Consider the following 288,358-nt stretch of genomic DNA (forward strand, 5'->3'; position numbering starts at 1 on the left):
ATCTCTAAAATGGGACAGTGCATTCTGTGTTATAAATACTCTGACAGCTTTTGTTATGTGTCCACAGGAATCTGTAGCTTGGAGTTTGTGGTGGGTTGGGTGGATGCAAATAATGAGTTGTCTTGCAATGTTTAATACTTGTCTCAATCAAATTTCTGTATCGCTTTTGCTGTGACTAAACTTCACTGGGTTAAGATGGGTGAGAGGGGTAGTAGTCATCGCTACTCCATTTATACAGGGAGTAGCTGAGCAAGAGGTTTAGTGCTCATCACTGTCTGTCTTGTCATTTTGAAATGGAAGTGACACTTCTGAACGGTGCCTGTAGCTGTGTATGTGGCCAAACTTCTCCATGCCTCAGCCAGTGACCATCCATGTTTTTTGCTGCATTGATGTGTTTGTGTCTGGTTCAAATTTTGATTAACCTCGTCTTTCTCTTGTTGGATTGATTGCTTTTGATGTTCTCTCTTGTATCCCTGATCTGTTAGCTGAGTCATCAGACAAAATGGCTAATGACCAAGGTAACTGCAGCCAGCCTTGTTCATTCTGGTTCATCCCTGTGCTTGTTGGTAGTTTATCACTTGCTCATCATTTGCTGTTTCCTGCCATTTAACCCTTTGATCTCTTATGGCCTTCAGTTTTACAAGTGATGTTAGCAGTTCCAAGTTTAATTCCCCACAGCATCACATGTCTCTCTCTCTGCAGCTACCTACGAGGTCCTGAGTACAGTTGGGCCAACGCAGCGTGCTGGTCAAAGTCAAACCACTTTCCCAGAGGGGAGAGGAGAAAACTTAGGGGATGAATAATTCAACACATTCCTAAAAAAGACAAGATGAAAAGAGGATCAGATTCATTTTTTTATATATAGGGGAAAATAGCATTTAATTTTTCACTTTGCATGTCTTCATCCTCAATTAAGCTATATCAGCAGCTCACAGTTTAGTAAGAGCTGTATATACATATATATATTTGGATTGAATAAATGCATATCTAGTTTAGTCAAAATATGTTGTTTATGTTTTTTGAAGGCATATTCTTTGCAAATTCCTTCCCTTCTCTCCTCTAAGTATGGATTTCTGGCTGGGATAAAAGTCCATGGACATCAGATCCCTTCCAGTACTTCACCCAATTGGCAAGCTTTGGATCTAGCCAGTGGGGGTCAATCAAAGTGAACAAATGCAATCCTGTGGAAGGGTTCCCTCTCCACACAAATGGCCCTACCAGCTCTTCATTCTCAAATTGCCGAAGGCGTCTCCATGTTGAGGAGCCCTCATGGCTGTCCTTCTACTTCAGCATGTTCCCTTGTCCTTCAAGGTGCCACGGTCGTGGGTTTAGAAGGTGCTGTCAAAGGAACCTTGCTACAGTGCATCTTGTAGATATATACCATTGCTGCTGCTGTGTGTTGGTGGCGGATGGGTGTTGATCGAGCAGGCTGCTTTGTCCTAGTTGGTATTGAGCTTTTTGAGTCTTGGAGCTGCACTCATCCAGGCAAGTGGAGAGTATTCCATCACACTCCTGACTTGTGTCTTGTAGGTTGAGGGGAGGCTTCTGAAATCCGGAGGTGAGTTATTCGCCACAGAGTTCCCAACTTCTGACCTTGTACAGTATTTGTATTTGCTCCAGTTAAGCTTTTGGTCAATGGTGACTCAGTATGTTGAAAGTGGGGGATTCAGCGATGGTAATGGCACTGAAAGTCAAAGCAAGGTAGTTAGATTCTCTCTGGTTGGAGATAATCATTTACCTGGCACTATGGCATGAATGTTACTTATCACTTATCAGCCCAAGCCTGAATGTTGTGGGTGTGGACATTTCCTTTATCTGAGGAATTGCAAATAGAAGGCCTGACCTTATTTTGGAGGGAGCATTATTGATGAAGCAGCTGAAGATGTTGGGCCTCAGATACAATCTAGAGGAACTCCAACAGCGATGATTAACTTCAAACCAACACAATCATCTTCCAGCTCTGAAGAAGAGTCATACGGACTCGAAATGTTAACTCCGCCTTTCTCTCCACAGATGCTGTTAGACCTGCTGAGTTTTTCCAGCATTTTCTGTTTTTGTTTCAGATTTCCAGTATCCACAGTATTTTGCTTTCATCTTCCTTTGTGTTAGATATGATTCCAGGTACTGTAAGGTTTCAGCCTTGATGGCCACTGACTTCAATTTTGCTTAGCTCCTTCCTGCTGCACTCAAATGCTTCCTCTCAGTCACCCTCGCCTCACATTGGCAGTTCAGCTCTTGTGTACATTTTTGGATCAAAGTTGTAATGATGTCTGGAATCAAGTGGTCCTGGTGGATCCCAACCTGAATGTCAGTGAGCAGATTATTGATGTGTATGTGCCACCTGGTATTCTGTAGATGGCTCTTTGCAGCACTTTGACCTGCTTTGAGACCAATATTGGGGTGAAGGCACAAAGACACCAGATGTTACTGTACTGACTGCTGCCATCCCAGGGCAATGCATGTAGATTTCACATCAGTTTGTGGTAGATTGTGATCACCTTGAACCATGGCTTAGACTGCAACTTTACACATTAGATGGTTAGTTGCAGTTTGTAGCCAGCAACATCTCAGCTAGACTCAGGGTGGACTCCACTGACTGGGTCTTGGAGATCGATGGCATTTGCTGGAGGTTCTTATAATCAGTTAATGTGTGACCTAAGGTGCTGCTGACCTGAGGTTCACGTTGGTTTAAGGCAGCATTAATCCAAGTGAAAGAGAAGAAAACGCAAGAGACAAATTTTGTCCTGATTTCACTCTCTCATTTTGCCTTTTCTTAACATCTATTTTTGCGGATGTGTGACATGGTTCTACGGTTCCATCCTGTGTCCTGCATTTCAGGGAAATGTTTTTAATCTTTGCAAAGACCAAAACTGCACAAAAAAATAAACAGTCCAAACACAGATTTACAAGGTGAGAAAAACAAACTTGCACATTGCTCCCTCAAGCTCCTATCCTCCCCTGAAGTTGCAGCCTCTTGCCGGGCCTCAATTTCCTAAACACCAACTGCCCTGAATGTGAGCTGGGGGCAGTGAGCAATGGAAGGTTATTTGACCCTGGAAGCCGTCACAAGGAAATCCTTCAATCTCCACGGGCAAATTCTGCAATCTCAAGGGTAAAGAACATAAAAAATAGGAACAAGAGTAGACCATTTGGTCCCTCAAGCCGTTCAATAAGATAATGGCAGATCTTCTTGTGTTTCACTTTCCACATTCCCATCTAACCCCGATAACCTTTGATTCCCTTGCCTAACAAGAATCAATCTACCCTGCCTTAAAAATATTCAATGACCTCGCCTCCACCGCCTTCTGAGGCAGAGAGTTCCAAAGTCACACAACCCTCTGAGAGAAAAAATTTCTCCTCATCTCGGTCCTAAAAGGGCGATCCCTAATTCTAAAACAGTGACTCATTCACAAGAGGAAACATTCTTTCCATGTCCACTTTGTCAAGGCCATTCAGGATCTTGTATACTTCAATCAAATCACCCCTCACTCTTCTAAACACCAGTGGAAACAAGTCCAGTCTGTCCAACCTTTCCTCATAAGACAACCCACTCATTCCAGGTATCAATCTAGGAAACCTCCTTTGAACCGCCTCCAATGCATTAACATCCTTTCTAAAATAAGGAGACCAAAACTGTACACAGTATTCGAGGTGCAGTCTCACCAATACCCTGTATAACTGAAGCATAATATCCTTACTTTTATGTTCAACCCCTCTTGTAATAAAGGATAGCATTCATTAGCCTTCTTAATCATTTGCTGTACCTGCATACTAACTTTTTGTGACTCATGTACTAGAACATCCAGATACCTTACCTCTGCACCTCAGAATTATGCAGCCATTCTCCATTTAAGTAATACTCTGTTTTTTTGTTCTTCCTGCCAAAGTGAACAATTTCATATTTTCCCACATTAAACTCCATTTGCCAGATCTTTGCCCACTCACTCAACCTATCTATATCCATCTGAAACCTCCTCATGTCCTCTTCACAACATACTTTCCTACCTATCTTTGTTTCATCTGCAAATTTAGCTACCATGTCTTCAATCCCCTTATCTAAGGCATTGATGTAAATTGTAAAAAGTTGAGGCCCCAGTACAGACCCCTGTGGAACTCCACTAGTCACATCCTGCCAATCAGAAAAAGATCCGTTTACGCATACTCTCTGCTTTCTGCCAGCCAACCAATCTTCTATCCATGCTAATATATTATACCACATGCGCTTTTACTTTCCGTAATCTTTGATGTGGCACCTTATCAAATGCCTTCTGGAAATCCAAGTACACTACGTCTACAGGCTCCCCTTTATCCACCGTGCATGTTACTCCTTCAAAAAACTCCAATAAATTGGTTAAACATGATTTTCCTTTCACAAAACCATGCTGACTCTTCCCTATTGCCTTGATCTCTTCTAAGTGCCCAGCTATAACCTCCTTAATGATCGATTCTAATAACTTTCCCACAACAGATGTCAAGCTAACTGGCTTATAGTTTCCTGTTTTCTGCCTCCACCCCTTCTTGAATGAAGGGGTTATATTTGCTACTTTCCAATCTAATGGAACCTTTCCAGGATTTAGCAAATTTTGGAAAATTTACACCAGCTCATCAACTACCTCATTAGCCATCTCTTTTAAGGTCCTAGGATGTAGCTCATTGGGACCCAGAGATTTGCCAGTCCGCAGCTCCATCAGTTTGCTCAGTACTGCTTCCCTGGTGATTTCAATTTCACCAAGTTCCATTCTCCTGTTCACCTCCTGATTTGCAGCTATTACTGGAATGTTTTTTGTATTCTCTATAGTGAACACAGAAGCAAAACATTTCTTCATTTCTTCTGCCATTTCCTTACTATCTACTATTAACTCCCCACTGTCACTCTCTAGAGAACCAGCACTCACTTTACTTGCTCTTTTCCTTTTTAGGTGCCTGTAGAAACTCTTTCTATCCGTTTTTACATTTCTAGCTAGCTTCCTCTCATACTGTAATTTCTTTCTCCTGATTAATCTTTTAGTCATTCTCTGCAGTTCTTTATATCCTGTCCAATCATCTGTCCAGCCACTCATCTTTACGGAGTTGTATGCTTTTTTCCTTAAATTTGGTGCTTTCCCTAACATCTTTAGTTAACCACGGATGGTAGGTCCTCCCTTTAGAATTTTTCTTTATAGTAGGAATGTACTTATTCTGAATACTCTGAAATATCCCCTTAAACGTCTGCCACTGCTTCTCTATTAATCCATCCACCAGCCTAGTTTCCTAGTTCACTTCAGCTAGCTCAGTTTTCATCCCCACATAGTTGCCCTTATTTAAGTTTAAGATAGTAGTCTTAGACCCACCCTTCTCCCTTTCAAACTGGATGTAAAATTCAATCATATTGTGCTCACTGCTACCTTGGGGTGTCTTTACTCTGAGGTCATTAATTAATCCTGTCACATTACATAGTACCAAGTCTAATATAACCTGCTCTCTAGATGGTTCCAGAACATGCTACTCTAGAAACTATCTTGAAAACATTATAAAAACTCCTCATCCAGGCTACTACTGCCAATCTGACTTTTCCAGTTTGTGTAGATTAAAATCACCCATGATTATTGTCGTCCCTTTATCACAAGCACACGATATTTTCTCTTGAATACTTTGTCCTACATTGTGGTTACTGTTAGGGGCCTGTAGACCACTCCCACTGATGACTTATTTCCCCTGTTATTCCTTATCTCCACCCAAACCGATTCTACATCCTGATCCCCTGAACCAAGGTCATCTCTAACTATTGCACCAATGCCCTCTTTGATTAACAGTGCTACCCCTCCACCTTTACCTGGCTTCCTATTCTTCTTGTATATCATGTACCCTTCAATGTTAAGGACCCAGTCTTTGTTGTCCTGCAGCCACGTCTCCGTAATTGCTTTTCAGATCATGTTTATTTCCTTCAATGTGGGCCATCAGTTCATTTACTTTGCTATGAATGCCGTGTGCATTCAGATAGAGAGCCTTCAGTTTTGTCTTTTTGTTACTTTTGTAACATCTAGTCTTGACTGTTGATGGATCCTTAGGATTTTTTCTCTCTGTTCCTTCCTGCCATTCTCTGACCCTCATTTCTCATATTGCTATTTTCCTCTCCTATCTTGACGCTACAGTTCGAATTGCTACCTCTACCCAAGCTTGATCCCTCACCCCTCTTGTTCAGTTTAAAGTCCTCTGTACATCCCTAGTTATGCGATTTGTGAGGACAGTCGTCCCAGCACAGTTCAGATGTAAACCATCCCAACGGTACAGCCCCCATTTTCCCCACTTCTCCCACACCATGCGTTCGTCTCTCTAATCTTATTTGCCCTATGCCAATTTTCACGTAGCTCAGGTAATAATCTAGAATTTATTACCTTTGGGTTCTGCTTAATTTGGTACCTAACTCCTCATACTGTCTTTGCAGAACCTCTTTCCTAGTTCTGCCTATGTCATTGGTACCTACATGGACCACGGCATCTGGATCCTCCCCCTCCCACTGCAAGTTCCTCTCCAGCCCTGAGCAGATGTCCCGAACCCTGGCACCAGGCAGGCAACACAGCCATCTGGACCATCGCTCCTTGCTGCAGAGAACAGTGTCAATCCCCCTCACTATACTATCTCCTACTGCTACTACATTCCTTTTTGCTCCCCCTGCTTGAATGGCTTCCTGTACCACAGTGCCAAGGCCGGCCAGCTCATCCAGGTTGCAGACTCACTTTCATCCACACAGGTTGTGAGCACCTCAAAACCTGTTTGACAATTGCAAAGCCTGAGGCTCCTCCCCTACTGTCTGCTCAGTCCCATTACCTGCCTCACTGACAGTCACATCCTCCTGTCCCTCACTGCTAACCAAAACAGATGTCCCTCTTCGAAGAGGTTTGGCTGTCTTCTGGAACAAAGTATCCAGATATTTCTCCCCCTCCCTTATGTTGCACAGTGTCTGCATTTCGGCTTCCAGATCAATAATCCTGATCCGGAGTTCCTCAAGCTGCTTACACTTCCTGCAGACATGTTTGTCATCGATCATCATGGTGTCCAAAAGCTGCCACATCTCACAGCTGCGACATTACACCTGCCCTGCCATTCTAATTTATGTTATTTAGTTAATTTACTTTAATTACTTTCTTCCTACATATGCTACAATTTACTGTGTTTATTGAATGCTAGTACCACTGACATCTAAAGAGTCCAGTCTGTGTTCCTTCACACCCCAGCCTCACCCAACACCTCTGACTGGCTTAACAGAACAGAGGCCTATTATAAACCTCTCTGCACCCCCTAACCCGCCCTCCCCGGCCCACATCACAGCTGAAATTAGCTAATGTAGTACTGACCAGGCACAACTGGGATCTAGTGTACTGTGTGATTCAGCATCATGTGCAACAGGGCATTTTCTCACCAAGATACTGGTGTTTGATTAGCTGGAACTAAGCCATAACCAGTATACTGTGCCAATATATAAACAAAATTAAAACAACAGATAAAGAGACGTGATGAATCAAGCAGTTTAAGTGTTTGTGCTGTTATATCGCACAGTGTTATTTCAAGGGTTGTTCCTTTAACACATGGAAGAGTCTTTGCTGATGTTCTTTGGCATTGTCCCATCAGTAATAACAGATATTATAATGTCTTCTCTGTCTGGGAGAGGGGACAGCACCTTTCTCGGGCTCTAACCAACATGGAGAAGAGATTCTGCCTTTTTATTCCTGCTGCTCTGTTTTGGTATTCTGCTTGCTTTTAATTCTTTAATTATTCTTAATAAAAGCTATTATTAAAATCCCAAACAAACGTCCTCCAAAGGGTTCACTTTGATCGTGCAGTTGTTCCCACTGTACCATCCCTTTCTATTGTTCTATTGAGCCTGTCTGTAAGCATGGTGATTGCTCATCCTGTTACCCTGCTATTTGGCAATATAATATGGTGCTGACTGCACTGCAAAACCAACACATTGATTGAGGTACGCTTTGAAGGAGGGAATAAGGTGATTCACAAACATCTCTCTCCAGTCCATGGGAAGAATACCAGAACTTAGTGAGCAGCTGACAGCTGTTGTTCAGTGGGTAACTTTCTCGCCTTTAGGGGTTTAACAAAATCAGTGGGTAACATTGTTGCCAATTAGGGGTACAAAATCTGCATTGACACTCGTAGTGCAGTACTGAGAGAGTGCTGCAGTGTCAGAGGTGCTGTGTACTGTGTTGACACTTGCAGTGCAGTACTGAGGGAGTGTTGGAGATGCTGTATTGACACTCGCAGTGAAGTACTGAGGGAGTGCTGCAGTGCCAGAGGTGCTGTGTTGACATTCACAGTGCAGTACTGAGGGACTGCTGCAGTGTTGGAAATGCTGTGTTGACACTCGCAGTGCAGTACTGAGGGAGTGCTGTAGTGTTGGAGATGCTGTATTGACACTCGCAGTGCAGTACTGAGGGAGTGCTGCAGTGCCAGGTGCTTGTGTTGACACTTGCAGTGCAGTACTGAGGAAGGGATGCAGTGTCAGACGTGCTTGTGTTTTACATGAGACATTAAACCAATGCCCAGCTTGCCCTCTCAAGTGGATGTAAAGAAGCCATGACACTGTTCGAAGACGAGCAGACGAGTTATGGCCGTGTCCTGAACTATATTTATTGATCAACCAAGATCAGTAAAAGAGGTTACCTGGTCGTTACCTGATTGTTGTTTGATATTTTCTACATTGCAACAATGACGGGGATTCAAAATCCTTTATTGATCTAAAACACCTTGAGGCATTCAGACCTTGTGCAAGGTGCTATTTCAGTATAAGTGTTTCTTTTTAGTTAACAATATAAACAAGGGACTCCTGAACATAGGCCCAGTTTCATTGGGTATGCCCCAGGTGATTGCTATCAGGGCCACAGCCTGCTTTATTTGAAATCCCTTATTCTAGTGCTAAATGCACATCCTTTTGACATTTGCAATTGTAACATTAACCCTATCCATGTATAACTGGTAACTCAGTATTGTCTGAAATAGTGAAAACTGACCAAAGTATCCTCTGAGGTATACCCTAACTGTTCAATCAACCTTGCTCAAACCGTTTGTCATCTGTGTAAATCACCCCCTCTTAAAATCTGAATGAGCATTCAATTTTCAGTAGCTTTGATTTGGCAACTCATGTTGGATTTAATAATATTAGCTTGGTGTTCAAATGGTTTTGGCTGCCGTTGTACATGAATTATAAACAGTTAGCATGCAGGTACAGCAAGCAATTAGGAAAGCAAATGTATGTTGGCCTTTATTATGAGGTGGGTGTAAGAAAGTCTTGTTACAATTGTACAGGGCTTTGATGAAACCACACTTGGAGTACAGTCCACAGTTTGGTCTTCATATCTAAGGAATGCCATAGAGAGGGTGCAACAAAGGTTCACTAGATTGATCCAGGGATGACAGGCTTGTCCTATCAGGACAGATTGAGGAGAATGGGCCTATATACTCTGGAATTTAGAAGAATGGGAAGTGATTTCATTGAAGTGGATAGAATTGTTAGAGGGCTTGAACAGGGCATGTTTACCCACCCCCAACTCCAATGGAGCGTTTAGAACTAGGGGTCATAGTCTCAGGATAAGGGGTCAAGCATTTTGGACTGAGCTGAGGAGAAATTTCTGCACTCAAGAACTGTGAATCTTTGGAATTCTCTACCCGAGAGGGTCAAGGATGCTCAGTTGTTGAGTATATTTAGAACTGAAATTGATAGCATATTGGACACGAAGGGAAATAAGAAATAAGAGCTTTAGAAATAGGAACAGGAGTAGACCATTCGGCCTCTTGAGCCTGCTCTGTCATTCGGTACGATCATAGCTGATCCTCTACCTCAACTCTCCTTCCCTGCCCATTCCACAGCTAGCATGCTGGTGGTGGAGTCTGGGATATTGGCTGGTATCATCTGCTTGTATGAGTAAGACTGTGCTAAGTGTGTTGTGTGTCTGTGGGACACATCTTCCAATTTGAGCACCAACCCTCCAGTGAAAATGAGAACTTTGTATAGTTGACAAAGATGAGATTTCCTTAGTCTATGCCTGACATGATACCATTGCTAAAAGGTTGTTCGCTTGTTTTTGTGCTTCTTATTGAACTTTATTGTGGTTGTTTACTGTTGACTTGGCTACTTCAGCTGAGATTGAGAGTCAAGCACATGATGTGGAGTCACTTGCAAGCCAGACCAGCTATGGGTGGCAGATTTCCATCTGAGGATATTAATGAACCAACAACCTGTAAACTGTAACAGTTATTTTCTCAGTGCTCACCCACAGATTCCCAGATTTATTGAATTCAACCTGTTGGATGTTAATTGATGACCCGTGTCTTACTAACTCAGTAACATAATTACTCAGCTCTTCTAACTGGATGAAGTGCCCAGATTGGAAATCTGAGTCAGCTCTTTACAAAGTTCAAATCTAAAGCATTAACTGACAGCAGGCAGGGGGTGGGATCTCTCCTGAATTTGTAGCCAATTCTGTATCAGTCATTATGGTAACGAGAAAAGATTTGATTATTTCTGGTAGACATGGGCACCTAATTCCTCCATTGTCTGGAGTCTCAAGTCATCACTGTAAACACAGGTGCTGCAAGAAGCTCGCGGGACATGACAAACTCAACAGCAGAGCTACTCGCATCCACTTGGCTACACTGATACAAATCTAGGCTTTGGGCCCAGAAAAGTATTCAGTGGCTCATTATTTCACAGATCACTAACCAGGTTAATGTGCAGTAGTCATCGTTGACCAACATGCATGCTGCAATGGTGATGCTATTTCAGCTACATACACTGATTCTAGGAGCCAACATCTTCCAATCCAGTCTCTGTACTTCCTGTATATCTGTCAGAAAAATCAAAACTCTGCCACCGTTCAGCACGAACCTTTTCAATCTCCCCCTTTCACCAAAGGTTCTGAGATAAAATGAACAGATGTGGTGCACTTTGAGGTTTTAGTCCAAAGTTGCGAGCAGTACTTTAATCAGAGCGACTGCTGAGAATATTGACCCTTACAACCAGATGCATCACTGTCTACCCAGACACCCTCCCCACCCACCCACCCCTCATCCAGTCAACCTCCCCCGTCCACTCACGCTCCTCCCTCTGCTGTGTCCTTGCCATGCCCATCCACCCCCCCACCACATCCACCCCCCCTTTGCTGTGCCCACCCCCACTCCCCTTGCCCACCCCCACTCCCCTTGCCCACCCCACTCCCCTTGCCCACTCCCCTTGCCCACTCCCCTTGCCCACTCCACTCCCCATGCCCACCCCCCCACCACATCCACCCTCCCACCCACCCCCCTACCCCCACGTACACACCCTCCCACATGAACGTTCTCCGCCCCCGCGTGCAGACTCTTCCCCCTCCACCCGCACTCTTCCCACCCACGTGCACTCTTGCCCCCCCACGTGCACTCTTCCCCCCCCACACGCGCACTCTCCCCCCCCAACACCCACTCCCTCCCCCCGCGCGCACACTGCTTTTCATCTTAACAGCTTACCATCAAAAATGGTCCAATTAAATCGTGACCAAAGGCAGAGTCTATTACCCATATTTATTTACTAATCACCCCTACAATTAGCCACATCTGGATTCTCAATTGACCGCACTCATACTGGACTTGTTACCCACTGCGTTACCCACCAACAATTAACAAAAATGCCTTGGTTAGTAAACAGGGTTAATGCTGGACAGCAGCCAGTGGTATGAAGTCTCCTCATCAAAGGGTTAAGGTGCACTTTCCATTCCAGCATCTTCACTGTGTCCTTCTTCCTGAAAGTGTTCCCATTGTTCATCACACTCTGTCCTCACTGTGTGTTGTAGGGATTGAGTAGATGGTAGTCAGTGTGCAGTGTAGATGTTTGGGTTTCTGGATGTGCTAATCTTAACCAGGTGGATTAATACCAATCTGTATCTCTGCAGCACCTGGATCATCTGGGAAACTCGGGAAAAACCCTTCAGTAATGGACTCAGGTTCGGACACCAGACACTCGATCAGTGGTAATTACTTTCGGTATTATTATGCAAATATCAAATGTATTTCCGCTCTCTCCCCCCAGCACTGCCACCCTCGCCTAACCCAGTGTCCCTCCTCTCACACACAGCAAGTGGCCCACACGTACAATCGTCTTCTCTCCAAATCCCCAGCAACACTTTCTACAGAGAACAAAATTCCTGCGCCCTTATTGACAGGGTGTCAATGATTTAAATGATTGATAGTAAGATCCCTGACCCTTGGCCATGTCTGTCTGTGGGTTCGATCATCTAAATGTATCGTCAAACCTGGCTGGAACTGACAGCCTCGAGTACTGGGGCCCTGGGGCTGGGAGTGACCCTACTCCCATTGACTCATGTCTTATTATTATTTGTTCTTTGGTGAGTTCTCATTGGTAATTTGTATTTTTCACAGGTCACAACAGCCCCCATGGAAGCCCTACCTCGAGCCTGGATAGTAACACCATGCTCATTATCATCATCTCTGCAGGAGTCTTCACAATAATCATTGTGGTCATCATTGCTTTAATCTGCACTCGAAGGACCAACTACCAGCAGAAAAAGTGAGGAGAGAACGGCTTCTAAACACTGCACGCTCCATTCTACACACTGGATTCAAATCTAATCCAAACTGAGCTTTTCCTGTTTGTCCTCAATAATGTTCCAATATGAAATGAAATTGAGAAGTCTCAATCAGGGCATTTGACAGGGTCACAGCACAAAACTGCCCCTAATTTGGCACTAATTGCCAGCTCACCAAACCAGGAGAGTAGCTGGTGTGGCAAACATAAGGATATCCCACTGGTACAGTAAGTGCTTTCTTTTTTGAGTTTGAAGCACTTTCTCTGGACAGCGTAGAGGGAGCTTTGGTCTGTATCTAATTTGTGCTATACCCAAGGACGTAAGAAACAGGAGCAGGAGTAGGCCATTCGGCAGCTCGAGCCTGCTCTGCCATTCAGTAAGATCAAGGTTGATCTGACTGTGGCCTTAACTGCACTTTCCAGCTTGGCCCCCATTACCCTTGACTCCCTTGTCGATCAAAAATCTGCCTGACTCACCCTTGAATGTATTGAATGACCCAGCCTCCACTGCTCGCTGGGAAAGAGATTCCAAAGACTAACGACCCTCTGAGAGAAGAAATTCCTCCTCATCTCTGTCTTAAATGGGAGACCCCTTACTCTGAAACTGTGCCCCCTAGTTCTAGGTTCTTCCATGAGGGGAAACATCCTCTCGGCATCTACCCTGTCAAACCCTCTCAGGATCTTATATGTCTCAATAAGATACCTCTCATTCTTCTAAACTCCAATGCGTATAGGCTCTACCTGTTCAACATTTCCTTACAAGACAACCCCTCCATCCCAGGAGTTAGCCCAGTGAACTTTCTCTGAACTCCTTCTAATGCAATTATATCCCTCCTGAAGTAAGATGACCAAAACTGTACATAGTACTCTAGATGCAGTCTCACCAATGCCAGTTGTGGCAAGACGTTCCTACTTTTATACTCTATCCCAGCTTGCAATACAGGCTAACATTCCAATTGCCATCCTAATTACTTGTAACTGCACACTAACATTCTGTGATTCATGTACAAGGACAGCCAGATCCCTCTGTACATCAGAGTTCTGTAGTCTCTCTCCATTTAAATAATATTCTGTTTTTCTATTCTTCCTGCCAAAGTGGGCAGCCTCACATTTTCCCACATTGTACTCCATCTGCCAAATTTTTGCCCTCTCACTGAACCTATTTCTATCCTTTTGCAGACTCCTCACTAGTTTTCCTACCTAATTTTGTATTGTCAGAAAATTTGCTACAGTACAGTCGGTCCCTTCATCCAAATCATTATAGATCGTAAATAGTTGATCCCCAGAACAGATCCCTGCAGCATTCCACTAGTTACTGTGTGACATCCTGAAAATAACCCATTTATCCCAACTCTCTGTTTCCTGTTAGTTAGCCAGTCCTTTGTCCATGCTAATATATCACCTCAACATCCTAACCTCTTATCCTGTGTGATAAGCTTTATGTGACGCCTTATCAAATTCCTTTTGGAAAAACAAATGCACATCTACTGGTTTCTCTTTATCCACCCTGCTTGTTACATCCTCAAAGAACTCCAGTGACCTGCCATGTGAGTTTAAGGTGGGACAGTGTAGAAGGAGCTGTACTCTGTATCTAACCCTGTGCTGTTTGATCGGGACGGTGTAGAGGGAGCTTTACTCTGTATCTAACCCCGTGCTGTACCTGTCCTGGGAGTGTTTGATGGAGACAGTGTAGAGGAAGCTTTACTCTCTATCTAACCCCGTGCTGTACCTGTCCTGGGAGTGTTTGATGGGGTCAGTGTAGAGGGAGCTTTACTCTGTATCTAACCCTGTGCTGTACCTGTCCTGGGAGTGTTTGATGGGGACAGTGTAGAGGGAGCTTTACTCTGTATCTAACCCCGTGCTGTACCTGTCCTGGGAGTGTTTGATGGGGACAGTGTAGAGGGAGCTTTACTCTGTATCTAACCCCGTGCTGTACCTGTCCTGGGAGTGTTTGATGGGGAGAGTGTAGAGGGAGCTTTACTCTGTATCTAACCCCGTGCTGTACCTGTCCTGGGAGTGTTTGATGGGGACAGTGTAGAGGGAGCTTTACTCTGTATCTAACCCCGTGCTGTACCTGTCCTGGGAGAGTTTGATCGGGACGGTGTAGAGGGAGCTTTACTCTGTATCTAACCCCGTGCTGTACCTGTCCTGGGAGTGTTTGATGGGGACAGTGTAGAGGGGACTTTACTCTGTATCTAACCCCGTGCTGTACCTGTCCTGGGAGTGTTTGATGGGGACAGTGTAGAGGGAGCTTTACTCTGTATCTAACCCCGTGCTGTACCTGTCCTGGGAGTGTTTGATGTTGACTCTCGGTGCCTCTCCAGTGCCAATATCCCTTCACCTTGATGAGCATAAAATTTATTTTAAAAAGTTAAATGTATAAAATCTTCAACTGTGCTCCCTCCCCCTCAAAGCTGCTCCTGTTTGGCCTTTCTCCCTCTAGGAAACGTGCAGCCTGTAAATCCGCCAACGGATCTCACAAATACAAAGGGAATTCGAAGGATGTCAAGCCCCCTGATCTCTGGATTCACCACGAACGCCTAGAACTGAAACCGATTGACAAGTCACCAGATCCAAACCCAGTCATGACTGACACCCCCATTCCTCGTAATTCCCAGGACATTACTCCAGTAGAGAATTCCCTAGATAAAGACCACCAACGGAGGAATTCCTATCTGGGTGAGTTCAAAGCTCCAGCTGATGTGAATAGGAGCAGTCGACTTTAGCACCTGTCTCTTGGGGGAATTCAGGTGACGGTATCTATATTCCTGTTAGACAGTTGGGAACAAGCTCAATAATTCAAACCTTGTAACATTATCCAGAATCAACGAGGTTTTGTACAAATAAACAAAAAGAAACGGTGAATAAAGATCACACACATCCTATCCGAAACCCAAGTTTTCCTCCTGCTCACTCCCCCAGCTGCCAGTGGTGCTAATTATTGGAGAATGAAGCAGGAAATACCGGGACGTGGCTCCCCAATCCCTAATGCAGTTAAACTCCATGAGAAATAAAACCCAAAAATGTTGGAAACACTCAGCATTTATGGCGGCATCTGTGAAGATAGAAACAGTTAATGTTTCAGGTCTTTCATCAGAACGGTTCTGATGTTCTCTCTGTTTTTAATTCCCACAGCAACTTCTCACTTCCTGCTCACCGGTGTGCAATTGCATGGAAATGTCCTGGCAAGCATGTATAAGGGGAGCTCTCCAAATGTCTGCAGACAGCAATGAGTGAACTTTAAAAGATTGGAAATATATAAATTAAGGAAGGGAGTGAATTTAGCAGATGCTGATTTGCTGAATTCCTGCAGGCGATAGTTGGACCAGTTTCTGACTGGGTTAAGGTCACGTCGTGCAGAGGGTAGATGCTGCATGGGAGTTGTCAGAGCCAGGTGGAGATAACCTGAACTCGCTTTGAATGCCTGAGAAGGTCAGAGAGGAATTTCTCAGGTTGATATTTCCCACACTGATTTGGGCTTTTATCTGTTTTCTCGCTCTCAGGAGATGACATGGTTTTAGATGTAAGGGGTGAGTGAGGTACTCGTGTAAGACCAAAACAGTCTTTTCCTGTCTATCATTGTTCATATGGTTTAAGTACTTTCCACTGATGTATGTGGTTGTGCAGTAAAGTTCTGGCAGCCAGCGACAATTCAGGGATGTTTGTGTTTGCAGGCCGTGAACTAGAAGATGGCATGTCCACCCTGAGCGGGCGGAGAGGATTGCGGCCAAAGATGATGATGCCCTTTGACGCGCAGCCTCCTCAGCGTATGTGTGATAACATTTCTCACGTGGCCTTTAGATGGTTGTGTTAATATTTTATGACCATGAGCGGATAATAAAAGATGCAAAAATGTCTGAGCCAGGTGACATTGTGTGAATTGTCTCCTCTGAAGGCCCCATGGGTAAAAGCAGTGTTTCACTGATCCACACAGACCATGTCCCCTCTCCCGAGTCCAGTTACAATTCGCACTTCTGAATATGGAGAATCCAAGGTCGGAAGATCGTTGTCCAGGAATTCCTGCTGGAAAGTGGATTTCAGTTGAAAACAGAATAGGACCCAGAGGCATTGCTGTTTGAAACTGAATGTTAACTGATGCTCTCAGCTGCACTTCTTGATCTGGATTTGTACCAGATAAGAGAGAAAAAGGAGACAAATTAAAGAAAGAACAGATCAATGGCACCGCAGTGTAATTCAGTGTCCAATCACATCACTCTATCGGTGAAAGTTCGGTAGAAACCCTTCATGAATTTACAGCTCATTTTGCCAGGGACTTCTTAACTTAAAATCCTAAATTGATACTCAGCCACAGTTTTCTGTAACACTGGGCAGATGTAAATGAGCAATTAATAACCTCATCAAAGTATCTACAATGTGACTGGAGCATAGATCACTGAATTTCTTTTAGTTAAATGTTGGCTGAAAGTGCAATAAAGGATGGAGCCATCTGTATTAAACATGGTGCAAATTTATTCACTAGCTGTTGGCAACTGACTGATTGCAACCTTCATCTCAGCCATGTGTGTGTCTGGACTTCAAAAAGAGCAGAAAATAAATGATCAAAGAACAAAAAGGGCACCATTAGTTTTAGAGTGGGACTGTGTGTGATCCAACATTATACCAATAGTCAGAACTTCAATCAGTTATTTCCTTGTTCACCAGTGGGATTTTCAGTCAACCTGTAGGGTCTTGGATTCTTTAAGACTTTTCAGGGGCACATGTATTCTCCCTCTTCCATACATTCTCCCCCTCTGTGCCTTGATCTTCAGGTTCTGCAAGCCAGCCTTCTCTTGCCTCTATGACAGAAGGTGGTGAGTTCAAGCCCCACTCCAGATATTTCAATACCTACTGGTGACCCTTTAGTGCAGTGCTTATAGGGAAGGAAAGACTTGTGTTTATATAGCACCTTTCTGAAGACATTAGGTTGCCCCAAAGTACTTTTGAAGTGTAGTCACTGATATAAGAAATGCACAATTTGAACACAGCAAGATCCCGCAAAAAGCAATGTGGTAATGACTAGCTAATCTCTTTTAGGTGTTTGATAAGGAACAAATATTGGCCCTGCTCTTCTTCAAAGTAGCACCATCCAATGTTCCCTTAAAAGAAATTAGCTGTTGTGCATGGCCAGTTATTTCAGTATGCAGTTCCTTTAATTTTTTTTTGTAAGGAACATGCCTAATCATAGAATGAGGTCTGCATGTACCTGCAAACTGCTGCGTGCAGCCACGCACCTGCACAGCTTAGCAAGCGCGCTGATGTCATGGGATCTCTAATGTCCATCTGAGGGCAGACGCAGCCTCAGTTTAACATCTCATCTGAAAGGTGAGGGGCATGAAGCAGGGTATCTAGGAGGTCTGTTAGTGTAGGTTTCTGAATAGAGATGTGGGGATGTGTAGTTGGGAGGACTCAGAAATGCCATGTTGTGCCAAGGCGTTCTGAATGTGATGACATGTTTGGGGGAGAGAGTCCTGAATGTGATTCATATGTCTGGGTACAGAGGGTAGGATTTCTCTGGATCACTGTAGTTGGTTCTGTGTGTGAAGTGCTCTCTGTGTTATATTCATTCACAGCTGTGATTAGTGCCCATCCCATCCATTCACTCGACAACCCTCATCATCATCACCTCTGTGACGGGCCTTCATCCCCAACCCGCAGCTATCTTCGGCATCAGATCAGCAGCCGACCGCTTGGCTCCTCAGTAGACAGGGCCAATTCTACAGGTGAGATCTTAGCCCAGCCACCTCGGAATTTATCCGAGATTTATCCACTGCCATTTATTCCTAGTTTAGTCCTTCCTCTTTGAGGGGCAGCAATATTATCGTTAACCAGCATCCTGTCCACTACACATTGGATTTGTTCTCAGCTTTTTCAGGGAAGGGAATCCCTGATCAATATTTCAATTCTCAATTCCTGACAATACTGTGTTGGTTTTGAACTTCTCAATCTCTGCCCCCTTGGGGCTGTGTTTCCTACAGATTTGGCAGTTATATTTGGATGAACGTTAAAGGTGAGGTTGGAAATAACACAAGGTATTTATCTTGGACTGTGAGATTGGGGCTAGAGAGGACAAAAACATCATTTACAGACCGTGAATGAGATGACACAGGTTGGGAAACAGGAGAATGAATGTAAAACAGCATCCTGGGGAAAGGAATTGATGCAGGGTCTGATGGAACCTTTAGGGTGATTCACTTGTTTGTAGGAGCTGAACTATATTCAAAGAATGAGGAAGATTAAGAGATAATCTAACAATTGGCTGAAAAGTTGGGTATTTTCTGTTAGTACAGCACAAATTAGCTGGCAATATATTAGTTTTTCAAATTATGAAAGCATGGGACAGGGTAGATAGATGCAGATTGTTTCACGAAGTTGAGGGATCAAGGTCAATAAGCTGTAAATACAAGATTAAATGTCCGAGATTTAGAACAAGAGGGCAAGAGAAACTTCTTTACACAGAGAATTAGGCGGCTTTGGAATTCATTCACAGGTTTAGTGGGAATGCAGAAACAACTTCAGCATGAAAGATAGGTTGGAGAGATGAATGAAAGAAATGGTATTGAAATGACATGGGAACAGGATAGGTTAATGTGATTAGACTATTTGATGGTGTGAAGAGTAACATGAACTGGTGGGGCCATTTTGAGTTGTAACTTCTACATATTTCATCAAGCTGATGGTTCTAACTTATGTTTATTGGATTAAACATTGCTTTTGTTTGCCTTTGCTTACTGTAACGTCATCTAGAGATACTCAAACTAAATTTGGGACACTTCCTCAAATAGCTTTCTTAGTGCTACAGATAAGGGACATGGTTATCAGCAGTTCTTCTATAAATCGCAGTTAGGCAGAGAAAACATATGTTGACATGTTTAGAATGAGGAGAATGACCTCTTTACACAGCAATGCTGAGTCAATTTACACATTTTTTTGATCTACAAATATTAAGCATATCAATCTGAGACTGTGTGGATTGTTAAAATAGTTCAGGCTACAAGTTTTGGAGATACTTTGGAGATTTGACTGATTCTTTATGATTCCTGTTCCAGAATCTGTACGAAATACACCAAATAGTGACATGTCACCAGCACCCAGTTCCCAGGCTCACCCCGTGGAGAATGTAGAGGCTGATGTACCTGCAGTTTCATATTTGCCTGGGTCTCAGGAAGAGGAATCCAATCGCAGTGTTCCGACCGCCCACGTGCGCCCATCCCACCCACTGAAAAGTTTTGCTGTGATTGCCATCGCTTCTGCCAGCACCAACTATGAAACAGCATCATCCAGTACACCATTACTGTCTCAGACAGGTGAGTGAGCTGCTACTGACTTACCAGCTGAGCAAGGAGGAGGGAGGTTCACCTTGGGAGGGATAGAACTTTCAGTAGAAACTCTTGCACCTCTCTTGTACAGTATGTCAATGTGAACATTAACATGTTGAAAGGTAGATATGATAGTTCTGGAAACCTGACCGATCTTATTTCAATTACAGGAACAAACCCTCAGGTACACTCAGTGAAGACGGCATCAATAGGAACCTTGGGTAGGAGCAGATCCCCTATGGCAGTTACTGTACCCAGTGCACCAGATGTTGCAGAATCCACGAAAATGTTGGAAGACTCTGATAGTGTAGGTTTGAACTGATTTTACCCGAGTGTTGGGTTGTCTATGTGACCCCTGCAGTGATCTTCCCAGGCATGGCTCTTCTCTCTCCTGTCCTTAGCCACTTACCATTTGGATTCCTCAACTTTAGTGTCGGGTAAACATTCCAATACTCATCACCCCTCTGGCCCCACCTCTGCCATTTACATAGCTAATGGGAGGTATGATATTAGCCAATAACCATATGTTTCTAAATTTTGATGAAGGCTTTGAAGTTACCTGATTTCTCTCATCCCACCCCATTCACCACACCTCACTTTAAATCTTTCTTGTTTCTTGCTTTTTTTCTCTCTTACTATTGGATTTGTTTCCACAGAGTAATCTCATTTTCTTGATCCCTGACCTTGTGTGGTCAGTATCTCTGTCACCAAGTCTGGGGTAGTGGTAATGTCACTGGACTGGTAATCCAGAGGCCTAAGTGAATGATCTGAGGATGCAGGCTCAAGTCCCACCATGGTAACTGATGGAGTTTAAAAGCAGTTAATAAAATCTGGAATTGACAACTAGTCTTAGTATTGGTGCCCATGAAACTATCATTAATTGTTGTAAAAATGCACCTGGTTCACTAATGCCCTTTAGGGAAGGAAATCTGCCATTCTTACCCGGTCTGGCCTACATGTGACTCCAGACCCACAGCAATGTGGTCGACTCTTAACTGCTCTCTGAAATGACCTAACGAGCTGCTCAGTTCAAGGAAATTTGGGATGGGCAACAAATGCTGGCCTTGTCAGCAACGCTCACAAAGGAAATAAAAAGTCCTTTTAGAGCTATGGTTACTTACAATCTGTCTCCTCTTCACCTATGTTCGTCACCTGTAACTGGGTCTCTGCATCCTGGCTGGTGACTAATCTAGGATTCAGTCAAATTTCCTCTGGTTTTATTGATCTCCAAAAAAATGCAGCAGGGGTTTAGGGCTGAGACAGGGATAGCTCACCTCCCGCCCATACGATCAGTGAAAGAACTCCCAATTAAAATAGAACCACTGAGAGAAAACCTCTAAGATTATTTTTCTTTGTTGGGGAAAGTGTAGATCGTCAGCCATGGTCCAGTTGAATGATGTTGCAGACTCCTATTTCCTATGTTCCTCCTGACATCAGTGGCTCACCATGAGGAACTGCAGGCTTAGACCCTTGTCCCATCACTCAGTATGTTAGAGACTTGTCGAGAGTGATTCTTAAGCAAGACCTATGCTCCTTGAGAAATAATGTCTTGTTCTGAGCAAATACCTTATAAGCCTGTGAACCTTCCACCTCTCTTTGCAGAATTATGGCCCAGACGAGCTGACGGAAGAGATGACGCACCTCACAGGGTTAATGAAGGATCTGAATGTTATCACTACAGCATAGATGCAGTCAGAATACCATCAGTTTCACAAACTGAAACAGAGCAGGTCTGCAAGGAGTATGTACAAAAGACACCCAGAGGGTCGGATACAACATAATGTGATGTGTTAAGTCTCGTGGAAACTGCCTTTGTCACGATTTCAGTCCAGTGGATCCAGACTTGTGGATATCATATAATCCAGTCAATGCCATGGAATCTGACGACTCTCAGCTCTGACGGACCTCTGCTGGTTTGGAAATGTACTGGAGGCACCGGTATAGTGTTCGACATTCGATATCGTCTATTTACTGCGTGTTTACGTTTTCTGGTGTTATGAAAAGAATGTTGAATTGTTACTTTGGTATCCAGATGTGACATTTGACTGCCTCACCATAAGCTGATGCAAGATGCATCAATTAATAATGTGGCCATTTCTTGCTTCCTCTGCATCACACAGTGCTGTGGCAAACAGACTCTACTCTGCATCCTTCTGATCAAACTGCCAAGTTATCTGCGTTCATCACTGTGATCTTTTAGCAAACTTCAGAATATTCCTGCTAGACTTGGCAAGTTAGCTGATTAAAGCACAATTAGGAAGAAGGAACTGGCAAGCCCAATCCACAAATAACTCAAGAGGCTTAGCATGACTCAGAAAGCACATTGATTTAAACAAAACATGTGCAGCAATTGACGTTTTATATGAAGAATATCTTTACATGTTCTATTGGAAAATCATTTAGCCATAAGAGAAAAGCTAAGTAAACCCTCCCAAATGGGTTTTGATTACAGGTTCTTTATTAAACCCTATCAAAGGGGTTCCAATTACATAGCCAGCATTAAACCCTATTGGATGGGTTCCAATCATAGGATCTTCGATGATCGGGTTTGATTTCCCAGCCCTCATTGAATCTTGTTGAGTGAGTATATTCCGGTTACTGGATCCGTATCGAACCCAGAAAATGGGTATGAGTTTACTGTACATTCAATGGACCCGGTTGAATGGGTGCCAACTACACAACTCTTGGATAAACCCTGTAAATTGGGTTCAGATTAGATTACCTTGTTAATTAATGTAGTGAGTTCCAATTACAGGAAACTCTTCCTTCTCTTTTTTTCACCCTCCCCATAACATCATTGTAATTGCTTCTACAAGTCTAGGTTTTACTTTGTTTGTGAATATTGCTTCCCTATGTACATCACCATGAATGTTAATATAACTGTTTAAGGAAATTTATTGTAATGAATATAACTGAACAAAGCTATTGTGAAGATTTAGAAATCTCTCCCAGTCGTAGGCAGTAAGATCTGTTTTGCACTTTTTTCATCCTTTTACAAAGAACCATTTTCTTATGGCCTGTGTTTAAACTTAGGAAAACCTCTGGTGTATCTGTAGTGTCCTCATTAGCAAAAGCAGCTTTTTGTTTTCCAAGGATGCTGTAGGTGCAAATTGTTTATTAATCATGATGTAGAAACGATGCAAACTACTGTAGTTTATGTACAAAGAACTTTGCTAGTAGCATACTCTGTGGCTTTTTTTAAATTTCATGTTCTAATGTAATATTGGAATTCCAATACATTTTGTATTCAACCAGTAGGAGTGTGAATGTAGACTTTATTCATGGCCTGTGTAATGGAAAATCAAACTCCAAAAGCAACTTAACAGCAACTAGTTCCTTTGATGGATTAATATATAATTGCAACATATTGTTTGATCCAAAGGTCATCGGATTTGATCCCTTTCTGCTGAGTTAGCCTATCTCAGTTGGAGCATTCAAACTGGTCCCTGGATAAGGATATAGGGAAAAATCAGCCTGGGTTCCTGCTCATTAAATCATGTTTGCTGAAAAGTGCATGGGGAATATCCTGCCAGTATCTGTGCAGATACCTTTGGAAAAGTACCCCAATAAGGGAAACAACTGCGGGGAGATGAGAAATCAAACTGAATGTAAATTTTGTGCTTTAGGCCTACACCCAAAAGAAACTGGGTTGAGTCTTCCTCATTCAATTCCTCTTGGACACAAAGGCAGCAAAAAGAGGAATTGCTCATCAACACTGGATTTCAGCCCAGGTCTTGTAGGTGAATACCAATGTTGTAATTTACATGCCACTGTCTCCCACAACCATCTTGGAGGCTTCCAAGGTCAGTGGAAAAAAAACACAAAACAGACGAGCTTTGTAAACCTCATATCCTAGAGTTTCTCGAGATTAATAAGAATGAATAATAGATGATTTCCCCTGAATTAACCATTTCTGTAAGGGCAATAACTCACACTGCATTAGTGCTGACTGAAGGCTCACATATCCTCAGGAAACTCTTTCAACATTTCTGACTATAATAGAGGCTAGGGCAATGCAACAAAGGACAGTGGCTCACCTGTGCGCACTTGGTTTTCACACTAGACAAGAATAGTACGTTCAAATTGAACAAGTCTCAGACTAACAGAATTGAGATTTATTCAGCCCTATGTCTCCAACTCCCTTTTCTGCTGTAGTGAAAGTTGGACACATTTATAAAATTGACAAGATCACAGGGGACTAATAGAGAAAAACAACATCAAAGAGCCAACATTTTTAATTTTAGGAAAGCTTTTGGGGGGAATGAGAGGTTTTAATTGAGGAGACGAGAAGCTGGTGCTTGTTCTCTATAAAATATAGGTTTAGAGCAAATCTGATAGAGGTGTTAAAATTTTTGAAGAGGGGGATGAATTTCATAAGTACATTGAGAAAAGCTATTTCCATTGATTTAACAAGAGGCCAAAAACAAATCAAAAGAATGAAGGAGATGTAACGAGTTTTTTTTTTTAAGGACATGAGATTCATAATAGTTTTGAAAAGGGAAATGGATAAAATGGTGAAAGTACAAAGAAGGGGTAGTGAGATGAGGCTAAGTTCACCTCTTTCCCAACCTTGGCCAAACACCTGCCTTGTGCTGTGATATTGTATAATTCTACTCTCAGAAATATGTCACCATTGCAGAACTGCCAAGAGATAATGACAACTTCCTCCACAATAGCCCCTTCAATCCTGACAAATAAAGCTCTACAAATACAACTGATCCGAAGATGTAAAGGCAATTACGTTACACATTGTGCCACAACTGACCCTTTAGCCACAATTCCTATAGTAGCAATCTCTCTGTGCAGGCAATGGAAACTCATATTTGAGAGTGGGTGGATAATACAGCCTTTGTACAAATGTACTTCAGTTTATTGAGATGTTTTATGGGTTGATAAACAACAGTACTTCCTACGTCTACAATATTAAATGCAATTGTGTAAGAAATATATCAAAATGCTACCAACAGTACAGTTAGCAAATATTTGAAGCAGAAAAGGTACAGTGCCCTCATGACCATATTCTTTCCTCGCTTCTTCCACCCCACCCCCGACCCAGGTTGTAGTTCTGACTCCTCCCTGGGGCTCAGTTGCAGGGTGACAGTGCTGATACTTGCCCTAGTAGCCATCCATCTTGTGAGAGCCCTCACAGCAAAGGCTGTTCAGTCATCACTGTTAAGCCCAATCCTCTGCTCACCACAATTTCCTCTCAAATGTTGCTCATTTCTAATGACTAATAAACCCAACCTCCCTAGCACAGGGACAAAATGCAGAATCCTCAACCAATCCTGGCTGAGACCAGCTAACTCAGCACCAAGAATCTGAACTCTCCTACCACTCACACTGAGGCACAAGGGGGTCAGTCATTGTCCCAGAAACTCCAGTGTTCCACTGCTCACCTGCCATAACTACAATGGGGAAACCCAGCAATCGGCAGAAGATAGCTTGTGTCAATATCCTGGGGTCAGCAGGCTCCCTGTACCTCCATAAATCCAGGCAAATGGCCTGAGTATTCCAAATACTGTTTATCCTTGTTAAAACCGTAAGGGGTACATCAAAGGTTAGGTTTGGGAGTTGGGTGGGATGAAGGGAAACAATGGCCTGGGTAACCCCTCCCCTGTCAGACAAAGCCAAAGTTTCTGTGACCCTGGGGCAGACGGATTGTTGAGATGCCTCATCTAGGCTCCTCTGGAATTGACTGCCATATTGGAACCAATCTTTCTCTTTCAAATCCTGCATGACATGTATCTTTTTTCAGATTTCCAGCATCTGTGTTTTTTTTGGACTCAGCCCTGCTGATGGTCTGAATGTTGGAGATGCTACAACAGCCTTCATTCCAATGGCCTTGTACACACAGCACACAGTCTCAAAGACTCATCCCTGAGACAGGTGAGTTTGGAGTGTGCTAGGTTTGTGACTGAATTTAATTACCTATTCTAGGGATCTGGCTCGTGTTATCTGAAACCCGGTCCTATCTATCTCAGCTCTCGCTTTCTGCTCAGGTCCTCGCTGCTGAATCTGTACTTGACTCTGGTTCCAAGGGTAACGATGGAGGTTTCTGCACTCGAGTCGGGTATCCACCTGCAGTGAAAACAATTTGCAGTTAGTTCACTGTCAGGGAGCCAGTGCTTACAGAATACAAACCATGTTAGTTATACAGCCTAACAGGGTGCCACAGGTAAATCAAACACAGGTTTGCATGCTCATGAAAAAAGCCATATTTGAAGTACCATGAAAAAGCATAAACTGATCCATAAAACAGCAGCGGATTGGTCAGAACTGACAGAATTGGTCAGACACATGATTTTTCACTATTTGAAGCGCTGAGACTGCTGTTGAATTATACATATCTTGTAGGTTTGATTCAAGGTATCGACAAGGAAGGGGATCTATGGGAGCATAGAAAATAGGAGCAGTAGAGGCTATTCAGCCCCTCAAGCCTGCTCTGCCATTCAACTAGATCATAGCTGATCTAACTCAACGCCATTTTCCCCATACTATCCCCATATCCCTGAATATCGATCTCTGTCGTGACATTCTCAACAACTGAGCTTTCACAGCCCTCTGGGGTACAGAATTCCAAAGATTAACCACACTCTTGAGTGAAGAAATTCCTCCTAATCCCAGTCCTAAATGGTTCACCTCTTATTCTGAGACATGGTCCCCTGGTTCTAGACACCCCCGACAAGGGAAACATTCTTCCTGCATCTACTTTGTTGAGCTCTGTACGAGTTCTGTATGCTTCAATGAGATTACCTCTCAAATCTTCTAAACTCTGGAGAATACAGTCTCACCATGGCTCTAAATAATTGCAGTGACACTTCTTTACTCCTCTACTCAAATCCTCCTGCAATAAAGGCCAAAATACCACATGCCTTCCTAATTGCTTGCTGTACCTGCATATTAGTTTTCAGTGACTTATGAATAAGGATACCCAGGTCCCTTCCCAATCTCTCACCATTTAAGAAATAGTCTGCCTTTCTGTTTTCCCTACCAAAGTGGATAATTTCACATTTTTCAACCTTATTTTCCATCTGCCATGTCCTTGCCCACTCGCTAAGCCTGTCTAAATTCCTTTGAAGCCTCTTTGCACCCTCCTCACAACTTTTATTTCCATCTAGTGTCAGCAGAAAATCTGGAAATATTACAGTTGGTCCCCACGTCCAAATCATTCGTATAGATTGTGAACAGCAGTGGCTCCTGCACTGATCCTTGGCGAATCCACTAGTCACAGCCTGCCAACGTAAGAATGATCCATTTATTCCTACTCTCTGTTTTCTGTCTGTGAACTAATTCTCAATCCATGTCAGTATATTACCCCCAATCCCATGTGCTCCAATTTTGCTTACTACCCTCCTTTACAGAGGATTGAGATTGCGAGTCTTCAGTGGTCACATATCTAAACAGGAATCATCACACTAATATTTATATTTAACTGCATAAAATTACACTCAGGAAACCCTTCATTATTTTCCTGGATTATCAGGACTAAAAGCTATAAATATCTAAGATGTCTGTATTTAAAAAAAAACAACTAACAACTTATTATTATGGATCAATGACTATTTTCCCCAAATGCAGCGAACTTTGCTGTATTTAAACAGTAACTGTTCCTTTGGAATTCAGGGTTCAATGAGCTGCTTCTTACCTGTAGGAAGTTGCATGGTCTTGCTGTATCCTGCAGCTGATGACATAGCTTGGCCCAGAGCCTTGTTAGAGCCCAGGGGTTGCTGGTTTGTGGTGGATTTACTGGATGGTGCTGGGCGCTCTCTCAATTTGGAGTCCTTTGCTGGTTTTGTCCAGACCAGATTCTCCCCGACCTGAAGAGCAGCTCCAATTTTCTGAGCCATATCTACCAGCTGGAAGCAGCAGGGAGAAGGTATTAATTACTCACTAAAGTCAATAAATAGTCTCATCTTTCAATATCTACCCTAGAACATTCAGCACTGGATCAGGGGGATCATTCAATAAAATTGAAGGAAAATCAAAGAGTGGTACTCAAGTTCCTGATACGTGCACCTGGGAGAGTTGAAGATTCTAAATGGGAGCACAAGTTCATTAAATTACTTTGAAAAGTAACACAAAATGAAAGCCTGCCTGTTAGTTTTAGTTATAGAGCAATACAGTAAAGTCAATAGAACAAGAACCTTTTGACTAACAATAGTGGATCTCCTGTGGCAGTGGCTTGGGGATGTTGGGTCCACCAGTGGTCAGGACTCCGAGTGTAACGTAATACATGTCCTTTGAAGGAAGGAACTTGCAGTGAAATTAGTGTTCTAATATCAAGCAGCACTTACTTAACAATAATCTGCTCACTGATACCCAGTTTGGGCTCCTCCAGGGCCACTCAGCTCCTGACCTCATTACAGCCTTGGTTCAAACATGGATAAAAGAGCTGAACTCCCAAAGTGACGTCAGAGTGACTGCCCTTAACATCAAGGCAGCATTTGACCGAGTGTGGCATCAAGGAGCCCAAGCAAAACTGGAGTCAATGGGAATCAGGGGGGAAACTCTCCAATGGTTGGAGTCAAAGCACCAAGAAAGATAGTTGTGGTTGTTGGAGGTCAGTCATTTCAGTTCCAGGATATCACTGCAGGAGTTCCTCAGGGTAGTGTCCTCGGCCCAACCATCTTCAGCAGCTTCATCAATGACCTTCCTTCCATCATAAGATCAGAAGTGGGGAAGTTCATTGATGAATGCACAATGTTCAGCACCATTCGCAACTCCTCAGATACTCAAGCAGTCCATGTCCAAATGCAGCAAGACCTGGACAATATCCAGGCTTGGGCTGACAAGTGACAAGTAACATTCACACTACACATATGCAAGGCAATGACCACTTCCAACAAGAGAGAACCTAACCATTGCCCCTTGACGTTCAATGGCATTACATTCACTGAATCCCCCACTATCAACATCCTGGGGGTTACCATTGAGCAGAAACTGAACTGGACTAGCCATATAAATACTGTGGCTCCAAGGGCAGGTTAGAGGCTAGGAATCCTGTGACGAGTAACTCACCTCCTGACTCCCCAAAGCTTGTCCATAAGGCACAAGCAGGAGTGTGATGGCATACTCCCCATTTGCCTGGGTGAGTGCAGCTCCCACAACACTCAAGAAGCTTGACACCATCCAGGCCAAAGCAGCCCAGTTGATTGGAACCATATCCACAAACATTCACTCCCTCCACCACCAACGCACAGTAGCAGCAGTGTGTACCATCTACAAGAGGCATTGCAGGAACTCACCAAGGCTCCTTCAAAAACACCTTCCAAACCCACAACCACAACCATCTAGAAGGACAAGGGCAGCAGATAGATGGGAACACCACCACCTGGAAGTTCCCCTCAAAGCTACTCACCATCCTGACTTGGGAATATATCGCTGGGTCAAAATCCTGGAACTCCCTCCCTAACAGCACTGTGGGTGTACCTATAGCACACGGACTGCAGCGGTTCAAGAAGGCAGCTCACCACCACCTTCTTAAGGGCAACCAGGGATGGGCAATAAATGTGGCCCCAGCCAGCAAAGCCCACATCCAGGGAATAAATAAAAAATCTAGTTTAATGGTGTTGTTTGAGGGTAAACCACTACCCAGGACATCTGGAGAACACACAGGCCTTTTTCAAGTAGTACCACAGGATTTTTTTAATGTCCACCTGAATAGTTAAACAGAGCCTCAGTTTAACATCTTACCCAAAACACAGCAGCTCCAATAAGAACAGAGACAGTGAGAGCTATTCAACCCTGAGAGCTTGCAACTGGCTTATCTTTACCTCACCTCAATTTAACCACCTCTACTTCATATCCCTTGATAACCTTACCAAAATAATCATTATGTAGGATAATTTTTCAGATACAAATTAAACAGGAACACCCACAATATGAAGCTTTTAAGTTGTATTAAGCCCAGTTGAAGGGTCAGAGCCCAGAGGGCTGAACAGCAGGTTAGGTTAGAAAGAGCAGAACAGACATTAAGGCAAATTAAGAAACAGTGTTAGAAATACCATGCGTGTAATTTAAAATCCTTCAGTTGGTGTCAGAAATTAAACATTTTGTGATCTGAGAGCTGATGGAGTCTTGAATTCAAGACTACTTGACTTGTAATAAGCTGATAATAGTTAGGTCATTGAGAGAATGAGATATTGTTGAAGTACCTCTGGATCGAACTCCAGCACGTTACTGCTGGCCTTCAGTTTATTGACCTTCTTCTCCATCTCCTGATATTGATGAAGAGCTCCCTTTTTGTCACCTTGGTTGTACAGTAAAATGGAATAGTTCAAGTTCACCAGTGGGTTTAACCTGCAGAGGACAGAGAAGTTGATATTTTCAGCAAAAGATGACCCTGCTCCTCATCACAATTTTTTCAATGGCACAGCCTCCATTACTCTCTGGGGAAGAGAATTCCAAAGATTAACAACCAACTGAGAGAAAAAATTTCTCCTCATCTCAATCTTAAATGGGAGACCCCTAATTTTTAAACTGTCTCCCTGAGTTCTAGACTCTTGCAAAAGGGGAAACATGCTCTCGGCATCCACCTTGTCAAGTCCCCTCAGAATCTTATCTGTTTCGCTAACATCACCTCTCATTCTTCTAATTTCTAATGGATACAGGCCCAACCTGCTCAACCTTTCCTCTTAAGACAACCCCTTCATCTCAGGAATCATTCGAGTGAACATTCTCTGAACAGCTTCAAATGCAATTATATCCTTTCTTAAGTAAAGAGACTAAAACTGTACACAGTACTCCAGATGCAATCTGTACAGCTGTAGCAACACTTGCCTACTTTTATACTCAATTGCCCTCATAATAAATGCCAACATTCCATTTGCCTTCAATCTGGCAGCTCCAATGACATGAATGGGAGAAACTATGTGTAAGTGAGCTATACACTCCAGCGGGTGTCAGTTTTGATACACGCTCTACTGAGTTAGCTGGTGTCAGCCACAGCTGCAGGGCTCTCCTGTTCCATCCCAATGGGTTTGAGGCAGGGATTCACTCTCTGTAAACCCCAGCTGTAAAGCACATGCGGAGTGAGAACACTGTCAGGCTCAGCTGAGATGCCCTGTATGGTTCAGTAGTCCTATCAATACTTATAGGTGGAAAAGCCACTTGGGGCGCGATCCTGGAGGGCAGTTGATACCTTTGGAATCTAGTCCCTCGTATGAGTGCCCTCAGGGGACAAGGGAGGGAGATTGGTGGAGAAAAAGCTCCATGTCACTGAGAAAAAAGCAGAGCATCAGCCTCAGGTTCTTGTGTGTCAGCAACAGGATATGTGAGAAAGTAGCTAAAACAACGTTCATCTCAATCTGTGAATAACAAAGCACATGATCAGAACACAGGCCCCAATGGTCATGTGTTGGTCAGAGGAAGGTGCCCTGGCCTCAGACTGGAACAGCATAATGCAAAATGATCTGCACTGGTGCTTTGGAACAGAAGAGAGAGAATAGAGGCAATACTGCATCCAATGAAAAGAAAGTATCAGAAAGGACACAACTGCTGCAATAATCATGGAACAAAATGGAAGCTTTGTCTTCAGCAATTTGGTAAAGGATTTCACAAGGGATCTACCAATTCTCATTGAATTTTTAACATTCCTTTAGGGAAGGAAATCTGCCGTCCTTACCTGGTCTGGCCTACATGTGACTCCAGACCCACAGCAATGTGGTTGACTCTTAACTGCCCTCTGAAATGGCCTAGCAAGCCGCTGAGTTCAAGGGCAATTAGGGATGGGCAACAAATGCCGGCCTTGCCAGTGACACCCACATCCCATGAAAGAATGAAGGAAAAAAAAGGTTGATCAGCACTTGCCCCAATAATACTCACTGCTCCAAACTGACTGCTTGTTCGTAGGCTCTCTTTGCATTGTCAGGATCTGCCAGGTTAGTCAATGTCACTGCAACAGCAAGAAGCAAATTTTACACACTCACAACACACATTGGGAGGTCCCATTTCATCAACAACTCTCTCCATGGGCTCATTTCACACGAGTTCGGACCTCTTCCACCCTCTGTCCTGTCCCAAGCCTTTGATTCTTCTAACTAAGGCCTTTCATAAATCACTCCACCATCAGGGGGCAGAGGTCACAGTTACCCTGGCTTGACTAAACGCCTCTCTCAGTCTTCACATGCCTTCTCACATACTACCAGTTTGTCTGTGCATTTGAAGGTTTTCTCTCAATTCCTCCTCACATTTGATGTCCATTTTAATTCCTCCATGAAATGCCTTTGAACATTTTTCTTTGTTAATGGGGTCTATTTAACTGTAGGGTGGTAGTTACTGTAAGCACATCACATTTTCCATTGAGATATACTAACACGCCTCAACCCAGGAATGTCACACTGGGACTGTCACAGCTCACTCCGCCTCAGTGTTTATCAATTCTCACACATACAGAAAACAAAGTTTTTTGCTAATTAATGATTAAAATCAATATAACATTCTCTGAGCATTCAATGACTTTCTCCTGAGACTGCAGTTTGAGTACCAACTGGTATTATTACCATCACCGTTAAACTACTCTTGGAAAAATTAAATCAGGACTATCACAGTGACACAACGTCCTGCTGCACTACCGGGAGACCTTTCTGTTTATTCGTTGGGTTCTACCTTTTTTTTTCTTGTTGTAACTCTTTCGAGTACAAACCCATTTCCATCTGTTTCAGATGAAGTTACATTGTTTCACAGTTTGCCAGTGTGAGATTTGAACTCTTGATCTTAGGGTTACAAACCCAGTACCATAACCACTTGGCTATTTAGGCCAAGTTTTAAAGGGAAATGCACTTTCCAAACCACTGAAGTTACTTATCTGGGGCACTGTGTAACTCTTTTGAGTACAAGCCCGTTTCCATCTGTTTCATAGTTTGCCATTGGGATTTGAACTCTTGATCTTGGGGTTAACAAACCCAGTACCATAACCACTTGGCTATTTAGGCCAAGCTTTCGTTGGGTTCTAGAAGCTGTGGGACACTTGGAAATTAATGAGCCGACAATTAAAGATCGTCAGGCAGTGAGTGATCAGATCACAGAGCTGCCCAATCCATTCTCCAAACTGTTCCTCTTTCTCAGATACCCCCTGACACAGTTTATCTTCAGCACTTTCTGTCACATACTAACCCAATCCAGTCTGAGTCAGGACTCGGTACTAATGCATTCGCTAAGAACTGATCTACTCCATTCACATTGAATTCAGCAGCAAGGTTGCCAAATGGAACTCTGCCTGAGTACTTCAACTCAGCAATTGGATGTGCAAAGCTAGTGAACTAATGTGATGCTACCCATCCAGACATTCAGTTAGAATTGAAAATCACACTTTAAGGTGTGAGGATTTAGCTCTTCTCCAGGGTATAACTGATTATTGCTGCAGTGCAGCTCAGTGATGGGGAGGGGGGCCGTGGTTTAATGAGTTCACCTGGTGCTGCTCCCCTGATGGGGAAGCCTGAGGGGCAAAGGTTCAATCAGCAGTCTAAGCCAGCTTGGCTGATTCTGACTGCTGCAGAAGGCCAAGTGACCCTGAGATTAAGAGAAAAAATAAATCAGGCATGGGTTCTGCTCTGAACTGTTGCCCAGCAACTCATGAAGGGAGTGTAATGCGAAGACAGGATTGAACCTGTGCGTGATGTGAAAGCTCATCAGTGTTCACTGCCTGGGCTCTTACTGACACAGGGGATGGGGACTGGGAAGGGCGCTGGTGGTTCTTCGGGTGTTCCACCAAAGAATCAGTACTGCCAGGAGAGGAGGTGAGGGATGTCTGTGCTGAGAGAGGCATTAGCATTGGTGTACTCCTTCACTGGGTGAAGGTTTGAATGTTGGGAAGGATCAATGGTTGTGATGATTAAATGCTGTCAGTTCACTGAAGCAGGCTCCGCACTCACCAGCCAACAGCATGTACAACTCGCCCATCCTCGGCTGTATGTTGATGGCAGCACTCAGGAAGTGGAATGCTGACGCATATTGCTGCATTGTCAGGTGCACCAAGCCCAGGTTATAGAGAATCTTCCAATCAAAGGGAGCCAGGTAGTTGGCTCGCTTCAAACAACTGATCGCCTGGAGCAACGTAAACAGCACAACAGCCATTCACTTAATGAGGAGAAGCTTTATCATTTCCAAGTTGCTTTAATGCTTAAATCATCAATTATGATCAAAAGGGTTTCTGAAGGTACATAAATGAATTTGTAAAATGATGGTGGATGAAAAGAGGACAGTGCTGGAGTGTATCCTGACAATGACTAACATTCCAATGATGGGATCAGGGTCTTCTCTGCTAGCTTTCCCTCAACGTCTGATATGAGGTGCGTTTTGAACAGTGTCAGCTCACTTCCTCTTGGATGTGAGCCTCTAGTAATGTCACAAAAAATTGACAATCTCAGAAACTACAGCACAGTTTGTGTGGGAAGTGCAAAAATGTCACACTGCAGAATAAGGTGCACTACTGAGAGTGGCATAAATGGTCTCTTACTAACACAGTGCAGGGAGAGCTTTACACTGTATCTAACCCCGTGCTGTACCTGTCCTGGGAGTGTTTGATGGGGACAGTGTAGAAGGAGCTTTACACTGTATCTAACCCCGTGCTGTACCTGTCCTGGGAGTGTTTGATGGGGACTGTGTAGAGTGAGCTTTACGCTGTATCTAACCCCATGCTGTACCTGTCCTGGGAGTGTTTGATGGGGACTGTGTAGAGTGAGCTTTACGCTGTATCTAACCCCGTGCTGTACCTGTCTTGGGAGTGTTTGATGGGGACAGTGCAGAGAGAGCTTTACTCTGTATCTAACCCTGTGCTGTACCTGTCCTGGGAGTGTTTGATGGGGACAGTGTAGAGTGAGCTTTACTCTGTATCTAACCCTGTGCTGTACCTGTCTTGGGAGAGTTTGATGGGGACAATGTAGAGGGAGCTTTACACTGTACCTAACCCTGTGCTGTACCTGTCCTGGGAGTGTTTGATGGGGACAGTGTAGAGTGAGCTTTACTCTGTATCTAACCCTGTGCTGTACCTGTCTTGGGAGAGTTTGATGGGGACAATGTAGAGGGAGCTTTACACTGTATCTAACCCTGTGCTGTACCTGTCCTGGGAGTGTTTGATGGGGACAGTGTAGAGGGAGCTTTACTCTATCTAACCCGTGCTGTACCTGTCCTGGGAGTGTTTGATGGGGACAGTGTAGAGGGAGCTTTACTCTGTATCTAACCCCGTGCTGTACCTGTCCTGGGAGTGTTTGATGGGGACAGTGTAGAGAGAGCTTTACTCTGTATCTAACCCCGTGCTGTACCTGTCCTGGGAGTGTTTGATGGGGACAATGTAGAGGGAGCTTTACTCTGTATCTAACCCCGTGCTGTACCTGTCCTGGGAGTGTTTGATGGGGACAGTGTAGAGGGAGCTTTACTCTGTATCTAACCCCGTGCTGTACCTGTCCTGGGAGTGTTTGATGGGAACAGTGTAGAGGGAGCTTTACTCTGTATCTAACCCCGTGCTGTACCTGTCCTGGAACTGTTTGATGGGGACAGTGTAGAGAGAGATTTATTCTATATCTAACCCTGTGCTGTACCTGTCCTGGGAGAGTTTGACGGGGACAGTGTAGAGGGAAATTTACTCCATATCTAACCCCATGCTGTACCTTTTCTGGGAGCGTTTGATGGTGACAGTGTATCTTTACAATGCAGAAAGGGGCCATTTGGCCCATCAAGTCCACACTTGCTCTCTGAAAGAGCATTCCAACTAGTCCCACTCCCTTACCTTATCTCTGTAACCTTGCACATTCGCACTTTTCAGATAGCAATCCAATCCCTTTTGTATATCATGATCAAATCTGCCTCCACCACCTTTCAGGAAATTTGTTCCAGTCTCCAGCCACCCTCTCGGTGAGAAAATGTTTCCTCACATCACATTTACTCATTTTGCCAATTATTTTGAACCTGTGCCCTTTAGTTGTTGATGTTCTCTTCAGTGGGGACAGTTTCTCACTATTTACCCTGTCCATACCCCTTAGGATCTTGAATATCTTCATCAAGTCTCCTCTCAGCCTTCTTTTCTCCAAGAAAAACAGTCCCAACCTCTCCAATCTATCCTGGAATCATTCTTGTGAATCTCCTTTGTACTCTCTCCAACGCTTCACATCCTTCTTCAACTATGGCGCCCAGAACTGGACGCAGTACTCCAGATGAGGCCTAACTAGTGTCTTATACAAGTTCAACATGACCTCCTTGTCCTATTAATAAAGCCTAAGATACCATATGCATTATTAACTGCTCTCTCAACATGTCCTGCCATCTTCAATGACCTATGTATATATACACACTGAGGACCTTCTATTCCTGCACCTCCTTTAAAGGCTCTCCCTTTATCTTATACTGACTCTCCATATTTTTCCTGCCAAAACAAATCATTTCAATTCTAAGAAAATTGTAAAATTGAAATTAATATTCAGCATATACAAAGTCATGTAAATACAACAAACTTACATGTCTCAAGTGTATAGAACTCTAGTGTCAATGATTATTTTTGTTTTAATTTAATGTCAAATATATTGCAACTGTGAGAGGTACTTGAAGCACGTGTTTCAATACAAAGTCAGCATTACATGAAGAGTGTGTTCAATATTCAAAGCACATTTATATAATTTTGAACATGTGGATATTAGGCAACGCTTGGCTGGCACATGCCAAGGCAACCTGATAAACCTTTTTCAATTGATAGTAATACTTTCTAATAATCTTTCTAATCTTCTGCACAATGTGATGCTTTAGCAATATGTGACGCAGCTCTGAAATCTGAAAATTGCAGAAAGCTATGTAAATACACAAAGTGAATTAAACTTCTCCCTGGAACAATCCAGCATCTGTTGCCTAGCGACGTGAGATGGTAATCGTGAGTTGCCTTCTTGACAACTGTGCTTGCGAGGCCATTTCAGAGGGAAGTTAAATGTCAACTATGTAGCTGTGAATCTGGAGTTACAGATAGGTCAGACCAGGGAAGAACAGCAGATTTCCTTCCCCGAATGACACTATTGAACCTAGTGGGTCTTTATGGCAATGTAACAGCTACATGTAGAGGGAGCTTGACACTGTACCTAACCTGCTGTACCTGTTCTGGGAATGTTTGATGGGTGCAGTGTAGAGAAAGCTTTATTCTGTATCTAACCCTGTGCTGTACCTGTCCTGGGAGTGTTTGATGGGGACAGTGTAGAGGGAGCTTTACTCTGTATCTAACCCCGTGCTGTACCTGTCCTGGGAGTGTTTGATGGGGACAGTGTAGAGAGAGCTTTATTCTGTATCTAACCCTGTGCTGTACCTGTCCTGGGAGTGTTTTATGGGGACGGTGTAGAGGGAGCTTCACTCTGTATCTAACCCTCGTTGTACCTGCCCTGGGAGTGTTTGATGGGGATAGTGTAGAGGGAGCTTTACTCTGTATCTAACCCTGTGCTGTACCTGTCCTGGGAGTGTTTGATGGGGATAGTGTAGAAGGAGCTTTACTCTGTACCTGACCCTGTGCTGTACCTGCTCTGGGAATGTTTGACGGGCGCAGTGTAGAGAGAGCTTTACTCTGCACCTAAGCCTATGCTGTAGCTGCCCTGGGAGTGTTTGTTGAGACAGTGCAGAGGGAGCTTTACTCTGTATCTAACCCTGTGCTGTACCTGTCCTACGATTGTTTAATAGGGACAGTGTAGAGGGAGCTTCACTCTGTATCTAACCCCAAGCTGTACATGCCCTGGGAATGTTTGATGGGGACAGTGTAGAGGGAGCTTTACTCTGTATCTAACCCCGTGCTGTCCCTGTCCTGGGAGTGTTTGATGGGGACAGTGCAGAGGGAGCTTTACTCTGTATCAAACCTCTGCTGTGCCTGCCACCTAAGAGCTTAACACTGGTGTTTAAGTTCAGTAACTATGTTGAGCTCTTCTGCAGGCTGGTGATCAGGACATCCTGCTCCCTCCACTCTTTTTTTCCCCCAGTACGAACGTTAATTGAAAGGGTACATACTAAAACAGTCACTGTATTTTCACTGTGGATCCATTAGTGATCTTCCTTCAAGCACAGGGGTTGTTACTGTTTAAATTCAGTTATATTCTATTCCTGTGCCAAACACAAGACATTTTCCAGACTGACTGTGAACGTCCGGTGTTTCAGGAAGGATAAGACAGACTGCACTCGGTCACTGCTGAGGGCACGTGTACAGTTCAGTCACCCAGGTATTAAGAAACATAGTGGTCCCTTTGCTATGTGGAACCTGCCAATATAGAGAGGCAGATGGCAGTACACTGAGTGTCAGGAACTCTGTCTTGAGTTCCCACTCTGCTGACCTTGAGGCGCTCTCTGTAGGTTTAACAGATTTCAATAGGGAAAGCACAGTTCCTGCTGACTGGCAATGGATAGTGAGGACCACTGCAGCCCGTGGTGCAGCGACCAGTGTGTAGTGGCACTGTCAGCAGCTAGTTACATGTTGTGGATCTAAGTGAGAAGACAGGCAGATCTGACCCAATCAAGAGACAGAAAGAGCAGATTATGGCCTATCCACATGACCACCCTCGTCAGGAGGTTTAGATAACAGGATCAGGGCTCCCAGTTATACACAGGAGCAAACAATTTACCATCACAAAAACCAAACCTTATCGATTGAGACCTGCAAAGTAACAGTTTGGGCACCTCTCGTTGTACTCACCGCTACATATTTCTTCTTGCCAAAGAAGCACATCCCGATATTGTTCCATAGAGGTGGGCTTTCAGGTACAGCATGTGCTGCTATCCTGTACTTGCTCAGAGCAACATCAAAGTCACTGTGAGTCTGCATCATACTGCCTGCAGCCAGGATGGCCTGACAAAACAAGTGGAAAATTGGAGAACAAGAAGAATCCATTTACCTCATTTAAACAATACAACAGATAGGGAATCTAATACCACAAGCTTACTGTACATTAGAGCCATAAACATCCTGAGCAAACAGGAAATTATAACCTTTAGCAGCTCTGCACAGCTAGACAAGGAAAAACCATTATACTGAATAAATGACAACTCCACACAGGTACGCAATGATCACAACTCCATATAAGAACATAACAAACAGGACCAGGAATAGGCCCATATATCCCTTCAGCCTGCTCCATCATTTAACAAGGTCATGGCTGATCTTTTAATTCAACTCCACTTTCCCACCAGATCCCTACATCCGTCATAATTCTATTAGTCTCAGCTTTGAATATACTCAATGGCTGAATATCCAGGGAGAGAATTCCAAAGATTGAAAATCATCTGAAATTTCTCCCCATCTCAGTCCTAAATGGCCATTGCTTTACCCTAATACTGTGACCCCAGTGTTCCAGAGTCTCTAGCCAGGGAAACAGTCTCTGAGTATCAACCCTGTTACCATAGTTACAGTAATCCTTAACCTGCTGAATTAACAGAAATCCTGTAGTAAAACAGTCAGCAACTTTTACTTTGAGTAAATGCTAGTGAACAATCGTTATCCTGCTGAATAAGCAGGAATTCTGAATAGATTCGCAGCAAGAAATCTCATTTGCAGATTTCTCTTTTAGGATGAGGATATTTGAACACTAACCAAATGCTTCAACCTTATGAAGTTTCACAACATGTTCTGCCCAAACAGGTTAGAGTCAGTACCTTGTAATTGTTGGGGTTGTAGGTAAGAGCGTTTCCCAGATGTTCAAAGGCTTTCTGATACATTCCGAGCTGAAAGCCAGAAACACATGGTATTGTTGGTTGCCATTTTTTTTTTTACAGAAAGCGTTAATCCTTTTATATATAAACAGACAATGTGATGATGTCAATCACAGGACCCAGCTGGCATTGAGCCTTGGCACAAACAGCAGAGAGATGACGGAAATCATCAGAAATAAGCATGCTTCATTTCAGGTCAGAGATTTATCAGAGCAGCAAAATCATCTTTCACAAACGGAATGAGAAGAGGAGGCAGTTCTGTATAAACACACTGGGACAGGGCACACACAGTGAGCTCCGTGTAAACACACTGGGACAGGGCACACACAGTGAGCTCCGTGTAAACACACTGGGACAGGGCACACGCAGTGAGCTCCGTGTAAACACACTGGGAGTGGGCACACGCAGTGAGCTCCGTGTAAACACACTGGGACAGGGCACACGCAGTGAGCTCCGTGTAAGCACACTAGGAGAGGGCACACACAGTGAGCTCCGTGTAAACATACTGGGAGAGGGCACACACAGTGAGCTCCGTGTAAACACACTGGGACAGGGCACACACAGTGAGCTCTGTGTAAACACACTGGGACAGGGCACACACAGTGAGCTCTGTGTAAACACACTGGGACAGGGCACACACACTGAGCTCTGTGTAAACATACTGGGACAGGGCACACACACTGAGCTCTGTGTAAACACACTGGGACAGGGCACACACAGTGAGCTCCGTGTAAACACACTAGGAGAGGGCACACACAGTGAGCTCCGTGTAAATACACTGGGACAGGGCACACACAGTGAGCTCCGTGTAAACACACTGGGACAGGGCACACACAGTGAGCTCCGTGTAAACACACTGGGACAGGGCACACACAGTGAGCTCCGTGTAAACACACGGACAGGGCACACACAGTGAGCTCTGTGTAAACACACTGGGACAGGGCACACACACTGAGCTCTGTGTAAACACACTGGGACAGGGCACACACAGTGAGCTCCGTGTAAACACACTAGGAGAGGGCACACACAGTGAGCTCCGTGTAAATACACTGGGACAGGGCACACACAGTGAGCTCCGTGTAAACACTGGGACAGGGCACACACAGTGAGCTCCGTGTAAACACACTGGGACAGGGCACACACAGTGAGCTCCGTGTAAACACACTGGGACAGGGCACACACAGTGAGCTCCGTGTAAACACACTGGGACAGGGCACACGCAGTGAGCTCCGTGTAAACACACTGGGAGTGGGCACACGCAGTGAGCTCCGTGTAAACACACTGGGACAGGGCACACGCAGTGAGCTCCGTGTAAGCACACTAGGAGAGGGCACACACAGTGAACTCTGTGTAAACACACTGGGACAGGGCACACACAGTGAGCTCCGTGTAAACACACTGGGACAGGGCACACACAGTGAGCTCCGTGTAAACACACTGGGACAGGGCACACACAGTGAGCTCTGTGTAAACATACTGGGAGAGGGCACACACAGTGAGCTCCGTGTAAACACATTGGGACAGGGCACACACAGTGAGCTCCGTGTAAACACACTGGGACAGGGCACACACAGTGAGCTCTGTGTAAACACACTGGGACAGGGCACACACAGTGAGCTCTGTGTAAACACACTGGGACAGGGCACACACACTGAGCTCTGTGTAAACACACTGGGACAGGGCACACACAGTGAGCTCCGTGTAAACACACTAGGAGAGGGCACACACAGTGAGCTCCGTGTAAATACACTGGGACAGGGCACACACAGTGAGCTCCGTGTAAACACACTGGGACAGGGCACACACAGTGAGCTCCGTGTAAACACACTGGGACAGGGCACACGCAGTGAGCTCCATGTAAACACACTGGGAGTGGATACACACAGTGAGCTCTGTTTAAATGCAGGTGTGATATTATAATGGTAATGTCACTGGACTAGTAGTCCAGAAACTCAGGTTAAGGCTTTGAGGACATGGGTTGAAATCCCATCACGGTACCTGGTGAAATTTAAATTCAATTAATATAATGTAGAATTTTAAAAAGCTAGTGCTAATACTGAATGCTGAAACTACTGTCCATTGTTCATTGTCAATTGTCATAAAGACCCATCCAGTTCACTAATACCCTTTAGGGAAGGAAATCTCCCATCCTTTCCTGGTCTCCAGAGCCACAGCAACCTGGTTGATTCTTAAGTGCCCTCTGAAATGGCCTAGGAAGCCACTCAGCTGTATCAAGTCGCTACATGAATGAAACCAGATGGACTGCCCGGCATTGACTTAGACATCGGAAACGAAAATGGCAAACACAGCCCTGTCAACCCTGCAAAGTCTAACAGTTACTAACGTTTTGGGGGCTAGTGCCAAAAGTGGGAGAGCTATCTCACAGACTAGTCAAGCAACAGCCTGACATAGTCATCCTCATGGAATCATACCTTACTGGCAATGTCCCAGGAACCATCATCAATGTCCCTGGGTGTGTTCTGTTCCACTGGCACCAGAGGTGGAGGTATACAGTCAGGAGAGAATTGCCTGGGAGTCCTCAACATCGACTCTGGACCCCATGAAGTCTCGTGGCAGCATGTCAAATATGGGCAAGGAAACCTCCTATTGGTTACCATCCCTCAGCCGATGAATCAGTACTCCTTCATGTGGAACACCATTTGGAGGAAGCACTGAGGGTGGTGAGGGCACAGAATGGGTGGGGGACTTCAATGTCCATCACCAAGGTTGGCTCAGTAGCACCACTACTGACTGAGCTGGCTGAGTCCTAAAGGACGTGGCTTTTAGACTGATCTGCAGCGGGTGGTAAGGGAACCAACAAGAGGGAAAAACCTACTCGACCTTGTCATCACCAATCTACCTGTTGCAGAGGCATCTGTCCATGACGGTATTGGTAGGAGTGACCACTACACACTCCTTGTGGAGACAAAGTCTCTCTTCACACTGAGGACACCTTCCATCATGTTGTGTAGCACTACCACCGTGCTAAATTAGATAAATTTCAAACAGATCTAGCAACTCAAAACTGGGCACCCATGAGGTGCTGTGGCCATTGTCAGCAGCAGAATTATATACAACCACAATCTGTAACCTCATGGCCTGGCATATCACCCACTCTACTATTACCATCAAGCCAGAGGATCGATCAATGAAGAGTGCAGGAGGGCACACCAGGAGCAGCACCAGGCATACCTAAATATGAGATGGCAACCTGGTGAAGCTACAACACAGGACTACTTGCATGCCAAACATCAGAAGCAGCATGTGATAGATCACGTCTAAGCCCTGCAGTTCTGCCACATCCAATCATGAATGGTGGTGCACAATCAAACAACTCATTGGAGAAGGCAAATCCACAAATATCCCCATCCTCATTGATGGGGGAGCCCAGCAAATCAGTGCAAAAGACAAGGCTGAAGCATTTGCAACAATCTTCATCCAGAAGTGCAGAGCAGATGGTTCATCTTGACCTCCTCCTGAGGTGCCCAGCATCACAGATGCCAGTCTTCAGCCAATTCAATTCACTCTACGTGGTATCAAGAAACAGCTGAAGGTACTGGATACCGCAAAGGCTATGGGCCATGACAACATTCCGGTAATAGTTCTGAAGACCTGTGATCCAGAACTAGCTATACCCCTAGCAATGCTGTTCCAGAACAGCTATAACATGGCATTTACCTGTCAATATAGAAAATTGCCCTGTTATGTCCCATCCACAAAAAGCAGGACAAATCCAATTCGGCCAATAAATCAGTCAACTCTCGATCATCAGTAAAAAGTGATGGAAGGTGTCGTCAACGGTGTTATCAAGCAGCAATTACTCAGCAATAACCTGCTCATTGATACTTAGTTTGGGTTCTGCCAGGCCCACAGAACTCCAGGCCTCATCACAGCCCTGGTTCAAACATGGACAAAAGAGCCGAAGGTGAGGTGTGAGTGCCTGCCCTTGACATCATGGCAGTGTTTGATCAAGTGTGGCATCAAGGAGCCCTAGCAAAACTGAAATCAATGGGAATCAAGGGGAAAACCTTCCAATGGTTGGAGTCATACCTAGCACAAAGGAAGATGGTTGTGGTTGTTGGAGGTCAGTCATCTCAGCTCCAGGATATCACTGCAGGAGTTCCTTAGAGTAGTGTCCTCGGCCCAACCACCTTCAGCTGCTTCAGCAATGACCTTCCTTCCGTCATAAGGTCAGAAGTGGAGATGTTCACTGATGATTGCACAATGTTCAGCACCATTCGTGACTCCTCAGATACTGAATCAATCCATTCCCATATGCAGCAAGAACTGGACAATATCCAAGCTTGGGCTGACAAGTGGCAAGTAACATTCGTGCCACACAGGTGTCAGGCAGTGATCATCTCCAACAAGAGAGAATCCAACCATCTCCCCATGACATTCAATGGCATTACCATTGCTGAATCCCCACTATCAACATCCTGGGGGTTACCATTGACCAGAAGCTGAACTGGACTGACCATATAAATATTGTGGCTACAAGAGCAGGTCAGAGGCTGGAAATTCTGCAGTGAGTAACTCATTTCCTAACTCACCAAAACCTATTTACCAAATAGAAGGCACAAGTCAGGATTATGATGGAATACTCTCCACTTGCCTGGATGAGTGCAGTTCCAACAACACTTAAGATGCTTGACATCATCCAGGACAAAATAGCCTGCTTGATAGGAACCCCATCCAGCAACCACCTTAAACATTCACTCCCTCCACCACCAACGCACAGTAGCAGCAGTGTGTACCATCCACAAGATGCACTGCAGAAGTTCACCAAGGATCCTTCAACAGCACCTTCCAAACCTGCGATCTCTACCACCTAGAAGGACAAGGGCAGCAGATACATGGGAACACCACCTCTGCAAGTTCCCATCTAAGCCACACACCATCCTGACTTGGAACTATATCGCTGTTCCTTCACTTTTGCTGGGTCAAAACTGTAGAACTCCATGGTGTAGGTACAGCTACAGTTGCACTGTGGGTGTACCTACACCACATAGACTGCAGCGGTTCAAGAAGGTGGCTTACTACCATCTTCTCGAGGGAAATTAGGTAACAGCAATAAATGCTGGCCTAGCCAAGGATGGCCACATACTATGAAAGAATGAAGAAAAAGTGGAAGGGGTCACACACTCATTGTGAGCTCCGGTATAATCATACAGAGTCCTGAAAGCAAGGACCATGTGCAGTGATGAGCAAGTCAAATTCCATTTTTATTGATTCTGGGATTTTCCCAGTAACCTTGCTGATAATGTATTGCTTTAGAATGGCTGTTTACAGGAAAAAGAGTTCAAACCATCTTCCCATTTTGTTACATGCCAGTCCTGTTATAAGGCCTAGTTCGTGACACACACAGGTTGTAACATTACCTGCAGGTACAGTAACCCCAGAGTAGTCAGAAGCTCAGCATTTTCAGGAGAAAACCTACAAGAAACAAACAGATGCAGAAGTTAAAGATGCTCTTTCAATAATTTGGTTATTTTAGACTTTCCCCAAAGAGGGATGCGCTGAGATAAATAATTTCTTGCTGTGGTTTGGAGGTTTCAGTAAAATATAAATGACTGACTTTTCTGATTTCCTCTCAATGTGCTGCACCCCCTTAAGCATTAAGCACCCTTTGGGCACCATTGTCTGCACCAATCTCTGCCTTGCTGCTCAGCTCCAAACCCTCAGAACCTCCTCAGAACTCATTCCATTACTGCACCTTGTGTCACTTTCCCAGTTTCTATAGTGTCCATTGTTCCCATTCACTTTGTTTTAAGGCCGCTTCCTTAAAACACGCTAAATAAATCTAAGTCATTGTGTAGCTCATGGTCTTTATTCTAAACAGTCATCACTCCCTGCACTCTTATTTGACTGTGAAAATGTATAGAGTACAATACTCACTCCACTGCCTTCTTATAAGTTTCAATAGCGTTTTGGGTAGTTCCCTCCAATAGGTGCAGTTTCCCGAGCACCATGAAAGTCAGGTCATGTCGGCTGGTTTGTAAAGCGTAGTTCAGATGTTCCTTAGCCTGGGAAGTAAACACAACTTATCACAGTCACTCTGATGTAATCTGGGTTCAATTATTGGGTTAAGAGATAGAATCTACAGCACAGAAATAGTCCATTTGCCAATGGCATGGTCTATGCCGGTGTTTATGCTCCACACAAACCTCCTCCTATCCCTCTTCATCTCACCCCATCAGCATGTCTTTCTAATCCTTTCTCCCTCATATTTATCTTGCTTTCCCTTAATTTTATCCATGCTACTCACTTCAACTACTCCATATGGTAACAAGATGGGGAGATGGTGGGAACAAGACTGGACCAGTAATCCAGAGGCCCGGGCTAATGCTCTGGAGACACGGGCTCATATCCCACCTTGGCAGCTGGTGGGATTTAAATCCAATTAATAAATCTGGAATTGAAAACTAGTCTTAGTAATGGTGGCCATGAAACTTTCATCAATTGTCATAAAAACCCATCTGGTTCACTAATGTCCTTTAGGGAAGGAAATCTGCCATCCTTACCTGGTTTGGCCTACATGTGACTCCAGACCCACAGCAATGGGTCTTAACTGACTCTTAACTGCCCTCTGAAATGGCCTAGCAAACCACCTAGTTCAGGGGCAGTTAAGGATGAGCAACAAATGCCAGCCTTGCCAGTAATGCCCACATCCCATCAAAGAATAAAGAAAAAAAAGAGTTCCACAGTCTCATCACTCTCTGGGTCAAGCAGTTTTCCCTGAATTCCTTATTGGATTTATTAGTAACCATCTTATATTAATAGCCCCTAGTTTCAGACTCATTGCAAACGGAAACATCTTCTCTATATCTGGTCTATCAAATTTTCTAATAATCTTAAAGGCCTCTATCAGATTATCCCTCATCTCTTTTCTAGAGAATTGAGCCCCAGCCTTTTCAACATTTAAAAAAAATACTTCTTGGTCCTGGTATCATCTTTATGATTTTTTTTTGCACCTTCCCCACAGCCTTTATATCCTTTTTGTAATATGGAGACCAGAATTGTATACAGTACTCCAAGTCTGATCTAACTATGGTTCAATTGAAGTTTAACATAACTTCTACACTTTTTGATCCAACACTCTAGAAATGAACCCCATCTCTTTATTGCTTTTCTCATCGCCTTATTAAACTATGTCACCACTTCTACTTCAGTTTTGAAACCATACACTGGGATACTAGCATTTGAACTCAAACCACATTCAAAAGCACAGAGGTATAGTTTCTCCAGGCTTGCCCATGACTCATGCCGTTCCAGGATCAGCCATGTGACTCTTCCCTGCACTACATCCATAGCTTAAATCTTCCTCATGTGCACTGAAAATAGTACTTTGAGTTGTGACTGAGTAGAAACCATAGCTTTAGGATGACACCCCTAATGTATCCACTACTAATGTGCATTATAATTAGATCCCCAATAACCAAACTGTGAGCATCTTAGCTTGCTATTTCATTAGTACATTGGCCCAAAGGAACAAATTTAATGTTTGCTAATCATTTTCCCATCTAGTACTGAACATGGATTCTGTGGGGACCCTCCATCTGTGACAGACCAGCTGCTTATGCTATACATAGTACTGGCTTGGCTTTTGTCCAATACCTAAGGTATTAACAATGTAAAAGCAGCAGCTTTTCTAACTCAGCATCTCACCCAAGTCAAGATCAGATCACTCATTTCCTTCCAATCCTGCTCGAAAACCTGTTCATTTCTATTCCATCTTCATGACAGAAGCTGCTTAGTTTCTTCTTCTTGCTGTAGGTGGCAGTGTAGTCCATAAATTAACTCAATCTTCACTAGATTTGATTCTCCTTCAATAAGCTGTCTGATTTCAAAGATACCATATTGACAACACCAACAACTTGTATTTATATTTTTCGCAACAGAATATCCCACCGAAACATCAGAAAACAAAATTTGACACAAGAGACAATACTTGGATAGAAAGCTCGGTCAAAGAGGTAAGTTTTAAGGAGCATCTCAAAAGGAGGGCACAGAGGTCTAGGGAGGAAATTCCAGTGTTTAGGGCGTCGGCAGGAAGCATGGTCATCATTTAAAATCAGGCATGCACAAGAAGCCAGAATTGAAGGAGCAAAGATATCTCAGGCGGATATTTTCATGTAATTACCTCAGGAAAAATATTAAACTAGGATTCAATGGGCTGAATGGCCTACTTCCGCTCCTATGTCTTATGATCTTATTAAACAGACAAACTTCAACAGTTCAACCCCCATTCTGAGGATCTAGTTTAATTCACACAACCACTTGATCAGTTCCCTAAATCAATGGGAAGCACTGTCAGTCCGAGTCAAATACCAATGGCTGTACAAGGGTAAACAGGGAAGCACACGCTGCACAGGAACTTACCATCACACACTGTCTGGCTTTCTAGCTGTGCGGCTGTTATTAGCTTGAGATGTGGCTGGGGCCAGGAGTGGGTGGGAAGAAGAGAGAGAAAAAGAAACATCTTCTAGGAACATAGGAGCGCAAGGGCCATTCAGTCCCTGAAGCCTGTTCCACCACATAATTGTATCACCACTGATTTGTACCTCAACTCTATTTATCCTTCTTTTCTCCCAATCCTTCAAAATACCTTTCCCCAACAAAAATCTATTGATTATGGTTTTGAAAGTGTCAATTGATCTTGAGCATTCACAGCCTTTTGGGACATATTTCCAATACTGTTTGAATGAAAAAGTCTTCACTGATTTAATTTCTGAATGGACTAGCTTTAATGTTAAGATTATGTCCCTGTATTCTGGATTTCCCTACCAGAACAAATAGTTTCCCTGTATCTACCATATCAAATCCCTTGAATAGGTTATCCCTCAACTATCTTAACCTAAGGGAATACAAACCAAGTTAATGGAATGGGAACTTCACTCTATACCTAACCGGTACACACAGCTTTATTCTGTATCTAACCCCGTGCTGTATGTGCCCTGGGAGTATTTGATGGGGACAGTGTAGAGGGAGCTTTACTCTGTATCTAACCCCATGCTGTACCTGTCCTGGCAGTGTCTGATGGGGACAGTGTAGCGAGAGCTTTACTCTGTATCTAACCCCATCCTGTACCTGTCCTGGGAGTGTTTGATGGGGACAGTGCAGAGGGAGCTTTACTCTATATCTAAACCAAAGCTGTACCTGTCCTGGGAGAGTTTGATGGGGACTGTGTAGAGGGAACCTTATTCTGTATCTAACCCCATGCTGTACCTGTCCTGGGAGCATATGATAACACTAGAGATACTGTTGATCAACTTTACTTGAAAACCATAATTTCAACTCCCCCTCACCAAGTGTTTGGTATTACAGAGGAAATTTTTATTCAAATAGTCATTTGGTAGTACAGAACTTGAGTATTGCTGAAAAAAGACATTCTGTCGAATCTTTCCATCTTGCACAATTTCCATCAGGACAATTACAAGAATAACAATGTCAAGGGAAGCAACAACTTTACACTGTATGAGAAGAGAATGCTGATTCGTTGGTAGTGGACTCTGATTGGTAGAGACCTTGCCATAGAGAATGCACCAGTTATGGTGACTGACAGTTTACTGCCAAGCATTGTTTAAAATTTCAAACAATGTTCGGCAGTTAACTGTCAGTCACATTAACTGGTGCATTCTCCATGGCAATACCTCTACCAATCAGAGTCCACTTGCCAACTAATCAGCACTTTCATACAGTATAATGCTGTTGCTTCCCCTGACAATGGTATTCTTGCGATTGTCTTGATGAGTGCAAGACGAAAAGTTTTAACAAATGTTTCTTTTTCAGCAATACTCAAATTTTTAACTCTTTGCTCTCATCTTGATGAGCACAAAATGATTCACAATAAAAAACAATATTTGGCAAAAAGCTTTTGAGAGACGTATGAATCATCACCAGTTACCTTCTCAAAATTCTTCAAATGCATGAAGCAGACACCCAGATTGTGGCTGATCTCCTAAATGGACGCAATTAAAACAAAGGTCAAACTATATGGAAAAGAGTGGAGGCAAAAAAGCTTCCTCTTACTGCCTCATAACTTGGAACATATCAATCACAAAAATTATTTCCATGCAAACCAGCTCCTGGTTTGAACCAATACTGCAATGCATCATTAAGGATTGATCACTCATCATGAAGAGATCACATTTTTTCCACAAGTTGATCCATTTTGTTGATGTAACCTACCCAATCCTTTTCATTTAATTTTGCAGCTTCACTGTAAACTTCAATTGCTGCCTTGTGCTTCCCAAGCAAAAACCTAACAAAAGAACAGAATATTCAGAAGTTAATTTCACACAGAATGCACAAGACACATTCCACCGCCAACAGGATTTGTACAGCCACAAACCCAAATTTCTATGGCAGCTTTTGAATATTAAGATATCCAAATGCTTGCCACAGAGAGAAAAATTGATACCAGGCAGTGACAGGAAGAAGTTAGGAGATTGACACCATGGTCAAATGTTAGAGAGGACTGAGATAGCAAGATGAGAGTGTGGAGTCTGAGTGCTAAAGGCTTTGCCACTGAAAGTGGAGAGGGGTTGAATGAGAAGGGTAGTTCCACCTAGTAGGGTGGAATGTGGTGAGCCAGCAACTAAAATTTCTAAGTTAAACCATAGTTAGCACAATTATTATTTCCTGCCTATTTGTTATGTACAGATCCTTCATTCAGCGGTTTCCCCACATAGACCCTTGAACACTTACAGTGATCGAGCCACCTGTTTCAGGTTGTCCACATTCTGAGGGTTTAGGATTGCGCAGCTCTGAAAGAGCTCAAGGGACTCTTGAATTTTTCCTTCCAAACGGAATATCAAAGCTGAAACAGAATCAAAACATCACTATGCAAATCCACTGCACGATTTCTAACATACGAGCAGCTAGCAGCAATCACTAGGTTGTTTATAAACACAGGAATGAATACAATACTTTATGCAAGACTTTAAATGATTAAGTGGCTATAGTTTACCTTGATTTTATTAATGGGCAAAGAATCAGGTTGACCTTTGAGTTGAATCAAGAATAATCACTTGAGAACATTTTCTTGAGCAGTGGATGGTGTAGTGGCTCCATCCAATATTGCACTGACAACTCACAGCAAATTAGGAAATTCAATAAATCTGGTCAAAACCTGCTTCGCTATCATAAAGTTCCAACTGATTAATGATCTTCAGAGAAAATAAGTTGCCATCCCGTATAGTCTGACCTACAGCAAATTCCACTCGACACCATGGAGGACATGCTTAACGTCCTGTGCCGTGGTCAAGCAAGTTGCTTGTACAGGTTGTTGGTCACCCCCATAGCTGAGAATGAAATTGTTCTTGAATATTTCTACTGCAGTAATAAACCAAAAATTATATGCTGAGAGAATAACCTATCATCAGATTCTAACTACAATGCACAGCACTCAAATGTTCTATCCTTCCCAACCCCCTCCACCCAACCCCTACCAATTCTCCCGCAACCTCAGAATACGAATAGTCTCATACAGCATAAAAATATTCTGCATGGTCCGCAGCATCGCTTTGAAAACCGTTTGCCACCTCACCTTGTACATACACAGCATATTCACACATCCCCTGGGTCTCCTGCAGCTGTTCTTTGATTATTGCCTGGAAAACAATCCACAGCAATTATTGATGCTTTCTTAGCAGCAAATCCCATGGTGCATGGGGGTTCATTACTACAGGAACAAGACAAAATCATCGCACTGGTAGTGTGAACTCAATAGTGGAAACGCTTTCCTCATGTAGGATAGCATAGTGACAGTGAGAAAGAACATCATGACAGCAAAAGTATTCTTAAAAAACAAGAACAGCTCATTAAGCCTAATAGGTTCCTGCCTCCTCTGTGAATCACATCACCTTCTCATCATATCCCCCCAACCCCACCCTTCCAGGTCCCCCACCCCCACCCATCTGGGTCAACCCAGCTTCATCACTCCATGACCCCTAGACCCAATTCCCAAGGTACCCACACCCGCCTCCCCAGTTCCACCACCTCCATTTCCCTGGGTACCCACCCCCCACCACCTCCCCGGGTCCCTTACCCCCACCTTCTCATCTCTCAGCCTCACCACCCTGTGACACCCACCCTACCACCCCAGGCCCATCACTATCTCAAGTCTCCCACCCCTCACCTCCCGTGTCCCATACCTCTGCTACCCCAGGTCTCCTAACCCCTTGGCCCAGGACCCCATTCCCACTTCTTTGGGTCCCCATACCACCTCCCAGGGTCCCTACCTCACTAAATCTGGCACCCATTGCAGTACGTGGGGCTGAGACCCTGTCACAGTTTTTTAAGTGCTTTAAGTATTTGGTTTTGCCCATGCAATATTTTCCTCAGGTTGAGAGATTTGAACATTTGAACAAGCAAGCGCCTGTGTCTACGGCAGCTAAGTTCCTCTAGTTAAGTAAATGCAGGCTCACCTTGCAGGTCTCATAGTCTTTTCTGATATAATGCAAATGTATCAGCCAGTTCCGTCTTTCCAGGATGGGAAGCTCTGGTACTGCACAGAGCAAAACAGCACAATAATCAGTGATCAGTAAGAAAGCATCTTTACCCACATATCATCTGCTTCATGGAATTACTGCTACAGCCACTGCCTCTCTTCCTTCTTGAGTAACAATTCCTTCAGAAAATAGAAGTCTAAGAAGAATTCGGAAAATCAATTCAATTGTGAATGTACAGAACAGTCTGAAGATGCCTTACCAATACAGCTGTAAAATGACCCAGCTGGTATAGTATATTAATGGTATAGTATATTAGCTGTAAAATGACCCAGCTGGTATAGTATATTAATACAGTGGCAGCAAAAAAAGCTGCTCCCACAGATATACAGCGTGATGCAGCAGCTCATTTTGGTACAAATTATAGTCTTTACTAAATCATGAAATTCAAAACTAGGGGACAGACTATTACTCAGAAACCCTACAGGTGAACAGTAAAGCTCATATCCCTCACACCACATCAATCCCATGTTACCAAAATTGTTTATTGCACTGATGCATGGGGTGTGTCGGCTTTATCTACTGGTTCCAAGGGTCCCCTGCAAACTGTGATTAAGCTGACTGGACAGAAGGAAAATTAATTGCTCCGACTACTTGCAGCTGCTGCAAGAATAGTTGTCACATTGCTGAAATGGAGTGCAGTATTGTCGATCATTGGGCAAAGAAATTCAACATAGAAACATCTAACAAACTTGCACTGGCATGAAACTTATACGTCTTCAGGATATCCCAAAGCACTTCCTGGCTAAAAAGACTATAACATAGGCAAAATGGCAGAAATATGTATAGAGTAATGAGAGAGAATTGAGTTAATGACCAGATGGAGTTGCTGAGGAACGAAATGTTGGCGAGCACTCTCCTGTTCTTTTTCAAACTGTACCATGGCATCTTTAACATTCACTCAAGAAGATAGGTCACAGTTTAACATTTCACCCAAAAGACAGAGCCTCTGAGAGTGGAGCAGTTACTGAGTCTGAATTATGTGCTTAATTTTTAGATTTAAAATGTACTTATCATGAAGTTACAGTTAAGTCATCTAGTCCCACTTTCCTGGCTTATTGCGAAGTAATAATATGGCCCACTCTAAGCTATTTAATTAATAATCTGGCCCTCTCTAAACCATTTAATTGGGAAATTGTGATGAAACTGAGTTTCAATTTTGTTCTGAAAAGGCCATTACTCACATCAGGGCACGTAAGAAATATCTGCTCTTTATACTTGTTTAAGGAGCACATAGAATATACCTAGTGGTCAAACAGTTTCCTTTGGGCATTAAGGCCAGAAATATCCTAGGTTAAATTCGACAACATTGCTGAGTTAGCTTATCGCTGCCCGGGCAATATTTAGAATCAATGAATGTCTCCTGAACTTTTTCTTCACTCTTTTAGTGATGAGCTTAAATTAAACCCACGAGCTATCAACATAAAAGCAAAATGGATTCTGGAAATCTGATTAAAAATGCAGCAGGTCTGGCAGCAACTGTGGAGAGAGAAACAGAGTTAACGTTTTGAGTCCGTTTGACTCTTCTTCAGAGCTATCAGCTCTGACTTGTAGAAAATTTTCCCTGTTCATCTTACAATTATTAACAAATGTCCTCACAATTAAGGATAGGGAACTTGGCTCAAGATTCCCGCTCCTGATCACAATCTAATGATCCTGACTGACGAGCACCCATATGTTGGCCGCTGGTGAAGAATGGATTGGCTATGACATCCCCACATGATGAATAAGTCTGGAAACACTTAATCTCTAAACATAGTTGAAGAACAATTACTTGGCTAAGGTGGCAGAGGGCTTGCACACATGTGCAGAGCTATACGCCAACATAAACTAGTGCTTTTAAGGCAGAAAGGGAAGAAAATCAAGGGACATAGATCTCAAAGATGGTCTCTCTCACAAGCACCCATAGCTCCAGAACTCATCTGGATGAGATTAAGAAAGAATGAGACACACTCGAACATGTACAAATACCTACATAAAAGGAAACACTCCAAATTCCTCACCTTTCCTCAATTGTGATTTTCGAACATCAGAACGTTGTATGATCTGAAGAAAATAAAATCAGACATGCAGTAATCAAACTGCAAAATTCCTCTTCCATATCATGTAACAGTCAAACATTTAGCCAAGTGAGGCAAGAGAATTTCACCAGTATCCTTCAACCCCAATTCTTCTCAAATTTATTTGTGCTCATAAAGGTGAGAGATAGCAGAAGAATATTTTCCAATTGAAGCAACCGGTGTTCCAGGACAGGTACAGCATGGAGTTAGATACAGAGTAAAGCTCCCTCTACACTGTCCCCATCAAACACTCCCAGGACAGGTACAGCATGGGGTTAGATACAGAGTAAAGCTCCCTCTACACTGTCCCCATCAAACACTCCCAGGACAGGTACAGCATGGGGTTAGATACAGAGTAAAGCTCTCTCTACACTGTCCCCATCAAACACTCCCAAGTCAGGTACAGCACGGGGTTAGATACAGAGTAAAGCTCCCTCTACACTGTCCCCAGTTACACTCCCAGGACAGGTACAGCACGGGCTTAGATACAGAGTAAAGCTCCCTCTACACTGTCCACATCAAACATTCCCAGGACAGGTACAGCACGGGGTTAGATACAGAGTAAAGCTCCCTCTACGCTGTCCACATCAAACACTCCCAGGACAGGTACAGCATGGGGTTAGATAGAGTAAAGCTATGTTCCCATCAAACACTCCCAGGACAGGTACAGCACGGGATTAGATAAAGAGTAAAGCTCCATCTACAATGTCCCCAGTTACACTCCCAGGACAGGTGCAGCACAGGGTTAGATACAGAGTAAAGCTTCCTCTACACTGTCCCCATCAAACACTCCCAGGGCAGGTACAGCACGGGGTTAGATACAGGGTAAAGCTGCCACTACACTGTCCCCATCAAACACTCCCAGGGCAGGTACAGCACGGGGTTAGATACAGGGTAAAGCTTCCTCTGCACTGCCCAAACATTACCGCACCAATGATTTTTTGTTTCTGTTACTGACACAGAGCATTGTGAGATCTAACTGACACAATCTGTTAGTGTCGATTTAGGAACAGTTTTCTGCAGTTGCTCCATTTCCAAATTGGTACTGATTAACAAACAGATGGTGGAAGTTTTCATCACCTAAATCAGGAACTGGATTTGAACTGAGGTCCCAACATCCGTATTCCCTTTCTTTTAAAAACACACTTTATTGCTACATCAGCTACACCCTGAGCGGCACTATGCGGAGAAACAGATACACCCTAAGTGGCACTATACAGAGAAACAGCTACACCCTGAGCAGCACTATACAGACAAACAGCTACACCCTGAGCAGCACTATATAAAGAAACAGCAACACCCTGAGCGGCACCATATAGAGAAACAGCTACACCCTGAGCGGCACGATATAGAGAAACAGCGACACCCTGAGCGGCACTATATAGAGAAACAGCTACGCTCCGAGTGGCACAATATAGAGAAACAGCTACACGCTGAGCGGCACTATATAAAGAAACAGCTACACCCTGAGCGGCACTATATAGAGAAACAGCTACACCCTGAGTGGCACTGTGCAGAGAAACAGCTACACCCTGAGCAGCACTATACAGAGAAACAGCTACACCCTGAGCAGCACTGTGCAGAGAAACAGCTACACCCTGAGCAGCACTGTGCAGTGAAACAGCTACACCCTGAGCGGCACTATATAGAGAAACAGCTACAGCCTGAGCGGCACTATATAGAGAAACAGCGACACCCTCAGCAGCACTATACAGAGAAACAGCTACACCCTGAGCGGCACTATATAGAGAAACAGCTACACCCTGAGCAGCACTATAAAGAGAAACAGCTACACCCTGAGCAGCACTATAAAGAGAAACAGCTACACCCTGAGCGGCACTGGGTGGAGAAACAGCTACACCCTGAGCGGCACTGTGCAGAGAAACAGCTACACCCTGAGCAGCTCTGTACAGAGAAACAGCTGCACCCTGAGCAGCACTATATAGAGAAACAGCTGCACCCTGAGCAGCACTATATAGAGAAACAGCTACACCCTGAGCGGCACTGTGCAGAGAAACAGCTACACCCTGAGCGGCACTGTGCAGAGAAACAGCTACACCCTGAGCGGCACTATATACAGAAACAGCTACACCCTGAGCGGCATTATATAGAGAAACAGCTACACCCTGAGCGGCACTATATAGGGAAATAGCTACACCCTGAGCGGAAGTATATAGAGAAACAGCTATACCCTGAGCGGCACTATACAGAGAAACAGCTACACACTGAGCAGCACTATACAGAGAAATAGCTACACCCTGAGCGGCAAAGGGAGGAGAAACAGCTACACCCTGAGCAGCACTATATAGAGAAACAGCTACACCCTGAGCGGCACTGTGCGGAGAAACAGCTACACCCTGAGCAGCACTATACAGAGAAACAGCGACACCCTGAGCAGCACTATATAGAGAAACAGCTACACACTGAGCAGCACTATATAGAGAAATAGCTACACCCTGAGCGGCAATGTATAGAGAAACAGCTACACCCTGGGTGGCACTATGTAGAGAAACAGCTACACACTGAGCAGCAGTATATAGAGAAACAGCTACACACTGAGCAGCACTATACAGAGAAACAGCTACACCCTGAGCGGCACTGTGCGGAGAAACAGCTACACCCTCAGCGGCACTATATTGAGAAACAGCTACACCCTGAGCGGCACTGTGCAGAGAAACAGCTACAGCCTGAGCAGCACTATACAGAGAAACAGCTACACCCTGAGCGGTACTATATAGAGAAACAGCTACACCCTGAGCGGCAATGTGCGAAAAAACAGCTACACCCTGAGCGGCACTATATAGAGAAACAGCTACACCCTGAGCAGCACTAGAGACAGAAACAGCTACAGCCTGAGCAGCACTATACAGAGAAACAGCTACACCCTGAGCGGCACTATATACAGAAACAGCTACACCCTGAGCGGCACTATACAGAGAAACAGCTACACCCTGAGCGGCACTATACAGAGAAACAGCTACACCCTGAGCGGCAATATATAGAGACACAGCTACACCTTGAGCAGCACTATACAGAGAAATAGCTACACCCTGAGCGGCACTACATAGAGAAACAGCTACACCCTGAACGACACTATATAGAGAAACAGCTACACCCTGAGCAGCACTATATAGAGAAACAGCTACACCTTGAGCAGCACTATACAGAGAAACAGCTACACCGTGAGCGGCACTATATAGAGAAACAGCAACACCCTGAGCGGCACTGGGTGGACAAACAGCTACACCCTGAGCGGCACTCTACAGAGAAACAGCTACACACTGAGCGGCACAATACAGAGAAACAGCTACACCCTGAGTGGCATTCTACAGAGAAACAGCTACACCCTGAGCAGCACTATACAGAGAAACAGCTACACCCAGAGCGGCACTCTACAGAGAAACAGCTACACCCTGAGCGGCACTCTACAGAGAAACAGCTACACCCTGAGCGGCACAATACAGAGAAACAGCTACACCCTGAGTGGCATTCTACAGAGAAACAGCTACACCCTGAGCGGCACTATACAGAGAAACAGCTACACCCAGAGCGGCACTCTACAGAGAAACAGCTACACCCTGAGCGGCACTATACAGAGAAACAGCTACACCCTGAGCGGCACGATACAGAGAAACAGCTACACGCTGAGCAGCACTGTGCAGAGAAACAGCTACACCCTGAGCAGCACTATATAGAGAAACAGCTACACCCTGAGCGGCACTATACAGAGAAACAGCTACACCCTGAGCGGCACTGTGCAGAGAAAAAGCTACACCCTCAGCAGCACTATATAGAGAAACAGCTACACCCTGAGTGCCACTATACAGAGAAACAGCTATACCCTGAGCGGCACTATATAGAGAAACAGCTACACCCTGAGCGGCACTATATAGAGAAACAGCTACACCCTGAGCGGCACTGGATGGAGAAACATCTACACACTGAGCCGCACTGTGCAAAGAAACAGCTACACCCTGAGTGGTACTATATAGAGAAACAGCTACACACTGAGAAGCACTATATAGAGAAATAGCTACACCCTGAGCGGCAATGCATAGAGAAACAGCTACACCCTGAGTGGCACTATATAGAGAAACAGCTACACACTGAGCAGCATTATATAGAGAAATAGGTACACCCTGAGCGGCAATGTATAGAGAAACAGCTACACCCACAGTGGCACTATATAGAGAAACAGCTACACCCTGAGCAGCACTATACAGAGAAACAGCAACACCCTGAGCGGCACTGTGCAGAGAAACGGCTACACCCTGAGCGGCACTATATAGAGAAACAGCTACAGCCTGAGCAGCACTATACAGAGAAACAGCTACACCCTGAGCAGCACTGTGCAGAGAAACAGCTACACCCTGAGCGGCACTATATAGAGAAACAGCTACACCCTGAGCGGCACTATATAGAGAAACAGCTACACCCTAAGCGGCACTATACAGAGAAACAGCTACACCCTGAGCGGCACTCTACAGAGAAACAGCAACACCCTGAGCAGCACTGTGCAGAGAAACAGCTACACCCTGAGCGGCAGTGTGCAGAGAAACAGCTACACCCTGAGCGGCACTGTGCAGAGAAACAGCTACGCCCTGAGCGGCACTGTGCAGAGAAACAGCTACACCCTGAGCGGAATTATATGGAGAAACAGCTACACACGGAGCAGAACTATATGGAGAAACAGCTACACACTGAGCGGAACTGTATGGAGAAACAGCTACACCCTGAGCGGAACTATATGGAGAAACAGCTACACCCTGAGCAGCACTATACAGAGAAACAGCTACACCCTGAACAGCACTGTGCGGAGAAACAGCTACACCCTGAGCAGCACTATATAGAGAAACAGCAACACCCTGAGCAGCACTACATAGAGAAGCAGCTACACCCTGAGCGGCACTATATAGAGAAACAGCTACACCCTGAGCGGCACTATATAGAGAAACAGCTACACCCTGAGCGGCACTATATAGAGAAACAGCTACACACTGAGCACCACTATATAGAGAAACAGCTACACCCTGAGCAGCACTATATAGAGAAACAGCTACACCCTGAGCAGCTCTGTGCAGAGAAACAGCTACACCCTGAGCAGCACTGTGCAGAGAAACAGCTACACCCTGAGCGGCACTATATAAAGAAATAGCTACACCCTGAGCGGCGCTATGAAGAGAAACAGCTGCACCCTGAGCAGCACTATAGAAAGAAATAGCTACACACTGAACGGCACTATATAGAGAAATAGCTACACCCTGAGCGGCACTGTATAGAGAAACAGCTTCACCCTGAGCGGAACTATGCGGTGAAACAGCTACACCCTGAGCGGCACTGTGTGGAGAAACAGCTACACCTTGCGCAGAGAAACAGCTACATCCTGAGTGGCATTAAATAGAGAAACAGCTACACCCTGAGTGGCACTGTGCAGAGAAACAGCTACACCCTGAGAGGCACTATATAGAGAAACAGCTACACCCTGAGCGGCACTATATAGAGAAACAGCTACACCCTGAGCGGCACTATATAGAGAAACAGCTACACCCTGAGCGGCACTATATAGAGAAACAGCTACACCCTGAGCAGCACTGGGTGGAGAAACAGCTACAGCCTGACCGGCACTGGGTGGCGAAACAGCTACACCCTGAGCGGCACCGGGTGGCGAAACAGCTACACCCAGAGCGGCACTGTGCTGAGAAATAGCTACACCCTGAGCGGCACTATATAGAGAAACAACTACACCCTGAGCAGCACTGTGCAGAGAAACAGCTACAGCCTGAGCGGAACTATATAGAGAAACAGCTACACCCTGAGCGGCACTATTTCGAGAGACAGATACACCTTGACCGGCACTGGGTGGAGAAACAGCGACACCCTGAGCAGCACTGTGCGGAGAAATAGCTACACACTGAGCGGCACTATATAGAGAAACAGCTACACACTGAGCAGCACTGTGCAGTGAAACAGCTACACCCTGAGCAGCACTATATAGAGAAACGGCTACACCCTGAGCGGCACTATATAGAGAAACAGCTACACCCTGACCCGCACTGGGTGGAGAAACAGCTACACCCTGACCCGCACTGGGTGGAGAAACAGCTACACCCTGACCCGCACTGGGTGGAGAAACAGCTACACCCTGAGCGGCATTATACAGAAAAACAGCTACACCATGACCAGCACTGTGCAGAGAAACAGCTACACCCTGAGCAGCACTATATAGAGAAACAGCAACACCCAGAGCGGCACTATATAGAGAAACAGCGACACCCTGAGCGGCACTATACAGAGAAACAGCTACACCCTGAGCGGCACTATATAGGGAAACAGCTACACCCTGAGAGGCACCACAAAGAGAAACAGCTACACCCTGAGCGGCACTGGGTGGAGAAACAGCAACACCCTGAGCGGCACTATATACAGAAACAGCTACACCCTGAGCAGCACTGTGCAGAGAAACAGCTACACCCTGAGCAGCACTATAAAGAGAAACAGCAACACCCTGAGCGGCACTGGGTGGAGAAACAGCTACACCCTGAGTGGCACTGGGTGGAGGAACAGCTACACCCTGAGCAGCACTGTGAAGAGAAACAGCTACACCCTGAGCGGCACTGTGCGGAGAAACAGCTACACCCTGAGCAGCACTATACAGAGAAACAGCTACACCCTGAGCGGCACTGTGCGGAGAAACAGCTACACCCTGAGCGGCACTATACAGAGAAACAGCTACACCCTGAGCGGCACTATATATAGAAACAGCTACACCATAAGCAGCACTGTGCGGAGAAATAGCTACACCCTGAGCGGCACTATATAGAGAAACAGCTACACTCTGAGCACCACTATATAGAGAAACAGCTACACCCTGAGCAGCACTGTGCAGAGAAATAGCTACACCCTGCGCAGAGAAACAGCTACACCCTGAGCGGCACTCTTTTGAGAAACAGCTACACCCTGAGCGGCACTGTGCGGAGAAACAGCTACACCATGAGCGGCACTGTGCAGAGAAACAGCTGCACCCTGAGCAGCACTATCTAGAGAAACAGCTACACACTAAGCGGCACTATATAGAGAAACAGCTACACCCTGAGCACCACTATATAGAGAAACAGCTACACCCTGAGTGGTACTATATAGAGAAACAGCTACACCCTGAGCAGCACTATATCGAGAAACAGCTACACCCTGAGCAGCATTGTGCAGAGAAACAGCTACACCCTGAGAGGCACTATATAGAGCAACAGCTACACCCTGAGCAGCACTGTGCAGAGAAACAGCTACACACTGCGCAGAGAAACAGCTACACCCTGAGCGGCACTATATAGAGAAACAGCTACACCCTGAGCGGCACTGTGCGGAGAAACAGCTACACCCTGAGCAGCACTATACAGAGAAACAGCTACACCCTGAGCGGCACTGTGCGGAGAAACAGCTACACCCTGAGCGGCACTATACAGAGAAACAGCTACACCCTGAGCGGCACTATATATAGAAACAGCTACACCATAAGCAGCACTGTGCGGAGAAATAGCTACACCCTGAGCGGCACTATATAGAGAAACAGCTACACTCTGAGCACCACTATATAGAGAAACAGCTACACCCTGAGCAGCACTGTGCAGAGAAATAGCTACACCCTGCGCAGAGAAACAGCTACACCCTGAGCGGCACTATATAGAGAAACAGCTACACCCTGAGCGGCACTGTGCGGAGAAACAGCTACACCATGAGCGGCACTGTGCAGAGAAACAGCTGCACCCTGAGCAGCACTATCTAGAGAAACAGCTACACACTAAGCGGCACTATATAGAGAAACAGCTACACCCTGAGCACCACTATATAGAGAAACAGCTACACCCTGAGTGGTACTATATAGAGAAACAGCTACACCCTGAGCAGCACTATATCGAGAAACAGCTACACCCTGAGCAGCATTGTGCAGAGAAACAGCTACACCCTGAGAGGCACTATATAGAGCAACAGCTACATCCTGAGCAGCACTGTGCAGAGAAACAGCTACACACTGCGCAGAGAAACAGCTACACCCTGAGCGGCACTATATAGAGAAACAGCTACACCATGAGCGGCACTATACAGAGAAACAGCTACACCCTGAGCAGCACTGTGCGGAGGAATAGCTACACCCTGAGCAGCACTATACAGAGAAACATCTACACCCTGAGCGGCACTCGGTGGAGAAACAGCTACACCCTGAGCGGCAATGGATGGAGAAACAGCTACACCCTGAGCGGCACTGGATGGAGAGACAGCTACACCCTGAGCGGCACTGGATGGAGAGACAGCTACACCCTGAGCGGCACTGGGTGGAGAAACATCTACACCTGAGCGGCACTCTATAGAGAAACAGCTACACGCTGAGCGGCACGATACAGAGAAACAGCTACACGCTGAGCGGCACTATACATAGAAACAGCTACACCTTCTGCAGCACTATACAGAGAAACAGCTACACCCTGAGCGGCACTATATAGAGAAACAGCTACACCCTGAGCGGCACTCAACAGAGAAACAGCTACACCCTGAGCGGCACGCTACAGAGAAACAGCTACACCCTGAGCGGCACTATACAGAAAACAGCTACACGCTGAGCGGCACTCTACAGAGAAACAGCTACACATGAGCGGCACTATACAGAGAAGCAGCTACACCCTGAGCGGCACTCTGCAGAGAAACAGCTACACCCTGAGCGGCAATCTACAGAGAAACAGCTACACCCTGAGCGGCACTATATAGAGAAACAGCTACACACTGAGCGGCACTGGGTGGAGAAACAGCTACACCCTGAGCGGCACTGGGTGGAGAAACATCTACACCCTGAGCGGCACTGTGCAGAGAAACAGCTACGCCGTCAGTAGCACGAGATAGAGAAACAGCTACACCCTGAGCGGCACTATATAGAGAAACAGCTACACCATGAGTGGCACTGTGCAGAGAAACAGCTACACCCTGAGTGGAACTATATAGAGAAACAGCTACACCCTGAACGGAACTATATAGAGAAACAGCTACACCCTGAGCGGAACTATATAGAGAAACAGCTACACCCTGAGCGGCACTATTTCGAGAGACAGATACACCTTGACCGGCACTGGGTGGAGAAACAGCGACACCCTGAGCAGCACTGTGCGGAGAAATAGCTACACACTGAGCGGCACTATATAGAGAAACAGCTACACACTGAGCAGCACTGTGCAGTGAAACAGCTACACCCTGAGCAGCACTATATAGAGAAACGGCTACACCCTGAGCGGCACTATATAGAGAAACAGCTACACCCTGACCCGCACTGGGTGGAGAAACAGCTACACCCTGACCCGCACTGGGTGGAGAAACAGCTACACCCTGACCCGCACTGGGTGGAGAAACAGCTACACCCTGAGCGGCATTATACAGAAAAACAGCTACACCATGACCAGCACTGTGCAGAGAAACAGCTACACCCTGAGCAGCACTATGTAGAGAAACAGCAACACCCAGAGCGGCACTATATAGAGAAACAGCGACACCCTGAGCGGCACTATACAGAGAAACAGCTACACCCTGAGCGGCACTATATAGGGAAACAGCTACACCCTGAGAGGCACCACAAAGAGAAACAGCTACACCCTGAGCGGCACTGGGTGGAGAAACAGCAACACCCTGAGCGGCACTATATACAGAAACAGCTACACCCTGAGCAGCACTGTGCAGAGAAACAGCTACACCCTGAGCAGCACTATAAAGAGAAACAGCAACACCCTGAGCGGCACTGGGTGGAGAAACAGCTACACCCTGAGTGGCACTGGGTGGAGGAACAGCTACACCCTGAGCGGCACTGTGCGGAGAAATAGCTACACCCTAAGCAGCACTATATAGAGAAACAGCTACACCCTGAGCAGCACTGTGAAGAGAAACAGCTACACCCTGAGCGGCACTGTGCGGAAAAACAGCTACACCCTGAGCAGCACTATACAGAGAAACAGCTACACCCTGAGCGGCACTGTGCGGAGAAACAGCTACACCCTGAGCGGCACTATACAGAGAAACAGCTACACCCTGAGCGGCACTATATATAGAAACAGCTACACCATAAGCAGCACTGTGCGGAGAAATAGCTACACCCTGAGCGGCACTATATAGAGAAACAGCTACACTCTGAGCACCACTATATAGAGAAACAGCTACACCCTGAGCAGCACTGTGCAGAGAAATAGCTACACCCTGCGCAGAGAAACAGCTACACCCTGAGCGGCACTATATAGAGAAACAGCTACACCCTGAGCGGCACTGTGCGGAGAAACAGCTACACCATGAGCGGCACTGTGCAGAGAAACAGCTACACCCTGAGCACCACTATATAGAGAAACAGCTACACACTAAGCGGCACTATATAGAGAAACAGCTACACCCTGAGCAGCACTATATCGAGAAACAGCTACACCCTGAGCAGCATTGTGCAGAGAAACAGCTACACCCTGAGAGGCACTATATAGAGCAACAGCTACACCCTGAGCAGCACTGTGCAGAGAAACAGCTACACACTGCGCAGAGAAACAGCTACACCCTGAGCGGCACTATATAGAGAAACAGCTACACCATGAGCGGCACTATACAGAGAAACAGCTACACCCTGAGCAGCACTGTGCGGAGGAATAGCTACACCCTGAGCAGCACTATACAGAGAAACATCTACACCCTGAGCGGCACTCGGTGGAGAAACAGCTACACCCTGAGCGGCAATGGATGGAGAAACAGCTACACCCTGAGTGGCACTGGATGGAGAAACAGCTACACCCTGAGCGGCACTGGATGGAGAGACAGCTACACCCTGAGCGGCACTGGGTGGAGAAACATCTACACCTGAGCGGCACTCTACAGAGAAACAGCTACACGCTGAGCGGCACGATACAGAGAAACAGCTACACGCTGAGCGGCACTATACATAGAAACAGCTACACCTTCTGCAGCACTATACAGAGAAACAGCTACACCCTGAGCGGCACTATATAGAGAAACAGCTACACCCTGAGCGGCACTCAACAGAGAAACAGCTACACCCTGAGCGGCACGCTACAGAGAAACAGCTACACCCTGAGCGGCACTATACAGAAAACAGCTACACGCTGAGCGGCACTCTACAGAGAAACAGCTACACATGAGCGGCACTATACAGAGAAGCAGCTACACCCTGAGCGGCACTCTGCAGAGAAACAGCTACACCCTGAGCGGCAATCTACAGAGAAACAGCTACACCCTGAGCGGCACTATATAGAGAAACAGCTACACACTGAGCGGCACTGGGTGGAGAAACAGCTACACCCTGAGCGGCACTGGGTGGAGAAACATCTACACCCTGAGCGGCACTGTGCAGAGAAACAGCTACGCCGTCAGTAGCACGAGATAGAGAAACAGCTACACCCTGAGCGGCACTATATAGAGAAACAGCTACACCATGAGTGGCACTGTGCAGAGAAACAGCTACACCCTGAGTGGAACTATATAGAGAAACAGCTACACCCTGAACGGAACTATATAGAGAAACAGCTACACCCTGAGCGGAACTATATAGAGAAACAGCTACACCCTGAGCGGCACTATTTCGAGAGACAGATACACCTTGACCGGCACTGGGTGGAGAAACAGCGACACCCTGAGCAGCACTGTGCGGAGAAATAGCTACACACTGAGCGGCACTATATAGAGAAACAGCTACACACTGAGCAGCACTGTGCAGTGAAACAGCTACACCCTGAGCAGCACTATATAGAGAAACGGCTACACCCTGAGCGGCACTATATAGAGAAACAGCTACACCCTGACCCGCACTGGGTGGAGAAACAGCTACACCCTGACCCGCACTGGGTGGAGAAACAGCTACACCCTGACCCGCACTGGGTGGAGAAACAGCTACACCCTGAGCGGCATTATACAGAAAAACAGCTACACCATGACCAGCACTGTGCAGAGAAACAGCTACACCCTGAGCAGCACTATATAGAGAAACAGCAACACCCAGAGCGGCACTATATAGAGAAACAGCGACACCCTGAGCGGCACTATACAGAGAAACAGCTACACCCTGAGCGGCACTATATAGGGAAACAGCTACACCCTGAGAGGCACCACAAAGAGAAACAGCTACACCCTGAGCGGCACTGGGTGGAGAAACAGCAACACCCTGAGCGGCACTATAAACAGAAACAGCTACACCCTGAGCAGCACTGTGCAGAGAAACAGCTACACCCTGAGCAGCACTATAAAGAGAAACAGCAACACCCTGAGCGGCACTGGGTGGAGAAACAGCTACACCCTGAGTGGCACTGGGTGGAGGAACAGCTACACCCTGAGCGGCACTGTGCGGAGAAATAGCTACACCCTAAGCAGCACTATATAGAGAAACAGCTACACCCTGAGCAGCACTGTGAAGAGAAACAGCTACACCCTGAGCGGCACTGTGCGGAGAAACAGCTACACCCTGAGCAGCACTATACAGAGAAACAGCTACACCCTGAGCGGCACTGTGCGGAGAAACAGCTACACCCTGAGCGGCACTATACAGAGAAACAGCTACACCCTGAGCGGCACTATATATAGAAACAGCTACACCATAAGCAGCACTGTGCGGAGAAATAGCTACACCCTGAGCGGCACTATATAGAGAAACAGCTACACTCTGAGCACCACTATATAGAGAAACAGCTACACCCTGAGCAGCACTGTGCAGAGAAATAGCTACACCCTGCGCAGAGAAACAGCTACACCCTGAGCGGCACTATATAGAGAAACAGCTACACCCTGAGCGGCACTGTGCGGAGAAACAGCTACACCATGAGCGGCACTGTGCAGAGAAACAGCTGCACCCTGAGCAGCACTATCTAGAGAAACAGCTACACACTAAGCGGCACTATATAGAGAAACAGCTACACCCTGAGCACCACTATATAGAGAAACAGCTACACCCTGAGTGGTACTATATAGAGAAACAGCTACACCCTGAGCAGCACTATATCGAGAAACAGCTACACCCTGAGCAGCATTGTGCAGAGAAACAGCTACACCCTGAGAGGCACTATATAGAGCAACAGCTACACCCTGAGCAGCACTGTGCAGAGAAACAGCTACACACTGCGCAGAGAAACAGCTACACCCTGAGCGGCACTATATAGAGAAACAGCTACACCATGAGCGGCACTATACAGAGAAACAGCTACACCCTGAGCAGCACTGTGCGGAGGAATAGCTACACCCTGAGCAGCACTATACAGAGAAACATCTACACCCTGAGCGGCACTCGGTGGAGAAACAGCTACACCCTGAGCGGCAATGGATGGAGAAACAGCTACACCCTGAGTGGCACTGGATGGAGAAACAGCTACACCCTGAGCGGCACTGGATGGAGAGACAGCTACACCCTGAGCGGCACTGGGTGGAGAAACATCTACACCTGAGCGGCACTCTATAGAGAAACAGCTACACGCTGAGCGGCACGATACAGAGAAACAGCTACACGCTGAGCGGCACTATACATAGAAACAGCTACACCTTCTGCAGCACTATACAGAGAAACAGCTACACCCTGAGCGGCACTATATAGAGAAACAGCTACACCCTGAGCGGCACTCAACAGAGAAACAGCTACACCCTGAGCGGCACGCTACAGAGAAACAGCTACACCCTGAGCGGCACTATACAGAAAACAGCTACACGCTGAGCGGCACTCTACAGAGAAACAGCTACACATGAGCGGCACTATACAGAGAAGCAGCTACACCCTGAGCGGCACTCTGCAGAGAAACAGCTACACCCTGAGCGGCAATCTACAGAGAAACAGCTACACCCTGAGCGGCACTATATAGAGAAACAGCTACACACTGAGCGGCACTGGGTGGAGAAACAGCTACACCCTGAGCGGCACTGGGTGGAGAAACATCTACACCCTGAGCGGCACTGTGCAGAGAAACAGCTACGCCGTCAGTAGCACGAGATAGAGAAACAGCTACACCCTGAGCGGCACTATATAGAGAAACAGCTACACCATGAGTGGCACTGTGCAGAGAAACAGCTACACCCTGAGTGGAACTATATAGAGAAACAGCTACACCCTGAACGGAACTATATAGAGAAACAGCTACACCCTGAGCGGAACTATATAGAGAAACAGCTACACCCTGAGCAGCACTATATAGAGAAACAGCTACACACTGAGCGGCACTGTGCAGAGAAACAGCTACACCCTGAGCGGCATTATATAGAGAAACAGCTACACCCTGAGCGGCATTATATAGAGAAACAGCTACACACTGAGCAGCACTATATAGAGAAACAGCTACACCCTGAGCGGCACTGTGCAGAGAAACAGCTACACCCTGAGCGGCACTGTGCAGAGAAACAGCTACACCCTGAGCGGCACTGTGCAGAGAAACAGCTACACCCTGAGCGGCACTGGGCAGAGAAACAGCTACACCCTGAGCGGCACTCTACAGAGAAACAGCTACACCCTGAGCGGAACTATATGGAGAAACAGCTACACCATGAGCGGAACTATATGGAGAAACAGCTAAACCCTGAGCGGAACTATATGGAGAAACAGCTACACCCTGAGTGGAACTATATGGTGAAACAGCTACACCCTGAGCGGAACTATATGGAGAAACAGCTACACCCTGAGCAGCACTATACAGAGAAACAGCTACACCCTGAGCAGCACTGTGCGGAGAAACAGCTACACACTGAGCAGCACTATATAGAGAAACAGCTACACCCTGAGCGGCACTATATAGAGAAACAGCTACACCCTGAGCGGCACTATATAGAGAAACAGCTACACACTGAGCACCACTATATAGAGAAACAGCTACACACTGAGCACCACCATATAGAGAAACAGCTACACCCTGAGCGGGACTATATAGAGAAACAGCTACACCCTGAGCGGCACTGGGTGGAGAAACAGCTACACCCTGAGCGGCACTGGGTGGAGAAACAGCTACACCCTGAGCGGCACTGTGCAGAGAAACAGCTACACCCTGAGCGGCACTGTGCAGAGAAACAGCTACACCCTGAGCGGCACTGTGCAGAGAAACATCTACACCCTGAGCGGCACTATATAGAGAAACAGCTACACCCTGAGCAGCTCTGTGCAGAGAAACAGCTACATCCTGAGCAGCACTGTGCAGAGAAACACCTACACCCTGAGCGGCACTATATAAAGAAATAGCTACACCCTGAGCGGCGCTATAAAGAGAAACAGCTGCACCCTGAGCAGCACTATAGAAAGAAATAGCTACACACTGAACGGGACTATATAGAGAAATAGCTACAGCCAGAGCGGCACTGTATAGAGAAACAGCTACACCCTGAGCGGAACTATGCGGTGAAACAGCTAAACCCTGAGCAGCACTATATAGAGAAACAGCTACACCCAGAGCAGCACTATATAGAGAAATAGCTACACCCTGAGCAGCAGTTTACAGAGAAACAGCTACACCCTGAGCAGCAGTATACAGAGAAACAGCTACACCCTGAGCGGCAATTGGTGGAGAAACAGCTACACCCAGAGCAGCGCTGTGCGGAGAAACAGCTACACACTGAGCAGCACTATATAGAGAAACAGCTACACCCTGAGCGGCACTATATAGATAAACAGCTACACCCTGAGCGGCACTAAACAGAGAAAGAGCTACACACTGAGCAGCACTGTGCAGAGAAACAGCTACACCCTGAGCAGCACTGTGCAGAGAAACAGCTACACCCTGAGCGGCACTATATAGAGAAACAGCTACAGCCTGAGCAGCACTGGGTGGAGAAACAGCAACACCCTGAGCGGCACTATATACAGAAACAGCTACACCCTGAGCAGCACTGTGCAAAGAAACAGCTACACCCTGAGCAGCACTATAAAGAGAAACAGCTACACCCTGAGCAGCAGTATAAAGAGAAACAGCTGCACCCTGAGCGGCACTATATAGAGAAACAGCTACACCATGAGCGGCAGCAATATAGAGAAAGAGGTACACCCTGAGCGGCACTATATAGAGAAACAGCTACACCCTGAGCAACACTATACAGAGAAACAGCTACACCCTGAGCGGCACTATAAAGAGAAACAGCCACATCCTGAGTGGCACTATATAGAGAAACAGCTACACCCTGAGCGGCACTATATAGAGAAACAGCTACACCATGAGCGGCACTGTGCAGAGAAATAGCTACACCCTGAGCAGCACTATATAGAGAAACAGCTACACCCTAAGCGGCACTATAAAGAGAAACAGCTACACCTTGAGTCGCACTATATAGAGAAACAGCTACACCCTGAGCGGCACTATACAGAGAAACAGCTACACCATGAGCGGCACTGTGCCGAGAAACAGCTACACCCTGAGTGGCACTATATAGAGAAACAGCTACACCCTGAGCGGCAGTATATAGAGAAACAGCTACACCCTGAGCGGCACTATATAGAGATACAGCTACACCCTGAGCGGCACTATATAGAGAAACAGCTACACCCTGAGCGGCACTACATAGAGAAACAGCTACAGCCTGAGCGGCACTGTGCAGAGAAACAGCTCACCCTGAGCGGCACTATATAGAGAAACAGCTACAGCCTGAGCAGCACTATATAGAGAAACAGGTACACCCTGAGCGGCACTATATAGAGAAACAGCTACACTCTGAGCGGCACTATATAGAAAAACAGCTACACACTGAGCGGCACTATATAGAGAAACAGCTACACCCTGAGCGGCACTATATAGAGAAACAGCTACACACTGTGCGGCACTATATAGAGAAACAGGTACACCCTGAGCGGCACTATATAGAGAAACAGCTACACCCTGATCGGCACTATATAGAGAAACAGCTACACCCTGAGCGCCACTATATAGAGAAACAGCTACACCCTGAGCGCCACTATACAGAGAAACAGCTACACCCTGAGCGGCACTATACAGAGAAACAGCTACACCCTGAGCGGCACTGGGTGGAGAAACAGGTACACCCTGAGCGGCACTATATAGAGAAACAGCTACACCCTGAGCAGCACTATATAGAGAAACAGCTACACCCTGAGCAGCACTATATAGAGAAACAGCTACACCCTGAGCGGCACTGGGTGGAGAAACATCTACACCCTGAGCTGCACTGTGCAGAGAAACAGCTACACCGTGAGCAGCACTATATAAAGAAACAGCTGCACCCTGAGCGGCACTATAAAGAGAAACAGCTACACCCTGAGTGGCACTATATAGAGAAACAGCTACACCCTGAGCGGCACTATATAGAGAAACAGCTATACCATGAGCGGCACTATATAGAGAAACAGCTACACCATGAGAGGCACTGTGCAGAGAAACAGCTACACCCTGAGCAGCACTATATAGAGAAACAGCTACACCCTGAGCGGCACTATAAAGAGAAACAGCTACACCTTGAGCGGCACTATATAGAGAAACAGCTACACCCTGAGCGGCACTATACAGAGAAACAGCTACACCATGAGCGGCACTGTGCAGAGAAACAGCTACACCCTGAGTGGCACTATATAGAGAAACAGCTACACCCTGTGCGGCACTATATAGAGAAACAGCTACACCCTGAGCGGCACTATATAGAGAAACAGCTACACCCTGAGCGGCACTATATAAATAAATAGCTACAGCCTGAGCGGCACTATAGAGAGAAAGAGCTACAGCCTGCGCAGAGAAACAGCTACACCCTGAGCGGCACTATACAGAGAAACAGCTACACCATGAGCGGCACTGTGCAGAGAAACAGCTACACCCTGAGCACCGCTATATAGAGAAACAGCTACACCCTGAGCAGCACTATATAGAGAAACAGCTACACCCTGAGCACCACTATATAGAGAAACAGCTACACCCTGAGCAGCACTATATAGAGAAACAGCTACACCCTGAGCACCACTATATAGAGAAACAGCTACACCCTGAGCACCACTATATATAGAAACAGCTACACCCTGAGCACCACTATATAGAGAAACAGCTACACTCTGAGCACCACTATATAGAGAAACAGCTACACCCTGAGCACCACTATATAGAGAAACAGCTACACCCTGCGCAGAGAAACAGCTACACCCTGAGCGGCACTATACAGAGAAACAGCTCACCCTGAGCAGCACTATATAGAGAAACAGCTACTCCCTGAGCGGCACTATATAGAGAAACAGCTACACCCTGAGCGGCACTGTGCGGAGAAATAGCTACACCCTGATCAGCACTGTGCATAAAAACAGCTACACCCTGAGCGGCATTATATAGAGAAACAGCTACACCCTGAGCGGCACTGTGCGGAGAAACAGCTACACCCTGAGAGGAACTCTACAGAGAAAGAGCTACACCCTGAGCGGCACTGGGTGGAGAAACAGCTACACCCTGCGCAGAGAAACAGCTACACCCTGAGCGGCACTGTGCGGAGAAACAGCTACACCCTGAGAGGAACTCTACAGAGAAAGAGCTACACCCTGAGCAGCACTGTGCAGAGAAACAGCTACACCCTGCGCAGAGAAACAGCTACACCCTGAGCGGCACTGGGTGGAGAAACAGCTACACCCTGAGCAGCACTATACAGAGAAACAGCTACACCCTGAGCAGCAGTATGAAGAGAAACAGCTGCACCCTGAGCGGCACTATATAGAGAAACAGCTACACCATGAGCAGCAGCAATATAGAGAAAGAGGTACACCCTGAGCGGCACTATATAGAGAAACAGCTACACCCTGAGCGGCACTGTGCGGAGAAACAGCTACAGCCTGAGCAGCAGTATAAAGAGATACAGCTACACCCTGAGCAACACTATACAGAGAAACAGCTCCACCCTGAGCGGCACTATTAGGAGAAACAGCTACATCCTGAGTGGCACTAGATAGAGAAACAGCTACACCCTGAGCGGCACTATATAGAGAAACAGCTACACCATGAGCGGCACTGTGCAGAGAAACAGCTACACCCTGCGCAGAGAAACAGCTACACCCTGAGCGGCACTGGGTGGAGAAACAGCTACACCCTGAGCAGCACTATACAGAGAAACAGCTACACCCTGAGCAGCAGTATAAAGAGAAACAGCTGCACCCTGAGCGGCACTATATAGAGAAACAGCTACACCATGAGCAGCAGCAATATAGAGAAAGAGGTACACCCTGAGCGGCACTATATAGAGAAACAGCTACACCCTGAGCGGCACTGTGCGGAGAAACAGCTACAGCCTGAGCAGCAGTATAAAGAGATACAGCTACACCCTGAGCAACACTATACAGAGAAACAGCTCCACCCTGAGCGGCACTATAAAGAGAAACAGCTACATCCTGAGTGGCACTAGATAGAGAAACAGCTACACCCTGAGCGGCACTATATAGAGAAACAGCTACACCATGAGCGGCACTGTGCAGAGAAACAGCTACACCCTGAGCAGCACTAAATAGAGAAACAGCTACACCCTGAGCGGCACTATAAAGAGAAACAGCTACACCTTGAGTCGCACTATATAGAGAAACAGCTACACCCTGAGCGGCACTATACAGAGAAACAGCTACACCATGAGCGGCACTGTGCCGAGAAACAGCTACACCCTGAGTGGCACTATATAGAGAAACAGCTACACCCTGAGCGGCACTATATAGAGAAACAGCTACACCCTGAGCGGCACTACATAGAGAAACAGCTACAGCCTGAGCGGTACTGTGCAGAGAAACAGCTCACCCTGAGCGGCACTATATAGAGAAACAGCTACAGACTGAGCAGCACTATATAGAGAAACAGGTACAACCTGAGCGGCACTATATAGAGAAACAGCTACACTCTGAGCGGCACTATATAGAAAAACAGCTATACACTGAGCGGCACTATATAGAGAAACAGCTACACCCTGAGCGGCACTATATAGAGAAACAGCTACACACTGTGCGGCACTATATAGAGAAACAGGTACACCCTGAGCGGCACTATATAGAGAAACAGCTACACCCTGATCGGCACTATATAGAGAAACAGCTACACCCTGAGCGGCACTGTGCAGAGAAACAGCTACACCCTGAGCGCCACTATACAGAGAAACAGCTACACCCTGAGCGGCACTATACAGAGAAACAGCTACACCCTGAGCGGCACTGGGTCGAGAAACAGGTACACCCTGAGCGGCACTGGGTGGAGAAACAGGTACACCCTGAGCGGCACTGGGTGGAGAAACAGCTACACCGTGAGCAGCACTATATAGAGAAACAGCTACACCCTGAGCCGCACTGTGCAGAGAAACAGCTACACCCTGAGCAGCACTATATAGAGAAACAGCTACACCCTGAGCGGCACTGTGCAGAGAAACAGCTACACCCTGAGCGGCACTATATAGAGAAACAGCTACACCCTGAGCAGCACTATATAGAGAAACAGCTACACCCTGAGCAGCACTAAATAGAGAAACAGCTACACCCTGAGCGGCACTGGGTGGAGAAACATCTACACCCTGAGCCGCACTGTGCAGAGAAACAGCTACACCATGAGCAGCACTATATAAAGAAACAGCTGCACCCTGAGCGGCACTATAAAGAGAAACAGCTACACCCTGAGTGGCACTATATAGAGAAACAGCTACACCCTGAGCGGCACTATATAGAGAAACAGCTACACCCTGAGCGGTACTATATAGAGAAACAGCTACACCCTGAGCGGCACTATACAGATAAACAGCTACACCCTGAGCAGCACTATATAGAGAAACAGCTACACCCCGAGCGGCACTATATAGAGAAACATGTACACCCTGAGCAGCACTATATAGAGAAACAGCTACACATTTAGCGGCACTATATAGAGAAACAGCTACACCCTGAGCGACACTATATAGAGAAACAGCTACACCCTGAGCGGCACTATATAGAGAAACAGCTACACCCTGAGCGGCACTATATAGAGAAACAGCTACACCCTGAGCGGCACTATATAGAGAAACAGCTACACCCTGAGCGGCACTATATAAATAAACAGCTACAGCCTGAGCGGCACTATAGAGAGAAACAGCTACAGCCTGAGCGGCATTGTGCAGAGAAACAGCTCACCCTGAGCGGCACTATATAGAGAAATAGCTACACCCTAAGCAGCACTATATAGAGAAACAGCTACACCCTGAGCAGCACTATACAGAGAAACAGCTACACCCTGAGCAGCACTATACAGAGAAACAGCTACACGCTGAGCAGCACTAAACAGAGAAACAGCTACACCCTGAGCGGCACTCGGTGGAGAAACAGCTACACCCTGAGCAGCACTGGATGGAGAAACAGCTCCACCCTGAGCGGCACTGGATGGAGAAACAGCTACACCCTGAGCGGCACTGGATGGAGAAACAGCTACACCCTGAGCGGCAATACATAGAGAAACAGCTACACCCTGAGCGGTACTATATAGAGAAACAGCTTCAGCCTGAGCAACACTATATAGAGAAACAGCTACACCCTGAGTGGCACTATATAGAGAAACAGCTACACCTTGAGTCGCACTATACAGAGAAACAGCTACACCCTGAGCAGCACTATACAGAGAAACAGCTACACCCTGAGCAGCACTGTGCGGAGAAACAGCTACACCCTGAGCGGTACTATATAGAGAAACAGCTACACCCTGAGCGGCACTATACAGATAAACAGCTACACCCTGAGCAGCACTATATAGAGAAACAGCTACACCCCGAGCGGCACTATATAGAGAAACATGTACACCCTGAGCAGCACTATATAGAGAAACAGCTACACATTTAGCGGCACTATATAGAGAAACAGCTAACACCCTGAGCGACACTATATAGAGAAACAGCTACACCCTGAGCGGCACTATATAGAGAAACAGCTACACCCTGAGCGGCACTATATAGAGAAACAGCTACACCCCGAGCGGCACTGTGCGGAGAAACAGCTACACCCTGAGCGGCACTATATAAAGAAACAGCTACACGCTGAGCATGCTTTTAGGTGTTTCTTTGTTACTTACCAATTCTTTCCCTGAGTCCGCCATCTCTCACAAACAAATTTGGCAGCAGCCAATGATCACAGGTATACTCAATGCGCTGGCTTCCTGTCATCAGAAATGGCCTGTTTATACAAAAATCAATTGACACTGCAACTGCTCAGTTTTCTATCTCAATACCCCAGGCTGTACTTTGGGGAAAACCAGTGTGCTTCAACCAACTGCACTTCCCTGCTCACCACAAGGGCAAGATTTTCTACTTAGTGACAAATAATATAAAATCAAAGTATTCTGGATTGTTCTGCAGAGAGCTGGCATGGTCTCAGTAGGCTGAATGGCCTCCTTCTGTGCTATAGTAACTCCAATCACATATAATACAGAATGTATAACTTTGAAATGGATGCTGAATTACATCTGCACATTCTGCTCAAATTATACTTACCCTCTAACCCCAGTTCACCTGAACACAATACTTTATGTGGAACACCATGAAAAATCATCTTAGGGTGGACGCTTCCTGCCAGAAATCTTACTTCCTGATGTCACAATATTTGGTGATGCTTTTGTCAATTTTTTCTGATGTGAAATTACCATGGTAGCATTTCGTATTTGATTTTGCTAAACATTCACAATGCAGTGCAGACTCTGTTCACTATGTCACTCTGTGGAGAAGTTTCCCAACTGAGGTGTGAATCTCTACCCACCAACCCACATTTTCATTCAATTATTTACTTGGCAGATCCAGAGTTAAAATGGCATTCTTAAAAAGCTAACTGTAAATCAAAATTAGCCTACAATTTTAATTATTGTTTAACTGAATTATAAAGTTACCCCTGACATTCAGTCCAGTCAAAGATTTCCTCCCCCAATGGCCTAGCTGATAATGAGATTACTCAGGGTGGAGCTGAGCTAGACTGACCAGTAAAGTACTAGGTTCTAGTGCTGCTCTGTGCTGAGCTAGCTAGCTAGTTGCTGACCCATAGTAGGGATGTTTTGCTAGGCATCAGGTCTCCCAGACTAAGGAGAGAAAAAGTCACCATTCCTATGCCTGAGTGCTCTCCAGGAGTCCCAGCTGGGAAGACTGGATGTTGGGTGAGGACAGCACCAGCGCTCAGCTAGGAAGATCCTCATGAATCAACAGTTTATCCACATTCACTGAATCATCAAACATTAAGAGTGCACCCAACCCTTCTCCCCCAAAACACCTCAAACCAGCCAACTTTTCGGAAAAGAAACAGAATGGAAATGACGGTGCATGGCAAGTTGAGCGCTGTCCTAAAGACCCTTTTCACCTGTCAATCAGTGTGCAGAGTCATCCTTGATAGCGCAATCAACTCCCAAGTCAAAAAGGTAATGGGTTCAAGCCCTCCTGCAGGGACTTCATTACATAATCCAAGCTGCACTGTCGGAGGGTCAGGAATGAAATGGTGCTGCACTGTCAGAGGGTCAATAATGAGAGAGTGCTGCACAGTTGAAGGGTCAGGACTGAGGGAGTCCTGCACTGTCAGAGGATCAATATTGAGGGAGTGTCGCATTACCAAAGTGCCTCACTATGAGGGTCAGTACTGAGGGAGTGCCATACTGTCAGACGGTCAGTACTGAGAGAGCGCTGCAGTGTCAGTTGGTGAGTATTGAGGGAGTACTACACTGTTGGACTGTCAGTACTGACGGAGTGCTGCACTGTCGCAGGGTCAGTACTGAAGGAGTGCTGCACTGTCGCAGGGTCAGTACTGAGGGAGTGCTGCACTGTCGCAGGGTCAGTACTGAGGGAGTGCTGCACTGTCGGAGGGCCAGTACTGAGGGAGTGCTGCACTGTCGGAGGGCCAGTACTGAGGGAGTGCTGCACTGAGGGCCAGTACTGAGGGAGTGCTGCACTGTCGGAGGGTCAGTACTGAGGGAGTGCTGCACTGTTGGAGGGCCAGTACTGAGGCCGTGCTGCAATGTCGCAGGGTCAGTACTGAGGGCGTGCTGCACTGTCGGAGGGCCAGTACTGAGGGAGTGCTGCACTGTCGCAGGGTCAGTACTGAGGGAGTGCTGCACTGAGGGCCAGTACTGAGGGAGTGCTGCACTGTCGGAGGGCCAGTACTGAGGGAGTGCTGCACTGAGGGCCAGTACTGAGGGAGTGCTGCACTGTCGGAGGGTCAGTATTGAGGGAGTGCTGCACTGTCGGAGGGCCAGTACTGAGGGAGTGCTGCACTCTCGCAGGGTCAGTACTGAGGGAGTGCTGCACTGTCGGAGGGCCAGTACTGAGGGAGTGCCGCACTGTCGGAGTGCCGCACTGTCGGAGTGTCAGTGCTGAGGGAGTGCCGCACTGTCGGAGTGTCAGTGCTGAGGGAGTGCCGCACTGTCGGAGTGTCAGTGCTGAGGGAGTGCCGCACTGTCGGAGAGCCAGTACTGAGGGAATGCCGCACTGTCGGAGAGCCAGTACTGAGGGAGTGCCGCACTGTCAGTGGTGTTGTCAGGTGAGATATTAAACTGAGGTCAGTCTGCCCTCTCGGGCGGGTGTAAAAGATCTCACTTTTTGAAGAACAAGAGATACAACCGACCAAACAGATAATCTGGTCACTGTCAGGCACATCACTGTTTGTGGGATCTTGCTGTGCCTCGCTCCTGCATTCCAGCAGTGACCGCTCTCGCCACTCGCTGCCGTTGCTCCGGGCAACCTGCCGGCTCCTGGCAACCGCGTCACCCGGCACTAGCCGGGCCCCGACAACAGACTCTACATTACGCAATAAAAGCCACTAACCGCTGTCTGAGCAGCTGATAGCGGTCCCGCCCCGTCCCACCCCAGCTACCCCCGCCCTCAATCTGTCTCCCTGCCACCCCCCCCTCCCCCCCTCCCTCCCCTCCATCCCTCCCCTCCATGTCCCTCTCTTCCCCTCACCCGCTCCGCCGCCATTAACTCTCCGTGCTCAACATCCGGGACCTACCCGCCGCGCTGGCGCGTGTGACGTAAGCACGCTGTGCGTTTCGCCGCCGCGGGACTGAGGTTTCAGCTGATTTGAGTGATCGCTGCAGACCACCGGCGGCAGACTGACCATTGACTGACCACTGCAGACCACCGGCGGCAGACTGACCATTGACAGACCACCTGCGGCTGACTGACCATTGCCTGACCACTGCAGACCACCGGCGGCAGACTGACCATTGACAGACCACCTGCGGCTGACTGACCATTGCCTGACCACTGCAGACCACCGGCGGCAGACTGACCATTGACAGACCACCTGCGGCTGACTGACCATTGCCTGACCACTGCAGACCACCGGCGGCAGACTGACCATTGACAGACCACCTGCGGCTGACTGACCATTGCCTGACCACTGCAGACCACCGGCGGCAGACTGACCATTGACTGACCACTGCAGACCACCGGCGGCAGACTGACCATTGACAGACCACCTGCGGCTGACTGACCATTGCCTGACCACTGCAGACCACCGGCGGCAGACTGACCATTGACAGACCACCTGCGGCTGACTGACCATTGCCTGACCACTGCAGACCACCGGCGGCAGACTGACCATTGACTGACCACTGCAGACCACCGACGGCAGACTGACCATTGACTGACCACTGCAGACCACCGGCGGCAGACTGACCATTGGCAGACCACCAGCGGCAGACTGACCATTGCCTGACCACTGACTGCAGACTGACCATTGACTGACTCTGCAGACCCCCAACGGCAGACTCCTAGTATTATGACTGGGTTCCTTTGTCCTCAGTTTCCACCACCCACTAGACCTGCGTATTCAGTGGATCATCCTCCCCCATTTCCACCACCCTCAACCCAAGTCAGCATTCCAAAGGGACCATTCCCTCCATGACACCCTGGTCCCCTCTCAGTCATTCCAATACCCCTTTGTCTTCAAACCGCATTTATCTTAGTGCAGGATGTACAACAGCTGCCCTTTTTCTGCTCCCTTCTCACCATCCAAGACCCCAAAAACTCCTTCCCGGTGAAACAATGATTTACTTATACTTTTAATTTATTACATTGTATTTACTGCTCAAGGTGCAGTCTCCTCCACAAAAGACCAAATGCACTTTGGGTGATTGGGTGTGTTCCACAAGGCATTCAGTCCACAAGCATGATCCTGAGCTTCTGGTTGTGTCTTTAACGTTCTGCTTAATCCCTCTTCAACCTTGGCTTCCTGAAGCATTCCAAAAATGCTCAATGTATGCTTGAGGAAAAGCATGGCATCGTGTGATTGGGAACTTTACAGACTTTTGGGCTCAACAAGATAATCATTACCACTATTCACATTTTATAGGGATGGCAGTTGTTGGTAAGGAACCTTATCACATTTACACCTCCGCAAGATGCATTTTTTTGGTTTTTTTTATTTGTCCCATTACCGTCTCCTTTTGCCTTGCATGATCATCCTTTTTGCTATTCAATTACTTCTATCACGCACCCTACCACAGACCTTCTCTTTTGTCCTTCCGCATTCATTCCTCATGATTGCTTAAAACCTACACCTCTAATCTTTTCCAATTCTAATGAATGTCATCCTGAAACATTGACTTTTTTCCCCACAGATACTATCTGACCTGCTGAATGTGTGCAGCATTTTCTATCTTTATGACAGGTTTCCAGCTTTGCTTTATTGTTTCTGAGATAGCAAAGTGGCCCTCACCAATAAGGTCTTTCTTTTTCGCTACAGTATTAAGAAAATAGGCGGCCATTTGGCTCCGTGAATCTGTTCCGCCTGTCAATAAGATCATGGCTGATCTGATGTGGCCTTAACTTACTTTTCCTGCCTGAACTCCTTCCCACCCCATTTTGGCTCCCTTGTCAATCAACCCGAGGAGGATTCAGTCTCCAAAACTACTCAATAACAGGATGCAGTGAGTACACTTTTCTATACCTATTACTCTGACCCCATGCACTCCCCAGCCCTTCCTTCATCCCATCACCAGTGACTAGGCCCCATGCTCATTCCTTTCCAAAACTCTACATTTTAAAGAGCCTCCCTTAAAACACATCCTAATCAGGTTTGTTCTCAAAAGCACACATCAGAAAATGGTTTGATGCCTACATGAAAGGCACGATATAAATCGAGCTATTAAAATTCAACTAGAACTAACCCTAACATGAAATACTTGTGCTTAGCACTGTAAGCAGTGCATAAAGATTCAAGTTTAGGGACGAGCAGGACTTTAGCCCTTTCCTGAACCTCAAGCTTTTTTGTTCTATTCTTCATCAGGCCAATGATATCACTAACCCCTCAAAGCATATTTGCATTCTTTAAATTTGTGTTTATTAAGAAATTGAAATTCAGTAAAATTAGAAAGCATTTGTTCCTCATGTCAAAAGTGCATTTATTGGGTTTAAAATGTCACTGTGTTGGTGCTAAGTAGGCATGTAATCAGAACAGCATTTTAGGCCAGAACACAGTGTGATGCATTAGCCCTATATATGATAATCGTTCAGTAACTGTTCTGACCTGGATGAAAGGAGGATACATTAAAAGGTGGAACCCAACTGGATTTACAATGTGGTTCCAGCCCCCACCAAACTAAATCAAGAATTTCTTCCAGAGTATTTGGCAGAAAAGGCTTAAGGATAAGGCCCTATTAAAAATGGAATTAACCCACAGAAATAAACAATCCTTCTACAACTTAAGTACTTTAAACTGCTGTACCATCAGTAGAGTGCCTGCTCTTCCTAGAAGACCAAGACAGATTAACCTACCTGTTGCAGCTAAAAGTCTGTGAAGCAATGAGGCAAAAATCAACACATTTCCTAATTTATATTAATGTATGCTGTATGGGTTGTCACTAACAAGGTCTGAGTAATACTCAAGTAACTCATCCACTGCTTAGATCTATGATAGCAAATATTATACATCATATGCCTGAATAGAAACATTCTTTACTCCTACTTACAAATTAGTAAGCAGAGTTCAAAGTTCCAAAGGTGACTAAGGGTCACTCTACAATGCGTAAATACGGTAGGGCTAGTTTGCAGAGCCTTTGGTTTGTAAACAGCCTGGAGTTTTAAAGAAACCAAAAACTGGAGCCAGTGGCTTCAGCTAGCTATGCAATTCAGCTTCCTGCCTGGAATAGTTCAACTTGTGTATCTCCACTTGCCATCTGGTCACCGGAAAATGCATTTATCAATACTTTGACAGTTCCTTTCTTCCCTCCTGCAAGGATGTACAGAACCAATTCTACCAAGATTGATGCAGTTTCCACTGTAAATGCACAGAACTCTGACTCCCAGACAAATGTTTGAATCAGTTTTCGAAACTGCCTCATTTGAGAGAGGCAAGTGATTTTACTAACCATGATGCCAGCCGGGCAGAGATTCAAACAATACCACCTTGGGGTTGAGGAAAGGGGGAAAAAAAATCACCACTGACCAGCTTCAACCTGAAGATAGCCATACCGCTAGTAGCTGCTGAGCAGTCCATGGCATAAGCTCTTCCAATCCTCTGTTTAGACCAAAACCCTTCTTCCTATTTGTAGAAGAAGGTGCAGAGGGAACAATTAAAAAAAACTTCAATCATTTTACTACTTTGCAATTGAAACTGCTGGCATGCCACATTAGTTGTGTTGGAGCGCTGCAATTCACAGGGTGTCTGAGAAATTACATACATGCTTGATGGTAGCATTTTTGCACTACTCAGTGCTGACCCTCACCTCAAATGCACTGGAAGACACGCAGGGATACCCAAATTAAACCTTTATCGTCAGTAAATGCTTTGCAGTATTCAAGCTTTACAATTGTGTAAGTTTGTCATGGATTCATCCATTACAGCTACAAATCTTTCAACGTTTGAGAATTTGACAATACATTGTCCCAGTGCAACAAAAAGAAAAAAAACACAAAAATTCCACAGCAATGAGTGTGGGGCTAAGGAACCCAGTGCTAGGTTTAAACCTCAGACAACCTTCTTTTTGATATATACAACCAATTTAATGGTGAAGTGGAACAAAACTATTACTTGCAGCTTGGGTTGGTTGCCAGTTTAGAACATAGCAGTCCATCTTTCACTTAGCCCCACCAAGCAATGATCCTTCAACCCTAACCTCTAAACGCTGGGATAGCAACACACAGGCAGAGCACAGCAAGGACAGCAGCCATTAACACCCAGGACAGTGGAGGTATAGGGGGAGGGGGGAGAGAGAGACACACACACAAGCCGAATGCTGTTCTCTTCCAAATGTTGGCTACCTGTACCGCTCCTATTGTCTGACGAGATCTGTACAATTTTACGGGTATTTTTTAAAAATTTTTTATACAGTAAAGAAAAGGAAAGTACTGAGGGCTTCTGCTGAAGCTGGAGGTGACGGTCATTAGCTAGAAGATGCAGCGGGGTAGAAAAGCAGCAATGACAAATGACAGGGGTGGGGAAGGGGCAGGGGGAGGAGGTCAATATCGGGGAAACTCGACACCACCAGATCTCAGCTCGAGTCTACAACTAGTACTATGGAAAATTACAAGGTAAAAACTTGTTTTTTTTAAAAAAAGCAGAAAAAGCAGAAAATTAAATTCACATTCCACTAACAGCGTTGAGGTCAAAGGTTAGCAAACCTAAAGAAACTGCACAGCAAATATACATATTCTTGAAGGTTTTTAAAGAATAAATATTTTTTGTAATTAAACATTATGCAAACACGTGCCACGCTTGCTCTCGCTCAACCATGCATATGCGCTATATACAATTTGAAAAATACTGTGTCCTCCTTTTAAAAGTCATATACAAAGATATCCCCCAGAGCGCTGCCTTACAGTTAGCCAATCAACATTCACAAACAGGGAACCTACATACAATTAATGTCTGGCTGGAAAAGAGGAGCCAGGTCAAAACAGTTTCAGTTCAATTACTACACACAGAGAAAATGAATAAATGAAAGGAAACAGAAAATGGTTCAGCTCTCAGAATGTAGCTACATTACAGATTAAAGTTGGAGGGTTTTTAGTGTGTCATACCCTTCATCCACTTACAATACTGTTGTACATTTTGTGGTTTTATCTACTTTTTTATTACAATATAATTTACTTAAACTTTCCATTAACAAAAAGTAGGGTAGAACTCCAGCAGTATCTGCAAGGGCCAGTGCCGCCCACTTTATTTGCATCAGCACTCTGTTGCTAATGGGTTGACAGTTCATTGCAAGCTGAGCCTCAGTCCTCGATATACTCCCAAAGGTCTTTCTCGTAGCCTTCGTGCACATGTTGTAGCAACACCTTCCTCCGGCTCTCACAGTATCTGATGAAGAGAACAGAACAGCAAGTCTAAATAAAACCGAACAGATTAGCCAGCCATCTAAGACAAACGGTTAACATTTCAGGTGGAGGCCTCCATCAGCACTTCAATGCTAGGGGGAGAAACCCTATGTATCAGACTTCAAAAACATGCCCAAGAAAGCAGGGAGAGGTAAATGGATTGATCAAAAAAGCCTAAATCTATAAACAAAAACAGAATTACCTGGAAAAACCTAGCAGGTCTGGCAGCATCGGCGGAGAAGAAAAGAGTTGACGTTTCGAGTCCTCATGACCCTTCGACAGAACAGGGTCATGAGGACTCGAAACGTCAACTCTTTTCTTCTCCGCCGATGCTGCCAGACCTGCTGAGTTTTTCCAGGTAATTCTGTTTTTGTTTTGGATTTCCAGCATCCGCAGTTTTTTTGTTTTTATCCCTAAATCTATAAGTTACTTTGAGAAGGAAGTACTAATGGGTTTGAACAGCCCATTTAGAGATCTTAGAACACTGGAAAGAAATGCAGAGTACTGTAGATTACTCCAGATACAAAGATCAACAGAGGTTAAATATGCTGATTTTTGAAAGTTAAAATGGTCAGCAAGTATAAACTCATGCAACACAGGTCAAAAATGTGAATGTTTAGGCAACTAGCAGTAGTTATTCTTCTTCAAGACTTTACATTAAATAGGCCCAGTCAACCCAAGTGCAGGAAATCCCAGCATAAGATAACAAACAAGACTATGGGAAAGGTGTTAGCATAATTTGACAAACGATGCATATAGGAGCTTTAAGTCTATAGCAACCAGACACCAAAGGAAACATCAAACAGTTTAATGAATTAGGATTAACCCATGCTGAGATCTAAACTTTAACAGGCCCATTTCATAAATTGAAAGATCAAGGGTCATAAACTTAACCAACTTTTGCCCAGCAGTGCCACCTCGGCCATGTAGATAGCACACTTGGCAGACTCAGAAAGTTGTAGATTTCAGCCCCATTCCAGGACTTTTTGTGCATAATCTAGGTCAATACTCTAACATTGAGGGAGCCTTGTACTGTCAGAAACACCGTCTGCCTGATCAGCTAATACTAAGGATTCCATTGCCCGAGACTCTGAGTGTCCTGACAACATTCTTCCTCAACCACCACCACCAAAATCAGATTAACTGGTCAATCACTCACTGCTGTTTCTAGGATTATGTTGAGCATAAAATGGACACTATACTTGCTTTTGTAACAGTGGTTAAATCTCAGAGTATTTTGCTGTATCTGAAGCATTTTGAGATGTTTGAAAGGGTGCTATGAAAATGCAAGTCTTTCTTTTCACATGTGTGGGGCAAGTAACTATCTTAGTTACATATACTTTAACAGACCCACTCTCATTGTCTGACAGGTGCTATGGCTATCTAAAGAGGCAAATCCTTTCACATAAAATTATTGATGGCTTTGACTCTAGCGCCAAATGGCAAACTATTTTCGCTTATAAAATCACCAAATGTCAAGCTTACAACAGGCTGCTACAAACAACCCGAACAATGGAATAATCAAAAGGCAGTGCTTTAATCATCAGTCAACGATGGGATAGGTGGGCCTAGTAGTAGGACTGTATTGCTTCTGGCTAAAAGTAGCACACTTTGCAAGAAGTAGTGACCCCACGAAGGATAAGGGGGTCAGAAAAAGTTAGATTGCTCACATTTGATATGGTCTTTCAGGCACTTTCGCCTTATATTGACCAATCCAAATCATTGGAAAAAAACAATCATAAGGACAAGGTTTCTATTACAATGTTTGTAGTTGTGTGCTGGCACATTCATTTGAAAAGGCTGCATTAACAGCCTGTGTAGATTTCACCAGGACAGTTTAAAAAAAAAATCTGCTTCTCCCTCAAACAGAGATTGTGTTTCTGTGGAAGGGAGAAAGAGAAAGACGTCTGTCAGCATTAATTACTAAATTCATCTCATCCCACCTGTACTTGTCTTGTACTTTCTGTTTGATGTCCTGCAGAGAGTCCTGGGATATGTCCCTCTCCAGATAGCCAGACAGCACTTCTGTTGCATTCTCCAGATCTGCCTGATTGTTCTGGGAAGAGAAACACACTGCTTAGAACAGATTTGGATTTCGACACAAACATTATTACAGCAGGAAGCTACTCTGACTCAGCCGAGTGTTTGTGCTACCAGATTCCATGTTAATCTCCAGACCACTCTACAAATCAGCAAATGGGATATAAAATCTAACGCAGCACCTGAAACTCAGCCTCACTTAGAAGGATGACAGGCTAAATTTGGGTAGGACTATACAAGTGCAGTTGAAGTGGTAGAGAATCAAGAGTGAAGCAACGCCAGGCTGCTTTGCACTGCAGAGTTCAGTGGAATCTGTAAACACATAGCTCACCACAGGGCAGTGTTCTGGAATTACCATCACTAGAAAGGAAGGTGAAGTTGAGGGATTGTTATATTTCAGAGTAGAGATATCGTTCAATGATTGCACAGAAGATGGTTGCAGCCTATGGTCAGCATAGATAGGAGTGGAGCATCATACAGATTCTACTTACCTAAATGTTTCTGTTTATTTTCACGAGCAACACATGTTTGAATTTAACTAATAAGAAAAATTCTCCAATCAAAATCCTCAAGTAGCAGCAGTCACTGTTAAACGGAATTAATCCAGCAGGTCATACTCAGAGAATGGTCTGTCCTACACTGAGAAGACCAATTATAGGCTGGGTGATAAAACACTAAGGATGCTGGAAATCTGAAACAAAAACAGAAAATGCTGTCTAGCAGCATCTGTGGAGAGAGAAACAGAGTTAACATTTCAAGTCAGTATGACTCTTCTTCAGAAGACAATGTTAATTCTGTTTCTCTTTCCACAGATGCCGCTAGGCCTGCTGAGTTTTCCCAGCATTTTCTGTTTTTGTTGTCATAAATCAGGTGACCGCTTTGTGGAACACCTCCCTTCAGTCCACAAGCATGACCCCAAGTTTCCAGTCATTTTAATTTGCCACTTTGATTCTCACTTTGACCTCTCCATCTGCAGCTTCCTTCAATGTTCCAATGAAACTCAACACAAACTAGAGGAACAGCACCTCATCTTTTTATTAGGTACTTCACAGCGTTCAACAATTTCACTTGGTAACCCTCCACCTCCATTTTGTTTCCTTTATCTTTTGAGTTGCCGCTTTTTCTATGATTTTTCTCTTCTTTCTCCCTTTTTTAACTTTTAGGGCAGCAGTAGTTCATGATTCCGCCATTCACACCTCCTTGAGATATTTTTTTGTTAGTTTGTACCTTATCATCCCCTTCTCCCTTTTTTGTCAGTTAATCTCTCCTGCCTTCCACCTTATCATTGATCTTTTTTGTTCTTTTTTCCAACCTCCCCCCTATCGCTGTCTCTACTTGCTTAAAACTTATAATACATCTCTAACTTTTCCTAGCTCTGGTGAAACATCATCGACCTGAAAAGTTAACTGTTTTTCTCTCTCTACGAATGCTGTCTGAATGGCTGAGTGCTTCCAGCATTTTGTTTTAGTTTTGCATTTACCTGTGTTTGCCATGGTCCAGTGGGCAGCACACTCATCCCCGAATCAAAGGTTATGGGTTCAAGTCCATTCCAGTGACTTCTGCACAAAGCTCACACTTCAGAGCAGTAATGAATAATTGGACAAGATGTCAAACTGAAGCCCCGACTGTCCTCTCAAGTGGATATAAAAGATCCCAGGGCATCTTTTCAAAGAAGAGCAAGGGAATTTCCTTGATGTTCTGGCCAACACTTTCCACTCAATCAGCATTACTAAAAATCTAGTCATTAAAAGGCTATGCCTTTTTATTGACTATTTCTGATCTCGAAAAAACGACAGCAGTCTCCTCCTTAAATCACTATAACACAGTGCTTGCTCAATGGGAATTACAGGATTTTGATTTCATCACGATAAACTGATGGGAACACATCAGTCAGATTTGTAAGTAACTTGGAAAGGGAACTTTAATGTGCTGCTGCTCCGGTTCTTCTTGATGGCAGAGTTTGTGGGACTGCAACATAATGTTGGAAGTAACCTTGAAGCTGTAAGGCATGCTAGAGGTGATATATAAAGTACTGTGCTGCAGTGGTAGTGCTGAAAGGATTCGATACTGCCTATCTAATGTTTTCACCATAACATTAACGCTTGTTAAAATTAGACCCAACCATCCCCATGATGGAGACTCAATGCATTATAAGGTCACCTAGAATGCTGTTTATTATGTGAAGTTCCCACAGGCTCATTTACAGGCAAGAAGCAATACTTAGCAAATGGCAAAAACAATGGCCATTACCATGTAATGCCGCTCAACAGTGGTCCTATTTCCCCACCAGTATTCCTGTAAACTAGATGTTCTTGTCATAATTCTGGGACAAATTCGAGTGTGAAGATCAGAATCCAGTATAACCACCGGACAATTTTAACAGTTCCACCACAGACGACCATGCCTTCAGCTGTCAAGGCTCTGAGCTCTGGAGTTTCCTCCCTAAACCCCTCTAACACTCTTTCCTCCTTTAAGACATTTCTTAAAACCTACCTCCTTGAGCAAGATTTTGGTCATCTGTCTTATCACTTCCTTAGGTGGTTCAGCATTGTTTGATAATATTTCTGTGAAGCACCTTGGAATGCTAGATAAATGCAAGCTGCTATTGTTCAATGCAAAAATTCCAGGTTCATGGTCATGAAGTTCACTCAAAGACATTAGGATTAGGTGACCCTGATACATATCAATGCAACTGATAATTCTGTAAAAAATAAGCAAGCTGTCCCAGAGGACGAAGAACAGCTTACTTCTGCACCAACAAATCTGGTGCATGGGAAGCAGGGGCACATTTGGCCTCGTCTTTAGATTTACCGTCTGTAGGGATGCTGCTTAGCTTGGGACAGCAGATCCATCATCCACCCCTATCATTTTAAGAGGAATGTCTGAAGTAGTTGCAACATTCTCAGGTGACAGAACAGACATGGCAAGGAGGCAATCATGATAATCATTAATGGAAAAGGTTCACTCAACGTATTGAGGTTGAGGCATGGCAGAGGTATAATTTTTCAGTAAGAGGCTGCAGGAAATGCAAAACCTCAAGTGCCTGAAACTAAACTTGTGACCACAAATGGAAAGCCATTTTCCTGTCACATGGGAGCAGCATAAAAATCTGACTGGAGTCAATGATGGCAAAGATAAAAGAACAGTAGAGTGTTTGTGCACAAACTGTGTGTAAAGTGATGGTCGAGTAGTTGTGTAATAGGGTAATGCAATGTGCCTGGAGATGGCTAGGCATCCATCAGTTTCTTTGTTTCAATGGATGTGGAAACAAATGTGAATGAATGGAGTACTGAGCTCTAAGCAAAGGATCTGTTCGGCCATATTTTAGCTGTTACACACCTTGAATTTTAAAACGGCCAAGTTGACACTGAAAATCTTTTGGTGCCTTGAAACTACTATTTTTTTTCCAGAGGAACAATTAGTCAGTACTCCATTTGCATAAACAAACAATCTCACAGCTTCAAAGACAACAAATTGTATCCTTCAGCGGAAGGAGAGCCTACCTCAAAGATAATGGACTGGTTGTTCTTTCTGAGGTAGAAAGCAAAGACGTAAGTGTACATTAACGTGGCGCGGCACTGGCAGAGCACATCCACAGCTTTCTTCAGGAACTGCACCTCAATCCAAGACATATTGTGTTGCTGCATTTCCTCCATCTTCTGCTTGACCTGAGCATAGAGCTTGTGCTCAAACCTCAGGCTCTGCATGTGGTTCATGTAACGGTTGCAGTAAAATAGGTACCGCTGGAGTGCCGCTCGAGAACGCTGTCAAAGAAATACAAAAGGAAGAAACTGAAAATGGTGTCAGAAGATTACAAAACAGCAGCGATTTCACCATTTCAAATAGGCTAAAGATGCTCAAATGAGCCTGTACAGTTAGTGCAAATGTCTCCAGTTTAACAGAAGAGGTGAAGCTTCATCGACAGCATGGTTTGGATAAGAATGGTTGAGAGTGATACATTATGACGCAGTTATTTAGTTAGATTTCAATTTTTGCCTATTATTTCAACTGTGCAGCAAGATCAGTCTTTCAAGCAAACTGGTTTGTAATTTTGTGCTGCCCATAAATTTCTATTTATCACAGTTAGGCTTTCAACAGTAAAAATTTTTATTGTTGCAGCAACAATTAAAGGCAAAGCAATCAGTAAACTTGTGATCCCATCAGGTACCATCCAAAACTGTGACAACCGTTTTACTCTCATTCATACCCCAAATTAGAAATGTGAAGAGTAGTCATTCTTACTTCTGCTGAGGAGTCATTGATTTGGAATTGTTGAGGGTGTTTCTTTCAAAACTCAATGCATTCTGTTTGTAAGAGTGGGCTAGGTGCTGCAGCAAAGCATTTGGCCACCTTCATTAGAACATCAGGAATTTTAGTTAATAGTCACAAGGAAATTGGAAAAGCTCAAATGGCCAATCTGAAAATTAACCTAGTGCCTGATGGCAGGAGTTCAGTTAAAAATATTTAACTTGTCACAAGTTCATGTTTATGACGTGCACATGAACAAACACAGACCTTAGCTTTCTTAGCATTAAAATGAATGAGTCTGAAGCAAGATCTCTTGGAGAATTAAATGCTTTATTCATTTGTATTAAATAAAACTGCAGTTTGGTTCAGTTTCTAATACTGTCGTCCAAGTCAGAAAGCCGTGTTCAAATCTAAAACATACTTAAGTGGTAGGTTTAAAAGGATCCACTACAACTGCTTTGATGGCAAGAACGGGCAATAAATGCCTCAATGGCAAGGAGAGGCAATAAATGCTGAACTTTCCAGTGACACCCATATCCCTAGGATTAATTTTTAAAAAATTTAAACTGAATGGTAAATAGCCAGAGGTGCCAGTGGATGAAATGCTTGCCCGACAAAAAAAAAAATGCTATGGCACTTTTTGTAGAGTTGACAGCCCTCAGGTGTCCTTGCCAGCATTTCTCCCACAACTTACGCAATCCAAAACAGAGCAAGTGGTAATCTGCTATCTGTGGCATAAAGTTACGCACATATTGGCTGCTTTGTTTGCCTACACAACACTAACTGAACTTCCAAAAGTAATCATTGGACAGTTTGCACATTCTGAAGCAAGTGCAACACTCAAATGACAATGGGAAATCCTTGATGGGCAACACAACATGTAGTTTACAAGGTCCGCTGATCTGCTCACAGCCCCCTCAGCTGCTTCATGCTGACCTCAGCAAACCTCAGAATTGCTATGAGCACTCAAGTATACATCAAAATGTATCTTGGGCATAGTCTTCAACATAACTTTTCAGAAACCAAAGAAATACCAGCACAAGTGTATCCAGACCATTATGACCATGCTGGCCCCTCCATTGGAAGCATCTAATATTATTCAGAAGGATCTAGAAGACAGTCTTAAACACAGCTCAAAGCTAGAAGGATTAAGATTCAACAAGAAACACCCACAACTACACAGCCTATGGTTCTGTAAGCTTGTCCACACCCCCAATGCTCCTTTTACCTCCTGAGCATCCCTTGCAGCCTTTGCGTCATCTTCATTGTAACGATTGCAGTTATACCTAAAAACAGAGAGGGGCAAACTTAGTTTAATTTCAGCTTTAATGCCAGAGAAAAAAAATAACAGAACATGCATAAAATATTATCTTCAAATGTTGTCCTTTGCTTTCTATGCCAGTTCAGAACTTTCTCTGACGAAGCTGCACAAACAGGTTGAAATGTTACTAAACCGACCTGCTGACTACTTGAACTCGTTGATTCATTTCTTCCCCATATCTATTGTGCAGACTAAGAGGTTCATTCTCCTACTGCATATTCCCTAATTAGTCAAGAACTCCTTACAATAACTTTCAGCCTATCCCTCTTCCAATGATTTGGAGTAGGAATGTCAACTCAGGGAATGACAGTTTTGACCTGAAATTGTGTTCATGTACTAAAACCAGGACACAACACCCCTTCTACAGCAGAGACCTTCAGTCAAGTATCTTGCCTGGATTCAAACTCAGGTCACTAAAGTACAATATTCCAAATCATGTAACCTAGTCCTGAAGATAATTCAAACATTGGGTAATGCTAAACCTCTCCCTTGCACAAGAATGGAGTGACCGAAAGACTAACCAGGCAGATCCATGTGGCTCCCACGGACCAAGGCAGACCCAACAGAATTCTGCTTTACAATTCTGATTGCGACAAACCATGTGATTGCATCCACCATCCTTCTCAATGGTAACATGGCATTTCGGGCATTCCTGTTGAAACAGTAAAGGCATTGTTAATGAAGAGTAAAGATCCAACTACATATAAGTAACAGATACCCACACTTAAGTTCTAATATGGTATTGCTCAATGCTAATCAACTACCTACCAAGCCCAATGAATTAGCAAGCCATATCGGGAAATCAATCCTAGGGTTAAGGATAGTGAACAGAGATTAGATGCACTCAAGTAATGTTCCAGGTAATATTTTACTTTAAGAACCCTTTGGACCTTATGGTTCATTAGCAAACTTAACTTGCTGGGGCAGATATGGCATGTCTTTTCTAGAATACTACTGTCAGTGTACTCAATCTGGTTTGGGATGGATTGCAACTGACTGGTGTCCCTCAAATCTCCCAAAGTGATGAAATGAGTATTTTAATGACACGTTAATAAAGACATGTGAGTCTTAGCCAACAGCATGTGTAAAGGACACCGTCTGCACCAATAGCCACAGTAATGACATAAAGCCAGAAAAAAAACAAGGAACAGTAGCTCAGTTTAATTCTTTTTGGAAACTGCAACAGATGTGGTAGCACAAGGACTTTGAGAAAGTTGTTAACAAGATGTCATGCAAGAGGTTAATTGAGAAGATTAAAGGGCATGGAACAGGAGGAAAAGTAGCAGACTGGATTAAGTCATTGTCAAGAGGAAGCAGACTGAGTTAAGGTGTTGCTCAGAGTGGTTGCCAGTGGGTGTCCTGCAGGAGCTTGCCATGGGATTCTGTCTAATCACTATGTATATCAATGATTTGAATGTGGGGCTAGAATTTGCAGACAATAATGAAAACAGGAGTCAAAAGTAATTCTGAAGACCAAAAGGAGCTGCAAGGGGGATATGATAACATGGTGGAATGGAAAAAAAAATGTGGTTTATTAGATCCATTGTCAGTAAATATGAGGTGATACATTTTGATTAGAAAGTTTTAAGTAGCAAATGGTGAGACACTAGAAAATGTGGAAGTGGAGGGATCTGGAAGTTCAGGTCTATACATGGCATTAAAAGCAGCACCTCAAGTGGATAGGTCATTAAAAAAAGTGATGGAGTAATGTTTGTTTTAAGCAAGAGGAGCAGGATCGAAAATATACTAACCTACATAAAAATTCAAAAAGGCTACAATTGGAATGTTAATTATGTTAAGATACACTGGTGAACGGCATTGTTTAATTAAGTATTTGGAGCACATATAAACAGGGGATGGCTTGGCCTAAATAGCCAAGTGGTTATGGTACTGGGTTTGTAACCCCAAGATCAAGGGTTCAAATCTCACAATGGCAAACTATAAAACAATTTTTGGCTTGGCCTAAATAGCCAAGTGGTTATGGTACTGGGTTTGTAACCCCCAGATCAAGAGTTCAAATCTCACAATGGCAAACTATGAAACAATGTAACTTCATCTGAAACAGATGGAAACAGGTTTACTCAAAAGAGTATCAAGAGTTCAAATCCCAATGGCAAACTATGAAACAGATGGAAACGGGTTTGTACTCAAAAGAGTTACACAGTGCCCCAGATAAGTAACTTCAGTGGTTTGGAAAGTGCATTTCCCTTTAAAACTTGGCCTAAATAGCCAAGTGGTTATGGTACTGGGTTTGTAACCCTAAGATCAAGAGTTCAAATCTCACAATGGCAAACTATGAAACAATGTAACTTCATCTGAAACAGATGGAAATGGGTTTGTACTCAAGAGAGTTATAAACAGGGGATAGTTGAGACACTGGGTGCGAGGGAATGAAGCTATTAGACTGAACAAAGTCAATAGACTATATCAAGAAAGAAAGGCCCTGCTTCACCAACCAGCTTGGTTCCTGTTAACATGGAACACTGCTTTAGAATGCAGACTATAGGGAGGATATTGAAGTAACAGCAAGCAGAAGGCACAGATTCACAAATGTATTTCCTCATGAGGCAGCATAAGATTCAAAAAACTGGAGCTGTTTTCATTAGAAGAAAGGAAATAAAGGAGTAATTTGATAAGTGTTTAACAATATGATGCAATGGTGATAGAACAGAAGTAGAAACAGAGAGTCTCCAGTGACTGAGTGTTCCAGGAAAAGGGACACACATACAAGATTAAATGCAAGAGATTATGGCAAGAGAAGCAACTCTTTCAAGAAGTTGAGAGACTGGAATGCAATAAGAAGCATTAGAGACTGAAGCAGAGACCTTGCCAACATTTATGAATATGTTAGATTGATGGTTAAAGTAAAAGTGGAATGAAGGATATGAGAACAAAGTCGGCATGGTGGTTAATATTACTGTTGATGTGAAAAACACAGACTGGTTGGACAGAATCATCTGTTCCCATATTGTAAGTTCTAATTAATTAGAAACTAAGTGATTATTGACTTCCCACAGCAACAATGGTGCTCGTTGAGTGCTGCTCATGTCCAACTACAGCAAAATAAAATGCATCAAGCTACTGCTGTGTAATGCTATCCCTTACTGTGGAAATGAAAACTTGTCTTAATAGTAAATGGTTTATGTTGGTGCTTTACTCTTAAGTTACACCACTTAAGTAGGGAGTCTTGGAAAACAGTTTTAAATAGAGCACCCATAACCTCAGTACATCCCTCTCCCATATTCTGTTAACCTTTGCTCCTGCCATTTTTAAAAGCTCTCTCATTTGCAGGCACGTGGAAACCCAACAGCAAATTATTGGGCCCATGGAAACAGGTGTTTCTATTGCTGTTTAATCTACGGCGGTTTCTGGCCTTTACCCTATGCAATGCTGCCCCTCCCATCAGAAGTTACAGGAACGTGGGTGCTGGATGTGGAGCGTTTGGGACACTCTCAACTGCCTCCTCCCAACCACATATGCAAAAAATAGCCCACCAATCTCACACATAAATAATGGTCTTTGGATCGGATGGAAGAAAATTGTACAGAAAGAACACAGGAAGCGCAGAGATGGAGACAGTGTGCCTTTCGTCCTTAGCTGTACACACAAGGCTACTTTTATTGTTCACTATTTTGTAATATTTTGTCTAGTTAACTTCATCCTAAAGACAGATGCGAACATCGTTCAAAAGCAGCGAGAGATCACACGAGAAATTTCTATGGAAGGGATACAAAATAATTGCAAAGCCAGAAGCCCGAAAACAAAAATTGATGGAAGTACTTCCAAAATGCAGTTTGTGACAATGACAATCTCTTAGGGATGAACACAGTAGCAAGTAATAAGAGAAAGCTTCTCTGTAATTCTTCACAAATGTTCTGGTGCATCAGTCATCCAACCGTACAAGGTGCTGCTTAAAGTCCCTGGAGGTCGCTGGTCTACCTTAGTGTTTGCTGCAATCCAATTGGAGGTTTCACTGTCATCATCGCACTTTTTAATCCACTTCTTCAACCACTACAAGAAGAAGAAGCCATTACTGGCAATTTCTGCAATTATTGGCTACAGCTGAGGCAGCTCATCTACATACACAACAAATGCAATAATTTTGGAAATGTTTGGGCTAATATGGAGATCAGTACATCACAAAACATTGGCATTCGGTACACACTTTGTCTGAGGCATTTATTACACTTCCATAGACCAGTCTTTGCTCTCCCTGCGTCATCCTGCCCATGAAAGTGACTTGATCCCTAGACTCTGCCAGTGTTATGAAATCTTTAGTTACTGTAGCATCCCAGGGTGATTTTCCATCCATAAAGGAATCTCTGGGCTCTATGTGACACTTGTTGAACTCAGCCCACGGGAACTCAAGACTTCAGCTGCGCCACCTGTAACTTAATGTGGCTTATCCTGCTCGCTCTATTATCATGGCAATTTCCTACTTCTACTGAGAAACAAGATGTCTCATAGATTGTCCAGTCAATTTTTAGTGGATATTAGCTCGTCTATTCTCCCTTTGCTGCCTACACAGGTACATCCAATTATTTTCGTAAATAAAAACAGAAAATATTGGAAATAGTCAACAGATCTGGCAGAACAGTTATTGATAATTATCTCGCCATGGATGCTGCCAGGTTATTTCTGCTCCATCATTTTCTCTTTTATTTCAGATTTCCAGTAACTGCAGTATTTTGATTTTGTACTTTGAATTTATTGATGGGAGTACATCTTGACCTTCATTGCAAGGGGATTTGAGTACAGGAGTAAAGAGGTCTTGCTGCAATTGTATAGAGCCTTGGTAAGACTGCACCTGGAGTGTTGTGTACAGTTTTGGTCTCCCTATCTAAGAAAGGATATACTTGCCATGGAGGTTCACCAGACTAATCCCTGGGTTGGCAGGTTTGTCCTATGAGGAGAAATTTAGGAAACTGGGCCTGTATTCTCCAGAGTTTCGAAGAACGAGAGATGATCTCATTGAAACTTAAAAATTCTTAGAGGGCATGACAGAGTAGATGAGATTGGATGTTTGCCCTAGCTGGTGAGAATAGAACAAGAGGACACTGTCTCAGAATAAGGGGCAGGCCATTTAGGACTGAAATGAGACGGAATTTCTTTACTCAAGGGTGGTGAATCTTTGGAATTCTCTACCCCAGAGGGCTGTGGAAGCTCAATCATTGAGCGTGTTCAAGACAGAAATCATTAGATTTCTGGATATTAATGGCATCAAGGGATATGGGGATAGCATGGAAAAATGGCACTGAGGTAGATGATCAGCCATGATCTAATTGAGTGGTGGAGCAGGTTCAAGGGCTGAATGATCTACTCCTGCTGCTATGTTCCTATATGTAGGAGTCTCTCACCTTGCATTTAACAGGATCATGCCAATTCTCAGCACAGTTGAAGCTGTAAATTAAACAAAAGACTCTCTTAATATTTGTGAGACTCAGACTTCAATTCAGATACTTAAAGGCGCCCAATAACAAAGAGTGGCACTTAGGTAGAAATCTGTTGTACACTTACCAGAACTGCCGCCCACATTTACAGCGAACTGGTTTTGCATCAGGGTACTGGACTTTAATAACATGGTGACAGTCAGGGGCAGGGCACCATTTTAACAGTCGATTGCACTGTGATGGAAAAGCACAACTGTTGGTGTCTCACTCAGTCAAACAAAAAATAGATATGGTGATGAGAGGGTGGCACAAAAGGGACAGATGCCAGTCAGATTGTCATTATCAATTACCCAGTTGCCCGAATTCTGATGCACACCTAACAACCAACCCCACTCAGTACTGGCAAGCTCCAGTTACCGTCATTTTGCAAAGCAATTTAAAAACCAAATTAAATATATTTACAATTAAATATTAAATTTAATTAAATTCAAATAAAATTTTTGGAATTACTATGACACCAGTTCAGCAGCCAATGTACTCTTGCAAAATTTTACAAAACAGTTTCAGCTTAATTCTATCTATTGTGCACTTCCACACACAGTATTTGATCTTAAAGCCTTACCTCTACAAAACTGTTTGTTATTAAATGCTGGTACTTCAACTTGACTTTGGAATCTGTGATCAAACGCCTGGAAAAAATAAACATTTCTTAGAAGATATTTCATTCAACTAGAAAAGAGGAAAGCAACCATTTCACAAGGAGGAAGCAACTCAATGCAACTACAATCTGTAATGGTATTGACATCCTAGCTCAGTGATAACGATGGGGCTGGGAGGTGGTGTTCTTATATCTTCTGAATGCACAAAATTCTTTGCAGTGTGGTTACTGATAAACATACAACTGAACTGCTTTCCTTAGTATGATGCATGCTATGCAGTCAGATGTTGTGAAGAGTATTTGTAGGTTTTTTTTTCCTGGATGTGCCTTAAGATGGGCCAAATACATTCCTCACTTGTATCATAACTTATGTTGGTATCCAACAATACACTGATGAATAGGGAAGGTGGGGTACAGTGGTAATGTTTACTGGACTAGTAATCCAGAGGCCCAGGCTAATGTTCGAGGGACATGCATTCAAATCCCACCACAGCAGCTGGTCAAATCTAAGTTCAATTAAATAATAAATTAAATTAATTAAAATTTTAAAAATCTGGAACTGAAAGCTATTCTCAGTGATGGTGACCATAAAACCATCTATTGTTGTAAAACTCATCTGGTTCACTAATGTCCTTTAGGAAAGGAAACCTGCCATCCTTACCTGGTCTGGCCTACATGTGAATCCAGACGCACAGCAATGTGGCTGACTCTTAATAGCTCTCTAGGGCAATTGAGGATCGGCAACAAATGCTGGCCTTGCCAGCGATGTCCACATCCCATGAACAAATAAAAAAATAGCAACTGCCCCATGTATTTTTGTGTTATATAATGAGGTCTCATATGTTCTGTTACATGCCAGTCTGGTATAAGGTAAGATCAATAGCAAAGTAGGAATCAAGTAAAGCCTCCAGCTAGATGTAATTTGTGTTACTATGTTTGTCATTAGTGAAATGGGTGCAGTACAAATGTAGTCCCACATTCAGCCTAAAAATAATATACAAATCAAGGGGGGTCTGGGTTCACCATCTTTAAAACATGGGTAATTAGCGATGGGCAATAAATGCTGGCCTAGGTAGCAATGCCCACACCCCATGAAAGAATAAATTAAAAAAACAAAGACCCCTGTTCTCCAAAAACAAACCCATCCTGTAGGTTTATCACCAGAACCAAGACACAACAACATACATTAGGACAAATACATGGTTGTCATCAACATGAATCTTGTGTAAATCGAACACACTAAAATGAAATGGCTGTCACCTTGTTCACAAATCAAGTACACTCAACTCTCAGGTCAATCATAACTAAGCTGCCCAACTTTGTTTTGTAAAACAAATAGAACAACAGGAATTATGTCTATTTAAATCAATGAATAGGTTATGCTGACAGTGTGGGAGGAGACTGCTGTGCAGCATAAACACTGGCATGGACCAGTTGGGTTGAAAGGCCTATTTCTGTATTTATAGACTCTGTGATTATGTGCTAAGAATTCAAAAATGGCAAAAGGTCATTCACCTCTTTGAAGCTCATCATCCTGTCATTGCTGCAGGTCAGAGTTTGCAGTGACCTGTTCACTCATAAATACTGTCACAGCACCATAAAGCTCTGCTTCGAGTATAAAGAATGGTTGGTAGGTGGATAGCATTCCACCCCAAGATTGTGACTGACATAGGAGGGGTTCAGGAAGCACAAAGAGACAAGCCATCAAACGCATCCATTACCACAGCAAAACAACCCTGCAGCACTAGACAGGGAGAAAAGCTTCAAAGAGATGGATGCACTTCAGTTATTATTGACTTTTCTTTTGTTTTTACACAGAATCACAGACTTCAACAGTGCCTTCCAAACCCATGACCTCTAATGCCTAGGACTGGGCAACAGGTGCAAGGGAACAGCACCACTGTCTGCAAGTTCTTCTCCAAGCCACAGACCATCCTGACTTGGAACTATATTGCCGTTCCTTCAATGTCGCTGGATGAAAAACCTGGGACTCCCTCGCTAATAGTACTGTAGATACATCTACACCAGATGGATTGCAGAGCTTACAACCACCTTCTCAAGGGCAAAAAAGGACGGGTAACAGATGCTGGCCTTGCCAGTGATGCTTACATCCGAGATACAAATATAAAAAACAGAATTACATAAAAGAGTTCCAGCATTGAAACAGGCCATTTGATCCAACTGGTCCATGCCACTGTTTAGGTTCCACATAAGCTTCCTCATATCAGCATAACCTTCCATTTCTTTCTTCATGTTTATCTTGCATATGTGTATATACTGTTTTTCTTCCTTATCATAACCACTGTATAACTAATTCCTGCTGTTCCTATTCCTTTTACAAAGTGAGGTTAGGCAGCTTAGTTCTAAAATGATCTTTGATTTCAGTGTTGATTCTGTAATGAGTAATCTCATATTTGGTGATTCCAAGAAAAACAACTCTTGCTATTACTCTCCAACCTCACCTGGGTTATCACGTCCATTTTGCATTAACACCATCTGCCCTGTTATTCAAGATTTTTTAAGTGAACTAAACATTTTCCTCTTCCACAAGTTCAAATGTAATACTTGGGGTTAGTATTTTTGATTTCTGCAGCCTCTATGATCCCTGGATTGTTAGTGCATTGAAATTAGTACCACTACTGTAAGCAGCTGCTCTACAGCAAGCTCACTTCTGCAAATGTCAATTCCTTTTGATATGAGTAAACTAGTTTCAGGAACTACACAAATTATTAAAGAAACAGGAGACAGGCTTGCAAAGTCAATCTAAGATGGTGTGGAAAGTGATAGACATGAATGGGGAACAAAGCAAGCAGTATAGTTTGTTAAACACACAGCAAAATTGTTTGGCTCAAAGCTGCTATTGAATAACAAATAAAAGTGTCTTCACATAACTCTACAATGTCAGCAAATTTTACTCCTTGTAACATTGACAGTAATTGTACAAAAATGGCATGGAGTTCATCCTAAACCTTACATTTCCACCAACAGTCCCCACACAAATATAAATCAACAGATTCATAGTTACATTTGTGAAAGACAATTTCTGGCAGTCAACAAGACACAGTCTGCTTGTTTGTGTGTGACACTCCTTAATTGTGGTCATTAAGATCTGTATCCCGGATTGACTTGGTGCTATGACCCAGATGATATTGTATGGAAATCATTTTCCATTATACAGCCCAATAACTATTTATACTGTGCACAACACAGAAACTGCTTAAAATAAATAACCAATACAGTATTTGGATAAATGATGCAGAAGCCCAAAAACCTCAAATAACAATGGGTACAACTTAGTTAATGAGCAACTCAGAAAGAAAGGTTGCTATGGAATAAAGCCATTTGACAAGTTACAAGAGTCAAGCTGATTGTCTGCCACTCGAGGACTGTACAAATGTCTGTGCTGTACTTACAAAGACTAAAACATTTATATAGCATCTTACTGTGGCTCTGAAACACCTCAAAATACATGAATTGCTTTTATTATGTAGCTAGTAAAAGTAGCTAGTTTTTGGGCACAGCAAGCTCTCAAACATTGATGACCTCCTAACCTGTTTCTTTTGGTGGTAAGAAACTGTCATGAGGAGAACACCCTTCTATTCTCCAAAGAGGGAATTTTAATGCCCACATCAACAGACAGGCTCAATTTCCCATCTCATCAGAAGGGACAGCACCACTGACAACTCGAGGTTCTCTCACAGCTATCCTGAAGTGTCAGCTTAAATTGTGTTCAAGTCTGGAGTGGAGCCAAATCCAAAACTGTCACACTGATATGGAAGTGGGAGATGATCATATGGATAGTGGCAAATATGAAAGAACGAAGTTAACATTTATAATTGTGTAAGTGCAAAAACAGTCAAACCAAACCAAGTATGAAAGGATTGGCTTGACAACTACAATACCTTCATCCCATGTTGACACTGAAGCACAGCTGGAGCAGGCTGTCAAAAATCACACTATTTAAAAGAGCAGGGGAGTTTCCCGCAGTGTCATGGCCATTATTTACCCCTCAAACAACATCACAGAAAATCCAGCCATTATCATGTCTCTGCTTTTCTGAGTTTGCTGAGTGCAAATTGGTTGCCATGTTTCCTACGTTACAACATTGACTACAATTCATTGGCTTTAAACCGCTTTGGGGTGTCCAGAGGTCACGAAAGGCACCAGATAATTGCAAGCTCTTTGTTTATTAACATAAAAGTTCATATATTATTTTAAGATTACTAATGAAGTTAATTAATATTTAGGTGAGGGGTGTTTAAGACAGCATGCATTCATTGTGGTAAAGGAATGTTAAAAACAAATTATGGGGGCACTGAGAGAAATTGAAGTCATCAATCTCTACATTTTATCAAGAATGACTGCCCTTGGCTCTTCCCCGCCCACCCTCACAGAAAGCAGTCTCCTTACTGTGACCTCTAATTACAAGAACCTGTAGCTGTATTCCCACTGGTTTATGACCATGGCAACTGCGTTTATTGTTATTCCTCGGTTTAATGTGTTGGCACTAACATGTTATGAAAAAAATCATACTTAAGCTATTACTGCTTAATATTCTCTTTATTTATCACCTGAAATTGCTCCCATCACTAGATGCTCCAGTAACAGGACTGCAACCACCATTTCACACTAGCAGACAAAATACCCTTGCCAGTTACAACCTAGATTTAAATGGACAGTACCTGAAACTACACGGTTCAGTGCCTTTCACAGTTCAAGTGGACGTAGTACAAAAATTTCACACTGTTACACTTCACAGGAATCCTAGTCATCCACCCCAGGACTAGAATCTTTACAGTGTCTCTACTTTATCCATAACTGCTTGTGTAATGGAAACAATTATCAGCTGTTAAAACAATACTTACATAACTGTGTTGTCATCAACTAGGATATCACAGCCATGAGCTGGGCAGGATATAGTCTGCAAAAGGTGCAAAACAAATGAGGTTACCAATGCAGTCAGACTCAAAAATTTCAGTTCCAAGCAGAGAAAAGGAAATAAATATGACAACGGACACATACCTGCCCCATACCTTCCTCAATGATTTTTGTAGTTAAGTATTCATTCCAGCACTGCATACAGAATTTGTGACCACACTCCAAACCTGTGAAGTACTGCAAAAAGCAGGAAATTAGTGTCATCAACCAGCGTCATCAGCAATCAGCACCTGAGAACATTTTAACATTAAATCACATGCAGCCACTTTACAGAAACACAGCAAAACTCTTAACATAGGGGTCTAACACATAGTCCATGTGATGTCCAGCCCTGAAGCACAGGCAGCTAAGTCCTATTTGCAGTTATGGTTTATTTTCTGCTTTGCCCTAGTGATATTAAGGTCTGATCTGTCAGGATCTGGAAATAGTCGCAAATAAGTGACAATGGATACTTATATATACAGGTGACCCCACAGGGTATTACAGTGCAGCCCCCACCCCCTGAAGGGCACAGCAGCACAGCCCACCATGCGACTCTGTGGGGTACAGTGGAGCAGCACCTCCAACTCACCACGCGACGGCACAGGATGCAGCTACCTGAAGGCAAAGCTTGGACCTCACTACTGCAATAAGACACTTGAAAGAATGAAAGGGTTTCTAAAAGACAAAGTTAAATCCTTTTATGGAATAGTTTGGTGCAAATCATGATTCGCCTCCAACAGCACCCCCCCACCCAAACTATTCTGGGAAAGGTTTGATATTACAATGCCTTCACTGTCAACACTCTTAGGGTTGCATCACTCTAGACTCAGCCTACCACCTCAAGTATAGTGGAATCATCTGACTTATCCTTTCCCTTCACACAGTTCACTTGCATCTTCTCTACCCAATCTTGAACCTGCCGAACTAGTTCCTTTAAGCATTCTACCTATTGACTTGCTAAAATTTAGCTAAATCATAAATAGTTTAGTGCTAGACTTCTAACTAGCCAAGGGCTGGGTGCAGCTGTCTACAGTAAAGCTTTTGGATTTTGCTTCAATCTTCAGCCAAAGGGCATCTTAATTATTTTAAAAGTATTTTTTGTTCAGATCCAACTGACCCATAAACAGGGAGCAAGCAGAAAGAATTATAGCTGGGCTTTGTCAGTGCCTTTGGAAATGCAGAGAGTTACAGAACTTGCCTGCGGGTAAGAAATTAATTCCTGAATTAAGCGAATACAATAGTAACTTTATAATTAGATGTTTTCCAGGCCAATGTTCTCTGAACTTTTACAGGGCTGGCTCATTACCTACAAGCACTTTAAAAGCAAAGACAATGCTGAAAGACAGCACCATCTATTAAAAGAACAGCACTGGAAACAATAAAAGCTTTACATTGTCACTCATTGACAACAGGAAAGAAAGCAAGTCTCTGAGACTGATGACTCCTGTGAAGGACACATCACCTCAATGATGTAGGTAGAATAATCACAAATGACAAACTGAAAGGAGGCCATTCAACCCACAAACTGTTTGTTCTTCAACTGACAATCTACTCTAACCCTAGTCCCTTCCCTATTATCCTTTAGAAATAGTAGTCTCTGACTCAATATTCATTTATGGCGAAGTAGTCCATGATCTTCTAAGCCTTTGAAAATATTTCTTCTAGCTGCTCTTTGTCATTGTTGTAATAATCCTCAACCGATGACGCCTTGTCATGATTTGTTAACCAGTAGAAATTCTCTCTCATTACTGTCTCAAAACTTATCAATCTTGAAAACCTATATTGGGTTACCCTTAACCTCAATAACTTCACATTATAACTATAATCTGTCAACTCTTGCATCACTCTAATGAACCTTTGTCATCATCTTACCATGGAATGTGTCCAAAACTACAAACAGTACTCTCAACAGGTAAACTTCCTCATCACACTATTAGGTTGTTGTCAGATAATTTAACTTAATTACCCACTTTTGTCATATTACATTTTACAATTGTACCTATCAGGGGGATGTAAAAAATACGTTTGATTCAAGTCTGAAACTTAATGATTTGCTCAAATTTAACATTGTTTGTTTAAATATTGAATGTTCAAATATCAAGATCCCATTTGTCTTTTAATGGTTGTTTACCATCTTCAAACAACAACATATCCTCATACCTGGAGCTCTGTTCTTGCACTCTGTCAAAAGCCCTACTGTACAGCGTATGCTTCTCTTTCACTGTTTTTATGCTGTGAACTGCATCTAGCACTGACCCACCCAATCCACTAACCTGTTTATGGCTCTTGAAATCACTTGCATGCGTCTTCAGTTTACCAAGCCCTTAATCTGCAACATCAAACTTGGACACAATAGCTATATCCAAATCATTTATATGAACGGAAAAATAAAGCGGTCCCAAAAATAGTACCTGGGCACCTCTGCCAATTGAGATCATCCATTCACTCTACTTTTGCCTCCTGTCCCCAGTCAAACCTAGCCATGTGATTACATCTCACTTACATCCTGGAACTCCCTCCCCAACCACAAACCTATGCCACATGCAATGCAACAGTTCAAGGAGGCAACTTGCCACCACTTGGTCAGGGGAAATTAGGGATGGGCAATAAATGCTGGCCTAGCCAGCATCACTCACATCCCAATATATTAAAAAATCACATGCCTTCATTTTAATAGCAGGGCTCCTTTCAAACACCTTCTGAATATCAATATATACAACATCCATTATAACTTTACATCTTCACATTGAGGTTTCATTTAATTGTAATAAATTAGTCTAGTAGTACCTGCACCACCACCCCACCCCCAACCCAAACACAGTCCTTTGGAACAATTCCCCTTTGCAACAGTACAGATAGCACTATCTCCATTAGTATTCCAGGACCAATACCAGCCAGGTTTGAAGACTCTTCTACTTCCATTTCGAATGTTTGTTTCAGATTCCAGAGGATGGGGATGGACTCCAAGACCATTCTCCCAAGAATCCAAGACCATTCTCCCAAGATGCAGCAGAAACATACACAGCTCCCCTGACCTTAAAGTATCATTTCCAGCATTTAATGCACACATCATCCACATGTAATACATAACTATCATTAAAAATTGTGAAAACTTGGGCTCTTCAATAGTTGGATGTGGAGAAACTATTTCCATTTGTGGGGTAGTGCAGAACAAGGAGGCACAAATACAAGATTGTCCCTCAAATATCAAATAAATAATTTAGAGGAATTTTTATTTTACAGAAAATGGAGAGAATGTTTAAACTCAGTTCCATATGGTGTGGTTAATATTTGGTAAAGTTCATCCTTCTGTGCTTTATCAATGACATCTTTGAGGGAATTTTGGACAACTGACAGTACTGGTTTTCAACTGATTTTGGCATCAGCAGATCTGGGAAATAGTGACTCGGTGAATGCAAGACATTGTATGTTGACATCTCACTCTGTGGACTCCACAAATATCATAAGGTCAGTGCCACACATATCAAAATTAAGTATCATTGATTGTTAGAAAAGCAGTGCTTTTTGGGGGAGAAGGTTAAGAAGCAGTTCGTGGTTATCCTGAATACCAAGCTAATATAGTGACTATCTATCTGTATTAAATTCAGCCAATTCTGTTCCACCTGACTTATATGCTTTATAGACTCCACTTAGCTGAATACTTATACCCTGGGTAACAGGTTTAAGATTGACTAAAACTATTTTGTCTTGGATTCTTAAATACTTAGTCAATCCTAAATCAGTTACACAACATACATACAATAAATACAACGCCCAGTAGCAAATAAAGGGTTAACCGGGTTAATACAGTGAACAGGTGATGTTACACTTACTGAATGAATTACACATGACAGTCAAGTTGATTATTGAGCTTGAAGCACAGTGACCAGATTACTGGTGAGAAACAATCCTAATCCATTTATCATAATTCCAAATTGATGCCACTCAGACTACTTTAGTAACTCAAACCTGCAGTCACTTTGCAAGGCTCCACAAGATAATTAATCATTGTCTGCAACTCTCTTCTGCTTATCAAGAAAATAAAAGCTACAATAGCAAAATCAAGACTAAAGATCTGAGTAAGCCACTGCGGACCCACTTGACAAGAATACACATTTTAATAAATTAATTGGGAAACTTGTGTAGTGGAAATAGATATTGGATATAGCTTGAAACGTCAGTCAGCTTTGCCTCCGTAAGTAACAAACACGGACACTTTTAGTCAAAAGATTCTTGAATCATTTGAACAGGGTGTACATGTTCTTAATTAAACATCTTCTAACAGTGGATAAACATCATGTAAGAAAGCCCTTGTTGAAAAGACAAAGTAAATAAGGGAGGAAAATGCCCCCTGACTCTCAATAAAGTCATATTACTCACCTCTCCAGGTTAATTAATTCATTTTTATACAAGATAAACTTCATACATACAGGCCCATTATAGATAAAACTACCTAGTGAGGTCACAGGGATGCCTGCCACTGTAAGAAAATGGATTAGCCTCAATCACGCAAGTTTCCTTTTCTGCAGCCATTACAGAGTGATCACAAAGCCACAAGCTTTTTCTGGTCAAAGCCACAAGCTGAAACAAAGATACCCAAAATATCCCGAGAAGGCTGTTTAAAAGGAAATAAAAATAACAGTAATCTTTTGGAAATTGCTGGGTGGCAAACAGCAAAGTTTGAATAATGTTTTGCATTTGCCCATTGAGGGTTGTATCGAGTCCTCCTTACTAACATCTGGGGGCTTGTACCAATATTGGGAGAGCTGTCCCACTGACTAGTCAAGCAACAGCCTGACAGTCATACTCATGGATTCATACTTTACGATGTCCCAGACACCACCAGCACCATTCCTGGGTATGTCCAACCGACAGGACAGACTCAGCAGAGGTGACTGCACAGTGGTATACAGTCAGGAGGGAGTTGCCCCAGGAGTTCTCAACATCGGCTCTGGACCCCATGATGTCACATGGCATCAGGTCAAACATGGACATGGAAACCTCCTGATTAGCTGAGGGGGTTGCAGTAGGTGGTAATGAATCAGTACTCCTCCACATTGAGGGCACAGGATATACTCTGGCTGGGGGACTTCAATGTCCATCATCAAGAGTGGCTCAGTAGCACCACTACTGACCGAGCGGTAAATGACATAGCTGCTAGGCTGTGTCTGCAGCAGGTGGTGACGGAACCAAAAAGAGGGTAAAACCTATTTGACTTCGTCCTCACCAATCTACCTGTTGCAGATGCATCTGTCCATGACAGCATTGGTAGGAGTGACCAATGCACAGTCTTCGTAGGAGTGACCAATGCACAGTCTTCATGGAGACGGAGTCCTGCCTTCATATTGAGGATATACTCCATTGTGCTGTGTAGCACTACCACCAAGCTAAATTTTGAACAGATCTAGCAACTCAAAACTGGGCATCCATGAGGTGCTGTGGGCCATCAGCAACAGCAGAAATGTATTCAACCACAATCTGTAACCTCACGGCCTGGCATATCCCCCACTCTACCATTACCATCAAGCCGGAGACTCAACCCTGGTTCAATGAAGAGTGCAGAAGGGCATGTCAGCAGCAGCATCAGGCATACCTAAAAATGAGGCGTGAAGCTACAACACAAGACTACTTGTGTGCCAAACAGCGGAAGCAGCATGCGATAGACAGAGCTAAGCGATCCCACAACCAATGTTACTTCATGCAAACGATTTGAAAGTAGTGAAATGGCTACTGACAGTGTGATGGCTATCACTGTGATGGTCTCACCAGGTACAAACTGCAGAAACTATTACCTAAGCTCCCTTTTGCTCTCGTTACATAATTGGAAAGGTAAGTTGTTCACATCCATTCTGTTCAGTTTCAGAAGGGAAGAACTGTGACTTTCTTTTGGGTACAAGTTTTGTATATCAATCAGAAAGTCCACGCAGTCACAAGAGGCAGTCAGGAGAGCCGGGAAGCTCTGATCTGTTCCAACTTAGCCAGCTTTGAGAAGGAACAAAATACGGAAGACATCCCTTTCTTTCTGCTACTTTAGACCTTCTGACTAGTTGGAAATCACAGACGATCTTTCACCATTAGCTAAAGAGATAGTCCTTTCAGCCCTTTAAGATTATGGCCAGAACAGCACAAGCTGCCGGTTGTAGTCAGGCCTTCATATATATTCCAGAGTGTAAGAATAGTTCACAGTTCCTCAGTATTTTGAATTACTCCATAAACACTGCAGAGAATGCATCAGCAATGTTTTATAAACAGCTTCTGTTGTCTGCACTATTCAGGTGGAATTATCAGAGATTCTATTCCCTCGTATACAGAATTTCAAACACAGTCAGTTAGACAGAGTGGATAATGAAAGCTGCCAGTGTGCATTTGGTTGTTGGAAGGCCTAGCTGCTTGCCCTTTAGTGTCATAAGGCAAATTCTCCAAGCCTCTTGTGTTGACAATAATCACCACAGGTGTCAGCTCCTGTTCATTTACATATACATTATGCCACCTCTAAAAAGTTACTTCAGCAACTGAACGTCCTTCCAAAATCATTCGCAAAATTTAGCTGGCTGAACAGACAACTTCATTGTTTGGATAAAGTTCGTTCATTACCATCAACTACAAGAGATAGATTCAAATGTACTTTGCCTCTGAAGAATTGAGTAAAAGAATTATTAATCTTCTGAACTTTAAGGAGCTACAATTAAGAATACTATTTTCACAAAGACATTAGTGACACTGAATTTTGGCAAGTTTAGAGAAATTGCACCTTGCTGCAAGTTTAAATCTCACTGAGACTTAAGTTTTGAAAAAGGGAACTTGTTCACAAACTTATGCAGGTGAAGGAAACTCAGTACAAGAAACACTAGAATTTATATAGTGTTTTTCACAACACCAGATATCTCAGAGCAGTTTACAACCAAATAAGTACTTTTAAGTGCCGTCATTGTCCTGATGAAGGAAAAGCGGCAGCGAATATGCATACAGCAAACTCGCACAAAGGGCAACATGATAATTAACAGATAATGTTTTTGTGATGTTGACTGAGGAATAAATATTGGCCAAAACACTGGGATACCTCCCCCCTGCTCTTCTTCGAAACAATACTATGGGATTTTTTTTTTGTTTTACATCACCCGAGCAGGCAGAAGGGTGTCATGTCTCATCTGAGAAACAGCTCCGAATGTGCAGCGCTTCCTCAGGACTACAATGGAATGTTAGCTTTGGTTTTTATGCTCAAGTCCTGGAGTGGGACACGAACCTAGAACTTTGTGGCTGAGACGAAACAGCTACCAACTGAGCCACAGCTGACAGAAAAGATTTGCATTTATATAGCATCTTGGAACACGTTTGGGGCATTTCAAAGCACTATATAATTGAAGGATTAATTTAAGCTGCAACTGTTGCCAAACTTGGCAAGTCTGCTTGCACAAAGCAAAATCCCATAGAGAGAAAATGAATGAATGAATGAATGGTTAGTTCACTGTTTCTGCCAGTCTTGAGGTGGAATATTAGCCAGGCTACTGGGAAAAAACTCCCTGCTCCTCCTCAAATAAATGCAGTAGATCTTTTACTTCCACTGGAGCAGATGATAAGGCCCCAGTTTATCATCTCCTTCAAGAGATAGAGTGATTTGTTAGTGTTGAAATGTAGTGACAGCCTTACAATCTGACAGGTGGAAGAAGATATATGGAGCCAGTCTTATATGGAAATTTTTGTTTTAGAAGACATGAAAGACAGGCAAATGCCACAGACTCGATGATGTAACTGTAATGATTTTCACAAGCTGACTTTCACTCTGCTGAATTTAGAAGTTTCAATGTTCTTGTAGATTACGGCACCTGAGACTGGGAATTGGCCAGAGACTGGTGATAGCAGTAATGGGTTTCAACAGATTTGAAAATATGTTCATGGCGAAAATAATTCATCAGCACTACATCAGCTAATAGCTCCACAGCAAGATGTGCAACTAAATACTAATTTGCTGCGAATTAAGAACAGTTTTGTTCTTTCTTCACAGGAAAATAGCTCTGTTAAAAGCTTGTGACTGGCAAAACAAGCAGTGCCTCAGAATACACCAATTTCAGAATTGTTAATTCTGATTTCAATCTGGTCAAACATCCAAGGATCGAAAATTGAGAAAACTTGTTGAATGCATCTTGGAAGATCCATTTCTTGGGAATGTCTTTGCAAAATAACCAGCGTCCTCCTTGTCAGCCTGGTCTATTGTAGCTCAGTCCATTTTGATGTGAATATATACATTGCCCTACAGGATGAATCTGTAGGAATCTGATATATTGCCCTGTGTTCCAGCAGTTACACTCAGCACCATCCGCTCTCCAAGCAGTTACAGTAGAGGAGTGTTCCTTGGGCTCTCATGATCCCACCTGTTATAAAAACTGTTGTGAATGCAACACAACATCTGATGGCAACCTCCTTTTAATACATCTAGACTTGCCTCACACAGGTTATTCCAACTTTGTTACTAGGATGAAAACACTACAGGTGGCATCGCCATTTCAAACACCTCGATTAGATCACCCACAACCCATGAAATGTCTCCATACACATGAACCACTTTGCTGCAGTGACAGGAAAGATTCTGTTGCATCCTTGCACCGTTAAAAATATGTCCACGGTGAAAAACAATTCATCAGCACTACTTCAGCTAATAGCTACATAGTAAGATGTGCAACTAAATTACAGAAGAGGCATAAATAGTTTAAATGATAGGGCAAAACTATGGCAGATGGAGATCAATGTGAGAAATCTAATTTGGCTTCAAGTAGGTCAAATTGGAATATTTTATTAATGGTGAGAAACCAGAAGCTTTGGAAGAGCAAAGCAATATAGGTTTCTAAGTATATGAAAACTAAAAGTTAATGCACAAGTACAAAAGATCCAATAGATAGTCTGCATCACAGAAGCGATGGTCAGACCCCCATCTGAAGTACAGCATTCTGTTTTGTGTACCCAACTTCAATAAAGATGTATTTCAGTAGGAAAGGGTATAGGGCAGATTTACGAGATGTATTCAAGAATGTAAAGGTTTAAATGATAGGAGCAAATTGCATGAAGTTGGTTTGCAATCCTAGAGTTCAGAAGGTTGAGGTATGATTGAATGCAAATGTTTGAAATGACAATGGTATTTGATATGGTACAAAGAAACTTTTTCCTGTGGTAGGGGAATCCAGGACAAGAAGAATAATCTTAAGAACCATTAAGAATGGCTAGACCATTCAGGAGTCAAGTTAGGGAGCACATCTTCACAAAGTGCAGCAGAAACTTAGAACTCTCCCACCACAACCCCCTCAACAAAATGCTGTAGATTCTGGGGATCAGCTGAAATGTTCAAGACTGAGATGAATAGGTTTTTATTTACAAGGGGATAAAGGGATATAGAGCAAAGGCAGAGAAATGGAGTTGAAATACAGATCAGCAAAGATCTAACTGAATAGCAGAAGAGGCTTGAGGGTCTGAATGATCCTATGTTTGCAAATGGATTACCCCCTCAGTTTGAAACAGGTCAGACAAAAGAAGATGAAAACAGCTGGGCAGTGATTTAACAGCATGTGTTGAGAGCCTCAACCTAATAAACAAATGTGGATTGTTTTCTGAGGTCAACTATTTTGGTTACTCTGACGTTGGTAACACTGACTTTGGTAGCGACCCAGTGAAACAGAAGAAATAGGAAAAGGCAGGAATTAGATAGATTCTTGATTGACAAGGGTATAGGGGTAGGAAGGAAAGTGGAGCTAAGGCTGCAATCAGATCAGCCATAGTCCTATTGAATTGCAGAGCAGGCTCAAGGGACTGAATGGCCTACTCCTGCTGCTAATTCATATATTTATAAGAAACTACAATAAAAATGCTGACTGTAGTCAATAAATCGCAGAAATTTAGATAGATACAGTATAATGAAATACAGCTTGGATAGTATTTCCTTTGTGAATCTAATTCTAATGCATATTTTAGACTTTGGGTCCACTATTAATTGGTACTGGCTACATTTTTGTTAGAATGAGAGAAAGTTGAAATAAAGCAAAAGAGACCTGTGTAGCTCATGTGATGAACATTACGCTAAGGTTCAGTTTACATGACTCCACCTTTTGTTGAGGAATTTCAATATATTGCTGTTCAGTGGAACACAAGGAGGTAAAGGTCTATGCGCTAAATCCTGAAAAACGTCCCTTTCAAAACTTCCTGTATTAAATTATCAGAGCAGCGTTTGTACAAAGCTTCTTCTTTTATAGGAAGGCAGGGCAACACTGCAACATAAATTACATTACTGCAACTTAATGTAAATTAGCGTTACATTGGACACTTTTCCATTAGGCTTCAGTAGCATTGCATTGTTGGTCTTAAACGCATCACAAGGGCATTCCAGGTCAAAAGTTCCTTGAAATGTTATCTTTAATTGAACCAAGAGCCATTAGGCTTTGCTTAACATTTAAATGTCATCACTTAGGCAACTTGCTGTGCCTTTTTTAATATCAATTTGATGCACAAAGTGATGAATCGTGGTGCCTGGGGATGCAATATTTTCCTATGCCAGGTTCCCAAAGACTTCTTTCATCAGGGATAATAACAGTCCCTGTTGAAATTAACTGCGAGGAATGCTTCACAAGCATTAATGTCCTGTGTTCTGTGCTAATGAATGGTGGTAATAGATTATGTACATCTTATCAAGAAGAGGTTATGCTTAAAAGATCAACAGGTTCAACGGTTGCTTAACATTTGAGTTATTTGTTTTGAAGAAAAAGTTACAGAAAATATTTAGGAACACTTATGGTCCAAGGCTCTAATGATGCCAGTACAGCAGCTGGTGTTTTGGGAAGATCATTATATTGGCTTCTTATGTCAGAGTAGCTGCTGTCCTCTCAGTTACATATTTATAACATACGTCAGGAAAGAAAAATGCCACTTAGGCCATCATTACCTATTCCTCTACAACACCATGGTATCTGACTGAAGTTTTAATAACCCCTTGTTTTTTCTCTTCATTACCTTCCTTGGTAGGTTTATAATATATCTAGCATGTTATCTATGTGTAACAGTGATAGCACCATAATTTTTACAGATGCCTGCACAATCTCTTATAACTGGTGACAATCAGGCTATATATTAAGGCCAACTTTCTTGCCCAGGTTTAATTCGGCTCAGCTGATAGCAGTGCTCTACTTTACCACAGAGTTCAAACATGACACCGATGTCAGGAGCTTCACAGCTGTTGACATAATGAAGATTGCAAGGCAACTCAAAGCATCACTGCAGTCAACCTAACATTATATACTGTAACCTTCTAGCAAGCCTGGTCTAGTAAAGACACCTGCCTTATGTCAGCTCCAAATGTTGTCTAAACTTTACAGTTAAAAACCAATATACAGTTCAAGTAACTGTTGCTTAACTCTTTCCCAGACCCAAGCAGAAAGATCCTCCGTCCTCCTAATGAGCACTAACTTTGTGAGGAGAATATTCTGTAGTATATAATATATGGAATACAGAAGAGGGGCAAATGGTTTGTCTTTCAGGTGTAGTAATCACTTTTGGACTAGTATTTCACATGCCCTATTTCTACCTCTCTTACTGTGGATCTAGTGTTGGAGTGAACAATGAATGTGCTTGACCAATAAATTACCAAAGCTTTTACTTTTTGTCACTGTTTGTTTCTAGAATTTTGTTATAGTTGTTTGTATCACTAGAAACTAACTAGCAGTTTGACCTCTAGATAGATCAGTTGGAGAAATGACTCTCCAGGATTCAGTCTTCTATTTTGGCCTCCTTTGGTCACAAGAACTGAAGACTGCCATTGTAGAGCGTGCAAAACCAAAATTTGCAGATGCTAGAAATCCGAAATGAAAACAAAAAAAATGGAGGAAACGCTCAGCTGGTTAGGTAGCATCTGTGAAGATAGAAACAGAGTTAACGTTAACTCCATTTATCTCTCCACACATGCTACCTGACCTGCTGAGTATTTCCAGCATTTTCTGATTTTACTTCATGTTAGATGATGGCTGTGCTCTCACATGACATAAAAATGAAAAAGTTACAAAAACTATTGTAAAGAAGGTGATGCAAATCCTTCAGGTCTCACAGCAATATTATGTACACAATAACACGTAATCTCTGAAAAGAGGTTAACCTATTTTAATATTTCCCTTTAAACATAAAAATTTAAGATTTATATAGCACTCTTTATGCCTTCAGGGCACTGCAATTAAATATTTCTGAAATGCAATCAATATTTTGCAACAAACAGCAGCTCATTTGGGCACAGTAAAGGTCCCATTAGCAGCAATGAAATAAATGACCATTTACTGTTTTTAGTTAAGGGATGGCTGTTGGCTCGGACACTGACTGAGTGAACCAAAGGTACTCCATATATAAATAAATGTAGAGGAGACCAATCTGAATGAATAACTGGAATGAAATGTCTAATGTACCAAGATTTATGTGAAATTGTCTTAGAAAGTGCAGAAAAATCAAATTTAAAAATTATTTAATTGAAAAGTGTTCTTGCTTTCCTGTGCAAACATCAGCCCAGAATGTTTCCTGGACCCTCCTATAACCAGAACCTTCAACATGAAATACAAGCTGAAGCTCTAAGAGTTTAGGCACATTGTAGTCGATCAAATGGACATAATTCATAACCAACTTCAGGTTTCTAATTGTTTCACTGGAACAAACAATTTATTAAACTGAAAAGCTCTACGCAAATCAGACCCCCAAATTATGGTTAAGACACACAGGTCACTGCTATAGCTGCAGGTTCAGCAAGTTTAATCAGGGTCGGTCTGAACCATTTGATGGAATGCCTCGAAGTCTCTTCTCAGGAATAGGAACAGTTCATTTCATCCCAGAGACAGCCAATACGTTAAAGCTGAACGTGGAGGAGCAATGCACAGACTTCGGCTTCATTCTTGCTCCTACTTATCCAGCTCGGAGAATCATCCTCCATCTCATTTGTTCAGCTGAATGTCCAATTTTTATGTTTGAGGGGGAAATCAATGAATGGGTGGATGTATTTTTGATAGACTACACAGCAAACTCAAACCAACTACTACTCTACTAGGGGTGGCACACTTATGGAGATTTTCACCAATTAATGATCCATTTAGAATGACATATCAATATTGATTCAGTGAAATGGTTGGTCGATACAAACAGTATATACCAAAGGCAATTGGAAGCGGGAACATTTGGAATTGAATGCGCCAGCAGGAAAGCCACAGGAGCTAAAACTAATCAATATCGGCCACAATATTGATCAAAAAATGCAAAATTTTCAATACAAGGTGCCACCCCATACACTATACAGAGCTTTATAATCTCCACCCTACCTGGCAATCTGATACTGAGTTAGTGATCCTAGTGGCGCTTCCAGACCCCCCACTTTCTTCTTTCTAATAAGAGAATACGAGACTGGTTTCCACCTTGTCATTGCTTTATGCTACACCACTATTCTCAATTTCTACATATTATACAGTTATTAAAGCAAATGATTCAGACTAAAATGTCTATAAATGTATAAAACTTTACACAATTTGTATACCTAATCTAACACAGAAGTATCCAAACCTCTGCCTTGTTAAAAATCTACCTCAAATTTTATTTTAGAAAAGGATCTAAATAAAAGACACCCACAACAGTGAATGGGCCTGTCCAATGATATTCAAGCTCAAAAATAAAGCATAATTAATTGGGTGAGTTAGGGGGGGTGGCATGTGCCCATGGGACCAGCCTTATTAGGAGATTCAGGTGGGGAGGAGAGAAAAATGATTGGGTGGGGAGTCTGAAAAAAAAAAACACGTTTCAAATGAGAATGGTGCATGTTTTGGACACAGAATCAAGTTCACTAGTTAAAACAAAGATAGGGCATTTTCAAAATTCATCTTTATAAATTATACTCTCATGGGTTAGAGATATCACCACATAAACTTCGTACGTTGTGTTTTCACAGCAACTATTGTTTTGTGGGACATCAGCAATTTTCTAGGAAGGTTTTAACCAGCACTATAGACCAGGGTAACCAATTAGGGTTTGCTCCACTTGAGTTTAGGTTATGTTAATTTGTTAATCCAGTGTGAACTCCAGTGCTGCACTGTGCTAAATGATACCAGTTCAGTGTGGAAACTGATATACAAACGAACTAATAAATCTTTCATACAGGACATGCCAAGCACAGCAGCCAGGTCGATTAACTGTGGATAAGTGACCTCTGGCTATAAATCAGATTCTTTAACATTATGTTCCTGAAAGTGATTATTTCATACTTTCACAGTGACAGTGAACAGAGCAGACAGAACTTGACCCCAGTTACAAATGTCTCAGCTTAGGCTGAGACGTAAAGTGTTACTGCGATTACCACTAGCCTAGCATCTCAAAAACATCAATATCTCCAGGGAGTGAGTGAGAAAAGCTGAATTTATGACAGTCACGTGAGAATCCTGGAACTCCTGACCTCAATTCTGCAGGGGTACCTTCATTGTATGAACTGTAGCTGTTTAAGGCAGTGGTGGCAAACAACCATCTCAAGGCCAACTAGAGATAGACAATAAATGCTGGCCTTGCCAGAAATGCTGCTGTTATTGGAAAAATAGTTAAAAAGGGACATGCAGGATGTGCTGCAAAAGATGAACTACAACTAACTCAAAGCCCACCACAATCCCAGGTACAGATTGAGAAAACTGGGGAAAATGTAGAAAGGTAATCCAAAAATCAGAGGGGCAACATATAACTATGTTACCAAGAAGCCAATTACAAAACGTTCTATTTTTACATCACATTTTCCACTCAAACACCCATTTTCATTACATAGCATGAACGAGTTTTGTTTGGGCGCTTTGGTCATTGTGTGAATTTAGCATCTCACACAAAATTTTAACTTTTAAAAACCTAGTGTCCAAAAAGAGGTAGTGTAAAAGATTTCAGTGCTGATTTGCTTTGAGGTTGCAATTGCATGAATGCTTACAAGCCATATATAGCCATAACTTTGAGTTCACTCATAATAGTAACAGGGAGTATGACCAGAGCAGGTTTTTGAGGCTTAAGCACTCAATTAGAATCTGAGTGGAGTTTTATTGGATATTGTAACCATTGACAAGGAACTAAGAAAATTACAGGAAGTGACCTGAAAAAAATTTCCAACATGAATGTTGAAGCTTTTTAAAATAAAACACAGAAGCACAAACATAGACCCTGCTTTCCAAATGATTGGTGGCTGAAATGTATTAAGAAACTGACTCTTTGATCAATTCAAACAAATGCATTCCAATGCATTTGGATTGAGTACTTGATAATATGGAACCATATAGCTTAGCAGTAACACCTTAGCCAAACCTCAGACACATAACCCCCCACTTGCTCAAAAAGTAGTTTCTGGTGACTAGTCAACAGTTTCTCTGTTATAGTTCTGTCTGTTCTACTATTGTGTTATTCACCAAGGCAGCCCAGTAAGATTTTTCTGGAATAGCTCAGATACTCTGTACAGTGCGACGCAGGTATCTCAAAATATTACACCTGCAGATGCTTGTCAAATACAAACTGCATTGGTGCAGGCTAGCATTTATTACCTTGGACAAGCACCAGAATCAATTGCCAGTCTCTTGCTTATGAACAGACTATAATGGCAACAAAACTGGGGCTCCCTCAACCTACTTTACACAGGATCAGGTCAGTGTTACTGAAAATATTCCTTTCAGTAATTAAGGATTTTTTTCATATTAAAGACATCACTTGGCAGAGTCCTGTAGAGTTGGGATTATTAACCAGTATGATTAATATGCCACCTCTTAAAAAGAGCATGTGCTCTCTCCAAACAGAACAAAAGAATTCTGATCCACTGAGTAATTTCAATGAGTGCCATGGTTCACCAGGGTGTACAACTGGGACAAAAACTTAAACAGAAACTATTAGAATTTGTCATTATGAAAAAACTCCATTCCAATTTTTTTTTAAAAAACACGGCACCTGTACCAGAACCAGAACTCAGTAAGCTCAAAAAATTATAGAGATTGCAACATTTTTCTTGTTAAAAAGTTGCATGTTGTCTACGAACAAAGCAAAAATACTACTATAACTTATATAGGATTGGTCTCATAGTAGGCTATAAAGTATCCTACACAGTAGAGAGCAGTAGCTTACTTGTCATTTGCTACAGTGAGCAGCAATTGGGAGTTACATATCCTTGGGTTACCCTAAATGGTCAAGGACACTGCAGCATTGAGCAAGGAGCAGGATGACTTATTTTAGAGGTGACTCACTACCCAACTGATCTGTTGAGCTTGCGTATTGCTCAGGAATTTTCCCCAGGATCTTATACACTTAAGCTGCTCCAATCTCAGTAACTTGAATGATTATTCCTGCAACTAACAAAGAGATTTCATGAAGCCCAGTTGTAAAATCTTATTACTTATGAGACATCGTTTGTGGCTGGCTGAACTCTGGCTACTTCAGAAAGTTGCACCTTGTGCTCTTCAGTCTGAGACTCACCGAGTTAGGATAATTCAGGTAGCAGATCGCACAAACCATGTCCTGTGAGGATGATCGAGTGTTCATCTGGCGTGTTCGAGATTTTTTATAAGGGTTTACTACATGACATTCTGCAAAAAGTTTCTCCAAGTTTCCATCAAAGTATCTGTAAGAAGCAATGCAGCCATTGCAAAAACGAATCAATTTTGTTCAATTTTCATCTGCTTCATATAGAAACATTTTCATAACAGATGCCTTAATGTATAGAAGCATTTCAATGGAAAACTTTATGTTTGCATGCACTTAATTATCAACCTTCTCCCAATATAATTTCCTGTGTACATATTAGTAACTGTTTATGTAAATCTGTCATGCTGCAATTACACACCCCTTAGTGGAGGCACCACAACCCCATCACTGGTAAAAGAGCATAATTACAGCGTGACAAGTTTACATGAACAGTTTCCAGTATAAAGGTGGGTACAGGAATTTATAATGGAAATATAAAAAACAAAATGTATGGCTTAATAAAACAGCAACTAATATCATCCACTACCCTGTCCCAATTATCCCGTTCTTTAATCCTGCTTCACATGAAGATTACACCTGATCTTAACAAGTGGTGAACAACTCCACTGTTGAAGAGTCATACAGACTCGAAAAGCTAACTGTATTCCTCTCCACAGATGCTGTCAGACCTGCTGAGTTTTTCCAGCTATTTTTGTTTTTGTTTTGGATTTCCAGCATCTGCAGTTTTTTCCTTTTATCCACAGGAGATTGGCTAGTTTTACAAAGCAATTTCCTGCCAATTTGCTTTTTAGCAGCACATCACATCCCAAGACAAATTTCTAGTCACTCCCATGTATGTTGGGATTAGCCACAGCCATGTTCAACATTAGCAACAATTCATAATAAGAGGTGGAAGGGGGGGAACAAGCTTGTGAGGCCATGACCTTGTAATGGACAAAGGCTTAGAAAGTGAAGAGAATCCTGAAGACTGGCAATAAATCAACTGAGAGGTTGCAGAAAGAGGGTGCCAATCAAATTGTTCCCAGTTTAGTTGAGGTAAATTATGGGCAATTGTTTAGTGAAGGTTAATCCAAATGACTCCTCTACGAATTACACATAATTAATAACAATTTTGAGATTGGTTAATTCCCAATCCCAACATCAGATGTAACTGATCTAATTTTCTTTACATTCTGGAGTTATAAACTATGGACAATTTCCAGGACATAGTATTCTTGAAGCAGAGCTTTGCATGGTGCAAGTGCGTATCAGGTGCTTGGACAGGGATCAGTATCTCCAATACATGGCCCAGACAGCACATTGTTCATTCAAATCAATGCCCCAGGAAACCCAAAGCTCCCATATATACAACATAACATACTATATGTAGAATATATGTTACACAGAGTTCAAGAGAGTGGTGTCTATGTGTCTAGCAGACAGGTTAGGGCAGATAAAGATGGGTTGCTAAGTCTGTTGTGTCTGAGACTTATACAGTCTTATGTTGCTCTTGACATCAGCAGATATCCGAGGGCATTAATTAAATTAATCTAGCAACAAGTCTTTTGCAACTGGTCCTGAAATCTGCTATGGCTTTCCCTCCCTTTACTGCCCACTCCTAGGTGTTAACATTGATGGGTTTAACGTTTAATTAAACAATGTTCCAGAAAGATATCTAATAAAACAATCTCCCCACGAGAGGTGGTGCTCAAAATTTGCACTGCCTAACAGCTAGTGTTAACACTGAAGGTCTTTTCTTGATTTTCTATGTCTGTACAAACACAAAAGAGAGCTCATCGCTGCACAGCAGGTTGCCTGTTGAATGGATCTGACGGAGGTACAGGTAAGCAGCCAGTGGTAACCAATCAGCTCGGCAGACCCACAATCAAATACAGCAATTTTAGAAAGAGAGGAGTGCTGCTCCATCTAACAAATTATAATTTAATTAATATACTCATGGTGGCAGAATTGAACCATTAATGATTCAGCCAGGATGAATGCCATGTAAATAGTGGGGGAAAAAATCCAAATTCAGTTAGACTTCATGATCCAGTGTCACTATAATGCCATGGAATAATTCAGGCCATGAACATCTTTCACTCTGGTAGGAAAACGTAATTGAATGGGCACCAGTGAGGCAGATGGAGCCATGATGGTTCACTGTCTATCATCCGAGACGCTTCCATCTGCTGCTGCATAACCTCATTACAAAGTTTGATGGTTGTAGCAAAGCCAAAGCTGTGCACCCAATACCAGCGGCTGGAGTGAGCTGAAGAGTCACTTGACAATTGTGCTCATTTTGCATAAGCATTTCTACTCGTGGCTGGTTTTGCAATGTGTCCAATCTACCAGTAGTCTAAAATTCATCCTGTTGAGCATGTGGGGTGGGCAACCACCAGTGTGTGTAGTCATTCAAATGTCTCACTGGTCTTGAGGTGATGGTCTAGCTAGCAGTTCCAGGACCAGATACCAATGCCTGAACTAAATCCCCACTGAAAGAACCACAGAAGTGAATGCAAAGCAAGGCAGATTCACTTTGTTGTCTTTAGTAGGCAAGTATGAATAAGATCAGAGTCCGTCTACAGTAATATTATATAGGGACTCCAGAGCTCTCCCATCCATACCCCCCCAGCCACCAAATCCAGTAAACTAGGGACACTGAAGCAACTGTACCCCCCACCACCACAGAAAGGAGTCTCCTCTGGTAATTCATCATTACTGCACGTTAATCCAGGGGCCTGCAAGTTCCCACCTGTTTCCAATTCTTTTCTGTTTCACCCCACCAAAACCTTACAGGAAAGAAATGTTCCCTCTCATTCCTGATACAGGTCCCCTTCCTTAAAACACACAGCACTCACCCTTTAAAATCCCACTGTACACTCAACAGCTCATAACATTGACAAAAAGGGTAATAAGTTTGAGGATTGGGAGTTTTAGGAACCAAAAGGTGAGCAAAAAAAAATGTAAAAGGGTAAAATAGAATGATAGTAAATCAGCCAGAAAGACAAAAACAGGTAAAATCTTCTATAAATAAGTAAAAAGGAAAAGAGTAGCAAAGTTAAACACAAGCCCCTTAGAGACTGAGACAGCAGAAGTTATGGGGAATAAGGTAATCACAAAGGCTTCAAACAAATAGTGTGGGACTGTTTTCACAGTAAAAGAACAAAAACCATACCAGAAATAGTGGAGTTCAAAGGACTAACCAGAGTGTGGAACTTAAAGTAATTAATATTAGTAAAGAAACAAAAACACTAGAGAAATTAATGGGACTGAAAGTTGACAAAATCTCCTGGATCTGATGGCCTGCACCCTAAGTTAAAAAGAGGTGGCTGCAGAAAAAGTGGATGCACTGATTGTGATCTTCCAGAACTTCCAAGATTCTGGAATGGGTCCAGTGCATTGGAAGGTGGCAAGCGTAACCCTGCTATTCAGGGTAAATGTTGCGAAGTTGTTCCCTGGCTGGAACTGGGGGTTATAGTCTCAGGATAAGGGATCATCTACTTAAAATTGAGATGAGAAATTTCTCTCAAAAGGTTTTGAATCTTTGGAATTCTCCACCCACCCAAAGCATTGTGCATACTCAGTCATTGAGTATATTAAAATCAGAGGCCAAAAGGTCTTTGTGAACTTTCAAATCAAAGGATATAGGAAAGTGGAGTGGAGGATCAGCCATGATTTTATTAAATGGAGAATTATGTTTGAGGGGCTGTGTGACCTATTCCTGCTATTTCATATGCTTATTAGAGTACTGTAAAACATGACCAGGCAAGTGGGAAACGCGATAAGGAAACATAAGGAGCACTAAAGAGTATGGCCTTGCAAGTGGATTCAAAGCTTTCTCTAGGTTGTCTTCAGCACAACACATCATTGCATCACTATGCCAGCATCTCTCTGGTCAATTTCAAAACAGAATGCTGAGCGAACAGCCAGACAGCTTTCAGTGCCCATAGTTATATTTGCAATTGGCTTTTTTGCCATTTTTATATAATAAATGAAATTGGCCCTTCAGCAATTTTCAACATGAACTTATTTTTAAATCTCTTACTTCTTCTAAAAACAAACTTACACTGTGCAATTTTCTGCTGCAAGTTTCTAATCAGTGACTGAAGACAAAATTGAAGCAAAGTAGATTTTACAATTAATAATAATGAGCCAAACATCCAATTATTCCAGACACACTGCTTGCAATTGCATGAATGTTATAAACCTAGTTCAACAGATCACCAGACATGCCAACAGAGGTGAGCCAGCCTGTCATGGCAATATTATATTTAGTGCTACCGTTTGAAACTTGGGAAGCTGATGTCTTCATGTCAGATCCCTAGACTTATATTTCTCAAAATGTCTCCCTAATCTCAACTCCATGTTTGTGAGGCCACGAGTCTACCATCAGGATTTAACAATATAAACACAGGGAATTGGCTCAGAGACCAATTTCTGACCAAGCAAACTACAGAAGATCTACATCTAATAGCAACTTTAATGATGTTAAGATGTCTCACTCTATAGAAGATGCCACAATACCAATCACTTATTATAGTTTCATTCTGGCAATCAAGAATCTCTCCTTCAATAACCCAAAAAAATCACAAATTGCACCAATTCGCTCAGATGTCAACTTACTGACCAGGGAACAGGCTGCTGCAGCCAAGTGTGATTTTCATGACTTTGCACAATGGATCTGTGGTCATCAGGGCCTAACTTTGATCCTTTCCTTGTAAGAATGCATTATGTTTGTTTCCCATTAAAATTATTCAACCCAATTACCAAAGATAGATGTTTCTAGATGGGAAGACCTATTAACTCCACCATATGAAATTATGTTGACATTGCCCCTTACCCTCAAGAGCTGACACCCTTATACGGTACATAGGCCCATTATCTTCCCCACACAGACAACGTACCTTTCCATTAGTTTCTCCTTATCCCAGTTGAAGTGGCTGAGAAGTATCCTCGTGATAGTGGCTGGATTCTGGAGGTAAAAGACAAGATCAAATTACACAAGTTCCTTAGTTTGAAACACACTTCCTGTGATTCAGATCTTTAACTTCAGACAACAGTTAAACTGTTCTCTGGAATTCCTCCAGTACTAAATTTTGTATAAGGGACACAATTGACATATGAATGAGATCCAGTATTGTCAAATTGGGGTTAAAGCTCCACAGCTGGAAGAAAACACTTCAGTCGATGCACTGAAATATTGCGTGATGCATTTCAAGTATAATTTCTACCTTTGAGACAGAAGGTTGCAGATTCATCACACAAATAAACATAATGTAGGCCAACAGTAGGATTGAGGCTGTGGTGCATTTGTGGAGCTGTTGTTAAATTACAGCCCAGTCTGCTTATTCCAACTGGTACATGCAGTTAAAGGTTCAACGGCACTGGCTGACGGAGACAGGAGCTTCCCCCAGCACTACTCACTTAACCACCACTAATACAGTTTAGGCATAAAACAGCTGCTGTAAACAGCCAGTGTACTTTAGAGAGATCTGCTTTATGCAAAACGCAGCTATTTCAGATACATATGATGTTGTGTAAATTAATTTCTCATTCAGCACTGCCACCATCAGTAACGGACTTTTATTCACCCTTAAAGCTGGGACTTTCAGGCTCACCTAACAATGAGTAAACATGGAAAATCCCACCCTACCTAGCAGCACAAGTATAGGAATCCATCAAACACAATCAAGTATTATAAGGTAGCTGAGGTCATGAGTCTCAGGTTGCTGTGTAATAAGACACTAGTGTACTCAGGGCCAAATGACATGGAATGATTAAAAACATACAATGGTCTTCATAAAATGTCAACAACCCTAGTTATAAGTGAGCGCATTTTTATACATAAGCTTTTTATTCAATTTTATTTATTCAGTTGATAGCATTACCATATGCCCTACCTCACAGGAACTTATGAACAGTGTGTGACTCAACCGTCACACATACAATTCGGAGTTGAGAAATCTAGAATTGCAAAATTGTAAATAAAAACACTCCATTAATACAGTGATCCTACCTTGGTTAACACATGGCTGGTATACACCTAAAATTTCTTCGCGGGATGTGGAGATTGGTGGCAAGAACAGCATTTATTGGCTATCCTTAATTGCCCTTAGGATGGTGGTGAGCCGCCCTCTTGAATCGCTACAGTCCATGTGATGCATTCACATGCACAATGCTGTTAGGGAGGGAGTTCCAGGATTTTGATCCAGTGACGATGAAGGAACAGTGATATAGTTCCAAGTCAGGATGGTGTTACTTGGAGGGAAACCTCCAGGTGGTGGTGTCCCCAACCTACGAGGTAGTAGAGGTGGTGGGTTTGGAAGGTGCTATTGAAGTGCATAGATTGAACACACTGCTGTCTCTGTGTGATGATGGTGAAGGGTGTGAATGCTTAAGGTGGTGGATAATGTGCCAATCAAGCGGGCTGCTTTGTCCTGGACAGTGTTGTGCTTTGAGTGTTCCTGGAGCTGCACTCATCCAAGCTGTTCCGTCACACTTCTGACTTGTTCTTTGGAGATGGTGGAAAGACTTTGCAGAGTCTGCTGGTGAGTTACTTCCCCACAGAATACCCAGCCTCTGATCTAATCTTGTGTGTATTTATGCGGCTATCCCAGTTAAGGTCCATGCTGGCGGGTGAAGGGACACTGTTCCTTCAAGAGTAAGGTACCATGTGTGCCATGTGAACTGTTTCCATGCCATGTGTATTTCAGATTACATTATGCAAGATGGTAGCAAAAAACACTCCAAGTAAAGAAATGAAACATCTCAGATGCTTCATGTCCAAGAAAGAACCTGGGACAAGAGTGGGACACAGTTTACATTATGATTAAGAGGAACAAGGAAGTCCAAAAAAAACCAACACCAACATCTCCTGTGTTGCCCATTTTGCCAAAAGGACCAAATTGGCTGGCGTGTTTCCTGCATCACAATGTGGCTACATTTCACAAGTAGGTACATTAGTGCCTGCGGAAAGCGTTTTGGGACACCCTACGGTTGTGAAAGGCACTACAGAAATACAAATCTGTCTTTCTTTTTTCTGCCTGTATCTGCTGAATCTGCAATGAACAGGGACAGAGTGGGAAGTAAGGGAGGCCATACTACAAAAACCTTGAACAATATTCAGTTCTTCAAGAATGATGATGATATTCCTCATTTTATAACTAAAAACGTAGAGTGGATAACATTAATGCAGGAATCTTTCCTATGCCCCTTTCAATCATGGGGCAATGACGGGGCATTTGGTTAAAATAGTTGAATAAGTTAAACGCAGTTTTGGGACTGTGTTTGGACTTCTACAAGAATCTTTGTGGCTAATTTTTAATTTTTTAAGAATTTATTTATGAGATGTGGGCAACACTAGCAAGGTTAGCATTTATTTTCCAATATTGAATTATTTTTGGCATGAGAGTAAACGCATTTTGCCAAGCAAAAGAAAAAAGTGAGAAAAAAGCATAGTTAATCTGTTTTGGTGGTGGTGGTGGCTGACAGAGGAATGTTGAGCAGGACACCAGGTGAGCTGCGTGCTTTTCTTCAAACAGTTTTGTGGGATCTTCCACATACATCTCAATAGGGGAGGACGTGGGGAAGCTTGCATTTAATACCCGAAAGACAGCACTTCCAACAGCGTCAGCCAAAATTAGATGCTCACGTTTTGTGGAGAGGTTTGATTCAGAGGCAAGTGTGCTACCATTGGGCCAAGTGTTTGACATCTGACATACAAACCAGGAGCACACTAGTAAGCAGGCCACAAAGCAAAAGCCAAGAGCATTTCAAAGCTGCTGAAAAAGATTCCAGGGGCCTTCTTGAGCTTCAGTAAAACTTAGCTGTATGTGGCGAGAAACCTCAATGATGCAGACAAGCACCACCACCAATCCCCCATCCCCTATGAAACTTGGTTTTTGCAACAACATGTTTTAAAATAACTGAATGGATCATTGGAACCAAACTAAGGCACAAATACCTTACAGCCCAGATAACATACATTACACAGAACAAAATGAATGGGTGGGAACCATCAAAAACACATCTACCAAAGGGTTCAGAGTATGCTGTAAACCTTAGCAACAAACCTCTAAGTCACTCCTAATAGGATTACATCCCCAGAGACCTTTTCCCCTGCTGTAGAATGGTCCAATACATCAGACAAGATATAAGATTAGAGCAACTAATGCTTTCTAATGGGAAATAGCACACACATTCACAGATGCTCAGCCATCCATTCAAATCCAAATTTCCATGCCCTTTCCTGTATCTTTCTGTAATCATTCCTATGAAATGTTTATCCAGTTCCCTTTTAAATATCATCATCTCAACAGTCACTTGTGTCAAAGCATGCCAAATAAATTAACCCAACAATGTTCTAAGATTTTCAGAGAATTGGGATCATACTTAGAAGGCTAAGTGTGTGACATTCTTTACAGCCTCTCAAACCGCTACCACTATGTCACACAACTCAACATGTTCGTCCGGACATAGCCTAAGTTTGGAAGGACAGAACATATATCGTTAGGTATTTTTCACAGTTCAACAGAATGTAAGAAGAAGCTCCTTACATAACAATACATGAAAGTCATACTAACAGCTATAATAGTGTATAAATATATACATCCTTTTCATTAAAAAACCGATCTGTGAAGCCCAAGCAAGTGTGGTTCTGCCACATTATTGTAAACATACCCATCTGGTTAATTTAGATCCTAATCCATTGAAAGCTGCAACAGCAAATAAACATTAAAATCTATTTACTGACCATACACTCACTGTATGAGCAGAAGGTAAAGAGCAATACATCACTCTGCAGACATTTAAATGCACATTTAATCAGGGACCTTCCACCATTTTAATGATTGTTTGATGATCGTGGCAGAATGTGTCAAACTTACAATAACCCTAACAACACAATGTAGGAAGCCTTTGCTCCCATGAGTAGTGGCCGCCTACAACATGATTCAGAAGCAAACAGCCCCACCCAGGCACAAATTTCAGTTTCTGCTGGGAAGAACAAACTGCTGCCATCCTGGCCACCTCTGGGAGACAGCGACAAGATAGTTAACCATGAGCAGCCAAGGATTGGACCACAGCCAGCAGGCTGGCTGCACACTCACCATAGTGACAAGCTCAAAAGTAATGACGGGCAGGCAGGCTTAGCATCATCTCACTCAAACAAAGGAAAAATCATCCATACTGATCCTGGTCAGCGCAACATTAGTTGTGAACTGAAGGCAGCCATCCACCCTGTTTAGAACCCAGGTCTGTGATTCTAATGCCATTTAAAGTCCATCCTGAAGTGCTCCAGCTGAACAGGTTTATTTTGATCAGCTGCTCATTTTGGGTGGAAAATCGGAAGTTCCATCCTTCTAACGACATCTACGGAAATCTGTGATCTTTTTGAGAAAGTGTCAATATTAAATTCCTCTTGAGCTTGCTGTGCAGGAGGGTCTCAATACTTTCACAAGAAATTACAAGGAAATAAACTCAAATAAAATAACATTCAAATTTTACAATATTTAGTTCATCCCTTCAAAATGCTCCTCAGCAACTAACATGTAAACCCAACATTTCCCTGGGCCAAAATGCTTCCTCAAAACACAACCCAAGTTTAGAATTACAGAACCTGGAGATGTACTGCAGACACATTAAAGAGAACTACATACTCCCACCAGCAGCTTGTGTTAAATCCTAGTATGTCAAGCTACTGCTAACTGCAGCCTGAAACATGGGATTGCCCAGCTTCACATTTGGTAATAAGGCAATTCTAAGAAATCAATCTCCTCTCTAGCAGAAAAAAGGGAAGGCTCTCTGGACTTTCCAGAGCACCCTACTTTGACATTTGGAAATAAAAATATCGGTTGATCAGGGTTAATCCACAAGGCACTTGCCTCAAGGTAACTTACCAAAAATGACATCACTTGATGCAGGAACCATAATACGACAGGCAGAATTAAGCCACACATACCTCAAATTAAATCAAAGCCATGCAGAAGATTTGCATTTCTGGTGGCAAAGGATCTAAGTTATGAATTTAACATAAACTGTTAAACTGAAAACTGTGCTTTCAGTGTATGAAACTCAAAAAAATATTCCTGATGGTTAATCAGAAAAGGCAGATTGTTACTGAGCCAGAGAGGCCAGATTTAATCCTTAGGTTTAGGCTGGGTTGAAGAGTGAAGAAATCAGCTGAAATTCTGATGGCTGATCAATGGAAAGTGTGCACACAAACAATATGGTGCCTCTACCTCCATGTCCAAATATCCCTTTGAAATCTACAAAAAGAGCAAGAATTGCCATTAGAATCATGAATAGACGTGCAACTGGTATGCATCAAACTGTATGCCAGCGAGTACTGGCACGTTCCAGAAATGGGGAGCAAATTGGAGAGAGCAATCAACTTGTACTGAGTTGGAATCTGGGCATTAAGTTCTGGGAACCCATCCCTGGAGCTCAATTAAGCTGCTCCTGAAAATAGCAATTGCTTTTGTAAATAACTTGGGGAATTTGATTTTCATCACCCTAGAGGTTATTGAATTCACTCCTAGCAGTTCTGGCTCCCCCTCCCCCAGGCTCATCCATGTACTGGGATCTCTACAGAAGAAAGCAACATAATTGAATTTTCTAATGGAACGCTGAATCCTTCAGCTGAACAAAACGAGTCTTCAACACTTCAAATGTCAGGTTCCAGTCACAGCTGGATGTTAATTCCAAAAGGATACTTCCCCACCACTGTTCAGTGTGTTAACTGGAATTCCAAAGGTTGCCTCAAGGTCAGCCTTGACAAATCAGGGTGGGGGAAGGATTTAAACAAACTTGCCACTCCTGATTGTTCAATCAGCCCCATAGACACGATCTCAAGTAAAGATTGGATCAGGCTTAACTTTTATCTGATCGCAAATAACTCATCCACACTTGGTAAATTGAAAACTCCAAGCAGTTGGTCCTTGAACAAAGAGCTCACTGAGCTAGAATATCTAGTGCTGGCACCACAAATTTCGCAAATTTAGGCTTCCCATTACCCAATGATAAACTCAAATACTGATTTTGCTAATAGTTATATTAATACTTGTGTGTTTCACTGCTCTAACATGTCGAATCCTAGAAGGTTGGTGACCTTTCAGTGCTGGCATTTAATCCAAGTTGTGTTGCCAAGCACATCAATGAGCAACAACTAAAACTCAACGTCTCTTCAGGTCTTCAAGAGGACATGGTCCGATTATTGAAACCTGGCCACTTATTAGGCAACCTGAATCTTTAAGTGGGAGGATATGGTGCCAATCAATGGGCTTTGTCCAGGATGGTGTTGAGATTGCTTATTGCTATGGAGCTGCACTCATCCAAGCAGGCGGAGAGTATTCCAACACACCCCTGACTTGTGCCTTATAGATGGAGGACAGGCTTTGGAAGAGAGGGTGGTTAAGTCACTTACCATAGAATGTCCAGCCTCCAACCTGTGCCACGAGCCACAGTATTTATGTAGCTGCTTCAGTTACGTTTCTGGTCAATGGCGACCACAGCATGTTAATGATGGGTACCCCAAGATTCAAACATGGCTGCTATTCCTGGTTTTGCATGTATAGATTGAGATACCATAACCTTACAGAAAGTATGTTTCCATCAGCTCTGAATATAGTCTGTGTTTATGGTAAGGTGCATTTTCAGTGTCGGGAACTGCGATGAGATCTTCATGCAGCCCAACCTTTTGTTTTGCTTAGGTCCAAGAGTAGCTTTTAATGTATAGGACTAAGTTCACTACATTGCTCATTAATTCCAACTATAATTCATTTCATTTTCTTCTCCCAGATTGTGTTTCACTATGATCAATACTTGGTGGCATGTCACAAAAAATTTTTCTTCTCTTAAAGACATCCATTGCTCCATGGTCCATACAATATCCAGCACTGACAAACTCAGAACAATAAGACCAGAACTTCCCCAACCTGACCATGCATCAAATGTAGCCATTTAACGTTGGTGGAAAGCTGCTGGAACTAAATAAAATTAGGTTAATAAAAACAGAAAATGCTATAAAATACTCAGAAGGTCAGGCAGCATCTTTGGAGAGAAAAACAGATTCAGTGTTTCAGGTCAAAGACCTTTTGTCAGAACCGATATCCAAAGTCGCAGAATCATGAGGTTTTTTTAAAATTCATTCATGGGATGTGGGCATCGCTGGCTGGGCCAGCATTTATTGCCTATCCTTAACTATCCTTGAGAAGGTGGTGGTGAGTTGCCTCCTTGAATCATTGCAGTCCATGTGGGCTGTTGGGGGGGTGGTTCCAGGGTTTTGACCCAGTGACAGTGAAGGAAGGGCGATATATTTCAAAGGATAGTGACTGACTTGGAGGGGAGCTTCCAGGTAATGGTGTTCCCATCCATCTGCTGCCCTTGTTCTTCTAGACGTTAGCGGTCATGGGATTAGAAGATGCTGTCTAACAAACCTTGGCGAGTTCCTGCAGTGCATCTTGCAGATGGTACACACTGCTGCTACTGTGCGTCGGTGATGGAGGGAGTGAATGTTTGTGGGTGGGGTACCAATCAAGTGGGCTGCTTTATCCTAGATGGGGTCAAGCTTCTTCAGTGTTGTTGGAGCCACATTCATACAGGCAAGCGGAGAATATTCCATCACACTCCTGACTTGTGCTTGTAGATGATGGACAGGCTTTCGCGAGTCAGGAGGTGAGTTACTCGTCACCAGGTTCCTTGCCTCTGATCTGCTCTTGTACTTATATGGCTAGTCCAGTTCAGTTTCTGGTCAATGGTAACCCCCAGGATGTTGATAGTGGTGGATTCAGTGATGGTAATGCTTTTGAAGTCAAGGGCCGATGGTTAAATTCTCTCTTGTTGGAGATGGGCATTGCCTGGCACTTGTGTGGTGCAAATGTTACTTGCCACTTGTCTGCCCAAGCTGGGATATTGTCCAGGTCTTGCTGCATTTGGACATGGGCTGTTTCAGTGTGAGGAGTCGCAAATGGTGCTGAACGTTGTGCGAACATCCCCACTTCTGACCTTATGATGGAAGGGGGGTCAATGATGAAGCAGCTGAAGATGGTTGGGCTGAGGACACTAACCCGGGGAACTCCTGCAGTGATGTCCTGGAACTGAAATGATTGGCCTCCAACAACCACAGCCATCTTCCTTTGTGCTAGGTATGACCCCAACCAGTGGAGAGTTTTTCCCCACCCCCGATTCCCATTGACTCCAGTTTTGATAGGGCTCCTTGATGTTACACTCTGTCAAATGTGGCTTTGATATCAAGGGCAGTCACTCTCTCTGCACCTTTGGAGTTCAGCTGTTTTTCCATGTTTGAACCCAGGCTGTACTGAGGTCAGGAGCTGAGTGACCCTGGCAGAACCCAAACAGATCAGGTTATTGCTAAGCAAGTGCCACTTGATAGCATTATTGATGATCCCTTCCATCACTTTACTGATGATCAAGAGTAGACTGATGGGCGGTAATTGGTCAGGTTGGTTTTGCCGTGCTTTTTGTGTACAGGACGTACCCGGGTGATTTTCCACATTGGCAAGTAGATTGTACTCAAACAGCTTGGCTAGGGGTCAACAAGTTCTGGAGTACAAGTCTTCAGTATTGCCAGAATGTTGTCAGGGCCCATAGCCTTTGCAGTATCCAGTGCCATAGACTATTTCTTCATATCACATGGAGTGAATCGAACTGGTTGAAAACTGGCACCTGTGATGCTGGGGACCTCTGGAGGCAGAAATGGATCATCCACTCAAGACCTGGCTGAAAATTCTTGCAAATGCTTCAACATTATCTTTTGCACTGATGTGTTAGACTCCCCCATAACTAAGGATGGGGATGTTTGTGGAGACTCCTCCTCCAGTGAGCTGTTTAATTGTCCACCACTATTCAAGACTGGATGTGGTAGGGCTGCAGAGCTTAGATCTGATCCATTTGTTGTGGAATCGCTTAGCTCAATCACTTGTTGCTTACGCTGTCTGGCACAAAAGTAGTCCTGTGTTATAGCTTCACCAGGTTGACACCTCATTTTTAGGTATGCCCTCTTGCACTCTTCATCAAATCAGGATTAGTTCCCTGGCTTGATGGTAATGGAGGATATGGCAGGGCATGAGGTTACAGATTGAGGTTGAGTACAATTCTGCTGCTGCTGATGGCCCACAATGCCTCGTGGATGCTCAGTCTTGAGTTGCTAGATTTGTTCGAAATCTATCCGTTAGCACAGTGGTAGTGTCAAACATGATGGAGGGCTCTGTCGAAGGGTCATGAGGACTCGAAACGTCAACTCTTTTCTTCTCCGCCGATGCTGCCAGAACTGCTGAGTTTTTCCAGGTAATTCTGTTTTTGTTTTGGATTTCCAGCATCCGCAGTTTTTTTGTTTTTATGATGGAGGGTATCCTCAACTTGAAGATGGGATTTCGTTTCCACAAGGATCACATGGCAGTCCCTCCTACCGGACAGATGCATCTGTGGCAAGCAGGTTGGGGTCAAGTATTTCAGTCTTGGTGGTTCCCTCACCGCCTGCCACAGACCCAGGCCTTCAGGACTCGGCCAGCTTGGTGATGGACATTGAAGACCCCACCCAGAATACATTCTGTGCCCTTGCCACCCTCCAGCCTTCCCCAAAGTGGTGTTCAAGATGGAGGAGCATTGATTCATCAGCTGAGGAGAGGCGGCACATGGTAATCAACAGGAGTTTCCTAGCCCATGTTTGACCTGATGCCATGAGACTTCATGGGATTTGGAGTCGATGTTGAGAACTCCCAAGGCAACTCTCTCCCGACTGTATATCATGGTGCAGCCACCTCTGCTGTGTCTGTCCTGCCAGTGGGACAGGACACACCCAGGAATGGTAACAGTGGTGTCTGGGGCATTATCTGTAGGGTATGATTCTGTGAGGATGACTATGTCAGGCTTTTGCTTGACTAGTGTGTGAGACAGCTCTCCCAATTTTGGCACTAGTCCTCAGATGTTAGTAAGGAGGACTTTACAGGGTCGACAGGATCGAGTTTGCCATAATTTCCGGTGCCTAGCCGATGTTGGGTGGTCCGTCCGGTTTCATTCTTTTTAGCAGTTTGATACAACTGAGTGGCTTGCTAGGCCATTTCCCAGAGTATTTAAGAGTCAACCACATTGCTGTGGGTCTGGAGTCACATGTAGGCCAGACCAGGAAAGGATGGCAGATTTCCTTCTCTAAAGGACATGGTGAACCAGGTGTGTTTTAACAACAATCGACAATGGTTTTATCATCATTAGGCTATGGAAAATGGGCATCAATGTATCAGTTGTAAGTAGTTCAAAGTGTGGAGGCCAGCAGCTTCACATGCTTACAACAACTTTATTTTTAAAAAAAAGTCGAATAAAGCATCAATACAATTATCTGTTCCAGGTAAGCTCTCACCTGAACCTCTTGCAAACCGACGGTCAAACTGCCACATAAAAAAACTCCAGCTCAATATTCTGTGCTCCCATCCACTTCCAAATGTTGCACACAGAGAACTATATGCTGACTTGTGGTGAGATCACACCTTTGCCAATAGTTGTATGCAATGGTCACAAGAACACAAAGATCTTGTCAACTTGGGTAACTAGATTTTCTTTTTTATCAAGATGGCTGTATGATGTGGCAAGGACAGCGCAGGACACCAACATAGCAGAAAACTATTGATGAGAAGACAACTGAATGAACAGCAGCCAGCTTGGTTACTGGGTGTCCTTGCCTCAGGGTCCACTCTCTCTTCCCCTAACCACATCCCCACCGCTACCTCATTGGTTGCTCCAAGTGATCCAAATATCAATTTCAACCGCAGCGCAATCAAAATCATAGGCAGAAAAAAACTCTAGAAACTCCCATTGATAAATTAGAACTACCCCAACTCAGGTAATTTCCTCAACCAGAAATATTAAGCACAGAGGAAAAATACAACTGACATAACTCACATAACTGGAAACAGTCAGGGGTTCATGAAGATTTCATTATGGTACCACACACACAATGAGCAGAGAATTCATGTCAATATATTCGACAAAGCCTGGAATCAGATACATACCAACTGACCAAAAAAGAAAACTAGCTGCCCCCCTGGCACTTGATCAAAATCCCGGTGAAGCCCAGAATCCTGACGAAAACTGGTCAGTCATACCAAGTCCATGAAAAGCAGGGAGAAATCACTCTCTCATTCTGCCCACACAGACTGGCTCACTACCCTCCTCTTGCCTTCCCCTCATTCTGCCCGAGGTCTAGGTCTTCCCCATTTTCCAGCTTCCACCACCACCACCACCACCACTTTTCCTCTTCCAACACTGCAGGGGAACTCCCTACCCAGCCGGGTTCCTTATATCACACTGATGGCTAGGCCCCATGTCCGAGGCCTGCTCGCTCAGGCTTTCGGCGGGCTTTCCTGCGGCGTCCTAGCCGGCTCTGCCTTACCTCGATGACCTCGTTGACCTCCCGGATGCACTCCACCATGTGCTGGACGATCTGCTCGGCGCTCAACACCTCGTAGCGGTAATCCTCCTCCTCCTGCTCGGCGCCCAGGCCGCCCAGCCCGCCGAGGCCTCCAAGGCCGCCGCCGCCTCCGCCAACCCCGTCGCCATCCTGCCCGGGCTCCAGGCCGGGCTCCTGCATCTCCACCTCGCCGATCTCGAAGTTATCCTCGGGCTCGCTCTCCTCGCTGTACTCATCCTCATCATACATGTAGCCCTCGTCCGAGTCCATGATGTTGTGTGTGTGTGTGTGTGTGTGTGTGAGGGGGGTGCGAGAGGGCTGGTGTGTGGGGGGTGCGAGAGGGCTGGTGTGTGGGGGTGTGAGAGGGATGGTGTGTGGGTGTGTGTGGGTGTGAGTGGGGGTGTCCCTGCCTCAGGCTCCGCTCTCTCTCTCTCTCTCTCTCCCCCCCCCAACCCCCCCCCCCGGGCAGCGTTACCGCAACAAAGGGACTGGGCCGCGCTCTCTCTCCCAGCGACACCCGCGCCGCAGCCTGCGCCCACCCGCCGGACCCACACCGTCACTTCCGCCCCGCTAGCGAGCCGCTTCCTGCTACACAACAGTTGCTTGCCTCCACCTACCCCCCCCCCCCCCTCCCCCTCCTCTCACCCTTACTACCTCCCCACCTCTCTGTGACGTCACCGGTTCGCGGGGTATCGCGCCCATAGCGCACGCCACTCACGTCACCCCCACCTCGGCGCAGCGGCTCGCCAAGCCCCACCCAGCCCCCGGACACCGCCCCCCCCCCCCCCAAGCCCCACCCCCTCCCCGCGCACCGCCCATTACCCCCTCCCCCTCGCCCTCGCGTCTTCCCCTCCCCCAAACCCGCACGAGCACGGCCGCTGCCGTTGGCTCCCGGTTTCTGTCAGACTCGCAGCTGTGAAGGTCCCCACAGGCAGATCGCTTTAACACTCAGTTACTCTCCACCCCTCTCTCACACACACACACACACACACACACTTATTTCCAACGTTCGGTTTTAATATTTACCACACACTCAGTATTGTCCACCTCTCTCTCTCACTGATGAATCCACATCTGTCCCTCGCCCCCTCCCCCACCCCCACCCCCACCCCCACACAGTCACCTTTACGCTCCCACCTTCAAATCATCGCCTTCCACAGCCAATCCACATATTCACACTTACACTCACTCGTGTCACGACTGCACACAATCAGTCACCGGTATTTAGCAAGGTCCCAGGCTGTCCACACACACACACACACACACACACATTCAGCGGCAGCCAACTTTCCAGGGTCCCCCAGCCCCTTGTCTGAGAGCTCGGGCTGATCGCCCCACCCCACCCCCCCCCCCCCCCACACACACACACACACACACTAATACTGCCGGGAAGTAACAACGAAAAGAGGCAACAGAAAATAAAATCCACACGGGAGAAATAAAGAGGTAAGAAAATGGGGAAAGTAACAAGGGAAAGAGAGGAAAAAGTGAGGGTCAAGAGATAAGGAAATGGAGAGAAACAGAGTTGGAGGAGAGAGATGAAAATGAGCCAGAAATAAAGGCTTGGACTTGATGGAAAATTTTAAGTGAGTTTTGAAAACTGAGTTGTTTGGCGTAAAAGAAGAAAATAAACGACTTGGAACTGCTGCATTAGCATTTTTCTCAAGTTATGGAACACAAAAATATCTTCCATTCACACTTTTTAATATTGTCTCACTGACTCTCACTTTTTGATCTCACTTTCCTTCTCCCAGTTCTCTGATACACGCACTGTTACACAGCTTCATGCTGATGCAATGAACTAAGATTTCATGCCCCTTGTCACACTCTGTCTCTCATAGTTTTACACTCAGCTCATCACCAGCTCAGTAGCAACACTACCAACTAAACCTACTTGACCTTGCCCTCAGTGACCTACCTGTCCATTCAAGTATTGGTAGGAGTGACCAATGCATAGCCCTTATGGAGACAAAGTCCTGTTTTCACACTGAAGATACTTTCCATTTTGTTGTGTGGCACTACCACCGTGCTCAATCAGGTAAATTCAGAACAAAGATAAAAACAAAAAAACTGCGGATGCTGGAAATCCAAAACAAAAACAGAATTACCTGGAAAAACTCAGCAGGTCTGGCAGCATCGGCGGAGAAGAAAAGAGTTGACGTTTCGAGTCCTCATGACCCTTCGACAGAACTTGAGTTCGAGTCCAGGAAAGAGCTGAAATATAAGCTGGTTTAAGGTGTGTGTGTGGGGGGCGGAGAGATAGAGAGACAGAGAGGTGGAGGGGGTTGGTGTGGTTGTAGGGACAAACAAGCAGTGATAGAAGCAGATCATCAAAAGATGTCAACAACAATAGTACAATAGAACACATAGGTGTTAAAGTTAAAGTTGGTGATATTATCTAAACGAATGTGCTAATTAAGAATGGATGGTAGGGCACTCAAGGTATAGCTCTAGTGGGTTTTTTTTTATAATGGAAAAGGAAAATCTTTATAATTTATTGGGAAAAAAAAAAGGAGAAGGGGGAAACAGAAAGGGGGTGGGGATGGGGGAGGGAGCTCACGACCTAAAGTTGTTGAATTCAATATTCAGTCCGGAAGGCTGTAAAGTCCCTAGTCGGAAGATGAGGTGTTGTTCCTCCAGTTTGCGTTGGGCTTCACTGGAACAATGCAGCAAGCCAAGGACAGACATGTGGGCAAGAGAGCAGGGTGGAGTGTTAAAATGGCAAGCGACAGGGAGGTTTGGGTCATTATTGCGGACAGACCGCAGGTGTTCTGCAAAGCGGTCGCCCAGCTTACGTTTGGTCTCTCCAATGTAGAGGAGACCACATTGGGAGCAACGAATGCAGTAGACTAAGTTGGGGGAAATGCAAGTGAAATGCTGCTTCACTTGAAAGGAGTGTTTGGGTCCTTGGACGGTGAGGAGAGAGGAAGTGAAGGGGCAGGTGTTGCATCTTTTGCGTGGGCATGGGGTTGTGCCATAGGAGGGGGTTGAGGAGTAGGGGGTGATGGAGGAGTGGACCAGGGTGTCCCGGAGGGAGCGATCCCTACGGAATGCCGATAAGGGGGGTGAAGGGAAGATGTGTTTGGTGGTGGCATCATGCTGGAGTTGGCGGAAATGGCGGAGGATGATCCTTTGAATGCGGAGGCTGGTGGGGTGATAAGTGAGGACAAGGGGTCCCTATCATGTTTCTGGGAGGGAGGAGAAGGAGTGAGGGCGGATGCGCGGGAGACGGGCCGGACACGGTTGAGGGCCCTGTCAACGACCGTGGGTGGAAAACCTCGGTTAAGGAAGAAGGAGGACATGTCAGAGGAACTGTTTTTGAATGTAGCATCATCGGAACAGATGCGACGGAGGCGAAGGAACTGAGAGAATGGGATGGAGTCCTTACAGGAAGTGGGGTGTGAGGAGCTGTAGTCGAGATAGCTGTGGGAGTCGGTGGGTTTGTAATGGATATTGGTGGATAGTCTATCACCAGAGATTGAGACAGAGAGGTCAAGGAAGGGAAGGGAAGTGTCAGAGATGGACCACGTGAAAATGATGGAGGGGTGGAGATTGGAAGCAAAATTAATAAATTTTTCCAAGTCCTGACGAGAGCATGAAGCGGCACCGAAATAATCATCGATGTACCGGAGAAAGAGTTGTGGAAGGAGGCCAGAGTAGGACTGCAACAAGGAATGTTCCACATACCCCATAAAGAGACAGGCGTAGCTGGGGCCCATGCGGGTACCCATAGCCACACCTTTTATTTGGAGGAAGTGAGAGGAGTTGAAGGAGAAATTGTTCAGCGTGAGAACAAGTTCAGCCAGACGGAGGAGAGTAGTGGTGGATGGGGATTGTTCGGGCCTCTGTTCGAGGAAGAAGCTAAGGGCCCTCAGACCATCCTGGTGGGGGATGGAGGTGTAGAGGGATTGGACGTCCATGGTGAAGAGGAAGCGGTAGGGGCCAGGGAACTGGAAATTGTTGATGTGACGTAAGGTGTCAGAGGAATCACGGATGTAGGTGGGAAGGGACTGGACAAGGGGAGAGAGAAGGGAGTCAAGATAACGAGAAATGAGTTCTGTGGGGCAGGAGCAAGCTGAGACGATCGGTCTACCGGGGCAGTTCTGTTTGTGGATTTTGGGTAGGAGATAGAAGCGGGCCGTCCGAGGTTGGGCGACTATCAGGTTGGAAGCTGTGGGAGGGAGATCCCCAGAGGAGATGAGGTCAGTGACAGTCCTGGAAACAGTGGCTTGATGTTCAGTGGTGGGGGGTCATGGTCCAGGGAGAGGTAGGAGGAAGTGTCTGCGAGTTGACGCTCAGCCTCCGCGAGGTAGAGGTCAGTGCGCCAGACAAACAGCAGCACCCTTGTCAGCGGGTTTGATGACAATGTCAGGGTTGGACCTGAGAGAATGGAGTGCAGTAAGTTCAGAGAGAGACAGGTTAGAATGGATGAGAGGAGCAGAGAAATTGAGACGACTAATGTCGCGCCGACAGTTCTCAATGAAAAGATCGAGAGAAGGTAAGAATCCAGAGGGAGGGGTCCAGGTGGAGGGAGAATATTGGAGATGGGTAAAAGGATCCGTTGAACTGGGAGAGGACTCCTGCCCAAAGAAGTGAGCCCGGAGACGAAGACGGCGGAAGAAGAGTTCAGCATCATGCCGAGCCCGAAATTCATTGAGGTGAGGGCGTAAGGGTTTGAAACTAAGTCCTTTGCTGAGCACTGAACGTTCAGCATCGGAGAGGGGAAGGTCAGGGGGTATAGTGAATACACGGCTGGGATTGGGACTGGAAGAAAGGGTGGGGACGGAGGGACAGGCAGGGGCGGAGGGTCCTAGATGGGTGTTGGTGTCGATGATTCAGAACAAATATAGCAGACCAAAACTGGGCATGCCATCAGCAGCAGAATTGTATTCAACCACAATCTGTAATCTCATGGCCTGGCATATCTCCTACTCTGCCATTACCAGTAAGCCTGGAGATCAACCCCAATTCAATGGCAGCATGACAGAAGCAGCACCAGGCAAACCTAATAATGAGGTATTAAGCTGGTGAAGCTACAGCACAGGACTACTTGCATACCAAACAGCGGAAGCAGCATGTGATATACAGAGCTAAATAGTCCCACAACCATCGGATCAAAGCTCTGCAGTCCTGGTGGACAAATAACTGGGGGAGGCAGAGGCTCCACAAATATCTCCATCCTCAATGATAGGGTAGTCCAGCACATCAGTGCAAAAGACATGGCTGAAGCATTTACAACAATCTTCAGCCAGAATAATCTGTCTCAGCCTCCTCTGGAGGTCCCCAGGATCACAGATGCCAGTCTTCAGCCAGTTCAATTGACTCCACATGATATCAAGAAACCACTGAAGGCACTTGAAGTACTCTCTATTTTTCCCTTTCGTTCTCTTTCTCTGCCCTTTCTTTTCCTGCTGCTTCTAATTCAGGTTTTTTTAAATTTCCAATGCTAGTTCAAATTCAACCTTCTTCATTTGTAACTGAAGTCTCACTACCTCCAGCTGTGACTCACTAGTGTCAGATATCACTTCCAATTTCAAATGCTGTGCTATCGCTTCAACTATGCCTGCTTTCCTTGCCCTACAGGTAACCTCAACTGCAACTTATCAGCCAACCCTGTTAACTTACTCTTAGATACTTTTTGTAACCCAATCAGAGCTATATCTTCTTCTTCTTCCAAAAAAGTTTTAGCCATGGATACAGCCATTTTTGCAGTCTCACCACTTTAAAAATCCCTCACACCAACTCCTGAATTCAATGTGCTTCTCGTGCTCATAACCTTAAGATTCACCAACTCCAAACCAATCAAGGAATTTCAAATATCCTGCAAAAAGCCCCAATTTGTTATGATATGGAAGTTGATGTGTGCCAGGCGGACCAAATCCACACAGGAAACTTGGTCGTGCTATCACAATGGTTTTGCAGTTTGTATTTATTACGAGATGCATGCACTGAATTCAGAAGTAATAAGTCCACCAAGGCCTTTAGCGATTTTAGAAATTAAATTAAAATATTTATCGAAATAAAAGATTTCAAGCACTTACATAAGACTACAATTTCTACTATAATAACTTCTAAAACTCCCTATAAACCTGACCTCCAGTTATACTCCCTTTAAGGCAACGGTCCAAAATAGATTTTAGATTTAAAACAGACTCAGCAAGTTAACACAATACCTTGGACAATGGAATTCCAAATGGCTTTTCTCCAACTTCCATTTCATTAGTTAGCAGACTTATGCACAACTGCTGGAGGCTTCATTACAACTTTTCATACACTCCTGTTAGATCTTACGTGGCCTTCTGATACATAGCCTTTCATTCTCCTTTATATATGTTTCTCTCTTTTTAATATGTAAATTCTATTGTTCCGTATGTCTTTGGAACTATCTTCCTCAAAACATAAAAACTTTTGGTGTCAATATTGCCAGTAACCTTTGGGAAAAATAAACATATTCCTTAGCCTTGCTTGTCTGGCTGGCTGTAAACAGACTGGGATCCCTTTGAAATCCAAATATCCCTTCACTTATTTAAAATTGCAGATTCCCTTCACACCTTACATGCTAACCCAGCATCCACGTTTACTCATTAGCATGTCAAGCACCTAGCTTCTTTTGATGATTTAAACTTGCAGTCTGCTTGACTACAAATGTAATTAAATCACACACAGACAGACCCAACTATACTTACCCCCATAAACCTACTTCATAATAAAAGAGGAAAATTATTACACTTTCATGACAGTGATGTTCCCATGTATCTGCTGCCCTTGTCCTTCTAGATGGTAACTGTCATGCATTTGGAAGGTGCTACCTAAGGAGCCTTGATGAGCTTCTGCAGTGCATCTTGTAGATGGTAACACATCAATTTTAAAATGCTCATTCTTGTTTTCAAAACACACCCTGGCTTAATCCATCCTTTTCTCTAATCTCCTCTAGTCCTATAACCCTCCGACACCTCTGCGTTCATCCAATTCTGGTATCTTGAGCATCCTTCATTTTAATTGCTCCATCATCAGTGCCTTCTGTTGTCTAGGCCATAAACTCTGGAATTTGCGCTCTAAACCTTTCCACCTCTCTTTCCTCCTTTGAAATGCTCCTTAAAATCTATTCCTTCAACCAATCTGTTGGTCATCTGTCCCAATATCTCCTTATATGGCATAATGACAAATTTAGTTTGATGACGCTCCTGGGAAGTGCGCTGGGACATTTACTACATTAAAGACATAAAATAAATATAGTTTACTGTTGTATTTGAAAATTTGCAGTTTTCCTGGCTGGGCAATAACCTAAAATATTTTCTGTTGAACTACTGTCTACCATATGTTCAGAAGTTGCCCTCATAAAGACACAGAACAAAAGAAAGAGACAAGGATGTAGGCAATGAAGAAAGAAAAAGAGAAAGAAACCAAGCAGTTAAAAGGTGACTGAAAAAGGAAGCAGAGATTAAAGATATAGAATTATAGAATTTTACAGCACAGAAGGTGCCCTTTTAGCCCATCACCTTCATGTGCCAGCTTCCTGAAAGAGCTATACATTTAGTCTAATCGCCAGTCTATTCCCTATATCCTCTGAAAATATTTTTGCAAATAATGACTCACTTCCTTTTTAAAAATTACTATGAATACTATTTGCGGGACACAAAAATATGGGTCTGCAGGAGTCATCACAACTTTAGATTGGTCTATAAAATGGCCTCATGACGCACAGTTCAGGAATAGACGAAAACATTAATAGCCCTTCAGATCTCATTTCATTCCACAGGAACACAAGAAATAGGAGCAGGAATAGACCATACGGCCTGTCAAGCCTGCTCCGCCATTCAACACGATCATGGCTGCTCTTGGGCTTTAACTGCATTTTCTATCCATTTTCTCTGTTCTAAAGAAAGGTCATCGACTTGGAAACCTTCATTCTTTTTCTCACTCCACAGATGCGTTGCTGAGTACTTCCAGTATTTTCTGTTTTTATTTCTGAGTTTGAGCATTCACAGTATTTTGTTCAAGTATTTGAGTTTGGAATTCAAACTAATTGGCACTGATCACTCAATATTTAACTTAGTTCGGAATAGGGGAAAGGGAATTTTAGCAGTGTACACATGGGAAAGCAATACATAGCCACAATTCTCTCAGAATTGAAACTAAAGCAGCATTAATGTCAAAGCACTAATAAACAGATTAATATCAATTGCATGTACAGGTTCCACTTCTTAATTAAAATATAAAAGTGACGATCTTTTATGATAAAAGCAACCAGTTTATTTCAGTGATTTAAAATAAAACAAGTTATCTAATCCAGAGCTGTGGCTTTTCTAACAACTCATCAGTGATCACCAGAAGATAAAGCATCACCTAGCAGCACCATTAACTTGTGAAGATGATTCATGGGCACACTAGCTTTCACAAAATAGGCGAATCAAATACTCAATTTATATTAGAAACCTGTCTTCAGAAGCAGATCACCTTTTGAAGGCAGAGCTGAAATGTAAGCTAGGCAACAGTAGTGAATTCCAGAGTTAATGAGATTCTCAGTTTCCATGGGACTTGCCCTGCATCCATCTTCTTCCTGATATTGATGCATGATACATGCAGATCAGAATCTTCAATTTGCAAATGTGGGTTTTGAGCACTTGCATAGCCTCTGAACCTAGTTATATCACAGGTTCAATAAATAGAGGAGATTTCACATCCGTGACTTGGGTTCATGTCCAACCCAGACCGATGAAATTAAGGTTTTCTGCCTCTTCTTTTCCTGCATTAAATGTGTTTGGACCATGCCTGCATATTTCCTCATGGCTGAACCCATAGCACAAAAACTGACCCTTGTTTGGCAATAAATTTGGCACTGGCATAACTACTGTGGCAATTGGAAACATCACACTGGTTTAGTTTGGGGCGGGCTGGCATGGAGTGGGAGAAATTGGGGTTTCAATACATTCTTAAGGCAGAGTAGAGGAAGCTTTATCTTGAAGCTGGCTATGCAACATACGCTATGTGATTGGTAGTGACAATGGGTAAATTGGGAAAGTAAGCTATTGCCAAGATTTAACATCCCTTGTAAGCACAAAAATAATTCACCCAAAAATTAAAAGAAAATAAACTTAGGGCTCTGAGGTTGCTAAGATCTGAAATACACTGCCTGAAAGAGTGGTGGAATCAAATTCCATTGGCTCTCTCTAAAGGCAATTAGACATTTTTGTTTGTTCGTTCACTGGGGTCATCTTCTTCCAGAAGGTTGATTGCCGTGGATCTCCACCTCTGTCTATCCTGTGCAGCCTTTACACATTCCACATCCTGTCAACTGCATCCAGTCCATTATATCTGTCATCCATTATCTCTTCTGCTTCCCTCTTCTATGGTTTTCATTGATTGCCCCTCCAATAAATGTCTCAGTCCAACATCTGCTCAAATTGTGTGACCAAAATATTGTATTTTTCCATCTTTGATGTTATACACTAATTTCCTCTTTTATTCAGCCATTTCTAGCACTTCCTCGTCGTCTTTTTCTCTGTGTAGGGTAAGCAGAACATCTATATGTTCGCAACTCAAATACATTGAGCTTATCATTAGTTTCTTTGTTTGTTGCCCATGTCGCTAAGGCATATACCATTGATGACACAGTGTAGCACCTCTGTATTCTTTTCCCAAGATTCAGATTCAGTCTTTCTGATGTTAGCACATCCTTCATTCTGACAAAACTGGTCTTGGTTATCTCAGTTCTCCTGCGGATCTCACAATCACATCTCCCACTGTCTATGATCATCTGTATATGAACCTTTTCACTTGTTTCAGGACTTTGTCCATTTAATTCAACTTTCACTTCTTGGGTGAGGTCTCCGAATATCACCATTGTCTTGGTCTTCTTCATATTCATTATTAATCCATGGTCCTCACTCCTTACTTTTGCCTTCAGTGCAGTGTCATTTTACATTCCAGGTATCTTTCAATGATTACTCTCAAGTTTAAGTCACCCTCTCTATTTCCTTTTTTTGGTCTGAATCCTGGCTGACTATCATCTACCTCTGCTTCTATAGACTGGTCATTTCTTTCCAAACTGATTAATAAAATAATTTTCATCATATGGCTCATGAGGCTTATTGTCCTGTGGTTTGATCACTCCAGGGCCAGGGAGAGAAATCATTGGCCCTGGTGCTTCTCCTGTTTCTGGGCCCCTTATTCCTTCCCCCTCCACAACAGCCTCCCACTTTAACTTCCCCCCTCAATCATTCATGATATTTTTCCCCTTTCAAGATTCACCAATCAATTCACCAATCACAGAAAGGTATTAGCAAAATGATGACACACATTGTTGGCATCTGGTTACAAATATGGTCTGATATCTCTGCAGCATAGGTCATTAATATTAAGAGCAGCAACGATATAATGCAGTGTTAGTTAGTGTGTGCCCTCTAGGTGATCCCAACCTGACTAATAAACAAATAAGAAAGAACAAATTTTACTTTAGCAGCATCATATAATATTGTTAATTTGAAAGGAAAATATCCGATTAGTTATTTATAACACTGTGCAGATGATAACACTGATTTTGGTGACTACCTCAAGCCTCATTAACATGTTCTGCACATTTCACTATATGGACACGGTGACCATGAATTCATATCTTGGGGAAAGATTCAATACTTGCAACCCAGATAAACTGCAAAAGGTCTTTTTCCATTCTGTGGAAGGAGAAGAACACTTAATTTGCCTGGGTGCAGGATATAACCTCAGTGGTGGGGAAACTATTGGAAGCAATTATGAGGGACAGAATTATTCTACACTTGGAGAAGCAGGGATTAATCAAGGACAGTCAGCGTGGTTTTGTTAATGGGAGGTCATGTCTGACCAATTTGATTGAATTTTTCGAAGCGGTGACCAGGTGTGTAGATGAGGGCAATGCATTTGACATAGTCTACTTGGACTTCAGCAAGGCTTTTGATAAGGTCCCCCATGGGAAACTGATAACAAAGGTAAGAGCCCATGGGATCCAAGACAATTTGGCAAATTGAATCCAGAATTGGCTGAGTGGCAGGAAGCAGAGGGTGATGGTCGAGGGGTGTTTTTGTGATTGGATGCTTGTGTCCAGAGGGGTTCCACAGGGATCGGTGTTGGGTCCCTTGCTGCTTGTGTTATATATAAATGATTTAGACTTGAATGTGGGAGGGTTGATCAGTAAGTTTGCGGATGACACGAAAATTGATGGGGTGGTAGTGCTTTAGATTACAGGAGGATATAGACGGGCTAGTCAGATGGGCTGATCGGTGGCAAATGGAATTTAATCCGGATAAATGTGAGGTGATGCACTTGGGCAGGACAAACAAGGCACGGGAATACACGATGAATAGTAGGACCGTGGGAAATACCAAGGATCAGAGGGACCTTGGTGTGCATGTCCACCAGTTCCTTAAGGTAGCAGGACAGGTAGGTAAGGTGGTTAAAAAGGCATATGGGATACTTGCCTTTATTAGCCGAGGCATAGAATATAAGAGCAGGGAGGTTATGCTGGAACTGTATAAAATACTGGTTAGGCCACAGCTAGAGTATTTTATGCAGTTCTGGAATCCGCGTTATTGGAAAGATGTGATAGCACTCGAGAGATTGCAGAGGAGATTTACCAGGATGTTGCCTAGGCTGGAGAATTTTAAATATGAGGAGAGATTGGATAAGACTGGGGTTATTTTCCCTGGAGGAGAGGAGATTGAGGGGAGACATGATTGAGGTGTATAAAGTTATGAGGGGCGTAGATAGAGTAGACAGGAAGGAACTTCTCCCCTTGGTGGAGGGATCAATAACCAGGGGGCATAGATTTAAGGTAAGGGGCCAGAGGTTTAGAGGGGATGCGAGGAAGAATTTTTTCACCCAGCGGGTGGTGGAAATCTGGAACTCATTGCCTGAAAGGGTGGTAGAGGCAGATAACCTCATAACATTTAAGGAGTATTTGGATGTGCATTTCCGATGCCATGGCATATAAGGTGATGGGTCTAGTGCAGGAAAATGGGATTAGAATAGTTAGGTACTTGTTTGACCAATGCAGACTCTAAGGGCCGAAGGGCCTTTTTCTGTGCTGTAGACCTCTATGACTATGACTCTATTGTTCAAATAATTATTTCATAGAAGGGATATAATTGGATTCTATTTTATCAGTAATCTTACAGGGTAGAAAGATCAAATGACTTCTGAGCAACAAAGTGAATTGATTGAACAACATAGGTCTTCACTGTCAGTGAGAAGCATTGGAGCCCTCAAATATATCTGTGTAACATACCTTTTAAGAGGCCAGAGGACAAAGACTGAATGGTTCACAATTGTATCTGTGTTTTCTTGATCAGCAAATCCGAAGACTCTGCTGATTTTTGCTTCTCACTACAATATATTTTCAATATCTACTATGCAACACAACATTACCACAATATTTCAATACCTCAAAAAACTCACAAAAAACACCAAGATAGTGTGAAATAATAGGTAAGTAGACAAAAAGACAATATTGAAGTCAATGGAAAAGACTCTTGAGAATCATGTGCAATGTGAACCAGATTACTGATTCGCTATAAGCCCATTACATACTTCTGTCCTGGCAATCTCACTCCACAAATCCTGCTCACAGTAAACTTTCATTAATGTTACGGACCGGAGGGGGGTTAATTTAAACAGCACTAACTTGCCCTCTCACCACCCGTCCATAAACAGAAAGGTCTTTTTTTGTTTGCTCCTTCCTTTATAAAGTGGTGGCATATTTCTCAGCCCCTCAGTTTTCGTGTGATCCAATTTTTATTAATAACTCCATAGCAAACTTGAGATAGGATGAGCTCAAAGGGTTAGTTTATTTGCATACAAACTTGGGAGAGGGGAGTTGCAACGTTGCCCTCTTTGCATTCATACAGTAAAAGAGGGATAGAGTAAAGAAAGATTTACAGTGCAGAGACCACAGAGAAAAGAAATAGTGCTTCACGTGGGTTCCAGAGTCCAGAATCGAAGTCCAATGTGGTATTCCTTCATGGAGGTTGACAGTCTGAAAACCGATGCTGGTTAATTCACTTTTCCAGTGGTGTTGACTTCACTAGATGAGAGAGGCATGCAGAGATGATTCAGTCTTGTAGGTGATGGCACAGGCTTTCCAGTAGAAGCAGCATGGATGGCACCAGATACCTCAATCTGGACAGAGCCCCTTTTCTGTGTTGTTGCTAGTTAGAAGTTAAAATGACAGACTGAGATTTTGCAGTACAGCAAGGCAATATTGCTGGTTACACAAACCATAGGTCCATGCCACATTACCCCCACCTCTCCACATTATCTTTGACAACAGATGCTTATCCTTTGCCTGGGTTCCCAAGGTGGTTAAATGTTCCAACTATTAAGACTTGAAAGGAAGATTGTGGGGTCCTTTGTCCCAGCAAATGAATAGATTCCAGTTGGTCAACCTAGGTTAGGAAATGCATATGGCCTTTATATAGCTCTCTTTGAATTTGGTCTGTGCAGCCCACAGGGCTGTCATTAGTGTTTGTTCAGATATAATGAGGTGTGAATTTCCCTGATACTGCCAGAAAGCTCCTTCTGTTCAAGGGTCACAGACAAAGATAACTTCAGCCATTTTAATAGGTCCAGTTTTTAAAATTTTAGAAATAGCCATGAGGATATCTATTTCTATTTTATAAAAACGTACAGGGTGAGATCCTAGTCCCCTCACATTAACAACAAATAAACAGAACTCCAGCCGTGATTCCACCCTCTATTCTCAAGATAATTCTGGATGACAAATGCCATCTAGCCCAGTTCATCTCATTCTTTCAGAATGACGTAAAACATATGTATTGAAAATATATATGTTATTATTTTGATATTTTTTGGAATATGGTGGTATTCTGTAAAGGTTAGCTTGGTCTTTCACAGAATTATTTTCAGGATTTTCAGGTTGACTTTCGTCTTCATTACAAGCAGGCAGTGATCTGTATTAATGTGTTAATAGGTAAGTGACAGCATTTTTGATACTGCTCGTACTTCTCATTGATCATCAGAAAATCTATTTGATTTCTGTGAACATCTCCTGGACACTTCCAGGTGCACAGTCTTATTGGGTATAATTTGAGAGTGTATTCAAAATGACCAAGCTGTGTTCTTTACAGAACTGTATCAGGCATATCTACCTCTGCTGTTCTTTGCTTCTAGTACATGAGCTTCTACCATATTTCCGCAAATATCTCTGCCAGCTTTTGTTCTAAAATCATCCATGTCTATCAAGATATCGCCACACCTCTCATGCTGCAATGCTTTTTGTACCTCCTCATATAATACATCAGCTTCTTCATCGCTATGATCGTGCATGGGCCCATACAGTTCGAAACACACCATGTTCATCGGGTTTCCTTTATATTTTGCCATAGTCACTCACTCTGATACTGGCCAATACCTCTGCATGGTTCTTGTCAGTTTCTTTGTTATCTTTATTCCTACTCCATTGTTATGTTCGCTGCCAACTGAGAACACAATTGCCTGCTTTCCTTTATCTGTGTTCCAAGATTCCGTCCATCTAACTTCTGCCAACCCTAAAATGTCGATGTTGAATCTTAACATCTCTCTCATGCAATTATCTGTCTTACCACTCCAGTAGAGTGTCCTCACATTCCAAGTTCCAATTTTCACAGTTCTTGTCTGGGTTTGAGATTAGCATCATCAGGTGGTAGTCTTTCTTCCAAGTTTGGGCTGCCTTCATCATTCACTGCCTACTCATACTTCCTAGCAAGTTCTTCCCTGTTCCTATTTACAGTAGAAATCTCCACAAGGGCTCAGGTCTGTTACTGTCTTTACTAGATTCCGTGTCTAACTATGGGTGAAACTTGGTGAATACCTTGACTCTTCCAAGGTAACTGGCTCTTTGTCCTTAAGCATCATGATATGCCCTAGATGTGTCACACATTTTGATGAGCCATTAACTCTGAGTAGTGAGTTCTTCTGCCTCAACCACCAGTCCAGATTTTGTGTACTTGACAAGGGTGATGCCCCTTGTAACAGTATCTTGTGAAGTACTGTTCCCCTCACTTAGTTTAGCATGCCAGCCAAGGCGAAGTCCCAGGGCGTGCCTGCTAGTGTGTACTACCAGCTCCTTGGAGGCATAAGTAAGAGTTGCATAGCAGCGGGAGACACGTGATCCTTATCCACACCCATGCTGATGTGGATGTATGGTTGACAAGGGTACAAAGGGATTTCTCCTCACATACCACACCATACACCCCAAAAATTGGATATGTACTTCAAGACTAATTTGCAGGGATATGGAGAAAAACGGGGGGTGTTGGACAGAACTTTCAAAGAGCTTGCTCAGGCACAACAAGAAGAATGGCCTCCTTCATGTTGTAAAATTCTAACTGTCATGAAACCTCAGAGCCCAGTGTGAGGGAAAATAATTCTGAAAGATTGTCACTAGGGGGCAATGTCAGTCTGCAGGCCTGGTCAGGGCAAAACACCACTTGGAATAATGACAAAAAAGACTTGCAGAAACATGGTGCATCTTTCCTCTTTTCAACTTATTAAAAAAGTGTTGGTGCAGAAAAATATTTAAATGACTGTCTGCAGCTTACATTCGATTTTACTCCTCATTCCAGTGGGAAAGCCAGAGTTTTCAATTAGGATGAGCAACAACATGAGCACATGGCAAAAATATTCTTTTGGAGATTAGTAATTAAAAATGGAGTTTTGCCAAATACTAACAGGATAATAGTCATACAAACCAATGTGAAATGAATCCCTTCTGTAAACTCATTCAAGTGTAGACTCTCTTCAATCAGATAGAAGTGTGGTTGAGCACACCAAAGGACACTTACAATAAGTCGCTGCCCTCCAGTGGAATTACTGAATAATGTTTGAAGCAAGGTCTGATTTCCACTCCACACATCCAACCTGTTAAAGAGAGACCTGAGTCACACTTAAGTACTTTGCCCAAAATTATTTTCATCTGTGAGCATTGTCAGCGAATGCCAGCAGCTTAATTGGATGTTACCACAACTAAATGAGAGTTAGGTGCTGACTTTTGAATTGCCACAATACAGTTGTTGAATAGAGTGTTAAAGGGTAGATATTTTCTCAAATCAAAACACACAAAGATTACTTATTCTACATTACAATTCATTTAATGTTTCCTGCATAGACAGGCAAAAAATATAATTTTTAAAAATTGTTTGTGGGATGTCAGCATCACTGGCTAGGTCAGCATATATTGCCCATACCTAATTGCTCTTGAGAAGGTGGTGGTGAGCTGCCTTTCTGAACCACTGCAGTCCATGTGGTGTATGTACACCCACAATGCTGTTTGTGAGGGAGTTCCAGGATTTGGACTCAGCGACCAAGAAGGAATGATGATATATTTCTAAGTCAGGATGGTGTGTGACTTGGTATCACAAACAACAATACGACAAATATTATAACCACTTCAGATAGATAACCTTTTCAGATCATAGCTACATTGAAAAAAACAGACTTTTATTTGGCTGGAATTGGGCATATGCAGCGAGAACCAAAAGCCCCAAAAAAGAAAACATCAGGCTAACTTGCATCTTTCCTTTTGCACCACATGTCTGGACAATAAGAGGCAGTATCAAATTGAAAGAAAAAACATACAAAGTGGCAAAGATTAGTGGTAAGCCAGAGGATTGGAAAAGTTTTAAAAACCAACAAAACATGACAAAATAAAATAAAGACGGAGAAAATAAACTTTGAGGGTAAACTAGCAAGTAATATAAAAACAGTAAGAGCGTCTTTAAATATTCTTCCCCAGTCCCACATTAATCCTTGTTATGCCAGATAGCCTTATACTACAAAAAATTGTTGCAGTCAATCGAAGGGTGGAAAAAGAGGGGAGCCATTCTAGCAATTCTCACAAGCTTCTAAGATAACTTAGCTATCTGAGTGTTACAGCAGACTGTGTTATGACCACAGCTGATGGTAATGCTGAGCAAGCCAAATCCCAGATTGAAATCTGCCTCGACTGATTGTAATCTGTTTTGTTTGTATTGTAGAAACGAGGAGGGATAGCTACTAGACTCAAAAGTATGAAACTTCAGTGATAACTTTTAAAATTTGAAGAAATAAAAAATGTTGATGAAAAGAAAAATAAAACTTAAATGCACAAGATAAAAGATATTCAATTAGAATTGATCTTACAAAATAACCCCCAAAAATGTTTTACATAATGAGACTATATTTTTGGTAACAGCTCTTGTAGATTCTTAACTGTATAATTCAAGAAATATTATCCAAATCAAGAAATTGCCTTTCACTGCAACCAGAAGTACAAACTTCAACTTCCAAAACACGTTGGTGTGTTTTTCCAAAGGCAGATTCAAAACAAACTGTTTCATAGGACCAGTATTCTCCTAGCCTAAGACTGAGTTATTTTCTTCAGTTAAAAATATTTCACAGCCAAAAACAAAGGAGTTGGCCTTCAGTGAGGCATCCCTCACATCAACTCAAGCCAGCTGAAAATCTGTTCTCATAAATACTTTTTTCCCTTTCATCTTCGTTCTCCATTGTCTTCACAAATCCCTTTAAACTTAGGTTCCTCAAATATTAAAACCCTTTATGTTCCTATGTTACCCCTATTTTAGATCAATAAAATTTAAAATGTCTACCCCGTTTACTCACAAATCACCTGTGAGATGCAAATATTCCTTTTTACCTTTGAACCTCTTTTGAAATTCAATAGCTACACATCAATTTCAACACTTAACCGCAAATGTAAATTTAAAATCTACTCTGTTTACTTGTAAATTAAAACCCACCGTAAGGCCTTATTACAAATGCAAAGAGATAACGTCTTCACTCTTTCATCCTTTAGACTCCACAGAAAATTTGACTCCAAAAACCTCTCCTTTGATTAACCATGGACACACAGAGACAAAGCTTCCCTTACACAGAACATATACATAACATATAAAAAAATATATACACATATCATCACAACTTCTTTATTTTAGTGCTTGTTACAGATCTCTTGGCCCTGCCTTGCATGGATCCCTAAAATCTTTGGAAAAGTGAATCTCCAAGCCACCAGAACAAAATTAAGTTAGAAAGTTTATACTACTAAGTGCAGCCAGCAGCAAGAAACTGATTGTTATGGCTTCAACTTTAAATGGCATTGTGTCTTTAACTAAACAATTTTCTATTTGTCTGGACACAAATATACAGCTCCAGGTAAGGCAATAGGTTCATCAAAATAAATAATCTGTCTTTCACAGGCTAAATATTCCAGTTCACCAGGTTGCATGAAGACTCATGCATTCCATGTGTAAGTCCTACCTTAAAAGTTATTTGAGAGTTCAAATGCTGTACCAACAAAGGGAGAGGATGAAATAAAAACAGAAAAGGCTGGAAAAGCTCAGCAGGTCTGACAGCATCTTTGGAGAGAGAAACATAGTTAATGTTTTGAGTCTCTATGACCCTTCTTCGGAACTAAGAAGTAGAAATGTGATGAAATTTACACTGTTGGGGGGTGGGGGGTGTGGAGCAGGTGAAGCTGGATAGAAGGTCAGCGATAGGTGGAGGCTAAGGAGAGATTGAGAAAGATGCCGTGGACAAAAAGACAAAGGGAGTGTTAATGGTAGTGGTCAGGGGTAAAGGAGGTGCTGATAGTGGCGTAAAGTTAAGAAAGCAGAATGCATTAATAGCAGAGCAAGGGTAAGCACTCTGTGAAATAACAACATGGAACAAGTAACAGGTGGCCCTTTTGGGGGTGGGATGGGGGGAAGGGCAGTGGTTGGGGAAAAGGGATAAAAAGTGGATAAAAAAGGGATTAAAAATGAATAAAAATGAAAATAAGTGGATAAAAAATAAAAATAAATTTTAAAATAAAAGAGGATTAAAAAAGGGGTGAAAATAGAGGAGAGAGTTCATGGTCTGAAGTTGTTGAACTCAATATTAAGTCTGGAAGGCTGTTAAGTGCCTAATCGGAAGATGAGGTACTGTTCCTCCAGTTTGTGTTGGGCTTCACTGGAACATTGCAGTGGGACATGTGGGTTTGAGAGCAGGATGATTTGTTGAAATGGCAAGCGACAGGAATATTGGGTTATAGAGAGAGTGCAGAGGAGATTTACCAGGATGTTGCCTGGGCTGGAGAGTTTTAGTTATGAGGAGAGATTGGATAGACTGGGGTTATTTTCCCTGGAGCAGAGGAGATTGAGGGGGAACATGATTGAGCTGTATAAAGTTATGAGGGGCGTAGATAGAGTAGACAGGAAGGAACTTCTCCCCTTGGTGGAGGTATCAATAACCAGGGGGCATAGATTTAAGGTAAGGGGCCAGAGGTTTAGAGGGGATGCGAGGAAGAATTTTTTCACCCAGCGGGTGGTGGAAATCTGGAACTCACTGCCTGAAATGGTGGTAAAGACAGAAACCCTCACAACATTTAAGAAGTATTTGGATGTGCACTTCCAATAGCCATAGCATACAAGGCTATGGGCCTAGTGCAGGAAAATGGGATTAGAATAGTTAGCTGCTTGTTTGACCGGCACAGACTCGATGGGCCAAAGGGCCTTTTTCTGTGCTGTAGGCCTCTATGACTCTATGATTGCAGACAGACCAAAAGTGTTCTGCAAAGCAGTCACCCAGTCTGCGTTTGGTCTCCCCAGTGTGGAGGAGACCGCATTGGGAGCAGCGAATGCAGTAGACCAAATTGAAGGAGGTGCAAGTGAAGCGCTGCTTCACCTGAAAGAAGTGTTTGGGCCCTTGGATGATGAGGAGGGAGGAGGTAAAGGGGCGAGTGTTACACCTTCTGTGATTGCATGGGAAGGTGCCGTTGGAAGGGGATGTGGTGTTGGGAGTGATGGAGCAGTGAACCAGAAGGAACAGTCCCTATGGAATGCTGATGGGAGGGTAAAGGGAAGATGTGTTTGGTGGTGGCATCATGCTGGAGTTGGTGGAAATGGTGGAGGATGATCCTTTGAATGCAGAAGCTAGTGGGGTGAAAAGTGAGGACAAGGGGGGCCCTATCATGGTTCTGGGAGGAATCGGAAGGTGTGAGGGCAGAGGCGTGAGAGACGGGTTGGACACGGTTGAGGGCCTTGTCAACCACAGTGGGTGGAAACCTTGGTTAAGGAAGAAGGAAAACATGTCAGAAGCACTGTTTTGGAAAGTGGCATCATCGGAACAGATGCAATGGAGACGAAGGAACTGAGAGAATGGGATAGATTCCTTACAGGAAACAGGATGTGAGGAGCTGGAGTTGAGGTAGCTGTGGGAGTCAGTGGTCTTGTAATGAATATTGGTGGACAGTCTATTACCAGAAATGGCAGAGAGGTCAAGGAAGGGAAGGGAAGTGGACCGTGTGAAGGTGTTAGAGCGGTGGAAATTGGAAGCAAAATTGATAAATGTTTACAGGTCCAGACAAGAGCATGAAGCGGCACCAAAACAGTCATCTATGTAGCGAAAAGAGAGTTGTGGGAGGGGGCCTGACTAGGACTGGAACAAGGAATGTTCCACATACCCATAAACAGACAGGCATAACTGGGACCCATGCGGGTACCCATAGCCACACCTCTTATTTGGAGGAAGTGAGACAAGTTAAAGGAGAAATTGTTCAGTAAGAGAACAAGTTCAGCCAGGCGGAGGAGAGTGGGGATGGATGGGGACTTTACGGACCTCTGTTAAAGGAAGAAGCAGAGAGCCCTCAGACCATCCTGGTGGGGGATGGAGGTATAGAGGAATTGGATGTCCATGGTGAAGAGGAGGCGGTTAAGGCCAGGAAACTGGAAATTGTTGATATGACATAGAGAATCAGAGGAATCGCAGATGTAGATGGGAAGAGACTGGACAAGGGGAGAGAGAATGGAGTCAGGATAGGAAGAAATGAGTTTCGTGGGGTAGGAACAGGCTGACACGATGGGCCTACCAGGACAGTCCTGTTTGTGGATTTTGGGAAGGAGGTAGAAGCGGGCTGTCCGGATTGGGAGACTATGAGGTTGGAAGCTGTGGAGGGAAGATCTCCAGAGGAAATGAGGTTAGTGACAGTCCTGGAAACAATGGCTTGATGCTCGGTGGTAGGGTCATGGTCCAGGGGGAGGTAAGAAGAACTGTCTGGAGTTGGCGCTCAGCCTCTACAAGGTAGAGGCCAGTACGCCAGGCAACGACAACACCACCCTTGTCAGCAGGTTTGATAACAAAGTCAAAGTTGGACCTAAGAGAATGGAATGCAGCAGGTTCAGAAGGAGACAGGTTAGAGTGGGTGAGGGGAGCAGAGAAATTGAGACAGCTGATGTCACACCAACCCTTCTCAATGAAAAGATCAAGAGCAGGTTAAGAGGCCAGAGGGAGGGGTCCAGGTGGAGGGAGAATACTGGAGGCAGGTGAAAGGATCCATTGAATGGGGGGAGGAGGACTCCTCCCAAAGACGTGAGCACGGAGACGAAAGTGGCAGAAGAAGAGAAGAAGAGTTCAGCATCGTGCCGAGCCTGAAACTCATTGAGGTGAGGGTGTAAGGGTATGAAACTGAGTCCTTTGCTGAGTACAGAACATTCAGTATCAGAGAGGGGAAGATCAGAGGAAATGGTGAATACATGGCAAGGGCTGGGGTCGAAGGGACAGGAAGGGGTGGAGGGTCCTGGGTGGGCGTTGGTATCAATAAGTTGTTGTAGCTTGTGTTCCTAAACACCTGAAAGGAAGAGAAAACATTTTTAGTTAAAACGTCAGATGAGATGAAGAATAAAATGAATCTTGGGAAAAGGGCAGCTTTAAGATAGGATGAGTCGGTGCTGGTGGAGGGAGAGATCGAGTGTGTTCATATGGAGGTGCATGGCACTGAGTGTGGATCTCAGGATGCAGCGAGAACAGCCGTTCAAGGAACATTGTATGTTCCAGAGATATCTGTAATCCTGGGTGTATTCAAAACATGAGGGATGGAACTTCACTTGGAATCCACATGGGGTGAGTCGGAGATGGAGGTAGTCACTGAGGAAGGAGATATGGCTGTGAAAGCGAGTTTTGGTAAACACCTTGTCAAACACCAGGAGGGATATGGAAAGCAATAAATATGAACAGGACAAAAGAGTCAAACGGAAATCCTGTCAGAGAGAAGTACTTCTTCACAGTAGGCATTCCTGGAAGAGAAGTGGCAGTGAATTAAATGCTAAGACAAAAGCAAAATACTGCGGATGCTGGAAATCTGAAACAAAAACAGAAAATGCTGGAACAACTCGGCAGGTCTGACAGCATCTGTGGAGAGAGAAACAGAGTTAATGTTTCAAGTCTATATGACCCCTCCTCAGAGCTAAAGAGAAGTAGAAATGGGATTAAATTTATACTGTTTAAGGTGGGTGGAGCAGGTGAAGCTGGATAGGAGGTCAGCAATAGGTGGGGGCTAAGGAGAGATTGAGAAAGATGTCATGGACGAAAAGACAAAGGGGGTGTTAACGGTAGTGGTCAGGGTTAAATGAGGTGCTGATAGTGGCATAAAGGTAAGAAAGCAGAATGTGTTAATAGCAGAACAAGGGTAGCATTGTGTGAAAGAACAAGATGGAACAAGTAACAGATGGCCCTTTGAGGGTGGGGTGCAGGGAGGGCTGGTGGTTGAGGAAAGAGGATGAGAAAGGGATAAAAGTGGATAAAAAGAGGTAAAACAATGAATAAATGAATAAAAATAAGTGGATAAAAAATTAAAATAAATTCAAAACATTGAAAGGGATAGGCTGAGCTGATTCACCCAAAGGAAATGCTTTTCTATTAATGCGACTTTTCGAAAAGGTTATATTTAGCCTTTGTGGACTAATTCCAGTTCTCTCATAAGTGTTGTGCTGTTTGGTATTTTGCCTTTGTTTTTTTATTGCTTTTGTAAATAATTGTATTTAAATAGTTGCTTGGTAGCACAGAACTTGAGTATTGCTGTCCTACCAATCAGCATCCCTCTTTTCGTACAGGATGAATTGTTGTCCCCTTTGAACTTTGGCATTCTTATGCCTGTCCTGATGAGTGCAAGGCAAAAAGCTTCAACAGCATGTCTCTTTTTTCAGCAATAATTGTATTTAATTAATCCAGAATAGTTAGTTAGTATATAGAAAGTAGTGAAATTGTGTGATATTATGTTATCAGGATTGATATGATTTGATGGGTTCCACATATTCTCCTGTAAGCCATTTACTGGAATGTTGATTGTTTATGCGATCTAAACTGTATTGTCTCTTTTTCAATGGATTAATTCAATAATCCCATTGCATTGTTTGTTGGTGAGGACTGGGCAAGGTCAGGTGTAAGGAATGCAAAGTGGAGGCAAGCACTGAGGGGCACAACAAGTGTGAATACTGTAATGAGGTCAGAAAGTGCAGGTAGTGGACCTAAACACTATCAAGATGGGTTGATTTATGAAAAAAAATATAAATAAGCCCAAGAATGGAACCAGAGCAGCGCACAAGGGCTTTGTGCAGGTGGGGATTATAGGCAGTCCCAGGTGTGGAGCACAGGAAGATCGAAGTGTGGAGTAGGGCATAGGCTAGCTGAATTGAGTTTAATGTTTGTGGATGCCCATATGTCTTCACATCACCATGCTGTAAATGGAGGTGCAGGTAATCTCCCTGCTATTTTAACCCTAGGGATACATGTTATATTTGCCTCAAAATTCAGCTCATAATAACAGTATTATCAAAGCCCTTCTTCTCCGTCTTGAGTTTCACATAATATAATTGATAAAGAATTGAATTAGAAGGTGACTAAAATAAATCCAGAAAGGAAAAAGCAGAGACATAATGTCAATAAGTAAAAAGAAAGTTGACAGACTCACTTCACTTGCCACTACGTAGACAACAGTCATAAATATATACACAAGAATCTTTATTATAAAACCCTCACTTATTATCATTTATGTATTGTTTCAGTGCAGTGAAAATGAGTCTGATCTTTTACACACACACACTTTTGATGAAATGTCATCAACCTGAAATGTTAACACTGTGGATCTCTGCATAGATGTCAGTCCAGTTAAGTATTCCCAACACTTTCTGTTTTTAATTCGGTATCCACACTATTTTGCTTTTGGATACATATCCCTGCTTGCCCAAGGGCCTGCTTGAACTGCTGCATTCCTAATAGTGGAGGCACTGCCACAATAGTGTTAGGTTGGGAATACTAGGAGATGACCCTGTGACAGTGAAGGAATGTTGATAAATATCCACTTGGAGGTGATGGTGTTTTCACAATATTGTTGCACTTGTCCTTCTTGGTGACAACGGTCAATTGTCAAAGCGACCTTACTTGTAGCCACAGTAAGCAAGTGGTGGCGGTGTAGGTGCTGAGACCAGTAACAGGGTCATTGATCTGACTTGAATGATGTGAAACTTCTCGAGTGTTGTGGCTGCATCCATCCAGTTGAATACTGCCTGTTGCATCTGTGGCTAATTTTAGAAGTTAATTATATGACACGTTCAGTGTACACGCTTACAGGTATATGTAAAACTGGTTTCAGTCAGCATTGCAGTTGGGACACTAAACTGGCTCCGCACACCCTTGAATCATGGTTCCCACATCTGGCCGTAATCCAGTGATCCCCTGCTGCAATGTGTATTTGGATGTTGAATGGGATTGGATCTAGTTGCCAATAACACACTCCAGTGATATCCTGCTCCAGCCTCCTGTATGAGGAGTTGGGTAAGGAGGTGCCCATGAGACTGTGACCCAGAAATAAGGCAGCACTTTCAGGAGAGGAGTGTCAAAACTTGGAGGGAAAATATGGAAAAAAAATGTTCCTTGGCTCATTTTAGTAAGATCTGCGTCTTATTTATCCCTTTAGTCATTTTGCACCGTTTGGCCAATGACCACGACCTTGATGCAATGTGGAAAATGTGAATTTTGGGGGTAATCACATTAAAAACGGGATTCCCACCAAAACAAACAGTATGCGTTACCAAAGCAGTAACTCCACCCAGGCTCGAGAGTTCGTTATCTCCTCATATTTTAACCATCGAATTAAATCACACAGGGAACGGTTGGATTGATTCATCTCTTTATGAATGAAGCTGTGTTGAGCCCCCATAGCTGTATCGCCTTTTTAAAGTATCCTGGGATTGTAATGTGAGAGTCTCTGTGTGGGGGGCTGGTCTCTGGAACAGTGGGTTAGTCACTCCCATCATATACATGCAGACTACTGGAGAGCGAAAAAACTTTCAGAAGAGAGTTTGAAAGTGCATGTGGGAGACAGATGGCTCCGACGAGGGGATCGGTTTTGTTGGCTACATCTTCAATGCTGCATCTCTTACTTATTCTACTGTCAAACATTGCATTAATCTCTGGAGGTGGGTGATTTAAATTCATCATTTAAACAGTTTTGTAGCTCTCCGGGAGGGTAGCATTTCTTTAAAGCAAACCTTTTGAGATGGAATTGGTCGTTTAGCGATGGTGAGGTTTGAAGTTCGGTTGTTGACACTTTACTTGCAGAGGTATTTGTGCTTGATTGCACATGTTACAAATATCTCTGGTTCCTTATAAGATCAGCGCAGTAATTATCTGTCTGTGAACTGCAACCTTTATTTACTATTTCCACAAGCAATACCGGTTAAATATTAACGATTTAGAGTAACGGCTGTCATCAGTCACTCCACCAGGAGTGTTCCTTGCCTCTCTCTTAAGGGGTAGTGCTGTCTGGGTTAGAGCAGAATTTATTGCAGTTAAATGTTAAATATATTCGCAGGTCCCTTTACTATGCTATCAACAAAATTAATTGGTTTGAAATATTCTCCAGGTCGGCTCCATCGGAATTTGAGAAAGATGATACGTGGAGAGTTAATTCATAATGTGGTTCCTGATGTATACAATTAAATATAGCGCTGCATTTATACAGTTATACCTGTATTTACTGTCCATTCTATAATTATGAGGCAGAGGCGATGGCGTAATGGTTTTGTCACTGGACCAGTAACCCAGGGACCCAGGATAATGCTCTGGGGACCTGGGTTCAAGTTTGAATTCAATAAGAAAAAACTGAAAGTCTAATGATGACCATGAAACCATTGTCGATTGTTGTAAAAACCCATCTGGTTCACTAATGGGAAGGAAATCTTACCTGGTCTGGCCTAGTTGTGACTCCAGACCCACAGCCATGTAGTTGACTCTGAAATGACCTAGCAAGCCACTCAGTTGTATCAAATCCTCAAAAAAGGAATGAGACTGGACGGACCACCCAGCATCAGTCTAGGTACCAAAAACCGCAATGGCAAACTCAGCCTGTCGACCCTGCAAAGTCCTCCTTAATAACATCTGGGGCCAGAGCCAAAATTGGGAGAGCTGTCTCACAGACTCGTCAAGCAACAGCCTGACATAGTCATCCTCACGAAATCATACCTTACAAATAATGTCCCAGACACCACCATCATCATAAAAACAGAATTACCTGGAAAAACTCAGCAGGTCTGGCAGCATCGGCGGAGAGGAAAAGAGTTGACATTTCGAGACCTCATGACCCTTCAACAGAACTAGTATAAATAAGAGTGAAAGGATCCGTTGAACGGGGAGAGGACTCCTGCCCAAAGAAGTGAGCCCGGAGACGAAGATGGTGGAAGAAGAGTTCAGCATCATGCCTAGCCCGAAATTCACTGAGGTGAGGGCGTAAGGGTATGAAACTAAGTCCTTTGCTGATCACTGAACGTTCAGCATCGGAGAGGGGAAGGTCAGGGGGTATAGTGAATACACGGCTGGGGCTGGGATTGGAAGATGGGGTGGGGACGGAGGGACAGGCAGGGGTGGAGGGTCCTAGATGGGTGTTGGTGTCGATGAGTTGTTGGAGCTTGCGTTCCTTAGCACTTGAGAGAAAGAGAAAAGGTTTCTTGTTGAGGCGTCGGATGAGACGAAGAATAAAATGAAACTGGGGGCACGCGCAGCTTTGAAAAAGGGTACGGCGGTGCTGCTGGAGGGAGAGGTCGAGTGTGTTCATATGGTGGCGCATGGCACTGAGTGGATCTCAGAATGTGATGGGGTTCTAGTTCTGTTGAAGAGTCATGAGGACTCGAAACGTCAACTCTTTTCCTCTCCGCCGATGCTGCCAGACCTGCTGAGTTTTTCCAGGTAATTCTGTTTTTGTTTTGGATTTCCAGCATCCGCAGTTTTTTTGTTTTTACCACCACCATCATCTCTGGATATGTCCTGTATCACTGACAGGACAGACCCAGCAGAGATGGCAGCACAGTGGTTTAGAGTTGGGAGGAAGTTGCCCTGGGAGTCCTCAGCATTGACAGCGGACTCCATGAAGTCTCTTGACCTCAGGTCCTGTTGATTACCATGTACTGCCCTCCCTCAGCTGATGAATCAGTGCTTCTCCATGTTGAGCAGCACTTGGAGGAAGTACTGAGGGTGGTGAGAGCGCAGAATGTACTCTGAGTGGGAGACTTCAATGTCCATCTTCGATGTCCAAGAGTACTGACTGAGCTGGCTGAGTCCTAAAGGACATAACTGATAGACTGGTTCTGTGGCAGGTGGTGATGGAACCAACAAGAGGGAAAAACATACTTGAACTCATCCTCACTAAGCTGCCTGCCGCAGATGCATCTGTCCATGACAGTATCGGTAGGAGTGACCACCGCACAGTCATTGTGGAGACGAAATCCTACCTCACATTGAGGATACCCTCCATCATGTTGTGTGCCACTACCACTGTGCTAAATGAGATAGATTTCGAACACATCTATCAACTTAAGACTGGGCATCAATGAGATGCTGTGGGCCATCAGCAACAGCAGAATTTTACTTGAACACAATCTGTGACCTCATGGCCTAGCATATTCCTCACTCCACCATTACCATCAAGCCAGGGGATCAACCCTGGTTCAATGAAGAGTGCAGGAGGGCATGCCAGGAGCAGTACCAGGCATACCTAAAAATGAGTTGTCAACCTGGTGAAGCTATAACACAGGACTACTTGCATGCCAAACAGTACAAGCAGCAAGTGATATTCAGAGCTAAGTGATCCCACAACTAATGGATCAGATCTAAGTTCTGCAGTCCTGCCGCACCCAGTCGTGAACAGTGGTGGACAATTAAACAACTCATTGGAGGAGGAGGCTGCACAAATAACCCCATCCTCAATGATGGGGGAGCCCAGCACATAAGTGTAAAAGATAAGGCTGAAGCATTTGTAACAATCTTCAGCCAGAAGTGCTGAGTGGATGATCCATCTCAGCCTCCTCCATAGGTCCCCAGCATCACAGATGCCAGTCTTCAGCTAATTCGATTCACTCAACGTGATATCAAAAAATGGCTGAAGGCACTGGATACTACAAAGATGAAAGGCTCTGACAATTTTCCAGCAATAGTACTGAAGACTTGTGCTCCAGAACTTGTTGCGCCCCTAGCCAAGCTGTTCCAGTACAGCTACAACATTGGCATCTACCCGGCTATGTGGAAAATTGCCTAGGTATATTCCGTACATAAAAAGCAGGATAGATCCGACCCAGCCAAATACTGCCCCATCAGTTTACTCTTGATCATCAGTAATGTAATGGAAGGGGTCATCAACAGTGCTATCAAGTGGCATTTGCTTAGCAATAACCTGCTCACTGATGCCCAGTTTGGGTTCCACCAGGGCCACTCAGCTCCTGACCTCATTACAGCCTTGGTTCAAACATGGATAAAAGAGCTGAACTCCCGAGGTGAGGCGAGAGTGACTGTTTTTGACATCAAAGCTGCATTTGATTGAGTGTGGCATCATGAAGCCCTAGCAAAACTGGAGTCAATGGGAATCAGGGGGGAAACTCTCCACTGATTGGAGTCATACTTAGCACAAAGGAAGATGGTTGTTGGAGGTCAGTCATCTCAGCTCCAGGACATCACTACAGGAGTTCCTCAGGGTAGTGTTCTCGGCCTAACCATCTTTAGCTGTTTCATCAATGACCTTCCTTCTATCATAAGGTCAGAAGTGGGAAGTTCAGCACCATTTGTGACTCCTCAGATACTGAAGCAGTGCATGTCCAAATACAGCTAGATCTGAACAACATCCAGGCTTGGGCTGACAAGTGACAAGTAACATTCATGCCACACAAGTGCCAGGCAATGACCATCTCCAACAAGAGAGAATCTAACCATTGCCCCTTGACATTCAATGGCATTACCATCACTGAATCCCCCACTATCAACATCCTGGGCGGTTACCATTCACCAGAAACTGAACTGGACTAGCCGTATAAATCCTGTGGCTACAAGAGCAGGTCTGAGGTGAGGAACCCTGGGACGGGTAACTCACCTTCTGACTCCCCAAAGTCTGTCCAGCATCTACAAGGCACAAGTCAGGAATGTGATGGAATACTCCCCACTTGCCTGGATGAGTGCAGCTTCTATAACACTCAAGAAGCTTGACACCGTCCAGGACACAGCAGCCGCTTGATTGGCACCACATCCACAAAATTTCCCTCCCCGCCACCACTGACGCACAGTAGCAGCAGCATGTACCATCTACAAGATGCACTGCAGGATTTCACCAAGGGTCCTTTGACAGCACCTTCCAAACCCACAACCACTACCATCTAGAAGGACAAGGGCAACAGATAGATGGGAACACTACCACCTGGAAGTTTTTCTCCAGGTCACTCACCATCTTGACTTGGAAATATATCGCTGTTCTTTCACTGTTGATGGGTCAAAATCCTGGAACTCCCTTCTGAACTACACTTTGGGTGTACCTACACCACATGGACTGCAGCGGTTCAAGAAGCCAGTTCACCACCACCTTCTCAAGGGCAACTAGGGATGGGCAATAAATGCTGGCCTAACCAGCAAAGCCCACACCCCATTAATTAATTTAAAAAAAGCACAGAAGTTTGCAGCATAGAGAAAGGTTCATGGTATTCGTGTCCTATTGTTATTACAGAGGTTATAGGTACAAATCTGTTGGCTACATCACAACACTGAAGTTCTTTCAATCACTGGAGGAACTTTAACCTTGGTAAGCTGAGCCCGTACAATAAGGGCTACATTGCTCTCACTTAGTTTTGATAATGAGGTTTCAGTGTAAGAAGTAGATGGTGTTTGACCTGAATTCACTTGATCTGGATAAGTGGGATTTGTGCCTTGTCATTGCGAGTAGACATAAGTACTATGCTACTGTAGGCGGTACAGTAGCATAGTAATTATGTAACTGGACTAATAATCCAGAGTTAAAAACAGAAAATGCCTAAAATGGTTAGCAGGTCAGGGAGCATCTGTGGAGAGAGAAACAACTGAGTTAATATTTTAGGTCGATGACCCTTCCTCATCCAGAGGCCTAGACTAAGTGATCTTGAGACATGAGCTCAAATCCCACCACAGTAGTTGGGGAATTTAAATTCAGTTAGTTAAATAAACTGGAATGAAAAGCCAATATCAGTAATGGTGACCATGAAACTACTAGACTGCTGTAAAAACCCTCTGGTTCACTAATGTCCTTTAGAGAAGGAAATCTGCTGTCCTTACTTGGTCTGGCCTTTGTGGTTAACTGTTAACTGCCCTCTGAAATGGCCCAGCAAGCCACTCAGTTGTCAAGGAGGCTGCTCACCAATTAATTGCACTAGGGAAATTAGGTATAAATGCTGGCCTTGACAGCAACCTGCATATTCCATGAATCAATAAAAGCAAATATATGGTTGAGAAAATCTTCTTCACTACAATTGTACAATTGATCCCCATTAGGAATGACAGTAAGTGGGAACTTCATCACCAGAAAATCCAACTAACCACACAGTGGCATCAGTTCAATAAGACTGCGGATGGTAAGGGTGAATCTAGGTGTGGTAGCTTAGCCATGAGTTGGAATGACTCATGTGCATGGGGTGTGCATGATCTACGGTTGGAGTGACTCATGAGAGGTGTGCGTATGGCTCTGAGATTCATTGAACCAAAATCAGAGACACTACATGTGATGTAGAAGGTGTTGTTATCAAATAAAATATTCAATTTTAGAAAATACAGTAATGTAATTTTTTTGTGATTTATGCACTGGATAACCCTTTCACCTCAGATCTTACCCCTGGGCTGGGATTTGAAGTTCAGACCCTAGGTGCAATGTCTAAAATGATGTATTGTTGGGACTGGGCAAAGTTGTTATATTACTTTTGTGACAGGAGACCTTCTGTGTGCAAGTACTTCTGCTAAACTTCCTTTCCATAAATAGACCTGATTCTAAGAGTGTTCACAGACTAAACCACTCATAATTGTTGCTATTAACTGACATCGGGGGTAATGTTTAATATTACTGAAGTAATCGCATGCAAATAGATTTGTAACAACATGGTTGGATGTTAAGTAATGGAGCTACTATGCAGTCTTCAAACTCTTCATTCTTTATGACTTTGGAACCATATAAAGTAGAAAGTCAGCCCAGATGTTGGCTCATGCTTTAGAAATAATAACCTTAATGGAGGCAAACTTTCAGAGAAATTGGTTGTTGGCCAAGACAAACACTACAGCCAGTTTACCATTCTAACTGAAAGTTACAAACTCTCTAAAAAATACCCGACAATCTGTTAATATTCACATGGTCTTATTTGTGTTTTTAAAATTTTAAGACGGGGAATGTGTAGACTGAGTACAGACCCAAAATGTAATCAGTGAAGGTAATAAACAACTGCACACAATCATTTGTGATATATCTGCAGCAGAGGAATGGTCAGCAGAGGCACTTGGCGGAATTATGGCCAAAACATTGGATAGCATAGGACCTGATTATAAGGCAATAAAAACAAATACTGAAAGATCCGGTGCAGCATACAAGCATACAGTCTGTGCTAGATGGATGCCACATACCATGTGGGTTAGAGTGCCTTGTAGCTACCCAGGGTCTCTGCCTGAAACAGTTGTTAGGCTCATTGCCTATGCAAATTGAGAGCCTTATGTCCCTTTCTGGCTCCTTTCTGAAGTTTGTTCACACCTGACCACAGCATGGACTATTGATGCTGTGCTCTGTTTTATCAGATGCACTGTAGTCAAACCTTTAAAATTGTTTACTGAACTCTATATGCAACAAATAGTGCTTCTTTGTTAAAACTTTAAGTTGTTGCTGGTCACTGCTCATTCTGTGCCCTCCTCCCCTCTGCACTCACGCTTGTTATAGTTCTGGCACCTGCGTCTTTCACCTCCCTTGCTATCGTACTGGGAAATCTGATTAAGTAATTGGGAAGCTCAGATTTATCTCTCTGAAGCTGGTCTGCTTCCCTCAATGCTCCACCACTCTTTCAGCCAGCTTGGTCCTTCCTCCTAGAATTCTCTCCCCAAATTCTTCCCACCTTAACTCCTCCCTCCCTGCTTTTGTAAATGTTCTCAACATTTTTCTCTTCTGCTTTCTATGGTCCAATCCCAAATCCATCTGCCTATTCTTCCCTCCCAATTGGTGTTTCATTAAAATCATCCTTTGCACTCCAACATAAGGAATACAAGTTTAGGCTTTTGGACCATGGGGCCCTGTGCAATACACCTGAATAGGAATAAGTACACACAAGGCAACTTCATGTACATTGTACCATCAGCTTTGTATCTAGTTATTTGTTTCTGTATCAGTACTTCAGCACAGCTAATAAACACAACCAATAGAGGATAGAGCAATTAGCCTGAAAACAGCAGAATTTCATTTCACAAAGTCTTCTACAAAATTTATTCTAACAATTTACTCAAGGTAAATATCTTAATTAAAAATTAACATTCAATGGTACTAAAGTTATTCTAAATTTTTCAGATTTAGGTGTAATCTCAAGTTGGTTATATGAGGAAATAGTGATAATAGCATCCCCTTTGTTCTTTAATCTTCTTTCTACATAATTACAGAAGGTAGTTTCTTTTCTATAAGTAATTGACAGTGTTTTGTCTTGAATTAGGGCTAATAGGCAATAGACTCAATGACAATGACTCAGCTGGATACTTTCTTGCTGAAATTAATCTTTTACAGAAGTTTCCCAGAAGAATTTTCTTCATCTTATACAGAGAAATGTATTTTAAAAAAAAATCTTTGAGAACATGAAACACTTTTTATAAGTTCTATTTATTGGACTTGCTCCCACTTAGTGTTATATTAGGCATGTTTTAGGAACAGTATGCCTCACGTTTAACTCACATCCCATTACTGGATTGAGTCATATCTCTCGTGTGCTCGGCAATTTCTCATGATACCTGTAATCTTCCTTCCATCTGTAATTTTCAAACATCTTTGATGCTGGTAAGATTAATTTTGTATTAGTGGCAAAATATAACTAAAGAGACTGATAGCTTATAAGTTTGGCATCAATGTTCTGGCAAAATGTCTAGAACAACATGTTCTGAGCTTCTAAAGTTTCTCAAATGCGCTTTTTAAAATTCTAAAGGGGAATGCTTCTAGTGAGAGGTCTCCACTTGGCTGGATGATAATTTCTAGCAATGGGTTTCCTGACTCATTGACTGCTGAAGGTAAAAGAAGAGAAATTAGTTTAATTTGAGCTTGGAATCAAAAGGGCCCAATGATTAAATTCTCCAAAAGTAAAGGTTAAATTTAACATGAACAATGTTTGATTGACAATCTGAACTGAGTAGAACATGATGGTTCCTGAGTTACTGGGCCCATGGTACTGCCAAGCTGAGAATGAATAATATAGGATTAGTGAGCTCTACTACATTTGTCCTTTGAGAGGGGGCAGCAATGAGAATTTTTGCCAAATCTTTCTTCAGGAGATTAATGGTTTCTGTAGAAAGCAGAAAGAATAGGATTATAAATGATCTATTGAAGAAACAGGTTTAATTGGGATTTTCATTCCATGCCATCTTAGATTCTTAAAGCAATACGAGCATGGAAACGCATTCCTTCACAAAAAGCTAAGATTTTCTGCCCAACCCTAGAATGTTGTCAGATTTTCATACCCTTAGGACTGGAGATTAGATTAATTTTTGTTTACAATTTCTCCTGGCCAGGAGATATAAGAAGTTGTCTTCTGTTATGTAGAAAATGGTATGCACTGGCAATTTCTTTTCAACTTGAGTCAAATATCAACATTCCTGAATTTGGAATTGTGCCTTCCATTTCAGTCTTGCTCTGCCAGATTGGCTGCATATCCCTAGTATAAATTTTGGCTTCATCTATACCTAATTGTGTTGAATGTTAACTCTTTGTGACCATTCTGTGAAAGCCTTCCATGATCACTGGGTGATCAAGGACACTGTCTGCATGGTACAACGCTGTTCAGCCTCTTAAACACTTTCCTTCTCCAGTTTCATATATACCCTTTCATTCTGTTTTAAATTGTATGAGTTAAACCAAGGCCCATTTCCTTTCTTTGATGGTTTTCCTTACAGCAGAAACTTAACATACATTTTTAAGATTGGGTGAACAGTCCAGTTCTAAAATAGAACTTTTTGTATAGCTCTAGAGTTAGTTATAATTGAACACTGAATTATACTGATGAATGTTACTCTTTCTGTTCTTCACCACTTGTAGGAAGTGAATGTTTATGTGATTGAGAGATAGGCGTTTGGGAATATTTGGTAAAGAATTGAGTGTTGCAATGGGCAAAGAGAGCAGGAAATCACTCAGTGACATTTTTGGAGCAACTTGTGGGTTTATTGTGTAGTACTAGATGGTGGTAGTGTGTTACAAATCACTCAGGGAGTCTGAGTTGCTGTGGCAACATGCACTTTTACATGCACATTGTAGCCTAGAGCTATGGATAATGATGGTAGAGGCTCCAACTTTCTTTCCAACACATGGCTGACCAGGAATTTCTGTTCTTGCTGCCTGCCATTGGTGTCTGTTGGATGCATTTGCAGGTTGATAATCAACCTATTTGGCCATGGTATGAACTCGTTTTCCTTGGTCATCAAGTCCTGGGGTGGGACTTATACATGGAGCTTCTGGCTCAGATGCAGTGATGCTGTGCATTGTACCACAAGACCTCCCAATGGAGTATCAGGTATTTTCTTTTGTTCAGATTCAATGTTCATAGGGATAGATCTTGACTTTTTTGCGTCAGTGTAAAGCACATTATAGCAAGTCGGTAATGCATTTTACATCTCTCCCAATTTTTATTTTCATTAACTTTAAAACAGGCTGCTAACTTGCACTGTCAACATCTATCCGGTAATCTTTTGCTGACGAGAGTCCATAAAATAAACTTTGTGTGTCCCCTGTAGAAGAATTGCAATGATATAATTGACATAATTCATTACATCTCTATTAATTATGGATAACTTGACTTCATTTCCTGGGTAATAATTTCTATTAATTGATGTTGAAGTCGAATGAGTCATGTTATAGTAAATATGTTTCCTTTTCCAGTTTCTCCCCATCTCTCCTGAAGGTGAGATATTTAACTAGGATACAGTTTCACTGGCTACTGGACACTGAATGTTTTCTTCACACCAGCAAATACAGTGAGCATTGGCAGAATGGTTGACAATCAAGGCTAATCTGTCCTCACCCCATGTTTACCAACCCTCACATTCCACCAGACGTCATGTGAATTTTTTCAAATGAGGGAATCAAGACTAATAAAGGGGCTTAGGGACTTAGTATGAAACCAGAATTAATCATTTCTGCTGAAATAAAGTATGTACAAGACTAGCAATTGGAACTTGGGAGTCTTTCAACCACCATTTACACCCTTGCCAACAAAAAAGACAGAAATGATAAACAATAGCAAGTAACATTAAACTTAATACCATAAAGGATAAAATACAGTGTGCAGTTTGTTCCAAGTCAAAAGTACATCTTGCTATTGATTAATAGCTCAAGTTAGACTCTTGGATGATATCTCAACCTCTTGCTTTTTGCTGTCAGTTAATCTATTGTAAATGTGCAGCATCTATAAAATTAAAAGGGGATAACTTATGACTTCAGGATATCTCAAAGCTGCTTTACTGCAGATAACAGCACACCTCACAATATCTTGAAAGGGTGAAATTTGTGTCTGCACTTGGTGCAAAGTGCAGTTTGCTGTGGAACTGCCAAAATCTTCACAATCAATTAAAAAGCAATTCCCACAAACAGCAATTGGAATGAATTACAAAAATCCAATATTTTGGCAGTTTTAGCTGAGGGAGGAACGTTGATCAGGAGAACACCCTATTCTCCTTTGAGTATTGTATTGCTATGGAATTTCTTACGTCCATTTGAACTACCAGAACAAACAACTTAATGTCTCATCTGCAAGCTATCACCCCTAACTTTGGCAAGACTCAACTGGCCAATATTTATTCCACAACCAACATTTATCCCTGAATCAACCATCAAAAGAAATAGATAATCTGGTCATAGGTTTTTGTTTGTTGGAGCTTACTATGCACAATTGGCAATCATGTTTCCTACATTACAACAGTGACTACACTTCAAAAAGTAATTTATTGGTGGTAAAGCGCTTTGGGATGTCCTGAGGATGTGAAAGGCACGTTTTAAATACAAGTCTTTTCTTTTTCCTTTCTTTATTGCACTGAAATGTTGGTCGGCCTAGAACATATACTCACGTCCTGAAACACATTTAATATATACTGACACCGTAGACCCCAGTAATCCAGTACATAATATTACATAACCTTTGTATATGGCTCTTGCATATCTTTTAACTGTTAACTTTTAAAAATTTGTTCTCAGGATGTGGGTGTTGCTGGCTAGGCCAGCATTTATTGCTTATCCTTAATTGCCCTTGAGAAGGCGATGGGGATCCACCTTCTTGAACCGCAGCAGTTCATGTATTGTAGGAACACCCACAGTGCTGTTAGGAAGAGAGTCCCAGGATTTTGACCCAGTGACAGTGAAGGAATGGCGATATAGTTCCAAGTCAGGATGGTATTTGACTTGGAGGGGAATTTGCAGGTGGTGCCCTTGTCCTTCTAGGTGGTAGAGGTCCTGGGTTTGGAAGGTGCTGTCAAAGGTTCTGACTGAATTGTAATGCCTTGACATGAAAGAGCTGTGAAAAGTATGCACCACTTTCAAGCTGACAAAATAAGCTATTTTGGCAGTTCTACAGCAAACTTCACTCTGCACCAAGTGCAGACACAAATTTCACCCTTTCAAGATATTGTAAACTGAGGTGTGCTATTATCTGCAGTAAAGCAACAGACTATTTTCTAACCGATAAGTAGTAGTGTTACACAGTACAGATTCAGGCAGAAGTTGGTAGAAGCAGCCCCCTGTGGGGTTTCACCAGCTGCAATGTGGGCATAAACTTTTAAAAGCAGGGCTACATGTTTTGTTTTATTTCTGTTGTAGTAGTACCTGAGGTATACAGCAAATACAATTTTACTCTCACTGCTACAATGTGTCTCAGTTCCTACGTCAGATTGGCACCTACCACTGGATCCTTGTGACACTTTTTTTTTCCCATAGTGTCCATCTTTGTGGACCTCTGGGAGAAATTGCCAATTTGTGAGTAGGAATTGGACTGAGACTACACAAACTCACTTGGGAAGTTTACAGTCAAAAGGTGAGGGAGATTTTCATGCTATCAGTCTGGGCTGGAACTGAACATGGATCCCAGAGAAAAAAGGACAGTCAATCATCCAGTCCTTGCATCCTGTTAAAAAATTAGGTTTAAAAACTGAATAAAATGAGTAATTCCAGTAGAAGGTTAGATTAGAATTGGATGATCCAATGGTTAGTTTACATACTTTTCCACTCTTCCAGCTCAGAACTAGCTCAAATGTCACGACTATAACATATTGTAAATTAGACATGAAACAATTTTACTATAAATTAAATCATAAATCTACCTTCAGAGGAACAAAGAGTATGAATTAATTTGTATTTTAAGGGAAGCATCAACATCCTTACATGAATTGGAAATGGCATATCAATAGTATTTATTATCTTGACCTTTAGGAATCTGTGCACCACAGTGACCAAGCCCAGTTTTTCTTGGAGTTTTCTTTCTTTACATCTTTTAACAGAAATGTATTTAAGGCATACATTATAAAACCAAATCCTGTTTGACTAAACTCATGGAAACCAAATTATCTGTTAGTCATCCTTTCCAACTTTTAATGAAAGGCCGAGGCTGTTTCACTATGTCACAACTATCTGACCAGCATATTCCTCAGTTCACTCTACACAGCTAAAAATACATGGGAAAGAATAAACTTTCCACTAATAAAGATCCTGAGAGCTTACAGTACACCAAATACACAGGGATTGCCAGCCTGTGTGATTGCACAGGATGCATTGGGATTGTCTGTCCGCGGAATTCCATGAGAAGCATTGGGATTGTCTCTCTGTGGTTACAATGCATCCAGTAACAGATGGGTACCATGTGTCAATGCCACTAATTGACAATCTGATTCAGGGCAGAAACTTGGTGTCTACTGTTATCTGTGATTAAGAATAAATTAGCCTGTGAACCTGATTGTGTCAGACAGAGTGTGAATGTATCTGTTAATATGTGAGACTATTTCTGTGCTTAAGTGGAATTGGGACAGAGTACATACACCAATAGTTGTGACAGTCTATGAGTGAATGTCAGTGATAATGGGTGCATTCATCAGTGAATGTGAGACTGAGTATATGCATCATTGAGGGAGTTTTAACTTCCAAGGAAGGGTGGGTAGGGGATAGGAAAGAAGGTAAAAATTGTCTAATTCACAAACCAGACCCCAACCCACCTCCAACCTGCCCACAAAAAATTTCACAGGGGAAGGTCAGGAAGTGGGTGACAAATTGCTCTCAAAAGGCAGGTTGATCACTAAAATCTTTTCAGGAAGCTGTGCGCTTCCATTTAAAATTATTTTTTAATTTTAACAAATAGAAGCCAAAAGCCTAGGGAATCTGGGCAGGTAAAAGGAGGTGAGAAGGGCTGAATCCATGAGGTAACCACCTTTTATTGTATTACTTCTGGGCCAGGAGAAACATTTGCCATTTACACACCCATTCGGCAAGTTTATTAATGATTTTTAATGATGCAGTTATGGTGGACATTGGCTCAAGTACCTGCCCATTCTGGTACCAGGTACCTTGGCAAATCTGCAGTCACTGAACATGATGTTTCAATAAGAACTTGCATTTAGCCATTGCTTTACAATAAACAGAGCAAGACATAGTGGACTATGTTGAGTTACAGTTGGTTGTTGAGCGATGAAGAAGTTCTCCACTCTTTAGAATAACGTTACTTTCTTCACAGCTTCCTGCCTTTCCTTTATTATAACCATCTGTATCGGCAGGACCTTTTCTGTTCAGGGACTCCAGTCCCTGTGCTGCTGTAAAATAAGCGCGAGGGTGGCATGATGCACACTTTCCTTGCATCTGTAACTAATTAGTCCAGCTTTCCAGTAGTGACTGTTAGTAGCTTAACTGGCAGGAAGAAAGATTCTTTGTGCTGTGTGTGACAAAATTGGATATCTGTTACAAAGATCCAGCTTACAGTTTGTTTAATATATCAGCCAGAAGAAATTTCCTATCCCGTGAGAAAGGTGTCAAATGTGTCCATTGTAAGATTCCTCCAGGGCTAAATTTCAATTTTATGCATGAAATAAATATATTTGACATTTTAAGAAATGTATTTTCTATGTGCTGTTAATAGTGATAATAGGTTGAAAAAATAACCTGCATTCAACTTGAACGCACAAATATTAACTTCAAGGAAGAAGGAAAAAGCACACATTAAGCCAGATAAATATCTAACAAAGTGACCAGCAAAAAACCCTAGCTATTGGTTCTGACCAGGAGAGACCAATTTCCTCTCTAAAGCTCTGCATAAAGTCCCAGCTTTCTCCTGATGATGATTATCTAACCACATAATTTGCAGTTTCTTGTTTTCTATATGTATATTTGACCAAATAACTTCAGTTCTCCATGTTACCTAAAAGCTAGTAATCCCAAATTTTTATTTACTGCTAGTGCGTTTGATACTGCAAATCAGAAGTCAGGGCCTTGAACATGGTGTTAGTACAGAATAGGAAGTCTCTTCATTACTAGCATAACAGAGATATTTTAAAATTAATAATTTATAAACAGGATGTTTAAGATGCATGTTCACTTTGTTTTTCTGATGTCCTGTAAGCCTCATTTGGGTCAGCAAGTCTCTATCCAAACAGATGGATTTAGAGTGCAATTTTATTAGTTTGGGAATAGAAGAGGGGGATGCATTTGATTATTCAGAAATATGAAGTTGGAGGAGTGCTCCCGTGGGGTGAATAAGAAACTAACTTCCCACATTCAGAGTTATGCAGGCAGCTATTAAGGGAAAGATAACAGTGGGACCATAATAGAAGTGCCCTGTTGTACTCCTCAAACCTGACACTTATTCTTTAAGGAAATGACTGACCTCGGCACACCAACTTGATTACATTTAAAGTGAACTTACCAATTACTCAGAAGCAGGGCATTTATTAATTAATTTTCTAATGGCAAATAGATTACTATTTTTTTCTTCCCCATGTGTTTAAATTTATATAAATAAAAATTTATCAAATACGCTTCCTGAAATGGTTTTTAGAAGGGTATTTTAATTCTGCTGAACTCAGCCTGTTAGAAAGTAATTGTAAGCAGGAAACATTAAAAATCAAGAGCAGGTTTGCACTGATTATCTGCCAATTTTCAAAGTGATTCAGAGGATGAGCATATTCCATGAGGTACAGTTGCCTGGTTGAAATGTAAGACAGAATTAGATTAACAATATTGTTTATAAATATTAATTAATGGGATCTGTGAGATGAGCTTTGCTGTTGTTAATCCTTGAATACTGGCCCCTTGGTGAAGTTCCAATTTTGCTCATTATATTACTTTTCTCCTTGTTTGCCCCATCTCTGCTCAAAGTGCTAATTCTTTCTGCGATACAGCTCTACGGATAGTAGAAACACTTTGGTACATTACCAAGTGACCATTCTTCTGTACAGATCACCACCACACTGAGGGATACATGTACTTACTAAGTCACCTGGGATGGGAGGTTATTTTCTGTGTTAAATATAAATTATTCCAGTGAGCACATATTAAATTTCCAGCCTCGGTGCCATATAGAGATAGTGACTAAGTTCTGGTGGAATGTGCACACTGTCAATTGAAGTTGTCTTGTTTCAGAGTTAAGGTTGACTGGTATTCTTTGTGTTTCTTCAACATATTTTGTTCTGTTCCTCTCCAGCTGCATTTTTCCAACAGGTCTAATATTCTCTGGGTTATCACCAAAACCACTGCTTGCCACATATCCAGTGCTTGCATTAAATCCTTGTTAGCATTATGCAGCATTTGACTCTAAATATACTGACTTAAAAAGGAATTGACTGTCATGAGATGCTTACACATGGCAACAGCTATTGTACTCCAAAGCTAATAAAGATGTTTGATGTTATAAGATGCCATATAAAAATTCCTTCTCCAATGGTGTCTTTCTGCTGCAGATATTGTTACTGAATGGATATATGGATATTTGTTTGCATTCTCTTAGTGTTGCTATTAGTGGTTTTGATGATAGGAGTACTCAGCTGTAGACTGGGGCCAGTAGACAGATTTCAGAGCATCATAAGGTCTCTTTCAGTCTTTGCAGTCTGGAGCATATCGCTCAATATTGAGCTATACAGGCCAGCACAGCACTGTGTGGTCTGATATTGCACAAAGAGACCAGAAAGATCCTAAATTCAATCTCCGATCTCTGTTGAACAAATACATTTCACCAGGGTGTTGATTGGTCTCAGAGGTTTGCACGCTTTCTCCTTATCTCTGACATTTTTTCTTTCAAAACGCTTCACAGCCTCACCCCACCCTTTTGGGTTGTCTTCTCTAGCTGTATACATCAGAATGTACCCTTTGTTCTTCCACTCTGGATTCTTGTTGTTTTCCATACCACTATCAGTGGTCAGTTTTTGAACTAGGATGTGTGGCCTCTGGAATTGTCTTCCACTTGGTCTTGTTCCCTTTATCACTACCTAAAAAGGCCTCATAAAAATCTTCCAACCCAATCCCCCTAAGTTACTTAGTTTCTAGTCAGCACCTGTTGTTCTTGTCAAGCAACATGAGTAATACTTTTAAGTAAGAAGAACATATAACTCATACTATGTATAGAGGATCAGCCATGAACATATTGAATGGCAGAGCAGGCTCAAAGGGCCCAATTACCTATTCCTGCTCCTATTTTTCTATGTTGCTATGTAAGCTGTTGGATAGCAAGACTTTAGGACAACATCACAACTAACCACAAATGAGTCTCACATGCAAAACAATTATCAAGTAAAATGTTTCCATAAGAATTTCATAGATGAAGGTCAGAATAATCAATTAAACAATTGTAGAACACGTTAAAATTTCAGTTTGAAAGAATACACTGAATATAAAAACAGACTTTGCAGCCTAATAATGGAAACAGATGAATATTGTGGAAATACTGATATTGGCAACAGGTCAAGAGAGTTTCAGTGGATGGGTTAATTTAAAAAGGTTTGTGATAGGGGAAAATAATTAGCATAAGGTGTTAGTAATAAGTTTTTCACTTCTGGGTTCAAATCTGATCCAGACTGATGGATTGAAAATCTTTAAGGATCCTTTGTTAATTGGGTTTTTGTAGTCTCAAGTTCACTCTTGCTGGATATGGACCAATACTCAAGCTCTGTCTTATTCAGCTTTTACCAACACAGAATTAGCAGTCTCTTTCAGAGAGGCCACAGGATGCTGCTTCCATTCCACAGCACTAACACATTACAGGTGGCTCTGAATAACCTAGAAATACAGTCTATTCTAGAAGCCTTCAGGTCTACTTCTTTTCATTAACCCCAGAGTTACAATCCTGAATGAAAGAACGTAAAGGACAAAGACATTATATCGGCCTAGATGTTGTGGTCAGCACTGTTTCAAAGCCTTGGTATTTGTGAACAAAAGAAAAATTAACCAGGATTTGTTCCCCATTGCTATCCAGTGACCCCTGTTGGAAAGTGTGCATGTTTGGATATTATGGGCAGAGTCTTTACATCATTGGGTGGGCGGGCCCAGGAACGGCTACGCAATGGACCGCCGCCCATGATTGGGCCCCGACCGCAATTTCATGCTGGCTGGCAAATTAATGGCCAACCAGTGTGAATCACGCTGAAACGCTCAGCGCTGTCTGGGGGGTGGGGGAGGAGGGCGGGCATGGAAGTCAGCGCATGTGCACAGGTGTGCTCAGTGAAAGCTCGCTGAAGGCACAGAGCTGCCTCAGAGAGCTGAAGATTTTTTCACATTATAAATGAAGAGTTGAAAAATAATAAAAACATGTCCTCACAAATGACTCTCACCAAAAATGCAAAGGCCTATTCGCCCACCTGCCAACTGAACAGCAAAAAATTCCAAATAATTAATTAATTAAGAGCCTTAATAGGTCTCTTAATTGTTGGCAAGTGCGCTGCCACCTCTCGTGCCTGCCCACTGAGCAAAATATCTCGAGAGTGTGCGATGACGTTGGGATGCTTGCCCAAAGTCATCGTGCACTATTTTACTCCCATTCGGGTTGGGCATGCACCCACCAACAAGGGAAATATTCTTCCCTATGTAGACTAGAATTGGGAGAACCTTCATGGTAAAATAGCTGGCCAAATCTAAATACTTAGGTTGATAATGTGTGAAGAATGGCAATTCAATGGAGTTATGTGAAAAGATGCTCAACATCATGGTACTTCAGCCAGGGGAGAAAAGGGAAGCACATTAGGGGAATCGGAGCCAGACCAACAGTGAAACGACCGTGTAATAAAAAGTGTTAATGCTACTGATACCATTTGTTGATATTCCTGTCATTGTTGAATACAGTGTAAGGGCAAAATACGTTGAAAGCTGCAGATTCTAGTTAAGCAACTAAAATGTCAAATGCTCACCCTAGAACTAAATGTACATCTGAAAAAATTGCCCTTGTAGTATTTGAAAAAGACACTGTTTGTGATTATTGTTTGATGTACATTTGCTTCTGAAAGCATGCATGCTCTGTGAAGTCTTTCAGTAGATTGGTCCTACAGCTGCAAGCAGAGTTCCTTTGAGTAAATCATAATCACTTGCTATAAAGCACAGAACTATTGGGCTAGTCAGTGCCTGCTATCCTCAAGTAAGGCTTTGTGATGATGTTGGATCATATTTTAATGGCACTGCTGCCCAACAACCTATTTCAGCCTTTTAGACATTCTGTCAGAGAAACAAATAATCTGGGGGGAAACTAGCTACTCAGGAAATAGTGAGTCATTCTATTGGGCCCATCATAAAACAGCACTTGTACTCGCTCACTACTTCTGCTCTGCACAAACTGATGAATAGCAGACTGCAGCCAAATCACCGAGATTTTTTCCATGCAAAAGAATGGAGCCTTTTTAGCAACTTAGATTATAGATATTCTGGAAAAAGAGTGCACACACCCTCTTTCTTCCTCTCCCCAGCCACCCACGCTGTATCTTACTCACACATATTCACCTCTTTACCCAATCACTCGTATTCTCAGTTGCACTTTTTTTCTCAAACTTGCTTACAATGTCATGATGTGATTTTCTCCACCTTGGGCACTGTTGCTAATTTTGTCTTATCCGTGTAGGAGAGAGAGAGAGAACTTGTATTTTTGTAGCATATTTTGCAACTTCAGGACATCTCAAAGTGCTTTGCAGCACTTAACAGCACATAACAGTGTTATTTAGGTGCTCCTATATAGAAATTCCCAAGTTTGATCTGCAGCTTGTGCAGTGTTCACTGATCAGGGTCATAATAGGGATGCTGCAATTGAACCTGGCATTAAGGGACCAGGGAGTGGCAATGGGGAGGCAGTGGCTTAGTGGTACTGCCACTGGATTAATAATCAAGAGACATCCCCAGGGGATCCAGATTCAAATCCCACGATGACAGATGGTGAAATTTGAATTCAATAAAAAACTACAATTAAAAGTCTAATGATGACAAAGAAACCATTGAGGGAGATTGGCAAGAAGAAAATGTATCTATTTTGTGCTACTTTCTTTGCGTTCATGTAGACTTATATTTTATTGTTTGTTGCAGTATCTTTCTTTGGAGAGAGTTACATGGAAGTGAGGGAGCTTGGGGCTTTTACCTCCAGCAGGCTCTCCATGAAGTTCCTGACCAGTAGACAAAATGGGCTTCTTTTCCTGGCTTCAGGTCATAGTGACTACCTGCTGATGGAGTTGTATGCTGGAGCATTGCAGGTACAGTATTATGTGAGATAATTTGTATTTATACTAATTGTGAGATAGAGCCATAATAATGATACTCATGGTCACTTAGATGGGCAACTGTCAGTGTGAATAGTTTTTCACACTGAGTGAAATGTCTCAAAATAATTATCATAATTGGATTAACAGAGAAGAAATCCTTGGTTAGTGCTTTCAATGCACAGACTTATCTCACTTTCCTGCCACATAAATGAGCCATTTGAGTGCCACTTGTATTCCAACCAGCTATGCTAACTTGTTTTATGGGTTTAGTTCATGTACATCCCAGAATGGCTCCATGCACTTATGTTGGAGTCTACACTTCAGACTGACTTAGAACAGTGTAGTCTGGAAAATAGTGATGCATTCAACCACAAATAAATTCCCTGACTTGGGTATTTCCAGAGTCAACAGTTTAAAGTGCTGATTCTTGCAGAAGTGCATGAAGCTAGTCTAGCACCAAGAGTTTCCTCGGGTTTTCTCACACACTTTGGCAATGTTCAACAGAATCTTCATTTACACACATAAACAAAATCTGCTTCAAAGTTACAGTGACAAAGCAGGAGAAGCCATGAGGAAATTCTGGGTACAGGATTTTTAAGGATTGACTGCATGACAAAAGAAAACAAGAAATATAATTTGGCTTGTTGAGTTTGTTTATTCCACAGCCATATATGGCATGAGCAATTATGGATCATATCCAAATCAATTTAATCTCCTGAAAAGAATTTATCCCACCCCCAAAAATAAATTGGCCAAAATTCAAGGTTATCTATCTAACTTCACGTCCTGACCATCTGCTGTTCCTTAATCCATCTACTTAATTGGTCCAGATTCCTTTTGCCTTTAAACTTTCCATTTTCTGTACACACAAGTCAAGCTGGTATGTAGTAAGTGTTGCATCAGATGATGGATTCAAATGTATAATGCAATAATGCTTATTTCACGGAATTTTGTGCATTGAGCCGTATTTCTCATTGCTGTGAGGTCCACACACTCATTAGTGTAAAGCTCCACTATGCATGTAGCCTGTCCTTCCTCTGTCAGTCAGACTGATCACAATGGGGTTGATAATAGGGTTAAAAACAAAAAAACTGCGGATGCTGGAAATCCAAAACAAAAACAGAATTACCTGGAAAAACTCAGCAAATACCTGCAAAAGACCTGCTGAGTTCTTCCAGGTAATTCTGTTTTTGTTTTGATAATAGGGTCTTCTCTTCAATGGCCAATGCTATTTAAGCATTGCACACACCTATAGTGCAGTAAGCTGGCCTTGCTTTATAAAATGGCACTACGTGCTGAGGGATGCACTAAATTTTGGGGCAGCCGCTGCATAGGCACTATCTAAGGCCTTTCAGCCATGGTGCACCGAGAGGCTGGAAATTGTCTGGAACCCCTTGGACTATATGCCTCATATTGAACGTATATTGCAAATATTACATGCACCTCAGAATGCAACATGATCCATGTAGAAATTTCAATATCATTGCACTTACAGTAATGCCCATTTTGGAATGGTTTTTAATGTTGTTTTAGATATTTTATGAATAAAGTATATTTTTGCAAAAATAAAATGTGGGCAGCTTAATGGGGAACTGGCTCTAAATAGTGGCAAGCTATCAAATTCTGGGTTATGGCATTAAGAAGCTATTTTTAAGTGGAATTTTTGCAAACCAAATGGGTAATCAAGAACAAAGAAACACCAAAATACCTGCAAATAAACACAGCAGCTATTGACAGCAAGGTAATCCCTTTTAAGTTAATGAACAGAAACATGGGAAGGAGCTTCCTATGCAGCACGATTCCATTCAGGGACTATGTCTGGATCATTGTGCAGATACCTCAAATGCACTAATGGATGCTTTCCCCAATTAACTTGAAAATGTTATAATGAGCCTGATGGACATGCATTACTGCGTGTACTGATGATAGGGCCTCATAATTGGCAGCTCAAGAAGAAATGTTTTCTTTATTGACATTGATAATTGATTTTTGCCTTTCGGGCATTATCTCCAGAAAGGTTTTCCATTCTTCAAACCTGCTTTAATGTTTTAGATTTAGGATCTGTTAGAGGGCAATGAATTAGAACACCCCCACCACTGAACTAGAAACTTGGAACTGCTTGGCTCATACTAAACTTTTTGTTTAGGGTGAGGGAACATGGACTGTAGCTGCTACAGCAATATACATAGAAGAAGCACTACGACCATATTAGTAATTATTTATACCTCATGTCCAACTAGAGATAATGCAGACAATGCATTTCCAAAGCTGAATGCATAATCCAGGCATTGCCTAGAAAACTGTCCCTGGCATGCAGAGGTTTTAAAAATGAAAAATTATCCATCACTTGTTGAACCAAGGTTTTCAAACACAGATTAGGTAATGGGAACAAAAACAGAAAATGCTGGAAAAACTCAGCAGGTCTGACAGCATCTGTGGAGAGAGAAACAGTTAACATTTTGAGTCCGTATGACTCATACAAACTCAAAACGTTAACTCTGTTTTTTTCTCTGCACAGATGCTGTTAGACCTGCTTAGTTTTTCCAGCATTTTATGTTTTTGTTTCAGATTTCCAGCATCCGCAGTATTTTGCTTTTATCTTAGGTACTGGGAACTGTTGAGAAAGTAGCAATCACTAGGGTCAATTTCTTGAGCCAACTGACTTTGGTTTATTGTCTTTTCATACCATCTAGTACATGCAGTGAAATAAATCTACTGATATTGAAATATTCAGTTGGAAATATTCCATTTATTGAAGTCCCATGTGTAGCCAATACAACCACAACTCTCTGTTCTCTTTTATTCTGCAATTGTCTGATTTTAGCTCAGCCTCTGCTCTTCTTAATGGAGCTTCTCCCAATCTATATCCTTCCACTAAACAGACATTTGTATCTTTAAACCCTATAGAACATGGGACTCCCCTCTCGTGTGCTTCCCAATCAGTGTACTGTGCACTCTCATTGGCTTCAGTCCACTTTCTGCTTTACTCTTGGCGCAGGACTAATTCAGCCCTACAGAACAGAGCACTCATAATCCGACAGAACAGAACAATCACAATCTGACAGAACAGAACAATCACAATCTGACAGAACAGAGCAATCACAACACGACAGAACAGAGCAATCACAACCCTAAAGAACAGAGCAATCACAATCCAACAGAACAGAGCAATCACAACTTCACCAACCTTGCTGTTTCCAACTTCCATGATTCCCATTATAAGTTTTTTTGTGTGTTTTTATCTTTCAGGTGAAATTAGAACTTGGATCTGGAGAAGCTGTATTGCATTCTCAGACAGGCTTGAAGCTTAACAATCTTGTTTGGCATGATGTTTATCTTGTGCATGAGAACAAGACTCTAAGTTTGACTGTAGATGAACTCTTCACAACTTCGGTGGAGGTGCCTGGCCATCCTGATAAGCTGAATATCAACAATGCCCTATATGTGGGTGGACTTGGAGAGGCGAAGATTCCTTATTTATCAAGGCAATCCAGTCATTTTAGAGGCTGCATTTCCAAGGCTGAGTTCAATGATTATGACATGTTATCCTCACTTGCATCACATCCTGAGTATAGGACTGTTTATGAGATAGAGGATGGATGTAGTAATGTAATTGTAGCGGGAGACAATTATCCTACCAACTTTCTAGGGCCAGAATCCTACATCTCCTTCCCAAGCTGGAATGCAAGAGAAGAAGGAACATTTGAGTGCTTTCTGAAAACAGTGATTCAACATGCCCCTTTGCTTTATCATGCAGGATGGCAGACAGATTTTATTGTGTTAGAAATTACAGATGGTCACCTCCGCGTTTTACTTGACAACGGAAGTGGAATTGTTGTACTAGATAATACTCATTTTGTTAGTGATGGAAAATGGCACAGTGTTAATCTGTTATTTAATATGAACCATATACAAATTAAAGTAGATGATGAATTATCTCAAAAGCAACTAACTGACAATGAGAAGACATATCTGGACCTCCGAGGGCACATGTTCATTGGTGGAATAGACAACAAAGCCTCATTGGAATTAATTAAACGTGGACTGTCCTATATGTTGGTGGAAAGAACAGTATCTGGCTCCTTCGTTGGCTGTATTCAAAATATCCGGGTAAACTTAGAGAAGAAAAGTTTGGCAGATGCATTAGTCACCAAGGGTATTGATACTGTATGTGAAGATGAAGAGAGTGAGGGACTGAAGGAAGGCAAGAATAAAGTGGAAGATGAGATTTCAGCAACAGCAATTCCGAGTTTTTGGGAGGTTCCAACAACTAATGCACCTTGTTTGCTCAGTAAGAACATATCTAAAGTCTTCAGTAATTTTACTAGGCTATTAGATCTGACACCATTAATTGTAAAAGAAGGAGGAATTTCCACCTTGGAGCTCAATCACATTCATCCCACTATTGATCTAAGGAGAATTGGGGTGAGAAATTCCCAAGTAGTTTTCAAGATAATTCAGGATGCAAGACATGGGCATCTGGAACTTAATATTCCAGGTGCAAAGAGTAGAAAAGCATTTACCCTATTAGATGTGATCCACCATCATATAACATACCATCATGACGGATCTGAAGGGTCACTTGACCAATTAACATTTGAAGTATCTGCTCATAGCAAACAAGAGATCCCAAACTGTTTAAGACAGGGTCAACAGTACATTTTTACTATCAAGATAATCCCTATCAATGACCCACCTAAACTAATCTTCCCAAATGGAAATCTTATGATGATTCTTAAAAATACTTGGAAAACCCTTGGTCCGGATGTCATTCGTATTGTAGATGCTGACAATGTTTGTTCTGAGTTAAAAATTATTATAGTCAATAAAGAAGATCCAGGTTATGTTGAAGACATGAGAAACCCTGGCCAGAGAGTTGGAGAATTTTCATGTCAAGATCTGAAAGTGGGAAATATTCGCTATGTTCACAGTGGAGCCAAAGTTTCTGAATTATTGCTTCAGGTCAGTGATGGAGAAAAAATAAGCAACCCAACTCCTTTGAGAATTGTGGCCTTGAAACCTGATGTGCAAGTGGGCAACAACACTGGTTTAATTCTTCCACAAGGAGGTGTCAGTCTAATCACCATCAGCAATTTGTCTGTGGAGACAAATGCAGTCAGGCAGAAGGTGGATATTTTGTACAACATTACTGAGCCATTATATTATGGTGAGGTGCAGAACCTTGACAATAACGGGGAATGGAAACCGGTGAAGATCTTCCATCAGGACGATATAGAACAGGGCCATCTTCGATATTTCAGCACAGATCCTGAGTTTCGCAAACATGACACAACAGAGAAACTTGAGTTTGCAGTGATAATTGGACAGAAAATCCTTGAAAACAATACATTTTTTATAAAAATAAAGAGGGCCAAAATAACACTGGTAAGGATATCTCCAAATGAATTAAATAATGTTAGACGAGGAAAGATTACACAAAATGAACTGGAAGCTGCAATAGAAGGCCATACTATCCCTGCTGATCTGTTCAGGTATGTTATTTTAAAGTCTCCAGCTAAAGGAAAGTTGCTGGTTCTGGATGAGGAGCTAAAAGTAGGTTCCACCTTCACCCAGGAGGACTTAAAGCAAGTAGGTCTTACTTATGAAGCAACAGTTAGAAATGCTGAAGAAACCCAAGACAGCTTCCAGTTTCAAGTTTTTGTTGGAGACCAACACTCCCCAGTATATACTTATCCAATATTGATTGGCATTGATCCAGAGGTACCAATTTTAATGAGTAAATCATTGGTTGTGGTAGAAGGAGGCATACAAACCATCACCAAGGATCAACTTTTCACCATAGGTCAGAGCACTACTGCTTTTGTGTATAATATTACTCAGGCTCCTCAGCATGGGAAACTGTTCACACAGACAGACCTTGAGAAACCTATCACAATCTTTACGAATGACGACATTCTCCAAGAGAGGTTGATGTATAAGCATGATGACTCTGAAACTTTAGAAGACAAGATTGTTTTTGTTGTTGTGGAACAGTCTAAAGATGATGAACCTGAAGCAGATGTGATTCTTGGCACACTGAAGATTTTAATAAGACCAACAAATGACCAGCCACCAGTTCGAGTGGTGAACAAGACATTTAATGTGACATTAAATGGGCAACATTTGCTAACCACAGCTGAACTTCGTTTTCATGATGCAGACTCGAATTTTGATGATTCCCAATTGATTTATACCAAATGGGGGATCTCCAATGGTAATATTGTCTCTGCAGATGACACTGCCCATGAACTCTCCCGTTTTAGTCAGGATGATATGGAAAAGAAGCGTGTGCTGTTTAAACATCATGGAGCTCATCGAGGAACTTTCCAGTTACAGGTGTCTGATGGTGTGCATCAAACTATGACTGTCTTGGAAGTGCATGCATTAGATCCGTTTCTGAGAATAGTCAATAATTCCACGTTCTTAGTTCATCAAGGACAAGAGTCACCTATCCTTGGCTATCTTCTTGGTGTGGAGTCCAATATGGACATTTGGAGTGAAGAGGAAATAGTATACCGAGTAACATTTCCACCTAGTCATGGAGAAATTCTAGTAAGTGGTGAGCTGGATCATTCTTTCTCGCAGAAAGATATAAACGACGGCCTCGTGGTCTATCGTCATGACAACAGCAGGCATTCAAGAGACTCTTTTAACTTTGTGGTTGAAGTGAAAGAGGTCAAAGCAAAAGGAACTTTTCCCATTTTAATTTTCAAGGAAAGTCACCGGCACCCACCGATCGTGGTCCACAATAAAAAGCTCTTTGTGGACCAAGGAGAAGCAAAGAAAATTTGGGATGAACAACTCCTTGTAAGTCTAGTTAAACTTTTTTTTAAAATTCCCTCAAATTTTCTAATGTCTTTTGAATGCACCAACTCACACTGTCTTGCAGTTCCACGGGATTCTCTAAAATGGTGTTTTGCCCTTTTGAGTGAGACACTATCATTTATTTAAAAAGCAACTAAATTGGCAGCATGCAATTTGAGACACATGCAACCCAAGCCCCTGAACAAAGCTCACTCAGCTTGATGCTAGTGCCTTGGCCCAGTGAGGAAACACATTTCTAATAAAATAAAGTGTACCAAGTTTGGTTACTTCTGCAAAGAAATTCAATGTTCCAGTAGTTCTGCTTGAAGAAATTGACTGTGCACAAAGATGTGTCTGTTGTGACTAGTTTGAGTAGTTAGTCGTCTCCTCCTTCAGGCTGCCACAATCCACCCTGAAAGAAATTCTTGAGGTTGCTAATTAGCAGCAGAGAAACTGAATTATTTGCCTAGATTTTTTTACATTGAATAGCTGATACCAGATGGATTTGATTAGTTACATCTGCTTTAGATCAATGGTTAGGTTGAGAACAGTTCATTACTAGAACTCCAAACCTATAGTTATTTTAAGACTTCATAAGAAATAGCTTAAATTGCATCTAGTTAGATAACAGGAAGCCCTTAAGGTGTTAATAAATTAAGCAGGATTAGTGACTAGTGAGAAATTGACAATCTCTTACCAGACAGACCCCTGGAGTTGGAGAATGTTTCTATATTATTTACTTATGGTCACTGAGTTGAAGTTGCAATGTGTATCTAGAATTGATTTCTTAATCACAAAAACATAATATTGGATTTGGCCTTGGTAAACTGTTTTTGTTGATGACATCATTTAGTTTGATTATTCTTGACTTATTTACCAATTGTAGCCAATATTTTTCTTGTAAGCACTGGCTTAAATAAGCAGAAGTGTCAGGTTAGCTAAATTGATAGGAGTTCAAACTTCATTATACATCTAAGCACATAATTTGCACTGACAATTCAGTGTGGTATTGAGTGAGTGCTGCAATGAAGTGCAGTATTTTGATTAAGAAATTACACCCAAGTCGTTTGTTTGTTCAGGTGGATTTCACTAAACTATTCAAAGAAGAGCTCAGGAGTTCTCTCTCAATCAAACCTCCTTTGACACCCAAAACATAGGAGTCATAAATTTTCTGTGGTATTTTGCTATGCAGAAAATTGGCTGCCACATTTACTGACATAACAGTGACTACAATTCTGTAGTCATTTGTTGGCTGATAAAATGCTTTGGGATGACCCACTGGTATAATGAAGCAATATATAAATTCAAGTTCATTTGTCTCAATGTCTGAGCTGAAATCTCAAAGTACTGTCCTGTTTGGAGAATTATGGAATGCTGCGAAGCTGCTGGGGGTTTAAGGGTTAATTTTTCCCGACTTCCAGGCTCTGATTAACAAATAGAAAAATTTAAGCTCCTGCTCCTTACTTGCTACTCCTGTTCAGATTTAACATCCTCCTTCTAGCAGTGTCTGTGTTCCTGTCAATCAAATATATAATTATTAGAAATTATTCACATTTCTGCCACTTCAGCTTTGAATTTCATCAATGATAATTAATTATCCTCCAATCTGTTGGTCCAGTCTAATTAATTAACAAACTGAATTGAATTACGTTATTCTTTGCTTCTCCAATTAAATCAATAAATAATGAATTGTTTGCTATCTTCCCTTGTCTTTATCTGCTTGAGTAATAAATTCTCATTGTCAGCTTTACAAATAGACACTAAAGACACTTTAGCTGCCCCTTAAGTTGCTAACATTTTCCTCTCTTCTCTGTTAAGTACATTAATTACGTCTGGAGTATCAAGGTGAGGAGGAATTTCTTCACTCAAAGGGCAGTGAATCTTTGGAATTCCCTACCCCAGCGGGCTGTGGAGGCCCAGTCATTGAGTATATTCAAAGCAGAGGTGTATAGATTTCTAGATACCAATGACATTAAGGGGTACGGGATAATGCGGGAAGATGGCGTTGAGGTAGATCAGCCATGATGTAGTTAAATAGTAGAGCATGCTCGAGGGGCCTAATGGCCTACTCCTACTTTCACTTTCCGACGAACTGCTTTTCAGACATCATCCAAGTAACCATTCTTTATGTGGCCACTTTGACAATGAGTGTCAGCAACCATTCATGTATCGGAGGCATCACACCAAGCTTAATGCCATCTTCGTGGAAGATTAATACTTTCCAACAGGGATTGTGATAGTGATCCGATAGGGAACCCTAGTCAGTTTGCTCCCTTCTTATTTCTGGGACACTAAGGACAATTGTGGCACCCAGGTTCTGCCCTAGTTGTCCTCACCCCTTGTCCTCACTTATCACCCCACCAGCCTCCGCATTCAAAGGATCATCCTCCGCCATTTCCGCCAACTCCAGCATGATGCCACCACCAAACACATCTTCCCTTCACCCCCCTTATCGGCATTCCGTAGGGATCGCTCCCTCCGGGACACCCTGGTCCACTCCTCCATCACCCCCTACTCCTCAACCCCCTCCTATGGCACAACCCCATACCCACGCAAAAGATGCAACACCTGCCCCTTCACTTCCTCTCTCCTCACCGTCCAAGGACCCAAACACTCCTTTCAAGTGAAGCAGCATTTCACTTGCATTTCCCCCAACTTAGTCTACTGCATTCGTTGCTCCCAATGTGGTCTCCTCTACATTGGAGAGACCAAACGTAAACTGGGCGACCGCTTTGCAGAACACCTGCGGTCTGTCCGCAAGAATGACCCAAACCTCCCTGTCGCTTGCCATTTTAACACTCCACCCTGCTCCCTTGCCCACATGTCTGTCCTTGGCTTGCTGCATTGTTCCAGTGAAGCCCAACGCAAACTGGAGGAACAACACCTCATCTTCCGACTAGGGACTTTACAGCCTTCCGGACTGAATATTGAATTCAACAACTTTAGGTCGTGAGCTCCCTCCCCCATCCCCACCCCCTTTCTGTTTCCCCCTTCCTTTTTTTTTCCCAATAAATTATAAAGATTTTCCTTTTCCCACCTATTTCCATTATAAAAAAAACCCCACTAGAGCTATAACTTGAGTGCCCTACCATCCATTCTTAATTAGCACATTCGTTTAGATAATGTCACCAACTTTAACTTTAACACCTATGTGTTCTATTGTACTATTGTCGTTGACATCTTTTGATGATCTGCTTCTATCACTGACAAAAACAGAATTCCCTGGAAAAACTCAGCAGGTCTGGCAGCATCGGCGGAGAAGAAAAGAGTTGACGTTTCGAGTCCTCATGACCCTTCGACAGAACTGTTCTGTCGAAGGGTCATGAGGACTCGAAACGTCAACTCTTTTCTTCTCCGCCGATGCTGCCAGACCTGCTGAGTTTTTCCAGGTAATTCTGTTTTTGTTTTGGATTTCCAGCATCCGCAGTTTTTTTGTTTTTATATTTGCTTCTATCACTGCTTGTTTGTCCCTACAACCACACCCCCCCCCTCCACCTCTCTGTCTCTCTATCTCTCCGCCCCCCACATACACACCTTAAACCAGCTTATATTTCAGCTCTTTCCTGGACTCGAACTCAAGTTCTGTCGAAGGGTCATGAGGACTCGAAACGTCAACTCTTTTCTTCTCCGCCGATGCTGCCAGACCTGCTGAGTTTTTCCAGGTAATTCTGTTTTTGTTTTGGATTTCCAGCATCCGCAGTTTTTTTGTTTTTATTTTTTGGTTTTACATCTGCCCTAGTTGAGGTCAGCTGATGTAGCACAGACTTGGCATTGACTTTGATTCATATGATTCCGCTGGATTTTGTGATTACCAACTGAGTTATGGAGGGTGGTCCTTATCTGACTTGTTAACCTGCTATTAGATCCTGCAATAGATAAATATTAAGATGAATCATTGGCCTTCCTTATTCAACAACTCTATAACCCTTTGAGTGAAATAGTTCCCTCAACTTTCCTGCCTGCCTCTACTCCCTCATTTTTAATTCATTCTCACTGGGATTTGAACCTTTTGCCACCAGGGATAATTTGCCTGGAACAATGTATGAATTCCCTTCATAATCTTAAAAACTTTTCAATTTTGTGACCTCAAACACTTCATTTTCCCAAATCAAAATCACTCAGCTTCCTTAAACATTCTGTCTAAATTAAACTGGAATAATCTAGAATGTTCTGAGGAACTGTAGGCTCACTCAGCAAGAAGCTTAGAAACCTCCCTTTGATTCAATCCCCGTTCAGTTAATTTTTTGACCATTTTTATATTTTTTAAATTCCATTCAATTTACTTTTTCATTATGTGAGGCCATTAATTCTGCTTTTAATTTTCAGCATTGCAGGTAACTTTTAATATTTTGTTCAATTTATAAGGCATTGATCAGTCCATTAAGCACTGGACCTGGAGTCAGAAGTCCTTAGGCTTTAATCCTGCAGGATTCTGCTTCCCATCCTTCTGAAGTGGGTGAGCCTTAGGATTCAGTGATAGCATAGTGCTTGAGTGTGACATATAAGATCTATAGATCTCGTGAGCAGTAAAAATTCAGGTCAGCACTGCCTCACACTACCATCTGGTGGTGATGTGACAGGATTTGCGCTTTCTCTCTCTCACTTTACAGCTATGATAGTCTGGCCTTCTTAATGGTTATTGGGTTTAGGAAATGTGTTTGATTACTTCCGAAATTCTTTCATAGGGATTTGATTCTGTCTTAGGATAATTGGTACCACTTGCTTGGCCAATCCCCACCACTGTGAAAATGTACCCCTTATTTTTGCTTGAAGCTTTGGACTTGACCTTATCCTTTATGTTCATTCCACAGTAATGAGGTGAAACAGTTGCACATCTTTCTTCATGCTCACTGCAGAATCTGGAATTACTTTCATCACTTTATTGCCTCTCATTTAAATATACTGATGGTTATCTGTGAGAATGCAACTTAGTTGCTGCATGTCAGCTGTTCAAAGCTGTTTCATAGTATTTAGTTTGGGTCATTGAGTTTAAACCCAGCTGGATAAGTTTAGAAAGGGAAATTTAATACTTGGAAAAATTCTCTGTTACCTTATTTTAATTTAACTCCTGCTTACTATCTTTTATTTATCTTTAATAGAAAGTATTCATTCTACTGATTGTGCTAAAAGTTCCCTGTTGTGTAAATTGCCATCTAGTTTCTCAATTATGAAAATATTTTCCTTTTTTAAACTTTTTATTTATGATTTTTATCTTTGGCCATTAGGCTGCATAAGGCTCGGTTATAGCCATACATTGAGCACTAAGCACAATTCAGCTGACAGCCCATAATAACTTGCAATTGTATAAAACATTTAATATAAAAAAAGCTTTCCAACATACTTCACCATGGCCAAATTTGTACAGAATTTACAGCACAGAAAAAGACCATTCAGCCCAGCTGGTCCATGCTGGTTTATGCTCTGCATGAACCTCCTCCTACCCTACTTCATCTAACCCTATCAGCATATCCTTCTATTCCTTTCTCCCTCATCTGCCTATATAGCTTCCCTTAAACATATCTATGGTATTCACCTCAACTATTTCTGCATGGTAGTAAGTTCCACATTCTTAACACTCTCTTGGTAAATCCTATTGAATTCTTTGGTAGATTTATTATATTCATGGCCTGTAGTTTTGGTCTCCCCCACAAGTGGAAACGCATTCTCTATGTCTACCCTATCAAGCTCTTTCATAATTTTAAAGATCTCTATCAGGTTGCTCCCTCAGTCTTTTTGCCAGTGAAAAGCAAGCCAGGCTATTCAATCTTTCCTGATAGTTATAACTTCCAGTATCGTACTTGGAAATCTACTTTTTTTTTTTGTTGCACCTCCTCCTGTCTCTCTGTAGAAGCAAGGCTGATGAAAGTGGACTGCAAAGATAAACGACAGGAGAGTTTGAATATAATTGGGAATTGGGCACTCAGCTGGCAGATGGAATTCGATGGCGAGAAATACAAAGTGTTCACAAGGGGGACAAGAAATTCAGGAAGTAATGATGACTTAAGTGAAAGAAAATAACGCGCATGGAAAATGAAAGAGATCTGGCTGTCCTGAATGGCAATAAATTGAAATTATTGCAACAATGCTTGGTGGTAGTGAATAAAACAAACCAGATATTAAAAGGTCAAAATTGAGCTGAAATAATAAAGTAAGTCTACTACTTTATAAATAAGTGGTGTGACTGCACTTGGAATGATGCGCAGCATTCTGGTCATAACAGTAACAATTTCTATTTCCGTATTTATACCACTGCAGTAGAAAAGGATATTGCAGCTATTGAAAGGATACAAAAGGGAGCAACAAGAATGATTAAGGGAATAGAGGAGCTGAATTTTGAAGAATGATTATTGTAGGCTAAGTATGTTCAAATTGAAGAGAAGGGGTGATCAGATTGCTGTTTTCAGGATTCGATAATGCTGACCATGACCAGTTGCTTCACCTTGTCCAGAACAGAACTAGAGGATTCAATCTACTGTCGAAGGGTGGGTGGGGGGTGGGGTGGTGTGGAGGCTAAATTCAAAACTAATATGCAGAAACACTATTACAGTGAGCGAGTGGTTAAACTTTCAGACAGACTCCCTACAGAGACAGTGGAGGCAATTGGTATTGATTCATTCAATTGCAAATGAGATAGATTTCCCTCAGAAAGTACTATTTTGGAATCCAGTAGATGAGTAATTTAAGGTATGATGTTTGGTGAAGTATAATGTGATTAGGAAGAACGTGTGACTTAGGTCCAATGGTTTTCAAATCTCTCCAGCACTGGGGGTTTTCCCTACCTCATGCCTGGGTCTATTGTAGACTCATTGATAGAGATTGATCCCTGTGATTAATCAATAACTCCATTATGATTGTATAATGTGACTACCAGGATGGTAAAAGGTGAACTCACAGAATCACAGAATTGTTACGACACAAAAGGAGGCTATTCAGCCCATCGTGTCTATACCAGCTCTCCAAATGAGCATTATGACTCGTGCCTTTTCCCCATAACCCTGCACATTGTTTTTATTTAAATATTTAACTGATGGACCTTGGATTGTTTTCATCCAATAACCCCTACATTCCTATTTACCCAGCTGAAGATATCTCAGCAGTGATGTCAGGTTGAAGAATCTCTGACCATTTAGTCCAGAGAAGTCGTCAGGAGAAATTATTCAAGAATAAAGATATTTAAAGGGCTAGAAAAATTGAATTCCAGTAATCTGTCTGAGATCGTCACAAACTCCAAAACTAGGAACATGGCTGATGGGTAAAAGAGGGAAGCACAGAGAGTGTACACTTAATCACTTTGCACAGGGGAGTAAACATGTGGAATGGTCTCTGGAGAAGTGGTGAAGGCAGAGAGTGTGGGATATTTTAAGAGAAAACTTGGTGGATGTTTAAGAGAGTAGGCGATTGAGATCCTGGGACCGGATGGATGGATAAATATTTTATGCTCCTGTACTTTGCTTTATTTCTTATGTGGGAATTTCAAATAATGAGATCCAGATGTGTGAGATTAGCATTTGAACATTTTAACTGAACAGTATGAATTTCTGCTGTCTGCCATTTTACCAGCAGTGTTGGCTGGGCTGCAGCTCTTGTTGAAATAGACCATAGAAGAAATTTCCTGAAAAATGTGATGTTGGCCAGAGGCCATTGTGTAAGGTCCGAAGAAGAGTCACACGGACTCGAAACGTTAATTCTGTCTTTCTCTCCACAGATGCTGTTAGACCAGCTGAATTTTTCCAGCATTTTCTGTTTTTGTGTAAGCTTTATATTGTGCTAAGACTATGCTGATGATGCTGATTCCTGATGTATGTTTCTCATGTAGTCAGTTGTAACCCAGCATTAAACTTGCTGTGATTCACTAAGGGTCCACAAAGGGCAGTCTTCCTACTGAAGGTATATCTTAGCAAGTAGGCAGAGGTGAGATCATTAACTTTGAGCTAAAAAGGATAAATCAGAATACTTTAAATGCTGAAAAGCTACAAAGATTGGAGTTCCAAAGAGACTTGGGGTCCAGGTACACAGATCATTAAAATGTAATTGACACGTACAGACAATCAAAAAGGCAAATGGAAAGCTGGCCTTTATATCGAGAGGACTGGAATACAAGGGAGTAGAAGTTACACTTCAACTGTACAAAGTCTTGGTTAGACCACACCTGGAGTACTGTGTTCAGTTCTGGGAACCAACCTTAGCAAGGAGATGAAAACAAAAAATGCTGGAAAAACTCAGCAGGTCTGACAGCATCTGTGGAGAGAGAGATAATATTTCAAGTCCGTATGACCCTTCTTCAGATCTCAAGGAGACATTGGCCTTGGGGAGAGTGCAGTGTAGATTTACCAGAATAATACTTAGACTCCAAATTACAATGCGAGATTACACAAACTGGTGTTGTATTCCCTGGAATTAAGGAGGTTAAAAGGGCTGATTTAGTCAAAGTATCAAAATATTAAGGGGAAATGATAGGGTAGATAGAAACTATCTCCGCTGATTGGGGAGTCTAGGATTAGGTGACATGGTCTAAAAATTAGAACCAAATCTTTCGGAGTGAAGTTAGGAAACACTTCTACACTCAAAGGGCAATTGTTGCTAGATCAACTGTTAATTTTAAATTTGAGGCTGATAGATTTTTGTTAACAGAAGGTGTTAAGGGATATGGGGCAAAGGAGGTTATATGAAGTTAAGTCACAGATCAGCCATGATCTCAATGAATGGCAGAACAGACTCGAGGGGTTAAATGGCTTGCTCCTGTTCCTATGTATAACAGCTTTGGGATATTTTTTATTACAGTAAAGGTTTTTTATAAATGCAAGCCGGTGTTTACATTCAGGATGCCACTAGCTTTGTGTCTGAATTATCTGCCTTACAGACACTCCCCATGATTTATGAATATCTAATACATAACTTTAAAAATGTTGGTTGTGTTACACCATTCCATTTCGTCATTCATTGAAAATTCCTATGCGAAGAAACACATCATACAAGTGCCATTATCCAGCCATGCCTGCAGGAGGCGGTCTAAATGCCTGTTCTCCATTTTAAATCTGTCGTGGTGAGGGTTTTGTTATTGCAGCTTTCCCCTGCCACATCAACCCATCACTCCACGCTGTCATAACTTTTGGAAACTGAGCAGACATGTATCAGCCAACGTTATCACAATCCCCTGCACCCCCCTTCAAAGATGTCTACACCCCCAGGAGAAAGCAGTGATCTCTGCCCCAGCTACAGAGTTGTTCAATATTTCTCCCTCCTTTTGTCAGTCTGACTTTTGTTTGTTGTCTGACTGCCCCCTGCCACTTGCAGTCTTAGTGCTCATGGGACATTGTCACCCCCGTATGTGTTATGCAGTACACCATCCGCCACCCATTCAGAGATATTCCTAGCCTAATTACCCTGTATTTGTTGATTGTCATTATAAGCAGTTTGAAAGTGGTATTTCCCTAATGCTGATCAGTGTTGCAGAAGCTATGAACTGGATCGTGGAGAATGTCTTCATCATTACCAGCACCTTTGATATCCCCGTGAGATTGTTTATTGAGAGTTGACCTGAGACTGTCTTTCATTGAAGTCTTGTGTCTTCTCTCAAATTGATGCAAGAATGTATTATCTTTGAAAGAATTGTGAGACAAGGTTACTCATAAAGCTCCATGGTTCATGTCCTTTTACCTTGGTGTGTCAAGCCAGGGGTTAAATTGGTTGCCTGTTGTTCACTGAATTACCAAGCTATATTGTTTGTGTTTTAAATGAATGTATTTTGGTTTTTTTTTGTGCTTTCTTGGACAGGTCTTTCACAACGATAGTGTTCCATCAGATTTGATCTACTCTGTGAAAGCTGCTCCTGTGAATGGTCAGTTGGTCATGGTGACTGAGAGCCTGACCGGCCAACAGGAACCCCTCAAGTCATTTTCCCAGGATGATATAAATGGAGGAAGAGTTCAGTATGTTAATTCTAGATTCAGCCCTCAGGGGGATGCATTCATTCTCGACGTGTCCAATGGATTTAAGACGGTGGATGGTCTCACAGTACTGGTAGAACTCATTCCTGATGTAATTCTCTTGGTGACACAGAATATCTCAGTGAGAGAAGGTGATGCACAGGCCCTCACCGGAGATATCCTAAATATTTCCAATTACCTTACCTCTTTGAATTTCGAATTTTATGTTACCAAAGTCCCTAAGCATGGCAGAATTGGACACCAAAGATTTCCTGAAGACAGTGTTTCTTCTTTTACTATGGGAGCGGTAGGTTGACTGGTATTTCCTTTTGTTGATCTTCCTTCTCTTGTCTGATTGCACCTCTTGCAGTCTCAGAGCTCATGGGACATTGCCACCTTAGTATGTGTTATGCAGCCCATCACCCACCATCCATTCAGAGAAATTGCATGCCTTCTGCCAATAGTATTCTAGAACTCAAATGCACAATCAGAGTGTGTCCTCAAAACGCTGCCCTGGTAAAGTTTACAGGTGGCTGCTATGTTTTAGGGGTGCTTAAAACTAATCTACATGTTTCTGTCTTTCTTGTCTTGAAGAACTAGGTAATATTCTAACAATATCCCCTAGGTATGGCACATTTCAGGTACCTGCTTGTTATAGGCAATGGGCTGCTCAGTAATGACCAGTGTCAATGAGATGCGCAAAATACCCACATACACAGCAACTGATCTGTATGGGGCTCTATTGATTTAAATCATTTGCTTAGTATTTGCTTTGCTATTTCTGAGATCTTCCTTCCTAATATTCCTTTCCTGCACATTTTTAGGTCAAGGAAGAAGCAGTGTTTTATTTCCATGACAACAGTGAAACGTTGATGGACAGCTTCACTATAATTGCTAACATTTCAGAGATTGGCAGACAGAGTGAGCCAATGTCAGTGACTGTGACTGTGATCCCCATTAATGACGAGGCTCCTGTTGTTACCATTAATACTGAACTGAAGGTAAGAGTGTTTTTTAGATTCGATCCTCACTCTCGCAATGAGTGACCAAACAAGTTCACTGGGGGGAATAGAATGCTCCCTGCTGATGCCCCAAAAACTCACCCTGTTTAGGAAGGAGAGATAGATACTTTCCAAATCTGCTATCACATACAGGCTTTGGATATTTGACATTGTTGGAAGCCCCTTAAGTATTAGCGGAGAGATAGTGTAACTTTAAAAGATATCAAAATAACTTTTAACTTTGACCAATTCAAAAGCTTTAACTTCATGTTGATAAAATCTGTCTGAATGAACGCTGATATTTTTGCTCAGGTCTAGTTCCAAATCAATTAGATTTTAAATTATTTTGTGAATTTTGCATTCATTAATGTGAGGGATGAGAGTTGTAGGGAAGGAGATACATTAATCTTTACGAGCATACTCTGCCTATGTTAACAGAGTGGACACTGGGTGGCAGCGTTACTGGGAATGGACACTGAGTGGCTGTGCTACTGGGGATGGACACTGGGTGGCAGTGTTACTGGGGATGGACACAGTGGCTGTGTTACTGGGGATGGACACTGGGTGGCAGAGTTACTGGGGATGGACATTTGGTGGCAGTGTTACTGGGAATGAACACTGGTTGGCAGTGTTACTGGAGATGGACGCTGGGTGGCAGTGTTAGGCAGTGGAAGCAGAGTCTTTGAACGTTTTTAGGCAGAGGTCGATAGATTCCTGATAAACAAGGGGTGAAAGTTTATCGGGGGTAAGCAGGTGGTTACAGTCAGATCAGCTACGATCTTATTGAATGGCGGAGCAGGCTTGAGGGGCTGAGTGGCCTTCTCATGCTCCTAATCCGTATGTTCATGTGTTATTGGGGATGGGCACTGGGTGACAGTGCTACTGAAGATGTACACTGGGTGGCAGTGTTACTGGGTATGGACACTGGGTGGCAGTGTTACTGCGGATGGGCACTGGGTGGCAGTGTTACTGCAGATGGGCACTGGGTGGCAGTGTTACTAGGGATGAACACTGGGTGGCAGTGTTACTAGGGATGAACACTGGGTGGCAGTGTTACTGGGGATGGACACTGGGTGGCAGTGTTACTGGGGATGGACACTGGGTGGCAGTGTTACTGGGGATGGACACTGGGTGGCTGTGTTAGAGTCATAGTGTCAGAGTTTTACAGCAGGGAAAGAGGCCCTTCAGCCCATCGTGTCTGCGCTGGTCATCAAGCCCCTATCTACACTAATCCCATTTTCCAGTACTTGACCCATAGCCTTGTGTGCAATGGCGTTTCAAATGTTCATCTAAATACTTCTTAAATGTTATGAGGGTTCCTGCCTTTACCACCCTTTCAGGCAGTGAATTCCAGATACCCTCCCCCACCCCCTGGGTTAAAAAAGTTTTCCTCAAATCCCCTCTAAACCTCCTGCCCCTTACCTTAAACCTATTCCCCCTGGTTATTGCCCCCTCCACTAAGGTTAAAAGTTTCTTCCTGTCTACCCTATCTATACCCCTCATAATTTTGTATACCTCTATAAGGTCCCCCCTCAGCCTTCTCTGCTCTAAGGAAAACAACCCCAGCCTATCCAATGTCTCTTCATAGCTGAAACACTTCAGCCCAGGCAATATCCTGGTGAATCTCCTCTGCACCCTCTCCAATGCAATCACATCCTTCCTATAGTGTGGCAACCAGAACTGCACACAGTACTCCCGATCTGGCCTAACACTTTATATAGCTCCAACATAACTTCCATGCTCTTGTATTCTATGCAATGACTAATAAAGGCCAAGTATCTCATATGCCTTCTAAACCACCTTATCTACCTGTCCTGTTGCCTATGAACATGCATACCAAGGTCCCTCTGATCCTCTGTACTTCCTAGGGTCCTACCATTCATCACGTACTGCCTTGCCTTGTTAATCCTCCCAAAATGCATCACCTCACACTTTTCAGGATTAATTTCCTTTTGCCACTGTTCTGCCCATCTGAACATTCTGTCTATATCGTCCTGTGGTCTAAGACTTTCCTCCTCGCGATTTACCACACCACCAATTTTTGTATCATCTTTGAACTTATGGCTAGATCATTACAAACAGCAAGGGACCAGCACTAAACCCTGCGGTACACCACCGGACACAGGCTTCCAGTCACAAAAACAACCTTCAGCCTTCACCCTCTGCCTCCTGCCACTAAGCCAATTTTGGATCCAATTTGCCAAATTGCCCTGGATCCCATGGGCTCTTATATTCTTGACCAGTCTCCCATGTGAGACATTGTCAAATGCCTCACTGAAGTCCATGTAGATTACATGTCCTACCCTCATCTACACACCTAGTCACCTCCTCGAAAAATTCAATCAAATTTATTAGACATGATCTTCCCCTGACAAAGCCATGCTGACTATCCCTGATTAATCCCTGCCTCTCCAAGTGGAGATTAATTCTGTCCCTCTGAACTTTTTCCAATAATTTCCCTACCATTGATGTTAGACTCACTGGCCAAGAGTTCCTTGGTTTATCCCAACCAGCCTCCTTGAATAATGGTACCACATTAGCTGTCCTCCAGTCCTCTGGCACTTCTCCAGTGGCCAGAGAGGATTTGAAAATTAATGTCAGGGCCCCTGCAACCTCCTCCCTTGCCTCCCACAGCTGCCTGGAATACATCTCACCTGGGCCTGGGGATTTATCCACCTTTAAGCCTGCTAAAACCGCTAATACCCCTTCCCTCTCAATGCTAAGTTGTTCAAGTACATCACAGCTCCCCCTCCCTGATTTTTATTCGTACATCGACCTTCTCTGTAGTGAATACAGATGCAAAGTACTCACTTAAAACCTCACCTACGCCTTCCGGCTCCTCTCTCAGATTGCCACTTTGGTCCTTAATGGGCCCTGCTCTTTCCATGTTATCCTCTTGCCCCTAATATACTTATAAAACTTTTGGATTTTCCTTTATTTTATCCACCAGTGTTATTTCATGTCCCCTCTTCACTCTCTTAATTTATTTTTTAAGTAACCCCGTGCACTTTCTGTACTTCTCTAGAGCTTCGGCAGTTTTGAACTCTCGGTATCTACCATAAGCTTCTCTTTTTTACCTTATTCAATTCTGTACATTCCTCGACATTCAGGGTTCCCTGGACTTGTTGGTCCTACCCTTCACCTTTATGGGAACATGTTGGACCTGAACTCTCACTATTTCCTTTTTGAATGACTCCCACTGCTCTGATGTAGATTTTCCTACAAGTAGCTGCTCCCAGTCTATTTTGGCCAGATCCTGCCTTATCATATTGAAATTGGCCTTCTCCTAATTCAGAACATTTATTTCCAGTCCATCTTTGTCCTTTTCCATAATTACCCTAAATCTCACCATAGGTCACTATCACTGAAATGCCCCCCCACTGACACTTCTACCACTTGCCCAGCTTCGTTCCCTAAAACTAGATCCAGCACTGCCCCCTCTTGTAGGACTTTCTACATGGTGGTTAAAAAGCTCTCCTGGGTCTATTTTAAGAATTCTGCCCCCTTTAAACCTTTCACACTTTATTGAAATCCCCTACTATTATTATTACTATTATTATTACCTTATTATTTTTCTCTGAGATTTGCCTACATAGCTGCCCTTCTCTCTCTCTCCAAGACTATTTGGGAGTCTATAGTATATTCCCAGCAATGTGATTTCCCCCTTTTTGTTTTTAAGTTCTACCCATATGGCCTCATTTGAGGAACCTTCTAAGATGTCATCCCTCCTTATTTCAGTAATTGACTCCTTGATCAATATTGCAACTCCACCTCCTATTTTACAAACCCCACCCCCCCCCACGGCCCGCTGGCTTGCCTGAAGATTCTATAACCCGGAATTTTGAGCTGCCAGTCCTGCCCCTCCCTCAACCATGTCTCCGTGAAATCATTGCTTCCCCATGTGTTAATCAACACCCTCAACTCATCTGTCATTGCAAGACTCCTTGCATTAAAATAAATGCCATCCAGCCTTGCTATGCTCCCTTGTGCATTAACTTGACTATATAAGCCCTGCCTTCCAGACTGAATTTGTTTTTGTTCTATGTTTGTCTTTACATCACCCCCTACAATACCTCCACTCCATCTCCCTGCCAAATTAGTTTAAAGCTCCACCAAAAGCACTAGCAAACCACATCCCCCCCGCCCCGCCAAGGATGTTGGTCCCATTCCGGTTCAGGTGTAACTCGTCCAACTTGTACAGGTCCCACCTTCACCAGAAACAGACCCAGTGATTCAGGAAACCGAAGCCCTCCCTCCCGCACCAACTCTTCAGCCATGCATTCATCTGCCTATTCCTATACTCACTAGCATGTGGCACCGGGAATAATCCAGAGATTACAACCTTTGAGGCCCTGCTTTTCAATCTGTGACCTAGCTCCCTAAACTCTTGTTGCAGGACCTATGTTGTTGGTACCAATATGAACCATGATCTCTGATTGTTTGCCCTCCCCCTTCAGAATGCCCTGTAGCCGTTCAGTGAGACCCTTAACCCTGGCCCCAGGGAGGCAACACACCATCCTGGAGTCACGTCTACAGCCGCAGAAATGTCTGTCTGTACTCCTCACTATTGAGTCTCCTGCCACTATTGCTCTTCCTCCTCCCTCCTTGGGCTCTGGCTGCACTCTCCAGAGGAGTCATCACTCTCACTGTTTTCCAACAGAAAAATGGTTCTTAAGATGCACTCTGGAGCTTTCCTGATGACCTGCCTGCCTCCCTTCTTCTGATTGGCGGTCATCCATTCCTTCTCTGTCCGCACTTCCTTAAGCTGCGGGGTGACCACATCTAAAAATGTGCCACCCATGTAACTCCCAGTCTCACGGATGCATCGCTGTGCCTCCAGCCACCGCTCAAGCTCCGAAACCCGGCGCTCAAGCTGTTCAAACTGGTGGCACTTCCTGCAAATGTGGTCATCCAGACTGCCAGGAGGGTCTAAGGCTTCCCACATACTGCAGGCCGTACAACACACGGGTCTGAGCTCCCCTACCATTGTTTTTGTAAAAATACTCTTGCCCTAAATTTAAACCAAATAAAAAATGATTTAAGTTTCTTTCCTTTTTAAAAAAAATCTAGAACTCTTACATTTCCTTAATGTAGCTTAAAGTGGAGAAAAACAACTTACCCACTATCTACCAATCAGCTCCCTGCTTTGCGCTGACGTCACTTTTGTCAGCCATTTTGAATTCTGGCGGGGTTCCTGCTGGGGTTTAGCTGCTGTTCCAACTGGCTCGATCTGGGCCTCGACCCTCAGATTTTTATTGAGAAGCTTCACTGGCGCTGTTCACCCCCAGGTTCGATCTTCTCTGCTCCCACTGTTACTGGGGATGGACGCTGGGTGGCAGTGTTATTGGGGATGGACGCTGGGTGAGTGTTACTGGGGATATACACTGGGTGGCAGTATTACTGGGGATGGACACTGGGTGGCAGTGTTACTGGGGATGTACGCTGGGTGGTAGTGTTACTGGGGATGGATGCTGGGTGGCAGTGTTACTGGGGATGGATGCTGGGTGACAGTGTTACTGGGGATGGATGCTGGGTGACAGTGTTACTGGGCATGTACACTGGGTGACAGTGTTACTGGACATGTACGCTGGGTGGCAGTGTTACTGGGGATGGACGCTGAATGGCAGTGTTACTGGGCATGTACTCTGGGTGACAGTGTTACTGGGGATGTACGCTGGGTGACAGTGTTACTGGGCATGTACGCTGGGTGACAGTGTTACTGGGCATGGACGCTGGGTGACAGTGTTACTGGGGATGGACGCTGGGTGGCAGTATTTCTGCAGATGTACACTGGGTGGCAGTATTTCTGCAGATGTACACTGGGTGGCAGTGTTTCTGCAGATGTACACTGGGTGGCAGTGTTGAGCTACATTTTCGGTAAATCAATGCCAGCTCACTGATTTTTTTTAATGTTAAAAAATGAAAACAGGATATGCTAGAAATAGTCAACTCAGCATCAAAACAAATGAGAGGTCATTGGCCTTTAACATTAACTCTCCACTAAGGTTGCCAGAGTATTTCCAGTGTTATCTGCTTTTATTTCTGATTTCTAACATAACGCAGTATTTTGCATGTGTATCCAGATTTTTTCACCAATTTTAATCCATTGGTAGCCATTCCTGGGCCCTGAGCCCTGGAATTCCATCCCTACACTCTCTCTCTCCACCTCACTTTCCTCCTTTAAGCCGCTTACTAAAACCTTTCGGTTTAACCTAGCTTTCGGTCATCTGTCCTCATATCTCCTTACGTGACTCGGTGTCAAATTTTGCTTTATAATGCTCCTGTGAAGTGCCTTGGGATACCTCACTCTCTTAAAGGAACTATACACATATAGATTATTGTTGTTAATACTGCTTTACTTTGCTCGTTCTTCATGCTTCTATTTTAATCCCTCTATCCTCTATTTAGCATTCTCTATGTCCGTATGGTGTATGTATCTTTTACCTCTGATTTTTCTCATTTCACCTCCTTTTGTCTCCTGTGAAAATCACTTCTACCATGTAACCATCCCTGTTCTGCATCTAAACACTTTCAAAGTCACTCGTGTGTGCGTGTGGTCATTGTGGGGTATTTTCCCCTTCGCCCTAACCTTGTCCTGCTCCTTTCTAAATGCAGTTTGTCTGTCATATCTACCAGCTCTGATGAAGGGTCCATGTCTGAAATGTCGATTTCAGTTCTCTCCTGCTGTCAGGCCTGCCAAGGGTTTTCAAGCATATTTTTATTTCTAAGAGTTTCTTTGTTAATTCTTGGTAGGGAGGTAATTAAATTAACTAAAGATCTGTATCAGATATGGAGATTGCAAGTATCTGTGGTGACAGCCGTATACAGGCATGACCATAAAGTGATGGCTGGTGATATGAGTGATATAATCTATCAGGAACAAGGGTAGTGCTTTATCATAGGTCATTCAGTGATGAGAAAGAAAATTTATGAACCTAAATGTTAGGTGTAAATCCATTAAGAATCTGTGCTTCAATATATCTTACTAAATTGAGAAATCATGGACAGTAGTACTCATGTTAGCTGGAGAGATATATTCACTGTATATTGGTGTATTCTTTGAAGATGCATTCTACTATACTCATAGTCTGCTCTTTGTTAATACTTCCTTTGGTCTCCCAAATCCATTAAGATATAAGGCATGCTGTTAATTAATAACCCCCAGAACTTGCTGTGAGTTAATACCCCAAAGAGACACAATTAATGTTCTAATGTGGCATTTTGTCAATTAATATTCATACAGTGCATTGTATCCACTAATGATCTAACCCAGTCTGTACTAAAATAATATTCATTCTGAACTGGGCATTATTCTTGCTAACAGGTAACTTTCTGCACAAGTAATCATACAATTTTCAGTAATACTGGTCAGTATTCTGCCTGATAATAGTCGTACATTTGTACTTCTATCAATAAAATAGTCTTCTGGTATGTTAATCAATAAGCAGAGGCTGGGAAATCTGTGCTGAGTAACTCACCTCCTGAATCCCCAAAGCCTGTCCACCATCTACAAGGCACAAGTCAGGAGTGTGATGGAATACTCCCCACTTGCCTGGATGAGTGCAGCTCCCACAACACTCAAGAAGCTTGACACATCCAGGACAAAGCAGGCCACTTAATTGGCACCCCTTCCACAAACATTCACTCCCTCCACCACTGATGCACAGTGGCAGCAGTGTGTAGCATCTATAAGATAAACTGCAGCAACTCACCAAGGCTCCTTAGACAGCATCTTCCAAACCCACAGCCACTACTATCTAGATTAGGACAATGGCGGCAGACACATGGGAACACCACCACTTGCAAGTTTCCCTCCAAGTCACTCACCACCTTGACTTGGAACCAAATCGGTGTCAAAATCCCTCCCTAACAACCCTGTGGATGTACCTACACCACATGGACTACAATGTTTCAAGGCAGTGGCTCACCACCCACCTTCTCAAGGGCAATTAGGGATGGGCAATAAATACTGACATTCCAGCAACATCCATATTCTGAGAAGGAAAATAAAATGTTAGGCTTCACTATAGTTTGAAACATCCAAGAGATAAGTTGTTATGGGCGCTTGTTGATTGAGTGTCCACTCAACACAGTGTACTGCAGATTGATTTACTCATTAGCTCTGATCAATCAAGTTCCTCTTTCAAGCAACAAGCTTCTTTCTCAAAACCTTGTTTCCTTTCTAGTCAGAAATATTCTTGTGGCTGATGCTCTCTTCTCCATTTTAAAATGCTGGGAATGAACCGAAGTACAGAAGAGGGTGAGAGGTTTCTATCTGACACAGCCTAGAGAGGCTGAAGATTATAAGCCAGCAAAGGGGAGTTAGCTCAGTGGATATTGGAGGGAGAGGCAGTTTGGTGAACCTGATCATTCTGAAAGAATCACTGCAGTTGGGCTATTCCTCTGCACAATGCAGGTTTATGAACACCAAATAAACACTGCACAGCATTTGATGATTATTATGGGTACTAACAACAAGAACTTTATTTATATAGAACCTTTAATATAGTAAAACACCTTCACAGGAACGTTATCAGAAAAACTTTGCACTGAGGCATTAAGGAGAAATAAGTCAGGTGACCAAAAGCCTGGTTGACGAGGTAAGTTTAACAGGAGCATCTTAAAGGAGGAAAGAGAGATGGAGGGTTTAGGGAGGGAATTCCAGAGAGTTGGGCCCAGGCAGCCGAAGGCACAGCCACCAATGGTGGAGTGATTAAAGTGAGGAGTATTCAGAAGGTCAGAATTAGATGAATACAGAGATCTTGGAGGGTAGTTGGAGCTGGGGGAGATTGCAGAGATAGGGAGGGGCAATGACAGTGAAGGATTTGAACACAAGGATGAGAATTTAAAATTTGAGGATTGATGATGAGTGAGATAAGAGGCTTTGCACTTTTAATTATTTATAATAGTAGAAAAATATTGTCTTATTCTTAGATATGGGAAGACAGCAATGCTGAGATTTCACAGGATTTACTGAACAGTGAGGACCCAGATTCCCCTGCAGAAGAATTAGTTTATTCCATCAAGCCTCCATCAAATGGCCATGTGGCTCTGAAATCATTGTTGGATGACAGCATTCTGGAGTTTACCCAGGCACAGATCAACAACAGACAGATCACCTTTGTGCATCATGGTAAGGTGGTAGTCATTGTTAATTATTGAGCTGGTTGATTACATGTTCTGGTTATTCAGCAGGGGTGAGGCTGACCTGATCTTACAGTAGAACCTAGTTATCACAGTCCCAGTCAGCACCGTCAAACACTGACAGTGATCAGGACAGTAAAGTATTCATGCAGAGAGAGAGAAAAGAGCATGTGTAAAGTTAGTGCAGGTTGAAGCAAGGTCAGGAGAGTTAGGGGAGAAGGTGACAAAGTGTTAATGTCACTGGACTAATAATCCAGAGGCCCAGGCTAATAGTCTGGGGACATGGGTTCAAATCCCACCACGGCAGCTGGTGGAACTTAAATTCAATTAATAATTTGGAACATAAAGCTAGCCTAAGTAATGGTGACCATGAAACTATCATTGATTGTTGTAAAAACCCATCTGGTTCCCCAATGTCCTTTAGGGAAGGAAATCAGCTGTCCTTACCCAGTTGAGCCTTCATGTGACTCCAGACCAACAGCAATGTGGTTGACTCTGAACTGCCCTCTGAAATGACTGGGCAAGCCACTCAGTTCAAGGACAATTAGGAATGGGCAACAAATGCTGTCCTGGTAAGTGACACCCACATCCCATGAAAGAATAAAGAAAAAAACAGGTACCAGAGCGAGGAGTTGGGATGGACTGAAAGATGTTTTCTCAAGCTTGGCTTCTCTTGTGTTATTCAGTCAATGTGGATTCAGAAACAGTCAGCAGAACAAATAAATTCCCAGAGTTGGTGCTTTTGGATCCAGTCCATGTTCAAACTAAAGTTTTACAGCCATCAAAATGAATGCAGCAGCTGATATCACCAGTTATCATGAAGGAGAGCTAATATATTATACTTCCAGTGGGATAGGAAGCCTAATTTGTTTTTAAATATAAGGCATATTTATTTTATTTTTCCTTAAATATACTGGAGATGACATTACATTTGTAAAATGAGGATACATCTATTTTAAAGTCTTTGTCTCAGTGTTGTAGGTAAGTCTTGCATTGCCACCAAGTACATATGCAGCAAGTCTGCGTAATCAACCCTGGGCAGAGCTACAAAATCTTCCTCTTCCTAATTTAAAAATATCTTCAGAAGTGCTCCTCACATTTTCTTCCAAACCCTCAGTCACTTGCTTTAGAGCCTCTTCCTCCTCCTGAATCCTGACTGTGTTGAAATCTAGCCTTATCGCACCTCATCCAACTCTAACTCATTCTGACCCAGGCCTTCACACTGTGCAGTTCCTTCAACTTTCTCAATCTCTCACACCTAATGGAAGCCACAAGTTTCCAAACACAAGACTGAAATGAACTAACACACCTTCTTCTCAATCCGTTCACTCTCGGTGTTGTCCTCCACATGGGGTGTAGCCCTTTTCTCTGGTTACTTATTTAGATATTTTTTATTTATTCTTAGGGGGTGAACATCACCTGCAAGGCCAGTATTTGTGGCCCATGAAAAGGTGGTGGTGAGCCACCTTCTTTTATTGCTGCAGGTGTAGGTACACCTACAGTGCTTTTTCTCTGTGGCAGTTTGATACAATTGAACGGCTTGCTCAGCCATTTCAGAGTTAAGAGTCAACCACATTGCTGTAGATCTGGAGTCATAGGGGCCTGACCAGGTGAGGACAATGGACTTTCCTCCTTAAAAGGCAGTAGATTAGAACCAGGTGGGTTTTTAATCCTGTAGTTTCACGATCATTATTAATGAAACTAGCTTTTTATTCCAGATTTATTTATTGAATTCAAATTCCACCAGCTGCCTTGGTGTGATTTGAGATCAAATTTCTGGAGCATTAGTCCAGGCCACTGAATGACTAATTCAGGAACATTACCGCTGTGCTACAGTCTTGCTTATTTTTCTTTATTCTTTCATGGGATGTGGGAATCACTGGCAAATTCGGGATTTGGTGCCCATCCCTAATTGCCCTTGAAATGAAAATTTCAGAGAGGGCACTTAAGAGTAAACCACACTGGTGTGGGTCTGGAGTCACATGTAGGCCAGACCAGGTAAGGACAGCAGATTTCCTTCCCTACAGGACATTAGTGAACCGGGTGGGTTTTAATGACAAGTGATGATAGTTTCATGGTCACCATTACTGACACAAGCTTTAAATTCCAGATTTTATTAACTGTATTTAAATTCCACTAGTTGCCATGGTGGCATTTGAATCTGTGTCCTCTGAGCATTACCTAGGCCTCTGGATGACTAGTTCAGTGACATTACTACTATGTCACCATCTCCCCTAAATGGTGATTAATAAAAAAGAAAATATTGAACGGATGCTATTGTGCTTCAAAAGGTTGATAATTTTTCATATAGAAGTCAAATAGGAAACCTTGTTTGTAAAAATTAAGTGTGTTATAATCTATAATCTGTTTTTCCCTTGGTGTTTCTCCCATTGCAGGATCATTGTCTGGAGGATTCAGCTTTGAGGTGTCTGATGGAATGAATCGCACACCTACACAGCTATTTACAGTCAGCGCTAGACACTTAAATATCCTGATTGAAACAGAGGAGCCTCTTGTTATTTATCCAGGTAAGGACATGGGTTGCAGTAACTGGTGTGGGGGATGTCAGGTACTGAGAGCATTCAGAGATCCCTCACTGTCACCCTAGCTGAGGGCGGCCAGTTCAGAACCAAGCAGGGAAGGATACTGGGATTTTCCTGTTGTGTGTGACTAGCTGGCAGCAGGAATATTTGACCCAGTCCAGCATTAAGAAACTGTACTGAGTCCCTCACTGAGGAGATGTCTAGCCACTTGCTTGGAAGGGATCTGGTGTATGATCTGAGTGGAAACAGGGAGTGCAGATCAAGGAAGAGAAATTACTCTCAGTTTTATTGATGAGAGTTTGGAAGAGTCCAACTCAAACAAAGTTTTTAAAAAGTTGTCTTTTCATGCCCTCCAGGAACACGCCAGCCAATCACAAGCCAACATCTGAAAGCGAGGACCAGTGATGATAGCAAAACAAACAATCGACCAATCATATACACAATAGTGATTCCTCCAGCACTGGGACAGCTAATCAGGGTCCAAGAAGGCAACGTAATCAGGAAAGTTTCCAACTTCACCGAGAGAGATGTGAGTTCAGTAATCGTTTCCCTTTACTTCATTGGAGAATCTTGCTGATCAGATTCTTACATATGCGCAATTACTTAGAGCCTATGACCAAGCTGGTTGTACAGTCAGTCCAGTGAAATGTCCATTATGATTCTGGAATGTATATCTGTGGACCTCTGTGAAGGACAGGTACAGACTTGAGTGTGATTCTTCACCCCACCCCCGACCGTCCCATGCCAATATGGTTTAATAACACTTCCAAGACTTTAGTAAGTACTCTCCAGTACTGAAGGTGGGTGGAGGTAATGTTTTCAGCCCTGTTGTCTGTAAACAAAATATCTCAAAGTGGTGCATGGACTTCAGTGAAACTTGGTACACACATAGGGTATGGCCCAACAAAGAACTGATTAGTTTTTGGCAAATATATGGGCGGGCCCTGGATTTTTTTAAAAAGGATCCTTTAACACTGGGACATGGGGTGAATTGACTTTTTTTTAAGAATGTGGTGGGTTTAATTAGAATGTTGTTGTTTGATTTGGAATGTTGAAGCTGCTGTGGTGGAATTTGTCACAGCTGTCAAAATTTGAGCAAAGTTTTCAGAGTAGGTTGTTAGATGTTGATAGGCCTGAAGCTTCTTCAATGAGATAGAAGCTTCTAATAAATTTATTTTCTCGGCTTTGTAGTTACAGAACATCAACAAGACAGGGAAAAGCCTCAAGGGAGAGTTGCATAATTGTGATAATTTTAACACAGTGTGGTGGATATATGTCCTCTTCACTTATTTGATGATGTTAATGTCACAATAAGTTGGTGGTAGTGGAGAAATTGGACAGGATAAAAACAGATATGGAGGAGATACTTCAAAGGCTGGCAATGCGCAATGTGGAAAAGTCACCCAGTCTGGATGGGATGCATGCTAGGCTGCTGAGAGGAATATGGGTGGAAATTATGGGGCCTCTGGGTTATATAACAGACAACTTGAGCATTGCACATGTTACAACCCCTGTTCATAAAATGGGAGAAGTTAAACCAGACTGTGCCATCTTGATGCAGGAGCCGCTTTCTGGGTGCTGCCTTGCCCACTTCAACATGTGAAGAAAGGCCAAGCCAGGGACTTTAATTCATGGAATAACTTTACTCAAGCTCTAAGCATTGAAATCAACATGTTTGAGTTGTTTCCAGAATAGAACTCTCAGCATTCAGTTGTGTGAAAATTCCTAGGAGAAGGATATGGGAAGAACAATCCAAGACAAAATTAATTTGTCATCTGGAAAAAATTGATTAATGAATGACAGTGTAGATTTATTAAAGGCAAATCATACTTAACCAACTTGTTTGAGTCCTTTAGTGTAATGGAAAGGCTTGATGAGGATAGTGCAGTTAATATTGTGTATATGGACTTTCAAAAGGCTTTGATAAATTGCCAGTTAATAGAGTGGTTAGCAAAATCTTGAATACTGGGGGAAAAAAAGTACAGGACTATTGGGAAAGAAGGGAAAGAACACGCAAATGGGACTAATTGGATAACTCCTTCAAAGAGCAGCACAGGTACAATGGGCCAAATGGCCTCCTCCTAAGAGTCACATATGAGGAATGGCCACTTGGGCAGAGTAGTGAAGGATCTGCCACTACCTTCAGCAGGAAATTAGAACACAAAAAAGATATCACATAAATTACACTGGAAAAAGACTGTATAGTATAATCTGAACATTGGCTCTTTGGTTGTAATGGGTTGCAGCTGAAGCGTAACTTTCCAACTCATGGTATCTGTTAATGTCAGGGGAGATAAATGACTCCCTGAAATCGCGTAGCACATACTCCATGCTGGAAGAGAATAATTAATATCCACACTGGAAACAATGCCAAATCATCGACTGCATCGACACATCTCAAACCAGCCCAAAATGAATGGGCACCATTACCTTATCTGTCAGATTACTGCCAACCTCCTTCACACAGCACTTGCTTAATAAATTCCGTGAATTATTTCACAGCTCCTTTAACTCTTCGGGTCCTGGAGATGTTTGAATTGGCCCAGCCAGGTACAAGGTCGTTTACAGGTGATCAAATCAGTCTTTTTCACTGGGATCAGGCTGGAGGTAAACTCATCAATTGAGTCATTCTGTACTCAGCTTCTGTCAGCTGAGGAATTGCAGATGGGAGAGTTACACCCGCAGAAGCCCTGGAGAGCTGGTGTATATGGCCACCTCGCCAGGAGCCCCCTCCTCACTGATCTACCACCAAACTAACAGCAATGGGTTAGGAGATCCCTGCAGATGGGAGGGAAGTCGTTCTAGTGTGTGTACTGTAAGCACACAGGAGTTTACACTGAGCCATGTGTATGCCGTACATTATCTGCCCCTGCTCTTTGTGTCTAGTGTGGCAGTTTACTGAGATATTTATCTTGTGGTTTTCAATTCATCTCGTCTGTTGGGCCTAGTCAACAGAAACCTTGTCAATAATCCAGTCTATCAGGTCATTGCTCTGTATCAATAGGAAGGAAATGAAGGTCATTATATGAGATATATATGTTGTGTTATATACATTTTCCCTCTAGTTTCTGCTGTCTTTTCTCAAAGGTCAGTCTGATGCTGCAGTCTGAGGCCATGTGTGCTGCCAACCCTCATCGCAACTCATTATGTTGCTGGGATGATCCTTGGCAGTAAGTGGGGAATATCAGAGCCAAGCTCATTTCTCTGCTCACCTCAAATCCACATAACAGTTTTGAGCAGGAGATCACTAGTTCAATGCAACTTCATCTTCAGCCCAGACAGATTACACTTGGAGACCAATTGGGTCTGTGAGGATTTCTCTGAGCAGAGATTCCTGCAATCACTTGTAAAGTTCTTCAAACTGGAGCAATCCTTGTGAAGGATGATTTATATTTTCAGCTTGTATGTAGCTTCCAGGCAAATCTAAATGTGATCAAGTAGAACTCTCTCCTGCAACTGAGTACAGCCACAGTAGTTAATCTCTGAGACCTGGTTAGTGATAGTAACCAGGACCTAGGGCCTGGGTTAGTGATAGTAACCAGGCTCTGGAGCCCATGCTGTAACATCGGCCAAGGATTTATTTAGTCCAGGTTTTGCTGAACATTTCTAAGCTCTGGTTTACGGCTTGTGTCAAATCTGAAGCCTAGAAATACCAAGGCAGAGGCTGCCACATGGAATGGATGAGGTGAATGGCATTTAAGGGGAAGCTAGTTAAACACACAAGGGAAAAAGATGAAGAGGATTGGAAAGAGGCTTGGAGCATAAACACCAGCACTGACAAGATGTACACAGTTACAATGACTTTGTAATTATGTACTGCAATAGTGTAGGAGTTAGTAACACTTGGGATAATGTCAGTGCGTAGTATTCTTAATGCATTCTCTACTCTTCAACAGCTGGAAGCTGCGAATGTTTTCTACCAACATAATAGGCCTAAGGACCCCTTTTGGAAATCTCAGGACTCATTCCAGTTCACAGTTTCCTGTCCCCCAGCAGTTACGGAAAGACAGACCCTGATGCTATGGATCTCCTTTGAAAACCGTAGTCATGAACAAGGCACTCAGCTGTGGTACAATAAAGGTAAAGTACAGTTTTTATACTTTTCCAGCGTTCCCTTTCTTTCAACGTAACAGTGACTCTTGAGGTACAGTTCCAAAGGAACCAACTGTCCTCACCTGCCCCACCAATCTGGCCAGTGGTTTGGTCAGGGTATTCCAGATGACTGGGTCCTCGTTTCTATGCCCCCATTCCCAGTGCCCCTAGTTAAATACATCCGGGTGATCAGGGGACTCCTGAAATAATGCAATTCGTCCACGGCCTCACCAACCTCCCGCTTACCCCATCGCCAACTCTATACCTCTCCGAGGTATCTGCATTCCTCTGGTCCTGGCCTCTTGAACATCGCTGATTTTAATCTCCCTACCATTGGTGGCCGTGCCTTTAGCTGCCTGAGTCCTAAGATGTAGAATTGACTCTTGAAATCTCTCTGCCTCGCTCCCTTTCTCTCTCTCTTGTAGGTGCTCGTGAAACCTATTTTGACCAAGCTTTTGATCACCTTTCCTAATATCTCCTTATTTGGATCAGCATCAAATTTTGTCAGGCAATGTTCCTGTGAAGCACCTTGGGACATTTTACTGTGTGAAACGTGTGATATCAATACAATTTGTTGTTGGCTTGACAGTATTGAGCAGCTCTCATTCCAGCCAGATATACAATGTGGGAGAAGGGATGCACTGTTTAAACAAAGTTTCAGGGTCAAAACCAGGTCAGAGCGATTTCATGTCAGTAAAGACCATTTTCTTTTGCAAATGCAAGTGGATTAGACTCTGCGTGCAAGAAAGGCAGCTGCTGTCAGGAATTGTATGACTGAACAAGAAGTGACTGAGTTGTTTTATGGGAACAAAATGGAAGCAACAGCTTCTACTTATATAGCACCTTTCATATAAATACACCCCAAAGTGCTTCACATTATAAAACAAAATCTGACACCAAGCCACCTAAGGAGATTTTAGGTCAGATAACCAGAGGCTTGGTCAAAGAGGAAGGTTTAAAGGAGTATCTTAAAGGAGAAGAGAGAGGTTGAGAGGCTGAAGGGTTTAGGAAGGGAATTCCAGAGCTTAGAGACCAGGCAGCTGAGGGCCCGGCCTCCACTAGTGGAAAGATTAAAATCAAGGGTGCACTAGAAGCCTAAATTAGAGGAGCAAAGATATGAAGAGGGTTGTGATGCTGGAGGGGATTACAGAGATAGGAACGCACAAGTCCAAACAAAGATGAGAAAAGGCTCACAGACACGATGTACGAGTGACTCACACATGCATGAACAGAAGCTGACCAATCAGCCACATCCACAGTTCTGTTCAAACAAAAATTCTCTGGCAGGAGAGCTGTAAGTGTTAATGTGTAGTCCAGTACTTCAGCTAGACTGTTGTTCCACGTTTTCTATCATTGCATTGCTCTGGCACCCTTGCCCAAAGGATTGTGGCTTCCCAAAGGGGAAAAGAAGCTAAATATTTGCTGCTATGCTTCATCCCTGGGTAGAATTGTCTGACAGTTTAGAGCACAACATGACTCTTTTCACCTTCATTCCTAACTCCTTTACTTAATCAGAAGAGGAGTCACAAGCTGACTTCTAGGTCTCAGTTTGCTGAAACTGAAACATAAGCACTTTTCCAATTCAGATCAATGATTTGTAGAATGATTACAGCACAGAAGGAGGCCATTAGCCCAACATGCCTGTGCCTGATCATTTAGAGAGCTGTCTAATTAGTTTCACACGCCTGCTTTTTCCTCACAACTCAGAAGCTGCTTTGGAGTCAATATTTAATATTTGTAATTTGACATCACTACTTAGGCAGCAAATATTGCCAAGCATGCTAAGGGTAGAAAGTGATTGGATTTGCAGCAAATTATGCACCACATTAACTCACACCTGTCTCTGTCAAAGAGCTGACACTAGCACGATGGGCTGAGTAGCCTTCTTCTATACTGTATGATTGTACAATTTGTCAATCTGAAATGGAAAAATGTTAATGTTTCAGTTGTAGCAAAGGTTTCTAGCAACTGAGACATGGGAGAAAGCTTGAGATTTGTCCCAACGATCGGTTTGTACAGTGAATGAAGCAAATGCACAAGAAGGATTAAGAGTGTGACCATTTGTGTTGAGACCAATCCTATGGGTTCTGTCCAACCACCTAGAAAGGAACATGTGTCATTCCATGCTGAAGCACAAAACAAGTATTTGAGGATTACGTTTCCTCTTTCACACCACCTGTTTGTGTTTCTGGCTTATGCTGTAATTATAAGTGATTCCAGTTGGATGCATTCAGTAACGCAGAGGTTGAGGGTTACAGTTTGCAGGAAATTAGATCTCACATTAATTTAGTAGAGCAGATAAATACCAATGTAGAAATAATGAAGGGGTTCTTGTAAATATGGCATAGTTTAGAAAGAGCAAGTGCCCCTAGCCAAGCTGTTCCAGTACAGCTACAGCACTGGCATCTACCCGGCTATGTGGAAAGTTGCCCACATATATCCTGTACACAAAAAGCAGGGCAAATCCAACCTGGCCAATTATTGCCCCATCAGTCTACTCTCCATCATCAGTAAAGTGATGGAAGGGGTCATCAACAGTGTTATCAAGCGGCACTTACTTAGCAATAACCTGCTCACTGACGCCCAGTTTGGGTTCCGCCAGGGCCACTCAGCTCCTGACCTCATTACAGCCTTGGTTCAAACATGGACAAAAGAGCTGAACTCCCTAGGTGAGGTGAAAGTGACTGCTGTTGACATCAAGGCAGCATTTGACCGAGTGTGGCATCAAGGAGCCCAAGCAAAACTGGAGTCAATGGGAATCAGGGGGAAAACTTTCTGCTGGTTGGAGTTATACCCAGCACAAAGGAAGATGGTTGTAGTTGTTGGAGGTCAATATCTCAGCTCCAGGACATCACTGCAGGAGCTCCTCAGGGTAGTGTCCTCGGCCCAACCATCTTCAGCTGCTTCATCAATGACCGTCCTTCCATCACAAAGTCATAAGTGGGGATGTTCGCTGATGATTGCACAATGTCCAGCATCATTTGTGACTCTTCAGATACTGAAGCAGTCCATGTCCAAATGCAGCAAGACCTGGACAATATCCAAGCTTGGGCTGACAAGTGGCAAATAACATTTGCGCCGCACAAATGTCAGGCAATGACCATCTCCAACAAGAGAGAATCTAACCATCACCTCTTGACATTCAAAGGCATTACCATCGCTGAAACCCCCACTATCAACATCCTGGGGGTTAACATTGACCAGAAACTGAACTGGACTAGGCATGTAAATACTGTGGCTACAAGAGCAGGTCAGAGCCTAGGAATCGTGCGATGAGTAACTCACATCCTGACTTCCAAAGACTGTCCACCATCTACAAGGCGCAAGGTGGAGTGTGATGGAATACTGCCCACTTGCCTGGGTGAGTGCAGCTCCAAGACACTCAAGAAGCTTGACAGCATACAGGACAAAGCAGCCCACTTGATTGGCACCACATCCACAAACATTCACTCCCTCCACCACCGACGCACAGTAGCAGCAGTGTGTACCATCTACAAGATGCACTGCAGGAATTCACCTAGGCTCCTTAGATAGCATCTTCCAAACCCACGACCACTGCCATCTAGACAGACAAGGGCAGCAGACACATGGTAACACCACCACCTGAAAGTTCCCTTCCAAGCCACTCACCATCCTGACTTGGAAATATATCACCATTCCTTCACTGTCGCTGGGTCAAAATCCTGGAACTTCCTCACTAACAGCACTCGTGGGTGTACCCACATCACATGGACTGCAGCAGTTCAAGAAAGCAGCTCACCACCACCTTCTCAAGGGCAATTAGAGATGGGCAATAAATGCTGACCCAGCCAGTGAAGCCAACATTCCATGAACAAATTTTTAAAAAAAATGGATAGAAAAATCTAGGCAGACTCTCTGAGAGATTTGACTTTTCCACAGCAGCCTGTTGCATGTATATAGTGAAAGAAGCAATGATTGGTCTTGTGCAGTCCCAGAATTGAACCAGAACCAACATTAGTTGGCTTCTCTTTTTCTATCCTTTTTTCTGGATTAACCCTATATTGGCAATCACAGCGGACTTAGTCCCTTTGAAATGTACCCAATAATAATGATGCTTCTAGATATTGAGGAGTTTAGACCAAGGAGTCAGCAATGTAAGATTAAATTTGAGAGATTTAGGACAGAGTAGAGGAGAAGCTTCTTTTATACAGAGGGATTGTGAAGCTGTGGATTATCCTGACAATTGATGCAGAGACCAAGTCAACATTAGAAATAAATTATATAGTGGTTGCAAAGAGGATAAAGAAATGTGGAAAAAGGAAAGGCACAAGTTAGGATAAATGCCAACATAGACAAGTTGGACCAAATGGGCTGTTTCCTTGCTGTAAATTTTATGAAATTAGTAAAAAATCTTCATTTTTTTTCTCCAGGTCTTGTACTACCTGAAGGTCAAAGTGCAGCAATTGACCAGTCAATGCTGGATGCTTCGAATCTTCTGGCCAGTGTGCCAAAACCTCAGCAGTCCGCCTATCATGTGATATTTGAGGTGACCATGCAACCTATCCATGGCTTTCTCTCCTTAGCTGATGTGCGCAAGGTGCAGCACTTTACGCAGTCTGATTTGTTTGATTCTGTGCTACAGTATACACACAACAGGGTCGGGGCATTAACAGATAGCTTCACATTTCGAGTCTGGTTGAGTCCAAGGAGAAAGTCATTTTCACATCCTGCGGATGATGGATCTGTTATTGTTATTTCTGAGCTCTTCAATATAACTGTGGTGCCAGTGAAGGATCATCCTCCACGGATTGTAACTACTGGACTCACCCTGCATGTCCTGCAAGGCTCCAGCTTTGTGCTGACACAAGATCACATGAACACTGTTGACTTTGATAACTTACCAGAAGAAATTCTGTACAGTATCGTCACAGGACCAGACAATGGTTTCTTTGTGAATCAGGTTAATGACAGCACTGTCGTAAAGCAATTCACACAGGCGGATATCAATGCTGGCAGAGTGCTATTCAAAGCAGCTGGGCAGGCAGCTTCTGGCCTGTTCCAGTTCAGTGTCTCCGATGGGAAATATTCAGCAGTTGGGGGGTTTGTCACTATTGAAGTTACGCCAGTGACTGTTAATATGATCCACAACAAAGAAATTGTATTACTGCAGGGTAATGCGTCAGTGCCGATAACCAGAGAGGAACTCCTAATAGACACCAAAGAAAATGATGTTATACTCTATAAGATAATCCAACAACCAAAGTATGGAAAAATAATTGTAAACCAGTCTGTTGTGACCGAGTTCTTGCAGAAACACATTGATAATGGAGAGCTAAAATACTACATGAAAGATTTTTCTGTTTATCGAGATAGCTTCCATTTCTGTGCAGTGACCCGTGAGGGCAATTTATCAGGTACCGTGAATGTTACTGTGCAGCCCCTGGTAAGGGTAGCCCGGGATGTGTCCTGGCCCAGAAGTACCACCATTCTGATTGACACAGATGTTTTGGATGCTAGTGATCTGGCCAAGAAAACCCAGAGCATTCCTTCCTTCCACATCATTCAACAGCCCAAAGCTGGAAAACTAATCAAACTGCAGAAACAGAATGGAAGTCAAAACCAGCCCAGAAGTAACTTTACCCAAGCTGATCTAGAAGATGGAAGTGTGGCAATGGAAGTTTTTGATTATGATGAAGCTAGCCCTTACTCTGACATTGATGGCTTCCAATTTCTCCTGAAAGCTGATGGAGTGCCACCTGGCATTGGTACTTTTGAATTTAGGACTATCCCATATATACCCACTCATCATTACAATGCTACACTGCTTGAAGTCCCCTCCTTGATTCAGATTAAGTTACCAAATTCGAACATCAGCCCTACAGTCCAGAAAGGTGATGAAATGGACATATATTCATCGACTGTAACTTGGGATCCCTATGAAATTGTTAGAAGAGGCAATATACCAACATCAGACAATGTAGTCACAGGATTCGAACCAACAGCAAGCAATGAGAAGGTTCTTACATCAGGGAATAATCTTACAGTTATTATTATTGCTATCATCCTTATTGTTTTGCTGTTGCTAATTGCTGTAATAATTGCAATTTATCTGACAAAACGCAACAAAACAGGAAAGCATAATGTGCAGATGCCTCCATCGAAACCCAAGAATGGCACTGTGGAGAAGGAGACCTTTAGGAAGACAGATCAAGTTCAGTCTGTTCCTCTAGTGAATGTCAGGCCACTAAACGGCACAGAAACACAATCCAACAGTGGGCATGTTAACCCTGACAACAACCAGTTCTGCAGGACAAGCAATCCTACTCTGAAAACCAATCAGTACTGGGTGTGATCTCTGCACTGGCTCACCCACTTTACCGTCCCAGTCCAGGATGGTGCTTCAAGTGAGTTATCACACCATATCAGCACCTTATGTACCAGAGGCAATAACATTTTCACAAGGTCTCTGCTTTAACAACACAATAGAGAACATTCTCGAACTTCATCTGAAAGAAGAAACATCCCCAATTGGATGGGAATCCTGACTCATCTGACTGTCCACTTGGAGGCTAGTGGCTTGTAAGGTCATTTTGCAAACCAGTCCCTTATTGGCTCCAAGAGATGACTCATTCCACAATTCAAAAATATATTAAAAAAAAACTGGTTTTAAAAAAGAACACACCAAGATAATATTTATTCCAACTGCATCAGCTCTTATGGGTTGTGGTATCGTCATTACTGACTCTTGCTGGTGGAGAGAGAGGGACAGACAGACACAAGTATTCAGACAGACCACAATGAGGATGTTGGAGTTGGGTTGTGTTTGCATCAGCCTGCAATATGATTATTGCAGTTTTGATTAACAGGACCAAAGGTTATTTAATAGAACATTGCTCTGGTTCTGAATATTTTCTACACTGTAACAAGAAACACAGACATATTCACACAGCCACACTGTCCCTACAGAACCTGTGAAAATAACACTATCTATTTCACTCAAGACCATGAAAGGCTGATGAGATTCCCAGTGGCAACCATATTGGTTCTGATTGTTTCACAGTGTTAAACAGGAGTTGGCATGTTTGCTGTAGATTTTTGATTGAGTTGATGATTATTTAATTCTTGGTACAATGCAGTCCTGTTCTGATTTTAATGAAGGACAGCAATAAAACAGCACCTGCAAAATAACACCCCAATTCTCCCACTAAGCCATCTTCAGTTTTCGTTGCCTTCCTAAGTTAGACTGCCACTCATATTACATTGATCACCACCTTTTCTGACTCCCATGTCAGCTGATATGTTTCCTTTTCCTTAGACATTATCCCCTTCTTTTTCAACATGGCCCCTTCCTCAAAAAAAACAACCCTTGACCTTACTATCCCCCTCTCCAACCGGCCCAGATTGTGCACTCAATGATAAGTAAAGATATTAAAGGCAAACTTTCTTCAGTCGGAGCCCACACTCAATGTAACAGCATTCACCATTCTGAATGTTAAAACTAATCTTCAATAAAAAGCTAATAATTGCTAATAATTCTAATTCTTTGTTAAGAGTCTAGAAAACAGCCATTGTTATCTGTCAAAAAGCTGACTAAAATTAACATAACCACAGAAGAAGGGATTCCTGTTCTTCCATGACATAACAGCAAGTACGGTGGGTCCCATCAATCAGAATTCCCGCTCTAGGTGAAAATTGAATCTTGTGTTCCATTGAATCCAGTGAGCCAAGAATTCTAGAAGCTCGTGAGCTCTTCCAAGAGCAGACTGGGACAAACAAAGGGAATTTTAGTGTAAATTCAAACCAGTAATGAATACCCAAGCACAGGTTGTATGAAATTGGCAAACACAATGTAAATTTCTTATGCTGGATATAATAAAAATAATGGTTCTTGCAGCAATGTGGAATTTTTGTTCATTTACACGGAACCAAATGAAGCAGGAAATTACCAGGTTTGAACAGAGTTTCCTGACTTTAACTACAAGTGCCTCAGTGCCTCTTTGGTTAGGAAGGATGCCTGCTCTTGATTCCCATTGTGGTGAAAAGTCTGTTGTAGGGGGAAAGAATCACAGGTGAAGTTATGATGTCCCTTATAGTCATATAGCCTGTCTTTGCTCACATGCAGAATGGTCACCTGGATGAGGTGTAGGAAGGCAGGCACTCAGTGGAACTGTATCTGTGCAACTTCAGTACAGGAACCAATAAAATTGGAAAAAAAAACACACTCCTGCAATCCTTGAGTGGGTGATGGGTGGCTGTGCACTAAAATGAATCAGTTTGTCCAAGTCCCAGTCTGGGCACTACAGCTGCAACAGCTTTGCATTGTTGTGGTAATTGGACCATAGAGATTCTAGAAAATAGCATCCAGTTTCCAGATGAATTTGGCCTTTTCCGGAAGAATGTAACCTGTCGTTAAAGGGATCCTCCAGGGTACATCTCAGCAGGTCTCTTTGAGAGCTAAGTTGGCAGCAATATCACAAGAATAGCAGATGTTTTAAGTGAATTATTTGTATCAGTATTCATAAAAGATGGTGTGGAAAATCTTGGATGACACAAGAACCTATAACGTTTGTACAGGTCACAGAGTATGTGTTATGATAAAGTGTTAACTATCAACAGGGACACCTGGAGCAGATGGTATACACTCTAAAATCCTCCCAGGAAATCAGTGAAAGGTGAGATTTGGATCAATACTCCAAAAGTGCAGGATCTATCTCAGGTTTGTAGGTTGCTTCTTGTTTAATTTGAATTGAGAAATGAACGGGGGAAATGTGAGGTATTACTGTAACATAATGCCTAAAATGTGACCTAGAGAGGCTCTTGGTCAGAAGAATTCAGGATTGTTTTAAAGTAACAAATTGCAGGATCAAACATCATTTTCTCCTCTGAGACCTGGGTTTCTGTGGTAATCTGAGGTGTAATACACCTTTAAGAGAGTGTGAGCAGATTGGCCATGTGACTGTAAGACCCAATAGCTGTGTAGCTCGGGTTACAATGTTAATATTAGTTTAGAGTAGGGTCTGGTTGGAGAAGCACATATGTTAGTGCTCTGTTGTCTGTGTAAATAAATAGCATATGCTTCATTTCATATTGGTCTCTGTGTCTGCAGTATATTGTAATTAACTCACCTGCTGACAGATAAGTGTGCAACCGGTTCACAAGCAAAGCAACCCCATAGTAGAACATAACAACTGGCAACGAGGCAAAACACGACCAATCGACAACTCCAAGGAAAGCTGTGAAAACTCAACTGTAGTGAATTAGCCATGCCCTGCAGGCCAATTGTAAGTACATTACAATTGTAAGCCCTCACCATAGTCATCGAAGCTATCGCCCTCCATAATGCTACAATTTGGCCGCATTGAACCGTTTGATCAGACAACTGACGACTGGTCACATTATATTGAACACCTTGCGTTTTTCTTTTTGGCCAATGACATATTGGGGAAGGAGAAGAGGCGGGCGTTCCTCTTATCAACATGTGGCAGTAAAACCTAATTTGCAGTCTAATGACACCCATTGCCCCAGATTCCAAGAACTTTGATGAGTTGGCAAATCTAGTGAAAAGCCACTTTCAGCCGAAACCCTCGGTAACAACATAGCATTTTAAATTAAATTCGCGGTGTTGCACCCCTGGAGAGACAGTCGCTTGCTTTGTAGCAGCCTTAATTAAAACAATTAACAGAGCACTGAGAGTTCGGGACGTCGATTAATGACATGTTAAGAAACCGATTAGGGTGTGGGATTAACAAAGACGCCATTCAAAAAAGGTTGTTGTCAGAAACAAATTTAGACTTCAGCAAGGTGCTGGAGTTGGTGCTCACAATGGAAAGTGTGTTCAGGGACTCAGAAGAAATCAAGGGAGCACAAAATTGCACCATTCTTCACGTTGGGAGAGAGGCACCGGCTAGAAATGGCCCAGAAGTACAGGGCTCCACAAAAAGGTGGGAAACAACTGCCAGTAACAGGACAGCAAAAAGCAATGGTTTAACGGATAAAAACCCACAATAATAGCAGAATTGGAACCAGACAGCCTGCAATCGAATGACAATTTTAATAAACCGAGTGTTTCTACTGCCATTGCAATGGGCACATTATACGATATTGTAAAGAAAAATTGAGGCAAAATTTCAAACAAAAAGGCAGAAGTCGTGAAATTTATATAATAGAGAAACCAGAAGAAACAGAGTCAGGTATTTACTCACTACACAACTTAAAAATGGGTAAAACAGAGCCAATCCACTTGACAGTAGAAGTCAACAGAAAACCCATTTGAATGGAGACGGATACAGGCACATCCACAACAGTCATAAGGGAAGGCATGTTTAAGTACCTGAATGGAGGAGGCCACTCACTAAGACTGGAAAACTCAGGTTAAAAACATATACTGCTGAAGACATCCAAGTAAAAGGTATATGCAAGGTTCCAGTACAATATGGAAGCCAGTCTGCTACTCTACCTCTCATGGTGTTAGCAGGCAGAGGTCCGAGTCTCCTTGGAAGAAACTGGTTAAGAGAGGTCAATCTTGAGAAATTACTGAGATCTCAATCAGAAGCAGTAAGTGTTGCTATTTGGAAAAAGGAGCCTGTAAAGACTCAACAAAAGGAACTTGAGGAGCTGATCCTTCAGGACAGAGCTCGAGTTGAAGTCAGTAACCTCCAAAAAGAAAAAGAAAACCTGCTGAAGGACTTTCACATATTGCAAGATTCCCTCAGATCCCAATTTGCACCACTAAAAAAGTGAGGAAGAACAGAAAGAATTCCGCATATCTCTGGCTGAGATGAACAACCAATTAGCCGAGAAAACACAACAATGCTTAATTCTCCAGGAAACAACTAATAAATATAAAAAAGAAATGGAAGAGCTGAAGAATCAGCTACGTGATTGCCAAGAAGCCTTAAAAATAGAGACCCCTGAGTTTTCAAAAGAGCTGACAGTTGAGGAAATGCTGGAAGACTCAACTGCTGAGTTCACTCAAGTTGAGCTCGTATCTGAGCCTAGTCTGGCCAATAGGGAAGTGGAAGAGGAAGCCAAGATTAAAGTCAGCACCGCCAAGAAGAAAACCCATCAAAAGGTGACACTTAGGAAGAGAAAGCAAAATTACTAGCAAGGCCCTGAATTTTTTTTTACACAATAGGAAGCTGATCATTGCGTGTTGAATTTAGCTTTGCCCAACAGAACCTGCTTCACAGTTGCCATTCATATCCTTGAACTTGGAGGGGAGGAGCAATAGGAGTGCAGGCGATTGGGCATTAAAGAGGGTGAAAACATTCTCGTTGGAATCTACACCCACAGGTAGAAGGAAATCCCCTTGCTTTGGAAGGAGCTGTAGGATCCGCTGAGCCTGAGAGAGTCGAAGAGGCAAACTCACAGGTTCCTACTGGGGAGCCTAGTGGACAGGTAACTCCTGAGAGGGAGGCCTCGGAAAAACCATCTGAAGTCGTAGAACTACAACGGTCGACTCGTTTGAAAAAGCCTCCAGAGAAAGTAAATTTGTAAATAGTTAATATATTGAAAAATGTACTTTCAAGAGGGAGGGATGTGGTAATCTGAGGTGTAATACACCTTTAAGAGACTGTGAGCAGATTGACCACGTGACTGTAAAACCCAATAGCTGTGTAGCCAGGGCTACCATGTTAATAACAAAAAAACTGCGGATGCTGGAAATCCAAAACAAAAACAGAATTACCTGGAAAAACTCAGCAGGTCTGGCAGCATCGGCGGAGAAGAAAAGAGTTGCCGTTTCGAGTCCTCATGACCCTTCGACAGAACTTGAGTTCGAGTCCAGGAAAGAGCTGAAATATAAGCTGGTTTAAGGTGTGTGTGTGGGGGGCGGAGAGATAGAGAGACAGAGAGGTGGGGGGGTGGGGTGTGGTTGTAGGGACAAACAAGCAGTGATAGAAGCAGATCATCAAAAGATGTCAACGACAATAGTACAATAGAACACATAGGTGTTAAAGTTAAAGTTGGTGATATTATCTAAACGAATGTGCTAATTAAGAATGGATGGTAGGGCACTCAAGGTATAGCTCTAGTGGGGTTTAACCCAAACCTCCCTGTCGCTTGCCATTTTAACACTCCACCCTGCTCTCTTGCCCACATGTCTGTCCTTGGCTTGCTACATTGTTCCAGTGAAGCCCAACGCAAACTGGAGGAACAACACCTCATCTTCCGACTAGGGACTTTACAGCCTTCCGGACTGAATATTGAATTCAACAACTTTAGGTCGTGAGCTCCCTCCCCCATCCCCACCCCCTTTCTGTTTCCCCCTTCCTTTTTTTTCCCCAATAAATTATAAAGATTTTCCTTTTCCCACCTATTTCCATTATAAAAAAAACCCCACTAGAGCTATACCTTGAGTGCCCTACCATCCATTCTTAATTAGCACATTCGTTTAGATAATATCACCAACTTTAACTTTAACACCTATGTGTTCTATTGTACTATTGTCGTTGACATCTTTTGATGATCTGCTTCTATCACTGCTTGTTTGTCCCTACAACCACACCACGCACCCCCCCCCACCTCTCTGTCTCTCTATCTCTCCGCCCCCCACACACACACCTAAAACCAGCTTATATTTCAGCTCTTTCCTGGACTCGAACTCAAGTTCTGTCGAAGGGTCATGAGGACTCGAAACGTCAACTCTTTTCTTCTCCGCCGATGCTGCCAGACCTGCTGAGTTTTTCCAGGTAATTCTGTTTTTGCTACCATGTTAATGTTAGTCTAGAGTAGCACTCTGTTGTCTGTGTAAATAAATAGTATAAGCTTCATTTCATATTGGTCTCTGTGTCTGCAGTATATTGTAATCACCTCACCTGCTGACAGATAAGTGTGCGACCGGCTCACAAGCAAAGTGGCCCCATGGTAGAACATAACAACTGGCAACGAGGCAAAACACGACCAGTCGAAGACACCAAGGAAAGCCTCGAAAATGCAACTGAACTGAATTAGCCATGCCCTGCAGGCCGATTGTAAGTACATTACAAATGTAAGCCCTCACCATAGTCGTTAAAGTTATCTCCCTCCAGTATGCTTCAATTTGGCCGCATCGAACTGTTTGATCAGACCACCGATGACTGGTCACATTTCTTATTGGCCAATGACATATCAGAGGAGGAGAAAAGGCGGGTGATTCTCTTATTGACATGTGGCAGTAAAACATACGGCCTCACTCGTAGTCTAATGGCATTGTAGAACATAACAGTTTCAATTTAGCCTAGACTGAAAATGAAATGAGTTTGGGGTTTTACATGTGCAGGCGTTCCCTCACACCCATACCCCGATACATAACAACCACATATACTAACACACGCATAAGAAAGAAGATATATGCAGTCATGCCTAAATATACACTTGGCACACACAACTCCATCAACACGTACTCAAACATCTGGACACACATCAACATATTCCTGTTGATCTGTTAATAATCTTATACAGAGAGTATTCACCCAGTTACACATATACCACAAGGCTGGAATACTGGGCAGAAACTGGAAGCCAAGTCATTTCAGTCATGCCTGGACTGAGCTGGATTCCAATTCTGGGGGATGGTGAGAAAGGAACTCTCTCATTCAGTATTTGGTCAACTATAACATCTCATTACAATAACATGCAGTGACCCTCCTTGTCTCAGCTTGCACACCCTCTTCCAACATGCTTGAGGCAGCACTTCACACTCATTTATTAAGTAATATTAACTATTAGTTGTTCCACACTGCTCATCCAGTGTATGTGAGTGTGAGAGTTACAGATATTTGGACTTATGGGGCCATTATTCTGTTGTGGAAGTAGCATAGGGTTGCCTCATTTAAAAAAGGCCTGGACTAATAATCAGGAGACATGAGTTCAGATCTCACCAGCACAGCTGGGAAATTTAAATTCAATTAAGTAAATCAGGAATAAAAAACTAGTCTCAGTAATGGTGATCATGAGACTATCAGATTGTTGTAAAAACCCATCTGGTTCACTAATGTCCTTTAGGGAAGGAAATCTGCCATCTTTAACTGGTCTGGCCTACATGTGACTCCAGACCACAGCCATGTGGCTGACGCTTAACTGCCCTTTGAAATGGCCTAGGAAACTACTCTGTTGTGACCTTCACCTTCTCAGGGGCAATTAGGGATGAGCAAGAATAAATGAATGAATTTTTAAAAATGACATGAATTTACATTTTTGTAAACTCCAAGCAGTCATCTTAACTCATGGACTGACAAATTCAAGACAGGACTGCTGGTGACTCAAAGATAGAGCTCAACTTTTGAGTACCTGGCGAGGCAGTTCAATTCCATTCAAACTAATGCCAAAATCCCAAATCCACTACCTTCACCAGCAGATACGTGGGAACGCCACCACCTGCAAGTTACCCTCAAGTAACACATCATCCTGACTTGGAAATATATCACAATCCTTTCGGTGCCACCCAGCCAAAACCCTGCAACTTCCTTTCTAACAGCACTGTGGGTGTACCTATGGGCTGCAGTGGTTTAAAAGGCAAATTGGGGTGGGCAATAATTGCTGGACTTGCCAGAGCAATCCTCTGAGCAACAGATACATAGCGAGTAGATGATGGCATTGGACAGCTTCAAGCTGACTCAGTTCATTCGACAGCAATGGGCAGGGTTAACAGATGAATCAGGGAGGAGTCCATTGCCTATGCTCTGACCACCAGATGGCAGTGTTGTGCAGACTGGGGCAGTGAGACCCTGTGCCAAGTAGGAGGTTGGACATAGCTGAAGCATTCAAATTAATACTGTGACATGATTATTGCACAATGTCAGGAGTGTTGGAGGGGATCGACAATAAACGACGCTGCACTGGAAGGAGGCATCATGAAATCACTCACACAGCCAATCAGAAGCCCTGGTATACACCCAACCAGGAACTAAGAACCTATGAATGCCGGGACAATGTGGTAAGGCACCATCACAATATCCCTTCATTGCAAAGAAACAAAAATTCTTGCTGGGGGGGGAGAATGCGTTCATCACATCAGTCAATAGTAATACAATAGTAATACACAATTACTTTACATCTGTATAAGAAACAGATGAGCTGGGAGAACTTGATACTCTTGTACAAAAGATTACCTTTATGGATGGTCCCTGGGAAACAATTTAACCAGGTAGAAGAGCTGCCTGTACCACCGCACACCCTAATACAGACACTCCAGCCAACAAAGCCTTTAACCAAACTATCAAAGGTGTAGCAGCCATTCCGGGTACTTATCACGTGTACTCTGGGACCTCATAGAATTACTGATATACCATACTGTAATAAACTTATATCCCACACGCATCACTGTAACACACTTATACCCCACACCCATCACTGTAACACAATTATACCCCACACCCCTCACTGTAACACACTTATACCCCACACGCATCACTGTAACACACTTATACCCCACACCCATCACTGTAACACAATTATACCCCACACCCTCACTGTAACACACTTATACCCCACATCTCTCACTGTAACACACTTATACCCCACACCCTCACTGTAACACACTTATACCCCACACCCCTCACTGTAACACACTTATACCCCACACCTCACAATGTAACACACTTATGCCACACACCCTCACTGTAACACACTTATACCCCACACCCCTCACTGCAACAAATTTATACCCCACACCCCTCACTGTAACACACTTCTACCCCACACCTGTCACTGTAACACTTATACCCCACACCCCTCACTGTCACACACTTATACCCCACACCCCTCACTGTAACAAACTTATAACCCACACCCTCACTGTAACACACGTATACCCACACCCTCACTGTAACACACTTATACCCCACACCCTCACTGTAACACACTTATACCCCACACCGGTCACTGTAACACACTTATACCCCACACCGGTCACTGTAACACACTAATGCCCCACACCCCACACTGTAACACACTTATACCCCACACCCATCACTGTAAACACTTATACCCCACACCCCTCACTGTAACACACTTATACCCCACACCCTCACTATAACACACTTATACCCCACATCTCTCACTGTAACACACTTATACCCCACACCCTCAATGTAACACACTTATACTCCACACACTCACTGTAACACACTTATACCCCACAGCTCTCACTGTAACAAACTTATACCCCACACCCCTCACTGTAACACACTTATACCCCACACCTCACACTGTAACACACTTATACCCCACATCCCTCACTGTAACACACTTAAACGCAACACCCCTCACTGTAACAAACTTATACCCCACACCCTCACTGTAACACACTTATACCTCACACCCTCACTGTAACACACTTATACCCCACAACCTTACCGTAATAAACTTATACCCCACACCCCTCACTGTAACACACTTATACTCCACACCCCTCACTGTTACACGCTTATACCCCACACCCCTCACTGTAACACACTTATAACCCACCTCCCTCACTGTAACACACTTATACCCCACAACCCTCACTGTAACACACTTATACCCCACACCCCACACTGTAACACACTTATACCCCACACCCCTCACTGTAACACACTTATACCCCACAACCTCACTGTAACACACTTATACCACACACCCTCACTGTGACACTTATACCCCACACCCTCACTGTGACACACTTATACACCACACCCCCAGTGACACACTTATATCCAACACCCTCACTGTAACACACTTATACCCCCCACCCTCACTGTGACACACTTATGCCCCACACCTTCACTGTAACACAATTATACCCCACATCCTCACTGTAACACACATATGCCCCACACCCCTCACTGTAACACACTTATGCCCCACACCCCTCACTGTAACACACTTATGCCCCACACCCACCACTGTAACACACTTATGCACCACACCCCTCACTGTAACACACTTATACCCCACACCCCTCACTGTAACACACTTATACCCCACAACCCTCACGGTAACACACTAATAGACCACACCATCACTGTAACACACTTATACCCCACACCGTCACTGTAACACACTTATACCCCACACCCACCACTGTAACACACTTATGCACCACACCCCTCACTGTAACACACTTATACCCCACACCCCTCACTGTAACACACTTATGCCCCATACCCCTCACTGTAACACACTTATACCCCACAACCCTCACGGTAACACACTAATAGACCACACCCTCACTGTAACACACTTATACCCCACACCCTCAATGTAAAAAACTTATACCCCACACCCTCACTGTAACACACTTATGCCCCACACCTCTCCCTGTAACACACTTATACCTCACACCCTCACTGTAACACACTTATACCCCACAACCTTACTGTAATAAACTTATACCCCACACCCCTCACTGTAACACACTTATACTCCACACCCCTCACTGTAACACACTTATAGCCCAAACACCTCACTGTAACACACTTATACTCCACAACCCTCACTGTTACACACTTATACCCCACACCCCTCACTGTAACACACTTATAACCCACGTCCCTCACTGTAACACACTTATACCCCACAACCCACACTATAACACACTTATACCCCACACCCCTCACTGTAACACACTTATACCCCACAACCTCACTGTAACACACTCATACTGCACACCCTCACTGTGACACTTATACCCCACACCCTCACTGTGACACACTTATACACCACACCCCCACTGTGACACACTTATATCCAACACCCTCACTGTAACACACTTATACCCCACAACCTCACTGTAACACACATATACCCCACACCCTCACTGTAACACACTTATACCCCACATCCTCACTGTAACACACATATGCCCACACCCTCACTGTAACACACTTATACCCCACACCCTCACTGTAACACACTTATACCCCACACCGGTCACTGTAACACACTTATACCCCACACCGGTCACTGTAACACACTAATGCCCCACACCCCTCACTGTAACACACTTATACCCCACACCCATCACTGTAAACACTTATACCCCACACCCCTCACTGTAACACACTTATACCCCACACCCTCACTATAACACACTTATACCCCACATCTCTCACTGTAACACACTTATACCCCACACCCTCAATGTAACACACTTATACTCCACACACTCACTGTAACACACTTATACCCCACAGCTCTCACTGTAACAAACTTATACCCCACACCCCTCACTGTAACACACTTATACCCCACACCTCACACTGTAACACACTTATACCCCACATCCCTCACTGTAACACACTTATACGCAACACCCCTCACTGTAACAAACTTATACCCCACACCCTCACTGTAACACACTTATACCCCACACCTCTCACTGTAACACACTTATACCTCACACCCTCACTGTAACACACTTATACCCCACAACCTTACCGTAATAAACTTATACCCCACACCCCTCACTGTAACACACTTATACTCCACACCCCTCACTGTAACAAACTTATAGCCCAAACCCCTCACTGTAACACACTTATACTCCACACCCCTCACTGTTACACGCTTATACCCCACACCCCTCACTGTAACACACTTTTAACCCACCTCCCTCACTGTAACACACTTATACCCCACAACCCTCACTGTAACACACTTATACCCCACACCCCACACTGTAACACACTTATACCCCACACCCCTCACTGTAACACACTTATACCCCACAACCTCACTGTAACACACTTATACCGCACACCCTCACTGTGACACTTATACCCCACACCCTCACTGTGACACACTTATACACCACACCCCCAGTGACACACTTATATCCAACACCCTCACTGTAACACACTTATACCCCACACCCTCACTGTGACACACTTATGCCCCACACCTTCACTGTAACACACTTATACCCCACATCCTCACTGTAACACACATATGCCCCACACCCCTCACTGTAACACACTTATGCCCCACACCCCTCACGGTAACACACTTATGCCCCACACCCACCACTGTAACACACTTATGCACCACACCCCTCACTGTAACACACTTATACCCCACACCCCTCACTGTAACACACTTATACCCCACAACCCTCACGGTAACACACTAATAGACCACACCATCACTGTAACACACTTATACCCCACACCGTCACTGTAACACACTTATACCCCACACCCCTCACTGTAACACACTTATGCCCCACACCCTCACTGTAACACACTTAAACCCCACAACCTTACTGTAATAAACTTATACCCCACACCCCTCACTGTAACACACTTATACTCCACACCCCTCACTGTAACACACTTATAGCCCAAACACCTCACTGTAACACACTTTTACTCCACAACCCTCACTGTTACACACTTATACCCCACACCCCTCACTGTAACACACTTATAACCCACGTCCCTCACTGTAACACACTTATACCCCACAACCCACACTGTAACACACTTATACCCCACACCCCTCACTGTAACACACTTATACCCCACAACCTCACTGTAACACACTCATACTGCACACCCTCACTGTGACACTTATACCCCACACCCTCACTGTGACACACTTATACACCACACCCGCACTGTGACACACTTATATCCAACACCCTCACTGTAACACACTTATACCCCACAACCTCACTGTAACACACATATACCCCACACCCTCACTGTAACACACTTATACCCCACATCCTCACTGTAACACACATATGCCCCACACCCCTCACGGTAACACACTTATGCCACACACCCCTCACTGTAACACACTTATGCCCCACACCCCTCACTGTAACACACTTATACACCATACCCCTCACTGTAACACACCTATACCCCACAACCCTCCCGGTAACACACTTATACCACACATCCTCACTGTAACACGCTTATACCCCACACCCTCACTGTAACACACTTATATCCCATACTCCTCACTGTAACACACTTAAACCCAACAACCTCACTGTAACACACTTATACCCCACACCCTCACTGTAACACACTTATACCCCACACCCTCACTGTAACACGCTTATACCCCACACCTCTCAGTGTAACACACTTATACCCCACACCCTCACTGTAACACGCTTATACCCCACACCTCTGTGTAACACACTTACACCCCACACCCTCACTGTAACACACTTATACCCCACAACCTCACTGTAACACACTTATACCCACACCCCTCACTGTAACACACTTATACCCCACAACCTCACTGTAACACACTTATACCGCACACCCTCACTGTGACACTTATACCCCACACCCTCACTGTGACACACTTATACACCACACCCCCACTTTGACACTCTTATATCCAACACCCTCACTGTGACACACTTATGCCCCAAACCCTCAATGTAACACACTTATACCCCAGACTCCTCACTGTAACATACTCAAACCCTACACCCTCACTGTAACACACTTATACCTCACACCCCTCACTGTAACAAACTTATAACCCACATCCTCACTGTAACACACTTATACCCCACACCCTCACTGTAACACACTTATACCACACACCGGTCACTATAACACACTAATACCCCACACCCCTCACTGTAACACACTTATACCCCACACCCGTCACTGTAACACACTTATACCCCACACCCTCACTGTAACACACGTATACCCCACATCTCTCACTGTAACACACTGATACCCCACACCCCTCATGTAACAAACTTATAAACCACACACTCACTGTAACACACTTATACCCCACACCTCTCACTGTAACACACTTATACCGCACACCCTCACTGTGACACACTTATACCCCACACCCTCACTGTGACACATTTATACACCACACCCCCACTGTGACACACTTATATCCCACACCCCTCACTGTAACACACTTATACCCCACACCACACACTGTAACACACTTATACCCCACATGCCTCACTGTAACGCGCTTATACCACAGACCCCTCACTGTAACACACTTATACCCCACACCCCTAACTGTAACACATTTATACCCCGCACCCCTCACTGTAACACACTGATACGCCACACCCCATAACTGTAACACACTTACACACCACACCCTCACTGTAACACACTTATACCCCATACCCCTCACTGTTACACGCTTATACCCCACACCCCTCACTGTAACACACTTATAACCCACCTCCCTCACTGTAACACACTTATACCCTACAACCCTCACTGTAACACACTTATAACCCACACCCCACACTGTAACACACTTATACCCCACACCCCTCACTGTAACACACTTATACCCCACAACCTCACTGTAACACACTTATACTGCACACCCTCACTGTGACACTTATACCCCACACCCTCACTGTGACACACTTATACACCACACCCCCAGTGACACACTTATATCCAACACCCTCACTGTAACACACTTATACCCCACACCCTCACTGTGACACACTTATGCCCCACACCCTCACTGTAACACACTTATACCCCACATCCTCACTGTAACACACATATGCCCCACACCCCTCACTATAACACACTTATGCGCCACACCCCTCACTGTAACACACTTATGCCCCACACCCACCACTGTAACACACTTATGCACCACACCCCTCACTATAACACACTTATACCCCACACCCCTCACTGTAACACACTTATAACCCACGTCCCTCACTGTAACACACTTATACCCCACAACGCACACTGTAACACACTTATACCCCACACCCCTCACTGTAACACACTTATACCCCACAACCTCACTGTAACACACTCATACTGCACACCCTCACTGTGACACTTATACCCCACACCCTCACTGTGACACACTTATACACCACACCCCCACTGTGACACACTTATATCCAACACCCTCACTGTAACACACTTATACCCCACAACCTCACTGTAACACACATATACCCCACACCCTCACTGTAACAGACTTATACCCCACATCCTCACTGTAACACACATATGCCCCACACCCCTCACGGTAACACACTTATGCCACACACCCCTCACTGTAACACACTTATACACCATACCCCTCACTGTAACACACTTATACCCCACAACCCTCCCGGTAACACACTTATACCACACATCCTCACTGTAACACGCTTATACCCCACACCCTCACTGTAACACACTTATATCCCATACTCCTCACTGTAACACACTTAAACCCAACAACCTCACTGTAACACACTTATACCCCACACCCTCACTGTAACACACTTATACCCCACACCCTCACTGTAACACGCTTATACCCCACCCCTCTCAGTGTAACACACTTATACCCCACACCCTCACTGTAACACGCTTATACCCCACACCTCTCAGTGTAACACACTTACACCCCACACCCTCACTGTAACACACTTATACCCCACAACCTCACTGTAACACACTTATACCCACACCCCTCACTGTAACACACTTATACCCCACACCCTCACTGTAACACACTTATACCGCACACCCTCACTGTGACACTTATACCCCACACCCTCACTGTGACACACTTATACACCACACCCCCACTTTGACACTCTTATATCCAACACCCTCACTGTGACACACTTATGCCCCAAACCCTCAATGTAACACACTTATACCCCAGACTCCTCACTGTAACATACTCAAACCCTACACCCTCACTGTAACACACTTATACCTCACACCCCTCACTGTAACAAACTTATAACCCACATCCTCACTGTAACACACTTATACCCACACCCTCACTGTAACACACTTATACCCCACACCCTCACTGTAACATACTTATACCACACACCGGTCACTATAACACACTAATACCCCACACCCCTCACTGTAACACACTTATACCCCACACCCGTCACTGTAACACACTTATACCCCACACCCTCACTGTAACACACGTATACCCCACATCTCTCACTGTAACACACTTATACCCCACACCTCTCACTGTAACAAACTTATACCCCACACCCCTCACTGTAACACACTTATACCCCACACCTCACACTGTAACACACTTATACCCCTCACCCCTCACTGTAACACACTGATACCCCACACCCCTCATGTAACAAACTTATAAACCACACACTCACTGTAACACACTTATACCCCACACCTCTCACTGTAACACACTTATACCGCACACCCTCACTGTGACACACTTATACCCCACACCCTCAATGTGACACATTTATACACCACACCCCCACTGTGACACACTTATATCCCACACCCCTCACTGTAACACACTTATACCCCACACCACACACTGTAACACACTTATACCCCACATGCCTCACTGTAACGCGCTTATACCACAGACCCCTCACTGTAACACACTTATACCCCACACCCCTAACTGTAACACATTTATACCCCGCACCCCTCACTGTAACACACTGATACGCCACACCCCATAACTGTAACACACTTACACACCACACCCTCACTGTAACACACTTATACCCCATACCCCTCACTGTTACACGCTTATACCCCACACCCCTCACTGTAACACACTTATAACCCACCTCCCTCACTGTAACACACTTATACCCCACAACCCTCACTGTAACACACTTATACCCCACACCCCTCACTGTAACACACTTATACCCCACAACCTCACTGTAACACACTTATACTGCACACCCTCACTGTGACACTTATACCCCACACCCTCACTGTGACACACTTATACACCACACCCCCAGTGACACACTTATATCCAACACCCTCACTGTAACACACTTATACCCCACACCCTCACTGTGACACACTTATGCCCCACACCCTCACTGTAACACACTTATACCCCACATCCTCACTGTAACACACATATGCCCCACACCCCTCACTGTAACACACTTATGCCCCACACCCCTCACTGTAACACACTTATGCCCCACACCCACCACTGTAACACACTTATACCCCACACCCTCACTGTGACACATTTATACACCACACCCCCACTGTGACACACTTATATCCCACACCCCTCACTGTAACACACTTATACCCCACACCACACACTGTAACACACTTATACCCCACATGCCTCACTGTAACGCGCTTATACCACAGACCCCTCACTGTAACACACTTATACCCCACACCCCTAACTGTAACACATTTATACCCCGCACCCCTCACTGTAACACACTGATACGCCACATCCCATAACTGTAACACACTTACACACCACACCCTCACTGTAACACACTTATACCCCATACCCCTCACTGTTACACGCTTATACCCCACACCCCTCACTGTAACACACTTATAACCTACCTCCCTCACTGTAACACACTTATACCCCACAACCTCACTGTAACACACTTATACTGCACACCCTCACTGTGACACTTATACCCCACACCCTCACTGTGACACACTTATACACCACACCCCCACTGTGACACTCTTATATCCAACACCCTCACTGTGACACACTTATGCCCCAAACCCTCACTGTAACACACTTATACCCCAGACTCCTCACTGTAACATACTCAAACCCTACACCCTCACTGTAACACACTTATACCCCACACCCCTCACTGTAACAAACTTATAACCCACACCTTCACTGTAACACACTTATACCCACACCCTCACTGTAACACACTTATACCCCACACCCTCACTGTAACACACTTATACCACACACCGGTCACTATAACACACTAATACCCCACACCCCTCTCTGTAACACACTTATACCCCACACCCCTCACTGTAACACACTTATACCCCACAACCTCACTGTAACACACTTATACTGCACACCCTCACTGTGACACTTATACCCCACACCCTCACTGTGACACACTTATACACCACACCCCCAGTGACACACTTATATCCAACACCCTCACTGTAACACACTTATACCCCACACCCTCACTGTGACACACTTATGCCCCACACCCTCACTGTAACACACTTATACCCCACATCCTCACTGTAACACACATATGCCCCACACCCCTCACTGTAACACACTTATGCCCCACACCCCTCACTGTAACACACTTATGCCCCACACCCACCACTGTAACACACTTATGCACCACACCCCTCACTGTAACACACTTATACCCCACACCCCTCACTGTAACACACTTATACCCCACAACCCTCACGGTAACACACTAATAGACCACACCATCACTGTAACACTTATACCCCACACCGTCACTGTAACACACTTATACCCCACACCCCTCACTGTAACACACTTATGCCCCACACCTCTCACTGTAACACACTTATACCTCACACCCTCACTGTAACACACTTATACCCCACAACCTTACTGTAATAAACTTATACCCCACACCCCTCACTGTAACACACTTATACTCCACAACCCTCACTGTAACACACTTATAGCCCAAACACCTCACTGTAACACACTTATACTCCACAACCCTCACTGTTACACACTTATACCCCACACCCCTCACTGTAACACACTTATAACCCACCTCCCTCACTGTAACACACTTATACCCCACAACCCACACTGTAACACACTTATACCCCACACCCCTCACTGTAACACACTTATACCCCACAAGCTCACTGTAACACACTCATACCGCACACCCTCACTGTGACACTTATACCCCACACCCTCACTGTGACACACTTATACACCACACCCCCACTGTGACACACTTATATCCAACACCCTCACTGTAACACACTTATACCCCACACCCTCACTGTGACACACTTATGCCCCAAACCCTCAATGTAACACACATATACCCCACACCCCTCACTGTAACACACTTATAACCCACCTCCCTCACTGTAACACACTTATACCCCACAACCCACACTGTAACACACTTATACCCCACACCCCTCACTGTAGCACACTTATACCCACACCCTCACTGTAACACACTTATACCCCACACCCTCACTGTAACACACTTATACCACACACCGGTCACTATAACACACTAATACCCCACACCCCTCTCTGTAACACACTTATACCCCACACCCCTCACTGTAACACACTTATACCCCACAACCTCACTGTAACACACTTATACTGCACACCCTCACTGTGACACTTATACCCCACACCCTCACTGTGACACACTTATACACCACACCCCCAGTGACACACTTATATCCAACACCCTCACTGTAACACACTTATACCCCACACCCTCACTGTGACACACTTATGCCCCACACCCTCACTATAACACACTTATACCCCACATCCTCACTGTAACACACATATGCCCCACACCCCTCACTGTAACACACTAATGCCCCACACCCCTCACTGTAACACACTTATGCCCCACACCCACCACTGTAACACACTTATGCACCACACCCCTCACTGTAACACACTTATACCCCACACCCCTCACTGTAACACACTTATACCCCACAACCCTCACGGTAACACACTAATAGACCACACCATCACTGTAACACTTATACCCCACACCGTCACTGTAACACACTTATACCCCACACCCCTCACTGTAACACACTTATGCCCCACACCTCTCACTGTAACACACTTATACCTCACACCCTCACTGTAACACACTTATACCCCACAACCTTACTGTAATAAACTTATACCCCACACCCCTCACTGTAACACACTTATACTCCACAACCCTCACTGTAACACACTTATAGCCCAAACACCTCACTGTAACACACTTATACTCCACAACCCTCACTGTTACACACTTATACCCCACACCCCTCACTATAACACACTTATAACCCACCTCCCTCACTGTAACACACTTATACCCCACAACCCACACTGTAACACACTTATACCCCACACCCCTCACTGTAACACACTTATACCCCACAAGCTCACTGTAACACACTCATACCGCACACCCTCACTGTGACACTTATACCCCACACCCTCACTGTGACACACTTATACACCACACCCCCACTGTGACACACTTATATCCAACACCCTCACTGTAACACACTTATACCCCACACCCTCACTGTGACACACTTATGCCCCAAACCCTCAATGTAACACACATATACCCCACAACCTCACTGTGACACACTTATACACCACACCCCCACTGTGACACACTTATATCCCACACCCTCACTGTAACACACTTATACCCCACACCCACACTGTGACACACTTATACCCCACACCCTCACTGTAACACACATATACCCCACAACCTCAATGTAACACACTTATACCCCACACCCTCACTGTCACACACTTATACCCCACATCCTCACTGTAACACACATATGCCCCACACCCCTCACGGTAACACACTTATGCCCCACACCCCTCACTGTAACACACTTATGCCCCACACCCCTCACTGTAACACATTTATACACCATACCCCTCACTGTAACACACTTATACCCCACAACCCTCACGGTAACACACTTATACCACACATCCTCACTGTAACACGCTTATACCCCACACCCTCACTGTAACACACTTATATCCCATACTCCTCACTGTAACACACTTAAACCCAACAACCTCACTGTAACACACTTATACCCCACACCTTCACTGTAACACACTTATACCCCACACCCTCACTGTAACACGCTTATACCCCACACCTCTCAGTGTAACACACTTATACCCCACACCCTCACTGTAACACGCTTATACCCCACACATCTCAGTGTAACACACTTACACCCCACACCCTCACTGTAACACACTTATACCCCACAACCTCACTGTAACACACTTATATCCCACACCCCTCACTGTAACACACTTATACCCCACAACCTCACTGTAACACACTTATACCGCACACCCTCACTGTGACACTTATACCCCACACCCTCACTGTGACACACTTATACACCACACCCCCACTGTGACACTCTTATATCCAACACCCTCACTGTGACACACTTATGCCCCAAACCCTCACTGTAACACACTTATACCCCAGACTCCTCACTGTAACATACTCAAACCCTACACCCTCACTGTAACACACTTATACCCCACACCCCTCACTGTAACAAACTTATAACCCACACCTTCACTGTAACACACTTATACCCACACCCTCACTGTAACACACTTATACACCACACCCTCACTGTAACACACTTATACCACACACCGGTCACTATAACACACTAATACCCCACACCCCTCTCTGTAACACACTTATACCCCACACCCATCACTGTAACACACTTATACCCCACACCCGTCACTGTAACACACTTATACCTGACACCCTCACTGTAACACACGTATACCCCACATCTCTCACTGTAACACACTTATACCCCACACCTCTCACTGTAACAAACTTATACCCCACACCCCTCACTGTAACACACTTATACCCCACACCTCACACTGTAACACACTTATACCCCACACCCCTCACTGTAACACACTGATACCCCACACCCCTCATGTAACAAACTTATACCCCACACCCTCACTGTAACACACTTATACCCCACACCTCTCACTGTAACACACTTATACCGCACACGCTCACTGTGACACACTTATACCACACACCCTCACTGTGACACACTTATACACCACACCCCCACTGTGACACACTTATACCCCACACCACACACTGTAACACACTTATACCCCACATGCCTCACTGTAACGCGCTTATACCACACACCCCTCACTGTAACACACTTATACCCCACACCCCTAACTGTAAAACATTTATACCCCACACCCCTCACTGTAACACACTGAAACGCCACACCCTCACTGTAACACACTTATACCCCATACCCCTCACTGTAACACACTTATACCCCGCAGCCCTCACTGTAACACACTTATACCCCAGACTCCTCACTGTAACATACTCAAACCCTACACCCTCACTGTAACACACTTATACCCCACACCCTCACTATAACACACTTATACCCCACACCCTCACTGTAACACAGTTATACCCAACACCCCACACTGTAACACGCTTATACCCCACACCCTCACTGTAACATGCTTATACCCCACACCTCTCACTGTAACACACTTATACCCCACACCACTCACTGTAACACGCTTATAACCCACACCCTCACTGTAACACGATTATACCCCACACCTCTCACTGTAACACGCTTATACCCCACACCCCTCAATGTAACACTCTTATACCCCACACCCCTCACTGTAACACACTTATACCCCATACCGTAACATGTTGATACCCCACACTCTCACTGTAACACACTTATACCCCACACCGTCACTGTAACACACTTATACCCCACACCCTCACTGTAACACAGTTATACCCAACACCCTCACTGTAACACATTTACACCCCAAACCCTCACTGTAACAAACTTATACCCCAGACTCCTCACTGTAACATACTCAAACCCTACACCCTCACTGTAACACACTTATACCCCACACCCCTCACTGTAACAAACTTATAACCCACAGCCTCACTGTAACACACTTATACCCCACACCCATCACTGTAACACACTTATACCCCACACCCGTCACTGTAACACACTTATACCCCACACCCTCACTGTAACACACGTATACCCCACATCTCTCACTGTAACACACTTATACCCCACACCTCTCACTGTAACAAACTTATACCCCACACCCCTCTCTGTAACACACTTATACCCCACACCTCACACTGTAACACACTTATACCCCACACCCCTCACTGTAACACACTGATACCCCACACCCCTCATGTAACAAACCTATACCCCACACCCTCACTGTAACACACTTATACCCCACACCTCTCACTGTAACACACTTATACCGCACACCCTCACTGTGACACACTTATAACCCACACCCTCACTGTGACACACCTATACACCACACCCCCACTGTGACACACTTATATCCCACACCCCTCACTGTAACACACTTATACCCCACACCACACACTGTAACACACTTATACCCCACATGCCTCACTGTAACGCGCTTATACCACACACCCCTCACTGTAACACACTTATACCCCACACCCCTAACTGTAACACATTTATACCCCACACCCCTCACTGTAACACACTGATACGCCACACCCCATAACTGTAACACACTTACACTCCACACCCTCACTGTAACACACTTATACCCCGCAGGCCTCAACATAACACACTTATACCCCAGACTCCTCACTGTAACATACCCAAACCCTACACCCTCACTGTAACACACTTATAACCCACACCCTCACTGTAACACAGTTATACCCAACACCCCACACTGTAACACGCTTATACCCCACACCCTCACTGTAACATGCTTATACCCCACACCTCTCACTGTAACACACTTATACCCCACACCCTCGCTGTAACACACTTATACCCCACACCTGTCACTGTAACACACTTATACCCCACACCACTCGTTGTAACACGCTTAGACCTCACATCTCTCAATGTACCACGTTTATACCCCACACCCCTCACTGTAACACGCTTATACCCCACACCCTCACAGTAACACACTTATACCCCACACCACTCACTGTAACACGCTTATAACCCACACCCTCACTGTAACACGATTATACCCCACACCTCTCACTGTAACACGCTTATACCCCACACCCCTCAATGTAACACTCTTATACCCCACACCCCTCACTGTAACACACTTATACCCCATACCGTAACATGTTGATACCCCACACTCTCACTGTAACACACTTATACCCCACACCGTCACTGTAACACACTTATACCCCACACCCTCACTGTAACACAGTTATACCCAACACCCTCACTGTAACACATTTACACCCCAAACCCTCACTGTAACAAACTTATGCCCAACACGCCTCACTGCAACACGCTTATACCCCACACCCTCACTGTAACACACTTATACCCCAGACACCTCACTGTAACATACTCAAACCCTACACCCTCACTGTAACACACTTATACCCCACACCCCTCACTGTAACAAACTTATAACCCACAGCCTCACTGTAACACACTTATACCCCACACCCATCACTGTAACACACTTATACCCCACACCCGTCACTGTAACACACTTATACCCCACACCCTCACTGTAACACACGTATACCCCACATCTCTCACTGTAACACACTTATACCCCACACCTCTCACTGTAACAAACTTATACCCCACACCCCTCTCTGTAACACACTTATACCCCACACCTCACACTGTAACACACTTATACCCCACACCCCTCACTGTAACACACTGATACCCCACACCCCTCATGTAACAAACCTATACCCCACACCCTCACTGTAACACACTTATACCCCACACCTCTCACTGTAACACACTTATACCGCACACCCTCACTGTGACACACTTATAACCCACACCCTCACTGTGACACACCTATACACCACACCCCCACTGTGACACACTTATATCCCACACCCCTCACTGTAACACACTTATACCCCACACCACACACTGTAACACACTTATACCCCACATGCCTCACTGTAACGCGCTTATACCACACACCCCTCACTGTAACACACTTATACCCCACACCCCTAACTGTAACACATTTATACCCCACACCCCTCACTGTAACACACTGATACGCCACACCCCATAACTGTAACACACTTACACTCCACACCCTCACTGTAACACACTTATACCCCGCAGGCCTCAACATAACACACTTATACCCCAGACTCCTCACTGTAACATACCCAAACCCTACACCCTCACTGTAACACACTTATAACCCACACCCTCACTGTAACACAGTTATACCCAACACCCCACACTGTAACACGCTTATACCCCACACCCTCACTGTAACATGCTTATACCCCACACCTCTCACTGTAACACACTTATACCCCACACCCTCGCTGTAACACACTTATACCCCACACCTGTCACTGTAACACACTTATACCCCACACCACTCGTTGTAACACGCTTAGACCTCACATCTCTCAATGTACCACGTTTATACCCCACACCCCTCACTGTAACACGCTTATACCCCACACCCTCACAGTAACACACTTATACCCCACACCACTCACTGTAACACGCTTATAACCCACACCCTCACTGTAACACGATTATACCCCACACCTCTCACTGTAACACGCTTATACCACACATCCTCACTGTACCACACATATGCCCCACACCCCTCAATGTAACACACTTATGCCCCACACCCCTGACTGTAACACACTTATGCAACACACCCCTCACTGTAACACACTTATACCCCACACCCCTCACTGTAACACACTTATACCCCATACTCCTCACTGTAACACACTTATACACCACAACCCTCACGGTAACACACTTATACCCACACCCTCACTGTAACACACTTATACCCAACACCCCTCACTGTAACACACTTATACCCCACAACCCTCACGGTAACACACTTATAGACCACACCCTCACTGTAACACACTTATACCCACACCTTCACTGTAACACACTTATACCCCACACCCTCACTGTAACACACTTATACCCCACACCGGTCACTGTAACACACTAATGCCCCACACCCCTCACTGTAACACACTTATACCCCACAACCCTCACTGTAACACACTTATACGCCACACCCTCACTGTAACACACTTATACCCCACACCCTCACTGTAACACGCTTATACCCCACAGCTCTCACTGTAACAAACTTATACCCCACACCGCTCACTGTAACACACTTATACCCCACACCTCACACTGTAACACACTTATATCCCACATCCCTCACTGTAACACACTTATACGCAACACCCCTCACTGTAACAAACTTATACCCCACACCCTCACTGTAACACACTTATACCCCACACCTCTCACTGTAACACACTTATACCTCACACCCTCACAGTAACACACTTATACCCCACAACCTTACTGTAATAAACTTATGCCCCACACCCCTCACTGTAACACACTTATACTCCACACCCCTCACTGTAACACACTTATAGCCCAAACCCCACTGTAACACACTTATACTCCACACCCCTCACTGTTACACACTTATACCCCACACCCCTCACTGTAACACACTTATAACCCACCTCCCTCACTGTAACACACTTATACCCCACACCCCACACTGTAACACACTTATACCCCACACCCCACACTGTAACACACTTATACCCCACACCCCACACTGTAGCACACTTACACCCCACAACCTCACTGTAACACACTTATACCGCACACCCTCACTGTGACACTTATACCCCACACCCTCACTGTGACACACTTATGCACCACACCCCCACTGTGACACACTTATATCCAACACCCTCACTGTAACACACTTTTAACTCACACCCTCAATGTAACACACATATACCCCACAACCTCACTGTAACACACTTATACCCCACACCCTCACTGTAACACACTTATGCCCCACATCCTCACTGTAACACACATATGCCCCACACCCCTCACTGTAACAAACTTATGCCCCACACCCCTCACTGTAACACACTTATGCCCCACACCCACCACTGTAACACACTTATGCACCACACCCCTCACTGTAACACACTTATACCCCACACCCCTCACTGTAACACACTTATGCCCCATACCCCTCACTGTAACACACTTATATCCCACAACCCTCACGGTAACACACTAATAGACCACACCCCTCACTGTAACACACTTATACCCAACACCCCTCACTGTAACACACTTATACCCCACAACCTCACTGTAACACACTTATACCGCACACCCTCACTGTGACACTTATACCCCACACCCTCACTGTGACACTTATACCCCACACCCTCACTGTGACACACTTATACACCACACCCCCACTGTGACACACTTATATCCAACGCACTGTAACACACTTATACCCCACACCCCTCACTGTAACACACTTTTGCCTGACACCCCTCACTGTAACACACTTATACCCCACACCCCACAATGTAACACACTTATAACCCACACCCCTCACTGTTACACATGTATACCCCACACCCCTCACTGTCACACACTTATACCCCACACCCCTCACTGTAACAAACTTATAACCCACACCCTCACTGTAACACACTTATACCCACACCCTCACTGTAACACACTTATACCCACACCCTCACTGTAACACACTTATACCCCACACCCTCACTGTAACACACTTATACCCCACACCGGTCACTGTAACACACTAATGCCCCACACCCCTCACTGTAACACACTTATACCCCACACCCCTCACTGTCACACACTTATACCCCACACCCCTCACTGTAACAAACTTATAACCCACACCCTCACTGTAACACACGTATACCCACACCCTCACTGTAACACACTTATACCCACACCCTCACTGTAACACACTTATACCCCACACCCTCACTGTAACACACTTATACCCCACACCGGTCACTGTAACACACTAATGCCCCACACCCCTCACTGTAACACACTTATACCCCACACCCATCACTGTAACACACTTATACCCCACAACCCTCACTGTAACACACTTATACCCCACACCCTCACTATAACACACTAATACCCCACATCTCTCACTGTAACACACTTATACCCCACACCCTCAATGTAACACACTCATACTCCACACACTCACTGTAACACACTTATACCCCACAGCTCTCACTGTAACAAACTTATACCCCACACCCCTCACTGTAACACACTTATACCCCACACCTCACACTGTAACACACTTATACCCCACATCCCTCACTGTAACACACTTATACGCAACACCCCTCACTGTAACAAACTTATACCCCACACCCTCACTGTAACACACTTATACCCCACACCCCTCACTGTAACACACTTATACCCCACAACCTCACTGTAACACACTTATACCGCACACCCTCACTGTGACACTTATACCCCACACCCTCACTGTGACACACTTATACACCACACCCCCAGTGACACACTTATATACAACACCCTCACTGTGACACACTTATGCCCCACACCCTCACTGTAACACACTTATACCCCACATCCTCACTGTAACACACATATGCCCCACACCCCTCACTGTAACACACTTATGCCCCACACCCCTCACTGTAACACACTTATGCCCCACACCCACCACTGTAACACACTTATGCACCACACCCCTCACTGTAACACACTTATACCCCACACCCCTCACTGTAACACACTTATACCCCACAACCCTCACGGTAACACACTAACAGACCACACCATCACTGTAACACACTTATACCCCACACCGTCACTGTAACACACTTATACCCCACACCCCTCACTGTAACACACTTATGCCCCACACCTCTCACTGTAACACACTTCTACCTCACACCCTCACTGTAACAAACTTATACCCCACACCCCTCTCTGTAACACAGTTATACCCCACACCTCACACTGTAACACACTTATACCCCACACCCCTCACTGTAACACACTGATACCCCACACCCCTCATGTAACAAACCTATACCCCACACCCTCACTGTAACACACTTATACCCCACACCTCTCACTGTAACACACTTATACCGCACACCCTCACTGTGACACACTTATAACCCACACCCTCACTGTGACACACCTATACACCACACCCCCACTGTGACACACTTATATCCCACACCCCTCACTGTAACACACTTATACCCCACACCACACACTGTAACACACTTATACCCCACATGCCTCACTGTAACGCGCTTATACCACACACCCCTCACTGTAACACACTTATACCCCACACCCCTAACTGTAACACATTTATACCCCACACCCCTCACTGTAACACACTGATACGCCACACCCCATAACTGTAACACACTTACACTCCACACCCTCACTGTAACACACTTATACCCCGCAGGCCTCAACATAACACACTTATACCCCAGACTCCTCACTGTAACATACCCAAACCCTACACCCTCACTGTAACACACTTATAACCCACACCCTCACTGTAACACAGTTATACCCAACACCCCACACTGTAACACGCTTATACCCCACACCCTCACTGTAACATGCTTATACCCCACACCTCTCACTGTAACACACTTATACCCCACACCCTCGCTGTAACACACTTATACCCCACACCTGTCACTGTAACACACTTATACCCCACACCACTCGTTGTAACACGCTTAGACCTCACATCTCTCAATGTACCACGTTTATACCCCACACCCCTCACTGTAACAAGCTTATACCCCACACCCTCACAGTAACACACTTATACCCCACACCACTCACTGTAACACGCTTATAACCCACACCCTCACTGTAACACGATTATACCCCACACCTCTCACTGTAACACGCTTATACCACACATCCTCACTGTACCACACATATGCCCCACACCCCTCAATGTAACACACTTATGCCCCACACCCCTGACTGTAACACACTTATGCAACACACCCCTCACTGTAACACACTTATACCCCACACCCCTCACTGTAACACACTTATACCCCATACTCCTCACTGTAACACACTTATACACCACAACCCTCACGGTAACACACTTATACCCACACCCTCACTGTAACACACTTATACCCAACACCCCTCACTGTAACACACTTATACCCCACAACCCTCACGGTAACACACTTATAGACCACACCCTCACTGTAACACACTTATACCCACACCTTCACTGTAACACACTTATACCCCACACCCTCACTGTAACACACTTATACCCCACACCGGTCACTGTAACACACTAATGCCCCACACCCCTCACTGTAACACACTTATACCCCACAACCCTCACTGTAACACACTTATACGCCACACCCTCACTGTAACACACTTATACCCCACATCTCTCACTGTAACACACTTATACACCACACCCTCAATGTAACACACTTATACCCCACACCCTCACTGTAACACGCTTATACCCCACAGCTCTCACTGTAACAAACTTATACCCCACACCGCTCACTGTAACACACTTATACCCCACACCTCACACTGTAACACACTTATATCCCACATCCCTCACTGTAACACACTTATACGCAACACCCCTCACTGTAACAAACTTATACCCCACACCCTCACTGTAACACACTTATACCCCACACCTCTCACTGTAACACACTTATACCTCACACCCTCACAGTAACACACTTATACCCCACAACCTTACTGTAATAAACTTATGCCCCACACCCCTCACTGTAACACACTTATACTCCACACCCCTCACTGTAACACACTTATAGCCCAAACCCCTCTGTAACACACTTATACTCCACACCCCTCACTGTTACACACTTATACCCCACACCCCTCACTGTAACACACTTATAACCCACCTCCCTCACTGTAACACACTTATACCCCACACCCCACACTGTAACACACTTATACCCCACACCCCACACTGTAACACACTTATACCCCACACCCCACACTGTAACACACTTATACCCCACACCCCTCACTGTAACACACTTATACCCCACAACCTCACTGTAACACACTTATACCGCACACCCTCACTGTGACACTTATACCCCACACCCTCACTGTGACACACTTATGCACCACACCCCCACTGTGACACACTTATATCCAACACCCTCACTGTAACACACTTTTAACTCACACCCTCAATGTAACACACATATACCCCACAACCTCACTGTAACACACTTATACCCCACACCCTCACTGTAACACACTTATTCCCCACATCCTCACTGTAACACACATATGCCCCACACCCCTCACTGTAACACACTTATGCCCCACACCCCTCACTGTAACACACTTATGCCCCACACCCACCACTGTAACACACTTATGCACCACACCCCTCACTGTAACACACTTATACCCCACACCCCTCACTGTAACACACTTATGCCCCATACCCCTCACTGTAACACACTTATATCCCACAACCCTCACGGTAACACACTAATAGACCACACCCCTCACTGTAACACACTTATACCCAACACCCCTCACTGTAACACACTTATACCCCACAACCTCACTGTAACACACTTATACCGCACACCCTCACTGTGACACTTATACCCCACACCCTCACTGTGACACTTATACCCCACACCCTCACTGTGACACACTTATACACCACACCCCCACTGTGACACACTTATATCCAACGCACTGTAACACACTTATACCCCACACCCCTCACTGTAACACACTTTTGCCTGACACCCCTCACTGTAACACACTTATACCCCACACCCCACAATGTAACACACTTATAACCCACACCCCTCACTGTTACACATGTATACCCCACACCCCTCACTGTCACACACTTATACCCCACACCCCTCACTGTAACAAACTTATAACCCACACCCTCACTGTAACACACTTATACCCACACCCTCACTGTAACACACTTATACCCACACCCTCACTGTAACACACTTATACCCCACACCCTCACTGTAACACACTTATACCCCACACCGGTCACTGTAACACACTAATGCCCCACAGCCCTCACTGTAACACACTTATACCCCACACCCCTCACTGTCACACACTTATACCCCACACCCCTCACTGTAACAAACTTATAACCCACACCCTCACTGTAACACACGTATACCCACACCCTCACTGTAACACACTTATACCCACACCCTCACTGTAACACACTTATACCCCACACCGGTCACTGTAACACACTAATGCCCCACACCCCTCACTGTAACACACTTATACCCCACACCCATCACTGTAACACACTTATACCCCACAACCCTCACTGTAACACACTTATACCCCACACCCTCACTATAACACACTTATACCCCACATCTCTCACTGTAACACACTTATACCCCACACCCTCAATGTAACACACTCATACTCCACACACTCACTGTAACACACTTATACCCCACAGCTCTCACTGTAACAAACTTATACCCCACACCCCTACTGTAACACACTTATACCCCACACCTCACACTGTAACACACTTATACCCCACATCCCTCACTGTAACACACTTATACGCAACACCCCTCACTGTAACAAACTTATACCCCACACCCTCACTGTAACACACTTATACCCCACACCCCTCACTGTAACACACTTATAACCCACAACCTCACTGTAACACACTTATACCGCACACCCTCACTGTGACACTTATACCCCACACCCTCACTGTGACACACTTATACACCACACCCCCAGTGACACACTTATATCCAACACCCTCACTGTGACACACTTATGCCCCACACCCTCACTGTAACACACTTATACCCCACATCCTCACTGTAACACACATATGCCCCACACCCCTCACTGTAACACACTTATGCCCCACACCCCTCACTGTAACACACTTATGCCCCACACCCACCACTGTAACACACTTATGCACCACACCCCTCACTGTAACACACTTATACCCCACACCCCTCACTGTAACACACTTATACCCCACAACCCTCACGGTAACACACTAACAGACCACACCATCACTGTAACACACTTATACCCCACACCGTCACTGTAACACACTTATACCCCACACCCCTCACTGTAACACACTTATGCCCCACACCTCTCACTGTAACACACTTCTACCTCACACCCTCACTGTAACACACTTATACCCCACAACCTTACTGTAATAAACTTATACCCCACACCCCTCACTGTAACACACTTATACTCCACACCCCTCACTGTAACACACTTATAGCCCAAACACCTCACTGTAACACACTTATACTCCACAACCCTCACTGTTACACACTTATACCCCACACCCCTCACTGTAACACACTTATAACCCCCCTCCCTCACTGTAACACACTTATACCCCACAACCCACACTGTAACACACTTATACCCCACACCCCTCACTGTAACACACTTATACCCCACAACCGCACTGTAACACACTCATACCGCACACCCTCACTGTGACACTTATACCCCACACCCTCACTGTGACACACTTATACACCACACCCCCACTGTGACACACTTATATCCAACACCCTCACTGTAACACACTTATACCCCACAACCTCACTGTGACACACTTATGCCCCAAACCCTCAATGTAACACACATATACCCCACAACCTCACTGTGACACACTTATACACCACACCCCCACTGTGACACACTTATATCCCACACCCTCACTGTAACACACTTATACCCCACAACCACACTGTGACACAGTTATGCCCCAAACCCTCATTGTGACACACTTATACCTCACAACCCTCACTGTAACACACTTATACCCCACACCCTCAATGTAACACACTTATACCCCACACCCTCACTGTAACACACATATACCCCACAACCTCACTGTAACACACTTATACCCCACACCCTCACTGTAACACACTTATGCCCCACATCCTCACTGTAACACACATATGCCCCACACCCCTCACGGTAACACACTTATGCCCCACACCCCTCACTGTAACACACTTATGCCCCACACCCCTCACTGTAACACACTTATGCCCCACACCCCTCACTGTAACACACTTATACACCATACCCCTCACTGTAACACACTTATACCCCACAACCCTCACGGTAACACACTTATACCCCACACCGTCACTGTAACACGCTTATACCCCACACCTCTCAGTGTAACACACTTATACCCCACACCCTCACTGTAACACGCTTATACCCCACACCTCTCAGTGTAACACACTTACACCCCACACCCTCACTGTAACACACGTATACCCCACAACCTCACTGTAACACACTTATACCCCACACCCCTCACTGTAACACACTTATACCCCACAACCTCACTGTAACACACTTATACCGCACACCCTCACTGTGACACTTATACCCCACACCCTCACTGTGACACACTTATACACCACACCCCCACTGTGACACTCTTATATCCAACACCCTCACTGTGACACACTTATGCCCCAAACCCTCACTGTAACACACTTATACCCCACACCCTCACTGTAACACACTTATACCACACACCGGTCACTATAACACACTAATACCCCATACCCCTCACTGTAACACACCTATACCCCACACCCATCACTGTAACACACTTATACCCCACACCCGTCACTGTAACACACTTATGCCCCACACCTCTCACTGTAACACACTTATACCCCACACCCATCACTGTAACACACGTATACCCCACATCTCTCACTGTAACACACTTATACCCCACACCTCTCACTGTAACAAACTTATACCCCACACCCCGCACTGTAACACACTTATACCCCACACCTCACACTGTAACACACTTATACCCCACACCCCTCACTGTAACACACTGATACCCCACACCCCTCATGTAACAAACTTATACCCCACACCCTCACTGTAACACACTTATACCCCACACCTCTCACTGTAACACACTTATACCGCACACCCTCACTGTGACACACTTATACCCCACACCCTCACTGTGATACACTTATACACCACACCCCCACTGTGACACACTTATACCCCACACCACACACTGTAACACACTTATACCCCACATGCCTCACTGTAACGCGCTTATACCACACACCCCTCACTGTAACACACTTATACCCCACACCCCTAACTGTAACACATTTATACCCCACACCCCTCACTGTAACACACTGATACGCCACACCCCATAACTGTAACACACTTACACACCACACCCTCACTGTAACAAACTTATACCCCACACCCTCACTGTAACACACTTATACCCCACACCTCTCACTGCAACACACTTATACCGCACACCCTCACTGTGACACACTTATACCCCACACCCTCACTGTGACACACTTATACACCACACCCCCACTGTGACACACTTATATCCCACACCCCTCACTGTAACACACTTATACCCCACACCACACACTGTAACACACTTATACCCTACATGCCTCACTGTAACGCACTTATACCACACACCCCTCACTGTAACACACTTATACCCCACACCCCTAACTGTAACACATTTATACCCCACACCCCTCACTGTAACACACTGATACGCCACACCCCATAACTGTAACACACTTACACACCACACCCTCACTGTAACACACTTATACCCCATACCCTTCACTGTAACACACTTATACCCCGCAGCCCTCACTGTAACACACTTATACCCCAGACTCCTCACTGTAACATACTCAAACCCTACACCCTCACTGTAACACACTTATACCCCACACCCTCACTATAACACACTTATACCCCACACCCTCACTGTAACACAGTTATACCCAACACCCCACACTGTAACACGCTTATACCCCACACCTCTCACTGTAACACACTTATACCCCACACCCTCGCTGTAACACACTTATACCCCACACCACTCACTGTAACACGCTTATAACCCACACCCTCACTGTAACACGATTATACCCCACACCTCTCACTGTAACACGCTTATACCCCACACCCCTCAATGTAACACTCTTATACCCCACACCCCTCACTGTAACACACTTATACCCCATACCGTAACATGTTCATACCCCACACCCTCACTGTAACACACTTATACCCCACACCGTCACTGTAACACACTTATACCCCACACCCTCACTGTAACACAGTTATACCCAACACCCTCAATGTAACACATTTACACCCCAAACCCTCACTGTAACAAACTTATGCCCAACACGCCTCACTGCAACACGCTTATACCCCACACCCTCACTGTAACACACTTATACCCCAGACTCCTCACTGTAACATACTCAATCCCTACACCCTCACTGTAACACACTTATACCCCACACCCCTCACTGTAACAAACTTATAACCCACACCCTCACTGTAACACACTTATACCCACACCCTCACTGCAACACACTTATACCCCACACCCTCACTGTAACACACTTATACCCCACACCCATCACTGTAACACACTTATACCCCACACCCGTCACGGTAACACACTTATACCCCACACCCTCACTGTAACACACGTATACCCCACATCTCTCACTGTAACACACTTATACCCCACACCTCTCACTGTAACAAACTTATACCCCACACCTCTCACTGTAACAAACTTATACCCCACACCCCTCACTGTAACACACTTATACCCCAAGCTCACACTGTAACACACTTATACCCCACACCCCTCACTGTAACACACTGATACCCCACACCCCTCATGTAACAAACTTATACCCCACACCCTCACTGTAACACACTTACACCCCACACCTCACTGTAACACACTTATACCGCACACCCTCACTGTGACACACTTATACCCCACACCCTCACTGTGACACACCTATACACCACACCCCCACTGTGACACACTTATATCCCACACCCCTCACTGTAACACACTTATACCCCACACCCCACAATGTAACACACTTATGCCACACACCCTCACTGTAACACACTTATACCCCACACCCCTCACTGCAACAAATTTATACCCCACACCCTCACTGTAACACACTTATAACCCACCTCCCTCACTGTAACACACTTATACCCCACAACCCACACTGTAACACACTTATACCCCACACCCCTCACTGTAACACACTTATAACCCACCTCCCTCACTGTAACACACTTATACCCCACAACCCACACTGTAACACACTTATACCCCACACCCCTCACTGTAACACACTTATAACCCACCTCCCTCACTGTAACACACTTATACCCCACAACCCACACTGTAACACACTTATAACCCACCTCCCTCACTGTAACACACTTATACCCCACAACCCACACTGTAACACACTTATACCCCACACCCCTCACTGTAACACACTTATAACCCACCTCCCTCACTGTAACAAACTTATAACCCACCCCCCTCACTGTAACACACTTATACCCCACAACCCACACTGTAACACACTTATACCCCACACCCCTCACTGTAACACACTTATAACCCACCTCCCTCACTGTAACACACTTATACCCCACACCACACACTGTAACACACTTATACCCCACATGCCTCACTGTAACGCGCTTATACCACACACCCCTCACTGTAACACACTTATACCCCACACCCCTAACTGTAACACATTTATACCCCACACCCCTCACTGTAACACACTGATACGCCACACCCCATAACTGTAACACACTTACACTCCACACCCTCACTGTAACACACTTATACCCCGCAGGCCTCAACATAACACACTTATACCCCAGACTCCTCACTGTAACATACCCAAACCCTACACCCTCACTGTAACACACTTATAACCCACACCCTCACTGTAACACAGTTATACCCAACACCCCACACTGTAACACGCTTATACCCCACACCCTCACTGTAACATGCTTATACCCCACACCTCTCACTGTAACACACTTATACCCCACACCCTCGCTGTAACACACTTATACCCCACACCTGTCACTGTAACACACTTATACCCCACACCACTCGTTGTAACACGCTTAGACCTCACATCTCTCAATGTACCACGTTTATACCCCACACCCCTCACTGTAACACGCTTATACCCCACACCCTCACAGTAACACACTTATACCCCACACCACTCACTGTAACACGCTTATAACCCACACCCTCACTGTAACACGATTATACCCCACACCTCTCACTGTAACACGCTTATACCACACATCCTCACTGTACCACACATATGCCCCACACCCCTCAATGTAACACACTTATGCCCCACACCCCTGACTGTAACACACTTATGCAACACACCCCTCACTGTAACACACTTATACCCCACACCCCTCACTGTAACACACTTATACCCCATACTCCTCACTGTAACACACTTATACACCACAACCCTCACGGTAACACACTTATACCACACATCCTCACTGTAACACGCTTATACCCCACACCCTCACTGTAACACACTTATATCCCATACTCCTCACTGTAACACACTTAAACCCAACAACCTCACTGTAACACACTTATACCCCACACCCTCACTGTAACACACTTATACCCCACACCCTCACTGTAACACGCTTATACCCCACACCTCTCAGTGTAACACACTTATACCCCACACCCTCACTGTAACACGCTTATACCCCACACCTCTCAGTGTAACACACTTACACCCCACACCCTCACTGTAACACACTTATACCCCACAACCTCACTGTAACACACTTATACCCCACACCCCTCACTGTAACACACTTATACCCCACAACCTCACTGTAACACACTTATACCGCACACCCTCACTGTGACACACTTATACACCACACCCCCACTGTGACACTCTTATATCCAACACCCTCACTGTGACACACTTATGCCCCAAACCCTCACTGTAACACACTTATACCCCAGACTCCTCACTGTAACATACTCAAACCCTACACCCTCACTGTAACACACTTATACCCCACACCCCTCACTGTAACAAACTTATAACCCACACCTTCACTGTAACACACTTATACCCACACCCTCACTGTAACACACTTATACCCCACACCCTCACTGTAACACACTTATACCACACACCGGTCACTATAACACACTAATACCCCACACCCCTCTCTGTAACACACTTATACCCCACACCCATCACTGTAACACACTTATACCCCACACCCGTCACTGTAACACACTTATACCCCACACCCTCACTGTAACACACGTATACCCCACATCTCTCACTGTAACACACTTATACCCCACACCTCTCACTGTAACAAACTTATACCCCACACCCTCACTGTAACACACTTATACCCCACACCCTCACTGTAACACACGTATACCCCACATCTCTCACTGTAACACACTTATACCCCACACCTCTCACTGTAACAAACTTATACCCCACACCTCTCACTGTAACACACTTATACCGCACACCCTCACTGTAACACACTTATACCGCACACCCTCACTGTGACACACTTATACCCCACACCCTCACTGTGACACACCTATACACCACACCCCCACTGTGACACACTTATATCCCACACCCCTCACTGTAACACACTTATACCCCACACCCCACAATGTAACACACTTATGCCACACACCCTCACTGTAACACACTTATACCCCACACCCCTCACTGCAACAAATTTATACCCCACACCCTCACTGTAACACACTTATAACCCACCTCCCTCACTGTAACACACTTATACCCCACAACCCACACTGTAACACACTTATACCCCACACCCCTCACTGTAACACACTTATAACCCACCTCCCTCACTGTAACACACTTATACCCCACAACCCACACTGTAACACACTTATACCCCACACCCCTCACTGTAACACACTTATAACCCACCTCCCTCACTGTAACACACTTATACCCCACAACCCACACTGTAACACACTTATAACCCACCTCCCTCACTGTAACACACTTATAACCCACCTCCCTCACTGTAACACACTTATACCCCACAGCCCACACTGTAACACACTTATACCCCACACCCCTCACTGTAACACACTTATAACCCACCTCCCTCACTGTAACACACTTATAACCCACCTCCCTCACTGTAACACACTTATACCCCACAACCCACACTGTAACACACTTATACCCCACACCCCTCACTGTAACACACTTATAACCCACCTCCCTCACTGTAACACACTTATACCCCACACCACACACTGTAACACACTTATACCCCACATGCCTCACTGTAACGCGCTTATACCACACACCCCTCACTGTAACACACTTATACCCCACACCCCTAACTGTAACACATTTATACCCCACACCCCTCACTGTAACACACTGATACGCCACACCCCATAACTGTAACACACTTACACTCCACACCCTCACTGTAACACACTTATACCCCGCAGGCCTCAACATAACACACTTATACCCCAGACTCCTCACTGTAACATACCCAAACCCTACACCCTCACTGTAACACATTTACACCACCAACCCTCACTGTAACAAACTTATGCCCAACACCCCTCACTGTAACACGCTTATACCCCACACCCTCACTGTAACATGCATATGCACCACATCTCTCACTGTAACACACTTATACCGCACACCCTCACTGTGACACACTTATACACCACACCCCCACTGTGACACACTTATATCCAACACCCTCACTGTAACACACTTATACCCCACACCCTCACTGTAACACACTTATACCCCACACCCTCACTGTAACACACTTATACCCCACACTCCTCACTGTAACACACTTATACCCCACACCCCTCACTGTAACACACTTATACCCACACCCCTCACTGTAACACACTTATGCCCCACACCCTCACTGTAACACACTTATACCCACACCCTCACTGTAACACACTTATACCCACACCCTCACTGTAACACACTTATACCCCACACACCTCACTGTAATACACTTATACCCACACCCCTCACTGTAACACACTTATACCCCACACCCTCACTGTAACACACTTATACCCCACACCCTCACTGTAACACACTTATACCCCACACCCTCACTGTAACACACTTATACCCCACACCCCTCACTGTAACACACTTATAACCCCCCTCCCTCACTGTAACACACTTATACCCCACACCCTCACTGTAACACACTTATACCCCACACCCCTCACTGTAACACACTTATAACCCACCTCCCTCACTGTAACACACTTATACCCCACACCCCTCACTGTAACACACTTATACCCCAAACCCTCACTGTAACACACTTATACCACACATCTCTCACTGTAACACACTTATACCCCACACCCTCAATGTAACACACTATAACCCACCTCCCTCACTGTAACACACTTATAACCCACCTCCCTCACTGTAACACACTTATACCCCACAGCCCTCACTGTAACACACTTATACCCCACACCCCTCACTGTAACACACTTATAACCCACCTCCCTCACTGTAACACACTTATAACCCACCTCCCTCACTGTAACACACTTATACCCCACAACCCACACTGTAACACACTTATACCCCACACCCCTCACTGTAACACACTTATAACCCACCTCCCTCACTGTAACACACTTATACCCCACACCCCTCACTGTAACAAACTTATAACCCACACCCTCACTGTAACACACTTATACCCACACCCTCACTGTAACACACTTATACCCCACACCCCTCACTGTAACACACTTATACCCACACCCTCACTGTAACACACTTATACCCCACACCCTCACTGTAACACACTTATACCCACACCCGTCACTGTAACACACTTATACCCGCACACCCTCACTGTAACACACTTATACCCCACACCCATCACTGTAACACACTTATACCCACACCCTCACTGTAACACACTTATACCCCACACCCTCACTGTAACACACTTATACCCCACACCCTCACTGTAACACAGCTTATACCCCACACCCTCACTGTAACACACTTATACCCCACACCCCTCACTGTAACACACTTATACCCACACCCTCACTGTAACACACTTATACCCCACACCCTCACTGTAACACACTTATACCCCACACCCCTCACTGTAACACACGTTATACCCCACACCCTCACTGTAACACACTTATACCCCACACCCTCACTGTAACACACTTATACCCCACACCTCACTGTAACACACTTATACCCCACACCCCTCACTGTAACACACTTATACCCCACACCCTCACTGTAACACACTTATACCCCACACCCCTCACTGTAACACACTTAAACCCCACACCCTCACTGTAACACACCTTATACCCACACCCCTCACTGTAACAAACTTATAACCCACACCCTCACTGTAACACACTTATACCCACACCCTCACTGTAACACACTTATACCCACACCCTCACTGTAACACACTTATACCCCACACCCCTCACTGTAACACACTTATACCCCACACCCCTCACTGTAACAAACTTATACCCCACACCCCTCACTGTAACACACTTATACCCCACACCCTCACTGTAACACACTTATACCCACACCCTCACTGTAACACACTTATACCCCACACCTTCACTGTAACACACTTATACCCCACACCCTCACTGTAACACACTTATACCCACACCCTCACTGTAACACACTTATACACCACAACCCTCACGGTAACACACTTATACCCACACCCTCACTGTAACACACTTATACCCACACCCTCACTGTAACACACTTACACCGCACACCCTCACTGTAACACACTTATACCCCACACCCTCACTGTAACACACTTATACCCCACACCCCTCACTGTAACACACTTATACCCCACACCCTCACTGTAACACACTTATACCCCACACCCTCACTGTAACACACTTATACCCCACACCCTCACTGTAACACACTTATACCCCACACCCTCACTGTAACACACTTATACCCCACACCCTCACTGTAACACACTTATACCCCACACCCTCACTGTAACACACTTATACCCCACACCTCTCACTGTAACACACTTATACCCCACACCCCTCACTGTAACACACTTATACCCACACCCCTCACTGTAACACACTTATACCCCACACCCTCACTGTAACACACTTATACCCCACACCCTCACTGTAACACACTTATACCCCACACCCTCACTGTAACACACTTATACCCACCTCCTCACTGTAACACACTTATACCCCACACCCTCACTGTAACACACCTTATACCCCACACCCTCACTGTAACACACTTATACCCCACACCCTCACTGTAACACACTTTATACCCCACACCCTCACTGTAACACACTTATACCCACCACCCTCACTGTAACAACTTATACCCCACACCCTCACTGTAACACACTTATACCCCACACCCTCACTGTAACACACTTATAACCCACCTCCCTCACTGTAACACACTTATACCCCACAACCCTCACTGTAACACACTTATACCCACACACCCCTCACTGTAACACACTTATAACCCACACCCCTCACTGTAACACACTTATACCCCACACCCACACTGTAACACACTTATACCCCACCACCTCACCTGTAACACACTTATACCCCACCACCCTCACTGTAACAACCTTATAACCGACCAGCCCACACTGTGACACACTTATACCCCACACCCTCACTTTAACACACTTATACCCCACACCCCACACTGTAACACACTTATAACCCACTCCCTCACTGTAACACACTTATACCCCACACCCACACTGTAACACACTTATACCCCCACACCCTCACTGTAAAACACTTATAACCCACCTCCCTCACTGTAACACACTTATACCCCACACCTCACTGTAACAAACTTATACCCCAACACCCCTCACTGTAACACACTTATACCCCACACCCCTCACTGTAACACACTTATACCACCACCCTCACTGTAACACACTTATACCCCACAACCGTCACTGTAAACACTTATAGCCCACACCCCTCACTGTAACACACTTATACCCCACACCCTCACTGTTAACAACTTATACCCCAACCCCCACTGTGAACCACACTTATAACCCACACCCTCACAGTTAACACCTTATACCCCACAACCCTCACTGTAACACACTTATACCCACACTCCTCACTGTAACACACTTATAACCCCACACCCCACACTGTAACACACTTATACCCACAACCCTCACTGTAACACACTTATACCCCACACCCTCACTGTAACACACTTATACCCCACACCCTCACTGTAACACACTTATACCCCACACCTCACTGTAACACACTTATACCCACACCTCACAGTGGAACACACTTATACCCCACAGCCCTCACTGTAACACACTTATTCACCACACCCCTCACTGTAACACACTTATACCCCACACCCCTCACTGTAACACACTTTATACCCCACACCCTCACTGTAACACACTTATCCGCCCACACCTCAACTGTAACACACATATAACCCCTACACCCTCACTGTAACACACTTATACCACCAAACCCACACTGTAACACACTTATTCCCAACATCCTCACTGTAACACACATATGCCCCACACCCTCACTGTAACACACTTATACCCCACACCCTCACTGTAACACACTTATACCCACACCCTCACTGTAACACACTTATACCCCACACCCCTCACTGTAACACACTTATACCCCACACCCTCACTGTAACACACTTATACCCCACACCCTCACTGTAACACACTTATACCCCACACCCTCACTGTAACACACTTATACCCCACACCCTCACTGTAACACACTTATACCCCACACCCTCACTGTAACACACTTATACCCCACACCCTCACTGTAACACACTTATACCCCACACCCCTCACTGTAACACACTTATACCCCACACCCTCACTGTAACACACTTATACCCCACACCCTCACTGTAACACACTTATACCCCACACCCCTCACTGTAACACACTTATACCCCACACCCTCACTGTAACACACTTATACCCCACACCCTCACTGTAACACACTTATACCCCACACCCCTCACTGTAACACACTTATACCCCACACCCTCACTGTAACACACTTATACCCCACACCCTCACTGTAACACACTTATACCCCACACCCTCACTGTAACACACTTATACCCCACACCCTCACTGTAACACACTTATACCCCACACCCTCACTGTAACACACTTATACCCCACACCCTCACTGTAACACACTTATACCCACACCCCTCACTGTAACACACTTATACCCCACACCCTCACTGTAACACACTTATACCCCACACCCTCACTGTAACACACTTATACCCCACACCCTCACTGTAACACACTTATACCCCACACCTCACACTGTAACACACTTATACCCCACATCCCTCACTGTAACACACTTATACCCCACACCCCTCACTGTAACACACTTATACTCCACACCCCTCACTGTAACACAATTATACTCCACACCCCTCACTGTAACACACTTATGCCCCACACCCCTCACTGTAACACACTTATACCCCATACCTCTCATTGTAACACACTTATACCCCACACCCTCACTGTAACACACTTATACCCCACACCCCTCACTGTAACACACTTATACCCCACACCCCTCACTGTAACACACTTATACCCCACACCCCTCACTGTAACACACTTATACCCCACACCCCTCACTGTAACACACTTATACCCCACAACCGCACTGTAACACACTTATACCCCACACCCTCACTGTAACACACTTATACCCCACACCCTCACTGTAACACACTTATACCCCACACCCCTCACTGTAACACACTTATACCCCACACCCTCACTGTAACACACTTATACTCCACACCCCTCACTGTAACACACATTATTACCCCACAACCCCCACTGTAACACACTTATACTCCCACACCCTCACTGTAACACACTTATACCCCACAACCTCACTGTAACACACTTATGCCCCACACCCCCCTCACTGTAACACACTTATACCCCACACCCTCACTGTAACACACTTTATGCCCCACACCCACACTGTAACACACTTATACCCCACACCCTCACTGTAACACACTTATACCCCACACCCTCATGGTAACACACTAATAGACCACACACTCACTGTAACACACTTATACCCCACACCCTCAATGTAACACACTTATACCCCACACCCACACTGTAACACACTTATACCCCACACCCCTCACTGTAACACACTTATACCCCACACCCCTCACTGTAACACACTTATACCCCACAACCTCACTGTAACACACTTATACCCCACACCCCTCACTGTAACACACTTATACCCCACACCCTCACTGTAACAACTTATACCCACACCCCTCACTGTAACACACTTATACCCCACACCCCTCACTGTAACACACTTATACCCCCACACCCCTCACTGTAACACACTTATACCCCACACCCTCACTGTAACACACTTATACCCCCACACCCTCACTGTAACACACTTATACCCCACACCCTCACTGTAACACACTTATACCCCACACCCTCACTGTAACACACTTATACCCCACAGCCGTCACTGTAACCACACTATAGCCCCACACCCTCAATGTAACACACTTATACCCCACACCCCTCACTGTACACACACGTATACCCCACACCCCTCAACTGTAACACACTTATACCCCACACCCCTCACTGTAACACACGTATACCCCACACCCTCACTGTAACACACTTATACCCACACCCTCACTGTAACACTCTATACCCCACACCCTCACTGTGACACACTTATAACCCACACCCCTCACTGTGATCACTCTTATATCCACACCCTCAAGGTGACACACTTATACCACAACACCCTCACTGTAACACACTTAATACCACACCTTCCCTGAAAGACAGTCACCCTCACTGTAACACACTTAAACACACACCGGTCACTAGTAACACACTAATACCCCATACATACCCCTCACGGTAGACACACTTATACCCCACACACCATCACTGGTAACACACTTAATACGCCACACCCCGTCACTGTAACACACTTATACCCCACACCCTCACTGTAACACACTTATACCCCCACACCCCTCACTGTAACACACTTATACCCCACACCCTCACTGTATATAGACCACACCCTCACTGTAACACACTTATACCCCACACCCTCACTGTAACACACTTATACCCCACACCCCTCACTGTAACACACTTATACCCCACACCTCTCACTGTAACACACTTATACCCCACACCCCTCACTGTAACACACTTATACCCCACACCCCGCACTGTAACACACTTATACCCACACACCTCACTGTATCACACTTATACCCCACACCCTCACTGTAACACACTTATACCCACACCCTCACTGTAACACACTTATACCCCACACCCTCACTGTAACACACTTATACCCCACACCCTCAATGTAACACACTTATACCCCACAACCTCACTGTAACACACTAATACCCCACACCCTCACTGTAACACACTTATACCCACACCCCTCACTGTAACACACTTATACCCCACACCCTCACTGTAACACACTTATACCCCACACCCCTCACTGTAACACACTTATACCCCACACCCTCACTGTAACACACTTATACCCCACACCCTCACTGTAACACACTTATACCCCACACCCCTCACTGTAACACACTTATACCCCACACCCTCACTGTAACACACTTATACCCCACACCCTCACTGTAACACACTTATACCCCACAACCCTCACTGTAACACACTTATACGCCCACACCCTCACTGTAACAAACTATATACCCCACACCCCTCACTGTACACACTTATACCCCACACCTCTCACTGTAACACACTTATACTCCCAACCCTCACTGTAACACACTTATACCCCACACCCCTCACTGTACAAACTTATAGCCCCACACCCCTCACTGTAACACACTTATACCCACCTCCCCTCACTGTAACACACCTTATAGCCCCAACCCCTCACTGTAACACACTTATACCCCACACCCCTCACTGTAACACACTTATACCCCACACCCTCAACTGTAACACACTTATACACCCACACCCTCACTGTAACACACTTATAGGCCCCACACCTCTCACTGTAACACACTTATACCCACACACCTCACTGTAACACACATATAGCCCACACACCTCACTGTAACACACTTATACCCCACACCCTCACTGTAACACACTTATACCCACACCCCTCACTGTAACACACTTATAAGCCCACCCCTCACTGGTACACACTATACCCCACAACCCTCACTGTAACACACTTATACCCCACAACTCCTCACTGTACACACTTATACCACACACCCTCACTGTAACACACTTATACCCACAACCCACACTGTAACACACTTATACCCCACACCCATCACTGTAACACACTTATACCCCACACCCCGCACTGTAACACACTTTTCCGCACACCCTCACTGTAACACACTTATACCCACATCCTCACTGTGACACACTTATACCCCACACCCCTCACTGTAACACACTTATAGCCCCACACCCTCACTGTAACACACTTATACCCCACACCCTCACTGTAACACACTTATACCCCACACCCCTCACTGTAACACACTTATACCCACACCCTCACTGTAACACACTTATACCCCACACCCTCACTGTAACACACTTATACCCCACACCCTCACTGTAACACACTTATACCCCACACCCTCACTGTAACACACTTATACCCCACACCCTCACTGTAACACACTTATACCCCACACCCCTCACTGTAACACACTTATACCCACACCCCTCACTGTAACACACTTATACCCCACACCCTCACTGTAACACACTTATACCCACACCCTCACTGTAACACACTTATACCCCACACCTCACTGTGACACACTTATACCCCACACCCCTCACTGTGACACACTTATACCCCACACCCATCACTGTAACACACTTATACCCCACACCCTCACTGTAACACACTTATACCCCACACCCCTCACTGTAACACACTTATACCCCACACCCTCACTGTACACACTTATACGCCACACCCTCACTGTAACACACTTATACCCACAACCCTCACTGTAACACACTTTATACCCCACACCCTCACTGTAACACACTTATAACCCCACACCCTCACTGTAACACACTTATACTCCACAACCCTCACTGTTACACACTTATACCCACACCCTCACTGTAACACACTTATACACCCACACCCTCACTGTAACACACTTATACCCACATCCCTCCACTGTAACACACTTATACCCCACACCCCTCACTGTAACACACTTATACCCACACCCCTCACTGTAACACACTTATACCCCTACCTCCTCCTGTAACACACTTATACCTCCACACCCTCACTGTAACACACTTATACCCCACACCCCTCACTGTAACACACTTATACCCACCACCCTCACTGTAACACACTTATACCCCAAACCCTCACTGTAACCACACTTATACCCCACACCCTCACTGTAACACCTTATACCCCACACCGCTCACTGTAACACACTTATACCCACACCCCTCACTGTAACACACTTATACCCCACACCCTCACTGTAACACACTTATACCCCACACCCTCACTGTAACACACTTATACCCCCACACCCTCACTGTAACACACTTATACCCCCACACCCTCACTGTAACACACTTATACCCCACACCCCATCACTGTAACACACTTATACCCCACACCTCTCACTGTAACACTCTTATACCCCACACCCTCACTGTAGACACACTTATACCCCACACCTCTCACTGTAACACACTTATACCCCACAACCCTCAACTGTAACACACTTATACCCCACACCCCTCACTGTAACACACTTATACCCCAACACCCTCACTGTAACACACTTATACCCCACACCCTCACTGTAACACACTTATACCCCACACCCTCACTGTAACACACTATACCCACACCACTCACTGTAACACACTTATACCCACACCCATCACTGTAACACACGTATACCCACACCTCACACTGTAACACACTTATACCGCCCACACCCCTCATGTAACACACTTATACCCCACACCACCTCACTGTTACAAACTTATACCCACACACCCTCACTGTAACACAACTCAAACCCCACACCCTCACTGTAACACACTTATACCCCACACCCTCACTGATAACACACTTATACCCCCACACCCCACACTGTAACACACATTATACCCCACACCCCCTCACTGTAACTCACTTATACCCCACAACCTCACTGTAACACACTTATACGCCCACACCCTCACTGTGACACACTTATACCCCACACCACTCACTGTAACACACTTATACACCCAACACCCTCCCACTGTACACACTTTATACCCCACACCCTCACTGTAACACTCATATACCCCACACCCCTCACTGTAACACACTTATACCCCACACCCCTCACTGTAACACCACTTTACCCACAACCTCACTGTAACACACTTATCCCCACACCCCTCACGTAACACACTTATTCCCCACACCCTCACTGTAACACACTTATACCCACACCCTCACTGTAACACACTTATACCCCACACCCCTCACTGTAACACACTTATACCCACACCCCTCACTGTAACACACTTATACCCCACACCCTCACTGTAACACACTTATACCCCACACCCCTCACTGTAACACACTTATACCCCACACCCTCACTGTAACACACTTATACCCCACACCCCTCACTGTAACACACTTATACCCACACCCTCACTGTAACACACTTATACCCACACCCTCACTGTAACACACTTATACCCCACACCCTCACTGTAACACACTTATACCCACACCCTCACTGTAACACACTTATAACCCACACCCCCTCACAGTAACACACTTATACCCCACACCCTCACTGTAACCCACTTATACCCCACACCCTCACTGTATATACCCCACATCCTCACTGTATATACCCCACACCCTCACTGTAACACACTTATGCTCCCAACCCCTACTGTAACACACTTATACCCCACACCCTCACTGTAACACACTTATACCCCACACCCCTCACTGTAACACACTTATACCCCACACCCCTCACTGTAACACACTTATACACCACACCCCTCACTGTAACACACTTATAACCCACCACCCTCACTGTAACACACTTATACCCACACCCTCACTGTAACACACTTATACCCCTACACCCTCACTGTAACACACTTAACCCCACACCCTCACTGTAACACACTTATACCCCACACCCCTCACTGTAACACTTATACCCCACACCCTCACTGTAACACACTTATACCCCACACCCCTCACTGTAACACACTTATACCCCACACCCTCACTGTAACACACTTATACCCCACACCCCTCACTGTAACACACTTAAACCCCACACCCTCACTGTAACACACTTATACCCCACACCCTCACTGTAACACACTTATACCCCACACCCCTCACTGTAACACACTTATACCCCACACCCCTCACTGTAACACACTTATACCCCACACCCTCACTGTAACACACTTATACCCCACACCCCTCACTGTAACACACTTATACCCCACACCCTCACTGTAACACACTTATACCCCACACCCCTCACTGTAACACACTTATACCCCACACCCTCACTGTAACACACTTATACCCCACACCCTCACTGTAACACACTTATACCCACACCCTCACTGTAACACACTTATACCCCACACCCTCACTGTAACACACTTATACCCCACACCCTCACTGTAACACACTTATACCCCACACCCTCACTGTAACACACTTATACCCCACACCCTCACTGTAACACACTTATACCCCACACCCTCACTGTAACACACTTATACCCCACACCCTCACTGTAACACACTTATACCCCACACCCCTCACTGTAACACACTTATACCCCACACCCCTCACTGTAACACACTTATACCCCACACCCTCACTGTAACACACTTATACCCCACACCCTCACTGTAACACACTTATACCCCACACCCTCACTGTAACACCTTATACCCCACACCCTCACTGTACACACTCTATACCCCAACCACTCACTGTAACACACTTATACCCCACACCCCTCACTTGTAACACACTTATACCCCACACCCCTCACTGTAACACACCTTATACCCCACACCCTCACTGTAACACAAGTTATACCCCCACACCTCACTGTAACACACTTATACCCACACCCTCACTGTAACACACTTATACCCCACACCCTCACTGTAACACACTTATACCCACCACCCCTCACTGTAACACACTTATACCCCACAACCTCACTGTAACAAACTTATGCCCACACACCCTCACTGTAACACCTTATACCCCACACCCTCACTGTACACACTTATACCCCACACCCTCACTGTACACACTTATACCCCACACCCACCACTGTAACACACTTATACCCCACACCCTCACTGTAACACACTTATACCCCACCACCCTCACTGTAACACACTTATACCCCACACCCTCACTGTAACACACTTATAGCCCACACCCTCACTATAACACACGTATACCCCACACCTCTCACTGTAACAAACTTATACCCCACACCCCTCACTGTAACACACTTATACCCCAAACCTCACACTGTAACACACTTATACCCCACACCGTCACTGTAACACACTTATACCCCACACCCCTCACTGTAACACACTTATACCCCACACCACTCACTGTAACACACTTATACCCCACACCTCTCACTGTAACCACTTATACCCACACCCCTCACTGTAACACACTTATACCCCACAACCTCACTGTAACACACTTATACCCACACCCTCTCACTGTAACACACTTATACCCCACACCCATCACTGTAACACACTTATACCCCACACCCTCACTGTAACACACTTATACCCCACACCTCTCACTGTAACACACTTATACCCTCACACCTCTCACTGTAACACAACTTATACCCCACCACCCTCACTGTAACACACTTATACCCCACACTCCTCACTGTAACACACTTATACCCCACACCCCTCACTGTTAACACACTTATAACCCACACCCTCACTGTAACACACTTATACCCACACCCTCACTGTAACACACTTATACCCCACACCCACACTGTAACACACTTATACCCCACACCCCTCACTGTAACACACTTATACCCCACACTCCTCACTGTAACACACTTATACCCACACCCTCACTGTAACACACTTATACCCCACACCCTCACTGTAACACACTTATGCCCCACACCCTCCACTGTAACACACTTATACCCCACACCCTCACTGTAACACACTTATACCCCACACCCTCACTGTAACACACTTATTCCCCACACCGCTCACTGTAAACACACATATAGCCCACACCCCTCACTGGAACACACTTATACCCCACACCCTCACTGTAACACACTTATACCCCACACCCTCACTGTAACACACTTATGCCCCACACCCTCTCACTGTAACACACTTATACCCCACACCCCTCACTGTAACACACTTATACCCCACACCCCTCACTGTAACACACTTATACCCCACAACCCACACTGTAACACACTTATACCCAACACCCTCACTGTAACACACTTATACCCCACACCCTCACTGTAACACACTTATACCCCACATCCCTCACTGTAACACACTTATACCCCACACCCCTCACTGTAACACACTTATACCCCACACCCCTCACTGTAACACACTTATACCCCACACCCTCACTGTAACACACTTATACCCTCAACCCTCACTGTAACACACTTATACCCCACACCCCTCACTGTAACACACTTATACCCACAACCCTCACTGTAACACACTTATACCCACACCCTCACTGTAACACACTTATACCCCACACCCCTCACTGTAACACACTTATACCCCACACCCTCACTGTAACACACTTATACCCCACACCCCTCACTGTAACACACTTATACCCCACACCCCTCACTGTAACACACTTATACCCCACACCCTCACTGTAACACACTTATACCCCACACCCTCACTGTAACACACTTATACCCCACCCCTCACTGTAACACACTTATACCCCACACCCTCACTGTAACACACTTATACCCCACACCCTCACTGTAACACACTTATACCCCACACCCCTCACTGTAACACACTTATACCCCACACCCTCACTGTAACACACTTATACCCCACACCCTCACTGTAACACACTTATACCCCACACCCTCACTGTAACACACTTATACCCCACACCCTCACTGTAACACACTTATACCCCACACCCCTCACTGTAACACACTTATACCCCACACCCTCACTGTAACACACTTATACCCCACACCCTCTCTGTAACACACTTATGACCCACACCCACTCACTGAACACACGTTATATCCCCACACCCCTCACTGTAACACACGCTTATACCCCACACCCACCACTGTAACACACCTTATACCACCACACCCTCACTGTACCACACTTATACCCACACCCTTCAATGTAACACCACTTATGCCCCACACCCTCACTGTAACTCACTTATAACCCACACCCCTCACTGTAACACACATATGCCCCACACCCCTCACTGTAACACACTTATACCCCCACACCCTCACTGTAACACACTTATACACCACACCCTCACTGTAACACACTATACCCCACACCCCTCACTGTAACACACTTTTACCACCACACCCCTCACTGTAACACACTTATACCCCACACCTCACTGTAACACACTTATACCGCCACACCCTCACTGTAACACACTTATTACCCCCCTCCTCACTGTAACACACTTATACCCACACCCCACACTGTAACACACTTATAACCAACGACACTGTAACACACTAATACCCCACACCCCTCACTGTAACACATTATACCCCACAAACCCTCACTGTAACACCAATTTATCGCCCACACCCTCACTGTATATACCCCACACACTCACTGTATATATCCCACACCCTCACTGTATATACCCCACACCCTCACTGTATATACCCCACACCCTCACTGTATATACCCCACACCCTCACTGTATATACCCCACACCCTCACTGTATATACCCCACACCCTCACTGTAACAAACTTATACACCACACCCTCACTGTAACACACTTATACCCCACACCCCTCACTGTAACACACTTATACCCCACACCCTCACTGTAACACACTTATACCGCACACCGCTCACTGTAACACACTTATACCCCACACCCTCACTGTAACACACTTATACCCCACACCCATCACTGTAACACACTTATACCCCACACCCTCACTGTAACACACTATACCCCACACCCTCACTGTAACACACTTATACCCCACATCCCTCACTGTAACACACTTATACCCCACACCCCTCACTGTAACACACTTATAGTCCCCACACCCCTCACAGTAACACACTTATACACCACACCCCTCACTGTAACACACTTATACCCCACACCCTCACTGTAACACACTTATAACCCCACCTCCCCTCACTGTAAACACACTTATACCCCACAACCCCTCACTGTAACACACTTATACCCCACCACCCCGCACTGTAACACACTTATACCCCACACCCTCACTGTAACACACTTATACCCCACAACCCTCACTGTAACACACTTATACCGCACACCCCCTCACTGTAACACACTTATAACCCCACATCCCTCACTGTAACACACTTATAACACCACAACCCACCACTGTAACACACTTATAACCCCACCTCCACACTGTAACACACTTATACCCCACCACCCTCACTGTAACACACTTATACCCCACATCCACACTGTAACACACTTATACCCCACAACCTCACTGTAACACACTTATACCCAACACCGTCACTGTAACACACTTATTCCCCACATCCCTCACTGTAACACACTTATACCCACAATCCCTCACTGTAACACATCTATACCCCACACCCCACACTGTAACACACTTATACCCCACACCCTCACTGTAACACACTTATACCCCACATCCTCACTGTAACACACTATACCCCACACCCTCACTGTAACACACTTATACCCACACCCCTCACTGTAACACACTTATACCCCACACCCTCACTGTAACACACTTATACCCACACCCTCACTGTAACACACTATACCCCACACCCTCACTGTACACACTTATACCCCACACCCTCACTGTAACACACTTATACCCCACACCTCTCACTGTAACACACTTATACCCCACCACCCCCTCACTGTAACACACTTATACCCACACCCTCACTGTAACACACTTATACCCACACCCTCACTGTAACACACTTATACCCACAACCCTCACTGTAACACACTTATACCCCACACCCTCACTGTAACACACTTATACCCCCACCCCTCACTGTAACACACATATACCCCACACCCTCACTGTATATACAACACACCCTCACTGTATATACCCCACACCCTCACTGTAACACACTTATACCCAACACCGTCACTGTACCACATTTACACCACCAACCCGCACTGTAACAAACTTATACCCCACACCCTCACTGTAACACACTTATCCCCACAGCCCTCACTGTAACACACTTATACCCCACAACCCTCACTGTAACACACTTATACCACACACCCTCACTGTAACACACTTATACCCCACACCCCTCACTGTAACACACTTATACCCCACACCCTCACTGTAACACACTTATACCCCACACCCTCACTGTAACACACTTATAACCCCACACCCTCACTGTACACACTTATACCCCACACCCTCACTGTAACACACTTATACCCCACACCTCTCACTGTAACACACTTATACCCCACACCCCTCACTGTAACACACTTATACCCCACACCCATCACTGTAACACACTTATACCCACACCCCTCACTGTAACACACTTATACCCCACATCTCTCACTGTAACACACTTATACACCACACCCTCAATGTAACACACTTATACCCCACACCCGTCACTGTAACACACTTATACCCCACACCCTCACTGTAACACACTTATACCCCACAACCTCACTGTAACACACTTATACCCCACACCCTCACTGTAACACACTTATACCCCACACCCTCACTGTGACACACTTATACCACCACACCTCTCACTGTAACACACTTATACCCACACCCTCACTGTAGACACACTTATACCCCACACCCCTCACTGTAACACACTTATACCCCACACCCCACTGTAACACACTTATACCCCACACCCTCACTGTAACACACTTATACCCCAACACCCTCACTGTAACACACTTATACCCCACATCCCTCACTGTAACACACTTATACCCCACACCCCTCACTGTAACACACTTATACCCACACCCCTCACTGTAACACACTATAGCCCCACACCCTCACTGTAACACACTTATACCCCACAACCCTCACTGTAACACACTTATACCCCACACCCCTCACTGTAACACACTTATACCCCACACCCTCACAGTAACATACTAAACCCCACACCCTCACTGTAACACACTTATACCCCACACCCCTCACTGTAACACACTTATACCCCACAACCCTCACTGTAACACACTTATACCACACCCTCACTGTAACACGCTTATACCCACACTCTCACTGTAACACACTTATTCCCCACACCCTCACTGTAACACACTTATACCCACACCCTCACTGTAACACAGCTTATACCCACACCCTCACTGTAACACATTATACCCCACAACCTCTCACTGTAACACACTTATACCCCACACCCTCACTGTAACACACTTATACCCCACACCCTCACTGTAACACACTTATACCCCACACCCTCACTGTAACACACTTATACCCCACACCCTCACTGTAACACACTTATACCCCACACCCCTCACTGTAACACACTTATACCCCACACCCTCACTGTAACACACTTATACCCCACACCCTCACTGTAACACACTTATACCCCACACCCTCACTGTAACACACTTATACCCCACACCCCTCACTGTAACACACTTATACCCCACACCCTCACTGTAACACACTTATACCCCACACCCCTCACTGTAACACACTTATACCCCACACCCTCACTGTAACACACTTATACCCCACACCCTCACTGTAACACACTTATACCCCACACCCTCACTGTAACACACTTATACCCCACACCCTCACTGTAACACACTTATACCCCACACCCTCACTGTAACACACTTATACCCCACACCCTCACTGTAACACACTTATACCCCACACCCTCACTGTAACACACTTATACCCCACACCCTCACTGTAACACACTTATACCCCACACCCTCACTGTAACACACTTATACCCCACACCCTCACTGTAACACACTTATACCCCACACCCTCACTGTAACACACTTATACCCCACACCCTCACTGTAACACACTTATACCCCACACCCTCACTGTAACACACTTATACCCCACACCCTCACTGTAACACACTTATACCCCACACCCCTCACTGTAACACACTTATACCCCACACCCTCACTGTAACACACTTATACCCCACACCCTCACTGTAACACACTTATACCCCACACCCCTCACTGTAACACACTTATACCCCACACCCCTCACTGTAACACACTTATACCCCACACCCTCACTGTAACACACTTATACCCACACCCCTCACTGTAACACACTTATACCCCACACCCTCACTGTAACACACTTATACCCCACACCCTCACTGTAACACACTTATACCCCACACCCTCACTGTAACACACTTATACCCCACACCCTCACTGTAACACACTTATACCCCACACCCTCACTGTAACACACTTATACCCCACACCCTCACTGTAACACACTTATACCCCACACCCTCACTGTAACACACTTATACCCCACACCCTCACTGTAACACACTTATACCCCACACCCTCACTGTAACACACTTATACCCCACACCCTCACTGTAACACACTTATACCCCACACCCTCACTGTAACACACTTATACCCCACACCCTCACTGTAACACACTTATACCCCACACCCTCACTGTAACACACTTATACCCCACACCCTCACTGTAACACACTTATACCCCACACCCTCACTGTAACACACTTATACCCCACACCCTCACTGTAACACACTTATACCCCACACCCTCACTGTAACACACTTATACCCCACACCCCTCACTGTAACACACTTATACCCCACACCCCTCACTGTAACACACTTATACCCCACACCCTCACTGTAACACACTTATACCCCACACCCTCACTGTAACACACTTATACCCCACACCCTCACTGTAACACACTTATACCCCACACCCTCACTGTAACACACTTATACCCCACACCCTCACTGTAACACACTTATACCCCACACCCTCACTGTAACACACTTATACCCCACACCCTCACTGTAACACACTTATACCCCACACCCCTCACTGTAACACACTTATACCCCACACCCTCACTGTAACACACTTATACCCCACACCCTCACTGTAACACACTTATACCCCACACCCTCACTGTAACACACTTATACCCCACACCCTCACTGTAACACACTTATACCCCACACCCTCACTGTAACACACTTATACCCCACACCCTCACTGTAACACACTTATACCCCACACCCTCACTGTAACACACTTATACCCCACACCCTCACTGTAACACACTTATACCCCACACCCTCACTGTAACACACTTATACCCCACACCCTCACTGTAACACACTTATACCCCACACCCTCACTGTAACACACTTATACCCCACACCCTCACTGTAACACACTTATACCCCACACCCTCACTGTAACACACTTATACCCCACACCCTCACTGTAACACACTTATACCCCACACCCTCACTGTAACACACTTATACCCCACACCCTCACTGTAACACACTTATACCCCACACCCTCACTGTAACACACTTATACCCCACACCCCTCACTGTAACACACTTATACCCCACACCCCTCACTGTAACACACTTATACCCCACACCCTCACTGTAACACACTTATACCCCACACCCTCACTGTAACACACTTATACCCCACACCCTCACTGTAACACACTTATACCCCACACCCTCACTGTAACACACTTATACCCCACACCCTCACTGTAACACACTTATACCCCACACCCTCACTGTAACACACTTATACCCCACACCCTCACTGTAACACACTTATACCCCACACCCTCACTGTAACACACTTATACCCCACACCCTCACTGTAACACACTTATACCCCACACCCTCACTGTAACACACTTATACCCCACACCCTCACTGTAACACACTTATACCCCACACCCTCACTGTAACACACTTATACCCCACACCCTCACTGTAACACACTTATACCCCACACCCTCACTGTAACACACTTATACCCCACACCCTCACTGTAACACACTTATACCCCACACCCTCACTGTAACACACTTATACCCCACACCCTCACTGTAACACACTTATACCCCACACCCTCACTGTAACACACTTATACCCCACACCCTCACTGTAACACACTTATACCCCACACCCTCACTGTAACACACTTATACCCCACACCCTCACTGTAACACACTTATACCCCACACCCTCACTGTAACACACTTATACCCCACACCCTCACTGTAACACACTTATACCCCACACCCTCACTGTAACACACTTATACCCCACACCCTCACTGTAACACACTTATACCCCACACCCCTCACTGTAACACACTTATACCCCACACCCTCACTGTAACACACTTATACCCCACACCCTCACTGTAACACACTTATACCCCACACCCTCACTGTAACACACTTATACCCCACACCCTCACTGTAACACACTTATACCCCACACCCTCACTGTAACACACTTATACCCCACACCCTCACTGTAACACACTTATACCCCACACCCTCACTGTAACACACTTATACCCCACACCCTCACTGTAACACACTTATACCCCACACCCTCACTGTAACACACTTATACCCCACACCCTCACTGTAACACACTTATACCCCACACCCTCACTGTAACACACTTATACCCCACACCCTCACTGTAACACACTTATACCCCACACCCTCACTGTAACACACTTATACCCCACACCCTCACTGTAACACACTTATACCCCACACCCTCACTGTAACACACTTATACCCCACACCTCACTGTAACACACTTATACCCCACACCCTCACTGTAACACACTTATACCCCACACCCTCACTGTAACACACTTATACCCCACACCCTCACTGTAACACACTTATACCCCACACCCTCACTGTAACACACTTATACCCCACACCCTCACTGTAACACACTTATACCCCACACCCTCACTGTAACACACTTATACCCCACACCCTCACTGTAACACACTTATACCCCACACCCCTCACTGTAACACACTTATACCCCACACCCCTCACTGTAACACACTTATACCCCACACCCCTCACTGTAACACACTTATACCCCACACCCTCACTGTAACACACTTATACCCCACACCCTCACTGTAACACACTTATACCCCACACCCTCACTGTAACACACTTATACCCCACACCCTCACTGTAACACACTTATACCCCACACCCTCACTGTAACACACTTATACCCCACACCCTCACTGTAACACACTTATACCCCACACCCTCACTGTAACACACTTATACCCCACACCCTCACTGTAACACACTTATACCCCACACCCTCACTGTAACACACTTATACCCCACACCCCTCACTGTAACACACTTATACCCCACACCCTCACTGTAACACACTTATACCCCACACCCTCACTGTAACACACTTATACCCCACACCCTCACTGTAACACACTTATACCCCACACCCTCACTGTAACACACTTATACCCCACACCCTCACTGTAACACACTTATACCCCACACCCTCACTGTAACACACTTATACCCCACACCCTCACTGTAACACACTTATACCCCACACCCTCACTGTAACACACTTATACCCCACACCCTCACTGTAACACACTTATACCCCACACCCTCACTGTAACACACTTATACCCCACACCCCTCACTGTAACACACTTATACCCCACACCCTCACTGTAACACACTTATACCCCACACCCTCACTGTAACACACTTATACCCCACACCCTCACTGTAACACACTTATACCCCACACCCTCACTGTAACACACTTATACCCCACACCCCTCACTGTAACACACTTATACCCCACACCCCTCACTGTAACACACTTATACCCCACACCCTCACTGTAACACACTTATACCCCACACCCTCACTGTAACACACTTATACCCCACACCCTCACTGTAACACACTTATACCCCACACCCTCACTGTAACACACTTATACCCCACACCCTCACTGTAACACACTTATACCCCACACCCTCACTGTAACACACTTATACCCCACACCCTCACTGTAACACACTTATACCCCACACCCTCACTGTAACACACTTATACCCCACACCCTCACTGTAACACACTTATACCCCACACCCTCACTGTAACACACTTATACCCCACACCCTCACTGTAACACACTTATACCCCACACCCTCACTGTAACACACTTATACCCCACACCCTCACTGTAACACACTTATACCCCACACCCTCACTGTAACACACTTATACCCCACACCCTCACTGTAACACACTTATACCCCACACCCTCACTGTAACACACTTATACCCCACACCCTCACTGTAACACACTTATACCCACACCCCTCACTGTAACACACTTATACCCCACACCCTCACTGTAACACACTTATACCCCACACCCTCACTGTAACACACTTATACCCCACACCCTCACTGTAACACACTTATACCCCACACCCTCACTGTAACACACTTATACCCCACACCCTCACTGTAACACACTTATACCCCACACCCTCACTGTAACACACTTATACCCACACCCCTCACTGTAACACACTTATACCCCACACCCTCACTGTAACACACTTATACCCCACACCCTCACTGTAACACACTTATACCCCACACCCTCACTGTAACACACTTATACCCCACACCCTCACTGTAACACACTTATACCCCACACCCTCACTGTAACACACTTATACCCCACACCCCTCACTGTAACACACTTATACCCCACACCCTCACTGTAACACACTTATACCCCACACCCTCACTGTAACACACTTATACCCCACACCCTCACTGTAACACACTTATACCCCACACCCTCACTGTAACACACTTATACCCCACACCCTCACTGTAACACACTTATACCCCACACCCTCACTGTAACACACTTATACCCCACACCCTCACTGTAACACACTTATACCCCACACCCTCACTGTAACACACTTATACCCCACACCCTCACTGTAACACACTTATACCCCACACCCTCACTGTAACACACTTATACCCCACACCCTCACTGTAACACACTTATACCCCACACCCTCACTGTAACACACTTATACCCCACACCTCACTGTAACACACTTATACCCCACACCCTCACTGTAACACACTTATACCCCACACCCTCACTGTAACACACTTATACCCCACACCCTCACTGTAACACACTTATACCCCACACCCTCACTGTAACACACTTATACCCCACACCCTCACTGTAACACACTTATACCCCACACCCTCACTGTAACACACTTATACCCCACACCCTCACTGTAACACACTTATACCCCACACCCTCACTGTAACACACTTATACCCCACACCCTCACTGTAACACACTTATACCCCACACCCTCACTGTAACACACTTATACCCCACACCCTCACTGTAACACACTTATACCCCACACCCTCACTGTAACACACTTATACCCCACACCCTCACTGTAACACACTTATACCCCACACCCTCACTGTAACACACTTATACCCCACACCCTCACTGTAACACACTTATACCCCACACCCTCACTGTAACACACTTATACCCCACACCCTCACTGTAACACACTTATACCCCACACCCTCACTGTAACACACTTATACCCCACACCCTCACTGTAACACACTTATACCCCACACCCTCACTGTAACACACTTATACCCCACACCCTCACTGTAACACACTTATACCCCACACCCTCACTGTAACACACTTATACCCACACCCTCACTGTAACACACTTATACCCCACACCCTCACTGTAACACACTTATACCCCACACCCTCACTGTAACACACTTATACCCCACACCCTCACTGTAACACACTTATACCCCACACCCTCACTGTAACACACTTATACCCCACACCCTCACTGTAACACACTTATACCCCACACCCCTCACTGTAACACACTTATACCCCACACCCTCACTGTAACACACTTATACCCCACACCCTCACTGTAACACACTTATACCCCACACCCCTCACTGTAACACACTTATACCCCACACCCTCACTGTAACACACTTATACCCCACACCCTCACTGTAACACACTTATACCCCACACCCTCACTGTAACACACTTATACCCCACACCCTCACTGTAACACACTTATACCCCACACCCTCACTGTAACACACTTATACCCCACACCCTCACTGTAACACACTTATACCCCACACCCTCACTGTAACACACTTATACCCCACACCCTCACTGTAACACACTTATACCCCACACCCTCACTGTAACACACTTATACCCCACACCCTCACTGTAACACACTTATACCCCACACCCTCACTGTAACACACTTATACCCCACACCCTCACTGTAACACACTTATACCCCACACCCTCACTGTAACACACTTATACCCCACACCCTCACTGTAACACACTTATACCCCACACCCTCACTGTAACACACTTATACCCCACACCCTCACTGTAACACACTTATACCCCACACCCTCACTGTAACACACTTATACCCCACACCCTCACTGTAACACACTTATACCCCACACCCTCACTGTAACACACTTATACCCCACACCCCTCACTGTAACACACTTATACCCCACACCCTCACTGTAACACACTTATACCCCACACCCTCACTGTAACACACTTATACCCCACACCCTCACTGTAACACACTTATACCCCACACCCTCACTGTAACACACTTATACCCCACACCCTCACTGTAACACACTTATACCCCACACCCTCACTGTAACACACTTATACCCCACACCCTCACTGTAACACACTTATACCCCACACCCTCACTGTAACACACTTATACCCCACACCCTCACTGTAACACACTTATACCCCACACCCTCACTGTAACACACTTATACCCCACACCCTCACTGTAACACACTTATACCCCACACCCTCACTGTAACACACTTATACCCCACACCCTCACTGTAACACACTTATACCCCACACCCTCACTGTAACACACTTATACCCCACACCCTCACTGTAACACACTTATACCCCACACCCTCACTGTAACACACTTATACCCCACACCCTCACTGTAACACACTTATACCCCACACCCTCACTGTAACACACTTATACCCCACACCCTCACTGTAACACACTTATACCCCACACCCTCACTGTAACACACTTATACCCCACACCCTCACTGTAACACACTTATACCCCACACCCTCACTGTAACACACTTATACCCCACACCCTCACTGTAACACACTTATACCCCACACCCTCACTGTAACACACTTATACCCCACACCCTCACTGTAACACACTTATACCCCACACCCTCACTGTAACACACTTATACCCCACACCCTCACTGTAACACACTTATACCCCACACCCTCACTGTAACACACTTATACCCCACACCCTCACTGTAACACACTTATACCCCACACCCTCACTGTAACACACTTATACCCCACACCCTCACTGTAACACACTTATACCCCACACCCTCACTGTAACACACTTATACCCCACACCCTCACTGTAACACACTTATACCCCACACCCTCACTGTAACACACTTATACCCCACACCCTCACTGTAACACACTTATACCCCACACCCTCACTGTAACACACTTATACCCCACACCCTCACTGTAACACACTTATACCCCACACCCCTCACTGTAACACACTTATACCCCACACCCTCACTGTAACACACTTATACCCCACACCCTCACTGTAACACACTTATACCCCACACCCTCACTGTAACACACTTATACCCCACACCCTCACTGTAACACACTTATACCCCACACCCTCACTGTAACACACTTATACCCCACACCCTCACTGTAACACACTTATACCCCACACCCTCACTGTAACACACTTATACCCCACACCCTCACTGTAACACACTTATACCCCACACCCTCACTGTAACACACTTATACCCCACACCCTCACTGTAACACACTTATACCCCACACCCCTCACTGTAACACACTTATACCCCACACCCTCACTGTAACACACTTATACCCCACACCCTCACTGTAACACACTTATACCCCACACCCTCACTGTAACACACTTATACCCCACACCCTCACTGTAACACACTTATACCCCACACCCTCACTGTAACACACTTATACCCCACACCCTCACTGTAACACACTTATACCCCACACCCTCACTGTAACACACTTATACCCCACACCCTCACTGTAACACACTTATACCCCACACCCTCACTGTAACACACTTATACCCCACACCCTCACTGTAACACACTTATACCCCACACCCTCACTGTAACACACTTATACCCCACACCCCTCACTGTAACACACTTATACCCCACACCCTCACTGTAACACACTTATACCCCACACCCTCACTGTAACACACTTATACCCCACACCCTCACTGTAACACACTTATACCCCACACCCCACTGTAACACACTTATACCCCACACCCTCACTGTAACACACTTATACCCCACACCCCTCACTGTAACACACTTATACCCCACACCCTCACTGTAACACACTTATACCCCACACCCTCACTGTAACACACTTATACCCCACACCCTCACTGTAACACACTTATACCCCACACCCTCACTGTAACACACTTATACCCCACACCCTCACTGTAACACACTTATACCCCACACCTCACTGTAACACACTTATACCCCACACCCCTCACTGTAACACACTTATACCCCACACCCTCACTGTAACACACTTATACCCCACACCCTCACTGTAACACACTTATACCCCACACCCTCACTGTAACACACTTAT

At 44.1% G+C, this 288,358-nt stretch overlaps 4 protein-coding genes across 10 annotated transcripts in view; 2 read left to right on the top strand and 2 right to left on the bottom strand.

The window, feature by feature from the left end:
- Positions 1-23,136, top strand: part of LOC121271974 (neogenin-like) — a 190,671-nt gene extending 167,535 nt beyond the window's left edge. Inside the window, exons 21-28 of the mRNA XM_041178235.1 lie at positions 11,913-11,990; positions 12,400-12,547; positions 15,009-15,244; positions 16,240-16,332; positions 18,136-18,285; positions 19,612-19,869; positions 20,052-20,188; positions 21,484-23,136. Coding sequence (XP_041034169.1) covers positions 11,913-11,990; positions 12,400-12,547; positions 15,009-15,244; positions 16,240-16,332; positions 18,136-18,285; positions 19,612-19,869; positions 20,052-20,188; positions 21,484-21,567 — 1,184 coding nt within the window. The 3' untranslated portion in view covers positions 21,568-23,136. The remainder of the gene's footprint in view (positions 1-11,912; positions 11,991-12,399; positions 12,548-15,008; positions 15,245-16,239; positions 16,333-18,135; positions 18,286-19,611; positions 19,870-20,051; positions 20,189-21,483) is intronic.
- Positions 23,137-23,139: 3 nt separating this feature from the next.
- On the bottom strand, positions 23,140-79,034 carry bbs4 (Bardet-Biedl syndrome 4). Of its 4 annotated transcripts, XM_041178236.1 has the most exons (17): positions 78,980-79,022; positions 76,120-76,203; positions 54,053-54,095; positions 51,969-52,048; positions 51,089-51,152; positions 50,248-50,359; positions 49,729-49,801; positions 49,445-49,498; positions 45,436-45,563; positions 44,919-44,973; positions 39,481-39,549; positions 38,525-38,677; positions 33,753-33,924; positions 31,705-31,774; positions 30,036-30,180; positions 27,527-27,737; positions 23,140-25,959 (listed from the first exon to the last, which is right to left on the bottom strand). In XM_041178236.1, the coding sequence occupies exons 2-17, from the start codon at positions 76,141-76,143 to the stop codon at positions 25,877-25,879; spliced, it is 1,536 nt and encodes a 511-aa protein (XP_041034170.1). In that variant the 5' UTR covers positions 76,144-76,203; positions 78,980-79,022; the 3' UTR covers positions 23,140-25,876. The 4 variants fall into 4 exon arrangements, with proteins under 4 accessions (XP_041034170.1, XP_041034172.1, XP_041034171.1 ...); XM_041178238.1 differs by lacking the exon at positions 76,120-76,203 and having other exon boundaries at positions 78,980-79,034; XM_041178237.1 differs by lacking the exon at positions 78,980-79,022 and having other exon boundaries at positions 76,120-76,220.
- A 3,740-nt stretch (positions 79,035-82,774) lies between these two features.
- On the bottom strand, positions 82,775-136,198 carry LOC121271986 (E3 ubiquitin-protein ligase ARIH1). Of its 4 annotated transcripts, none has more exons than XM_041178263.1 (15): positions 135,778-136,198; positions 124,280-124,347; positions 119,388-119,532; positions 116,237-116,299; positions 103,017-103,109; positions 102,860-102,915; positions 97,959-98,025; positions 97,464-97,570; positions 97,304-97,346; positions 95,886-95,957; positions 92,468-92,598; positions 91,854-91,911; positions 89,881-90,141; positions 86,281-86,393; positions 82,775-84,320 (listed from the first exon to the last, which is right to left on the bottom strand). In XM_041178263.1, exons 1-15 carry the CDS (start codon positions 136,063-136,065, stop codon positions 84,236-84,238), a joined length of 1,650 nt encoding a protein of 549 aa, XP_041034197.1. In that variant the 5' UTR covers positions 136,066-136,198; the 3' UTR covers positions 82,775-84,235. The 4 variants fall into 4 exon arrangements, with proteins under 4 accessions (XP_041034197.1, XP_041034199.1, XP_041034200.1 ...); XM_041178265.1 differs by lacking the exon at positions 135,778-136,198 and adding an exon at positions 130,798-131,345; XM_041178266.1 differs by lacking the exon at positions 135,778-136,198 and adding an exon at positions 125,392-125,460.
- A 983-nt stretch (positions 136,199-137,181) lies between these two features.
- Positions 137,182-222,177, top strand: LOC121272092 (chondroitin sulfate proteoglycan 4-like). The gene is made up of 10 exons (XM_041178535.1): positions 137,182-137,241; positions 180,641-180,804; positions 184,063-187,620; positions 197,392-197,850; positions 198,368-198,544; positions 207,479-207,677; positions 210,085-210,216; positions 210,588-210,760; positions 214,128-214,311; positions 218,715-222,177. The coding sequence occupies exons 2-10, from the start codon at positions 180,664-180,666 to the stop codon at positions 220,634-220,636; spliced, it is 6,945 nt and encodes a 2,314-aa protein (XP_041034469.1). The 5' UTR covers positions 137,182-137,241; positions 180,641-180,663; the 3' UTR covers positions 220,637-222,177.
- The last annotated feature ends 66,181 nt before the right edge of the window (positions 222,178-288,358 follow it).

Source organism: Carcharodon carcharias, chromosome 32 (assembly GCF_017639515.1).
Source record: "Carcharodon carcharias isolate sCarCar2 chromosome 32, sCarCar2.pri, whole genome shotgun sequence".
NCBI classification, from domain to species: domain Eukaryota; kingdom Metazoa; phylum Chordata; class Chondrichthyes; order Lamniformes; family Lamnidae; genus Carcharodon; species Carcharodon carcharias.

Bases quoted from the DNA above. Each gene is read 5' to 3' on its own strand.
- bbs4 (XM_041178236.1), bottom strand. From the start codon at position 76,143: ATGGCGGACTCAGGGAAAGAATTG. The intron at 52,049-54,052 runs GTGAGGAATTTG...TGCTCTGTGCAG, and splicing joins AAAATCACAATTGAGGAAAG to TACCAGAGCTTCCCATCCTG. The intron at 49,499-49,728 runs GTAGGTTACATC...GCGTCCATTTAG, and splicing joins AATTAAATGAAAAGGATTGG to GAGATCAGCCACAATCTGGG.
- LOC121271986 (XM_041178263.1), bottom strand. From the start codon at position 136,065: ATGGACTCGGACGAGGGCTACATGTATGATGAGGATGAGTACAGCGAG. The intron at 97,571-97,958 runs GTAAGGCTTTAA...TTTCCATCACAG, and splicing joins TAACAAACAGTTTTGTAGAG to TGCAATCGACTGTTAAAATG. The intron at 91,912-92,467 runs GTTAGTCTTTCG...CTCTGTTTTTAG, and splicing joins GAGCCACATGGATCTGCCTG to GTATAACTGCAATCGTTACA.
- LOC121272092 (XM_041178535.1), top strand. From the start codon at position 180,664: ATGGAAGTGAGGGAGCTTGGGGCTTTTACCTCCAGCAGGCTCTCCATG. The intron at 198,545-207,478 runs GTAAGAGTGTTT...TCTTATTCTTAG, and splicing joins CCATTAATACTGAACTGAAG to ATATGGGAAGACAGCAATGC. The intron at 210,217-210,587 runs GTAAGGACATGG...CATGCCCTCCAG, and splicing joins GCCTCTTGTTATTTATCCAG to GAACACGCCAGCCAATCACA.